The sequence below is a fragment of the Dermatophagoides pteronyssinus genome, unplaced genomic scaffold (genome assembly GCF_027571235.1).
Source record: "Dermatophagoides pteronyssinus isolate colony J.1.1.1.1 unplaced genomic scaffold, Derpt_VIB-CSIC_2022.12 sq0008, whole genome shotgun sequence".
In the NCBI taxonomy this organism is placed as follows: domain Eukaryota; kingdom Metazoa; phylum Arthropoda; class Arachnida; order Sarcoptiformes; family Pyroglyphidae; genus Dermatophagoides; species Dermatophagoides pteronyssinus.
In genome coordinates, this window is record NW_027461532.1 from 1250916 (window position 1) to 1480493 (window position 229578).

The following is a 229578-nucleotide window of genomic DNA, read 5'->3' on the forward strand; positions in this document are numbered from 1 at the left end:
TTTTGGGGGGAGAGAGTAATAATTCGAATGATTTCCGTTCGAAACAATCGATTAATCGATTGTTTTTTTTTTTGACTATTTGCGATTATTTTCATCACACCAATATATTATGAAATTGGAAGAAAATTTGATTGAATAAAATTAACAAAACGATTTAATGACAACAACAGTAACAACAACAACAACAACAGCAAAAAAACTTGTTTGAAAACTTGAATGATAATCATGGAAGCGAAACATAACGAAATTCAAAACTACCGGATAGGAAAGAGGGAAAGAATGAAATGATGAAAAGTTTTTTTTTTGTTCAGGAACCACCAACCAACCAACCAACCAAAAATGATTTCATTCAGAAGCCAACAATATCATTATTGTTATATGTCGATTTTTGATTGAAATTGATTTTTTTTTTGTTTTCCTATTCATAATCAATCAGTAATCAATCAATTATAATATTGAATAATTTGATTTGATTCGATTATGTCGTTTGTGAATTTGTCGCTAATCATTCGAATGTTTTTTCCTGTCTATAAAAAGATTCGATTCGATTTTTTTTTTTGTTGTTGTTGAATACTTTGAATGGTGATAATGACAATGTCTCGTTTGATGATGATAATAATGATGATGAACGATGTTTTTTTTCATCATCAACAAAAAAGAAGAAATTATCACCTTATTTTCTACAACATTTTAAATTAAAAGAATTTTTTTTAATAATAATAATGATCTTTTTCTCTTAAATACATTGCATGATGATTTTGTTTTTTATTATCATCATCATCCTTAATGAATAGAAAAACAAGTTGACTACTGCTGCTGTTGTTGCTTTTTTTTTGTTGAAATTATTTATGAAATTCATTTTTTCTTTTCTCTCTTTCATCATTTTCTTTCGGGTCAGTTAGCATATTTGATGTCCCTAAACAACAATCGACAATAAAAATATTAAAAAATCCTTTAACCATTGAGCAATAGAAAGGATTATGTTAATGATGATCAACAAAAAAAAAATTGCCTTCAGAAATATTCAATTACAACAGCAACAACAACAAAAGATTTATTTTTTTTCCATTTCAATCCCAGTAGTAGTTTTGTGATATTAAGTTTTCATTATTCGAAAGAAAGAAAATGAACATTTTTTCTATAGAACAATCAATCGTGATTGTGATTATTATGATGATCATATATTCATCATAATCGATATATCACCATTTTTTTTATTATTCTTCTTCTTCTTTTTTCTCTGATTATAATCATTCATCAAAATATCTATTCTATTCTATATATTTTCTTGGTTTCTTCCTGTTATTTTGTTTTTTTCTCTGCAAACACTATTTTTTTGATACAAAATTTTAAAGAAATCGGCCAAATAATAATGACAAATTTGTTTTCTTTTTTGTCCCCTTTTATCTCCTCCTGTATAGCCTAAATTATTATCCTTTTTAAAATTGACAATCGAAGAAAATGAAACTGGAACAAAACTCATGTTCAAATGTGTCAAATGACATTGTTTATTATTATTATCATCATTATATAATAATAAATCATATCAATAAATGATTATCAAATAGAAAAAAAACCATATAAAAAATACGATGAATAAAAAGTAAAAGTAAAAGCTAAAATAATTGATGTATTGTGGGGTTTTAAATTGAAATAAAATATTTGGTTATGATTGATTGATTGTTTTTTTTTGGTCCAAAATGCTGTGGAAATTCCATCCATCCATCAATTTTTGTTTAAAGATCAGTATCATACCTATACCGAAAAAAAAGACAGTGTCAATAATCAATAATTTTTTTTGAGAAATTAAAAAATTTACCAAGCTCCAACTTGTCCTTGCATTGATTGCTGTTGAACAGACATTTGTTGTTGTGGTCCAGGCTGTTGTTGTTGTTGTTGCGGATGTATTGGCTGCATTGATGATTGTTGTTGTGGCTGTTGTGGTGGTGGTGGTCCATTACTTGTATCCATTCGATCATAGCCCATATCATTTGGATCCATATCCATTCCTGACATTCTCGTATGTCCATATCCTCCATGATTTACCATAGGATCTAACATCTAAACAATATTTATTCATTATTAATATTGATTCAATTGTAACACTTTTCCATTTGTTTACCTGAGATTCATAGGGTTGTTGATGAAATGGACGTGAATGAGCTGAATGAACACTTGGCGGTCCCTGTTGTCCTGGATGATACAATGGTTCTTGGAACGTATCATCAGGTAACAAGTTCATATCGACCATATCTGGTCCACCTGGTCCCCAATTTGATGTATCATCTCGATACAATGTATTGGTCAATTCCATTGATAATCGTTTTTTATAATCCGGTGATTTTTCTCCCGACATTTTGAATAAAACTGCTGCAGCATAAGTGGCGATACCTTCGTTTGGTGATTGTAATAAATGTGTCAATGGTGATGTAGCACCTTCAGCTTCAATCATATCAGCACCTAAATTCAATCATCAATATCATTGTAAAAATATATAGAAAATTATGGATGATTATTATAATAATACCTTCTTTGTCGGTAGCCAATTCACAAAGAACACCAACAGCAACACGTTGAATATTTTCCACATCACTATAAAGTATACGAACAAATGTTGATATAACATTTAGGCTACGAATAACGGCTCGATTATGTGGATCTTTGGCCAATGTATGTAATGCACCAACAGTGCCTTCAACAATTTCTTCCATTCGTACACCATCAGTTAATGCAGTCATATTTTGGCTACCATTCGATGCCATACTATTACGTTGTCTTGTTTCCTGATAAGCTTTATTCAATAATTGTACTAAACGTTGTATTGTATTATTTTCTCTGAGTGGTGCATGATTTGCTGGACATAATGCTAGATTTCGAATCAAACCAATAACCGCTTTAATCAATGGCCAACGGCTAGGATGATTCAAAAGATTAACAATGACAGGTAATCCATACTGTAATCGTACAGAATTTTGTGCCATTTCAGATTCAGCATGACGGCTAGTTAGATGACGTAATGAACAGACAGCTGGTTCGGTAATTTCTTCATGATTACCAGCCTGTATGATTGTACGAACTAATGCTTCGATGCCACCAACCTGACAAACAATCGTTTTGTTTGCTTGATTATTACAGGTTAGATTCGAAAGAATACCAGCGGCACATGTAACAATATTGATATCATTTGTATTCAATAATTGAACCAGATTCTAAAAAAAACAAAAAATGTTTACAATTTGTATAGAAAAAAAACAAGAATTTCTACTTACGTGCAACAATTCTGTAAGATTTTCACATTTAGTGGCAGCATCCGAAAGATTACGTAATGTCCATAAACAATTTAGTACAAGACGTTGACTTGGACTTGTCAAATGCATGGCCAATGCTTGCATACCATCATTCTGTACGATGGCCGGTTTATTGCTTGAACAAACGGACAAAACTTTCAACACACGTGATGTGGTCCACAATAATTTTTCATATTGATAGGTTTTCATTATTCGTACTAATTGTGCTGGACCACCACTTGCCAATATTATTAATTTTCCTTCCTGATTACCGTAGGCTAATATTTGTAAACAATCGGTTACGATGGCCAAAAATTTGAAATTATCTCGTCGTAAAAGGGCTACCATTTTTTGTAAACCACCAGCCATTCTAACCGCAATTTTGGATCCTTCTTGATGAAGTAAAAGATTGTGCAATGTTGTTATAGCATAAAACAATACCGATTCGACCGGTGAAGATAATAATTTAACCAATGCAACAATACCACCCGATTTGAATATAGTAACCAGACCTTGTCGATGTTGTGATAACAAATGCAAAACAGCTGCGGCACTTTTTGTTGTATCAACATCATTACTTTGTGACATAACACGTATCAATGCATCGACCATTTGTGGTGAATTCATAATAGCATGACGTGATGCTTCTTTTTTTGATAGCTGATGTACCATCATTGCTGCTTGACCAACAACAACCTGATCTTCATCATTTAATAATTTAATCAATTCAGGTATGGCACGTGTTGCTAGATCAGCATCATCTTGATAATTGATTAAATTAACAACAGCATGTTTGAGCATCTGTGATGGTTCAGCTAAACGTTGAACACTAGTAGCTTGATTTGGATCAAATTGTGTTGATGGTATTTCCATACCTTCATCCATTGTTTCCGGAAACATAGCGGCACGTACACGTTGTGATCTTGTTTGATTTAATTCATCAACAACTTGTTCATCACCAAATGCTTCACCAAATGTTTGATCCCAATCAAAACCCATATTATTTGGATCATTCATATCTTCTTCGGTAACCGACATTGATGGTGTCATTGGATTTGATTGTCCACAAGAATTAAAACCAGAATCAACACCAAGATAACCACCATGATTTGACCAACATTGTTGTTTTTGTTGATCATTCATTACCATTTGACCATTTGGTTGTCCATTCATAGCTGTTTGTCCCGGTTGTTGTGATTGATTTGTTGTTGATGATGTTGGTGGTGGTTGTGATGAACCATTTGTCATTTTCATTGTTGTATTACCACCAACAACACGATTCGATGGAACCGGTTGTCCACGATTTGGTTGTTGATAGGACATGATTTTATTTCTTACGAAATATTTATCATGAATAAATGGAACAACTTTGTTTTTGTTTCAATTCAATTTGGCACACAAACACATACACAGAATTTCAATTGAAATATACCAAGAATAATTGAAAAAGAAATTCAAGAATCCAAAAAAACAAAGCAAAAAAAAAAAAATCAACTTGACAGAATCAAAACAAGTCAATTTTACTCAGCCCAAGAAAACAAAAAAAAAAAAATGATGAGGATTCGATAAATCAAAGAAAAAGAAGAAGCAATGTCCGGAGGTTGCTCACACCACACACGCAAACACAATGCTATTCTTCCACTTTATTGATACTGGGAGGAGCTCAAAATAATTTTTTTCCATCATCTTGTAGCTCCCTCTACCGATCATTCAAATGGAATGATTGATGATACAATGATAATATCTCCGTCGAGTTGGATACACACCAAAGGCCAATCCAAAGTTGTTCAAAGTCCGCATTCCACTTTGATATGTTGTTTGACCACTATGTTACTGTTGTTGTCGTGGTTGTTGTTGTTAATGTCCATTGTTAGGTCAAGTTGATCATTTTATCAGGCAACAACAACAACGACAAAAAAAAATCAAGAATGGTTTTCCATGCATGGTTAGGACCATCATGATTTCAGGCGGAGTTTGAAATGGTAAAGACCTTGAACCCTCACATTGAACAAGAACTTAGAACAGTGATTCTCAACCAGTGTGCCGCGGCACTTTAGTGTGCCGCGAAATTCTGAAAATGCAACTGTTATATATTCAAAAATTCTAAAATTGTGCCGCGACAACAAAAAGGTTGAGAATCACTGACTTAGAAAGTAGAAATACTTACTGTTTGATTGTTGAATTGGAAAGATTTAAATTTGAAAAAAAAATTCTCGACAAAAAAAAATCCTTTTTTTTCGATTCCAATTATTCTGCGAGTCGTGTGTGTGTGCGAGAAAACAAAACGAACCTGGATTATTAACTTGCAAGAAATAGCAAAGAATCAAATTGATTGGGAAAAATCTGGAATGAAATGAAATAAAGGATTAGTTTTTCATTCGTTTCGATTCGGTTCGTTTTGTTTTGTTTGTTTCGGATCACAAATATGAAAGGAAAGAATTATTATGTTTTTTTTCAGGTTATTCGGTTTGTGATGAAAGAAACAAAACAAAAATGTTCATTAAACACATCACACATCACATGTAAAAATGAAAAATTCAAATTTTCTTCTTATTGAATATTTTTTGAAAAAGGAAAACGAAAGGTTTTTCCTTTTGCGTCCTAATTATTTTAGTTTTTTTTTCAATTTTTCAATGATGATCATATCCAATTGAGGTTATGAACATCCATAAGTAGCTAGTGATGATGGTTGAAATAGTTTTTTTTTTTTTTTGGTTGGAAATGACCTGTTAATATAGATGATGATGACCATTCGATTTGTTTTTCGATAATGATAATCTTTTCTTTTTTTTGCTACAAGAAGAAAATCAAGTCAGTCAATCAGGGTAAACGAGAAAAAAAGAAAAAAGATTAACAAACCTTATAGTCGTCAGCAAAATTGAAATTATCCAAAAAAAAAAAAAAAAATATTAATGGAACAAGCAAGGGCGCCAGGATTGTGGCTATTTTTAAATTTTCATTTTTTGCTTTTTGTTTTCGTTATTGGACATGAATAATAATTTGGTTATCTAACCTGCAGTAGTTTTTGGATTGAGAAAAAAAAGGTGTTTTACCACCAGAAAAAAAATTGAAAAAGAAAGAGAAAGATGTATCGAATCAATCGTTGTAACACACACACGTATTTTGTTCTTTTCTATCAAAAAAAAAAAAGATGCGGCTGGTCATCTTTTTTTTCAATTTTAAACATTGGACATGATTGGACTGGTGTCATTGTCGATTGAAATATCAATTTTGTGTTAACCGATTTTAAATTTTAATTTTCTTTTGAGGTCATCAACAACGATTATTTGACAACTTGGCCATTGGATCATTGATCATTCGATTGACATTTTAAGTGTTCGATTTTTCTTATCTAAAACGTTTTATACGAATGGCTCCATTATCATTATCATCATCATCTTTAACGTTCGAAACATTTACACCAAATACATTTCCATTGTCGGATAATGATGATGATCTGTATTCAACCAAAACATATGACATTGATGATCACCATGAATCAAATTATCATCAAACAATGGATATTTTTAATGATTTTCCGGATTTATCCATTGATTTATCGAATATTTTATTCATTAGTTTATTAATGATATTGATAATCATTTCAATGATAATATTATATTATGTAAATGTTGTAAGAAAATTGTTATTGAAGAAAATGATGGCTATAAGTGATGATAATGAAGAAGATTTAAATGGAAAAACTATTGTCATAACAGGTTCGAATGAAGGTATCGGTGCAATAGTAACAAAAATATTGGCCAATATGGGTGCCAGAATCATTTTACTTTGTCGTGATATGGATAAAGCTCGACGAATTGTTGGTGATATTTTAGCTGAAAATCCAATTGCCGAATTATCTATACATCATATTGATCTATCATCGCAATCATCGATACGGATTTGTGTAAATGAAATATTACAACTAGAAAAAAGAATAGATTGTTTAATTAATTGTGCAAGTGTTGCATTCATACCTGGTATTGAACCAACCAAATCGATTGATGGTTTTGAACTTCATATGGCTATTAATTATTATGGACCATTTTTACTTATTCAATTGCTCAATGAACGTATGAAACAAACAGCTAAACAATATGAAACGATTGGTAAAGTTATTAATGTAACTTCAATTTTACATCGATGTATGTTTTTTGTCTCTTATTTATATTTCAAATTGAGTGTTTTATTTGATTGATTTACATTTTTTCAATTTATCGTTGACATATATAGATGGTAAAATTCATCTAGCTGATTTGAATCTGGATAAATCCAATAATTATACACCATTTCGTGCTTATTGTCAAAGTAGATTAGCATTAATGTTGGTTGGTCGTGAAATGGCTCGACAATGGAAACAATCACAAATTCATATTTATAATGTTGATCCTGGATTTTCAATGACAAGATCACATTATCAAAATTTATATCCAATTTGTAGAAAAATTTTATCCATATTTGGTTGGTTAATTGGATTTCGTTCGAATTTAAAAGCTGCTCAACGAATTGTTCAATGTGTTATTGATAAAAAAATTGCTCGTCACAGTGGTTATTATTATCGAAATGGTCGTCATACGATACCAAGTGAACGTGTTATGGATGATCGTTTAGCAAAGAATCTTTGGACACATACAATTACTGTTTGTAATTTATCATAAAAAATTTTTTTTTTCACAAATTGTTATCCCAAAAATAAAAAACCAAAACAAAATTGTTTAAAAAAAATTTCCGGTTACATTGTCTATGAACGACATATATGTGTTTTCATTGAATCCAAAATGCTTTTCCGTTATATGTATGCTGTGTGAAACAAACAAAACAAAACGACGGTTGTATGTTGCATAATTTTTTTTTTGTTGAAAAAAATGGATCCATCCAATTTCAATGAAGGAATGAATTTGAATTCGATACCAAAACCTGATTTATGGCAGTTACATTTTTATCATTATTATCAAATGTTTTTACAATATTTTTCATTAATGGATGAAATGCGTTTACAAAGTGAATGGCAACAATTCCATTTTCGACAACAACAGTTACAGCAACAACAACAACAACAACAACAGCTACAGGAACAAAAACCAAAATTATCAGAACGTAATGAATTTTTCAAATCAAAATATCGATCAAAAAGTTGCGAAATTCCAATTGGCCGAATTTCATCATCTCCAGATCGATTATCATCCCGATCATCGTCATCAATGTCTTCAGTGAAAAAACGACGAATAGTAACCAATGATGGTTCACCAACACGTGAACGTATTTTGATCAGTGTTTGGAATCCAAAATTGGAAACTAATAAACAAATCGATCATAAGGATGATAATGATGATGTTGAAGTTGATGATGATGATGATGATTACCGTAATAAAAAACGTAAAAAATTTCAATCATTTCGATCGAGAAATCGAGGAAAAAAACGACATTAATAATTTTAATAATGACATATAGATGGCATTAGTTACGATTTTGTATTTATATTTTGTTTTTTTTTTGCTTCGAATTTACACGTTTTTTTTCTTTAATTTTGTTTAATTTTGTAAATTAAATAATGTAAAATTCGATAATATGACAACTGATAAGAATAAATCTGATTCATGTCTTTTTCCATCAATGTCATCATCGATTGATAATGTCGATGGTGATGATTGTCCAGCGCCGGTTGTCACTTTATTTCCAAGTGTTTCATCATCATCATCAGCAACATCATCGGTTATTCCAAAAACATTGCCACAATGTTCAAGTTTTCCCCAAAACATCGACCTCATCGATAATGATAACGATGATGATGATCCGATGAAATCATCAAACGATAATATAATAGATTTGAGCAGTGACGACAATGATTCAAATTCGAGCATTGAATTTATCGGTGAACATCGTGATCGTCGTCGAAAACATTCGAAGAAAAAAAACAAACATAAACATCGACGACATGAGAAGAAAAAGAAAAGGAAGAAAGAATCCGAAGGAGATCAACAAACATATGACAATAGTTATCTATCATATCTACCAAAAGGATCGAAAGCAAATTTCTTAGAAGATATACCGAATTTACGTTCAGAAGATGCATTTCGTTTTGATCGTAATGGTGATCGAAATAATCTTGCATTTGATAAACTTTATGAACGTTATGTTCCTAGATATCAATCAAAAAATGTGATACGTTTGTATGGTCGTCAACAAGGTGAATTTGTTGATGATGAAAGAGAAAAAAAGAAGAAAAAAATTCAAAGATATTTTGTAGGAAAAAAGAAGATAAAATCCATTAATGACGGTAACTTTATTTATCCTAAAGATAATCTTTTCAATCAGACAAATATCGATTATATTCGTTTGATCGAAATCGATGATTTATTGACAAAAACGGAAACATCCAATATGGAACAGCCAAAAATTCAATTCGAATCATTAAAGGATGTGGAACAAATTCGTCAACAACAACAACAAGGTCCACAACAAGCACCATCCATTCAGCAATTATTAATGGAAATGACCAGAATTTTCAATCATAATCTTTATGAAGATCGAACAAGTGTTGATAAATGGATTGATTTTATACATTTTCAAGATCTTGCCTATTTTCATGGTATACATTCATTTCAGGATACAAATGTTAATGATAATAACCCTGATACGCGAACTTCATCAATGGATAATGAAAAAACATCAATGAATCATCGAAAACGAAAATTTTGTATCGAAAGAAAATTCGATATCTGTACAAAAGCTTTAGAACATAATCGTCGTTCAATGAAATTAAATCTATTACGATTAAAATTATTAAGTCAATATTCGGATGAATTACAAAAAGATTGTCATCAAATAGATGATGAATGGAAAAATCTTTGTTTTTTATTTCCAAATGCACCTGAAACATGGTTTGAATGGCTTTATCATTCATTACGATCGGAACGAATGATGAATTTTAAATTTAATCGTACGAAAAAAATATTTAAACAAGCATTCAGTGCATTAAGTCGTAAACAATTGGAAGGACAATTTCGTTCACATCAAATTGAATTGAATGATCTTGAAACAATTTTAATAAATATTACAGAATTTATGGCCGAATTTCTTCGTTCAATTGATCAACAAGAAAAAGCTATAGGAATATATCAGGCATTGATTGAATTTAATTTGTTTACACCGGATGAATTAGATTTCAATGTATCGATTGATGATTGGATAATATTATTCGAACAATTCTGGGATTCTGGTGTACCACGTATCGGTGAATATTCGGCAACTGGTTGGCAACAATTTCAAAAAAATGTAATGAAAAAATTTATCGATAAAATTCAAATTAGAGATGAAAGAAATTTGGAAAAATTTGGTACCGAAAAATTAATGAATGAATGTGAAGATCGAATTATTTCAAAATTGAAACAATCATTATCGAATGATGATCGTTTAAAATCATTATGTTGGTTACATATGGAACGAATGCGTAACCGATTACATTGGCTACCAACCAATATTCAAATGTTGCCTGCAAATCATTCGATCGATGATATTGAAGATCCTGAACGAATTGTTCAATGTGATGAAGATCTTCGACCATTTTTATATCGATTACGAAATCTTGAATCAAAATTTGAATTATCATTAAAATTTCTACGATTTCTTTCCATATCGTTCATAACGAATGCATTAGATTCTGCATATTCAACTAGTCGTTTTGAAATGGAATTTTCACTAATTCGTCCAGTAGATAAACAATATTCAATGGAAACAAAATTGTTTGAAAATTTTCGTAAATTTGATAGCAATCGTTTTGGAAATTATTCCGAATTATTTATATTGAAACGTTTTGAACTTGATAATAATTATTATTGTTTACCATTATGTAATGATATTATGAATGAATATGAACAATTTTCTAATCAATCATATCAAACATTTGTAGATAATTTATTTGAAAAACTTATCAATCAATTCCGTGATGAACAACAACAAATTCAATTAACATTACTTTGGATACAATTCAAACGACAATTATTTGAACAAAAACAAATAACATTAATAATGTTTAAGAAATTTTTGAAAGAAATTTTAAAAAAATATTCAAATAATTTAAAAAATGGTTTACATTTTTATCAAATTTATGGTCAATTTATGTTCGAATGGGATATTAATGAAGCAATTAAAATCTATTCAACAACATTGAAATTAATTCCATCGACATATGCGCAAAATCGTTTACGATTAGCATTAAGTTTTGTTCGAATGTTATTGAATTTGGATTCGATTTTGGATCAATTTTTAACAACATCTGGTGGATCATCATCATCATCATTAATATCTTCAATCAATTTATTACCACGTTCAGCAAATAAATCACATGATTTTAATGTAAATCATTTGGAACAAATTGCATTGAATACATTATTGACTGTGATAAATAATGATGATAATACATCATCAACAACGATTCAAGACGAACAACAACAACGAAATAATAATAATCCTGCACTGATATTGAAAACAATTCAAATGATTCAATCAAAATGGATTGGTTATGATCAACCAAAACAATTGGAACATGTTCAGGTGATGATATTTTTACTATATCTTAGTGGCCGTCAACAATCATATCAACAATTTATTGAACAACAATTACAACCAGATATAATAATTGAATTTGATCATCAGCCATATTATTTGATATCGAAAAAAAATTTAGAACGAAGTTTTTTCATCATTTACCTGCAATTATTATTACGTGATCATATTATCAATCGTAATCAAATAACTATTCGTCATATACGTTCGATTGTGGATCGTGCTGTTCAAATATTTCCCGATGATTCATTATTTTTAGCCATTTTAGCTCGATTAGAACAACGATTTACTGTGATGACAAAAAGTCGAAAATTTTTTCATGATTATGTTGCCAATCAAGCTGGACAATTACAGAATTATCTGATGAAAAAATATCTTAACAAAATCGATGTTGGTGATGATGATTATGGCCATACGATTGAATCAATGTACAACATTTTCATGGCAACATTACATTCGGAATTTTTGATTCTAGATAAAGTTACAGCCGTAGCAGGTATTTATATTAATAGTTTTCTTTTTTTCAAATTTTTTTTTTGAGAACCATAAACTTGATGGATCCATCTTCCAATGACTAGAACATCAGTTTATTCAAACTTCTAGAATAGGAAAAAAGTAGTTCCAATTCTTTTCATTTGAACTAACCGATATTCGTCATCATCGAAAGCACCGAATTACCATCAAGTTTGATTAATGATTCGAAAAACAAATCATTAATCACTGGTCCCATGCAAAAATTCTCGATCTGGTACCCGAGTATCAATCGAGTCCGATTATTTTCCTTACTTTGTGGTCTCAGCACAAAGACACACATGGACCTTTTACAAGGAGCGAATAGGCCAACAACTAGTTTATGTAAATAGTTTTTGTTTACAGTTTTTACCTAAAATATCGATAATTCTATTAATCAATAACAGTAGTTTATTCCAAATTTAGATAGCAATCTGAAAGATTATTTGAATTTAGCTAAATTTTCTGTATAAGATTATGAAAATTATTGAATTTTTTTTCAAATCAAAGTTTTAAACATTTTTAATTTATTCATTGTTTTTTGTTGTATTTATAGATGATGAATCGGGTTATGATTATCGAAATGGATTAATCAATCGAATACGTAATCTATTTGAACGTGCATTGAATTATAATGATAATGACAGTGATCATCATAATCATAATGGATCGATTGATTGGATTTTAGGACGTTCATTGGCACATTGTCCAATTATTTGGCGATTATTTATACGATTTGAGGTTAGTCGAATTCTTATTTTCCTTCATATTTATAATTTTTTTTAAATTTGATTTAAACATTCAAGGAATATGAACTTCGACATAATCAATGTAATGATTTTAAATTTAATTCAGCCATTCTTTATCGTGCAATACAAATGTGTCCAAATCATAAACAACTATATTTGGATTGTATGAAATTAATGATGAATGATTGGAAAAAATTAGTGGATATTATGATGGATCAACAGATTCGTATCCGTACAACTGTTGAAGAGATTGATCTTTATCTACAGATGATGATAATGGCTGCGAAGAATGACGAAAAAATCGGCGAATCTAAAGAATCCGAAATCTAATTAAGATTGAAAGTTGTTGAATCGGAAAAAAAATATTGATACTCGAAGGAATTTTTAATAGTGACATCTATCGATCAATGGCACGAAACACTGTGGATATTTTTTTTTTGTTTTGTTTATCACATGTTTTATCATCAAACCAAAAACAAAAACATTGCAATCATCATTTTGTGACCTTCGAACAATTAAAAAAAAAGGGATTTTCTCTTTCAAAGCTATTGTATATAGATGTAGAGAGAAAAAAAACGCCGACAATAACGAATCATCATTATCAATGAAAATTTTTTCTACATCATCATCATTTGCATCATTATGATCCACCAATTTGTCCAAAATGTGTGGTTGAATGGAATGATTGAATGTTGATGACGAATGAATACGACGACGACGACTACCTTTCTTTTCTAAATAATGATGATGATGGTAATGATGATCATGTGCCATACACCATTCAATTTTCTGGCTAATGAAAAATTTCTTCTGTGAATCACATGACAACAACAACAACAACAAACGAGAAAGAAACAAACGGTGTTATCATTTATTATTAACTAACTTACCCTTATAAACAACAGCAATTCGATATTGAAATTAATGTGTACATCAATTCACATTTCAACAACAAAAAAAAACATTGTTTAATATTTGTTGTTTTTTTTGTTGAAAATATTTCATTGTGTAATTTGAAACTAAAAAAAGAAATCATCATTATCATTTGTTTTTGTCATGACAACAATTTAAATTCCAGGTAAAACGATGTAAAAAGGTTGATTTTTTTGTTGTTGTTGTTGATTGAATAAAAAAAAATCTTGTTTCTGAATAATGGTGTATTTTTTTTGTTTGAAAAAAAGTTTCCTTAATTAATGAAGAATACTTCTATGTAAATTTTGAAAACTGATAAGTTTTTTTTTCTGGTTACCCAGGATTATTACCAATGACAACCGATCAAATTAAACACATTGCGATTCGTAAAACCATGGTAAATTTATGATTGTTGATAATAATCGATCGAATGATTAGTATTTTTTTTTTTCTTCTGTTGAATATACAAAGACTCAAAAATCTTAATCACAACTTTTAAGATAAAGATTGTGTGATTCGCCAAATTTAATTATCATCAAAGTATCTCCCTGGTAGTTTTTGTTGTTGTGTTTTTGTGTTGTGGTGGTGTCATATTCAACAGTCAAGTCATTTTTTTCCCGCTGCTGTCATTATCATCATCATCAACCATATCATCATTAATCAATGTCGGTGATTGCCTGGTATTTTTTTCTTTTCTTTTTTGCCTTTGTTTTTGATTGATATCAAATAATCGAGAGATAATCAAATAGTTTTTGGTTGCTGTTCATCCTCTAGATTTTTCTTTTTTTTGGTTGTTGTTATTGTGATGAATAAACACACATCGTTTCAGAAAGTAATTTGTTAATTTTTTTTTTGCATCATTTTGTCTTCAAACGGTCATTCAATCAAATTTCAACCCTTTTTTTCCTGTTCATCATCGATCGTTCGATCATTCGATCAAGTTTTTGTTTTCCTCCCCCAGTAAATTTCCCAATTATAAATCAATCAATCGATTTTTATTTTTCTGTGTTTGTTGGTGATATGAGTGGTGGTTGTTTCTTTGTTGTTACTTTGGCTTTGATGGTTGAGAGTTGATGGAGAATGCCATAATTTTTGATAAATTAAAAAAAATCATTTTTTTCCAGAAAAAATTAATCAATTTTCAGATTTTTTGTTGATAAGATAACTGTTTTTTTTTAAAAACCAACTAAGGACAAAACAAAATTGTCTTTTTTCTTAAGCCGACGATGATGATGATGATGCCTTCGTACAAGGTCATAAAAATAATCAGAAATTCAATATGATAATGATATGATATGGTTAAAATGATCTGTTTTTTTGTTTGTTTCAATTTTAAAATTTCACTTTTTTTTCATCCCTCTCACTTTTCGAATGTTCGCGAGCATATCCTGTTTTGTAATCAATAAATGATTTATGAACTATTCATAAATATCGTATGACAGATATCTTTTTTGAGAATCAAGTTTATTGATGATGATGATCATCATCGTGATGTCAAGAATTTATTAGTTTTGACAAAAACAAAAAATCAATCTTCGAAACAACGATTATCGGCCATCATCATCATCATCAACGTTATCGTTGTTTATTTCATCAATTTTGAAGTAAAAAAATGAAACAAAAATTGATAAGATTTGTTTATGGTGTGTACTTAGCCTGTGTGTGTTTTTTTTCTGATGATGTGATTTCCTTTTAGCAGAAAAAAATATTCAAGATGAATATTATTATTGTACTTGGCAAAATCCCGATCAAACATGTATCATGTTTGTGTGTGATGATGATGATTATGATCAAATAATTTCAATCAATCAATCAATCATTCGATGAAATGATTGATTCGATGAAGAAAACAGAAAAAGGAAAACAAAAAGAAGTGAGAGAGTAATATCTAATCATAAAAAATTATCGATATTTTTCGTTAGTTAGTTGGTTGGTTGGATGTTTTTATTTTTCCTATTTGGTTGATTGTGTGTTTTTTTCAGTTTCAAATTGATGTTTTAACCATAAACAATATATGGAGAAGAATTTTGTTGTTGTTGTTGTTGTTGGTGATGTGCAATTGATAATTGATTTTGTTTGAATTTTCTTAGTTTGTTTTCATCATTTAATTTACAAAGTTTTATTTTGTATAGAATTTTTCAATTTTGTTGTGAAATTATTCATCGTCCTGTTTTAAACATCATTGTAAAATCTGCTTCCGATTGAATTTCATCGAATCAGATCCGCAACAACAACAACAATAAAAAATAAAATATGGAAATTGACGAAAATCCACGTGTTTGTTCATTTATGGGTGCTTCGGTTATGGATCTTATTTCATATGTTGATCGATTTCCTGAACCAGGTGAAACAATTGTTGGAAATAATTTTCGTAAAGGTTTTGGTGGTAAAGCTGCAAATGCTTGTGTAATGGCTGCACGTTTAGGTTTAGATTGTCGTATGTTATGTAAAGTAAGTTGAATGATTATTTGGTAAACTTTCGTTTAAAGGATTCTTTTCGTTTGTTGAAATTCTTTAGATTGGCAACGATTTATTTGGTGATCAAATGATTGAAAATTTTAAACAACAAAATATTTCAACAGAATTTATATTAAGATGTCCAGATCAAATGACCGGTACAGCATCAATAACTGTAACACGTAAAGCTGAATGTAATATTGTTTATGTACCTGGTCCAACTGATCTATTAACACCTGATGAAATTAATAAATTAAGTGATTTATTATTTAAAAATTGTCGTTTATTTGTTAGTACATTTGAATGTATACCTGAATCACTTCATACCGCATTATTATTGGCACGTAAACATAAAGGTAATTTAAGTTTATTTTACATTTATTGAATTTCATTGTTATTAATTCAAAAATTTTTTTTTCTTCAAATTTTCATAGTTCCCACATTGATAAATGGTGCACCATCATTTCCAAAACCAATGGAAAATAGTCATATTTTTCCATTATGTGATATATTATGTGTTAATGAATCGGAAGCAAAATTAATGACAAAATTACGTGTCGATACTATTGATGATTGTCGTATTGCATGTAAAATGATATTGGATAAAGGTTGTGGTTCGGTTATATTAACAATGGGTAGTAATGGTGCACTTTATGTTAATCGACATCAAGCTATACATATACCAGTACCGAATAAAATACAACCATTGGATACAACTGTATGTTGTTGTTTTTTTATTAACCATACATTCCTTCTAATTGATAATGTTTTCTTTATTTGAACAGGGAGCTGGTGATTCATTTATGGGTTCTTTAGCATTCTATTTGGTACATTTTCCTAATCTAACAATCGAAGAAACAATAAAACGTTGTAATAGAATAGCATCAATAGCTGTAACAAAACTTGGTACACAGGATAGTTATCCATATCGTAATGAACTGCCTGAAGAATTATTTCTTTAAATTTATAATATGTTTTTATTTCATCTTCATTTTTTCTAATTATTTTTGTTCAATTAATCTCTTTAACAAACAAACAAAACAAAACACACAAAAAACAATCAGACAAAGAAAAAAATCTTCTTTTTTTTCATTGAAATAAAATTTTTAAATATTTTAAAATTCAATAATATACGCCGATATATATTGATTCCAATAACGATAAAATTCCCATCGTTTCCAACCAAAATAAACGATAAACATTGTAGTGGCAATTGTTGTTAATGAAGCACCGGTTATAAATGAACGTGCTGATGGTCCATTACGTTCAATCCATGTAGATGGAATAATTACCGGTGGATATTCTTTTGATACAGGTTCAGGTATATCAATTTCTAATGGTGATATTCGTCCCATATCGGCAAGAATTTCACGTGCAGCACGTTCACCCGATTGTATAGCACCGTTCATATAGCCTGACCAATCCCATCCTGTTTCGGTACCGGCAAAATAAATACGACCAATCGGTCGACGTAGATATGGTCCATAACGGGTTAGAAATCCAGGTGCACATACCATTGTATAACAACCACCAGAATATTGTTCGGCCATCCAATTTTGTTCTTCATAATGAACTGGTTCAAGTGCATCATCACAATCAAATCCTTTAGCATAACATTTACAAATCAAATTTAAACGTTCTTCTTTAGTTAATTCAAGTAATTTTCTTGCACGATCAGCTGGCATAAATCCAATAATTGCTGGATTTGTTCCATCTGGTTTTGAATCATCCAATGTATATGTTATTGGACATTCAATATCATTTTCACCAAAAATAACTAAACTTCCACACATATTATGATCAACCCAGAAACGTTTACGATAATAAACAATACATTTTAGTACTGAACCCATTGGTGCACGTTGTATTAATTGATTACGCATCGGTGGTAATGATGGTTGATAATGAATTTTTTGTTGTAATATTGGTGCTATTGCCATTATAATATAACGTGCACGAAATTCATGACCAGCAACTGTTCTTAGTAGAACATGATCAGCACGTTGTTCCAGATAATGTACCGGTTGTTCAAGATGAACACGATCAAGACCAATACTTTTAGCCATACAATCGGAAATCTGATTTGTACCACCATGAACTTTAAATTCTTGTCCACCATATGTTGTTGAAAATATTGATCTAGTACCACCACATTGTTTTATATACCAAAGAAACCATAATAATGATGATTCATACATTTCATTTGTAACACATGTACAAATAAAAATACGCATAAAATTTTGTATATCTTTTGACCAAACATTTTTTTCAATAAATTCTTTGAATGTCATTTGATCCCATTGTTCAGCATTTTTTGATTTCCATGGTTCATCAGCAGGTATCTGTTCGCCCATTTCATCCATTAATCTCATTATATAATAAAAATCTAATCGTGCCAATAAACCCATATTTGGTATTTCATCAAAACGAAATAAATATCGTTGATTTTTCTGTTAGTCGGATAGAGTGAAACGAATTGAATTGGTTAATTTGTTGATAATGAATTGAAAACAACAACAAAAAAATTTACTTTTTGATTATAAAACACAAGATTTTCCACTTCATTAACATTATATAATTTTAAATTATATTCTTTAATCATTCGTAATAAATGATTTTGACCACGACCAACATATGCACCGCCAAGATCGACCCATTTAACATTCGGATTCTGTACGGTAAATGTACGGCCACCTAAACGATCACGTGCTTCAAGTACGGCAACATCTAAATCCTTATATTTGGTGCTAAGTAATTTAGCTGCGCTAAGACCTTTTTTTACAAAAAAAATTAAAAAATTTTTTTACAAAATAATTTCAAAAATAAAACAACAATAACAACATACCACTGATACCACCACCAATTACAATAACATCATAGATTTTATTATTGGACATTTTTAATGAAAATTTGCTCGTTGAAAATAATGACAAACGAAATACGAAAATGACAAACGAATCCAAATATGGTTTTTTTCACTCTTCTGTTTGTGATGTTTATAAATATGCAAAAAAAAAGGTCAAACAAATGACAATAATTCAAAAAAACAAAATTAATAGAAACGCATGCGATTAATCAATCATTATTGATGATAATGATGATAAGATATTGATGAAGAAGGTATCGATTTTTATTTTTCTATTTATCAAAAAACAAAACAAAAAACAAAAATTGATAATATATTTGTTTTGTTTTTGTTTATTCGGTAAATATTTTAGGAAATTTTTTTTCTTTATTTATTTTGTTGGTAAATTAATTATCATTATCATGATAGATAATTAATTTGTAAAAAACAATTTTGAATATCAACGAAAAAAAAATTGTTATTCACGTCAATCAACATCATCATCACTGACTAAATAATTAAAATATTGTCATTCCAAAAAAGATGCCAAAAAATGCAACAACTGACCATGTGATCAATTGATTGATTGATAGTGAAAAATTTACGAATCGATTTACATAATAATCCACTTTCATTCGATTTGAATTTGAATTTGTTTCATTGTAATTATTTTTGTTGAATTCTTGTTGTTTCAAACATACAACTGGTTTCTATAATTTGGACGAAAATATTTGGTTATGAGTTTTACTTTGAAAAATCTATTTTCAATATACCTGAATATTAATCGATGAATTTAATCGTGATAAAATTTCCAATGCAGCACGTTCACCCGATTGTAATGCACCATCCATAAAACCGGCCCAATGTGTTGATGTTTCAGTACCGGCCGGAAATATACAATCAAATAATGGTTGTTTTAATAATGGACCATAATTGGTTAAAAAACCTGGCCCACCTATACCGGTAAAACAACCACCCGTATATTGTTCAGCCATCCAATTTTTTTCCTCATAATGTATCGGTTGTAATGCTTTTGTTGAATTAAATGCACGTGAATAACTTTGACAAATATAATTTAATCGTTCTTCACGGCTTAACTGAAGCATATCACGGGCACGATCACCAATGATAAATCTAAAATGATAATAATAATGATGATGATTAATTCAATTTCAAAAAAAGGAACCAAATTAAATGAAAAAGGACAAACATACCCAACAATAGCTGGATAGCTACCATCCGGTTTAGTATCATCAACCGTATATGTGATTGGTCCATCATATGACTGTGGACAATTAATCAACATATTACCATTTAATGATGGCTGTTGATTATTACGCCAAAATTGTTCCTTATAATAAACAATACATTTAATTGCTGATCCCATTGTAAATTTTTGTAACATTTGATTATAAATCGGTGGTAATGATGGTTGAAAATGAATTTTCTGTACTAAAACAGGTGGTATAGCCATTATTACATAATTACATTGTAAACATTCACCATCCATTGTTTTAATTTGTATCAATGATGGTTTTGATTGATGTTGTTCATTTTCAACAATAATCTGTACGACTGGTTTGGATAATTTTAATTTATCATCACCGATTAGCTGCAAAAGTCGTTGACATATTTGTTGTGTACCGCCAACAATTTTTGAATCTTGTGCAGCATTTTCAACATTATACATTGTATCCAATCCATCACATTGTCGTATATACCATAATGCCCATAATAATGATTGTTCATATGATTCACATGATGTACAACAACCAATATAGATTGATATAAAATCTTTAGCTTCTTGTGACCAACAATGTTTATCTAAAAATTGTCCCAATGTTTGTCGATCCCATTCAATTGCTTTCGAATATTTCCATGGTTCATCACGTGGTAATTGTTCACTCATTTCATCCATTAATTTTAATACATAACGAATTTCCAATTCAATCGATTTATTTGACAATGATGGTAATTCATTACCATTATGTAAATAACGTTGTTTCTATTTTAATCAACAAAATGTTTGTGTTGACAAATTTGTTCTAATAATTCTAATAAACAATTTTGTTTACCTGATTCATATAGACACTTTTACCTTGAACATCAATCTTATATGTTTTAATATCAAGTTTTTTAATCAATTTCTGTATATAATGTTGACTTGGTCCAACATATGATCCACCAAGATCAACCCAGCCAACTTTTTCATCCTGTTTCGTTAATAAACGTCCACCAATTCGATCACGTGCTTCAAGCACACAATAATCGGTGATACCATAATCATTCAGAATATTGGCTGCATAAAGGCCTATCAATCAATCAATCAATCAATTAATCGAAAATTTAATTAGAGAAAAAAATAATTTACACATACCACTTAGGCCAGCACCAATAATGATTACGTTATATCTATTGGAATCATTCGTACATTCATTAACAAATCGCATTTTCTTTTTTGCATAAATCCAAATTTTAAAATAATTTTCTTTTTTTCGAAAAAAATAAATAAATAATTGGATCAAATAATTTGAAGATAATGATGAATGAAAAAAAATTATTCGATTCTATTTATACACCAGACACACACCACAAACACCTAAATGGTACATTAAAGATAAAAAATCAATATTTATTGGGTGTCACATGTCTTACCATCATCATCATCATCATCACCGATGGGTGATAATTCACACGATGATGATGATGTGTTTGTGTCAATGGATGATGACATTTTCTTATCATTTTTTTCATTGACAATTCAAGATATCACGTATACCACAAATAAAATGATCACTTATTTATCGGAAGATTTTGTTTTGTTTTTTGTTGTTGGAAACAGGAAAAAAAAATTATTTTAAAATGCCATCAAGTGGTCGGGAAATTAAAAAAAAAATTCCAAAATCAATCTTATCAAACCAGCCATTGATTGATTGATGGCTATTTGATTACGATCAATTTGGCATCATTTTCTTCTTTTTTGTAATGTCGAATGTCATTATAACAGTGTTATTTACTTTCCTTTTTCTTCGTCCATCTTTAACATTTGAACGTTGTTTTTCTTTCATTCCTGTTTTTGTTTTTGTTTTTTTGCTGATTGTGAAAGATAATAATTTTATCATTTGTTTTTCTTCAATTTTGTAAAATTTTCCATTCGTTTATCTCACATTATTATTTCGGCGATTGTTCCAGAAGCCAATTTTGTTTGTTTGTTTGTTCGTTATCGAATCATTTTGAATTTTGAAGAAAAATTACATTTGGCATTTTGTTTTTTCGTATTCAGGCTAAAGAAATTTAGATTTCTAGAGTAAAATGAATATAGAGATAAAATTTTTAAAAAAAGGGTATGAAAATAACAAAAACAAAAATGTACTGTTGGAAAGATTGATGATGGAAATTTTTTTTTATACATACCATATGAGCATCAATGATTGTTTTTTTTGTATTTTTCTTTCGATAAAACAAGAATTAGATTTAATCAAGGAAAAATGATTTTTTGAATAAATAAATAAAGAATTTTTTCATCAAAACAAAATCCGGTTTCTCAACAACAACAACAATCGATACTAATAATTTTTTTTTTTACATATCGATGATTCGATAACAATCGATATTTTTTTTTGTAAAAAGCAAAGAGTGAATGAGAAAGGAAATGTGACAAGATCATTAACAAAAATGTTAAATTCTTTTTTGTTGTTGTTGTTCGTCGAATCCGTTATTTTTGTAACAACAAAAACATATTTCCGTTCAATTCGTTTTGTATCAAATTTTTGTTGATAAATTCATTCGAAATTGAACAACAACGAAATGAAAAGAAAAATAACTGTCAGGAAATGACATCGTCATTCAAATGATATCGAATAAGCCGATTTCAATTTTAAATAATGTTTTTTTTTATGCATTTCTTTCGAATCGTCGAATTATAAATAATAAATCGATAATAATGAAGCGTCTAAATTTAGTAATATTAATGTTAATTATGATTATCATTGAATTTGATTTGATAATAATGAAAAAAACATCATCATTGCCAACCAATGATAATGATGATGATGATGATGGTGATGGTGAAGAATTAATTTTTACTGAAACTGAAATCGATCATCAACGTAATGCAAGAATGTTGATGAAACAAAATTCAAATGATTCATGCGGTGGTGAAAATTGGTTTCAATTCAAAAATAAATGCTATCTATTTCATCATGATTTAAGTGGAGCAAGTTTTCATGAAGCAATCAATATCTGTGAACGTTATCATCATGCACATCTTTTACAAATTGAATCAATCGATGAGAATAAATTTCTTCAAACATATTTATTTGAAAAATTACAATTAAAATTTTCAATATGGCTTGGTTTAATACGTATAAATGTTACAAATTTTCTTTGGCTTTATAATCGTCATCCATTATATCGATTAAATGATAATCAATCAACCGTCAAGACAATAGTTGATGATAATGATAATCATCATGATCAATGGTCATCATATACAAATTGGGCACCAAATGAACCAAATAATCTTGATTCAAAACATTATTGTGTTGTAATGAGTTCGGAAAAATCTAAATTATTATTTGGCCATTGGTATGATGTTGAATGTTCAAAAGTATTTCTTGTTGTTTGTGAACGTAATAATCATAATCAAGATTTTTCCAATGAAAATGATACAATTTTTAATTTTCTAACAAATCAAAATGATGATGATCATCATCACCATCAAATTGATACATCAATCAATAGTAATGATATACATCGATTAATACATTTATTATCGATAAATTTATTCATCTGGATTATTTTGTTTATCATAATTGCTATATGGTTTTTTTATCAAAAATGTTATCGTCATCGATATTATCATAATAATAATCATCGTCGTCGTCAACGACATATTCATCATCGACAACGACAACAACAATCATCACAAAAGAATATTCTTGATGATGTTGATAATAAAGATGATGACGATGATGATGATGATGATGATGAAATGCGATCATCATCATTTGTATGGAATTCAAAATATTCAAGACAAAATTCATCACAATCAGCATCATCATCACCATTTCGGCCATCAATATTTGATCGATTTTTTCAATTCGGAAATAATAATAATAATCATCATCATTCAGATAATAATCATCGATCAAAAGAATCAAGATTAACATTCATCAATAATAATCCTAATCAATCATCAGCATTAAATGAATCGACAACAGATGGCAATACAAGATCGTTAAATATTTTCGAATCACCAGCATTCGATTCGAATGTTATTAACAATAATAATTCGAATCAACAACAACAACAACAGATACAGCATCCATGTCATTCAATTGTCCGGATACCACAACAACAACAATATCCCGATCAATCAACAATAACTCATAATTATTTAAATCATGCATTTATGATTGAAACAACGGATATTTAATTTTTTTTGTTTGTTGTTGTTGTTTTGAAAATGATCAACAACATCAAATGATTAAATTTACCCTATATTTGTATATAAAATTTAGATATCCTTTTTCTTTTTTATCTATTTTCATATTCTGAAAACCAAAATATTCTAATATTATATAGAATTTTCAAAGTTATTCTGTCTAATGTCGAAGATGATGATGATGATGATGATATTCTTGACATTTCAATGGTGGGTTGATGGAATTAATGATGTTGTTGTTGTTATAATGACGATGATAATAATAATAATAATAATTGTTACATATTGTATTGCGTCATCATCATAGATTATCATTTGAAAACAAAACAAAAAAAAAGTTTTGACATTTCTTTTCATCTGATCTACAGCAAAAAAAAACTCGAAACAAAATGTAATGAAATCTTTTTTTTTTGTTGTTGTTAAAGAATCAAAAACCATAAACACCCACAGAATTAAATGTGAAGCAAAAAAACCCCAAAACACTAACGATCATAATAAACTCATCTGTCATCATCATCATTATCATCATCTTGGTCCATCATGGTGATGGTTGTGGATCAATAATTTTTTTTTCTCTGTAATCATTTTTCTTTTCGAAAAAAAAACATCTGTAAATCATAGTTTTTTTTCTGGTGGTTGTTGTTGTTGTTGCAATTTTTCAATGAAAATTTAAATAAAAATATTTTCAACATCCCTCTTTTTTTTTGTACCCGGCTTTAAACATAATTTATTGTTGTTGAACAATGAAAAAAAAAATATTCAGAAACTGATCTTAAACACTGCAGTATTCATTGTAACATTCATTGACCACCACCATCACCACCATCACTAACACCAAACATTTACAGAATGAAAAATGTGATCCATAATAATCAAGTCAAGTGTGTGTGTGTGTGTGTGTGTGTGTGTGTGTGTGTTTGGTAAACTATTCATTCTGAATTCTATAAAGAATATTCTATATAAACAACAACAACAATGTTTATGCAAATGTCCAGAATAAATCAAGAATAAAAGAATATAAAGAAAAGAAATTTCACAATGTGTTGAAAAGAATTTTGAAAAGAATGAGAGAGAGAGAGAGAGAGAGAGAGAGAGAGAGAGAGAGAGAGAGAGAGAGAGAGAGAGAGAGAGAGAGAGAGAGAGAGAGAGAGAGAGAAAAAAAAAATGAACAACAATAATTTACATCAACTAGGTTTTTAGTAATGTTTTTTTTGTTCAAGTTTCATTTTCTTAGATTCTTTACCAGAATTGGAGTGTCGGAGAGAGAGAGAAATAGTTTCATATTACTTTATTCTTGTTTCTTGTTGTTTTGTAGCGGGTGAATTGAATGTTTGGTGTTATATAATGGTGTGTATGTGTGAATGTATAAAATGAAAAATGATATCATTCAATCCGAATAGAAAAACTTTTTTCATTTTGTCGTTGTTGTTGTTCATTAACATTGATTATAAAATCTATATGATCGATATATGATTTATTGATTGATTCTTGAAGCAAGATTGATCAATTAAATTTTTTTTTTTTTTTTTGTTGATGTTGATGATGAAAATTCTATTGAGCCAAACAAATGAAAAATTATTCGAAAGAAAAAAGAATTTCATTTTGTTTCGAAAGAAAGAAAAAAAGTTTCACGAAAAAAACAAATATTCAATTATTCAGTGTTCTCTTTTCTCTCATTTTGAAATGTGAAATTGCGATTTTGTTTCATTTTGTTTGATTCGCAAAAAAAAATAACAAAGAAAAATTTCATTTTATAGAGACACAGTCCAGTCCTGTGTATGTTTTAAATTGAAACTGAATAAATAAACAAACAAACAAACAAAAAAAAAGGAAATACGATCTTTACTTCGATAATGATAATGATGATAACAAAATGAAAAAATTACCTTTTTTTCGTTGTTATTTAATTGTAAATGATAATTACACATCATCATCATCATCGGTAATTGTAACCGGAACGGTTATTCATTAATTTCCACTTTGTACCAATGATGATAATGAAAAAAAAACTACATTCGACAGGACACGAATACTGTCATAATAGTTTCGAATGTTATAACAAAAACGTTCGAAAAGTCAAAATAGGTTTTTTTTTGATGTTGTTCCAAAAAATTATTATTAATATTATTAAATATTTTCCAAAAAAAAAAATGAGATGTAAATTCAACAAAAGCAGAATATTAAAAAAATAAAAATATTTGGTTATTGGTTTATGATTTGTTTCACAATCGATCACAATTACATTGTTATAATTAATGATTTTTATCTATTCTATTTCATTTTGATTGATATAAATTCTATTGATTATTGATTGAACTGATGTTCATGATTTTCATTTTTTTTAACAAAATTTTTTTTTTAACATTCAACATCTTCTTTAGGTTTTGATTGATCAGTAATAATGATAGATGGTTTTTGTTGTTGAGGTGTTGTCGATGATGGCCGATCATTTAACGGTGGTGTTGATGTTAATTCACCATTACTAACATATGCACTATTTGTATAGCCATTATTATTATTGTTATTATTATTATTATTATTATTATTATTTGCAACCAATGTTGGTGATGAAACATTTAATTGATCTAGTGAATCATTTACTGTGGATACATTATTCATTTGTAATGGATTTCCAGCACCACCACCATTTGCCATCATCATCATTGATGATGTTGAATGTTGTTTTTTATCCTGTAATGATGATAATTTTTCATTTGATTGTACATGTTCAATATCATAGAATATTTTTCCTTGACTCCAATTCAATATGTTTACACATGGACATTCAATCATACAATAGAATAGATAGGCCAATAATAATGTAAACATAACATCGATGATAAAATTTTGTAGCTAAAATATTGAGAGAAAACAAAACAAAATTAATGAATGAATGAATGAATGGAACAATTTCATAATAATTCTTACCATCATTGAATCAGTCATTGATTGAACATCTTTTGTTGAGAAAATACGATAGAAAACAACCAATATATGAACCATAAAATATGAATAAGCAAGACGAGACATTGAACGTAATGGTGTCCATTCTAGGAATCGATTGAATAGACCTAAATAATAACGATAATAATAATAAAAAGTATTAAATTGAGTTTCATTAGTTTAGAAAGTTTTCTAATATCACACTTACTGCAACGATTTGATGCAATCAAAAAGAATATACCGGTAAAACCAACTGAACCAAGAAAACGTATCAATGTATACCATGTTAATGATAATATCAATGATGGTGGCCGATCTAATCGCCAGAATACATTATTAACAGCAATCGATATTTGTATCAATATAAATGATACAACCAATACAGTTGTTTCAATTTCAAATCGTAATAAGATTTTAAAATCGACTAGAAGATAGCCAGCCATAATTCCCATTAGAAAACAGCCAATATATGCCTGTGTACCATAACGATACCATGCATGTGATTGAATTGTTTCATAAAGTGTATCGAATTCAAGAAAATGTACATCCGGTTTTATGCCAAACACAACAAATGGTAATAAATTCAATAGAAAACCAATAACTATGATTGACAGAAAATAGATGTATGCACCACGTTTACTTAAATGATAGGCAATATAGACAATAATTGGTGCAATAACCAATAATTGTATCAATGCTGATGTCATCCATGTTGGTGGATTACACTAAGATTTTTTTCGAAAAAAAAATTAAAATCAAATCAATTTTTTGTTCTCCGGTTTCTGAATAGCAAAGAAAACTTACCACAGGTAGTATTGGCGCATGACGTCCACCCATCGAACCCATTTGTACATTATAATTTGAAATGAATAATAAACCATTAAGAATAATATTTGGATTAAGGCAACCATCTAGCCATGACATTCCATTTTCCCAAACAGGTGCACGATTCATAACCGGCAATAAATATATGAATAACATTGAACCAATAAATGTTGTTGCAAATTGTGCCCATAAACGTGCAACATAAAGTAGATAACTATTTTTTGTGAATGATCCTTTCAATTTTTGATGTATATTAAAACCAACAACAAGACCACTGATTATAAATATCGGTTCAAATGGTAATGTCGTACGAAACCATGTATAACGATCACTACGCATTGATAATGCTGGATATGTTGTAAATATACGTTTCAATGAAACATAACCGATTGTTGATTGTAGATTAAAATAATTATAAAGATGTATATAGATCATAAATAAAAATTTCATCGAATCTAATGAACTGAATCGTGAATGTTTGAATAGACTACGGCTATTTGTTATCATTGAAAATGAATAAAGAAATAGATTTGGTTTCATAATCAAATCATGTTGAAACATAACGTTGCCCAATTTTAGATTATTTTTTGCTGTTGTACGATCATAATTAATATTGTAAAATTCAATGATTGTACATAATATGACAAATGCAATCAATGCGGTTATTAATGTTCTGTGTTTCAATGATTTTGTTTTTTTTAAGAGAAAAATTTTTAAAATAAATAAAAAAAGAAATTCTCAAAATAAACTTACGCAGCAACAAGTTGATGTGGTTTAAATTTTACCGGATCATCAATCTTATAGCATTTTGGTCCCAATTGTAATGGCATACGAAATATTGGATAAGTTACTGTTGGGTATTTATCAAGAACGGATTAAAACAAAGTTTTAGAAACTTTTGAAAAATAATTTTTCACTTACAATTTTGTATAAGATTTTCAATTTCATATTGTTTACAAAGATGTGGTATACAAAGACCGGCACGATAAATAGTACCATTAGTCATTTGTAACATTTCAATCAATTTATATGGTGTAAATAAATTATGTAGACGAAAATTTCTAAGATATTTTTTCATTTTCATAAACCATGGATGATTTACATCAACAACTTGACGTAATTCTTCAATATTATTAACAACAGGATATGGGATTTTTACTTCCAACATACAATATTGTGATTTTACTGTTAAACCTGTTGCCGAATTTTGTGGTGATTCTAATTCAAAACATTCATCCCATTCACCAAAACTAGAAAATTTTCCATGTAATGTACCGGATTCGGGAAATCTTCCACGTACATCCAAAACTGTTGATTTTCAATATTGAAAAAAAACTCAAATTAATTATTCAATTAACAAACAAATAAACTAAACATACATCGATATGCCCATGTTTCATAGCCACGAAAACCGCTAACACCTTGAAAATATGATGCAAAACATTCCGGTTGAACGGTTACATCTAAACCGGTAACTAAACCAAGTAATTTTTCCCATGTTTCTCTTGATGGTAAATAAAATTGATCAATAATTTCATATGCAGCTACAACACGTTTTATTGTTTCATTCATATGATCTGTTTCTATTTCATATGGTATATAACGACCTTCTTCTCTTAACTGTCTCATTTGATCAACAATATTTAATTTTCCCGATTTTAATATTGTTTCATCATCATCATCAACATCGGCCCATGGATCATCGCCATCTTCTTCTTCATTTTCGTTATTATTTTCATCATTTTCACCAGATTCTTCAGGCTTCATTGATGATGATGAGGATGAATGAGATTCATCGGAAGAATCCATTGTTGTTGGATTTGTTGTCGTCGATGTTTGTATTTGTCTTGATGGACGTGAATTTTTTTCCATTTCAATATCATCATCATTTGTTGATGATGACATTGTCGACGATGACATTGTTGTTTCTGTCGAAAGATTATCTGTTGATCGATTTATCCTTCGTAAAGCTGATGATGATTGATGATTACCATTGACCATTATTATCATCGAAATGATCATCAATTTGATGATAAACAAAGATAATTTTGTTAGATTCATTTTGTGGATTTTTTTCGTTTTTCTTTTGCTGATATTTTCAATACTTTAAACCAAGAAAAAATGTTAAACCAAATAAATCTATTTGGTTTGGGATATATTTGATTCACTTTATTTTTTTTTGGATTCGAATTAAAAATTCATTATTCGTTCGAAACACACATATATAGAAAAGATGGATGCTGTTTAACATTGAAATTAAATTGATTTCAATTGATTCAACACGAACAAAACAAAATCAAAGAAGTAGAAAAATATGAATGAATGAATGAATGAATGAAAATTCGTGGCCATGAATTTGAATGCCAATGATAATGATTTGAGCGAGCGAGCGAGCGAGTGAGCCGATCAAACGACAATATTTATTTTGAACAAACAAACAAAATTGCGATGATGATGATGAGGATTTGAGAATGACAACAAACAACAATTCAAGGATAATTTTGGCTTCTTTTTTTTCAATTTTTTTGTGATTTTGGCACTTTAGATGATTCGACGATGATGATTAGATAATGATATTTTTTGGTATTAGTTCTGTTTTAATTCACCGAATAATCCGGATGTTCATTTCTCATTTTGTTTGTATTTTGTTTATCAAAATTAATTACACCAAGAAATAAAAGGAAACCAAATCTTTCCTTGATTTGAGAGTATTTCCGTTTTGTTTTTTCAAAAAAATTTGTTGTTGTTGTTGTTGTTGGATGAAAGATAAAATGAAAATGCTGAATTTTATCTTTGTTTTTCACTGTGTGATATACAGGATATAAATGTGATGATGATTGTAATGGTCATTGACCAAAAATGTTTAAATTTTGTTTGAAAAAAATCGATAAATTTAGTAGTGAAAAAAATAAAAAATTTAAATTTTCCATAAAATTTACGAAATATTTTGGTTGAACATCACAAAAATTTTGTTGAAATTTTGTTCCGGTTTTGAATTTTCATTTTTTGTTGTTGTTGTTGTTCTTCACTTTTTATTTCACATCACCGAAAAAAAAATTACCGAAAATAAAACGGTAAACGAAAACAACAACACAGTTAACAAGTGGATAGAAAAAGCACTTGGGGATGCTCTGAAATCTTGTAGGGAAAAATTAGAAAATTTCCTTGTTGTCTTTGTTTTTTTTTTCTGGAAACTTTCGTAACGGGAAAAACTGAAATAAAAATGAAAATGAAAACTTTTTTTTCAAAAAAAAGAGAAATCCAGCTTGTTAGTTTGGTTTAGTTGAAATGAAGCCTAGTGAATAGTTGATAAACGCGTTATAAATTGTTGTTATCGTCGTCGTCGAATTGAAAAAAGAACGGTTTTCTTTTTTGGAAATTTTTGTTTTTTCTCCTTCAAAATGACGATGCTGACGATGATAATTATCGACGACTACGACGACAACGATGGGGAAGAAAAATCAAGTTGTTGTTGTTGTTGCAACGTGTTTGTGTTATGAATTTTATCATTCAAAGTTTTTCTATCTTGGATAATAATAATAATAATAATAATAATGGAAGGGAAAATTTTTCGCAAAAGAAAATTTTAATTGGAAACTTTCTCTCTAACTATTTATTGAAGAAAATGAACGAGATAGAGAGAATGCAAATAAATATATATTCACTGTCTGTCTGTCTTCAGATTATATATTGAATGATGATAATCGCCAATCATCAACGAAGAAGATGATCGAGGAGAGAGAGAGAGAGAGAGAGAGAGAGAGAGAGAGAGAGAGAGAGAGAGAGAGAGAGAGAGAGAGAGAGAGATCCAGGTTGGTTGTGAGACGAAGAAAGTTGTATAATGTGTTACATCTCCACCTCCATCCTCCATCTTCCATCTACAAGCAAACTTTCTCTTTCTTTCATTCGCCAATTCTCTTTTTTTCTGTAGTTTTCTGATAATTTTCTTAACAAAACTTAGATAACTTGATTTTTTTGTTTTTCTTGACTTATTATCAGTAAAAAAAAGAACGATAGAAATGAGGTGGTTTTTTTGGTGGTGGAACAAAAAAAAATCCTTACCTCTCTGTGAATTTTCTTCGTCTTTCACTTGTTTCCATCAAAAATTATCAAATCAAATTTTTGAATTTTCAAAAAAATTTAAAAATCAACGATTGATAATGATGCTATTAATTTCACTGTATATATCGGTATCTTGATATTTTTCGCATAGTGTGAAATGAAGAAAACAAAAAAAAACTTACCAAACTTGTTGAATACTTTGGTCAACAACTGCAATGTACCGAAATGGTAAACATTCGACAATAATAATAATTTGGGGAAATTTGGTTATCACACATTTTTATTCACAGAAATCTATGATGATTTCTCTTTTCATTCATCTTTAAAATCGAAGAAGAAGTAAACAACTAATTTGAATGATGCTTGTAACCGATATTATAATACACAAGGAGAAAGTAATATGATGATGGTCATCAATGTTAGGATGATGATGAAGACGTTGAAGAAGATAACGATACGATGATGATGGTCACACAAACAAACAAAAACTGTGGAAACAGGTTTTCATCTCTATCTCTTGTTTCCTTTGCTATGTTTTTTTCTCTTCGTTCATTTTTTCACACAATCAATCAATCAATCCAATCGAATTTTTAAATACCGAATAGAATGTTAAGTCTGTTATTATCATCATCTTTCAAACATTTGAAAATGGAATTTTTTTGTTTTGTAAAAGGATTTTAATTATGTACTCCTTTTACAACCTGTACCAAAAAGTACACAAATGAAAAGACAAATATTTACACTTTGTTGCCTGATGTTTGATGTGTATATCAGGTTTGGCATTTTGTTTCGTTTGAATTTTCATCAGAAACAAAAAAATTCTTTAAATTTTTTTTTTGTTTCGCTGATAATTTCTTGGACATATTTGGAGATTGAAAACAGAATAATTCTGTGATAAGAAAAATGATAAAGAGAAATTTAATATTGAAAATTTGTTTTTTCTTCTTCTTCATTCATCAAATATTGTTGTGATAAGAAGATAAATTCATCATGATCATTGGTCATGGTTTTGATGATGATAATGATAATGATGAATTTTTAATGAATCGATGATCGATATTTTGACAAGAATCATTTTTTTTGAAATACAAAACTCTTTTCCATGGAAAAAATTCACGATTTTTATCTTCAAAACGTTCCAGGAAACAACAACAACAACAAAAATCGAACGAATTTGAGCACCGATTTCTACCCAGAATGCCTACAAGAATCAAAATTGCATAACAACATCAACAAAAATTCAAATTCCTTTTGGCGCGAAAAAACAAAACCGTTTTTGATGTAATTTTTCATTGAATTTCAAGAAAAAAAAACGATAGAATTCATCATTTTTTCTTGTGTATCCTACTTTGTAATTAGAAAAAAAATTAATTAATTCAATTTTTTAAAGCGAAAAAAATTCAGCATCCAAACATAACCAGAAATATTCATTTAAAATTGATAATCAAATATTGTATTTGTCCTTGATTGTTTTTCTAAATAATTTTTTTTTATTTTCTAAAAACGATAAGTGAGGTAAATAAATTAAAAAAACGAATTCTTATCATTTCGATCAATGACATTGGATGATAATGATGATAATTTTTGGATATAAAAAAGAAATCATTGAATATCATCGACATGGTAATGATAATGAATTTTATTTTTGTTATTTTTGATAACAAAAAAAAAAAGTTTTAATCAAATCAAGAAAAAAATACATATTTTTTGCATTTTTATTTGATAAAGCAAACATTTTTTTTTAATACGAACATTCAATGATTGTACATCTTGTGATTTGTACATCTTTTTGTACATTTTTTTTGATTTGATGAATCGTTTCGGATCATGATTATCATTCCTATGCACAATTTAGATTTCAAAAAAAAAAAAAATTTGATTCTTTGGAATCGAAATTTTATTTTCTCTGGCTAAAAAAAAAACATTTTTTTTCGGGTGAAATAACCAGAAAAAAGTGATCGTAATATAAACTTGGATCATTCATCATTGATTATCGATTGATGTTGATTTCAATGGAAAATTATTGACAAAATTAATATTTTTAGAATTTGGACAGTGAAAAAGATGAAAAAAAACCGAATTTTTTTCAAAATTCGTAAATATAAACAATCCGATAAATCGTTGTTAGCCATCATCGTGTTTGATAAATTTGTTTTATCAGAATTTCTAGTTTTGATGATAATCATCAATTTTTGTTGCTGTTGTTTACCATGTATTTGGGGAAAAAAAGAGTTGAAATAAAATCATGTTTCGCGCCAACAGGAAAATTCAAATGAACAAAAAAAAAAAAAAAACAAAAACAATCGATACTATAACTATCGATAGTTCGATAGATTCGAATATTCGAATATTCGATATTGTCAAAGCGATGAAAATAGGAAAATGAAAAACAAAAAATATTGAAATGTTATCATCAAAGTCGAACGACAAGTCTAAATAAAAACGAATTAGATATCTAAAATTCTCAAATGACAATGACAGATATTGAAAAGACTAATTTCATTCAATACCATGGTAACAAAATCCAAAATCAAAATCAAATATCAAATGTGCCGATGCACAAATTGAATATCTATCCAGTGTCTATCCTTATATCATCCATCCATCAATCAATCAATCGATCAATATTGTCTAATCAAAAAAAAAGGTTTTTTCGTTGTTGATCGAAATTCATCAATCAATTTTGTTTATTTTTTTGGTATTGAAAAAAAAATGAATTATCACGCTCGTTTTGAAAAAAATCAACGTTAATGTTGCACATATCAGTGTTGCGCCATTTCAACAAAAAATGGCCAAAAAAAATCCGATTCTTTCAACGAAATTCGTGACAAATTTTAATATTTTCTTTTTTTGTATATCGCTTACGTTAACGTCAATGATTTTCGAATAAAATCGATAAAATAAAATCATCGAAGAAGAAAAAAATGATGATTAAAAATTGTTAGCAACTTTTACCCAAAAAAAAATATCGTCATCATAATGATAATTTCATTATCATCATCATCATTATTATCATCGATTTCATGATTTCTGATTTGAAATTTTGATTTCTGATTTTCATTTCATTTCATTTTAAATCATTTTCTGAAAATTATTCTTTGTCCAAAAACGTCAACGACTGATTCGAACGTTTTTTTTTTCGTTGTTGTTGTTGTTGACAAATGTTTCGAATGAAACAAAAAACTATTTCTACTCAAGTAGAACAAAAGTAGAAACAAGAAAACGACGACGACGATTTTGTCTATTCGAATCATTTGGATCATTCATCATTTGTAAATTTTGGGTTGTTTTTTTAATCATCAAAATTGTTTTCAAACAAAAACCAAAAATTTAAATGTTTTTCAACTGAATTCTCTTGTGTATGTGTGTGTGCGTGTGTGTTTTTCTTTCTATCCATCATCATCGTCGTAATCTTGATTTTTGGCATCATCATAATTTCGAAATTCTTCACAACCAAAAACAGCGCAATAGCAAAAGATAGAATAACATCATCATGTTATCATTAAAATTGTTATTAGAAAAAATAATAAATAATTATATAAATCGTTTTATACGATTTATACCGAATTTATCATTAATATTAACACCATTAATCGGTATACCGATATTAGTTTTAAATGAACAATCAACTAATGAAACAAAATGTCTTTATCTAATAATTATAATGGCAATATTATGGTCATTAAATCCAATACCATTACCGATAACATCAATGTTACCAATTGTAATGTTACCATTATTAGGATTAGCAACAACCGATATTGCTTGTAGTTCATATTTACGTGCAAATAATATGTTATTTTTAGCATGTTTAACAATTGCATTAGCAATTGAAAAATCAAATTTTCATCAACGTATTGCATTAAAAGTATTGTCCAGTTGTTGTCAATTAACTAAATTTCATTGGATGTTATTAGGTTTTATGATGATAACAATGTTTTTTTCAATGTGGATTGTATCCACTGCAACTGTTGCAATGATGTTACCAATAATGGATGAAATTTTACGTAATATTTTTACTACAATCAATAATAATGATGATGATGATAATAATGATAATAAACAACAAAATCGATCAATATCGAATGATAATAATGGTTTTAATATTAAAATAATTACGAATAATGTTAATGATGATGATTATGATGATGAAGATGAAAAAGAATTGAAAAATTTAATGAAAAAAAAGGATAAAATTAGTACATTATTCTATCTTTGTATTGCATATTCGGCTACAATTGGTGGTGTCAGTACGCTGACATCGAATGGACCAAATCTAATAATGAAAGATATTCTTGAAAAGTAAGTGTTTTTTTTCTGGAAAGTTTTTTTCCAAGATGAAAAAAAATTATCATTTTTGGCAATTTTCTTGAAAATCTAATTCTTGTTTTTTTCAATTTTTCATCATTTGATCAAAGCCATTATCATAATCAAGATCCAGTTGATTATGCAAGCTATCTATTATATTCAACACCGGTTAATATTATTATCTGTCTAACTGTTTGGTTAATATTTTCAGCAATTTATTTAAGGTTTTTTGTTTTGTTTTGTTTTATGTTTTCAAATAACAGAATAATTTAATCACCTTTTTTGTTTTTTTGTTTCAATTACAGAGATATAACAATATCACCAAAACGACAAACATTTTTACGTAAACATATAATGGAAAAATATCAACGTCTTGGTTCGATGACGTAAGATTTCCTATTTTATTGGATTTTGTTTGTTTGTTTGCAATTTATCAATTTAATTCCCAAATAGATTTCATGAATGGGCCGTTGTTTTTGTATTCATTTTAATGATATTATTATATACATTTTATAAACCACCATCATTACCTGGTTGGTCACAATTATTTCCACCTGAACATACACCAAAATTAGCATCAGCAGCAATATTATGTGTAATATTATTATTTTTAATACCAAATCATCTTGGACAATGGAATCCAAATCTACAACAGGATGCATTATTAGATTGGCATACAATGCAAACTAAATTAGAATGGAGTGTACTTATTATACGTGGTGGTGGATTTGCATTAGCCGATGCTGTTGAGGTAAGTTAAGATTGTGAAATTTTTTCTTTTAAAAAAGAAATTTCAATTATCATCATCAATACAAATGTCAATAGTCATCGGGTCTATCAAAATTGGTCGGTGCGCAATTATCACATTTAGGTAATATATTACCTTTACAAACATTAATTGCAATCATTATTATTGTAGCCAATTGGGTTATTGAAGTAATGCGTACATCAGCAACAGCTAGTATAATGATACCTGTAGCAATAAAATTATCGGAAAATCTTCATATAAATCCATTGAAAATTATATTACCATTAACAGCATCTTGTTCATATGCATTTATATCACCTGTTGGTACAACATCAAATACATTGATATTTTATCATGCTAAATTATCAATCAAAGATATGGTTTGTTTTTATTCTCATTTTCATTTTCAAATTCTTTTCAAATTTTCTTTTTTTTCATTTTCATTTCAAGATTATACCAGGTTTTATTGCCAAAATTATATCCATATCAATGTTATTATTAAATACATGGCTTTTTGGTAATTTTTATTTTGCTATCGATGATGATTCCAGTCCATCATGGACAACATTAATCAACAATAATCCTAATATTGATGATGATAATGAAATAAGTAAAAATTTTCATCTAACTCATCATAATATGGATTTCATCTATCCATTAGGTGTATTTGATAATATTACTACAACTATTCCAACAACAACAACATTATAATTCAATTAGAATGATAATTTTCAAATTAATAAAAAAATTTAATCAATTAATATCAGATCAATTTCAATTGGTAATTGTAAATTAATAGGTGCGCACGCGTGGCGTAGGCGTGATCATCGGTAAAAACAAACAAATATTTTTTTTTTTGATTATTCAAATTTCTCCATTGACAACGCCGACGACCATGATGATAATAATTTTATTTTTGTTTGTCTGTCACCAGATTTCGGTTGATAAAACAGTTATCAGTTTTGTTTTGTTTTTTTTTATGGTTCAAATAATCTAATCTTAAAAATATTTTTCTTTTTCGCACTCTGTGTGTTTCATTTGTACCTTGATTTAGTATTGGTTGTAGCCAATAATGAGAATGGTGTATTGAAAAAAAAATTTTGTGAAAAAAAGAAAATCTAACCGATTGAATCATTGGACCGATCCTTGAATCAGTCCCGAAAAAAAGAAAGAAATTTTAAAATGTTATCAATATTTTCAACATCATTAATTCTTCAATGGTCATTATTATCATTAATAATCTATTTAATAATATCATTAATAAAATGGTTACAATTTAAATTTAATTGTTTAAATTGTTTTGAACGACAATCAATACCTGGTCCAAAACCATCGTTTTGGTTTGGTAATCTACCTGAATATATACAAAATCCATTTGTAACATTAAATAAATGGTCAAATAAATATGGTAGTTATTTTGGTTATTTTTTTGGTAATCGTCCAATATTAGTTATTAATGATCGTGATGCTATATATGAAATATTGATTCAAAATGGTTCAAAATTTCCAAATCGTCAAAAAAGTGATGTTGAATTAGAACCATTTCAATCATCATTATTAAATCAACGAGGTATTTTTTTAAAATTTTTCCATTTAAAACAAATTCATAACAAAACTCCCCCTTTCTCTATAAATAATTAGATAAAGCATGGAAACATGCACGTCGTATATTAACACCGGCATTTACAGCACATAAAATGTCAATGGAAACAACAAGACAGGCAATCGATTTATCTGTTAAACGTATGATCGAATCAATGGAAAAAAAATTATCAAAAAATAATTCCGATGAATTATTATTAAACATTACACAACATATGAATTCAGTAACATTAGATGTAATATGTCGTTTAGCATTCAATATGAATGATACAGATGTACATGAAGATCATTCATCATTTCGTAAAATGGTTGTCGATTTTATGCAACAATCATCCGATCCAACATTACGTATAATTGAATATTTTCCATCATTAAAAAATATTTTACATTTTTTATTCTATTTTTTTGGTAATGGAAAATTATTGCAAACAATTTCACAAAAATTAGATAATGAAATATCAAAATATTATCAGGAAAAATTACGTAATCATTTGGAAGAAAAAAGTGCGAAAAAAAATAATCGTAAAATAAATATTCTGGATTTTATGATTGAACAACAAGAATTAGGTAATCTAAATGAATTACAATTGATTGGTAATGCAGTTGTAATATTATTGGCTGGTTATGAAACAACTGCTACTGGTTTATCATTTACACTTTATCTTCTAGCTAAACATCCGGATTGGCAAGAAAAATTGCGTAAAGAAATTTTAGAAAATTTTAATGATGATTATGATTATTGTCAATTTGATCAATATCGTTCAGAATTATTAGATTGTATTTGGTATGAATCATTACGTCTTTATCCACCGGTTATTTCATTTATAACACGTCAATTAGAAACCGGTATCGATGAATATCATATGGAAAATTTAGATATTAATATTACTAAAAATATGACTATTTTGGTACCAACATGGGAAGTACATCATAATGAAAAATATTGGCCACGACCAAATGAATTTGATCCAAATCGTAATGATTTACCAATACCCGGCAATACAAATGTCAATAAAAATTCAGCATTTCAAGCATTCGGTAGTGGACCACGTAATTGTATTGGTGGTAATCTTGCTTTATCCGAATCCAGAGCTGTTATTGTTGCATTATTAAAACATTATCAATTTGATTTGATTGATGATCCGAATTCGGAACGATTTACAAAAATCGATTCGAATACAGGTTTGATAAAACTTCGTTGTCCAACTGTAATTATACATCCAGAAAAAGATATCTGGCTTCGTGTAACAAAAATTTGTTAATTCAAATGAGAAAAAAAAAATGATAATTAAATAAAATTATTCTTTTTTAAAAATTCGTAATTACATCTTTCGACCATAAAAAACATTATATCATTTTTGTAACGGTAAAAAAATTGAAAATGAAATTACACGCTTATAGTGAGAGAATAGAGAATTTACAAAACACGTATATACAGCAAAACAAAAAAAAAACTTGTTTTTTTTATTGGAAAAAAACCTTGACAACAGACCGGTTGATAGATTTCAATTCAATGTAAACTCAATCAAATATGATGATAATTATAATTATCACAACAAGACTTTTATTTTATCACATGTTTTTTTGGCTAGTTATCAATATTGATTCCTTTTTCAAATCTTATCAAATATTTTTTTCCTAACGTTGTTTTTTTTGTTTTTGTTTTCTCGTTCAATGAAGAGTTTAAAGAGTTGGCACAGTGTTGCATACAAATTGGTTAAAAAAAATTTGTATGAAAAAATAATTAATAACAAAATGTTATCAATATTTACAACATCATTGATCATACAATGGTCAATATTATCATTAATAATTTATTCAATAATAACATTATTGAAATGGTTAAAATTTAAATGGAATTGTTTAAATTGTTTTGTACAACAATCAATACCTGGTCCAAAACCATCATTTTGGTTTGGTAATCTACCGGAATTTGTTCCAAATTCATTTGCAGCATTAAATAAATGGACAAATGAATATGGTGAATATTTTGGCTATTTTTATGGTAATCGTCCAATATTAGTTATTAATGATCGTGATGCTATATATGAAATATTGGTTCAAAATGGTTCAAAATTTCCAAATCGTTTAATAAGTGGTGTTGAAATGGAACCATTTCGATCATCATTATTAAATCAACAAGGTATTTTTTTTTTGATTTTGAATTCAAATTTTTTTATTAAAAGAAAAAATCCCTTTTTTAGATAAAGCATGGAAATTTACACGTCGTATATTAACACCGGCATTTACAGCACATCGAATATCGATGGAAACAACACGACAGGCAATCAATTTATCCGTAAAAAATTTGATCAAATCAATGGAAAAGAAATTATCGAAAAATAATGTAAATGAATTAAATATCACTGAACATATGCATTCAGTAACAATGGATGTAATATGTCGTTTAGCATTCAATATGAATGATTCGGATGTACAAGAGGAACATTCATCATTTCGTAAAATGGTTGTCGATTTTATGGAACAAGCATCCGATCCTTCATTAGCAATAATGGAATATTTTCCATTATTGAAAAAAATTTTAAAAATTTTTTTTCAAATATTTGGTGTTGGAAAATTATTGCAAACAATTTCGAATAAATTAAAATATGAAATTTCGAAATATTATCAAGAAAAAAATGATAATGTAGATAATGTTCAAATGAGAAAAAATCGTAAAGTAAATATTCTGGATTTTATGATTGAACAACAAGAATTAGGTAATCTAAATGAATCACAATTGATCGGTAATGCAATGGTAATATTATTGGCCGGTTATGAAACTACTGCACTTGGTTTATCATTTACACTTTATCTTCTAGCTAAACATCAGGATTGGCAAGAAAAATTACGTAAAGAAATTCTAGAAAATTTTAATGATGATTATGATTATTGTCAATTTGATCAATATCGTTCAGAATTATTGGATCGTATTTGGTATGAATCATTACGTCTTTATCCACCGGTTACTGCATTTATAACACGTCGATTAGACACCAGTATCGATGAATATCGTATGAAAAGTTTAAATGTAAATATAACTAAAGATATGACTATTATGATACCAACATGGCCAATACATCATAATGAAAAATATTGGCCACGACCAAATGAATTTGATCCAAATCGTGATAATTTACCAATACCCGGTAATAAAACTATTAATAAAAATTCAGCATTTCTTGCATTCGGTAGTGGATCACGTAATTGTATCGGTGGTAATCTAGCCATATCAGAATCAAGAGCTGTTATTGTTGCATTACTGAAACATTATCAATTTGATTTGATTGATGATCCCAATTCGGAACGATTTACACCAATCGATCCTAATACAGGTCTAATAAAACTTTGTTGTCCAACTTTACTCATACATCCAGCGAAAAATATTTGGCTTCGTGTAACAAAAATTTGATAATTCAAATAAAAAAATGAAATTATTTTTCAAAACAATGAAATTTTCAATTAATCAACAGGTGATTTTCCATATCGGAAATTCCGATAATAAAACAACAACAACAACAAAATCTTTTTCCTTTTTTTTTGAATTTAAAATTCTAATGGAATTTTTCAATTTTTGTTTCCCTTCCCATTGGAATTTCTGAGTTAATGATTTTCCACATCAAAAAAAAAAACGGAGATTTAATGATTCCGACTATTTCGACTATTATGGCCCCAAAAAAAAATGAAGAAAACTTTTATTGTTCAAATGAATAAAATTCTTCGTTTTTTTCCTTTCACAATTTTCAATTTTGATTTTTTTTCTGGATTCTCTCTCTCTCTCCCTGGTACATGAACAGACTACTGTATATTGAATTCTATATTGAACTTTGATTGTACAGAAAAAAAAATTCGTGACCATAATTGATGATGATTATTACATTATATTATTTTTTGATGCGCATGCTTATATGAATCATTTTTTTTCTCAAATTGGAACGATAAAAAAAAGAGAAAAAAGAAAATAATGTCGAGGCCGAATTCTGTTTTTTTTTTTTGTATTCTGGTTTGAAAGCTGTAGAAGAAAGAGAGAAAAAAAATGAAAAAGAAAAAGCCGGATCATCTTGGAATGATATAGGTATTTATTTATTTAGATTTTTTTTCATTTTACTTTATCCCGAAATGCTTTCTGTACTTTGAACATTGAATTTACCGCTAGCATTCACGAATGTCGAGCATCAATTTTTTTTTCTTTCTTCAAAAATATTTATATAGATAAAGGAAAGAAGAAGAGGAAAATTTGCCATGATGCGGCAAAAATAATATTTCTGGTTCGCCATTCACCCGAAGAATATTTTTTTTTTTTTTTTTTTGAAATCGGATGAGGATGCGTCAAAAACAGAGTATAAAAAAAACATCCATCCATCCACCCACAAAACACACATCTTAAGGCCATGAACCTGAATGGTTGTCTGAATAGAACGGAAAAAAACGGTAGTGGTTATTCCAGATAATGTCCTTTTCATATATATAGTAACATCCTTAGTTTTTTATTCCGAAAAAAAAATGAAAAAAATCTTTGAAATTCTTTTCGAGTAGAATCACCATTCTGGATTCATTCATTCTGAATTTTTTTTATTTTTCTTCAATCAGAAAAAATTTACGAAATATAAAATATTTAAAAAAAAACAGCAACATCCACCCACACACACAAACGGAATAACTGGAAAAATGTCGTTAATAGCAACTTTAATGTCAAATCATCATCATTGACCAAATTGAAAATCATTTTTCGTCCAATGATGATCATATTGAGGGTTAAGACAAAAAAATTCTTTGTTTTTTTTTTTGATTCTAGCCATCAAAATAAAATAAATTATTCAATAAAAATAATGATTTATATTTTGTATAAAGTGTTTTTTTTAATATTTGGGAATTTGATTTCTGGTCACTCTGGATACTGACATCATCATCATAGTGTGTATATAGCATCAATGATGATGATGATGATGATGGCGAAAAAAAATTGTATGAATGAAAATGAAAATGATACGGATATTGAGCCCTAATTTCAAGATGCTTATTTGTTGTTGTTGTTGTTGTTGTCACTATTCTTCGTCGATCCCCCTAGAAAATAAGTACAATGAGCATCATCATCATCATCAGTTCTAGTGATGCGCTCTCTACTACTACTACTACTACTACTTTATTCTTGAATTCTTTACTAGTTTTTTTTTCATTGGTTCACTATAGAATTTTACATTTTTTGATTCTTTTACCTCTTCTTCTTCTTTTTTCGATTTATCCACGTTTGTTGTTGTTGTTATGGATGTGAATGTATTATGACACACACACACACAGAATACAGAATACAGAGAATAATGCTTTGCCGCATCATCTGTGATTTAATACAAACACACACACATCACATCACATCACTTCAATGAATTTTATTTGTTTGTTTTTGTTGTTGTTGTTCCAGAATCAAGTGTTTCAAGAGAGTGAGAGTGAAGAAAAAAAAATGAACATCCTTTGAATCCAATTTCATAGATGATGATGATGATAAGAATTTTGTTATAGTAGTAGAAGCATTGAAAAGTAGTAACTAATAACCAAAGTTGAAAATTACAAAAAAAAAAAAATTCTAGCATCTTGTTGGAATCCAAAGGAACTACCGTTTCAACAAAAAAAAACAGCTAATATCTTCAACCACTACCATCAGCATCACCACCATCCCCACCACCACCACTATAGAGAAATAATAATAATCATCATCACTAAAAGACGACGGATGAAACACACATTCGGACATTCGAATGATGATGATGATGATTTCTTCGGTTATTTTTTTTTCTCCATAGCTTTTCTGGATCATCATCATCATCATCATAATTTTTCTTTATTCTTCTTCCTCTATAGAGGATAATATTGAAAAAAATATGAAGAAATAAATATGATGAGAAATGAATAATAATATTTTCTTTTTCTTCGGTTAGTATCTTTTTTTCAACACAATTCTCTCTCGCTTTTTTGCGATTCTTGATCCTTCTATTCTTCCTTCTGAATTCTCATTTTGTAATTTGTTTTTGTTTTTGTTTTTTTTTGTTGAATGAAAAAATTTACAAAATGTAAAATGTGAATTTTTACTGAAGAAAAAAAACTGATTTTTCCTTTCTATCATTTTTGCAAACGAAAAAATTGATGCCAATAATTGAAAAAAAATGTTTTCCAAGAAAATGTCAAATGTTCTTCTTTGGTTTGATTGTTTGTTGATGTGTAAATGTGTGTGAATTTTTCGTTTTCTTTTTTTCGCAATCAAATTCCAAATGATTTCTTTGAAAGTGCAAAAAATTCTTCATTGAATATTAACCGGAATAATTCGGTAATTGTGATGTGTGTGTGTGTGTGGTTAATATTCAATAAAACAACAACAACAAATCTAAAACGTAAAAATAATTAAATTAAATTAAACCAAAAATTAATCAACGAAAACAAAACAAAAAAAGAGTGATTGCGCAAAGCGCTAATTGCTATCCATATGCCCAAATGGGTAATAAGATATCGTAAGTTCTGATTTTTAAAAAATTTAAAAATCTTAACAAATTTTTTCGAAAATAAAATTAAAGATGCGCCAATTGTAATGGCAAACCATCATCAGCACATGTAGCAGGACATCAACATCAACATCATCATCAAACATCAAGTAATACGGGTGTATTATCATCAACAACATCAGCGATAGCTGCTGGAACAACAATTGGTTCAAACGTGGCTCGTTCACAACAACAACAATATCAACATCATTATCATCAAAGTGGTGGTGGTGGTAGTGTTGTTGGTGGTAATGTAATTATCGGAACTGGAAGTGGTGGTGGTGGTGGTGCACCAATATCAAATATATTAACTGCCGGTCGTTCAAATCATATACTAAGATTATGGGCTGAAGTATTTCATGTATCAGCATCATCAGGTGCTGTACGTTGGAATCAAGTTAGCGATGATTTAGTACCAGTTACAGTATCATTTATAAATGGACGTTATCATATCACTGCATTTAATTCACGTGTTGAAAAAGTATTAGATTGTTGGTTACAATCAAATAAATTAGGACAAGCATCATCATGTTTTATTTATTGGAAAGATAATGTATGATAAAAAAAAACTTGAACAACAATTAGAATTTTGTTTGAATTTTGAATGTTTTTTTTTTTTTTTGAATTTTTCCAATTCAAAAAGGTTTCCGGTGATACATGGGGTTTAAATTTTACATCACCAGCTGATGCACGTGCATTTCGTGAATGTATACAATCCGGTACAATACAATTACAAACAACAACAACCAGTTCACATGGACCAAAACGTACTGAATCTTCATATAGTTTACGTGCAGTTGCAAATGCTATTATAAATCAAGATGATTCTACACATCAACAACCTCAACAACAGCAACAATCACATGGACGTCAAAGTAAAGCTGGTTCGGGTGCACATTTAACAACAAAATATTATTCAAATCGTACGGCATTATCGACACCAAATTCACCATCAAAACGACGATTACAGCAACAACAACAACAACAACATCAACAAATTGAACAATTACAACAACAACAACAACAAGCTTATGGTCAACAACAACCACCGCAATGTACATGTGATTGTTTAACAGCAGAAATGTTACATAAACAAAGAAATGGCCGTATACGTTATGCAAATTTTACTCGTCAAGATAGTGGTGGTACAACACAATCATCTAGATCGGATGGTTCATTAATTAGACGTCAACATGAACGACAACAACAATATTATCGGTAATTATTATTTTGTTTATAAATAAGAAATTAAACACATGGTAATTTCATTTAACAGTAGTGCACATCAACGTTCAATGGATGAACATTATAGAAATCGTGTTTCAACAACACCGGCAAGTCAATCACAACAACAACAACAACAATCTCGTACATTGGGACCATCACATCGTCATAGTCGTATACAACCAATTCAAAGTAATCAGCCACCAACGCAACGTATTCAAATGACCGGTAGTAGTAGTGGTGGTGGTGGTGGTCATCAATCATCAGATAATTATCCAACTTCCGTACAGAATGGTGTTGGTGGTAGCTATATTCAGATACAACATCAAAAAGCAATAGTTCATAGTAGTGGCGGTAAACAACAAGATCAACAACAACAACAAATTATCCAGGATCAACAACAACAACAACAGCAGCCATCAAGTCGTCCACAATCACAAGCTCAAACACAAACACAACAATTAGTATCGACTGCAACAACAACAGATGATTTAGAAACAATCGCAACAACAGGAACTGGTGCAAATATTTCGCAACAAAAACGTTCATCAACACGGCCAAAATCATTAGTAACCGGTAGTAGTAGTGGTGGTGGTGGTGGTGGTACGGAAGAAACACGTCGTGATCGTACACATCGATCATTAGAAGGACGTCGTCGTTCATTAGAACGTATGCAATGTGTTGATTTAACTGATTCATCACCAACAATACCAATTCGAGATAATAATCGTGATTTAATCGATTATCATCGGCCTTCAGCTGCTCAATTAGAAGAATATGAACGTGAATTACGACGTCGATTATTACATGGTGGAGATTCATCCGGTGGTGGTGGTGGTGGTAGTACTAGTGTTAATAATAATGATGCCTTGGAAACATTTGAAACATTATTGAAAGAATCAATGGATGATGTTGCCAATTTAATGCGTGAAGTACAACATGAATTAACATTGATACGAGCAGAAGAGAAACGTTATCAATCACAATCAACACAATCATTACATCGTATTGCATCGGCAGCTAATCTTTATGGACCAGGTTCATTATATGCTAGTGGTGGTGGTGGTGGTGTTCGTTCACCAATACCACAATTTGATACAATGTCAATCGATGGTCAATTACCATTTTTGCCTTCATTCGCTAGCTCATTAGCACAAGCATCATCTGCTTATCATCATCATCAACAACAACAACATCCACAACAACAAAATACATACCAATCATGGGATCGTATTGCTGCCGGTTATTTAACATCATCAGAAATATCTGATGATGATCGTGCATCATTAACAACAGCTATTTCAGATGATGAAGATATTATTGCTACTAATACTGCTGCTACTGTTACCGGTAATGATCGTTATCTAATTAATCATCATCAACCATCAACACCTAAATCACAAATAAATCATCGTCAATCAAAACATTCATCAACAACAGCTGCCATTTCATTTGAATGTCTTGGTTCGGTACGAAAATCGGGTTTTTTATCCGTTAAAAAATGGCTTATACGTAAACGACATAGTTTAGAATTGGCACGTAAACGTGGTTGGAAAGGTTATTGGGTTTGTTTAAAAGGAACAACATTATTATTTTATAGTTGTGATGCAAATATGATACAAAATTCATCCACGCAAAATATTGATTCAATTGGACAACAACAACAACCAAAAAGTGGTCAATCAAGTACAAGTGAATTAACACCAAAACATTTAATATTTGTTGATGAATGTTTAGTACAACCGGTACCGGAACATCCACGTCGTGACAATGTATTCTGTCTTTCAACTTCATTCGGTGATGCCTATCTATTTGATGCTACCTCATTACCTGAACGTGATCAATGGATACAGGTAATACATACAGCTTGTGCAGCACAAATTGCTAGAAATTCTGGACGTTGTACAATATCACATTATCTTGTTGAACAATATCAACGTATTGAACAAATTTTTGAACAAGATTATCAACAACGACAAGAAGCAGAATTATTATTATCATGTTGTCAGGATGATAAACAAAAACAACAGCTTATTAATCATATATTTATGTTGGATGAAAAAATTGAACGTAATCGTATTGAAATATTTCGTTTAAAATCATATTTTGCTGCGTAAGTATTAAAAGAAGAAAAAATCAATAATAATTTCATTAATTTATTGATTCAACAATCTAATCTATATAGCCTAACCAATGATGAAGGACCAAATCCAAAAACATTATTATCACAAGCATCAAGACGTACAAAAGCTCAATTAAATCGTATTGGTGTATTTACTGTTTCATCACTTCATGGTAAGAGATTGATTGATTGAATTTCTTGAATAAAAAGTCCTAATTTATTCCGTTTATTTTCATATGAAAGCATTTAATTGTGCCAAAAATCCACAAACAGTTGAAAAATCATTACATCGACAAAATTCATTTGGTGGTACAAGTAGCAGTGGTGGTGGTGGTGGTGGTGGTGGTGGTGGTGTTGGAGGTCGTGGTTCTGTTTCACCAATAATTCCATCAAATGATTCAGCTATTGTATTACATCGTGAACTTTATTCACCTCATCATCATTCGATTGATAGTCAACAACAATCACAACAGATAACAACAGGAAATATAACACCAATATTACGTGTACAATTAACAATATTATTAATGACTGGGGAACAACGACAAATGGATATACCACAAACATGGACTAGTGAACAATTATTATCAGAAATATTTGATCATAGTCAAGAATCACGTGAATATTTTTTACGTTGTTCAGAAACTGGTACAATATTATATCGTAATGATCTTGTTGTTAATTATAATAATCATACATTAATTATATCGCCAAAGGTTTGTTTGTTGTTGATGATTTTGATTTTTTTGTTTGTTTTCATTGATTGATAAATTCATTCATTTGGAATAGCTTTTATTTACAATCGATTTGGTTCGTGAATCAAATGAAATGTTATTTGGTTTTTCAGTCGAATCAGAATTATTACAACATATTTTACGTGTATTTGTTATGCGTGTTGAACCGTATGTTTTCATTGATCATATATTGAATATATTTTTGAAGAAATTGAATGTTTTTCTCACTCTTTTTTTCTGTAAAATGATAAAATTTTAGAAATTCAATTGCAGCAATGCATGGTCTTTGTCGTCATGATGAAATAATGGTTATTAATGGTGCATTAGTACAAGAATTGGATATGATGTTTGTTGAATCAATACTACAGGAAGAGCTTACACTTTGTCTTATGATCAGGTAAATAAATGGATTCATTTGAATTTTCATTTTTAACTAACAAAATTTAAAACAAAACAAAATCTAGATCATCACGTTTAGATGTTCCTACACAAGGACAGGCAATATTAAAAGTACCAAATCAATCATCATTATCAATTGATTCAGGTGTTAAAACATCAACAACAATTATTAATCAACAACAACAACAACAACAATTATTATTAGCACATCCTGGTGGTGGTAATGCATTAACTACAAATATAATTGGTGGAACAAGTTTTGATACAAATGAAAAAACATCACCATCAGTTACTGATGATCTAATTGAATCATTAGTTTGTCCACCACCACCAAGTACTGATTTTTCACAGCTAATATTATCCGATATACAATTATCCAAATATATTGTACCAAAAGTTGATCATTTTCTACCAACATCTGAAAATTTAACATCAATGAATGTAATTCATCAACAACAACAACAACAATCAAATCAAGATGGATTATCATCATTATTAATGACAGAAAATTATAATGATCATCATCATCAAGGTGATGATGATCGTTATATAACAACAACAACAACAACACAAGACAATCATCATCTTCAACAATTATTACAACAACAACAAACAAGTGATGAACAACAACAACAAATTACAATTGAAGATATTGATTGTCAATTATTATCAACTGATACTGGTCCACCATTAAGTGAAGCAATACAAATGGCATTAAATCAATGTCATGAACAACAAAATATTGTTCAACAACAACAACAATCATTACAACTTCCATTACCACCACCACCATTATCATCAACACAATTATTATCATCAACAACATCATCATCATCATCAAATATAAATAGTTTAAAACATATGGAAAAATTAATTAAAGAATTATTGGATACGGAAAATAGTTTTTGTCATTCATTAAAACAATTAGTTGATTTATATTTAGAACCATTATCAAAAAATAATTTTTTAACAATAACCGATATAAAAGTATTATTTGGTTCAATATTAAAAGTGATTGATGCACAGAATGAATTTCGTTCAGAATTACAAGAAGTTGGTGAACATATTTTAGGTGATTGTGAATTATTATTGAAAAAATGTCAAATAAAATTTACAATTAATAATAATGAACAAGAACGACCAACAGTTAATGATCTTGGTGTTGGTTATATTGCCGATTGTTTTGCTAAACATTCAAAAAATTTTCGTGATTATTCGGTAAGAGTTTTTTTCGTTTTTTGAAATTCTTGATTTTTTTTCTATCATTTTTTTCCCTAAAATTAAATTTATTGCAGACATTTTGTGCCTCACATGCACGTGCAGTTAAATTAATGGCACAAGAAAAAACAGCCGTACATGAATGGTTACAGAAACAATCAAATGGACAAATATCACAATCATTAGAATCATATCTAATACGACCAATACAACGTGTTTTAAAATATCCATTATTATTAGGACAAATGAAAACATTATGTTCAAAAGGTACAACAAATTATTGTAAATTAGAAGATGCAATTAAAGATTTAGAAAAAGGTAAATATATCCAATGACCATACATACCGACATCATTCTTTTTTAAAAATTTGATTTAATTTGTTGTAATTTTTTTTTTATTCAAAAAAATAAAAACAAAGTTGCCGAACATATAAATGAAATGCAACGTTTACAAGAAGAATATGGTGCAATTTTTGAACATTTAGCACGTAATCATCAACGTTTATCTGGTATAAATGGACCATTAGGTAGTCATCAAACCAGTGGTAATCAACAAACATTATTAGGACAGAATATTGTTGATTTATCACCACCGGCATTAAAACATGTAAGTGTTTTATTCTCATTTCTCGTTGTTTGTTATTGTTAACCCTTTTTTTTGGAAAAAAAATTAATGCTTTATAATTTGCTTTGCTTGTTTGCTTTTTATTCAAAAATCATAATCGCCATGCCATATCCCTAACAAACAAACAAACAAACAGTATGGAAATGTTGATTGGATAAATTCAATGGAATTTTTGGGCAAAAATTGTCGTAAAGGTGTTGAATGGAGTTCAATTTGTTTTGTTTTCAGTCAATGTGTTGTATTTCTATGCAAAGAAACTATACGACAACGAAAACGAATGCCAACAGCCAAATCGATTGATGTTGAAATTATTCGTCATCAGGTATTAATACCTGTTATTGAAGTACAAGTACGTGCATGTCCACAAAATGATTCAACAACATCAAATAATGAAACCGATTTTAAATGGGAATTAATACAATTAAAAATGAATGCCGGTAAACGTTCGGAAAAGATTTATCGTCTGAGTAATAAGTAAGTAGAAAAGGATTTATTTTGCTTGGAAATTTTCTTTTGAATTGTTGTTGTTTTTATTGGAAAATTTCTCAAATTTTTGTTTCCTTCCTTTTTTTTCTTTGAAAAACCAGAACCAGCGAAGAACGTAATGAATTTTTACGTGTCATACGGCAAATAATACGTGAAGATGTACGTCGTATGAATGTTACCGTGAATGTATCATTATCATCAACATCGATTGGATCAAAATATAAACAACAACAACAATCAAAAAATAAATCATCAACCGATTCGAGTAAAAATCGACCATCAACAACAACATCGAAAGCAATGTTAATGATGAAATCAAATGTTCAACGAAATGATGATCAACAACAACAACAACATCAACATCATCATCATCATCATAAAGTGCCTTGTGGTCTATGTGGTAAAGAGATTGCATTAGGACATCATCAACGACAACAACAATCGAATAAAGATCAATTATTAACATCAGCAACAACAACAACAACAAGAAGACAAGATTCAAGCTCAACAACATCTCATTGATTCTGTGTTTGTTTGTTTGTTTGAATATACAGTATTATTTTTTTTTTTGCCACCATTTACAACTCATTTGTTTCATCACTCAACAACAACAACAACAACCAGAAAGTGGAACCAAAAAAATTATTTGCTCAAAAATTCTTTATCATCATCATCATCATCATTTATCACAATAAATAAATATCACCGATTGGCCATTTTTGATGAATGATTGAAAGAATCATCATCAAAAATACAATTTATGTTTATCTCCTTTTTAATTGAAAAAAAAGGATAATGTTTTTTTTCTTGTTTTATCTTCGGCATCTTTTTTTCTTCGTATCATCGTATCATCATCATCATTGACAATGTTTTCAAACAAAACAAAATTCCGATTCTAAAATTTTTAACAAAACACAAACCCACACAAAGAGAAAGAAAGAAAACAGGAAAAAAATGTCATCCGCTTTTAAAATGTTCGATCGATATATCGATCTTTTCATCATCATCACCATCGATTATTTCTTGATGCTCAACTTTTTTTTTCAACAAAAAAAATTCTTTTTTTTTCTTTGGTCATCATCATCATTTGAATGTCTTACTTGCTTCATTTCATTTTTCTTTCTCAAAGAATTCATCAAATTCATTGATTCTTTGTTTAAGTTCTTCTTGTTCACACACTTATTGATCTTCATCATTAATTCATTCATTTTGAAAGCAAAACAAAAAAAATCCTTACAATTTCCTTTTGTTGTCTGTCTGTCTGTTTGTTCGTTTGTCTGTTTGTTGGTTGCTCAAAAAATTATTTGATTAATAGAGAAAAAAAATTCTATAATTGATTGATTTGTGATTGATTGAATAATGATCAAAAAAAAATGATCAATTTTGGTATTAAAATACACACACACATCCCCTTTTGCACTTTATGTTCATTATACAAACATTACACCCATCACATGACAAACAAAAATTCGAATTCGTTCGAGACGAAAGAAAAAACGTTCGAAAATTCGTTCTTCACTCGATTGATCGAATCGAATGATTTCAATTTTTTTTTGTTTTTGAAATCTTTCAAAATTCATTTTCAGCATTTTTTTCTTGGAACAACTTTTCACAAAAAAAAACTTTTTTTTCCAAATTCATCTCGATTTTTTTTGTTGTTGCTTTTTTTCCTGATCAAATATCAAAAAAAGATTAAAATGAACGAATGAAAGAGAGGAGAGTGAGAGAGAAAGAAAATCGATTTTCAATGTAAAGATATGAAGGAATAAAAATTTTTTCCTTTTCTCCAATTTTTTTTTCGTTTGACTTCCATCAAATATCATCATCATCATAGTGCCCGGGAAAAAAATTGGGTTTCGCCAATTCTGAATTCAATGATATCACATTGCCTGATCTCTCTCACACCAAGTTTTCAGTGGTTTTTTTTTTTTTGCAGAGATTCACCAGCTGTCTTTTTCAATGATATTAGCCTTTCATTTTCGAATGCGAGGTTATTCGTATTTGATGACAAATATATAAATGTTTCGTCAATGTGCGAAAAAAAAAATTATTGTTTACTTTTTTTTCTTCGGCTTCTTCAAATTTCCACAAACACACACACACACACACACACACACACACATAAACCATCTTTTGATGATAATATCACTTCGAAAGCAAACAATTTCAGTTAATCAAACAAACAATTTGCATCAAATACCACACACACACAGCTATACAAACATTATGATGATGGCAATTTATGGTTATATTATTTCATATTATTATTATTAGATTTTTTCTTTTTTTTTCTCTGCTGCTCGATAATCGATGTAATTACAAATTCCTTAAACGATCATCTTTTTTTTCCCAAAAGAATATTTAATTTTACAAAGAAAAAAAATATCATCAATTTTAAAATTTTGAAAAAAAAAAGATTCAACGCTCAAACTTGAAACACCCATCACACACCATTATTATGTTATTTATGATGATGATTACATAACATGGAAAATATTTTTGTTTTTCTTTTCTTGTTTTCCGAAAATTCCAAATAATAAACATTCCTACACAATTTAGTCAATTTTTTTTCTTCATCATGGTTTCTTTGAAATTTTACCTTATATTCTCATTTATTATCATTATTTTTTTTTTTGTTGTTGTTGAAAAAAACTCAAATCATGATGCTGGTGTTGAATTTCATTTCATTTTTTTTTTTGATAGATTTTCAATGAATAAGCTATTCTTCATTCATTCAAATAATAATAATAATAAAAGATAGTGTCAGTGTTAAAATCGATTTACAATTTAAAATTAAAAAAAAATTATAAATATTTATTATTAAAAATCATTCGATTATAATATTCTATATATTCACATTCGAATATATAAAAATGTATATTTTATTTATATTTAAAAAAAAATATCGATTGTATCGATTATGTTCATCATCATCAAATATTATACATCCTGTTTGATGATTCGATAATTTTATCAAAAAATTTTTCAATTTTAATTTTTTTTTCGTTCATTCATCAATCCTTGATTTTATTCAACAAACACAACAAAAACATTTTCAATTATTATTTACTTTTATTCATCAATTTTATTATGGTCATCATCATCAACAACAACGGCAACAACAACAACAACAACAAAAATTTATCTCATCACACAACTCATTTGGATCACCGAACAAAAACAAAAACAAAAATATTCCATTTTTTTCCGATTGAAAACAAACTGAACAAAAAACATTCATAAAATGATGATGATGATAATATTTCCGGACATTATTCGTTCTCTCTCGCTCTTTCACTCACTATAATCCCCATCTTTTTTTTTTTGCTTCATCAAACACACAACAACAAAACAAACAAAAAAAACTAATTTAATTAATTGATTAATTACTTATATATATGACTATTATTATTATTATTATTATTATTATTATTATTTGAAAGAAATAAAAAAATTTTATTCCAGAATTTTATTGAAAATTTGTTATTTGAATTTTTTTTGTTTGTTAAAAAGTTTAAACATTCATTAATTATTCAGTAGCATTATTATAAAGACGCCAATAATAACCTTTTCGGGCAATCAATTTATCATGTGTACCTTCTTCAACATTTTGTCCACGATCGATAACAATAATTTTATCTGCATTAACAATTGTTTTCAAACGATGTGCAATAACTAAACAAGTACGTTCTTTTGATGCTTCATCCAATGCTTGTTGTACAATTTGTTCGGATGCTGTATCCAATGCTGATGTTGCTTCATCCAATAACAGTATTGGTGGATCACGTATTAATGCACGTGCAATAGCAATACGTTGTTTTTGGCCACCCGATAATTGTGTACCACCTTTTGAACCAACAGGTGTTTGATAACCATTTGGTAATTGATTAATAAAATCATGTACATTAGCCATTTTAGCTGCACGATAAATTTCATCATCATTTATTTGTCGGGTATTATCACCATATGCAATATTATCACGTATTGAATAACTAAATAATATTGGTTCTTGTTGTACTAATGATATCTGTGATCGTAACCAATCAATATCTAATTCATTGATATTTTTTCCATCTAAAATCTAAATTTTAAAATAAAAAAAAATTTCAATAAAAAATTTCATTGTTTTTTTTTCATTACAAACACATACCACACTACCATTATTACAATCATAAAAACGTTCTAATAATTGAATGGATGTTGATTTACCACAACCACTTGAACCAACTAATGCAACTGTTTGTCCTTGATTAGCATTAAATGAAAGACCATTTAATATTCGGGAATTTGGTCGGGATGGATAGCTAAAATATACACCACGAAATGTAATATTTCCATTCGATCGATTATTCATCATTATTGAATTTCCATTTTTTACTAAATCTTGATTTGTTGTTTGTATTCCATTTTTCACGATTTTTATTTTATTCAGATTATTATTGTTGTTATTATTATTATTATTATTATTCAAATCATTTGAATCAATCAAATTGAATATATTCATTGCGGCTAATTTTGCTTTAGCAAAATCTGATGATAATACAGCCGATTGTCCAACAACCATTGCACCGAATATAACTGATTCGGCAATTCTTTTTTTTTATAAATTATAAAAATACCATTTGAAAGAAATGATCATCTTTTGTTAATCTTGAAAAATTTTTTTGTACTGACAACGAAAAAAATGGAGCTAAAACAAAACTTACTTGAAAAAATTACCCGATTCAAGTAGACCTTCACGTATTAGATAACCACCATAAGCAAAATTAACTGTATAGGCAAAAAATGGTGCACCCATTGCAAATGAAATAACTACCGATTTATAAAAACATTTCATTCGTGAATTTCTGTGAACGAAAAAGAGAGAGAGAGAGAAAAAAGTGTTAATCATTTGAAATTAATTAACAAAAAATAACAAAATTTACATATAACTTTCGATCAATGTTTGATTAAAAATATTATAAAAATATTCTTCTTTATGTAATGAAACAACAGTACGTATTGAATTCATTACTTCAATTGCTGTTTTACTTGATTTTTCTGCTGTAATACCATCTTTTGTTGCTTGTTGTGAATAAATTGATGAACTAATCATTGATGCAAATGCAACAATTGGCATTAATATTAATGATACTAATGATAAACGCCAATTAAAATAAAATCCCATTGCAATTGAAAATATAACTGTTGATATTGCTTGACACATCATTGATATACGTAAACCGGTTGCCTATATGATTTTTTTCAATAAATTCAATAAATTAATCAATGTCGAACAAAAAATAAACAAAAAATAAAACATACCCCTTGAACATTAGCCGCATCATTACCTAAACGTGAACATAATGCACCTGCACTATTATTTTGATCATCAAAAAATGCAATTTCTTTATCCAAAATAGCTGAATAGGCCATTTTACGTAAACGATTTGTTAATTTTTCACCAACAATACCGAACAATGTAATCTGTGTTGTACAACAAACAAATATACCGATAGCCAAACCAATAAATGCATATGTATAATTTAATGTTTGTTCCATTAAAAAATTATTATCTTTACTTTGTGCAAAAATTGCAACAAATTCACCAAATATTAATGCATAAATTGGTGTTGATGTACCATAAATTAATGCGGTAATAAATGCAATCATAAAAAATATTTTATCCAACCAAATTAAACGAAATAAACGCATATGAGAAAATTTTTTCAATTTTTTCAAATCATCTTGATTAACAGTTTCTGATTCATTATCATTCATCATCATTGGTGTTACTACTTTACCCATACCCATTGATATTTCACTTGATAATCTTTGACTTAATTTTCTTGTTAATGAAATTTCTTGATTATGAAATTGTTCAATTGTTTTTAGTTTTGGTGATGTTGGATCATTATTATTATTATTATTATCTGTAACTTGTTGTGCCTGTACAAGTGAATAATATTTTCCTTTTAATTCCATTAATGATTGATGTGTACCTTCTTCAATTACTTCACCTTTATCAATATAGAATATATGATTAGCATTGATTATTGTTGATAAACGATGTGCAATTATAATTGTTGTACGATTTTGACTTGCACGATCTAATGCTGCCTGTACAATATGTTCACTTTTTAAATCTAATGCTGATGTTGCTTCATCCAATAAAAGAATTTTTGGTCGTGAAATTAATGCACGTGCAATAGCTATACGTTGTTTTTGGCCACCAGATAATTGTGTACCACGATCACCAACATATGTTTGATATTTATCCGGTAATTTTAATATAAATTCATGTGCATTTGCTTCAATTGCAGCATGTTTAATATCATCTAAAGTTACTTTATTCATTTGATCGATTGGCATACCCATACGAATATTTTCTTCAATTGATGTATCAAATAAAACTGGTTCCTGTCCAACAACACCTAATTGTGCACGTAACCAACCAACATTTAAATCACGTATATCATGATCATCTAACAAAACAACACCATCTTTAACATCATAAAAACGTTGTACAAGTTGTATGGTTGTTGATTTACCACAACCAGATGGTCCAACTAATGCAACAATTTCACCCGAATTAATTTTCAAATTTAAACCTTGTAGAATTGGAACATCCGGTCTTGATGGATAACTAAATCGTACATTACGAAATTCAATATTTGTTTTATAATTTTTAGCTAATTTTTTTCCAACTAAATTTTTTGATGTATCAATTTCTGATCGTCGTTCAATAACATCAAATATATTTTTTGCCGATGTTTTACCAATCTGAAATGATTCATAAAATGGTGCAGCATAACCGATTGAAAATGCACAACCAGTTACACCCCAAAATACGATAACAACATCACCAATCGTATAAATATCATCCGGACTAATAATTAATTGTACACCATACCAAATACCGAAACCCAATGCAAGATAAATTGTTGTCCAATGTATTGACATACCTAAACCGGTAACAAAATTTCTTTTACAAGCATTTATCATACCCGGTTTTAACATTGTTTCATAACGTTTACGTTCTTTTTCTTGTCCACCGAATGCAAATACTGTTCGTATGGCTGATATTGCTTCTTCAGCAACTGAACTTGCTGCTGAATATGCTTTCAATTCTTTTTGTGCAAAATATGTTTGAAACTAATGTAATGTTTTTTTTTATAAAAAAAACAGTAATCAAAATAAAAATCAATCAATCAAAATTCAATTTACAAACCTTTGTCATTGTAATTGATGAAATTATCATAATAGGTGATAATGACATAATAACTAATGCTAATTTCCAACCATAATATAATCCTAATATTAGATGACAAAAACTTGATAATGATTGATATATTAAAAGACCAAGATTTTCATTGAATGCTTGTTCAAATTTTTTAAAATCACTAATTGATAAACATTGATAAAATTAAAATTAAAATTTACAAAAACAAAAAATCAATCAATTTTTTTTTACTTGGATATTGTTGATGCAAATTCACCAGATTTTTGTTGATCAAACCATGCAATTTCTTGTTTCAATATTGATTCAAAATATAAACGTTTTACATTACGTGTTATACGTAATGAAAATATTTGAAATGAATAAATCGATATAAAATTACCGACAATATACATTATACAAACAACACCAGTCCAACCAGAATATTTCCATACTTCATTCATAAATAATTGTTTATTATTTTCAATTTCCGTATCGGTTATATTATTCCAAGTACGATTATTATGATACCAATATTCATAATCAACAAAAATATCAACCGTTTTACCGAATGTAATTGTTAAACCGGGCCATGTTAATGAACAAAGAAATGATCCAAATGTTCCAAATATAATCAATAGATAATCTATACAATTAACATATTTTAGCTGTTCAGAAAAAAATGAATTTGTTTTGTTAATTTTTTAACTGAAAAAAAAACAAATTCAATTCGAATTCCTATGAATCCAACTTACGATTTGTCCTAATGATGCGGATGATTTTTCCTTCATTATTTATTTGAATAATGATTATGATGAAATGTATGTGTTTTTTCAACAAACACTTGAACACACTTGTTGTTGTTATTGTGAATCCTTAATGGAACCGGATTTTTTTTAAGAATTATTTCAAAAAAATTGAAAAAATTTTGTTCTTTCGAAAATTTTCCATGAATACGATGGTGTTGATATTTCGATGCTCCAAACCAAAATGAATAGAAAATCATATAATAATGATAATTAATATTAATTGTGTTTAGGTGGTAATATTTTTCTTTTCTTTTTTTTGCAATTTGCATGGAAAAAAAGAGCCAATAATTTTATTATCATCATCATTTGTTGATTATTATATTGTCTTTTATGTGTAATTTGTTCAATAAATTATAATATTAAAAATAAAAATTATGATTATTACACTAAGGCAGTGATTCTCAACCTTTTTGTTGTCGCGGCACAATTTTAGAATTTTTAAATATATAACAGTTGCATTTTCAGAATTTCGCGGCACACCAAAGTGCCGCGGCACACTGGTTGAGAATCACTGCACTAAGGTAATTGAATTTACAAATTATCAATAATTGTTGTTGTTGTTGTTGTTTACGATGTTGATTATCATTGCACAAACAACGTTTAAATAACGTTTTGCTTTATATTTGACCCTAATGGATCTTTGGATCATTTGTATCATCATCATTATTATTAGTGATAATATCTATTATTCAATAAAAAAAATTTGTAATTTTATTAATTTTATTTTCAGAAATTTTTTTTATGGTGCTCATTTATCATCAGCACATCATCATCATCATGATCAGGATACATTCAGTCGAAATAGAAATCGAATATTTTTTTTACAGTAACAATTAAAAAAAATAATGCCGTAACCGGGTAACAAAATTGAATTAGGAAAAATTGTTTACAATTAAATCTCTTTTCATTGGAAATTGCGAAAAAAAATGTATGAAAATAGGTAAAATAATTATTTGAAATTTTTCTAAAAATCCTGAATCCAATGTATCAATCGAATATGACGGGTAAATTGCCATAATAATTTGAGAAATAAAATCTGTTGTTGTTTTAGTTCATTGATTTTCTGTTCGAGTGTTGTTGTTGCGGTGGTTATCGATAAATTGTTGTTGTTATTATTCATAATCATTATCATTGGATCAAAATAATTTGCTGTTGTTGTTGTTGTCGTTGTTAGATTTTGTTGTTCAACAAGATTATCTTTAATCTCTTCAACAATCTGATACCAAACGGTAATCACTTGCATTATCAATGATGATGAATTATTAGTATCTAATTGATTATTATTGATTATCGATGATGTTGATGTTGATGTTGATGGACATGTATTATTAGAAAATCTATGAAAAAATGATGATAATTTTTCATATAAATTAAATAGATTCCATATGAATAAATGCAATTGATTTGAATTGATTTGACCATCTACCAATGATGATGATGATGATATTGGCCATTTTGATTGTGATGATGATTTATTTTGATTTTGGTCATGATTATTACAATGTTCATAAACTGATTGTTGTTGTTGTTGTTGTTCAATACAAATCGATTTCATTAGATTAGATTTTTTCATTATTGAATAATCAATATCTTTTTCTAAACGTTGTAATTCAATCAAACAATATTGATAATATTCATTGAATGAATATTCAATTTGATTTTGATCAATACCACTACCATGATTAGTATTTATTGAATCAATACGTTTATCATTCTCCAATCGTGATAATTTCATACAATTCATAATAAAATTAAATTGATTCAAATGTTCATTTGATTCTTGTTGCTGTTGTTGTTGTTGTTGTGGTTTATGATCATCATCATCATCATTATTATTCATTTGATTAGGAATATTATCGTTCATTTGGTTTTGGTTTAGAATCGGTTGTGAAAATTGCTGTTGATGTTGTTGCTGCTGAACAGATTCATTGATGTCATCACTATTATTATTATCATTGTGGTTGTTGTTGTTATTATTATTATTTTCGAATTTCTTCATATGTTCAATAACATTTGGATCTTTACTCCAAATACTTAATCGTGATGTTGATGATTTATTTTGAATCAATTGATCTAACCATCGTAACGTATTATGTGAATAAATATCATTTTTATTATCATCATCATCATCATTAAGATTATCATTTAATTTTTGTTTCTGATTAACATCATCATTATTATCATTACCATCCATATTATCGGATAATAAATTTTCGATATCTTTATGAATCTGTAAAACTGTATATCCATGGAGTTCAAGATAAATGAAAAAGAAGAAAATCATTGTTCGTTTAAAAAATTAAAATTAACACACACAGACAACTAACCTGTATCACTAAATAATTGTTGCTCATCTTCATCGATAATCCTGTTGATTGATTGATCAATCGATATAAAATTTTCATCATTAAAATTATCCATCGATATTTATCATTTAAACAAAAATTACAAGAAAAAAAAATGAAATTGAAAGAAAAAAAAACAAAAGAATTTCGAATTTACTTAAACGCAATGACGATGATGTAAAAAGGAAGAAGTTAACAAACAAAAAAAAAAAATTCGAATGTTCAAAAAAAGGAACAAAAAGTTTCCAAACACCGACACTAGATGGCTGGCCATAATATCATTTGATGATGATGATCATTTTGGCTCACCAAAAAAAAAAAAAAAAAAAAAATTGGATTTCGTTGACGAAAAAACCAGAAATTATTTGGTTAATGTTTACATGATGCTAAAAAGTTTTATATAGCATATTTCCTATTTAATTTTTTGGTTTTTTTCTGGCTATCTATATAACGTGTCCTCTTTTTTTTTATTATCTTGTTGTTTCGGTCTTCGGAATCACGATTCTATCTTCGCAAAAGATAGACCTTTCAATCAGATTGGATTTCTAGTCAAAAATTTTTTTTTTTTTTTGAAATTAGTGAAAATTATTGTGGTAAGTTCTTTTCTTTTCTTTTAACCAATTTTTCTGTAAAATCATTTAATTTTTTTTTCTAAAATTTTGTTAGATTATTCAATGATGATTACAATTTAATCATAACGAATCTGTCTTGTCATCGAATTGTTAAACAACAAGGACGACGAAAAAAAAATTGAAATGAATCATCATTCTCCTTGAAAACCTTTAAAGCGAAAAAAACAACTATCATTTTATCCTTGTTTTGAAAAGCTAATGAAACCAAAAAAATAATCCATAAAATATGACCACTACATTAAAATCACCAACAAACGAATCATCATTATTTATTATATCACCGGAACAGAAAGCTAAATATGAAGCACAATTTAAAAAATTATGTCCAACCGGTGATTTTATCAATGGACAACAGGCACGTGAAATTTTATTGCAATCAAAATTATCGCCACAAATATTGGCACATATATGGAATTTATCCGATGTTGATGCCGATGGCCGTTTAGATATTAATGAATTTTCGATTGCATTACATTTGATTGCATTAAAATTAAAGGGTGTTGAATTGCCAACAATTTTACCACAATCATTAAAGGTTTGTAAACTCTCATCATTTTATTTTCTGTTTATTTGCTGTCTATAGATATGATTGTCATTATGAGCATTTTATTAATCAATTATGATAGGTTTTGGTTGAACCACCACCACCATTTGCAACATTTAATTCATCATCTGAGCCGATAAATATTGTAAACTCCCTTCAACAACAACAACAACAATCATCGACAACAATGGTTATGAAACCAACAACAACAGCAGTTGGTATGAGTCCATCGAATAGTGTACAACAAATGAAATCAACAATGACAAAATCATCAACATCACCAATAACAGTTATGGCTGAATGGTCAATACCGCAACCAATAAAATTGAAATATACACAAATGTTTAATTCACATGATCGTCAACGTACTGGTTTTCTAACCGGTATTCAAGCACGTAACATATTATTGGAATCAAAATTACCGCAAACAATTTTGGCACAGATATGGAATCTATCCGATGTTGATACTGATGGTCGATTAACATGTGAAGAATTTGTATTAGCAATGTATCTTGTTGATAAAGCAAAACGTCAAGAATCATTACCAGCAAAATTACCACCGGATCTTGTTCCACCATCATATCGTCGTAGTGGTAGTGGTACATTATCACATACATCATCATTAGATGATCCATCATCCGAACATAATGATCTGAGTATGGGAAATAAAAGTAGTTTTGAAGATAAACGACGTGAAAATTATGAAAAAGGACAAGCCGAATTGGATCGTCGTCGTGCTGCATTACAAGAACAAGAACGTCGTCAACGTGAAGAACGTGAACGTAAAGAACGTGAAGAAAATTTACGTAAAGAAAAAGAACGTTTAGAAGCTGAAAGACGACGACAAGAAGAATTAGAATTACAACGGCAAAAATTACTTGAACAAGAATTAGAACGTGAAGAACAGAAACGACGACAACAAGAGGTACGTGAATTAGCACGTAAAGAAATGGAACGACAAAGACAACGTGAATTGGAACAAGCTAGACGAACAGAATTATTAACACAACGAAGTCGATTAACGGAAGAATTACAAAAATTCAAATCCAGACGTAAAGTTTTAATATTAGAACATGAACAAATTGATAAACAATTGAATGAATCGAAAAAATTGGCACAAACATCACGTGATCGTGTTGTACGTTTAAAAACCGAAATCGATGGTATGCGAATAAAACGTGATCAAACATTAGCTAAACAAACACAGATAAAATCACAGATGAAATTATTGACCGAAAAACAATTAATTGTTGAACAAGAAAAAGTACGATTGGCAGCACAGCTAAAATCATTGATTGCAAATGGAACAAATAATGGTATAAATGCTGAACAACAATTAACATCATTTGTATCAATTTTACAGGCAAAACAATCACAAATAAATCAATTACGTTCACAATTAGAACGTATGCAAGAAGAATATAAAATAAAAAAAGAAGATGTACTAAATAGTAAACAAGAATTGGAACGTTTGAAACAAATGTATCAGGAAAAACGACGAAAAGCATCGAAATTTCAACAACAATTAGAAGATAAACGTATTGAAGCGGAAAAAGTTCGTGATGGAAAAGCATCATCAAAATATGCTGCCGATACTGATGTTGCATGGGGACAAGAAGTACCAACAAATTTTGAATGGCCATCACAACAAAATGATGATAATAAAAAAATTGTTGATAATAATCAACAATGGTCAAATCAAAATCAAATAAATCCTACAGCAACGAATTCAATACGAACAAAATTTCGTTATCGTTGTGTATTTGAATTTGAGGCCCGAAATTCGGATGAAATTACAATAAAACCAGGTGATTTGATTATAGTTGATACAAGTGCTTGTTCCGAAGAAGGATGGTTATCCGGTGAAATTAATGGTAAAATTGGTTGGTTTCCCAAAGATTATGCCGTATTGGATGAAGATAATGATGATAAAAAGAATAATGAACAACAAACGGCTGTATTAACAAAAGCTGAAAATGCTGAAGATATTCGTGAAGCAATAGCATTATATGATTTATCATCAAATGAAACTGGTCATCTATCATTCCAAAAAGATGATCATCTTCGTATTACACAACAACAGGATTCATGGTTTTTTGGTGATCTTTTAGATTCGAATGGCCATACAATTGGATCTGGTTGGTTTCCCGAAAGTTATGTACAGATTTCAACAACATCATCGAATCCTGTTGTTGTTGGTGATAAAAATCTATCACAATCATCATCATCATCATCACAGTATTATGTTAGCTTGTTTGCATTCGAATCAGTCGAACCGGGTGATCTTGGTTTCGATGTTAATGAATTAATTAAAATAGAAAAACAAGATGGTGATTGGTGGACTGGTGTTATTATTGATCGTAATACGGGCAAAGAAGATGAAAATCGTAGAGGAATATTTCCATCAAATTTTGTTGGACCTGCTGATCCATCTGAAATTCCGGTAAGTTTTTCATTTTATTTATTCTCTTGAATTTAAAAATATAAAACATTAATTTCAAAAAAAAAGAAAACTACTGATACGACTAATGCTTCCGCTAACGATACTAATACTGCTGCTGCTGCTATTGCTTCAACTTTATCTTCATCAACGGTCAAAGCTACTGTTCAGCAACATCAATCACTTGATGTAAATAAATTTTGTAAAATTTTATCTCTTTTTTTTCAAATCTAACATTTTACTTTCTGTTTATTAATCTTTAGCGTAAAGAATCCGAATCGATAACCGATTCACCTAAACCGACTAAAAAATCGAAAGCAAAAAAACAAGAAATTGTACAAGCAGTAGCATCATATACGGCAACCGGTCCAGAACAATTATCATTAGAAATTGGACAATTAATACAGGTACGAAAGAAAACTCAAACCGGATGGTGGGAAGGTGAATTACAGGCGAAAGGAAAAAAGAAACAAGTTGGTTGGTTTCCGGCATCATATGTTAAACCATTGGGTAGTGGTGTTGTTATTGGTGGAACAGGTGGTGGTGGTGTTACAGTTGCTACATCCGTTAGTCCTGTTGCTGCTGCTGCTGTTGTTTCTACAACAACAACTGAAACATCTAAAAATCCGAATGATGAAATTGAAATTGGTAAATTTTATCTTCGTTATTTTCTGTTAAAATCATTTAATTTTTTCTTGTTTTTTAAATCTTTATAAAATTCATACAGAACGTGTACAAGCATTATATGCATTCAATGCACAACGTAATGATGAAATTAGTTTTGAAAAAGATGATATAATACGTGTTTTAAGTAAAACGGATCCAACATGGTGGCGTGGTCATAATATACGTACGAATGCGGTTGGTTTATTTCCATCCAATCATGTACAACCGGTGTCGAATAATGATGGAGGTGGTGGTGGTGGTGGAAATAGTGATATAACATCATCATCATGTAAGTTTTTCTTTTTTTTTGTTCCAAGAAAGAGAGCGAATTAATTTTTAATTTTATTTTTTCTATTAATTTAAAACAAAAAAAAATAATAATTTTAACACAAATAGATAATTAGCAAAGAAAAAAAAATGATAATTTTCCTTAACACTAATTCTTCTTTAAATCTTTCTCTTTCCTTGAATCAAAAAAATCTTTCCTACTTAACAGAGAAAATATTCTTCGATTCATAATCTCTATAATAATAATAATCAATAACAATAACTCACACTTTTCTCTCTCACATATACACACTAATGACATTTCCATATCAAGAATCTTTATTCTGAAAAATAGTTTGGGTGATAGAAATTCTTACTAGATTATATGACTGTTTGTTTGTTTGTTTGTTTTTCAAAAATTAAAATCTTCATTACTCTTCATTTACACACATGCACACACTTTTATTATTAATGTTTAACAAAAACAAACATCTTTGACATCCATCCAACACCTAATACAAACCTGATGATGTAACTGATAACTGATTATTATTCAATGTTCAATGTTTTAATTTAATCCAAAGAAAAAAAAATGTCCGTTTGCTTTTTCCATTTATTCCGGCTTATTTTATGTTCTCTATGTTCTTTTTGTTTTGTGGTTTGTGTTTTATGTTTTATGTTTTGTTTTTTCTTTTTCTTCAACCCTTTTCTTATAATTTATGTTTTTTTTCACCCATTTTTTTTCGTTAATAATAGTTTTTGATCCATTCAATTCTATTATTACTTCTGTCAAAAATGATAATAATATTTCCGCAAATTCCGTTACTTTTACAACTTCATCTTTATCAAAAGCTTTCAATATTTCTCAATCTATTGCCGAACCTGTTAATGTTGTTATGGATAATGTTAATGCTGCTGCTTTTAATACGAATGGTCATTCAAAGTTATCATCATCAACATCAACAACAACAACAACACATCCGTTTGATTATTTTGATGAACAATTTGAAAAATTATCAATTACGGGCAATAATAAAACACCGATAACAACAACAACAACAACAATCACGAATAACAACAACAACAACATAAATAATATTGGTGGATTTTCAAATGGAAATGATACATTTTTTGCCAATTTTGATGATGCTTTCAAATGAAATCATCAAAATGATTTGAACGATTTTACACAATAACAAAAACATGAATAGTATTTGCATAAACCAAACACAAAACACTACTATTATATTACACACCACCATCAACAACCACTCATTTGATGAAATGAAATGAATTTTAGATAATATTTTATAAATTGATTTGTTTTTCCTGTTTAAATTGAATTTGCATGCAAATTTTTGAGAAAAAAAATGATAATGATTTTAATTATAAAAAAAAAGTTATTAGAAATTGAAATTGATAATAATAAATTGTTTGTTTGTTTTTCTCTCTCTATCTCTCTCTCTCTCTCTTTTTCATTCTATCATTTTTCATAATCTTTTTCAATTTGCTCGCTCTCTGAACATTTTTTGTTTTGTTTTGTTTTGATTTCCTGTTTTTTTACTCTTTCCCTTTAATGATTTACCTTTTTTTTTCACTCTCTCTCAGATGAACATTATTCATTATCAATGGAGAATCCGGATCAATTCATAAATGACGATAATGATGATTCATTTGATGATGATAATGATAATGATGGTGGTAGTGAAGATGATCAACAGATATCAGTCCAACCAAATCATTTATTTAATAATAATAATGATGATAATATGGATGATGATTCATTTGATGATGATACATCAGATGAAATTGATGATAATAATGATAATATGGAACATTATAAATCAGTTTCATTAAAAAATTATAATAAGAATGATAATCGAATGGAAAATTTTAATGAAACAAGAAGAAATTTAATATTTGAATTAATCAGCACTGAACATGATTATATAAAAGATTTATATTTTGTTATTGAGGTAATTGTTGAATATTTCTTTTTTTTTCGTAAACCAAAACTTATCATTTTATTTTCAAAACAACAACTATAGAATTATGCGAATCGTATTGAAAAAAGTCAATTGATATCGTCAAAAGATTTTGAATTAATTTTCAATCATCTTGAAGATATTTATGATGTTAATCGATTGTTTTTCAAGTAAGATTTCTCAATGTAAAATTGATTAACAAAAAAAAAAAAAAAAAAAAAAAAAAATATTTTAATTTTTATTTTTATTCAATCTCATTAGAGATCTCAGTGAACGTTTACGAGAATCATTGAATCGTGATTTTAATTTCTGTGATTTATTTCATTATTATCTTGAACAAATGAAACCAAATTATCAAAAATTTTTTACCAATCAAATTAATGCATCTAAACGATTACAGAATCTAATCGAAACAAATCGTTCGTTTGAAAATCTTTTACGACAAATTTCAATTGAAACAAAATCACATTTACCATTAAGTTCCTATCTGATTAAACCGATGCAACGTATAACAAAATATCCATTATTAATTGAAAAAATTCTTCAATATACACCGAAAAATCATGATGATTTTGATGATTGTCAAAAAACATTAGAATTTGCTAAAAAATTTTGTTCCGATCTGAATGAAACCTGTAGAAAAACGGATAATTTTGATAAATTACATTGGATACAGCAACATGTACGAATTACATCGAAATTATTTCCCCGTTCAATTGATTTTAATTCGGAAACACAATTTCTTGGACCACGTACATTAATACGTGTCGGTATTCTAATCAAAAGTCCATCATCACGTGTATTGGTAGGATTTTTATTCAATGATTTTTTTATGTTAGTAACACCGGATAAAAGTGGTCTTAAATTACGAAATGTTACGAATTTTTTCCAAACAAAACGTGCCTATTCAACAACCTATACATTATATCGAAAACCAATGATATTGGATCAATTTCAATTGGCCGATCTAATCGGTTTTGAACAACAATTAAGTCCATCATTATTTCGGCTATATTTACCCAAAGAAAAACGTTATCTAAATTTACGTTCACATTCACATAATGATTGTACACAATGGTTAAATGATATACATCGTGCACAACAAACATATAAAGATATATTATCTAAATTAAAACGTAATAATATTATATCGGTTGGTAAACCAATCGGTAGTTTATTCATAACAATTGTTGAAGCTGTACAAATCTATACAATTAATCGTAAGTTGATCTAATTAATTAATTTTCTTTTTTCTTATGAAAACATTTGTTTATAGCTGAAATTGATGTTCAAATACATATTTCGATTGGTCATGATTGGGATCATATAACGGGAACATTTCAAACACCGATAATACAATGTCCAAAAGGAAATTCTTTACGAAATAATTCATTTAATCGAATGCAAAATAATGTGAATAATATACGAACATCATCATCATCTTCATCAACATCATCATCATCAACGAATAATAATGTTAATATATCATCATCATCAACAACAACACAATCATCATTTCGTGGTCCATATCGTATTGAATGGAATTATGATTCAAAATTATTATTTTATAATTTTGATGATTATCTTTTAATACGTTGTACAGATGTTAATCCATTCGAACCAAATCGTTGTTTAGGTGAACGTCGTTTATTATTAAGAGATTTATTTAATGAAAGTAATAGTATTGGTGGTACTATTACACAGAATATTCAACTACATGCACCACAAAATCAGGAACGTTTTATGAATCTATTTGATCATAGTCATCAACATTGTCGTCCATCATTATTGATTAAATATAAATTTCTTGTGTATAGCCAAAATAATGGTAACAGTTAACATTCCGAATTTTAATTGGAATCAATAATTGAGGTTAATTATTTGGCCTTAATTTCATTTGCACTAAATTCCAGTTTATCATTTTATATTTTTTCTCCATGTTTGAAATGTTTGAAAAATTTAAATTTTGATTTATCATTTGAAATATTATTTTTGCTTTATCATCCATCAACGTCGAAATAAAAAATGATTAATTTTTTTTTCTCCATTAAATGAATATGATTATCATGATTATTTCTGATTCAAATTTGAATCATTTTGGTCGATTTTATTGAATTGAAATTCTTAAAAAAATGGAAAAATTCTGTGAAAAACTTGAATTTTTTCAACAATTAGAATCATCATCATCATCAACAACAACATCGAACGATAATAATAAATCGAATGTTTTATCATTTAAACGATCATCATCCTCTTCATTATGTACGTTACCGGAATCGAAAATTCAATTTAATAAATTTTCATCAACAAATGATTTGACTGTAAGTATTTGAGACAAGTATTTTTTTATTTGAATTTGTTATGTAAAATTTTTTATTTGTAAACAATTTAAAAATAGAATCATAATGAAAAATTTGCTAATGAACGTTGTTACGAAATTAATCGTTTGACTGGTTTATTGGAAAATCAATTACAGAAACAAAATCAGTGTCAAAATCGTTGGCTACCTTCGGGTGCAGTAAAATTATTTCCATTAAAACAACAACAGAATGATGAATTAATTCGGTCATATGATTATGGTAATGGTGAAGAATATTCTTTTTTCGATGATGACAATGATTCATTCACAAGCGATGATTCAAATGATCAACCATTTGGTCTTGATTTACAATGAAATGATTTTTTTTGTTTTGTTTTGATTTGTTAATTTCTTTGCATTTCTTCACTCATTTCTCTAATGTTTTTATATAGATGGCTAATAATAGCCAAAACAATAAAGATCATTGATGAAACTAATAAAAACTGTACAATCATATTGATAAAAAAGGAGAATGTTTTGAATAATTTTCTAATGATATGATAAACAATAATCATTATTTCTAATATAAAGATTATTATATGTAGTTTTATACGTTGATTTCGTTGATTTGTTTTATCCATTCGATCCAAAAACAATAACAAAAATGCAACAGTAAACATAAGAAAACCATAGTAATGATGATCAAGAAAAAATCTTAATGAATAGATACTTATTGCAATGATTACCAATAAGCTAATTGTACCATCATATAGATATTCAATTTGACATGGCTTATATTCGTTGGAAATTGGTGAATTACCTAATGTAAGATCAAAAACAAAGTCTAAAAATTTACGATATTTATCATGCCATAATGATTCACATTTTTGTTCATTATAATCAAGAGAATAAAGATGTTGATCATAATAAACAAACAATACAATGAATAATGTTAGAACAATAATTGTTGGTATCGATAATCTTGGCCATAGTAACCAACGATGACCGAATCGATGTATTCGTCGATATGTTTGTTGTAGAAAACGTGTGAACATTAGATATATAAAATATAGAATGGCCAATATCAATAAAATGTCTAATGTTTTATCATAATGATCATTTTTTACCACAATATTCGAATGATTCATTTTTGTTTTTTTTCTTCGAATCGAAATGAGAACAATGCTGACGTGTAATGAATCCGTATGAAAAAAGAGACAAAATGAAAATCTTACAAACAATTTATATAAACATTTTTTTTTATCATCAAATTCGAACCGCAAATTATCACCAAATATGATAATGAAACAAAAAAAAATTAAATCACGTTGATCATGAATGGATCATCATCGGTTCGATCCTCTTTTTTTTTTTCTTTCTTTCTCTCTGTTGTTGTTGTTGTTTGGTGCTGGTTTGATTGATTCTCACCCTCTTTATCACCGCTAAAGAATTTTTTTTTCTTCTTTCGATATAGCAAGTGTGTTTTTTTTTTGTTTTTTTTTTTTTTTTGGTTTCTGGAACAATTTCTCCTTAAGAATTTTCTTTTTTTTTCGTTGATTGTTTATTATATCCATCAAATGGATTTAAACTCATATTGTGATAAGTTAAGATATTTTTTTATGGATTTTTTATTTACTGATTTGTTTTTGGTAAAAATGTGAATGATGATGGTTGAAAACAAACAAAAAAACAGATTTCAAATGGAATCCATAAAAAGACTGGATTCGAAACCGAAAAAACATTATGGCTAAAAATTATCAGTGATATTTGATTTGATTTTTTTTACTTTTCGTCTTTCTTAATTCGCTTGAATTAATCAATCAAAAAACAAAGCAAAAAAATCATCTGAAATTCAAGAAATGGCCATACAAAATATTCATAAACAAGCTATACTTAAATTGATTAATTCATTTACAACATTCAAAACTAAACATCATCAACAACAACAACAATGCGATGGTCAACAATCCAATAATAATAATAATTTTTTCACATCTTCCAATCAACAACAATCCGAATATTTATTATTTAAAGAACCACAAACATTGATTGATTTATCATCGTTAACACGTTTAGGTTTTATTATATCAAAATTTGAACAGTATTTTCGTCCAAATTTATTACTTATTAATGGTGTTGGTGGTGGTAGTGTTGGTAATAATAGTGATAATAATGATAGTGACAATATTTTGGGCATCCAACAACAACAACAGCCACAATCTAAAATAAATAATCATCAAAATTTATTATATTTACAACAGATAAATATATTGATTGAATTTATTGAAAATAATAATTTATTACGTAATAAATTGGAGAATAATAGTAATAATTTAGAAACAACCGCCATACAACAACAATCATCACAACATGTTCAAATGTTAATATTATTAATACGTGATTGGATGTTACAATTTTATTTGGATAAAAGTTTTATTTATGAATTATTTCCATCGACAACAACCAATGGTAATATTGATTGATTGATTGATCGATTAATTTTCTTATTTTGTTTTTGTTTTTTTTATTTGTCAATTATCTTTAGAGGGAACGACATTTTCATTGATCGATATCAAAGAGAATAATATATTTCTTATATCATTATTAATATTTAATATTCTTTATAAACTTCGAAATTCATTTAATGATTATCAATTATTATTAGAATTTTCATGGATTTGTTTTAACGATCTCGAACCATATATTAATCTAGCTAATTTAGATAATGATTATATTTATAATATGTTACAATCATCAATATTGAATGCACGAATGGAAGAAGAACATCAACAAAATCAACAACATTTAAATACACATCTTAATAGACAGATTGAAACAATGAATCAAAAGATTGTCGAATCAAAAAAACGACTACTTAATTTAGAATTACAGAATAATCAACAATATTTAAAACAACAATCGATTCAATCATCATCATCATCATCGGGAAAAATTCATCAAATGAATAAAACACCGATGAAAATGCATCAAACAAATGAATCATCATCATCATCATCTGTAACCAAACAATATTTGACAGCAAGATCAGGACATCCACAACAACAACAACAACATCAACAATCATCATCATCATCATTAGCTAATCTATCACATCAATCATCGAAAATTTTTCCATCAATTGGACAATTTAATATCGATCATATTCAACAACAACAACAACAGCATGGCGGTCATCAGCAGCAACCGCAACAACAAATTCATCATCTTTCTCATCATCAACAACAACAACAACATCATAATCAATCGAATAAATCTTCGAATGATTTAAAACAACGTAAGTTTTAAAAATTTTAAAAATTTCATTCTCATTAATATTGTCGATATTTATTAGGAATGGAAAGGCCATATAAATGTGAAACATGTTTGAAAACATTTCCAACAAGTTATAAATTGAATCGTCATAATTATTCACATTCCGGTGAAAGGCCTTATATGTGTCAATGGCCTAATTGTGATAAACGTTTTAATGATAATTATCATTTAAGACGTCATATGAATACACATACTGGTGAAAAACCATATCCATGTATTTATCCTGGATGTACAAAACGTTATTCACGTTCAGAAGATTTACGTAATCATCAAAAAACACATAATAATAATAATAATTATAATGGTAATAATAATAATAGTGGCAATAATAATTCACAACAACAGCAACAACCATCAAGTACAACATCATCATCATCAATATCATCATCAACATCATCAAATAATGGTAGATCATCATCAACGAATAAACAGAATGGTCAACAAAATATTGGTGTAAATCTTAGTCAAAATCATGATCATCAACAGCAATCTCAATCTGGAAATAATGTTCAACAACAGAATTTAGTTCTTGTTCAACAACAGCCGCAACAACAACAACATCAAATACATCGAATGAATCAATCGATTACTGATCCACAGATATTACATAATCAATTGAATCAATTAAAACAACGTTTACAGCAACATAATTATTTACAAGAATTGACAACAGCGGCAAATTTAGCTGTTCAACAGCAACAACAACAACAACATGTTTCTTCGGGTGGTGGTAATAATTCTAATAACAATGGAAATTCTCGTACAAATTCGGGCAATGGAAATGGTGAAAATGATTCAATCGTTGTACAACAACAACAACAAACACAATCGGCACAACAAACAATGATTATAGAGGCGACCACTAATCAACAACAGCATCAATTATCATCACCACAACAATCAGCAGCTAATAATCCAAATACGCAACAACAACAACAACAGACAAATAATCCAAATCAAACACAAAATTCTGCTGCAAATCAATTGCAACAACAACATTTGACTGAAAATTATTTCTAAAATCTCGTTTTTTTTCATCCCATTTGATTCTCATTTTCACTTTTCGTTTGTTTATTTTTTTCTCAAACACTACTATTTGATTAATTATATTATTAGTTTGTTTCGTTAATCTAAATAGATTTTCAATTTAATCATTTATGAATTTGATGAATAAAAATATTTGATTTTTTTTGCCAAAAAGAATTTGAATTCGAAGTGACGAACGAATCAATTCGATAGCATCGATTATTCGGCAACAAAAGTCATTCTTTCGAATGGCTTTTTTTTTGTGTTTCTGCGTGTGTCTATTTTTTTTATTAGTTCAATTTCTTTTGTTACAAATCTAGATTTTATATTCTAAAATTATAATTTAGCATCCCGAATAAATATGGATGAAAATCTGGATATAAAACCAACATTTGATCAGGCAACAACATCAGTGAACAATAATGATCAACAACAATCATCAATATCATCATTTTATCCATTACCACCAATGCGTTATATAAAACAATTTACCGATATTAATGTTCGTAATCGTTGTACACCGTTGCCACCAAAACCATTTATACCCGGATCATATCTAATGTTTGGCCAGAATATTACTATTGATGATACAATTATACGATCATTAGAATCACAAGGTCTTCGTCGTTTATATCCAAGAGAATATGATCATAAACGAGAATTGAAAAAAATAAATGCATCAATTTTAGTTAATTTTTTAGATTTAATCGATGTACTTATTCGCTGTCCAGATACACAGAAACGTGAAGAAAAATGTAACGATCTTCAATTATTATTTATAACGGTAAGATTGTTTTTTCCGACAGATCATCATTTGATTCTATGTATATTCCACACAGATGCACCATTTAATAAATGAATTAAGGCCACATCAAGCACGTGAATCAATACGTGTATGTTTGCGAATGCAAAAAAAACAACGAGAAGAAACTACCGCCAAATTATCGAAACAAATTGAACGTATACAGGATATTATTCGTACAGCTATTAAAAATATCAAAGATAAGGATATTAATGATTTATTACAAGAAACATTACCCGAAAATTTTCAATCAAATACAAATATTTTGGATGATAATCATTCACCTGTATTGAATGGTCATTATGTTCATAAAAAATCCAATGACGGTAATAATGATGTTGATGCTGATATTAATAATGATGATGATGATGGTGATGGTGATGGAGGCGATATTGGTATACCATTACGACAATCAGCAATATCGAAAATGACCGAATTAGATGCATTCATGTGTGATCTGATTGATGAACAATTCTAATCCATTAACCATTTCATATAAATTTTTTGTACAAAATAATAATAATCATCATATAAATTTAATCATCTTTATTTTAAAAAAAAACTTTTTTTAACAAACAATTAAAATGAAAATAAAAAGGTGACAGGTGATCAATTAATTAAGTATGACATCTTTGAGTAGTTTAATAGTTAAAGTAGATAATACTCTTTCTCCAAAAAAAAAATAATAATTTTGTGAACACATCGTTGTTTGTCTATATCGAGATTGTTTTCCAAATCTTTGATTTACCGGGGTGTATGTGTGTAAATGAGGGGAGTGAAGACTGGCAGTCAGATTTTAATTGGAAACAAAAAAAAAACGATCATGAAAGTCGCATCTTTTCCAGAATTGGTATTATCTGATCGAATGATGGCCGTTTTCCTGGATCTTCATTCATACAAATTTTTATTAATCTTGCCATTTGTGGTGATATACCCGGTGGTATTGATACACGTAATGCTTCCAAGGCAATTTTCATACCGATTTCCATTGGTGGAAATTCAGCAAATGGTACCTGTCTTGTTGTTAATTCCCATAATAATATTGCAAATGACCACATATCTGATTTAGCAATATTAATTTCACTATGTTTTTTTTGTAATGCTTCGGGTGACATCCAACCTGGATTATAGAATTTATTTTTTTCTTGAAATGAAAATTTTGCATCCGCCATATTGATACGTGCAGTTAGATCTTCATCGATCTAATTGATTTGATAAATGGATTAAAATAAAAATTTATTATGAGAATATCAAACAAACAAACATACCATAACATGTTTAGATGAAAGATAGAAACGAGGTATCAATGGATTTAATGTATGTAAAAATGACATACCACGTGCAATATCGATTGCAAATTGTAATGCACGTTGTGAATCAACAACAATTGGTGAACCTTCATGTAAAACTTTATATAATGATCCATATGGCATACATTGATTGACAACTACCAAATTTGGTGGTGAATTAACACAACCGATTACCGGTAGAACATTTGGATGTGAGAAAATCCTTAAACGTGGATATTCTTCGGCAAAATCACGCGGTATTCTTGGTGACATTTCACCCGAAACGGCTAAAAATTTGGCACAAATATCTGTTTTATTTCGTTGCCATATACCACGCCATGTTTCACCCGATGGTGTTGTGGACATTTTTTGTTGTAATAATAATTCCTCTAATTTTAATCCAGCAAATCTGGATAATGTTGCATCACGTGAACGTTTAGTTGTACCAAACCAGGCTTGATCTTTATAGGGAAATTTTCTTGATAAATCTTGACCATTACGCATTGCTAATTGTTCAAGATCTTCACGAAGAATTGCTTTACATTTATCAAATGGAATTTCACCATATTTATTTGTAATATTACATATTGCACCCGAATTGATTAAATCTTCAGCAACATCTTTATAACCCCAGAAACATGCATAATGAAGTGGTGTATTACCATGTTCATTTAATAGATTAAAATCTGCACGATTTTTAATTAATAAATTAACAACATCACGATGACCATGTGCTGCAGCCAAATGTAATGCCGTATCATCACCCATATTGGTTGCATTTAGACGAGCACCTTTAGCGATTAACATTTCAACAAGTGAAAGATGACCGGAAAATGCTGCCCAATGTAATGGTGAAAATCCATGATCATCGCTATTTTTTTTTTTTAACCAAACATAAAACCAAATGAATATTTTATTACATGAAAATACTAATGAATGTTACGAACCCTTGATTCATATCATTGGCAATATCATCCAACCATACACGAACCAATAACGCATTACCATCTTTACACCAATGAAATATATCGTCCATTTTTATCGTTTGTTTTTTTGGTCAAAGAAAAAAAACTTTACGGTCCAAATTTTCCAACAACAACAACAACGAAAAAAATGAATATCTTTGTTCAAACGAACACAAAATAGAAGAACTTTGAAACAAACTTTACAATTTCCAAATTAATGGTGTCAAAAAATTTTTTTTTCAAATAGCCAAATAAAGTATTACAACAGCCCAACTTGTTGTTCTTAATTCATTCGTGTTTGTGTGAATTTTCTAAAATTTCAATAACAAAACTAACTAATTTGTAAGAGAATAACAATTTCTTTTCTTTTCCTTCTTTTTTTTCTTCTTCTTAATTCTTCTTCTTTCTGGCTGATCATCAAATAGAAATTTTCGTTCGTTTGTTTTGTTGTATGTTTACAGAAAAAATTAAATGAAATTTGTGGCAAATCGTGGGCGAAACTGTATGATAAACAAATATTTAGTTTTGTTTTTTGTCAATGAAAATCAACCACCATTTTTTTCACCACTTTTCCAAAAAAAAAAAACATTGATTTCTATTTATGGATATTTTCTGGGTGTGTGTATTTAACGATACGCTAAAAGATATAGAGAAACAAAATGCTCAATCGGATGAATGCAAAACATAAAACGAAAAACAGGGAAAAAAAATATATATATTTTCATACACCCACACACAGATTATCATCATGCAAACTTATTTACCACCATCATCATTATCGTTATATATTTTTTTTCTGAATAAATCAAATAAAATTAGACAAACAAAATTCTGTTACATTGTTTATGAACAATGATGATAATGATGCAAATTCTTTATAAAAACAAACACAAAAAATTTGAAATTCTGAACATTTTGAATCAAATTTGAAAAAGAATGGATCGTGATGATAATATTTTAAATATTTTATTAAATAAAAAATTCATTCAGCTTTTAGATCAAAATGATGATGATCATAATGATGTTGTTGAAAATTCTTTTCTTTTATCTAAATCGGCTATTTCTTACATCGATTTCGATGCTAATGTACAAACAATTTCCTATCAAAAACTTTTGGATTATTGTCGCCAAATTCGTAAACGTTTAATCGAATCATTAGAATTAAATGATATTAAACCCATAAAAATATTGGAAAATGTTTCCATTGATAATTGTGAAAAAATTTCAATTAAAATTCCCCAAACATTAGTTATTTATGGTGATTGTGGATTATGGACACCTATTTTTATGTTGATTGCAAATATAATGAAATTATCATTTTATTATGTATCGGATCAAGAAATATTAGTAAAAAATATTGAACAATTTAAATCATTATCATTGTTAACAGGTATTCTAATCACTCATCGTTATCGAAGTCAAGAACTTGAACAAATTTTAAATTCTTCCACTGATGATGAGTTTATCATCGATAATATTATTGATGATTTTTTTATTTTTCTAAAAAAGTCATCACCAATTGATAATCATCATGATGACGATATTGATAAAGAATTTCAATCAATAAACATTTCCTATCTAATCAATACGTCCGGTACTACAACCTCGATAAATCGTATATCGAATAATACGAATAATTCGAATGTTGTTGTTTCGAACAAAACAATTTTTGTTACACATTCATCTATTCAACGAAATGTTATCGATTTTTGTAATGAATTCAATCTAATAGCTGATGATATTGTTCTAATATGTTCATCATTTTCATTTGATCCATCAATCTGTGATATGTTTTTGGCATTATCATCATTTTCTCATTTAATTATAACCGATAATAGTGTTAGAAATGTTGGCGAAAATTTTGCAAAAATTATTTCCGAATTCGAAATCACCTATATGACAATAACTCCATCACTTTGGTATCGAATCAATTATTATTTATTGAAAATTTTTCAAAAATCATCATCATCATCAATTCATTTACGTTTCGTAAATTTTGGCGGTGAAATATGTCCAAATCAAAATCAATTGAAAATTTTTCAACAATATCCAATCGAATTTCGTAATCTTTATGGCCTAAGTGAAATGAGTGTATGGGCTTCAATGTTTAAAATCGATGGTATCAGTTCCGTTGATCAAGAAATTCCTATTATGGGTCGTTCACTGATCGATACTAATGTATCATTAGATCAATATAATGAAATAATATTGGAAAGTAATGTACGAAAATGTTTAATATTCGAATCGAATAATATTGAATGGAGCTGGTATTCTCGATTGATGACCAATGATTTTGGTATCCAAATCGATAATAATCTTTATTTTGATCGAAGAAAAAGTTTTGAAAATTTTATCAAATTGAATGGAATAAAATGTCATTTACGTGCAATTGAACAATCATTGATACAAGAATTTGGTAAACCTGATGATGATCATAATGATTTTTTTATTCAAAATATTTTGATTAAAGAAGATGAATGGCAAAATAATCTTCGGTTTTTAGAAATTATAACAACTATTTGTAGTACTAAACCTGATCAATATGATAATGATAATATTAAACAAAAAATTGCTACTTTTATTCGAAAATTTTATCCAAAAATAGCATTTCGAATACATTTGATTGATTCATCAAGAATTGTTTGTTTGAATACAAATTCTAAATTAGATATTAGTAAATTATATCAAAATATTGATCCAAATCAAATACCTACCCTGTCCAATGATTTGATTTGTAATGAAATCAAATCAATTATTTCGAAAATATTACATTCAACAGAAATTGCAACCGATAAACCGCTTAATAGCTATGGAATCGATTCAATGATGGCAGTCGAAATTACCACTTCAATTGAAGATTTATTTTCATTATATAATGAAGATATTTATCCATTATTATTCACTCATACGATTGATCAACTTGTCGATGTCATTATTCATATGATTGAAATACGAAAATCTAATAATAAAAAACAACGAACATCTAAAAGATATGTCGATCGGATAAAATCTTTCGATACTATCGTTTCGATATCGAATTCGTCATTTCGAATCGAACATTTATGGTCATATTTTATGGAACAATGTGTCGATTCTTCACCATTGTTGATTCACTTGGATGATTCGATGGTATGTTGTTATTATTTACAAATGATGATTTTGTTTTTATTTTTCTTCATACAACAATATTTAAATAGACAACAATGATAATTTGTACATCACATTCCGGATTAATCAATACTTTTGTTGAAAATATTGAACAAAAAAATTATTATTCCATACGATGGTCACAAAGAATTGCTAATCGTATTGAAGCAAATCCTATCGCTAGTTCGGATTGTGAACTTGTCTATGTTGCCGATTATTCGGGTTTAATTCAAGCTTTTGATTTGAAATCTGGTCGTATAGTATGGCAATCAAAAACTAATGATCAAATCAAATGTTCACCAATAATATTTGCCGATTCTTCAATTGGTGAATTAATTCTATGTGGTTCTTATGATCATAATCTATATTGTTGGCAACAATCAAATGGTTATATTCGTTGGAAAATCGATGTAAATCAATCGCCAATTTTTGCCAGTCTTATTGTTTGGTATGATCAACTTGGTAATAAATGGTTTGCTGTTGTTTGTACGCTGAATGGTACGATAGGTTGTTATCATCTGATCGATGGTCAACAACGTTGGAAATATAATCATTCGAATCGACCAATATTTTCAACACCAAAAATTTTCAAAGATAATCTTATAGTCGGAATGACTGATTCAAGATTGATTTCCATATCATTACAGAATGGTTTGATAATATGGGAATTGTTATTGGAAAAAATGCCAATATTTTCATCACCTTGTCTAGTCAAACAAAATGATAATGATGATGATTGTCGAATTATTATTGGAACAAATGGTTGTTCGATTATGTGTACAAAATTCAATTCCAAACAACCAGAATGGATATTCAAAACTGAATCGAATGTTTATGCCGATATTATTTATCTAACCGAATTCGAACGATTATTAGCAATCGAAACAAATGGTAAAATTCATCTATTAAATCCCAATGATGGACAATCAATTCCAATCAATGGTTTCGATCATTTTAATGCTGAAATATTTTCATCACCTGTTTATAATGTTAATCGAAAAACATTTTTAATTGGCTGTCGTGATTCATATGTACATTGTTTATCGCTTAAAGAATCTGTTTAATCATTCAACAACAACAAAATAGACACGTATTTCAATTCTGAATTGATATTATTATTTCTTTATTTCTTATTAAAAACAATATACAGAGATAAAATGTTATTCTTTCTTTTTTTTTGAATAACAGAATTTCAATGATGAGTGTTTGTGTGAGTGAAAAAATATACCCAAATATTTTTGTGTTTATATACTTTATAAAGTGGTTATTCTTTTTCATTATTTACAAATGAATGAATGATAATGAGTGATAATGGAATTGTTATTTCTTTCGAGAATTTGATCTCAATTTATTTTTGAATGTTTTTCATTATTATTATTATTGTTGTTGTTGATTTTTATTCTTATTCTCTGCATGTATCCATAAATGGCGATTTAGATTATATTTACGATTAAAACGTTGATCACAATCCGGCCATGTACAAACAAATGGTCGTGCACCAGTATGTGTTTCCATATGTCGTTTTAGATGATAATTATAATTAAAACGTTTTGAACATGATGGATAATCACAAACAAATGGTTGAAAACCACTATGTGATTTATTATGACGATTAAGATTATATGCATTGGCAAATATTTTGTCACAAATTACACATTTAAATATTTTCTGATTACCCGGCGTCGTCGTTCCACCAGTCATTGTAGTCGATGTTGTTGTTGTCAATGGTGATGATGAAGATGATGATGATGATGATTGATGTTGTAGTTGTTGTTGTTGCTGTTGTTGTTGACCAGTAATCGTAGTCATTGATGTTTGATGAGAATTTCCAATCGTATGTGATATAACTGTTTAATTAATATATTGAGAGAATGAAAATGATTTAATTTTTTTCAATTACTTACGTTTAATATTATTATTCTCAACAATATTTGATTGATCCAAATTTGGATTCTGTTGTTGTTGTATAATTGAAAATATTGTTGATGTTTGATCACCCGATACTGTTGTTGTCATATTTGCTGGAATGTTAATCTGTTGTTGTGGTTGTTGTTGCTGTTGGTTATTCGTTTGTTGTTGTTGTATCAACATTGTTGTTGGATCGATTAATTGAATCTGACCAGATTCAGTCAATTTTTTAAATAAAATTGATTGTTGTTGTTGTTGATTATTTTGTTTTTGTTGTTGTGGTGGTGATATTGTTAAAGTATTCGGATCCATCATCATTAATGCTGTTGTTGTCGATGATGATGATGATGATGATGATGATTTTTTACCACGTCCTTTTGTTGATTTCGATATTCCAGATGGACTAATCAATGCTGCTGTTGTATCATTTGTTGTCTGTATTAGATGATATTGTTGTGGTCCTTGATGATTTGGACCCATTGATATGGGTATTAGATACATATTTGCACCAATGCCACCACCACCATTACCTAATGATTGATTATTTGTATTATTTGTTGTAATCATCATCGCTGTGGTTGTTGATTGATTCGAATTATTATTATTATTATTATTGATATTAGAATTCAAAGAGGTAGAAGAATTTGTAGATTTTCCACGAACATTCGTCATCGTTGTCGTATTGTCATTTTGATTTTCAAATACCAAACCCGAATTACCGAATATTGGTAGCTGGCTATTCTTTTTTGTATTCAATTGATTAAATTCATCAATCAAAATACCAAGACGAGATAAATCTTCAATAAATTGTTTTGTTTTATTCAATGTACGACAACGATCGACTAGATGTATACATAATCTAGTTATAGTGGCTAATTTTTGATTTTCACGTTGTAAAATCTGTAATTCCATCTGTAAACTATTATTATTATTATTGTTGTTGTTGTTATCCATTGATATCTGTTGTTGTTGAACTTTTGGTTTCATTATATTATTGGTTGGTGATGATGATAAATGTATTATTTGGCCACTAATGGCTGATGATAATGATTGGCTTAAAGCCGTTGACGGTGATGTAGATGATGATTGCGATGAGGATGCTTGTTGTTGTTGTTGTTGTTGTTGTTCATGTTGCTGTGATGATTGATAAACAATATTTCGATGATTATTATTAAGATGTTGCTGTTGTTGTTGTGGTTGATGATGATGAGAATGATGATATTGTGTGGTGGTAGTTGTGGTCATCATTGTTTCCATTTAAATATTCTATATCGTATGAAAAAAAAGAATTATCAAACATAAGATATTGATTTTCTTTATAAAGTTTTGCAAAAACGAAATTCGAAATTCAAAACACGGATTCAATTCGATTTGATTGAATTTAAAGATTTTATTTATTTTGGCAATTGGATCTTACTATTTTTTTAAAAACTTAATTTCCGAAGCAAAGAATTTGGATAATCGAATCAAAACAAAACAAAAAAAAAACGTAAACAAAACGTAAACAAAACAGAAATATAGAATACAACTTTCCAAGCAAATTCGAATGATGATGATAATAATGATGAAATTTTTTTTCTTTCTTCAATGATCAAAGATGAGATGAACGCGAAAAAAAATGAAAATCAATCAGTGAAATTGTTACATTCCATAACTGTAATATTAAAATTTTATAATTAAAATTATTTTTATTTAAAAAAAAATCATGATAATGATGATTGGAACCAACAACAAAAACAACAACATTTGGATTCAACCCCCGATTTATCACACACACACGCAAACCGACATATATAACGTATACACCAGGACACCGCCCCCTCGCAATGGAAGCTTTTTTTTCATATATCTTTTTTTTTTTTTTCAAAAATATTCTCTCATCTTGAATGGAAAAAGAATTTCCGGGAAAATTTTTCTTCTTTTCAATTTCAAAAAATGTTTTTTTTAATTTTAATTCTAGAAAAAATTCTAAGGAAAAAGAATTTGATTTCGATTTTTTTTACATTGATAATCATCACGTCGTATACAATCAATTGGATGTAATGTTTTATTCAAACAAATATGAACTTCACTGAATACGGATATTTGTCGATGATTTTGATTACGATCTTGATTACGATTTTGTTGTTGTCGTTTTTGACGTATTGATAAATTATCATCAATTAATGAACATTCAATACGAATTTTATGATTGCCAATATATTTTCGTAGATTACGATGTACATCATCTAGATTATAATATTGACCATTTTGAAATTCGGTTGATGATAAATTGAATCGATTATAAAGTCCAAGAATTGTTTCAAAATATTTTCGTTGATTTTTTAATGGTCGTACATTACGTGCACAAGTACCATGTTTTTCCCATTCATGTTTCCAAAATCCATGATGATAGCTACCCGGATGTAATGTTGGCCATTTTTCCAATAATTCATTATAAAGATTTCCTTGATGCATTATTGATTGATCATATTTTGGACCACAACAATATTCTGTATTTGCCAAATTATTCAATTCATCATGACCAGATCGTTGTTGCTGTTGTTGTTGTTGTCGATTATCAATCAATTTTACAGCACGACGATTTCTACCAATCGCTTGTTGTGGATATTGATTTGGCCATAAACCATGTATTAACCATCGATGTTGTCTAGCAATTGTATGATTACATTGTTGTTTTTCTAAACAAAATGATTTTGGCCATTGTATTGCCAATACAAAATAATCAAATTGATAATTTAGATTACATTGTTCAGCTTGATTTGTATTCCGGTTTGTTGATGATGATGTACCATGATTTTTTTGTTGTTGTTGTTGTCGAAGATTATTACCACCACCATGATTTTGTCTATTTTGATTGAAATTTGTTTGTTGTTGATTTGTATTCGAAAAGCTACGTATCAAATTTTGTGATCCTTGTTGTGTCCAGGCATTCTGTCCTTGTTGTTGTTGTTGTTGTTGTGCCAAAACAATCCATATGGAACCAATGATAATGTAAAATGATCGAATCAGTAAATTCATTTTTTTTGTTGTTGTTGCTGTTTTGGCTCAATAGAAAAAAAAATCCCTTTTCTTTCCTCTATTCACTCATAACGAACATTAACATTGAGCTTCGTAGATAGAGCTTGATTAATGAAAGCAACAACAGAAAAAATTAGAAATTATCAATGGTAATCATTTCAGATATGGAGATAAATATCTTTTTTTTGAGTTTCGATTCGGTTGTGATTTTTTTTTTTGATCATTGATCAAATCAAATCACATTTTGTTGTCGTTGTTGTTGTTGTTCGAAATTAGATTTGATCACAGTAATTAATCAATCATTTGATAATTAAAAATTCATCATTCACAATCAAATATATCAAGCAAAGAGACCATGTATAAAATATTTTAAAAATTGAAGAAAAAAAAACGATAGACCGATATGACAAGATGTTTTTTTCATTCACATTTTCCATCATTAACAAATCAAATCAAATATCAGTTCATGGAAACAACGACAAAAAAATGTTTCACAATTAAGGCCATCATCATCATCATTATCATGATGATTTAACATTAATTTGTTTTTAATTGACATTTCTGAAATGAATGAATGAATGAATGAATGAATGTAAAAAAAGAATGACAAATGATAATTATATGATGTTGATCATCATCATCTTATAACGATGATGATGATGATGGTAATTTTCCATTCCTTTTTCACATCTCAATGATAATGAAGTAATTACAACAACAAAAATCATCAGATTTGATGCGATGGACATTGTCGGAAAGCATGTGGGTGTGTGTGTAGATTGTGGACATTCACAAACGACATGTCACAAACATTCGAAAATAGCAAAAAACAAAAAATTTCAAATTTGGTAAAAAACAAAAATCCTTAATTTGAAAATTTTCATTGTTAAATTGTATTTTGTTCAACAACAACAAATTACAAGGTTATCATCAACATTCAACATTCAACGGGTTAGTGAACCTGATCAATTTTCTATTTTTTTTTGCCAACAACGGAACAATTTAATTGAAAAAAATTCTCTCCAAATGGAACAATCAAAAAAAACATTGTGAAACAACAACAAATCTATGATGAAATTGATTTTGTCAACACAAAAACAAACATTTATTATTCAATTATCAGATCAAAGTTTATTGAAAAATGAACACCAAGAAAAAAAAATGTTGTGTGCAATATATCAACACAATAAATCAAATCCGATTCTATCAAATCATGTTGATTCTTTTTTTTCAAAGAAATGATTTCTTCATCACAAAAAAAAACAGTAAACATTTTTCACAAAAATAATTTTCGAGGTCATTTCAAAAAAATAAATAAATAAAAATACAGGTTTTGTTCCTTCTTGTTGTTGTTCGATAAAGCTTCAAAAAACGACGTCAAAAATAATTTTAAAAAGTTTAAAACTTTATATAAATAGAAAAATAATGTCTTTTTTCTCTCCATCAAATCAAAATGTTTTCACCGTAAATTGTTTGTTTGTTCCAATATTCAATCTTGATCCATAATATTTTCATTCGTAGAACTATTATCATCACCATCAATCATTGATGACATTTTTATCAATTTACCACTACCATCATTATTATTTGATGATTGTTCTTGTTTGTTATTATTACCAGTTATTGTTGAACGTTCTAAATAATCTATTGTTGGTTCATAATATCGAAGATTATTTTCATCAAAATATTCATCAAAATTATTTGTACAATATTCAAAAAAATCATCATTAAATATATTCAATAAACGAAATAGATTTTGATCACAATGATAATATTGTAAATATGATGGATATCTTGTAAATAAACGTAACAAATGTATTGGTGTATAGATTTCTATTGGTTCTTTAATTGATTGATCTTTAGCTGTCGAAACATTTGATGATGATGATGAAATTTTTTTTGATGATTGTTTTGTTGTTGAATTTGTTTTTGTATCAGAATTTTTCCGTGATCTTATTTTCGGTAAATAATTATTATCCACTTCGGATGGTTGATTATTTTCCTGATTACTAATATCAATATCGGTATTATTATTATTATTATTATTATTCGAATGATGATGATTACCAAAAATTTCAAAATATTGTAATCGTTCTAAATTGAATAATAATTGTGTTGATAATACTGTATTAAAATAGATACGAATATTTTTACAATATTCATTACAACAACTTTTCAATGTATTTATACCGATATTATCGAAACGTAAATTTGATGAAAATGGATCCATTTGAAAATGTAATGGTGGATCTAATTTTGAGAATTTATTTGCCAACGGTGATTCTATCGATGATGTTGATGATGATGATTCTTTCAGTTGACGATCAGCCAGATAATCATCAAGTAAATCTTGTGCTGTTTTTTTCAAATCATTTAATCGTAAAATTTTCTTTCGTAATTTTATCTGTATATAATCTTCCAATAATGTATCCATTAATTTTTTTGGAATATTAAATTTCGGTCGAATATTAATCAATTTATGATCATCATCAGTAACATATGTTAATCTTGTTGTTCGTTTACGTCGACGGCGAGCCGATGATGATTGTGATGATGATGTTGTTGTTGTTTGTGATTTTTCATCCATCATTGAATCATTAGCTAATGATGATGATGATGATGTATTGGCCATTGATTTTCGTTGTACTAGAAATGAGTAAAAAAATGACAAAACAAAAATTTTATAAATTACAAGTCAAATAGAAAAGAGAACATTGAGAAACTGAACACATTTTTTAGGAATTATTTAGGAAGACATGACTGGAATCAAAAAATTGTTTTTGTTTGTTTTTGGTCAAATCAAATGGGTAAAAAACAATCAAAGACTAGTTGAGGTGGTATATTGTAAGAAGAAAAGAAAAAATTCAATTACCATTTGAACCACCATCAGAATGATTACCCGATGATTGATTAGCAGTCGACGATTTTGATGTTGATGATGATGATCGATCATTATTGTTCGATGCTGTTGTTGTTGTTGATGATGATGATGATCGTTTATCACTACCGGTACCACTATTGCTACCTGTAGAACCACCACCTCCACTGCCGCCGCCTCCGCCACTACCACCACCACTACGACGATTACGTCGAGAATTTTGTTGCCGCAATGATTCTTCATATTTCAAACGATTTTCCGCATTTATCTTCAATATACGATCATTGACAACCCATTCATCCCAATTTTTATTCCAACCATGATAATGTACAAAATATTTTGGTAAATTTTCACGTATTGCTGTTTTCATAACACGTGCTTCATAAATATCATTATCATGTGTACAATAGATTTTATCACCAACTTCATAAATAAATTGATTTTGATTATCACCACCACCACCACCACCATCATTATTAATCGATGATGATGATGATGATTGTCGTCCACGATGTTGTGATTGTTGATTATGATGATCATTCATATCTGGACTTGAACTAGCTGTTGATACGCTGGCACTCATTGTATTTCTTCAATTATGATTTTTTTTTAATTAATCAGGAAAATAATCGTTTTTATCGATAATAATGTTGTAATTTGTAGAGAATCTGAAAAAAAACGAAAAAAACAATGAAACAATTTATTTTTCTGGAAAAAAAATATATAATTTCGAATCGGTTATGAAAAGCATAAAGTTACGTCAATGTGCGAAAAGAATTGGAAATTTGAGTTGGACAATATATTTCGGTGCGGTATCAAATGAAAAAAGAGAGAGAGAGAGAGAGAAAGAAAAAAGATCGAGCAATGTTCGATCACACACAGACAGACAATCTTCTTTTCGAAAACATTTCTTTTTTTGCTTTATTAGCCGCTTTTCGAAAACTATTTTTTTTGTTTAGTACGAATTTTATGTCAATAGATGACGTGATCTGTGTTGTTGTTGTTGTTGTTGTTTATCAATTCGAATCTTTTTCCGTCTGTGTGTGTTTGTAATGTATTTTGAAAAAAATATTTCAACAAAAAAAAATTTAAAAAGAAAAAAAAACATTTTAATTATAATTAATTAAATCAAGCAAACAAAAATTAATTACAAAAATCATCACATATTGATAAGTGAAAATACAAAGAGTTTTACAAAAGTTTTAATTGGGTGTCAAAATTCTCATCAGATTTTATCACAGAATTTATTAATCACAAAATGTTGTTGTTGATGTGAGTTGATTATTTTTGTTTTTGAACTTCAATTTTGAATCAATAATAAATTGGTTTTTGTTGTGTTTACCCCAAGACAAACAAACAAACAAACAAAAAATTCACAAAGAAATTTCACAAGAAAAAAACGAAAAAAATCAATAAACTAATGTTCCGGGTATTCACACACACACGTTGATCACCAATTTGTCTTATCAACAACCACAACAACAACCTTTTTCCACCCACACTTTTGATGATGATGATTATAATAATGAAAATGGCATTCGATTCATCAACACTTTTTCCATCCAAGAACGGATTATAAACAGGGGTGAAAAAAAAGAAGATTAAACACCTACACACCTACACACTAAACATACACACACACTGATTCTTGCATTTATAAATGGCCAAAAATCATCCAATGATAGATTGAATTGATGAAACAAAACAACAAAAAAAATTACAAAAAAAAATTATTCTGTAAATTTTATCAAATTAAAAAAAAAATTTATTTTTTTTACTTTTCCGGTATTTATTTATGTATAAAGTGTAAATGTATATATTGTGTGCAGATGTCTTTTTTGCATTTTGGCTATTCAAAATATTTTGTTACATTTTATAGCTGATTTTTTTCTTTTTTGGTTGACGATTCAAGATGATTGTTAAATATTTTATCTTTTTTTATGTTGTTAAAATGAAAAAAAAAATTTAATGAATCCAAAAACAACAATGCGCAAAATAAGATATGAATTTTTTTTTTTAAATGAAAAACAACAATGATTGATGGTATCAATATAATAATTTCATATAAAAATCACTTTCCCAAATTCGATCCAATTTTTTTTTCTCGAAAAATTCCTTTTAGTTTTTCATTCATTCATTTCTCATGTTCTGTAGTTTATTCATTACCTTGTTCATGATGTTTTTCCCTTTGTAGTAGTGGTAATGGTTGTTGTTGCTGTTGGTTTTGTTGATTTTCATTGACAACAACGGAAATTAAATTGTCCACTATTTCGACAATCAATGATGACAAACGATGTTCTGAAGATTTAGAGATCATTTCATCATGATTATCATCATGATTGTTAATATAGGAAGATGATTTAGAATCGGATGTTTTTGTTGTTGTCGTTGATGATGATGATGATGATGACGAAGAGGAAGAAGATGAGGAACCATCAGAATAATCTGAACTCCTTGATGATGATGTTGAGGAATTGCTTGTTGATAATGTTGATGAAGTTGAATTTGTCATATCATCATTTGAAGATTGACTTAGACAATCATCATCATCATCATCATCAGCCATATCAATATCGGATACAATTCGAATTGATGAATTGCCAACATCATCATTATTATTATTATCATCCTCATCATCATTATCACCTTGATGAATTGGTGAAATATGATTTAGATATTTTTCAATTGAATAATGCATTTCACTGGATAATTGATAATCCTGATGCTGTTCCATTGATTGTTTTTCATTATTCGTATCGATTGGATTGACATCATCATTATGATGATTATTTGTTGAATGTGGATCATTATTATGTTGATGATGATGATGATGACTATGATTTTGAACATAATTTATACAATATGTAAGACTATTATATCGACTATATAATTGTCTTAATAATTTTCTTAGACATTTGTTTTCTTCGTAAATTTTTTCTTTTATACAACATGATTGACAATGTCGTTGCTGTGATAATTGTTGTGATCCATCACAATTTTCACTTGTTCCGGTTGAAATGATATTATTATCATCACCAACACAACAACCACTTGTTGATTTATTTGTCATTATTGTTGATAATGATTTGGATGAACTTTGTTGTTGTGGTTGTTGTTTCAATATTTCCAATTCTTTTTCCATTAATAGATATTCTTTTAATAGATCACTTTTGGACATTGAATTTAATCGTTCAGCATGCATCGTATCATATGCTTCATGAAATTGTTGTTCAAGAAAATACGATTCATCTTCCGGTGAACTATAATAATCTTCATTTAATGGCGATAATAATGAAGATGATGATGATGGTTGTTGTTGTTGCTGTTGATGTTTTTGTTGTTGTTGATCATGTTGTTTACCAGAATGATGATCATCTAAATCATTGATACGATCATGTTTGGATTGTCTCATTTGTTGTATCTGACCACTTAATGCTTCGAAATCAATTTCTTTTGAATGTTCATTCATAATAAATTGTGTTGTATTATATGGTGCTAATGGTTGACCATTTTGTACACAATTTCTATGTAATCTGGTCACTTCACCTGCATTACATTCTGTCCAACGCATTCGTTTTCTTTTCAAACAATCTTTACTATTATCATTATCATCATTACAATCATCATCGATAAGATTTTGTTCATTACAATTATTGCTACATTGACCATCAATATTATTTTTGGATTTAGTCCATTTTATTGAACGTTTACGTCGACGTTTTGAACGAGTACGACATTTCTTCTTATTATTATTACGATTGTTTTTGTTTTTATTGTTACGACCAAATAGACCAGTATTGATAACTAAATTATCATTTTGTTGGCTACTATTATTCTGGTTCTGATTCTGATTATTATTGTTGTTGTGCTTATGATTTTGGCTTATTAAACTATTTTTAGCATTCAACATTGAATAATTACGTTTAACAGCTTTAGAATTTTTAGGAACGGAAATGGCAGCAGTAGCAGCAATAATAAGTGAATTATTACATTCACAACATTTGTTATTATATGATGGTTGTAATGAATTTGTTTGTTTCGTATGAATGAATGATGGCTCACCATTATTAAGATTATTATTCGCCGTTACTATTGGATGATGTGAATGATGAATATTTTTATTATTTAAATTAATAACAGATGATGAAGATGTTGCTGCCAATGTTTTTGCTATCGCTGTCGATGATGATGATGATGATGATAATATTGGCGAACAATTGTTGATTCTTCTATGTTGCAACTTATTTATATTAAGATGACTATTATTGTTGTTATTATTGAAATTACGATTATTATTATTATGATGATGATATGGCAAACGATAAGATTGTTGTTGTTGTTGTTGATGATGAAAATGATGATTTCCACAACATTTCATTTGATGATATTGATTTTTTGATTTATATGGTGAACAAATTGAACGATTATTAAATTTAAATGGTGAACCATTATTATTATTATTCACTATGTTTGTTGTTTGCATATGTTGTTGTTGTTGTTGATCCAAATTTTGATTTCTTACAGATGGTGTCAATGATTTTGGAAGTGTTGATTTATTATTCGTATCCTGGATTTGTTGATTATGATGTTGATATAGAAATTCATTATCATTGTTGTTAATTAAACAGGAGGCAATATTATCGCCATATATTTGTTGATGTTGATTTGTTGAAATTGTCATCTTCGATAATTTGGATGTTGATGCGGATTTAGCCAAAGATTGATTAACAATCTTTTGTTGTTTTGGCTTCGGCAATCGAAAAGATGATGTTGATGAGGATGAGGATGATGATGACGATGACGACGACGATGATGATGATGATGATGCAGATGATAATGATGGTGGTGGAAGAGGTTGCTGTTGTACGGCTGGTATTATGTTTTCTATGTCCATTAGGATTAACATTTGAACCACAAATTTATGGTTTTTTATTTTGTTTCAATGAAAAAAAAAATTAAAATTTCTTTTGTTTTTGTTGAAAAAAGATTGTAATACGAAAACAATAAACATTTATTTACTGTGTGTTCATGTAAAGTGTGTGTGTGTGTTTCGGGATTATTTCATCGAAGAATAACAATATTTTTTTTGAAAAAAATCGAATAAAATTTTTCGAATGGAAATAGGGAAGAAGAAAAAAATTAAAGATTTTAAAACGCGCGCGCTTGTTATAATCGTTGTTTTATGTTATGAAAAAAAAATTTTAATGTGGAAGCTTTAAATTTTTGAGATAAAATAATTACATCATCAGTGATCCTGGATCATCAATGTATTTTGTTTATGTAGACATCTGTCGTTGACAAGAAATATCTTCATGAATTTTGATGATGATTGAGGAAGAATTGTCGAATTTTTCAAACAAAAAAAAAATCGTTTTGCGCTTGTGCACAACAAAACATTCGAAATTCTTTTCGCGGATTTTTATTTTTTTGAAAAAAAATGATTTTCTTCTTTTAGATAATTTTCTCTTCTTTCTTGTAATTTAGGTTAGACGCATATTACACAAACAACACCATACATACACACACACATTTGATGATTTAAATTGTATCTTGATGAAGAGAAATTTTTCTCTATTTTTTTTCAAAAATGAAAATATTGATGATGATTGGTGGAAGCGAAGGAAGATGCTGAGAGCGAGAGAGAGAGAGGATATTTTTTATTATTCAAGAGTTAGTGTTTTGCAAAGTTATATAGTAGGAAAAAAAAACAAGCAACACACAAATGTAAAAAAAAAAAGAGGAACAGACAGATAAAGCCAACTTGTAATGATAAGATTTTTTGCTGTTGTTGAAAATTCTAATTCAATAAAATGATTGAATGAGAATGATATCGTATAAAACGTGTGTATGACGTTCTACGGACAAATATCGAATGAAACATTTCAGGATATTTTGGTATGCTTCTTATAGTCTCACACAGTGAAATACACAAAACTCTCTTTTTCTCTTTCGCTCTCTTTCTCTCTCTCTAACACACTTTTATCGTGTGTGTGTGTGTGTGTTTGCACTGATAACAATTTTCGTTACTACTACTACCTGCCTTAGGATGTGTGGCTATATATCTTTGATATTTGGATATTTTGAATCCAAATTGTTAAATTACCACTACTTTTTTTTTGATATAATTTCTTTTTCGAATGTTGTAGAAAAAAAACTAGCAGCATCTATTTGAGATGGAATTGAAATTTTTTTAGTAGTGGCATAAGATATAATGAATAGGATCCAAGGATAATTGGATATCCGTATAAAATGTACATGTAAGAAAAAAGTAGTAGCATAGATGATAGTTGTTGATTTTTTTTTGTTGGAACAGCATCCAATATTGAATGGATAACAACAAAAAAAATACTCTGCTCACAACAACAATCCAGGCAAGCAATAGAACAGGAATGCTGCCGTTATTTTTTTTTCCTTCACTGTCCATAAAGTTTTTACCGCTTTTAACCATTATAAAACATTATAAATGAATGGAACGAATTGTGTTGGGATTTTTCGAACACACACAAAAAAAAATTTCCTTCTTTCAAGTTGTTGTTGTTGTCGATAACACACAAATCAACAACAACAAACAATCGTAAAATTTTCTAATCATCGATAAGATTGGAATAATCATTTTAAAAGATTTCTAAAGATTTGAAAATATAAAGCAGGAGATGAGAAAAGAAGATTCATCCGAAAAAAAATATTGGATTAAATTTAGATATCACAATCCTCTCTCCCCTAACTGAAACAAAACAACAACAAAAAAAACGAAGTAATCCTGTAAATTTTATATATATAGGGGAGATGAAATCCTTCATCAAACATCATCATCATCATCAAGAACAACGCAAAAAAAATAATAATAAAGAGCGAGAGTCTCTCTCTCTCCATCATTATCATCATCATCATCATGATCCTCTGCAAAAAAAATATAAGCCTAAATACATTCGAGTCGACTCGTTTTTTTTCTGTTGTTTCGATAATGAATAGAAAGAAAATGATGGAAATGGAGAAATGAAAAAAAAACTGAAGCTTTTTTGGATTCGCTCGAATGCAGTTTTTTCGCTGTTGTTTTGGAGTTTAGGTTATGTCCAATATCCATCATCATCATCATCATCATCAACACAATGGTGGTATACATTCGAATCAAAAAAGCTTGGAGCATTTTGACACCAGAAATGCGAACCAAAAAAAAAAAACAACCCTAAAACATCATCATTCGGGAATACAATTGTCATTTTTATATTCGAAAATGTATTATATGAATAGGATCCTTGATGGGTTGGGTTTATATATAGTGGTTGGCTTGAATGTATAAACAGGGCTTTATTCCAAAATACACACACACACACACAGTACACCGCCCTTTATCATAATTGTGTTAAGATTTTTTTAGAATTTGGAATTTAGAATTTTTTGTTTCTAAATTCAATTCAATCGGTTGAAATTCAAACAGATCTTTGTGGACAGATTTTATGATTCAAAAAAATTTTTCCTTAAACGAATAGCCAATTAGCCTTTCCAAACAAAAACAAAAATCAAATGGATTTTTGATTGATTAATTGATTTATTTTTCCAACAAACAAACAAAAAAACATTGTATCTAATTCAAACTTTTAATCGTTTCGTTCTTTTTAAAAATGTTTTTGATCCATCATTCTCAGTTAGGATAATGATGATGATGATTAGAAATCGAAGAATGGCTGTAGCATTTTTTTTACTCAGGATTTTTTTTTTTTAATAATAAAAAGTCTCTCTCCTTCTGTGTTTATGTGGAAAACAACTAAACAAAAAAAAAAAAAAAAATACAATTTCCACATTTCGTGGCAAAGTTAGGTGTCATTTGCCTAAATGTATATAAACATGGCCAACATGCCCATCATTTTGTTGATTCGATTCTTTATTTTTTGGATTGATTTTCATTTTGATTAATTGATTAATTGATCATTGATATCGATGTGATTTTTTTTCCTTATATTTCTCAATTACAAGGAACTTTTTTTTAATATGAAAAAAAACATCATTTATTTATGTCATCATTATTGATTATCATTCAATCAAAAAAAAAATCAAATCAAATCAATGAAACCACTTGAATAACACACACATACTGTTATTATCATTTTGCTGAATTTTATGATTTTATGTAAACAGCAACGAAATGAAATTTCTTTTTCTTTTCTTTTCTTTTCTGTTTTCATTGATTTTGTTGAAGTTCATTTTGTTTACAAATCAAATATTGGCGAACGAAAAGAGAACGAACCGAACCGAACCGAACGATAGAAAAAAGATAGAGAAAGAAAGAAAAAACGATGATCCAAACATAAAATATTGAAAAAATTTTTTGTTTCCTTGAATATTATCCGCGGGTTATATGATCCAAAATACATAAATTCTTGTTTTTTTCATCATCGTCATCATCATCGCCTATTTTGATTCATCTACCTCAATTAACGGATGGGTCAATATAGTTTATGAGGAAATAAGAATTTAGGAAATTTAATAATAATTATATGGACATTATCCTATTCGATTCGATTGAATCAATGTCCGTATAAATTATAATTTCTTTGTAGGATTTTTTTTTGTTCTATTTGATTCAAATTATGGTAACTTATTTGTGATAACAAACAAACAAAAAAAAATCAAATTGAAATACTTCCGTCCAAACAAACAAACAAACAAAAACTCAATTTTGTTGTTGTTGTTGTTGATGATGTTTCTAAATATCACTATTTACACACACACACACAAACATTCAAAAGTCTCAAGGCTATACGATAAGGTATATATATAGTTATAGTCACAATGTATTAAATACCGACATTTTCAAACTAAAAGATAATGAATTCCGTACACTGAATTTTCACTATAGCCAAATACATCCTATATATAAACACCATATAGACATAGAGCAAAACCATATATTTATATGGTTCCTGTTCTCGTTTTGGAACATTTTTTTTTCTTTCTTTCACCATCATTGTATTTCATATTTTTGTTGTTGTTGTTGTCATGTTTGATTTCCTTATTGGAACATTATTTTTTTTTCTTCAAAAATTCGCAATTCTTTTTTTCCCTGCTTGGAGATGAAAAATCCAATCAAGAATTTTTTTTAAATATTTGATGATGATGATGATTCAAATCAACGAAGGATTGTTCCCTGTTTGCATATTTTTTTCAGTTTCGGTATTCGAAATTCGAATTGTATGATTTTTTGTCGGTAATGGAACGAATGTACCAAAAAAAATCTATAATTTTGGGTTTCAAAAAGTTTTTTTTTTTTGATTAACGGAAAATCTGTTTGGTCAGTCATTATATGTATGAGTTGGGTGGGTGGTGGACAAATATTGTCAATTTGTCCATTATGTTTTGGGGGGGGTAATGTTTGGTTTCTATCATCATGACGGATCGGATGGATGGATGGATCGAATCTACCACCACCCCCTTCATGCATGTTTTGGATTCAAAATATTTTTGTTGTTTTTTTTTGCTCGAAACCAACAGTCCTCATTTCATTTTCCCGAAACATTATCATTCAATAAACAGGGTGATTCATAGTAAATAGTAAAATGAAAATGATTCACAATGATAATAACACCCTGTATCCAAAAATCAAACAGTGTATACTTTACAATTTATCAGTTTTTCAATTATGAAAATTGATGATTGAGATTTTCAAAACGTGACTCTCAAATACATGTACGTACGTACATTCACAACAACATAACATTATAATGATCATCACATTACAAATAATTCAGGATGACAAGTTTTTTTTCCTTTGTTTTTGACCAATATTTGTGAGAAAAAAAAATATTCATGATTCAACCGAACGAAGATATCCGGTAAATAATGAAACATTCGATAATCGTATCGATTGACGCATGCGTTTTTTTCAAACATTTTCACTTTTTTCTTTTTTTGAAATTCGAATGAATTCTTTTTTTTTTTTGTCAAAAATGTTCCATATTTTTTTCTACAAAAAAAAACTTTAAAGTTTTTCATTTCAAAATTATTATCGTTGACATTTATTTTTTAATCTAATCAAAAAAAAAATTTAGGAAAAAAGTTAACAAGATGGCACCACATTAAGCTTTTGACATTATTTTTCCCCCCACAAAAAGTTTCTTCTTGTTCCTTTTTTTCCAAATTTCAAATTGTATTTTTTTGGTAGAAATGTCAACAATTTTTGTGTTGTTATTGGTGTGATTTTGTTGATCAATGAATTCAATCAACCACACAAACATTATTTCGTTTCGACTCGACAAATGTTGATTATTATGTGAAAAACATACATAGATTTGAATAGATTATTCAACAACAATGCAAAACGAAGAGAGAGAAAAAAAAAAAAAATACTCAACAACAATCCTGTTCTATTCGGTGCAATTCTTTGCCCTTTGCCCGATTTTTTATCATTTTATTTGTCCTCGATCATCGATAATGATGATGATGATGATGATGACCTCGAAACAATCAACCATTCAAAGTGGTGAAATGATGATGATTGATAGAAAGAGAAACCAGTTTTGTTTTACAATTATAATCATGAAAAAAAAGGAAGAAAGGTTAACCCTTTATTGAAATAATAATTATTTTTTTTTCATTAAATTTTTGTTTTTGTTTTTGTTTTTTTTTAGATAACATCCCAATATTGTTGTTGATCAGTACCGAATATAATGAATATGATTAAGGCAAATATATAATAAAAAGCACTGATTAAGAATGCAATATGCCATCGTTGAATAATTGTCGATGCAATTGTTGAATCCAATATTAGACCAACAATATATGGTGCCAATATACCATTGATAAATCCTAACATCAATGTAATACCGCTTACAGTACCGACAAAATTCGGTGCATAATCCGATACCATTGTCCATTCACCACCGGTTACAAAACCATATCCAAACATTGCAATAATCAATAATATTATGACAATAATTTTATCATCTTCTTTATCAAATATAGTTATCAATATTAAACAAATTGCCGGTACTAACATTGCAATTGTTTGTGATAATTTACGTATGATTACTGGTCGTTTAAAATATTGTTTAACAATCATTTGATTGACAATATATGGTGAAAGAAAACATGTAATACCATATGCTAATGCTGTTGCTGAATTAATAAAACCATTATAGGTAATATCGATATGATAAACACTATGTAAAAATGATGGTAATTTACTAAGAAACATAAAATAACCATATGAACAAGCCGATTTTGATATAATCGATGACCAAACAGCTGTCGATGTTATTATCTTTAACCATGGTGTAGTTGGAATTTTTTTCTAAATTTTTGTTTTTGAAAAAAAAATGAAAAAAAATTTCTTCTACCAAAAGCAAAATTAACTAACCTTTTCGTTGGATTTTTGTTGTTTATCATCAAAATTTTGAAAATTTTTAATTTTTCCATTATTATCATCATCATCATTATTTTCGATAATAACAACAACAGGATTATTATCAACAAAATAAAGCCAAAGAATTAACCATGGTATATGAAATGCTGAACAAACATAAAATACTAATGGCCAACCAATAGATGTTTCACAAAGATAACCACCAATCAAATATATTATGCTACTACCAAGTGAAACACCAATCTGAATACCGGAATTTGCTTTTGATCGTTGTTCTGGTGGAAACCATTGTACATATAAATAAAATAATGCCGGATATGTAAATGCTTGTGTTGCACCGATAATTATCTGTATGATAATTAATATAATAATATTTTGATTTGCTGCCCATGGTATTAACATTGTCATTACACATGGTATAAAAACACCGATAAATGCAAACCATTTTCCACCATATTTTTCCGTAAAATTTCCAGCAATTGTTGGTATTAACCAATAAAGATAGAATGAAGATCCTAATATAATACCCTATAATCGTTTTTGGAGAATTTTTTTCTTAATTTTCTCAAGTTTTAACGATTTTTCTTCTTATACACTTACCTGTAATGTTTCACTCCAATCATAACAAGGTGGTCCATTACCGGATTCAGTTAAATTATCCAATTTTGTTGATGAACTTGTCATACGAACCATAGCAACACTGAAACCTGCTCTTTGTGCAAACATTAATGCACAAGAATATATTCCCAATAATGATATGATCCATTTTTGTTGAATCATTTTTTTGTTGTTGTTGCAATTTTCGTTGTTGTTTTTTTTTGTCGAGATTAATTCACAAAGTTATGAAGAAAGAAAAAAAACGATAAAATGTTTAAATTAATATTGATTATTTATAAATGATGAAAATTGAATGTTTTTATAATCATCATCATCATCATCATCCATGTGATCATCACTCACACTTAACAGAAAACAACCAACCAACCAACAAAAAAAAATAAAAGGATTGTAAAAAAGTAATTATCACCATTATCGTCATCATAACCTATTAATAATAATAATATTTTTTTTCCATTTGAATCAAAGATCCGTCATCATCATCATCATCATCATCAATTTAAAAGATGTCCCGAGAAAAATTATCATTAATATTTGTATTGTATTGTTGTTGTCGTTAATTTATGAAAATTTATTGAACAAACAAACAAACTTTGGATCATCCATCCATCCATCCATCCATCCATATCAATTCATACAACAACAACAAAAATCTGACAATTTAAATTAGTTTTTCTCAAAAAATTTTTCAAATAAAAAAAAAAATCAAGGTAATTATGTAATAAATTTTTGGATTAATTATTTGGTTTTTTTTTATAATTATTGTTTATTATGTTTTTTTTCTGTTGTTGTTGTTGTTGTTTTATGGTCAAATTTTATCCCAATATTGTTGTTCAACAGTGGATAAGAAAAAAAATGCTATATAACCAATTAAATATAATGCAGCACTAATCCAAAATGAAATATTCCATTTAAATTGTTCATCACCTAAATCTGAATCCAATATCATACCAACAATATATGGTGATAAAAATCCGGCAATAAAACCCAATATATGTGTAAAACCACTGATAACACCAACCAGATTTGGTGCATATTCCGAAATCATTGTCCATTCACCACCGGTAAAAAAACCATAACTTAACATTGCCATTATTAATAATATAATCATTATTGTTTTTTGATTAATCAATGTTATTAATATTAAACATAAACATGGTATTAACATTGCAATTGCTTGAAATAATCTTCGTATTATTAATTTAGATATATTCAATTGATCTATCATCCAATTTGATAAATATGGTGATATAAAACATAATAAGCCATAACTACCGAATGCACCGGCACAAATAAAACCATTTTCAACTATATCAACATTATATGTTTGATCCAAATAGGCAGGAATTTTACTTAAAAACATATAAAAACCATATGAACAGGCAAATTTACTTAACATTGATGACCAAACTGCACCGGATTTTATTATTGCTAACCATGGTGTTTCAATTTGTTTTGAATTCTATTTAAATTTTTGGAATAAAATTAGAAACAAAATTGGGATTTTTATTTTAAAATAGAATCGAACCTTTTGATCAACATTTTTTGATAAGTTTTGTTCATTATCACCGGAATCAATATCTGATGGATGATTGGAACCAAAATAAAGCCATAAAAATATCCATGGTACATGAAGTGCAGCTTCAAAATAAAAAATTAATGGCCAACCAATCGATGTTTTACAAAGTGAACCACCAATCAAATACATTAATGTACCACCAATTGATTGTCCAACTTGTATACCTGAATTTGCTTTTGAACGTTGTTCCGGTGGAAACCATTGTACATAAAGATGAAATAATGATGGATAAATAAAACCTTGTGTTGCACCAATCAAAATCATAACAATAATTAATAGATAAACATTTATTGTTGCTATTAATGGTGTTATTGCTGTCAATATACAAGGACCAATAACACCGATCAATGTAAACCATTTTGCACCATATTGTTCAATATAATTGCCAACAATTGTCGGTACAATCCAATATAGATAAAATATACCGCCTAATATTATACCCTTTGATTTGAACAAAAAAAAAGAAAAAATTTCAATTCAAATTTAAAGAAAATTACAATATTTTTTAAATAATTCATACCTGTAAAGTTTCACTCCAATCAAATATCGGTGCATTCGAAACCGTATTCGTACCATTATTATTATTATCAATTTTCATTGTCATACGAACCATTGCAATACCAACACCAGCACGTATTGCATACATTAAACCACATGAATACATTCCTAATATAGAAATTATCCATTTTCTTTCAATTATATTCATTATTATTATTATAATTATATTAAATAAGCGTAACAATTTTGTTAATTATAATAGTTTCAGGAAACAGATTTCAGATCAAATAACAAACGACAATGATTTTCATCAATATCATAAGAATGACACATTAACTTAATTAAATTGTAAAAATTCCTTACAAAATTTTCTATTTCAACCAAATATCACCAGTTTCGTTTTGTATTGTCCTGGGAAACCAGCAAATAAATACCCTCTTTCTATAATTTAATTAATTAATTATGAAAATCAAAGTTCATCAACAATTCATCAGATGTAAGTTGTAAATTTGATTGTAAATTATAAAAAAAAATTTTATTATTATTATTTCTATTTTACAAAATCATAAATAATAATTTTACAACTTTTTCGTTTTTTTTATTGTTCTAATTCTTGTGTGTGTGTGTGTGTGTGTTTTACAAATTGTCAGGTAAATTTGTTTTTTACGTCATTGTTATTGATGTTCGATCATCACTATCATTATTATTATTATTATTAGTATTAATTTCTGTCGATCGATTTCTAATTTTTGAATTAATTACTTTACATTTTTCATCATCATTATCATCATGATGATTATTATCTTTAATAATTATTACATCACGATCCCATGTTTGTTGTTGATCAGTTGCAAATAATAAAAATGTTAATCCACCAATAACATAGATAATAACGGCAATATAAAATACTTTATTCCATTGTTGCATATCAGTATGATTTGAATTTTTATCATCCAATAGAACGCCAACAATATATGGTGCAACAACACCCATTGCAAATGCTAAAATATTGGCCATACCAAATACAGTACCGGCAAAATTTGGTGCATATTCCGATATAATTGTCCATTCACCGGCACTAAAAAATCCATACAACATCATTGCCATAATTAACATTACAATTACTGGTTCAGGTTTTGAACCGAATGCCGGTATCAATCCTAAACATATTGCCGGTCCAAATAATGCTATTGATTGAAATATTTTCCGTACAATCAGTCGTCGAATACCAAAACGATTCATTAAAACATTGGCAATTGTTGGTGCTAATAAACTTGCTAAACCATTGGCAAGATTTGTACCGGCATAAACCCAACCATTTTTAAATAATTCAATTTGAAATGCATTCTCCAAATATGATGGTAATTTTGTTATCATTAAAAAATAACCAAAACCCGAACACATTTTTGTTATTAATGAACATAAAACCGGTATAGAAAATATCATTCGTAACCATGGTGCTTTAATTTTTTTCTAAATCCATTGTAAGAAAAAGAAAACATTGGAAAATGATGAAAATAATTTTGTTAAAATATAAATAAAATTTTACCGAAATAATTTTTTGTTGAACATTTTGTTGTATATAGATAAGTTCTTCAGATGATATAAAACGATTTGTATCCGGTTCGTTTGTCGATAAAATAAACCATAAAATTAAGAATGGTAAATGAAATAATGCAATAACATAAAAAACAGCTTGCCATGACCAATATTGTGCAATATAACCGGCTAATGCTGACATTATTGTTGAACCAATTGAACCACCAAATATTAAACCAGAATTTGCCATCGATAATTCTTTTATTGGAAACCATTTAACATATAATGAAAACATTGCTGCATATGTAAAACCATGAAAACCACCAACCAAAATACGATTAATAATTAATGCCCATGCATTACCAAATTCAATCATAACAGGTGTTAATAAAGCTAAAATACATGGACCTAATGCACCGAAAAATGCAATCCATTTACCACCAATTGCATCAGTTGCTCTACCGGCTAATGTTGGTACAAAAATATAAAGATAAAATTGTGCACCAAGTATAATACCCTTTTTATTTTTTCATGAAAAAAAATTTCATTAATTTTTCAAAAAACTTCCAATAAAAATCAATCCAAAATCAATTTACCTGTAATGTTTCACTCCAATCATATAATGGTTGATCGGATATGGATGATGAGGTATAATTGAATGATGATGACGATATGTTTTGATTTTGATCAACAACAGGATTTTTAGTCATTGCAACAACAGCAACACTAATACCGGAACGATGCATATAAACTAATGAACATGCATATGAACCAAGTATAGCGATTATAATTCTTAAACGAATTGCCATTATCTTTTTTTTTATTCTTGTCGATCTTGTTGTTCACTATTACTACCTTTGTGGGTTTGTTGTTTGTTTGTGGCTTTGTTTGTTTGTTTTTTGAATTTAAAATTCAAAATCAATGATAAATTTACTTAATTTTTTTGATGATAATAATGATTGATTTGTGATGATAATAAGACAATCATTTAAATAAAATGATTATCATTACAAAAAAATTATGATAATTAAAAATTCATTGTTTTTATTTTATAAATTTAAAAAAAAATCACTAAAAAAAATCGGAGATCAGATAATGGTAATCCAACATGTTGTTGTCACTTTTGTTGGATCGTTGTCATTGTGTAAATCGGATGATTTCTTTTTTTTTTTTTTACTTTAAATCTTTTCTTCTCTCAACATCGTTATTAATTTTATAAATATGAATGATGATAATAATCATTATCGTAGGTGTATGTACTTTTCTTTAATTGATTTAATGATTAAATGATGATGATGATGATGATGATGATGGCACAATAAATTCAAAAATTTTTAAATGTTGTTATCATGTAGTTGTTATAAGGATGAAAAGCTTTCTCTTTTTTTCGATGTATGTATGTATATAGCACACTGGATGGATGATGACGATGTGAAAAAGAAAAAATGTTTGTTCGAAACCAAAAAACCTAAATCAAAACAAGAAAAAAAAATCAATGTTTTTTAAATATATTACATTACAGGATATATTTTTATTGCTTACCATCCTTTGATTGAGCAAAATGCGAGAAAAAAATATATAAACAAATTTTTGGAGAGAAATCGTTGTATTTTGGTGTTGTTGATCGATTAATTTCCGGATATTTTCGTTTTCACTTGTTAATTTGATCGTTATCTTGGTCATCGACTTTTTTGCTTGGTGGTCATGATGATGATGAAAAAAAAATCTTGATGATGATTTAAATTGAAATTTTTTTGGCCACTCTTTTTTGCATTGGAGATTCAATACCAAAAATTTATTAAAATAAATGAATTTTTAAATGTCAGCTTACATCGAATGATGATGTATTCGTTTCTTTCCACATTTCCCCTGATCAACATTGAATATTTTTATTCTATAAATAACAACTAATTCTATACGAAAGATTAGTGAAATTTGATAATTCTGTTATTGTTGTTGTTGTTTATAGAATAAACAGAATCCAAAGAATATTCTATTCAAACAAAACAATTCTAATTTGAATTTATACAATGAAATATATTCAATATTTTCCGGATATACTTTTCCAATATGAATTGGATAATTTTTTTTTCTTTTTTTTTTTGGCTGTTCTTTGAATAAACTCCGCCCAATAAAGAAAAAAAACATACGATAATTTTTTCGTTCGATGATGGTGAACCAAAAAAAAAAAAAAAAAATTGGTTTACATTTGCATCAATATTTTGTTGATGAAGATGATGGCGGTGATGGTAGCTGGTAATTTGAACAATAAATTTAAATCAAGAGCCTATGATGTAACCATAACTGTGGTAAACATTTATGCATGTCTGTGTTCGCGCGCGGTAAGCATCGTTGTTAATCGATTCATTCATTCTGTGTGAACAATATGGCCAACATCGAACAAAAGGTATGTTTGTTTTTTTTAGTTTTATTTTCGTTATGATTGATCATTTGATTTTTGAAAAATTAGTCATCTATTCTGGAATTTGTGGATAAAAATATTGCCAATGGTTCTAAACAGTTACCAAATCATTCGATTCAAATATTCATAATACATTCGATTGTTCGAGAATTTGTACAGGAATTCGAAACAATTTATGGACATAAATTTTGTCATTTAGATCAATGTAATAATAGTCAAAGTTGGCAATCATTACAACTGGCAACTGAAATCAATAATGGTGATAATGAAAATATGATCGATAATTTAACATTAAAAAATGCACATGATTTTACTGAAGAATATGTTGATAAAGTGGTTTCAGATTTCATACGAATTTTTTCTGAAAAAAAATTTGTTAAATTTTTTAATGAATCCAATTGTGATTGTGGTTTTGATAATTCACGTGGATCATTCTATGAATTAGCAATACGTTGGTCAACAATTATTACTGATAAATTATGGGAACAAATACATACCGGTATGTGGGCAAATGTTTCAATATTTTCACGTATGATTTATTCATATCATAAATGGTTACAATCATTATTAATATTGTTAACAATACAAATTCCAACAAATAATATTATCGATTTATTGATCGAATCATTAAAACTATTGGATGATGGTCTTATTATGAGTCCTGATTTACGAAATCGATTATTATCCAAAATGGCTTCCATTTTACATCAAGTTTTAGTCATGATTTTGGATCGTTTATCACCAAACGTACAATTTGAATGGAATTTGAAATGGAAACAATGGAATACTTTGGCAGAGAAAAAATTTGAAACCAATCGTAATTTATATTTTCCATTAGATATGCTTCGTTTTCCAATCAAAACTATTGATCATCAATTAGAAATGTTAGAATTTGAACAAAATTTTCTACGACAAAATCGTCCATTCATTATTAAACGTGGTTTTAATGATTGGCCTTGTTTAAATGAACGAAAATGGTCGTTAAAATATTTGCTTAAAAAAATGGCATTTCGTCGTGTACCGGTTGAAATTGGATCAAAATATACATCGGATGATTGGTCACAAAAAATTATGTTCATTTATGAATTTATGGAAAAATGGATTTTTCAACATTCAAAACCGATTGGTTATATGGCACAACATAATTTATTTGATCAGATTATTGATCTTCATTATGATATTGATGTACCAATTTATTGTGCTATCAGTGATTCATCTAATGATCATGATGATGATGATGATGATGATGATGATGTTCAAGATGATGATGATGATAAAAAACTAAATTCGGCCATAAATTTTGAAATTAATGCCTGGTTTGGACCGGCCGGTACTATATCACCATTACATTTTGATGGTCGTAATAATTTCTTTTTACAAGTGATTGGTACCAAATATGTTCGTCTTTATTCACCCGAAACATCGGATAAACAAATCTATCCAAATCCAAAAGATTCATTATTATGGAATACATCACAAGTAGATTTTGAAAATGTTGATGAAGAATTACATCCAGAATTTAAAAATATTCATCCAAATCTTATACATGATTGTTTTCTTAATGAAGGTGATGTATTGTTTATACCAAAAAATTGGTGGCATTTTGTTCGATCATATAGTGATAGTTTTTCCATCAATTATTGGTGGTCATGATCATTTGAAACTAAACAAACATTTTTTTCACCTAAACCAATTTTACCACCGAATCAAATCTAACTGAAATGACAAGTCAATACAGATATTTTGATATATTTTTGAATTTTTTTTCTTTTGATTTAAACTTCAAAAATTGAAATAAACTTGTTTTTTTTGAAAATTCTTTTCTCCAAGATTCTTGATTACAGCGCATGTATAAATCGAATACAAGAATCCTTTTTTTTTTTGAATGTAGTAACAGTATATGATGATGATATAGAGAAAAAGGATCCGCCATTGTTATTTAATAATGTCCGATGATACCGCTACCACTACTACTATTTCATACAGCTGAAATGAGTTCTTTTAATTTTTTTTTGTTCGTTCGAATAAAATCTGCATTTTTCTCTCACACCAAGTCAGCACACAATTTTTGGTTATCATCGTTTTCTTCAAACTTTGGAACCTTTTCGTTTCTGGATTCTTATTTAGATTCATCATTATTCATTATATAGAAGAAGGTATATTTGGAATTGAAAAAAAACACCATTGTCTGTCGCTCATGTCTTGTGTATGTGTGCGAGTGGTTTTTTTTTATCCGACCAAACTGAAATTCTTAAATTTTGTTTTGTTTTCAAAAATTTTAGGTTGTCCATGATAAACAATTTTATTTTGAAAAAATATATTCATCATTGTCATTATTAATTGAATAAATAATAACAATTGATGATGATGATGGCCGAAGTGAAACAATCTCCATCCGCATCATCAACGCCGGTTAAGGTGAATCAAACAAACAATCAACAACAGCCAACATCTACTGGATCATCAAGTAATATTAAAATTAATATTCGTTCATCAATGGATAATAATAATAATAATAATCCATCATCTAATAATAATACAGGAGGCGGTGGTGGTGGTAATCCAAAAACATTTAATAGAAATAAATCTGATTCTGATATTGATCCACAGCATCAACAACAACCATCGGATAATCAACAACAATCGCAGAATAAACAACAGCAACAACAACAGAATAAAAAACGTAAATCAAATAGTAATCATCCACATTATCATCATAATCAAGATGGTGATCAATTATCTGCTAATTATAATGGTATGCCATCATCGTCAATGATTGGTCCACGTTTAACTGGACAGCCAATATTTGAATTTCCACCGCCAGATCAATCAACCCAAACATTTACAGGTTTGATTTTAAATTTGCTTGTTTGTTGTTCTTATTTTATCAATTTACTATTCATATTATAGGAAGATGTCGTTTATTCGTAGCCAATCTACCATCTACAGCAACCGAAGAAGCATTACGTAAATTATTCTCTGAATTTGGACAAATATCTGAAATATTCATCGGAAAAGGAAATCAATTTGCATTCATTAAAATGGATACACGTAGTAATGCAGAAAATGCAAAAAATGCATTGGATGGTAAACCATTCGAAGGTCGTACATTACGTGTACGTCTTGCTGCTCATGCTGCTGCGATCAAAGTAACCAATCTTCCGCCATGTGTTTCCAATGAATTATTACAGTTTGCATTCAGTACATTTGGTCCAGTTGAACGTGCCATTGTTGTTGCCGATGATCGTGGTCGTTCAATAAATGAAGGCATTGTTGAATTTGCACGTAAATCCTCGGCTCAAGCAGCGATTAAAAAATGTACAAATGAATGTCTATTATTAACGGCATCACCACTTCCTTGTGTAGCTACATCGCTTGAATCACGTGATGAAGAAGAAGGTGTGCCGGAAAAAAATATTCAATATCAATCGGATTATCGTCGTGAACGTGAAATTGGGCCCAGATTTTCCGAACCAAGTACTATTGAAAATGAAATTGCAAAAAAATGGAAAGATTTTATTCAACATGAAGCCGAACGACGACAAGCATTCGAGGCGGAAATGCAACAAAAACGTGAAAATTTTGTTGTACAAATGGAATATTTTCGATTGGAAGAGGAAACCAAACGATTACGTGAACAATTACAACGAATGGAATCACAAGTACAACATATGAATGTTGAACGTGATTCACGACAAGATTATGAACGACAACGTGAAGAAATGCGTCGACACCATGAAAATGTTATGCGACAACAGGAAGAACAATTGATGGGTGGTCAACAGCATACACCAAATGAAATGAATATGTTACGACGACAGGAAAGTGATCTTCGGCAACAAGTAACAACCTTACATCAGATGCTTGAACGACAAGAACAATCGTTACGTCAAATGGATCCGATGGGACAACATGTAAGTTGTTTAGTGATTTTTTTCCTTCTTTTTTTTGAATTTTTTTTTGTTGACATCTGTAGATGGATTCACAAATGTATGGACAACAACAATCACAAATGATGCCTGGTAATAATGTTGGTAATGGTCCACCACAGCCAGTTCCGCCGCCACATCAAACACCAATGTCTGGATTGATTGGACCGATACAACCATCACAGCCACATGGTCCTGCAAATCCATATGGTCATCAACAGAATCATCATTTTGGTGGTTTACCACCTCCACATTCGCAACATCAGCAGCAACAACAACAACAGCAGCCACAACAACCACCACAACATCCACAAATGAATCATCATCATCATCCTTATGGTGGTGTACCACCTCCATCAATGCCTGGTCATCATCCTGGCGGACAAATGCAACAACCGGTACCGATTGTACCTTATAATGGTGTTCCACCACCACAATTATATGGTCAACAACCCCCATCTCAACAACAGCAACAACAACAACAATCTGGAATGAATCATGAAAATGGTAATAATAATTATGGAAAACGTAATCGACGATATTGAAATCCAATGATGAATGATAAATGAATGGATTAATATTTTTGGTACTTTTGAATTCTTTTGCATATTATTTTCATCACATCAATTTGAAAAGTATCTTTGCATTCTTTTTTTTTATTTTACATTTTCTTTCTCTCTCTCTCTCTCGTTTTTTTCCATCCATTTATTTTGAAACACTGATTAATAATTTTTCACTATCATCATCTACATATTTCTTATTATAATATCCATCATTTGTAATATGAGAACAAACCCAGAATGAGAAAAAAACAATGAAAATTTTATTATATAACTGTCGTCATCATTTTGGAAATGATCAATGAAATGATTTTTTTGGTAAAAACAAATTTTGATTGATTTTTGACCATGTTGACATTTTGTTTCAAAGACAAGGTTTCCGGATAATGATAATGATGATGAATTCAATGGCGTGTTTAATAGTAATATAATTCGGACGTAATATTCATAAAAGATGTTTTTTTTCTTGAAATAATGTTTTTTGTTTTCCATAAATCGATCCAATGAAATTCAAAACCATATCAGCCATTAAAGTATAATGGCAATCAGTTGATCATTTTCTCATCGTTGCCCTTCAAAAAATCAAATCTTTTTGTTAGGACATAATTTGGATCGATTTTTTTCGCGTTGTTTTTTTTGTTTCAAATATTTTTGTTGGTCGGTATAATCATTTTTCGTTATACAATGTTATTGTGTAGTGATGATCGAATACTTTAAAAGTTTAGTAAGATCTATTTTAGCCAAAATTTCATTTGGCAAGAAAAATAATTCTCGAAATTCACGTTGGTCATCATCATTGATAATTAAAGTGAACGATTTTGATAGGAAAACTCGAATGTCAAAATCACAACAACATAATCGGATATTTCCGAATCAAAATATCCGTAGCAATGGTATTGCCATCGGCGATCATAATCATCCATATCGAACATGGTATCATAATACAATAGATCCATCAAAATTACGACATGATCGTACGGCAATATTTCGTGGTTCACAATCGACAATGGATTTTAAATATTTTCATGATTATCTTTGGCAATTTGAATCAATGGCACGTCTAATTGGCTGTAATCTTTTTGAACGTGAATTCATACCAAAAGATGGTGGCCCATTAAAAACTATTGAAGATTGTGTTGATCGTATTAATATTCGTGTCATAAATGATTCGAAACGATTTACAATCATTTTCTGGCGTTTATTTCTTATCATTATGTTAATCAAACAGATTATCTGTATTGGTTGGGTTGTTTATCGTGGTAATCAACTTGATGACCAAAATGATCAATTGATTAGTATTTATATAAGTGATTTGGTCATATTATTCGGTCCACATTTAGATCGTTTAGCATTGCATTTGTTTATATTTTGTTGGAATGCAAATGCAACATTTTGTTATTTTTGGATCACAAGGTAACTAATATTAGATAATTATGTTCATTGTCTCTTCATTGATTGTTCATAAAAAAAAATATTTTTTTTTAAGAAAACGTAATCATATGCGAAAATGGTTAATAAATTTTGATTGTTTATATACGGAAACATCATATTATGTTAATAAAAATATTGAACCAGAATTTCGTCGACGTATGATATCGGCATTATGGTGGGCACGTTTATTCATCAAAACATCGGTTATCGGTATAACAATAACGACAATTGTAGTAATGTTGGTTTCATTACAAATGGAACTAAGCAAACAATTATTTAATGATGAAAAATATGGTCAAATAGCATTTATAATGAATTTATTTTGGTTTACCGTAACAATCATACAAGGTTGGTTAACAATGATAATCAATTGGACAGCATTAGGTCATCATTATCTAATATGTCATGCAATACATATTCGTTATGATGAAATTAAACGTGATCTTGAATATGCTGTATTAAGTGATCGTGCTTCACATACAAAACCGGAACAATTAAGTGGTCTAATTATAAAACATTATAATATTGGTGAAATGGTTAAACATGCAAATAAACATCTTAAATATTATCTATTTGTATTCTATATAATATTTGCACCACATATTTGTTTTGTATTTTATCAGATATTATTTTCATCACAATATACTACTGAAGGTAGATTATTATTAGCAGCAACAATGATTTTTGGTGATCTATTTCAGGTTTATTGTGTTTCGGTATTATCGGCACAGATTACAACCAAAGCACATGAACCATATTATGCAATGCATGGTGTTAATAAATTTGATAATCTACCTGAAAGCGTTCAATTACAATCAACATTATTTATGCAACGTATATCGAATACAACAACAGGTTTAACAATAATGGATTCATTTGTATTGACTGGTGGTCTTATTTCAAGTGTAAGTGTTTTTTACCTGAATTTTGATAAAATTCCTTTCTCTCATCTTTTTTTTTTTATTCAGATGCTGACGGCAATAATTACCTATTTTTCTGTCATTCTTGAAGGTTCATAAAAAAAAAATTTTGGATTCCATTTTTTAAACAGAAAAAAAAATTAAAACGTAGTTTTTGTTTTGTTGCATAATAATAACATAATCTGAATAAAAATTAATTTAGTTTTATTTAAAACTTTGAAAAAAAAATTATTTTTTCATTTAATTTTTTGTTTTTTTTTGTTTGTTGTTTCGGATAAATGATAAGAAAATTGAGAAAAAAAGATGAAATAAAATCTCATTACACAAAAGCCAGAAAAAAATGGCCAAAATTTAAAAAAATAAAAAATAAAATTAGTTCAAGATGATCGATTTGGATTATATGGTTCGATTAGATTTTTACTGAATTCAATAACACGTTCGGATCCACGTACTTCATCATCTAATAATGGTAATTTTGTAACATGAAAATCTTCATATAAATCTTCAATTTGATTTAAATATTTTTGTTGTATACGAATTCTTGCACGGCATACATTACAATTGATTGGTTGACCATCCGGATAAAGAATTAATTGATTAACAATAATATTATGTGTATCGATATTCATTTTAGTTAATTCTTGTACTAAACGTTCAGTTTCATAAAGTGATAAAAATTCAGCAATACAAACACAAACAAATGTTGTTTGTTCAGGATTTTTAAATTGTTCATTAATAGTTTTGATTATTGGTAATAATTCTTCAATTTTTGAATTAATCATTTCACCGGAATTACTTTGTAAACCTAACATTGTTGACAATGAACTAAACATTGAACTAAATTGTGATTTGATACGTAGAAAACTTCCTAAACTTTTTTCCACTATTGTTGGAAATGTTAATAAACGTAATGTATGTCCAGTTGGTGCCGTATCAAAAACAACAACATCATAATTCATTGATTTAACTAATTTCATTACTTCACCATATGACATTGCTTCATCAATACCGGGAAATGAACCCAATAAATCTTTAATAATACCTTTTGCTGAACGCATTGGATCATCTTGTTGAAAAAAATCATCCGGTAATTGTTCTGTACCAAGATTTGGATCAATTTCCATTGCATAAAGATTATCAAAACCATTGACCAATGTTGGTATTTTGGAAAATTTCTGATTAAAAGCATCACTGATATTATGTGCCGGATCAGTCGATATGATCAATACACTATCACGAACTTTAGCTAATTGTACTGATAATGAACATGAACATGTTGTTTTACCTACACCACCTTTACCACCAACAAATATCCATTTTAATGTTTTCTGTTCAATAATATTTCGTATAGATGGTTCTAATGGTTCAAGAATTTCATCGGTATCCATTTGTTTTCTAAAGATTTTTGATTTTATCAACAACAAAAAAATAACAAATTAATTCGAATCGAAAAGAACAAACTTAGTATTTACTGATTACTTACTTAAGTGAAATAATGGGTTTGATGATCAACAACGCTCAATAATGAAGAAAAATTAAACAAACTTATCGATGTAAAGATATACACACAGAAAGTGGTATGAAGAGACAAGAAACGATGACGATGACCAATATATTTTTCCTGTATTTAATCATCAAACATTTTTACATCACTGAAAATAATGATGAAAAAAATAAAACACATTTGTATTTCATCGTCTATTTCGTCAACATTAGGTTCATTAATGTTGAAATCGATGCTTTATTGTAAAGGTAAAAAAAACGAGGTTATCAACAACAACAACAAAAAAAACTTAAATTTTAATATAAAATTTTAAAATGTTTTTCTAAATATAAAAAATAAAAACCAAAATCAGATTCAAAAATTAGATAAAAACAACAACAAAACAAAATTTATTCTGATGAAAAAAAAATCCCGATTATAATTCCAATTGAAACAGAGAGAAAACAGCAACAGCAACAACAACAAATGTTTTTTTTTCAATGAATTTTTTCATGTTTTAAAGCTGTTGTTGACAATTCAAATTGTTTTTGTTGTTGTTGTTGTTTTTTACGATAAGATTTTTGATAAAAATCATAAAACATATAGAAAAAGAATGGATTTTGGGCAAAACCGATCCAAAAAAGACCGGGTGGAAATCCTTCCTGTAAAAATAGCATAACAATACTATATAGACCACATATAACAAATTGTGTTAATTGTAATTGTGTAATATATTTTTTCCACCAAAGATATTTCTGTATACCAGGACCGAATGCAGCCAATGCATAATACAGATACATAATAGAATGTATAAATGTATTTAATAGTAAAAATAATCCAACAACAGGTGCTTGTGGTGAAATTTTCACTGTCATCCAACCAATTAATGGTACTAATGTATGATGATAAAGATGTAAAAATGTTATTTGTTGATATTTTTTTCGTAAAACAAAAAATACTGTATCCAATAGATCAGCCCAACGTGTTAGATAGCAAAAATAACCGATACGTATTTCATGCAAAATATCCGGTGAAAAATCATTTGGATCAGGAAATTTAAATATTAAAAGTCTTCGTCCATAATCCATACGTGATAAAATGAATAAAAATAAAAATAAATTAATCACTACCATACTGATATTATAGATTAACATCGGTATACGTAATATGAATGGTTGACGATTATGCATAAACCATGGTCCAATAAATTTAACAAATAATAAATAGATTAATAACATAAATATTACTGGTTCAGGACCGGATTCAATTAATGGAAAATTTTTTGTACGTGGATCGGCAGCTTCTATCCAATAATCATGAAAACAATACCAGAATCCATTCCAAATACGTTTTATTATCATTATGGCCATTTAAATTTGTTTGTTTTTGGTTTGATTCAAGAATTTTTTTTTGTTTTGTTTCAAAATCTAAAATATTAGATAAAATAAGTCAGAAAAGTTTTTTGTTTACAAAAAAAAGTTTAATATTTTAAAATTTTTATTAAAAGAAAAAAGTTAAAGAATTTAAAAAATTATCGTTTACTGTTGCTATTTTGTTTATTTTTATTCAAATATGATTTACGATAAAAATCATAAAACATATAGAAAAAGAATGGATTCTGTGCAAAACCTAACCAAAAAATAAATGATGGAAAACCTTTGGCTAAAAATAACATAACAATTGAATAAAAACCAAATATAAGAAATTGTATTAATTGTAATTGTGTTATAAATTTTTTCCACCAAAGATATTTACGAAAACGATTACCAAATGCAGCTAATGCATAATATAAATACATAATCATATGAATAAATGAATTTATCATAAAAAATAATATAACAACAGGTGCTAATGGTGTTATTTTCAATACCATCCAACCAATTATTGGTACTAATGTATGATGATAAAGATGTAAAAATGTTATTTGTTGTTGTTTTTTTCGTAGAACAAAAAATACTGTATCCAATAGATCAGCCCAACGTGTTAGATAACAAAGATAACCATTATTAATTTCATTCATTGTTTGAATAGAATAATCATTACGATCAGGAAATTTAAATAATAAAAATCTTCGTCCAAAATCAATATGAAATAATAATATTGAAAAAAATATTATACCATTTGAAATGGTCATAAATAAATCATATAATAACATTGGTAAAAATAAATCGAATGGTTTACGATTTTTCATAAACCATGGACCAATTATTTTAACAAAAATTAGATAAATTAATAATAATAATAATGGAATTTCAAGACCATTATCAAACATTGGTAAATGTTTAGTACGTTGATCGGCTTCATCGATCCAATATTGATGTAAACAATACCAGATTCCATCACAGATTTTTTGAATTATATTCATTTTTTATTTGTTGGTTTGTATGTTTTTTTTTGGGTTGAAATAAAACAAAAAGAATTGAATTGATCACTAAAATGAACAAAAATTTGAATGAATTTCAAACTGAGAAAATGTCACCATCATTTTATTCAATCAAATGATGATGATGATAATAAAAAACAAACGAGGAAAATTGACTAGTTTTCTTGATAATTTTTGTTTTATAAAATAAATAATTTTATCCTGACTTTTTAAGTTGAAAGAAATTGAAATAAAAAATTTAATTCCTGATAATCAATTTAAGCATCCTCCTTTTTTCAATTATTTTCTTCTTTTTTTTTGTTATTTTATCAAGGAAATTTTTGACCAATCTGGTGGACAGCAATCAAATCGGTTGAAAGTAGATAGAAAAACAAGAATTTTCCTTGAATCTCGTTTGTTTTGTCAACGAAAAAATATATTTTCTGGGTATATATTAAATACATTTTTATTTAAATTTTAAAATGGATAATAACGGTTATCATCAATTTATCAAATCAATAATGGATGAAAAGATTGAAACGAAAATCATAGGTTTTCATCATCATTGTGAGTGAAGGATTTACAACCTGTCATTGTGAAAAAAAAACATTGTGTTTGTTCTGTGATGAATTTAAAAAATTGAATATTTTAGAAAAAAAACTTTAAACTGAACAGAACACCTACATGGCAAAAATACAATACAACAATTGACAGAATTAAATCCGATGAATGGATATAAATCGGGTCATGTTTCAAATTTCCTATGGATTTCAATTATCATCAGCATCGAAAAAAACGGCGACTATTTATACAAAACACAACACGGCGCCGGATGACAGACTTTTCATGTTAATATAGGATTTTTTGTTTGTTTGTTTTTTGTTTGACATGTTCATTGAATTTGATTTTGACAATCCCAAGAAAAAAAAATTGAAATTAATAATTTTGTTGTCTCGATGAAACAAACAAACAAAAAAATCAATCAAATAATAATGTTAATAATCATAATTTGATGATTATTGAAATTGACAAAAATGAAATGATATCTGTATGTCATCAAACAAAAAAAAAAATATTTGTCAACAATGTTCAATGGAAATAGATCGATCATTATTATTTAACAAGCTCTCTCTCTCTCTCTTTCTATAGCTCTATTGATTTATTGGTCGAGGCAACAATAAAAACAAACAAGGCAAACATTTTATTTTTTCTTCACAAATAAATTTGGAACAAAATGAAATGTATGTCACAAGTTTGGTGTGTGTTCTGTGTCTCAATCATTTTTACAACCAAAACAAAAAAAAGTGGAAATAGACCCGGATATTATATTATATTTATTATTATGTTGGTAGTCAATATCATTATTGTAAATTATTTAACATGAATTTTGTTTGTTTGTTTTTAGTTAAAAAGAAAAAGAAAAAGAAAAATTATCACTTACCAATTAATTAATTAATTAGTTACTGATTGATTGATTGAATGATGAAAAAAGAAAATTGATTTATTGATTTATTATTCAAGTGATGATTCGATCATGTAGAAATCAACAAGTTTTAAATGTGGTTTTTTTCCTGTGAAAAAGACATAAAATTAAAAAAATAAATTAAATTATGATGGAGTGAGAAAATTATGTTGTTTTTTTTTAAAAAAGGTGATAAATATGGAAAAACTACCGTTGTTTTATTTGCTGAGTTTCTTTTTTTTTCACAAAGAAATTAAAAAAAATTTTTTTCTTAACAAATTATATAATCAAAATTTTCCTTGTTGCTGCTGTTTTTTTTCTTCTGTGGAAATCCAACCGATAAAATAAAAAATTGAAAACCCGAATAGTTATGATTGACCGAAATACAGGTTATCCGACAATAACAACAACAACAACGAAAAATGTAGAAATATTTCACGCTTTTTGAAGTCAAGCTATGATTTTGATTTTGGCCAAGAAGAACAACAACGACGAGCAAATAGAAGATGATGAAGAAGAAGAAGAAGATGAAGAAATTGTCGATATTGTACAACAAATCGATTCACTGATTGATCGACACATATGATGAATAGTGAATATTTTCTTTTTTTCATATTCCCGTTATTCATATTATTTAACTGAAAAAAAATCATTGAAATTATCATCCACGTTTTCAATAAAATGTAAAATAATCATTAGTAGACAAGATGAAGAGAGAGAGAGAGAAAAAAATTATGAACAACAACAAACAAACGGTAAAAAAAAAGAGAGTCGAATTTCTATTGTATTTTACCATCTTCTCTTTAAAATCATCATCTTGGATCGATTTATCAAAGAAAACTTCTCTCTCTCTTTTTCTTCCATTAGGAGAGAAAAAAAATGTATTTCTTGGTTTCATCATGAATAAATGAATGAATGAATGAATGACAGATTGGACAAAAATAGAATAGAAACTTAAAGACAATATAAAACAAGTTGTTATTTCGTTTCGTTTCATTTTCAGCTGAAGCAAATGATAATCATTCTTTTGAAGTTAGGCGCAGATGAGAGAGAGAAAGAGAGATCTGATGTAATTGAAATCGATTTTGTTTTTTGTTTGCTGAGAAAAGAAAAGAAATTTATTTTCTTTTTAATTTAAAATCGATTACAAAAGTTTTCCTTTTTTTTCAAAATGATAATTCATTTCGTTTGGAATGGGTGGGTTTTGGTCGAAGAAAAAATATTGAAATGAAAAATTACGATGCCTGTCTGAAATTCGAATCCAAAAAAATTAGTTTTCGATTTACACATGCGCTGTTTTTCTTTTTTCTTATATGATGACTATATTGATCGAAGAGTCAAAATGGTCGAAAGTAAACATTGCGGATTGTGTATTGCAATTTTGATTATTTTATTTTTTTTTGTTGAGGATGATAATTTCGTTTACCATCAATTCATGATTTGACCATTTAAGATATCATCATTAATTTATCATTAAAGATAATGTCATTAACTTAAAATAAAGTAAATGGTTATTGTTTATCTTTGATGATAATGATGATGGTGGTGGTAGTTTAATTAGAAAAGAAAAGTAATTTGAAAAATTCAAGAAAAAACCGGTAAGTTTTGGTTTTTCAATGATAAATCAATTATTCGTTCATTGATAGTGAATGAATGATAATTTTAATTTTGTAATTTGATATTTTATTTGATCAATGTTTAAATTTTTCAAATTATTATGTATTCGATCATCATTTGTATACAACAAACGATCATCATCATCATCGAAAATAATGGTTAATTGAACTTTCAGTATTTGGAATTTCAATTAAATCAATCCTATATTAACTGCAATCAAATAATGAAATCGACAACAACGACAATGACATTCATTTCATTTATATCGACGAAAATTATGACAAAACAATTGTATGTATTGTTTATATTGGTTACGGCCATATCGATTACCGGACCATTTTTTTCATTTGATTCAAAATATTTGGGTACACAATTGATACGACATCCAATCGAATTGACTAAAAATATGATTAAAGAACAGAATTTTGTCATTATTCTTGATGGTGGTAGTACCGGTACACGTATACATGTATTTGCATTTGCAATCAATAATGATATTCGACAACAAAAAATTCTATTAGAACGTGAAGATTTTTTTCATACAACACCCGGTCTATCATCATTTAATGATAATCTAACAGAATTAACCGAAAATTTACAACCATTAATCGATAAAGCATTGAATATTGTTCCAGGTTTCCTTACAAAACAAACACCAATCATATTGAAAGCAACAGCTGGTTTACGTTTACTTTCAAACAATGATGCTAATCGTATTCTTTATCATGTTCAACAACAATTTTATTCATTACCATTTAAAGTTGATAATAATTCGGTTACAATGCTTGAAGAAAATGATGAAGGTCTTTTTGCATGGTATACAGTAAATTTTTTATTACAAAAATTACATAAAATTAATGAATCAATAGCAACATTAGATTTGGGTGGTGGATCAACACAGATAACATTTTCAACATATAATATTGATACATTAATACGATCACATCAATATATTGTACAAAGATATATTGAAGGTGAACAAGAATTTATTTATACACATTCATATCTTGGTCTTGGTCTAATGTCAGCAAGACGTTCAATCCTAGCTATGGATATTGATCATTCAAAATCATCATCATCATCATCATTATCGATTGGAATGGATTATAATTATGAATATTGGATAAGTAGTCCTTGTTTTAAGATTTTAAATAATGAAACATATCATTGGCGACAAGATCATCATATTTATCATATTCAATATAATAATAATGGTGATAAAGATGATGATGATATATCATGGTATAAATGTTTATCGAATGTTGAAAATTTTATTATCAATGCAAATATTGATCAACCGGAAGAATTGAAACATCGACAAATATATGCAATATCATATTTTTATGATCGTATGAAAGATATTCGTATTGTACGTAATGATAATGGTCAAGTACGTGTAGGGGATTTTTTTCTTTATGCTGAAAATATTTGCCGAAATAGTATTCGAATTAAACGTCAAAATCCATTTCTTTGTATCGATCTTACATATATTGCTTGTTATCTTCATTATGGTCTTGGTTTACCAACTACCAAAGATATAATGTTGGTTAAAAAAATCGATGGTATCGAAATAAGCTGGGCACTTGGTGCAGCTATTAATCTTTTTCATTAATTTTGATTTATTTATTATTATATTTTAACGACTATGAACCGAAAAATGTAAAATCTGTGATAATGATTAGTGCATTTCTTTCACCCAAATCTGATACTCAATGATGATATCTATTTTGTTTGTTTTGTTTAATTGTTTATTTTTCAATTTAATCAATTGATAATCAAATTTTATCTTGAATATTTTTTTTTGCTGATTAACAAATTGATACAATAGTTTTTAATTAATTTTACTAATTCAGAAATAATATGATTAAAAATTGATTTTTGATTGAATAAAGTTTGTTGTTTTTGATTTAAATTTTTTGTGTAAAACAATAACCATCACCAATATCGATTATGGTTGCCAAAAGACTATCGATAGTATTTTTCATAAATTCAAGATTTTCACGTCGTAACCATCTAAGATCATCACCAGAACGATGATAATGAAAGCTCATATCTTTACGCCATGGTCCTAGATCGCTAAGTAATATTGAACGAAATGTTGTATCACGTTCGATTGGATACCAAAAACTTGCATGATCACTTCGTGCAAATGTACCATATTTTGAATATTTTGACCAATTTTTCGATACTTCATGGCTAAATGTTGGTAATGGTGGATCCATTAATTTTAACGGGAAAAAATTTTTATTTTTCCAATTTTTTTCCAGAAAAAAATAAAGATCATGATCAATATTTCGTCTTGACCATACTGTCATAAAATTTCCACGTGATCCTGCATCTTGAATCTCTTCAACGAATGCTGGTAATGTTGGCTATAAAATGTTAATGATTTAAATTGTAAAAAAAAGAGTTTTTTTTTCAAATTAATATTTAAAATTTACCCAAAAATCACGTAATGATTGACTGGATTCGGATTGATTATAGGCCAATAACATATCCATAATATAGGCACCATTAAATTTGGCCTGATTTTTACGTATTTCCGTTGGTATTAGATATTGTTGTACAAAATATTTACTACCTTTTAGATACTGATTTTTTGTAATTTTTAAAAGAAAAATTTTAAAATTATTTCCGGAATAAACAAATCAACTATATCTACCTCTTCTTCCAAATCGAATAATGTAAAAATGATTGTTTTGTTAAAATAGCATTTATGTTTGGTCAATAAACGAGCCATTTCAAGAACAGCAGCCGAACCAGAACCATTATCATCAATACCGGGTGATCGTCTTACAGTATCATAATGAGCACCAATTAAATAGATTTCATCTTTTGGTGTTCCACGATATTTACCCGGTAATATGGCAATAATATTTGTTGCTGTTTGTCGTTTCTGTTGCGCCAAACAAAAAAAAATCAATTAATCAGGTAATTTTTGATGAAAAAATCAATTTTACCGTTTTATCCTGTGTATATTCAGTTTTGAATACATGAAATGCTGTTTTTAATCCATAGCTAAGAAATTTATCTTTCAATGATTCCCTTAAATCACGTAAATAGATTTTATCATCAGATGAATGACGTGAACGTGAAAAATATTGTCGAATAGTTTGATTTAAAATATCGATCGATGTACGTGGACTAAATGTTGGATCAATATGGAAAACATTTGTACCGATCATTATTGTTTGACTATTGACATTATTTGATGATGATGATGATGATGATAAAGATGGTGGTCGATAATCAATATGACCGAATCGATCAAAATCACCATATTGTTGTAAATATTTTGTTGGTTCTTGAAATATAATTATCGGTTCACTATAAAGTTGTTGATTATCATCAGCTTGTCGTACATTCCACCATTGTGTAAAATTCCATGATAATGATGATCCTGGTGATGATGATGATGATAATGATGGCTGATGATGTCCATAATTCAATAATGTTTCATTATCGGATGGATCGATTATCGACGATGGCGACAACGGTGACGATGATAATGATGGTGATGGTGATAATGATAATGTTTCATCAATAATATTCATACATTTTGAATTTGTTATTAATTGAATTATTCCAAATAACAGTAACGATAATGTTGTCGATGACATCATTATCGATGATAATTATGATGTTTTTTTTGTGTGGCTATTTTGTTAAATGTTTCGAATGAAGGTGATGCTTTCATTTGTCATGTTCTGGACAGAATGGTCAGAAAAAAACATTCGAATTTTTTTTCATCAATTTTTTTCACCTTTTTTCTGAACCAAAACAAGTTGTTTTGGTCAACATATCGATCATCAACTACCTTGGTCGTTTATTTCCGTAATATTTCCCCAGCAAAAAAAAAACTGGTCAGATTTTTTTTTTTTTTTTTTTGATTTTAACCCAGAAATTTTTTTTACGGAAATAATTTTTTATCCTTGATTGGTTGATTCGATTTGGTGTGTTTATCATCATCATCTTTATTACCTATCAACTAACCGGTTTTTTTTCATCAGCTAAACGAAATTGGTAATAAAAATTGATAATTCCCCTCCAAAAAAAAAAAAACAAGATGATTTTCCTCAGAAACGAAATCTACTTTTTTTCTAAATTTCTTGGAATTTTTTTCGGAAAAAAAAACATTCAAAAATTCAACAAAATCAAAAACCAACAAACAAAATGGGAACATCTCATGATCATGATATGTATGTCAACTGTTTTTTTTTTTTTTTTCTCCTGGCTAATTAATTGATGATGATTTGATTTATTTTTCCAGTGGCCTTTTCAATTTCAAAACAAAAAAAAAAATACTGCGCCCAAAAAAAATGAGATCCATAAATTATTAATCGAACTGGGAAAAAATCGGTTTACCTAAATACAGAAAAACAAAACAAAAAATTATTTGTCATCATCGACAACATTATTTACATTTGAATATTTACATGGATTTAATTCAACAAACAAACAAAAATCATCATATTCAAGGAAAAACACAATTCTCTCTATTGATGTATATATATGATGACTTACAAGATTCACTTTTTTGTTTCTATATAATGAAAATCGAGATCACACATTTCAAAAGAGTCGAATCTTGAGATTTTGTTTCGCAAATTCTATTAGTTGTATACAGAATCTACAATTTGTTGATATATATAGATTATTATTTTTTGTTGTTGTTTTGCATTTGATCTATAGAAAAGAATCTGTCGTTTTTTTCCATTCGTCATCTTCAAGTCGGTTGTTGTTGATGTTATTCAATTCATTCATTCAATCAATCAATCGATCGATTTATCAATCGAACAAACTTATTTACATAAAACATCATTGAATGTTATTGAATAATTTTCAAATTATTATTTTCATGTTGATTGGTTTGAAGAAAAAAATAAATTTTGTTTAAAATAAAGTTTTGTCATTGTTTACATTGAAATTTTTCTCATTTCATTCGAATCATTCGAATCATTGAAACATTCGAATATTTTTTTTGTTGTCTGTCCGTCTGTCTGTCCGGATTCGGATTAGAGATTCGTTAGAAACAAGAAAAAATCTACTGAGATTCTATTGATTGTTTTGATGTTGGAAATAATGAATTGTCTTTGAAATTGTTTTTTCACTCATTTTCATTTAAGAAAGAGTCAATCAATCAAATCGACGATGCAATCAATGAAAAAACAGTAAGTAAACAATAATTGATGACTATTCTATGTTTTCTCCTCTCCTTCCCCCTAATCTGATTGGATTGTTAATTAGAAATTTTTTTGTTTTTTTTTTTTTTTTTTTGTTTCGAATTCAATGAAAGTATATTTTTAATCAATAAAATGACAAAGAAAAAGAAACGAAAAGATAATGATAATGATGGTGATGATGATGGTAATGATGATGATAATGATAATGATAATCAATTAAAAATGAAAATCTGTGGTATCTGTTTGGATGAACTACAAATCGATCAAATGTATTCAATGATATTATGTTCATGTACATTCTGTAAACAGGTAAATTCAATGAATTCATTTGAAATTTTGAAAATTTTTATCTAATTTTCATCAAAAAAAACAAACAAGTGTTTAGATGGTTATTTTCGTTTCATGATCGATAATGGCCATCAACAAATCTTCTGTCCATCATATAAATGTTTATCAAAACAATCGATATCGATTGATGAAATTAAAATCATTATCACTAATGAACAATATCGAGAAAAAATTCATACATTATTTACTAAAAATCAAAATATTGATTCAAAATTAAATAATGATGAACAGGAAAATCAACAACAATTACAATGTCCATTTTGTCAACATCTAATCGATAATGATAAAGATAATGATGATGATAATATGAAATCTCATTTGTTTCAAAGGAAAATTAAGAAGGAAAATAATATTGATAAAAATAATAATGAAATTGATAATGAAATTGTTGTTGTTGAGCAGCAAAAATCTATTCGAATTGTCAAATGTCCAAGCGTAAGTTATTTTTTTGAAATTTTAAAATATTTTACATTTTTTTTGTTGTATAGTGTTCAAAAATATATTGCTCTTCCTGTTCATCAAAACTATCGGATGAAAATAGTCAACATGATTGTCGTGAATTAAATAATTCAATATTAAATGAATTCGATATAAAAAGATGTCCAAATTGTCATTATTTAATACAACGTGAAGGTGGTTGTGCACAGATTTCCTGCCGTAATTGTTGCCATGTTTTTTGTTGGCATTGTCAACAATCATTGGATAATGATTTTCTCCTATTTCATTATGATTCTGGACCATGTAAAAATAAACTTGGCCATTCACGTTTATCAATATTTTTAAATCGTACACAAACAATTAGTATTTGTATCGGTATCAGTATTTTAATGTTATTAGCATCACCGGTTATTTTGGCATTATTACCATGTGTATTGACAAAAAAATGTCATCTTTATAATTGTTGTTGTTGTTGTTTTCATCGTCATCATCATCATAATCGAAGTCATCGTCGTCGTCATCGACATAATCGAAATTATCAATCACAAATGCAAACGCAACAAAATAGTGAAAAATCATCATCATTATCATCATCATCATCGATATCATCTTCATCATGACGATGATGAATATCGTTGTTATTTCGTCGGAAAAAAAATATATTTTAAAATTTTTTTTTTTGTTATATCAATTTAGAAAAAAAAATGTTTTTTTTAATTACTCAATGATTATTATTTAATAATACAAACTACACAAAAACGGCAATAATAATTGGGATTTGTTGGAAACAAAAATTATAGAAAAAAATAATAAAAGTAAAAAAATTACAATCAGAAAAAACTACATTTATGAATTTTTTTTCGATTAGTGATTGAAAATCCAAAAACTGATTCGAATTTCGAATTAATTTGAAAAAAATTTCTTCATATTTTCCAATAGACCAACATAAAGATCATGTTCATAAATGGTTGAATATTCGATTAGATTTTTAGCAAATTGTTGATCAATACCACGTACTTCCAATACATTCATTAGAAGATCATAAAGATTACCATCGATTACTTCACCAGAAATTGCATAGCTACTTTTTTGAAATTCACCTTCATAAATTGAAATTTCATTTATTTGAAAATCATCCTCTAAACGTTGTCCACCATCATCAACATTTTCATCATCTTGCATAAATGAACAATTTAGACCAAGTATTGAATCACCTTTTTTGATTTCGATAGCAAATTCTGGTTTACAAACCATTTGACCATTTTCAACATCTGGATTGGCTGCATCAACTGAATAGCAAACATTTGCTTTGATTGTAATTTCTTCGTTGTTAAATTTTTTAAACAAAACAATATCACTACCAGAATTTGTTATAGTCCAATCGGCAATTTTTGGTAACGGTTTTTTCTGTGATTCACGTTCCAAATCGATTTCGGATACAAGAAAATCTGTTAATTCTTGTTCACGTTTATTCAATGGTACATTTGATGCAAATAATCGTTGCTGTTGTTGTTGAATCGGAGAATTTATCAATGATAATGATGATGATGATGAAATCATCGGTAATAATGATGATTGCCGACAAATACTAACCATAGTACGATGTGATAATTGTTTTGATCGTATCAATTGATTACCAACAACCGACAATATATTACGTGATCGAAACATTTTTCTTTCGATGTTAATGATAATTTTTGATGTGGAAAAAAAATTTAAAATTTGAATTTCGAAAACAAAAAAATGTTTGTTTGGTGTGGTTTTTTCGAAAATGTTCTTCAGCAGCGTGGTTCTTTACTTCAAAAAAAAAGCACATGCCACATGAGTGAGCACATTAATATTCTTCGAATTTTTACATTTTTCGCTTACTGCCATCTAGTGATACCAAAAAAAAAACAAACAAACAATCGATTATTCGATTTCTTTCAGGATTCTGGATCCGGAATGGCCAGAAAAAACAAAAATCAAAATTGATTAATTTGAAACAAATTTCTAACAATTTAGATAATGATATAGTAGACGATAAAAGTGAAATTGTTGTCCAAAAAAAGAAAGAAAGATAATGAATGGTTTCACAATCAATGGCTGAACGAAAATTCTTGAAAAAATTTCAACAATGATAATTTGGGCGTCACAAATTCTTCGATATATAATCATCATTCATTTCATCTATCATTTTGAACTGTTATTATCATCGTCATCATTCTTTTTTTTAGAAAGTGGAATCTGTTACGGTAAGAATTTCCTTGTTCCATTTTTTTCTTTGTTTCTGAACATTTTACATAATTTTCGGTGGTAAAGAATAAATTATTCGATGTGGGCATGATCAAATTGCAAATCAATGAATGTTGGATGATGGTCGATAAAAAACAAATGGAAAATCATTCGTATAATGATTTTATACATGATATCGTCAAAATGTTTTTCAAAAACAGTAAGTTTTTCGTTGTTGTTGTTTTTTACTTTGTTAAAATAATCTTTTTTTTAACGGTAATTTTCTCAATAGAATCATTGATTTTATCAATATTATTATTGGCTAATATTATTGGAATAATTTTTGGTAATCTGGATGAAATATGTCCATCATATGAAATTCTTTATCCATGTTTTTGTAATTTTATGCCAAAATATAATGATGGTAGTGTGAAAAATATTGAATGTAATGATCCAAATCTTATAACTCGTAAATGTCATTCAACGGTGATTACCTGTATTGGTAATCGTATGACACAATTACGACAAATTTTTCAACAAATTTACCCGAAAAATAATAATCGAAAATTTGAATGGTTCTATATGATCGATCAGGAACTGGAATCATTGGAAAATTATTTATTTGCAAATATTTATTTTGAAAATATTTATCTACAAAATTGTCCAAAATTATTATATCTGGATGAATATACGTTTGGTAATCAAAGTGAACAATTATATTCAGTACAAAATATCTATCTAAATACAACAAATTTAAGTGATCAAATACGATTGAAACGAAAAACATTTAAAGCATTAAGTTTGTTAAAAAATCTAAATGTTTTAGAATTTCAATCACATTCAATACGAACATTACCATTCAAAGCATTCAATAAATTTACAAATGTACGAATCATACGATTCTATAATCCAGAAAAACGTGGCCAATTACGACGAATCAATTCAAAAGTATTTTATCGTGCAACAAATTTACAAGAAATTGATTTGAAAAATAATCAAATCAATCATATTAGTTCATATGCATTTCAATTTCAACGACAATCAAGACATGAATTACGAATTTATCTAAGTGGAAATGAATTACATTCGAATAGTTTTGAACCGAATGCATTCGATGGTGGTAATGGTCGTAAGATTATATTATATCTTGGTGATTATGGTTATTGTAATTTAATGTTACAAACATTAAAACAAAATGTATTTGAAACATTTTTACAAGAAAATAATGAAAATATTATCGATATGTATGGATGTCCATTGATTTGTGATCAACAAATGAATTGGTTTCTTACCGGTAATGGTTTGATTAGATATCGTAATCAGATACGAAATTTTATCTGCTATAATAAAACTGATTTAATCGATACAGATCGTTATGAATATTATCATGTTCATCAATGATGAATATTAAATGTTTTATCTTCTTCTTTTTAGTAATTTTGATTTATTTCAATAGAAAAGAATAGGAAGTAGAATTTTTCATTTTGAAAAAAATTAAAATTCAAAAAAAATCAACATTTGACTATATCAACACGATCCAACTGTTTGTGTAGTTTTAGACCCGAAAAAAAACATTTCAATTTTCATCGTGAATTTTTTTCTTCATATGGAATTTAATTAAATTCAAATAGAATGAATATCGATAAATTTTATCGTTTTGTTGGTAATACTTTGAAAAGTATATTTAAGAAAACAGTTGAAAAACCTATTAAAAATTTTAATGTTGAAAATCGTGCACATCGAAAAATTGAACAACCAAAAAAGGCACCATGGCATCCAACTACACAGAAAATGATTAATGATTTAAAAAAAGGTTTTTATTGAATTGATTTGATAATTATTTGATGATAATTGATTTGATCAATTTATTACAGATGATAGTATATTCAAACAAATGGATGCAAAAAATGAAAATCTTGTCGATCGATTAAAAACAGTTAAAGTAGATTCATATGATCGAAATCCTGAACCTGGTGGTGTATTTGGTGATAATGAAGAAGAACAAATAAAACGTAAACAACGATTACCACAGGATAGATTTGGTGCACCATTACCATTTGTATTTTATAAACCAGAACAAATGCCTGTTGGTAAAATTACCGTATTAGATATTGTCGATATAATACTTAGTCATAAAGAAGATAATTGTACAGTGGAAGAGATTGCAGCCAAATATCAATTGTCTGAAGAGGATACGAAAAATATTATCGATTATGTTGATGTATTTCGAGCTGTGAATAGAGATCAACAGGAAATACCATTATTTCAAAAACGTGATGCACAGATTGAAGAAATTGAATCGGGATTCAAATCAAAAAAATCATCGAAGAAAAAAATCGAAGAAATTGTTGATTGAAAAAAATTATGATCAATTTTTATTTTTTAATTGATCATTATTTGTTTATAGATGAAATTCTAGTTAATTTTTTTCAAATTAAATTTTAAAATTTACGAAAAAAAAATTGAAAATTTTCAATTTTTGAAACGATACAATCGATTGTTTATGATTGTCGATGATCGATGGCCGCGACCAATGTTTGGTCTTCTTTTCACTGTCTTTCTCTGTTTGTGTGTGTGTGTGTGTTTTTGTGCGTTCGATTCGCGTGCTAAATAAATTTTCAAAACAATTTTCAATTTAATTAAAAATTTGTTGTTTAAAGTGATTTTCATTTCTATTTTGGTGAGAAAAAAAAATGTTTAAAACATTTGATTTCTGATTTTGCTAAGCAAAAACATTGATCATCATGTCATTTTCTAACAACAATAACAACAATACCGGCATCGGTAATGTTGAACATCATGATCATTTTACAATGGAACGTGAATTACAAAATCTAAGCCTACAGAATTCTATGCAAAAAGAATTTATCGATAAAATTAAACAACAATTACAGGAAACTGAAACAGAATTACAAAAATCACGTCATGAATATTATGAAATTCTTCAGGGTAAGTTTTTCTTATTAGAATTGATCAATTTTGTCTATTAAAAATTTTGACATCCATTTTATTAAAAGGTCGTGATAATATTAAAAAAGAATATGATAATGTTGTCGGTGAAGTACAAAAATTAAGAGATGAAAAGATTGAAATGTTTGAATTATTACAACAAAAAAATACCGAAATATCAAGCCTAAAAGAAACGATACAATTATCATCACAACGTTCTACAAATGATGGTTCAACAACATTGGAACAATCAATGAATACATCATTGAATGAAATACGATTACGTTTTATGGATAATCGTTTTAAAGAGGAAAAAAATCTTTATCAAAATCAATTGAAATTATTAAACGATGAATTGGAAAACAAAACACAAGAATTATTAAATGTTCGCAAAGAAAACAATGAAAAATTATTGATGGCCAATCTAAAGATCGAAGATCAAGCTGATGAAATAGCCATTCTGAAATTGGAAATAAATCGATTGAAAAAATTAAACGAATCAAAAGATGGTAAAAATGAAGAATTATCCAATAAATTAAACGAATTACAAATTCATTGTACACAATTGGAAAGTACATATAATAAAGAGACTGAAGCACAGAATGAAATTATCAATTTATTGAATAAAAATATTGAAGAAAAATCAAAAGAATCACAAGAAAAAGATGATTGTATTGCTGAATTACGTGAATTAATACAAAAAGGTTATGAAGCACATAATGAATTGGAATTACAATTTGAATCGATGAAAGAAAGCTATATGAAAGATGTTAAAGAATTGGAAGATGAACGACAAAAATTATTAATCGAATTGGATAATGTACGTAGTCATTTGAATGAATTTAATAAAACAATGGTGGAAAAAGAATTTGAAAAACATTTTCCATTTGCTTCCGAAACAAATCGTAAACTAAACAATGTTGTCAATCTATCCGATCTATATGATGAACTAGTACGAACTAAACAAGAATTGACACGTGTTATGGCAAATAATTTACGATTGGAAAAAGATTTGAAAGATATGAATGAAAAAATTGATGAAGAACGACCATTATTATATAAAAATATTCATGAATATGAAATGATTGAACAAAATTATCAAAAATTACAAGAAGAATTGATGCAATTATTAATGGAAAAAGATAAATTTATGGCCGAAAAAGATAAAGATACACAAATGATTAATACATTGAAACGTGAATTAAAACGTTATCAACAGGAAACACAAGATTTAAGCTTACAGATTGTTCATCTAATGAAAGCCATTCAAGAAGCTAAAGGATTTCAAGTATTTGATAATTCAATGGCTGATTCAACAATGCAACAACAACAAACAAATATACCTAATGGTATGATATTATTCAAAGATATACAAGAATTACAGGATAAAAATCGTCAATTATTAACATTATTACATGAAATGAATGATGAATTAATGAATAATCAAAAAATGAATGAAAATAATGGTGATGAAAATGTACGTGAATTACAATTGAAATCTGAATCGGAAGAATTGAAATCAAAAATAGAATCATTACGTAATGAATTACAACAGAAAAATGATATAATTGAAATGTTGCAGAAACAAAAACGATTAATCAATCCAAATTATTCGATGGAATATGATTCGATCGAAATGCTAACCGAAAATAAAGAATTGAAATTAAAATTGGAAAAATCTATTGAAAATTTAGAAACAACAAGGCAAAAAAATCTTGATGATGTACGACGATTAGAATCGGATAAAAATCAATTGATACAGGAAAATGCAACAATTAAAAGTGATCAATCAAGATTGAACAACGAATTACAGAATCAAAAATCCTATATGCAAGAAGTAAATGTAACGATGGAAAAATATCAAAATGAAAATATTTTACTACGTGAACGTAATATTAAATTAAATAGTATTGTTGAAAATTTGGAAAAAAATATCATCAAATTACAGAATCAAATTGATTCGTTGAATGAATCGGTACGAATGAAAGATAATAATATGGAATTTTGTCGTTCCGAATCTGTACAGCTAAAAAGTCAGGTTGATTATCTGACAAAAGAAAATGAACGATTAGTTAATGATATACGTACACAGATAACAATGGTTGAATCGATGAAAATGATGCAAGATAATTGTGTTAAAGTTGAAAATGATACTATACGACGACAACAACAACAATTGGAACGTTTTGAACAAGAAATTAGTTATTATCGAAGTAAAGTACAAAAACAGGAAGAAAAATTAAAAGAAATGAATGATAGTTTTACTGGACGATTGGAAAACGTACAAGAACAATTGAATAAAGAACGACAAAAATATCTTCAATTACAGCAAGAACATTTTGATTTGAAAATGAAATCTCAACAACAACAACAGCAGCAGACAACAATGTCACAACTACAATCATCACAAAACGAAATGATAATGATTACGGATTCGGGTGATGAAATGAATGTTTCGATTGGTGGTAAAAAAGAATTACAAATGGCACAAGATGAGATAAAAATTTTACGTGGAAAATTGAATAATTCGGAAGAAAAATGTTCAACATTAGAAACAACGAATCAATCGTTGGTAGAAAATCTAAATAAAGCAATCGAAAATAATCAACAAATGAAACAGAATATTGATGATGAAATTCAATCAAAATTGTCTTTGATAGCTAAATTGAATGAAGATCTAAAGAATTTACGAGAGAAATATGAAAAAATTGTAGCCGAAAAAGATTTGGAAATTGAACAATTGAAAAAGAATGCCAATGATTATGGTAGACAAACAGAAAAATTACGTAAAGAATTGAATGAATTACAGCAAGCATTGGAAAAATCACATCAAAATGAACATGATGTTTTGGAAGAATTACAAATGAAAACAATGATTGCCGATAAAGCTAAACAAGAATATGATTCAGCCATACAACAACGTAATGATGATTCAAAAATAATATTCGAATTACAAACTAAATTGGATCATTCACAACAACAATTGTCTACAAAAGAAACTGAATTATCTAAATTACGTGAAGAATATCGTACAAATATTGATTCGATTGAAAACGATAGAAAAACATTGCAACAAGAATGTGAAAAATTACAGATAAAATGTGGTTCATTGGAACAGGTGAATGATTCATTAATGAATCAATTAGAACAGATGACTAATCAGATTATTGCATTACAAAATAATTCAACAATGTTTTTGGCTGATGAACAACAACAAAAAGAATCGTCCGAACGTTTATTATCGGTAGTGAAATTTTTACGTGAAGAAAAATCTAGTTTACAATTGGAAATATCGAAAATTAATGATGAAAATCAACAATTACGAATTGAATTGAATAGTTATCGTAATGAAATTGATAATTTAAAATCTATGCTTGAAATGGAACGACAATCATCACAACGATTGAATACGTCGAATGAATTTAAAGAAATTTTGGCCAATGCACAAATGGTACCAATATTACGTGAAAATAATGTTCAATTAAAAACACAATTAAATCAATTGGAACGTAAATGTCAAGAATTATCTGGCAAATTACAATCATTCGAATCGAAAGAAAAATCTTTACAAAATCTTAATCAAAAAACTGAATCCGAAGCAATTCAAATAGAATTATTACGAAAAGATATTGATAATTGGAAAACAAAAGCACTAAATCTTCAACAACAGTTACGTAATTTTGATGCTGATAGTGTAAAACGTTTGATGATGGAAAAAACATCGTTAAGTAAACAGATTCAAATGAATAATACAGAATTGGCTAAAATGAAAAATGAATTGGAAACAAAAACTCGAATGTTAGCACAATGTGAACAAGAATTGAATAATTTACGACAACAATCAAAGAAAACGATGGATATGAATAAAGATTTACAAAAATTACGTGATGAAAATTCTAATCTACAGAATGTTACTACACAGTTACGATCATTGGCACGAAAATATAAGGCCGAAATTGGTAAGATTAAGAATTCGCAAACTGTTGCTTCAACAAATGAAACGGTTGATAAAGAAGTTCAATGTGATTCAATCGATCCTACAATGATATCGTCAGCAACAGGTTCATCATCGAATATTCAGCAGCAACAACAACAAGAAGTTGAATCCTTACGAATGGATTTACAACGATTAAATCAAGAAAATGAATCATTAAAAAAACATGCAACAGATAAAGAAGAGATTGCTAAAAAAATTGCCCAACAAGCTAAACAACGTATTTCGGATTTAAGTGTAGAAAAATCATCATTATTAAAAGAAAAAGAAACATTAGCGAAAAATTTAGAAGAATTACGTTCGAAAATGAATAAATTGGAAACAGATTCCGAACAATTACGTAATGAATATGATCAACAAATGTTGCAACAACGTAATGATTTACAAACAGCAAATAAACAGATTGAAGATTTAACTTTACAATTAAAATCTTCTCAACAACAACAACAGACAACTGGATTATTTGCAACAACAGCCGGTTCATCACAATCGATTGTTGTTGGACAATCAACAATGATGACAATGGCTGCTACATCACCTATATCGACAACAACAACAATATCCGGTATGACCACATCATCATCATCATCATCAATACCACCTGTTAGACATTCAGTGTTGCCACAACAACAACCATCAACATCGTCATCATCATCATCATCGACTACTTTGGTTTTTTCCAACAATCCGAATAAACCGACACCAACGGTCAGTATCAAACCGATGACCAAATCGATTGCATCGACTAGACGTTTTGGTCAGGTATTTGGTCAGACAATCAAAGAAACAAATTCGTCATTATCTTCGACATCATTACCACAGGCAACAGTTCAGCCACAAACACAAGCCATTTCCACTGTTAGTTCGGGTTCGGCAGAGATAGCTGCCATACCGTCTACGTCATCATCTGTATCATCATCGGGTAATATAATGGCTGCGACAACATCACAACAATCTCATCATCACCAGCATCATCATCATCATCATCAACAACAACAACATATATCTGAACCAGTTGAAGATTCTACGATTAATGTTTCGGAAGTAGAATCAACTTCAATTTCAACATCTGTATCAAATAAACGATCATTACAGAATACATCGTTCGATGAACCATCAAGTAGTGGCTATAATAATACAAAACGATCAAAAATTCAAGCTCAATCAAGTGGTAGAAATATTATCGGTGATGATAACGATAGTAATGATATTGCAGATGACGACGACGATGATGATGAGGAAGAATTTGGTTTAATGGAATCACAAGAAGATGATGATGATAATAATAATGTTGATGACGATGATGAAGATTTTCACGAAGATACTGAATCACAAACAAAAGATATGTCAGATAATGATGATGATCAAGATGATGAAGCTGAAGCGATCGAAAGTGATTTAGTTTTGGACCATCAACAGCAACAACAACAACATCGTCATTCTGATAATGAAATTGATGATGAAATGGAAGCAGATGAAGAAGATGAAATTGAAGAACAAATTGTTGAAGATGAAGAATCTATTGATGGTGATGATGATGATGAAGAAGAATCAGCCGAAGATGATAATATAACAAGTCATCAACAACCGAATGCTGAAGAAGCTGATGAAGGACATGGTGATGTTGTTGATGACGAGGAAGAAGAAGGTGATGAATCTATACTTGAAGATGAAGATGAAGAGATTGATGAAGATATTGGAGATGATGGTGGTGGTGATGATGATGATATAGATGAAGAAGAAGAAGATGATGATGATGACGAGGAAGAAGAAGAAAATGATGGAAACAAAATTGAAGTTATTGATTTGGATAGTGATGATGATGATGATGATCAGCAACAACAACAACAAACCAAACAATCGATTGTTGACAATAATGGCGGAATATCGGAAGTTAGTTCATCACATCCAGGTTCATCATCATTATCAACAACGACAACAACATCTGCCAATAATAATTTTGGTAAGTAAAAATTTGTTTGAATTGATCAATCGAGAGATTCATTTGATGATAAAAAATTTTAGCTACTGCAGCAACTACGACAACAACAATGGCTACTGATGATAGTAATGATATGCCAACAACTTATGGAATAAATCAACCAACATGTTCGGTTGCTGATGGATCATCATCGAATTTGAATATTGTAAAAGGATCACAACCACAATCATCAATGGCTAAAACTTCTGAAGCAATGATTACATCTCAAAGTTCATCATCGATTACTGCCATGGATCATTTGCCACAACATCATCAACAACAACAATCAACGGAATCGATTACTCCATCATCATCGACTGCATCATTATCATCATCATCGCAACAGCAATCATCACAACAACAGCATCCACGAATTCAACGAAAACCTGTATTATGGACGGATAATCCACAAAGATTGCAACAACAAGCATCAAATCGTGGTCAAATTATGCAGCATGGTCATCGAATGCGAAATCCACATCAACAACAACAACAACGTCAACAAATGCATCAGCAGCCACCTGAACAGCAAAATATTCGTGGATTACCGAGACCACCACGTCGTGGTATTAATCGTAATCGAAGAAATTTTCGATTTCAATAAATTTGATTGATTGATGACTTGCTCGCACATTTTTTTGTGATAATAATCATATACTCTCATTGTATTTTTAAGAAAATAAAATTTAATTGGAAATTCATGATTCATTTTTTACAATAAAAATAAAAACAATTTCAAAATTTAAAACCTTTTTGTTTTAAATCATTTTTCGCTTCTTTGATTTCTATTTTCAATTCTTCATATGCTTCCGGGCATCCATTGAATGTTAGCGTACGATATAATACAATTATAGCCGAAATTAAACCAAATACCAAAATCGTATAGATAGGCATCAATTGTAGATGAATACGTGATAGATAGGTTTCCATTTCTTTTATCGTTAACAGCCGAATCCAAAGACCGAATAAACCAACAGCAAGTACAAGTGCTTCAGTAAGACGTGTCATTTTTTTTGATTTTAATTTTCTTTAAAAAAATAAAGTAAAAATTTCTCAAAAAAAAAAAAACAAAACAAAAGTAATCAAATTATGGAATCCAAATTCTGAATGAAGAGATTCGGCAATATTATGTAAACACATGCAAATTTAAACAAATGCTGCCATCTACATTTATGATTGAACAAATTCGAATTATGGTGGCAGCACTTTAACACATTTATATATTGACTATTTTTACGGTAACGTCAGCATTATAAAAAACAAAAAAAATAGTGATCTTTCTTTTTCTTTTTGCCACATTTGCACACTCAAACACACACATTTATTATCATAAACGACGATTCGGATAAGCCGAAAATATATCGGTTGTAATTGATTAAAGTAAATATATCGATAAATATTCTGTCAAAAATTTTAGCTACAACAATCGATGTATCAATTCGTGTGGTGATATATATCATTGTAGGTCGTGTGGCAGGAATTTTTTTAAACTTTTCTTTTTTTTTTGGTCATCAAAACAAAACTAATAATGAATATTATTAATGTTTTGTTCATTATAATGGCCATTTATTGTCCATTTGGTCATTCGATAAGATTTTTATTACAACCGAATACAAAAAGATGTTTGAAAGAAGAGATGCGTAAAGATGTTCTAGTTACCGGTAATTATTCACTCAGTGATTCACCTGGTGTTCGAACCGATTTAATTGTATGTAATTTTTTTTCGGGCATTCTATCGATATTTGATTATTAAATTTTGTTGTTGAAAAATTTCAGATAACCGATACGAAAGGACATGCCGCTTTTAATCGTGAAAATATTGATAAAGGAATATTTGCCGTCAATTCGGATGAAGATGATATATTTGATTTTTGTTTTATATCATATTTTCAAGCGGCACATCAAATGCCACAAGCACGTGAAGTACATATTGAAATGAGACATGGTATTGAAGCAAAAAATTATGATCAAGTTGCGGCCATATCTAAATTGAAACCATTAGAATTGGAATTACAAAAATTGGATGATCTATCCGCTGCAATTATTGGCGATTTTGAATATATGAAAAAACGTGAACAAGCTATGCGCGATACTAATGGTAAATTGAATTAAATTAAACAACAAAAAAAAATTTTCTCAAAAATTAATTGAAAATTCCTTTCCCATCTTTTACAGAATCAACAAATGCTCGAATATTTTATCTAAGCATATTTTCAATGTTATGTTTACTTGGTTTAGCTATCTGGCAAATTATTTATCTACGACAATTTTTCAAAGCTAAAAAATTGATTGATTAATTTTTTTAAAAAATACAAATTCTTCACTAAAAAAACTTTTTCTTAAAAAAAATCCAAATGAACATCAATGATTAACTGGTGTATAGTTTATTCTTTGTAAAAATAAGAAAGAAGAATTTAATACTTGAAAACAATTTTTTTTTTGAAAAAAGCAAAAACATCTGAATAAAATGTTGTTGAAAAAGTTTTTTTTTACTTATAAAAAAATTGATCAATTTTTTTTCTAAAATTTAAATGGCTGTCAATGAAATTCTTGTTGTTTTTTGTAGTTGTTATTGATGATATTTTTGGTCAATTAGTTCGTAATTGATAATCACCATTCTGTGTTATATAACGAACCCATGGTAATGCTTGATAGCCACTTTTTTCAATTATTTTCAAATATCGAACCTGTATACCTGATGTTGTAAAATATGGTATCTCAAATTTAACATGAATTGGTGGCCGTCCTTCAATTTCATCACCACTAACCGATGGAAGGCCAAAATGTGCACGCATTAAATATTCTTTACCGCCTGGAAATGATTTTATTGTCCATACCATACTGTTTACTTCGGGTGTATAACGTACAGTACCAATAGATGTTTTAAATTTTGGTGTATCAGCATCGGCCGGTACCGGTATAATAATTTCAACATTATTAGCTGTTGAACGACGTTTAAATTGACTTTTTGCTTTGACCATAATTTCAACACGTGAATGTTGATGACGATCAATATTCGATTCGATCCAAATTAATGGTTTTACACTTGATGCTGTATTCAATCGATATGACATTAATTCAAATTCACCATCCGGTGGTATAAATGAAATTGTTCGGTCATTTTCAAAACGTGATAAACGAACACATTGATGAAATTTTACATCTTCTAATTCAACTGATTTACTTTTACCACGACCAGTACTTTCAAATAAAACTTTATCATTAAGTCCTAAACGTAATTCAGGCATTCCGGATAGATAGACACGCATTTTAATTGATCCAATAATTTCACTATTCAATATTGCTTGACTTGCATTAGCCAATAGATTAACCGATTCGATAACATCAAGAAAAACTTCATTCTTACGATATCGGATACCTTCGGTACGCCATGAAACGGCATTCGTTACAGCCATCGGTACTTTTGGTGCAATTTCCATCTTATGACTTTCCTGTGTAATATATTCTTGTAATATTTTACCATCAGTAATTTGTGGATAACCAAAATCCATCATTTCATCCAATAATTCATAGATCAAAACAAAATTATCACGTATACTTTCTTCTTCTAATTCTTTAAAATATTCGGAAAATACGGCAACAATTTTATGTAAAAATGAAAATACTAATGCTACATTAGCATCTTTTTTTGTTGTAACAACAATATAAAGATTATTAAATTTTATATACATAAATGTTGCATCCATATAACGAATAATTGGATTCAATGAACTTTCTTCTTCACGTTCAACAACTAATGTCATAAATTTATCAATAATATTCATATCGGTATCACCACGATAATTTCTTGATATAAGGACTTTGCCTTTAAGATCAAGAAAATAGATTGCCGATGCTGACATTGTTTTTGTTGTTTTTGGAATTATTTTTTTTGATGATGATGAATATAATATAAAATTTAACTAAATGAACATTATTATAAGATGATAAAGATGATTTAATTGCAATAAATTATCGAAAAATTTATGTTTGAGTAAAATAAATATTTTTTCGGCTTCGTGTAATTTTTCTTTCTTTTGGACATATATTTACACGAAAACATACGGCAGGTGTGTTCAACCGTTAAGGTTAAAATAGTATACGTGTGTTTCAAACACGTATTGTTTTATACAGTTTTTTTTTGAAAAGAATTTCGTTAATTTTTTTTCCATAAAAAAATTAAGAATTTATAATGAGAAAAAAATTATGGTCAAAATGAATTCGGATTTTCTAGATCTATGGGAACGTGATGATAATGATTCGTTAGCACCGTTATCGAATAATCAACAATTATTTATCGATAAATTAATCGATTTGATTAAGGTTTGTGAATTTGTTGGAAACAATTTTTTTCGTCAATCAATTATATCATTCTGATTCAAAAGGATAATGATGATGATGATGATGATGGTGAAAAACATCGAACCGATGATGAATCGAAAAAGAATTCGAAATCATTCAACAATGTACAGGATGTAAGCGTAAATTATAAAAGTTAGTCGCAATTTGTAACAATTTTTTTTTTCGGCATCAATCAGTTTTATAAATGGTATAACAATCTGGAGAATGATATTCATGTTCACAATGATGAACGTTTTAGGTATGAATTCAATCTCAATTTTTCGTCGCATGATAATTTTAATTTTAAACTTTTTCATTTAGAAAAATTAACGAACATTATCGATTATGTATACAATTAACCGGATTAGTTGATGAAATTTTAGCTAGCCTAAATCGTTTAGATGAAGAATATTCATCGGCTATTGATAAAACAAAATCATTTTATAGTTCCTGTGATCAATTACTACAGCAACAGGTAAATTTACTTTAATCTTTAAGAGAAATTTAATTATTTTTTTTGTTCCGAAAAAAAAGCAAAATTTACTTGTTGCAATCGAAGCAATCAATGAAAAATTATCATATTTTGAAGATCTTGAAACAATGTCGAAAAAATTTTCATCACCAACAATGTTAACATTAAATGAATCATTAATACCATTATTAAATCGTTTAGATGAATGTATTGAATTTATGTCAACAAATATTGATAATTATCTTGAAGCAGGTAAATATCTTAATGATTATCGTCGTTTTCAAACATCAGCATTAGCTACAATACGTACACATGTAATAAATACATTAAAACAAACCGAAACACAAGTAATGCCCGAAAATGATACTGTATTAACATCGAATGAATCGGTATTTACATTATATTATGGAAAATTTCAACTAAATGCACATCGTATTAAAACATTAATGCAACAGATTGAAAATCGTACAAAACAATCGGAAACGTATGTATTTGTCTCTTTAATCGATTAGAAATCTAATTTTCCTCTGTTTTTTTCTATCAGTTTTACACAATATCTTAATGAATGTCATCAATGTTATTTTCAAATTCGTGATTCATTAATAACACCGGTACTTACATTAGCAATGGATGAAATGATTGAAACATGTGGACGAAATTTTTGTTCATTAATACGATCATCGGCAAAACTTTATACACATATTTGTCGTGATGAATATCAATTATATTTTCAATTTTTTACACAAATTTCATCAACATTTAATGAATTTTTAGATCAACTTTGTTTATCATTATATGATAAATTAAGACCAATTATTATACATTTAGAACATTTAGAATCATTATCAGAAATTTGTGCATTGATAAAATTTGAATTTATTGAAGAAAATCTTAATCAAGATGAATTAGAATCATTTGTTAAAGCAATGGAACAATTGTTACAGGATACACAAGAACGTCTTGTTTATCGTTGTAATGTACATATTGAAAAAAATATTTTAAATTATTCACCAGCAAGTGGTGATCTTGCTTATCCAGAAAAATTAGAAATGATGAAATCAATATCCGAAACAATTGAAACAACAACAAATAATGATGATGGACAGAATAAAACAGGAACATCGACCGGTATAATGAAACGATCCGATTCGGTTAGTTCGATTATATCATCGATTTCGGATATTAGTTTTGTTCGTGGTTATCATCATCCACAATCCGAATCATCAAGATCTGTTTCAAGTCGTAAGTTTTTTTTTGTTGATTATTTTTTGTTTCAAAAATTTAAAATTTTTTTCTTAAATTCTAAGGTGCTATTGTTGATTTACATGGTATGTGGTATCCAACAGTTCGTAGCTCAATAATGTGTTTATCAAAATTGTATCGATCTTTGGATGTAAGTTTTTTTTCTGAAAAAAAATATTTTCACAAGAAATATTTACTGAATTTAAATTTTTTCCGAAAAAAAACAACAACAACAGAAATTAACATTTCAAGGTCTTTCACAAGAAGTATTACTTGCCTGTATTGAATCATTAGAATCGGCATCAATACAGATTCGACAACGAAAAGGATCAATCAATAGTTATCTATTTATTATTAAATATTTATTAATTATACGTGAACAGATAACACCATTTCAAATTGATCAATCAATCAAAGAAGTTTATCTAGATTTTACTCGTACAAAAAGTATTTATTGAAATTTTATCTTTGATTTGTAACTTTTCTTTAATTTTTCTCCATTTTTTTCCCCATAAATAGCTGCCGTTATTGATCTGATACAGAAACGTGAAAATCTATTTTCATTAACAACAAATAATGCATTGTTAAAATTTTTATTCGAAAGTACACCACAAGTGAATGAAAAAATTATTGATTCACAAAAAGCAGTGGATACAAAAATTAAAGAAAAATGTGAACAATTTATAATATTTTGTTATGAATATCTTACTGAACAGATTCGTCATTTTATTCTGATTGAAACACAATCAACAACAACAACAAACGATAATCAACAATTGGAAGATATGCTAAAATTAAAATTACAAGAATCGATACAAGCATATCTTGATCGTAAAGAATCATTAACCAAATCAATGTCATTATATTTAGCTAATGTTGAAACGGAGGCAATCATTTTCAAACAAATCAATGTAAGTGATTTGATTTTAAGAAAAAAATTTAATAATTTTTTTCACTAATTAACAGAACAAAATACAGGAATTATTTGAACAATTATCACGAATATTACAGGTAAAATTTCCAACATTTAAACGTTCAGATTTATCCGATTTATTTATCGTTTAAATGTTTTTGGGATTATGAATATGATTATGTTGTTGTTGTTGTTGTTTCTTGATTGAATAAATTTTGAATAAAATTTCGAAACAATAATGGATTATGTATAGGAAATGGACGTATATTTTTTGTATTAAATTTACATAATATATTGGGAAAATTTTCAATATCTGTACATTGAACATAATTATTTTCGGCTAATTCATCAGCCAATTCTTGTTGATGATTATCCATTAAATCATTATTAATAACAATTAATAATGATTTATTCATACGTAATGCTTCGAGTACTGTACCGGCACCAGCATGACCAATAATAAGATCTGAATTTTGTAAATATTTTTCAAATGATTTATAATCATAATCAAATAATTTTACAGAAATATTTGGTAACATTTGAAATAAATTTAATTGATCTAGATCATTATAACGGCCATATTGTATGGTTAATTGTTCACATCCGATTTGTTGTAATGCCTGTGGTTATGTAATCAGTCAATTATTCAATCAATTTAATCAATGTTTTCGGTGAGAGAAAGCAAAAAAATAATAATTACCGAAATAACATTGGGCATTAATAATGATTCGATTAATCGATCAAAACGTGTCGTACCGACTGTAATGAAAATTTTTCGATATTTTTTCTCCATTTGGTCGTTTGTTTTTTTTTTTAAATATTGATTTTTATAAGATTTAAAAAAACAAAAACAAAAAAAAACAAAATCTAAAGAATTTGTTTGGAGAATCAATAGAAAGAAAAATTTCTCGGGAAAATCATATTTCGTTTTTGTTTAGTTGCTGACTACCACTACTGCCACTGCTGCTTATTGATGAGACACGTCAACTTTCAACCAACAACAACAGCAACAACAACAAACAAACATTATCAGCCGAAAATCTTTTTCTCATTTTTCTTGAAAAGAAAATTCTTGAATTCTTGATGATTTTTGTTTCTTCAGAAAAATTTCATCGATCAATCGAATCTATTATATATTTTTGTTTCCGAATGTTTCCTTGATTCTACTTTTTTTTTATTTAAAAAAAATTGATTCATTTTGAAAAATAAAATTCAATATGCCAATGTCATTCATGGAATCAACATTTTTATTCGTTATCAGTGGTGTATTATCATCATTAGTTATAACAAATGCATATTATCAAAAACAACAATTCTATCCATCTGTGGTCTATATAACCAAATCGAATGCATCGATGGGTGTATGTTTTAAATATTTTAAAAAAATTGAAAAATATTTTAATTTGTTTCGTTTTGATTTCGATTTCGATTCCAAAAAAAATTTAGATAATATATCTACAAGGTTTAATACTTGTTATATTGATTGGTAAATTGATTGGTAAAATATTTTTCGGTCAATTACGTACGGCCGAAATTGAACATCTTATCGAACGTTCATGGTATGCTGTTACCGAAACTTGTTTGGCATTCACTGTATTTCGTGATGATCTTTCACCAAAATTTGTTGCCTTGTTTACATTGTTATTATTTTTAAAATGTTTTCATTGGTTGGCCGAAGATCGTGTCGATTATATGGAACGTAGTCCAAATATATCCGTATTTTTTCATATCCGTGTTGTTTGTAAGTTGATTTAAATTTTTTCATTCAAATTTTGGTCATTCAAAAAAAAAAAAATTCTTCATCAATCATAGCATTGTTATCGATACTTGGTGTATTGGATGCAATTTTTGTCTATATGGCCTATCATAGTACACTTTCAAAAGGTGCTTCCGTACAATTGGTATTTGGTTTCGAGGTAAATCAATGAATGAAAATGTTCAATTCAATTCTAATCAATTTTTCTATCGTTTCAACAACAACAACAAAAAAAACCTACAGTATGCAATATTATTTGCAATCATATTGAATATAGCAATGAAATATATTCTACATTTTTTCGATCTTTATAATGAAAATCCATGGGAAGATAAGGCAATCTATTTACTTTATACTGAATTAATAATGGGTTTTCTAAAGATAACTCTTTATTTAATATTCATATTTATAATGATGAAAATACATACATTTCCATTATTTTCAATACGGCCTATGTATCTGGCAATTAGGTAATGTTTGAAAAATAAATTTTCATTTAAAATTTAATCTTATTTATTTTTATTTTTTTTTTTTTTGGTTAAATAGAAATTTTAAAAAAGCATTTAATGATGTTATTATGTCACGTCGTGCTATACGTAATATGAATGCATATTATCCAAATGCAACGGCACAAGATATTGAAAATTCGGATAATGTTTGTATAATTTGTCGTGAAAATATGTTAGGTAATGGTAGTTGTAAAAAATTACCATGTAATCATATATTTCATATATCATGTTTACGTTCATGGTTTCAACGACAACAAACATGTCCAACATGTCGTATGGATATTTTACGTGTTAATCAAGAACAACAACAACAACAAGCCGGTAATGGACAAGCAGCTGCGGCTGCTGCCAATAATAATAATAATCAACAACCACCGGGTAATAATAATAATTTACCACAAACACCATTAACAAATAACCAACAACAACAACAACAACGTCAACAACAACAACAAATAAATGGACAGATACCATTTCCGCCATTTACACATCCATTATTTTTTCAACAATTTCATCAATTTTTTGGACAACAACAACAAAGACGTGAACAACAACAATCAAATACAAATAATCAACAACAACAGCAAACAACAGGAGAAAATTCGAATCCAGGAACAACAACAACACAACAATCATCATCATCATCAACAACAACAACAAATGATGGTACAAATAATAATGCTGGAACATCATCATCATCATCAACATCAACAACAACAACATTACCATCAATAACATCGATACCAGCTACTGTATTTCCATTTTTACAATCACCACCATTTCCAATGCCATCAATACCATCGATTGATACATTATTACAAGGATTTTCTGATGATGAATTAAGATATTTGGAAGGACAAACTAGACAACAACTTGAACAACGTATAAAATGTTTAATGGATGTTAAAACATTGATTACAGCTGCAATGATACGATTACAGCAATATAATTGTGTAATATTGAATTGTCCGATACAGAATTCGATTGGTACACAGACAACATTTGAATCGAATGTTGTTGATCAACAACAAGAATCAAATTCCGTATCAACGGCAAATACATTGAATGAAACAAAATCATCCAATGTAGTAAATAATTTATCTAGTCCATCTGCTCAATCAACATCAACATCATCATCATCATCAACATTAAGATCTACAATCTTTAAAAATTCTCATCATATTGGTGGTGATAATCCTGATAATAATGATAATGATCAAGATGAATTAATAAGACAACGAAGATTACAAAGATTTACCAAGAATTCAAATCCTCAAGATGATAATAATGGTGAATGAAAAAAGAAAGAAGATAATCATTAAGAGAGATAAGAAACTTCCAAATTGTGATTCAAGAAAAATTATTCGAAGTAGAAAAAAAAATGTTCGAATAATTCTTTTTTTATAATGTTTATTTTTTTTCGAAACTCCATTTTTGTTTGTTCGTTTTTTTTTTTTGGTTTTTGATATACGATTCTCCAAAAATTATTGATTGATCGTTTGTTTTTATTGCAAAACAAATGATAATCATAATCATCATCATAATTACCATGATTTGTTTCGTTCCAAATTCATGTTATTTGAATTTCAAGCGCAATGTTTTTTTTCTTCTTAATTATTTATTATTCAAAATCGAATCATAATTCTTTGTAAAACATTATTACTTGATTGATAATTTGATTAATTTATAATGATTAAACAGAAAAAGAAAAGGAATTAAAAAATTTCGAATTTTTTTTAGTTTGATTGATTGGTTTTTCTCCCACAATTATAAAAGTTGAAAAACAAGTTTCGAATTTAAAACGTTCAAGTTTCTGTCGTTGAAAGTAAAAGCAGGTTTCATTTTTTTTTTGTTTTTTTTCTTGAAATTATTTGACACAACTTTCTTCGTTTGACAACAACAACAACAACAACAGGAAAAAGATGGTAGATATAATGACGACTATATTAACAACAACAACAACAACAACAACAAAAAATCTATTAGAATCGAGTGATGATGATCTAACAACAGTAACACCAGCAACATCAGCAACCGATTATATTAATCCAGGATTACCAGCATGGATTATAATTGTAATGACAATAGTAATAATAATTGGTTTATCAATGATTATTTATGTTGTACGATTATTATTAATCGATCGACAACGTCGTCAACAACAACAACAACGACCATCATCATCCGTATATCCATCATCAGCATCAAATCAAAAACGAAATGGATCAAGAAATAGATAAAAAAAGAAAAATGATTCGAAGAGATTTTTTTTTTAAATAAATATAATAATTTCATTTCAAAACGAAACGTAAAAAAAATCGTTATTTTCAAAATAAAAAAAAATTGGTATTTAAAAAAAAAAGATTCATTGCAAATGGCCATCACAACAACAACCAACCAGTATTCTATCAATTTATGAAAATGGAATTTTTTTTTTTTGCTAATTAAAAATTCATTTTCAATATTTTTTTGTTTTTGTTTTTTGTTTATCATTTCTTCCAAAAGATCGATATCGATAACCACCACCATCACTATCGAATATAAGAATTCGAATTCGAATGATTCGATTTTTGGAAATCTTTGGGAAAACAGATTTTTTTTTATTAATAAATTGATTTATTAGGATGTTTTTCATTTTAAATGAATTCAATATAGAAGAAAGAAAGTAAGAAAAAAATTCATGGTCATCCTGAAGAATTGTAATAAGAAAAAAATTCATTAATCGATGATAATGATCAATCAATAAATGTACACTGATTGTATGGTGTGTGTGTGTGAGTGCGATTACAATCGAAAATGTTGAAAGATTTCAACAGGTTTTTTCTTTTTCTCTTTTTTTCATTGGATGTTCTTTTTTTTGGTTTCCAATCTTTTTTTGGTTTTCATTTGAAAAGTAATCGATATTTCATTTAAGATTCTCATTTCATATCGATTTGACAAAAATTTTTGGTTTAATTATTTTGTGCGCATTTCGTTTCATCAATTCGTTTCAATTTGTGTTAATTGATTGATTAATTTAAACAAACAAAAAGATGATATTAAAACAATTAATAATAATAATGGCTACATTAGCCATTGTTTGTTATTGTCAATTACCCGGTACCGGTATTATACGTAAATTAACACCAAATCAACAAAAAATTATGGATACAATTGATAAACGTACCGATCAGATAACACAATTTTTATCCATTGCTAATCTACAACCGAATGAAACATTTTCAAAATTATTTCCATCATTATCGAAAATAAGTTTAAGTAAAATTAAAGAATGTTATGATATGTCTGTTAAGGATGAAGAATATAATTTTTTTGATCAAAATCTTGCATCAACACTTCGTACATATTATGTAATTATAATTTGATTTGATTTTGATTTTCAAATTTTCAAATTTTTAAATTTTTTTTAAATTTGTAGAAAAATTTCCCAGAAAATTTTGATGTAAAACAATTTCCAAAACGTATGAAAAATCTATTCGATTCAATGATGCAAATTGCAAATTATACAATAGCCTGTTTTGCGGATATTGGTGAATATCAACTTGGTCTAACACAGCTATCCGATTGGGATGATAAAGAATATAAAATATTATTGGGTGAAAAAATATCCAATAATATTGATAATGATTATAATAATCGTAAACAAGGAAAATCATCAAGAAGTGGTAATCGTTCACCATCATTAGGATCATTGAATCCATTATCAGGTAATCGAAATCGTGGTGGTGGTGGCAGCAGTGGTAATAATGGTGGACGTTTACGTTTAAAACGTGCAATTGAAGTTGCCGATGAATGTAAAGCTAAAAATCGTGATAAATTACCAAAAACATTTGATTGGCGAAAAAAAGGTATGGTTACTGAACCAAAATTTCAAAGTAAATGCGGTAGCTGTTGGGCATTTGTATCAACATCAATAGTTGAAAGTGCATATCTAATCAATGGTTTAACTAAAAATAAAAGTTTTGATCTAAGTGAACAAGAATTGATTGATTGTGCAAAGAAAAATGGTAAAGGATGTAATGGTGGTACAGCAATAGATTCATTCAATTATATGCTTACCGTTGATGGTCTTACTGATGAATCATCATATCCATATGAATCAAAAGATGGAAATTGTCGTGGAACGAAAAAAAATCGTGCTGCTGTTATCGATGATTATTGTGTTCGTGGAAAATATGTAACATTGAATGGAAAAAAAGAAGAATTATCCGATGAAGAAATACAATATTTAATTAAAGAATTTGGACCAGTTTATAGTACAATCAATGCAGATGATTTGGCTAATATGAAAAATTTAAAAAAAGGTGTTTATAAAAATAAAAAATGTGATAAGAAAACCAATCATGCAATCGTTATTGTTGGTTGGGATGAAAAAGCATGGATTGTTAAAAATAGTTGGGGTACTGGTTGGGGTGATAAAGGATTTTTCCGTATGAAACGTGGTGAAAATTTATGCGGTATTAATACCTATATTATATTTCCATTGGTTGGACTTGAATGATTTTTAAATTCGATTTGAATTTATTGATTTTTTTTATCTGTTGATGTTGATGATGATGATGATGATGAAAAATCACTAACAAAAATGTTTGTTTGTTTTTTGCCAATATTTTTCAATAAAAATAAAATGTTATTTTCTGATCAAGTTTTTATATTCTTTTGCTTTGCGTTTTTTTTTTTGGTGGAGAATTTCATTTGAAATTTTTTTTCTTAAATTCTTAAGAATTCAATCAAAGATGTTTGTTAATCAATAACATATAACTTCCCGTCAGGATGGCCGAGCGGTCTAAGGCGCTGGTCTCAAGTTAGTTTAACTTGACATTCGGATGATTAACAAATTGTTGATTATCATCGATATGTCTAATGGGTTGATGACAACAAACAGCACACAACCTTACATCACACTTAACACTGTGACGTAGAGGATACCAGTCAACATTTGTTGGCGTGGGTTCGAATCCCACTCCTGACATAAGATTAAAAATTTTTTTTTCTTCTTTTTCAATATCATCTGTGATGACTTGTTGCATTAAAAGTTGATAGCCAAAGATTTTTTTTCACCCAAAAAAAATCCGAATAACACCCATCAATTTTTTTCTTGTTTTGATAAAATGGAATGAAAAAAATACACCTAATACTCAATACTGATTGTGTGGATACAGACGATATGTTGTTGTTGATGTTTGGATTTTTGTAAACATTCGAATCGAATGCGCCGAATTTTTGTTGTTGTTGTTCCAATTGGAACTTTTTTTCATTCAAAATTTTTTCATTGATTTTTTTGAGATTTTTTTAAAGATATAATTATGCAACAATCATCATTATTTCGGGCAATTTCATTAGATAAAACTTTGACACAATTACAACAACAGATTGAATTGGCAAGTAAAATTGGTAATTATACATTTATCAATGAAATTGCCATTGAAAATTTTATTAAAAATGTGATCATCATCAACAACAACAACAACGACGAATCATTACTATTGTTCGATAAACAATATCGTAATCATATAAATAGTTTATTAAGCTATTTGGTTTATTTGTTTGAAACAAATTCCGATTCAAATAAACAATGGCTTATACATTTGATGGTGAGAAAATTTTTCGATTCCAAATCAAATATTGATGATATTATATCGAATGTGGATCTTAAGCAAAAAATTCGATTATTAGCCGATCAAAATTATATAAATTTATCAATAATATGTTCATCAAAATTACCAGAATTACATCCATATGCAATAGATTTTTATCAACGTCGAAAAATAATAACCATCAATAATGAATCGTTGGCCGAAGATAATGAAATTATTCAATCATTGTGTGTAAAATTACGAAATTCATTGTTTCAAGATCCACGAACGACCGCTATTGTTATGAATATTTTAGCCATTGTTTATGATGATCAAAATTTCAAATGCCAATCGAAAACAAATTATTTTGAAAAAATCTACTCACAAGCATTGATACATACATTGAAGAATCAGAATCGACAATTAATGTTGAAAATATTACTTTGTTGTCCAGATTCTGTTTTCGATAATGATGATGATGATAATCTAATCAAACAGATTATCGATTGTTTACGATCATTGAAAACAACCACAACGACAACAACCGAAACAACAACATCAATTAAATCATTGGTTGAATCAGAATTGGTTTTAATGTCATTATATTCATATGGATTATTTGCACATAGTAAACGTTTTATTCAATTTATTGCCGATATAAGTCATCAACAACGACAATATGATAATTTAATTATTGATTCTGATCATAGATTTTTCAATCTCAAACAATCATTTTTATTAGCTGTTGAAGATCGAAAACATTTTCTACGTACATTTATGGATTATTATTATTCGATTAATTCGAAACAATTGGATGAAATGACAATATCGTTATCGTTAAAATCCAGAATTATTCTAACAATATTATCATTATATCATATTATTAATAATCATGAAGATTCGGGTCGAATGCAAGAAAAAATTTCTAAAATTGAAACAAATCTTTGTTCAATGTTTGAACATTTAAATCATCATCAAAGTGAAACAAACCGTGATGAATATTTCATTCGTATTGTGAATAAATTGGATTTTGTATTTAAATTTGCCGATTGGTGTTGTTCATCATCGAATTCGAATAACAACAACAACTTAAATCATGAACGTTCAACATTTCGTTTGGAAATTATTGCTGGTTTAATGACCGGTACAACACCGTTAAAAATTCTATCAAATTATAATTTTTTTCATTTAAATCGATCGAATAATAAGGATGATAATGATGATCAATTATCGATTAATAATGATAATATCTGTGATAATTATATTTGTGATCTAATCGAACATTTTGATCATAATATGGCAATAATTTTAAAAGGATTTATTATTATACGTTTAGTTTTTTCCTGTATATTTTTTGCTAATGATCGAATCAATTTTTTGGAAAAATTTATTACAAACATTTCGAATCGTTTACAAAATCTTTTACAAGAATTGAATATCCTTGAATTTCGTATGGAAATAATGGAAAATTTATTTTGTTTATTATTTTTAACAAAAAATGATTTAAAAATTAATGATAAAAATAATGGTGATAATGGTAATCATCATTGTTTCAAATCTGATGATGATGAAGATTATTTGGATGAAACAATATCGCCAACAAAATCATCGAATAATGTTAATAATCAAAAATCCAATCGTCATAAATCAATAATGATACAATCAATTAGTAATTTTTCTACCGCAAATTTTATCTGTCCAAATTGGTTGATACCAAAATTATTGGAAGTTCTTGAAACAATGTTATATAAAACAAATTCCGATCTTTTTAATTCATCGAAACAGCAATCAACAACAGCAACTAATGATGATAATGAAATATGGCAAGAAAATCTAAAACGAAGAATATCACGTTTGCTTGAATATGTAAGTGATGCACGATTTCGTTATGATGTTATTCGACCTGCATTTTTTCGACAAACATCATCATCATCAACAGCAACCACAATGATGGATTCTGGATTACAATCGACAGATCCTGAACAATCGCAACAGCAACAAATGGATTATCCAAATCGACATTATTCAATATCAACAAGTAGTGAAAATGATTATAAACAACAAACAAATTCGGATACATCATTAATATCATGTATGTTAGCATCATATCAACAGCTATTATGTTATACATTAGCCGAAAATCGTTTGGATAGTTCAAGACAGATTGCAAAATTATTTGCTAATGATTTAAAAAATTCTAAACCATATAAAGAGCTACAATTATTGGATTATTTTTTGGAATTTCATCAACAAGTTTGTAATATTCAACAGAAATTTATTGATCATTCATCGATAAATTATCAACATCATCATGATGATAATAATGAAATTGGCAACAATAATAATAATCAGAATAGATTAAAGATTGATGATATTACAACATTCGGTATACGATCATCATGTATACAATCATTATTATATGAAATGTTAATGAAAATGGATACAATTGAAATTGAAACAAAAATTATATTCATGTTAGATTATGCATTATCATCAAGTCCATCATTAGAAATTGCACAATCAATTTTGGAATCAGTATTTATCAATAATAATAATCTATTTGAACAATTTAAACAATCATCATCATCATCATCATCGTTGGATGAAACGAATAAAATTCTACCTGAAAAAGTAGAAAATTTTATTCATGATATACAGAAATTTATTAAAAATCTTGGACAACATATCGATATTAGTCAAATATCATTGAATGAATATCTTGAAAAATCATTAACATTATCATCGTTTATGGATGTAAAAATATTCATTGATACATTACAAATTGAAACGGAATTATGTCGATGGTATTATCGTTTTCAATCATTATTAATTGAAATTGAACATCAAATAATTGATGATCCAGATATTCTATTGAATTCTGAACAAAATCAATTGAATCAAATAAAATCAAATGATTTGAATCATATTTATGATCGATTAATGGCAAATTGTCCATTAGGTAAATATCAATATATGAAAGCATTATATTATTATGTTTGTAAAGTGAATAATGCATTAGTTGAATGTCGAAAACGTGATATTCGAATTATTGATGATGATGATAATAAACATAATCAAACTATTGATACATCCATGATTTGTTCATCATCAAATTTTTCTATTCTTAAACAAAGTCCATCAGCAATTTTATGTTCGATGGTGATAAAAAGTAAAATTTCACCAAAAATTATCGATGATCTAGCACAGGTAATGAAAGTTAATCTTATTGGTGTTTTATGTTCAGTATTTTGTCCAACAATTCCAAGTACATTTCTACCACATTCATCAATTGAATTTACTATAACCGAATTATGTCAGCCATCAATTTCCGAATTGATTAAATTATATTTTCAAGGTGCAAAAATTTTTCATCAAAAATTAAATAGTAATAATATTGTTATTAATGATTATTTTGCTGATGAACGACAATACGATCTATCATCATCATCATCGGCCAATATTAATGATTCGATTGATTTTCAACCGATCATCAATCAAGATGTTTTGAATTATTTTCACAGTAAATGTCCAATTTTAGTTGAAATTCTTCGTCTTCTTGATTGGTTAGATGATTCACAAATTGCTAACATTACCAATATTGGATCGACAAATGTACAATTGTTCGATGGATCACCGATACATCGATGGTTAGATTTGATTCGAAAAAATTTTCATTATAATGATCTAAGAAAATCATCATTATTGTTGGCATTTTATGCACGAATTCCAGCCGGTCAAAATGTTGTTATCAAAACACTTGAACATTATACAGCCAATCGAAATTTTATTCAAGTTTATCGTCTATTTCGTATGATTGAAGATTTTTCAACTATTGCTGATCAAACACCCAAACAATTTTCACCACTTTCTACTGGACATTTTTATACAAGTTTTCAAATATTTCAGAATGCAATTCTAGCTTGTTTAGCATTCATTAAAGAAGATGCTAAATATATTTTTCAAATTCATCATGATCCTCGTATGAAAGCTGAATTAATTCTTTGCCTATTGGATTCGTTTGAAATTTATGAACAAACATTTTATGCTACACGATTGATTCGATTAGGTTTACAAAATATTCGTAATGATGAATTAAATTTCGGTATCGATGTATCGGAAGGAAAATCAAAATTAACAATAATGTTAAAACAAATTGAATTCTATGCTTCAGTTGGCCAATTGACCGGATTAAAATCATGGAAATCTGCAAGAAATAATCTTGAAACAATCGATGTTTTAACTATAATCAAAACACGAAAACGTTATTCACTAGCAATCGATTGGTTTGATATTCATGGTTTTGAAAATGATACTGCCGATTTATTAATTGAATTATTAATCTATGCATATAGTGAACAAAATGATTATATACCATTGAAACGATTATTTCAAAGATTTTTGGATGATCCAAAATCAAATAATGTTATTATTATAACTGAAAAAATATTGAATCAAACAGAAAATCTTGATCTAAGAATTTTTCTCATTGATTTTCTCATACAATTTCATCGAAAATGTGGAAGTTACGTAATGATCGATCAATATGAACGTCATCGTTTAGGTATTGAAATGGTTCGATTATTAAGTCGAAAAATTCAATCAGATTATCTGGATCTAATACCAATACCATTACTTATTGTTGAACAATTACTGATGAATAGTGAAATTGAATCATTAGATCGTATTATTAATCAATATAAATTAATTTGTGCTGATGATTTAGTGGAAAAATATGCACAAAAATCTGTTTATATTGAATTATATGATTCAAATTCATTCGATGGTTCAGATATGACAATAATTTCATCCGATTCATCAATGATGATGGCTGGAAAAAATGTTCAACCATTTTTTATACCACAAACAATACCATCAAAAGATCAATGGGTATCGGATCAATCGAAAACACATTGTATGTTATGTCAAATTGTTCGTTTTGGAATGGTAAATAGATTATGAAATACTTTTTTTCTTTGAGTTGAATTTCTTAACCATTTTTTCTTATTGTTCATTTTTAGATTAATCGTCGTCATCATTGTCGACGTTGTGGTCGTATTGTTTGTAATGGTTGTTCATCGAATGCTATACTTATTATCGAAATTAATCCAAATATTCCTGTTCGTGTTTGTGATGATTGTTTTAATTGGTCAACAAAAATTCAAACAAATCGTAAGATTAGTACAAATTCATTGGATCAACAACAGCAACAACAATCGATGAGTTCAAATAATTGTCGTACACAATGGAAATTATCAATCGTTGATGATACTTATAATCAAAATCGTCGTTCAGAATTTTCATATGAATCAAGTCCAAGTGTATCACTTTGTTTAGCTATTTTACGTTTACATTCGAACAAAACAAAAAGCTGTAAATTTATTATCGATAAAATTTGTGCACCATTAATTGAAACAATATCATCACGTAATGTTGATTCAACATTATTGATTGAAATGATACGTTCATTATTGATTTCAACACGTGTTGCATTTGATGATGATGATCATCATTCGATTAATAATAATAATACAAATCAATCATCATCATCATCATCAAGTGATATTGAACAATTGAATCGGTATCTAGATCGATTAGATGTAATAAGAATGTTGATTAATGCAAATTATGGAAGTAAAGAAATGATTGGTTTAGTATTGAATAATAATATACAAAAATTACAGGAAAAATTACTTGAAGCCGAACGATTTGAATTGACGATTGATATAGCAAAAAAATATGGTTATGAATATAGTTCGATTTGGAAATCATGGGCATTAATTTCGTTAAAATATTTTCATTTTGCTGAAGCACGGCAAAAATTTGGCCGTTATTTTGATCAGGTTAAACGATTTTCGGATATACAGAAAACATTGCATATGATTATCGAAACATTAGTATCGGTGAATTCGACTAGTTTGACAACGATTTCGATTAAAGATAAATGTTCAAGAATTATTTTCGGTCAATTTGATTTTTTTACCGATACTACTGCGTTAGCACACAATACATCCAATAGCTCCAAAATGGTAAACAATACAAACATATCAACATTGGTGAATCATCAACTAAAACCACGAATATTACAAGAAATTGTTTATTATCTTGAAACATATGGATCCAAAGATGATCAATTACAATTTTATGTTAGTCATTTTTATTGGAAAGAAGCTATTGATTCATTTTTGCGACAACCGCCATCATCATCATCATCATCATCATCAACGAATGTTAAAGAAACTAAATCAAATATGGTAAATAATTTCCTTGAAAAAATTTTCATTCCAGCTCAGATAAATGGACATTTAAGTGAATTATTTGCAGCAATACGTTTGATCGATCCAAAACAACAACAACTTGGATCATCATTAATACATATCTGTAAATATCTTGATCGTAATGAATCATTTCATACACTTTATCGTGTTCAAATTTTTATGAATGATTATCTACGGGCTGCTATTACACAGATTAATCATTTTTTCCTATCATCAACAATATTATTTACAAATTTTCAATCATCAAATGATTTGAATCAATCAAATAATAATAATCATGATCAGGATTTAAATAATTTTGAATTATTATTTAATCGTATATCATATCTGGAAAAGGCTAAAGATTATTGTAATATGTATCTACATAATTTTGATTTTATACGTTTAAAACGTGGATGTCTTTCGGTGGATAAAAAAGATGTTTACAAACAGATTCGTTTGATTGAATTACAAATCGATATACTGAGACGATTTAGACGAAGAAAAATTTTATTTCCAGTTACAATCATTATGAACAACGATAATGTTGATGAATTGGAAAATCAATTTAAAAAATCAAAAACTTATCGATCATCCACATCTACTCCATTGATATTATCCGCATATGCATTGGCATATTTACAGCGACAAATTTGGCAACAATTTTCATCATCATCATCATTGATGGAACAAACGGAACAAAAATCATCATCATCATCATTACGATTACCATATCCACCTACATTATTGGAACATGATCCGATAAGAAAAAGTTTAATCACAGGTTTTGTCATTTTATATTATGGTCAGAATAAAAATATTTCATCATCAACTACCACCAATACAGCAACAGTTGGCCGTAATGAAACTATACATAATGATGATGATGATAATAATGTTGATGATGTTGATATTGAAGATGGATTTCGTTGTGCATTACGTATTATACAGGTATAAATCTTTTTTTTTTCTGTCTAGATTCTTATTTGATTAATGTTTCTCTCAAAATGCAACATTGGCGTAGGATGTAAAAAGAAAAATGTCTATTTTTGAACTAATTTTTATTTTATTTTTTTGATTAGGATCATCATCTAAATGAAAAGCTAATATTTCGAATGTGTACAATGTTTTTGATTGCCCAACATTTGGAAAGAAATTCTAATGTGGAAAAAATTTCCAATGATTTGAGACAATTATTATCATTTATTCAACCAACATTGTCATCATCAAAGGCTACGATTAATGTTGATGATAATGATGATAAAAATGATGGCAATAATGATAATAAGGATCGTTTAGATTCGGAAAAAATATCGATATCATCACAAAAGATTGAACAATTATCGACCGATGATATAATATTTGATTTATTACATTTTATTGAATCTATCATGACAGTTTTGATTCGTCTTTCCAATTCACAATTAGATCCAATCACTATAATCAATGGATTGACACGTTCGAAATTATCTGAATTAAAAGAATCTATAATCAAATTAATTGTTGATGATAATCGTCGTATTGATGCATATCTTCAGGTGGGAAAATTAAAATTAGCCTATCTATTAGCTGCACAATTAGGACTGGCAGCCAATATTGAACATGTATTAATGGCGGCTCGTGATGCTAATGATCAACATTATGTAAAAATTTGTGAAATGTGGTTAAAAAAGAATACAGCAACAACGATGATATGAATGTAATAATAATAATTATAAATCATTTCCATTTAAATTTTAGAAAATAAACTGTGATCAACCAACAAAAAAAAACAGAACCGAAACAGATTATTTGTGTTAATCATAAACGAAATTTTACTGTATTTTTGTGTTATAAGAAAAACATTCATCATCAACATTTTGGTCGGAATCGGGTAAAATTCATTGACGACGTCGAAGAAAACAACAACGATGATGATGAACAGCAGCAACATTGAAGTCCACTGACCTCAACCAACCAACCAATTTATATTTAGTATAGATTTGGTTGTTTGTTTCGCCAAATGCCTGTCAATGATTGTCGTAACAAGTTCTTTCGGAAAATTTATTCGGACAATTTTTTTTTATTTAGTTTATTGCCTGGACAGTCTTCCCCAATTTTTTTCCTCATTTTGTCTATGTGTTTGTGATTGGCCAGAATTAACCCGAAAAAAAATGGAACCAAATACAAACACACACAGTATATGTACTGATTTGATTGATTGCTACAGCATTCATTCATTCATTCATTCATTCATTCATTTATTCATTTACTCGGACAAGAAAGGCGTTGGCGTACAAACTTGTACGATGATGATGATGATGATGATGATGGCAACGGTATAATGGTAATGGTAATAATCAGCATGGAAATTACCGGAAAACAAAAAAAAACAAACTATATTTATACCATATGATGATGATGATGATGAAGAGAATATTTTCTATATCAAATAAAACATGATGATGACATGGTGGTAGTATAAAGCAGTCAACAAACTTTTTTTTTGGACAAATCAAAACAGGGAATCAATGATCATGATGATGATTTTAAACCAAAATTTTATTGTTTTCAAACGTTTTTTTTCGAGCTAACTTGAAAGTCAAAAAATCAAATTCAATTTTTTTTTGTTTCTTTAAAAAAAATTGTGCAAATCATCATCATCATCATCATTGATTATGATCGATGAACAATCAATCATTGTGTTCAATAATGATGATGATGATGATGATCATGTTCTTTATTTCAACAAAAAAAAAATCGAATAGCTTCCGAACAATCATAAACCGGTGGCAATCGATAGTGTTGTTTTTTTTCAAAACAACTATCGATTGATTTCCTTTCCTTTCCTTTCATCTCATTTCTTTGTCTATGGTTAATATTGGTGTGTCTCCTCTCTTTCATCATAATCATTTTTAATCATAAATTACAAATCAGTTTTTGTTTTTGGTGTTTGTATCAATTTTCATCATTATCATGCTCTCTCTCTCACTATATATATAGTTGATTGGTTATGTTGTTTTGGCTACAATATCAATCTCAATCAATCAATACTTTTTTCTTTGGTAAAGCCTTTTGAAATGAATGAATGAAATGATCGTTTTGTTATTGTTGTTGGTTGGTTGGTTGGTTGTTGGCTACCCATTTAGACACCATTTTTTTTTGTTGTATAACATACATACAAAGATCAAAGCGAGACACAGACAAACAAGTTGATCGTTGATGATGATACATGAAAAAAAATGTAATATCTATTTTTATATTTACAAAATATCGTTAAACCGATCATCATCATTCAACTTTGACGACGACGACAATAACAACAACCAGCGACAATGATGATGATGATGAGGATGATCAAAATTAACATTGACTTGTTGTTAGTTGTAGTCGTCGTAGTCATATCTGATAAATGGAAAAAACTTGGAAAAGGATAACCACAAAGAGATGATCTTTTTTTTTATCATCTCGTTTATGCAAGACTTCAGGAAATTATTGCCCAAATTAAAAGCATTCGATTTTGTTTCGTTTATGGAATTTGATTTAATCATTTTTTTTGTTTCATGTTTGAAAATCAAATCAAATCATTAGTTCATGGTAAATTAATAATAAAAGAAATTATAATCAAGGTAAGAAATGAAATTAATGAATGAATGGTTGTTGAAATAATGAAAATCAAATTTGATAAATCATAATGAATGCGGTTCGTGTGTGTTTTGTGTTGTCAAAATTCAAATTTGAAAGGCTACAAAATTTAAAAAAATTTCTGCTTGTTTATTTTAAAAAAAATGAAATCAATTAAAATTGAAAGTGCAGATATTAAAACTAAAAAAACTGTTCCGGTTTTTGTGTGAGGTGTATGTTTAATTTCTTGTATGTTTGTTTTAGCAAGCGCTTTTCAAATGTTCAAGTGTGAATTTAAGCTTCTTGTTGGGGATCTTCTTCCTCTTCGAATTCACCTTCATCTTCAGCTGTAGCTTCTTGGTATTGCTGATATTCGCTGACCAAATCATTCATGTTTGATTCGGCTTCAGTGAATTCCATTTCATCCATACCTTCACCAGTATACCAATGCAAGAAAGCTTTTCGTCGGAACATAGCTATTTTGAAAAACAAATTGTTACAATGTTGTACTCATTTGTTATGTGGGAAAAAAACTTACCAGTAAATTGTTCAGAGATACGACGGAATAATTCTTGGATGGCAGTCGAATTGCCAATAAATGTGGCCGACATTTTCAAACCTCGTGGTGGAATATCGCAAACGGCAGTTTTAACATTGTTTGGAATCCATTCAACAAAGTATGAACTGTTTTTGTTCTGTACGTTCAACATTTGTTCATCAACTTCTTTCATTGACATACGGCCACGGAAGATGGCAGCGACAGTCAAATAACGACCATGTCGTGGATCGCAAGCTGCCATCATATTTTTAGAGTCGAACATCTGTTGGGTCAATTCAGGTACAGTCAATGCACGATATAGTTGTGAACCTCGTGATGTTAATGGAGCAAAGCCAGGCATAAAGAAATGTAAACGTGGGAACGGTACCATATTGACAGCCAATTTTCGGAGATCAGCATTCAATTGACCAGGGAATCGAAGACAGGTTGTAACACCAGACATTGTTACAGAGACCAAATGATTTAGATCACCATAGGTGGGTGTGGTCAATTTCAATGTTCGGAAACAAATGTCATACAATGCTTCGTTATCAATACAAAATGTTTCATCAGTATTTTCGACTAATTGATGTACAGAAAGTGTGGCATTATAAGGTTCAACAACAGTATCAGAAACTTTTGGTGATGGTACAACCGAAAATGTGTTCATTATACGATCTGGATATTCTTCACGAATTTTCGAAATGAGCAATGTACCCATACCGGATCCGGTACCACCGCCCAATGAATGAGTCATTTGAAAACCTTGGAGACAATCGCAACCTTCAGCTTCTTTGCGGACAACATCAAGAACAGCGTCTACAAGTTCGGCACCTGATTATCATAGGATTAATAATAATGTTAGGAAATTATCAAATTGATGATGTAATTATAGCGCTCTTAACGGAAAATAGTAAAAAACAATCAAATTCTTACCTTCAGTGTAATGTCCCTTTGCCCAATTGTTACCGGCACCACTTTGGCCGAAAACAAAATTATCAGGTCGGAAAAGATGTCCAAATGGACCTGAACGAACCGAATCCATGGTGCCGGGTTCAAGATCGACAAGAACGGCACGTGGCACGTATTTACCATTCGAAGCTTCATTATAATAAACATTAATTCGTTCCAATTGTAAATCACTATCGCCACGATATGAACCACTTGGATCGATACCATGTTCATCAGAGATGACTTCCCAGAATTTCGAACCAATTTGATTACCACATTGGCCGGCTTGAATATGAACGATTTCACGCATTTTGTTTTATGTTTTGGTGATTAAAACGAATAAGAAAATGAAGATGACAATCAAATCAAACGATTGTAAATACTAATATAATGTATGATATTTATCAAACAAATGGCTATTTGTTTTATATCAGGAGAAAAAAGTGAAAAAAACAAAAAAAAAGAAGTTAGTAATGATGACGCGATATAAATCTATGTAGTTTTGCAAGAGAGCAAAAAGAAAACTAACCGAATTTTTCTTCAAATAATTAATTTGGATGATGATGATCGGTTTGAAATATCCGTGAAAATTAATATTTTAAAAAAAGTGAAGAAAAATTCAGTGCAATATGGAGAATAATGATAAAACAAAAGCGAAAAAAAAAAAAGAAATTCAACGATCGAAAAATCAAAAAAACTTTTCTTTTTGTTATAAGCGGTGTGCTTGAAGGAAACGACGGTTATAAATGAAATGGTTGTTGGCGGCCAACACTGTGGTAGCTATTATTTTGTTCGAAAATTCAATTTGAAAGCAGAAAAAAAAACAACGTAGAAGTGGTTCAAATTAATGTTATTAATATCAAGATTGGTGGCGACTCTATCGTTTCAGTTTAATTTTTTTTTGACATAATGCAGTATGCGCGCGCGCAATTTTGATCAACAAAAAAAAAAAAAATCCAACGGCTTCTTGTTAACAAAAACGAACAAAAAATGGGCGCGACAATGAAGGACAGACAGACAGATGAGTCACTGACGTTAACGTTGAATAAATAAAGATACACCGCATTTGACCACTACTACAAAAATGACACATGTGTGGGTCATTTCGAACAAAAGAAAATGAGATAGTGGTGTAATGGGGGGAGAGAATATTGGGCTTGGCATTCGGTTGGTTGGTCGATGATGGTTTCTGATGATAATATTCGTGGTCAATTTTTTTATAAGGGGTTCATCGCAATTTTCCAATTTGATGATAATTGATTGAAATGCGCGTGAAAATTGGTTTGCATAAAAAAAGCAACGATTTTTTTTTGCGCTTTTTTGCATGTGGCATGTGTGAAGGACGAATTTATCGAAATAATCGATTATAACGAGAAGGATTTAGTTGTTTAAAATCTTAATCTGTAAAATAAAAATCCGGGTAATGTTTTGTTTTTTTGGATTATTGCATCAAGATAATAAATAATTATGATGCCGGTGTCTATGTGTGATCCTGATTTATATTGGATTTATTATTGTCAAGATTTTTTTTTACAACTTTGTCGGTTAATGTTTAACCGTTGATTTTTTAAAGATAAAATTTCAAATCTTGTTTGTCATTTTGACAATGAAATTAATTTGTTTCTACAGAACAAAAAAAAAAGAGAAGATGATTAGGTTGTTTTCAATTCCATTCAATTAGAAAAAAAAACATTATCATTTTCTATAGAGACATCCACACCCGAATCATTGATTTCTTCAATATCGTCGAATATTGTTGTTGTTTCATTTCATTAGACATATTTGACACACTCACACGAAATAGCAATAACAACAACAAAAAAAACATTCGATTTCTTTTTACCATATTACGTTTTATGATTCATTCATTCAATGTTACACTACCGTAATTCAGAATAATTACACATGATATATACGCCCATGAATTATCATTGTTTTTTTTTCTCTATTTCGTTTCGAAGGATTTCTTTCCATTATTTTGTTGTTGTTGTTGTTGTTCCAAATTCGTTTCATTTATAATTTCATTCGTTGTTTGTTTGTTTGTTTCAATCATAATAATAATTTTTTTGTTTGTTTGTTTTTGTAAAAAATCTTGGTCGAAATGAATTCTCATAGAAACCGATGCGAGGTAACTCATGGTAACGTTCGATTTGAAAAAAAAATCGAACAGAAAAATATCCGTTTCTGAAATATTCTATAGATTGTACGCATGTGCATTTCGCTATTTTGAAACATACGAATTTTCGAAAAAAAATAACGAAAATATCCATTTATGGAAATTTTTGATGTTGATGATGATAATTTTTTTACAAAAAAAAATTAACACATCCGACAATAACCACAATTTAAAAATTACTACCATCATCATGTTTATGATCCATATAATATTCATTATATCATCATATCAATCACCTTACAAGATATCAAAGACACACACACACGTCACACCTTTTGATTGAATTAAGTTTTTTTTTATTATTATTTGGATCCAAGTATTTAATCCATAAACACATACTATCACGAACATGACCATTTTTGTTCATAATTTTTTTTTTTTTTTTGAACAAACATAACAAAAGGTGATGATGATGGTGGTGGGAGAATGAATAGAAAGTTGAAAATTAATAAATATATTTAGGTCATAATGTTTTGCCAAAAAAGAATTGAATCCTTTTTTTTTAAATGAAAAAAAAAATTTATTTCTCTGCCCATTTTTAATTATCATCATCATAATTTTTGTTGTTTTTTACGTTTATGAATGTGCACTTTTAACATGTTTTTTCAATGAAATCTCATAATTATATTGTTTTTGACAATATTGACAAGTGTACAACATTGTTGTTGTTTGATCTATTGCAATTCTTTTTGTTTGATTATCATTGGAACTGACGCCTCCACTGTTTGATGATGATGATGATGGTACAATTTTCGATAATCGATTTAAAATTATCGAATTGGTTTGTTGTTGTTGTTGTTGTTTTCGATTCATATTTGAATTCGATTGTTTTACCATTGTTTCATCAGCTGAATTAAGAGGAATGAAAAAAAATTTTATCAGAAAGGATTCCTGATTTGTAATTAACATACGTTTCATAAAATATTTATTCATCATTGATGATGGTCCCGGTTCGTTATCCCGATGATCATCATCATCATCTGAATTATTTAATAATCGTTTTTTAAGTAAATTTTTTGATGAATTTTCAATCACCGTTTTAGATGATGATGATGATGATGATTGTTGTTGTTGTTGTTGTTGTTGATCTTTTAATAATTTATCTTTATCTTGATTATCAATTTTAATCTTATCAATATTATTATCATTATCATCATTATTAAAAATAACAATATTATCCGAAATACCCAATTTGAATGCAGCAGAAATTATTGCTAATTTTCTTTCTTCATTATCGATTGTAATTGAACCAAAATAAATAATTTTCAATAAATCATCCATAATTTTCGCTGGAATATCGATAAATATTGACATTGATTGTTGTCGATTATTATTATCATCATTATGGTGATGATTACAAAAATAATGATGAAAAAATTTTGAATATAATGATAATATTAAACGATGACAATCGAATTTTAAATATTTTTCATCCAATTCTTGATGATCATCATTATTATTATCGATAAGTAAATTTAATGTTTCTGTTGATGATATATCATCACGTTGCATTGATGAAACTTATTATTTGAAAAAAAGATTCATTCGAATCAATTTTGAATATTGAAAAACAAGACAAAAACAAACTTACTTTTATTATGATCACCAACATTACCACTATTATCATCATCTTTTAAACAATGACAATAAATAACACAATCGGTTAGAATTTTTTTTCGATATGAATCGATAAAAAATTCACGTATTTTGTTTTCATTTTCATTTAATCGTATTTGTATCATGATTAGAATTTGAGCACCACGATTCGTTTGTCTGTGTGTGTATGCAACAAACGGTCAATTGACAAACAAACAAACCAAAAAAAAAAAAAATGCCAAGTTAAATAAGAACAAAACCTTATCATCGATGTCATGGTGATCCGACAATCAACAAGCCAGCCAGCCAAAAAGTGAAAGAAAAATTCCTAGGAATCATCATTAATATAATATTCATTGGAAAAAAAAGAATGAAATAACTAAATTTATTATCATTATCATTATAACAAAAAATAACGGTTGTTGGGTGGTGGAATTGGAGAATTTTACAAAATTTGATTACTTTTGATTTTGGCTATTTGATAATTTTCGAATCTTTTTTTTTCATTTGGAAAAAAATTAGAATGAAAAAGATTGTGGAAATGGTGCTGCCATCTGCTTTTTAGTGGAATAATTTGAAGATTTTCATTTTGACATGTGATTTTTTGTTTGTTTGTTTGTTTGCATTTTGCGATAAATATTTGTTTTTATTTTGGATTTTTTAGACAATAACCGAATAATGAATAATCGAAAATCATTTATTGATGCATTATATTCTAAATATTGTGATGATGATGATGATGAAACCGTAATTGATCTACCACAATTGGATGGACATCGACGTGTTTGTGAATGGGTTGGTATGGAAATGATTAAAAATCAATTGAAAAATTTAAATAATTTACGATGGATCGATTTATCCGATCAACAAATTGATCGACCATATAATGATGATAATGATTTTGATCAAAATCAATTTCATCTACCAAAAGCTTGTTCATTATATTTGGCAAAAAATTTCCTAACAAATTGGTTGGATATTGCTAAAATTATTAAATTAACACCATTGATTGAAGAATTAATTTTATCATCCAATCCATTACGGCCACCAAGTGATAAAGAAATTGTTGAAATTTGTGATCATTTTAAACGATTAAAAGCAATTATTCTTGGTGATCTTAATTATGATTGGTCATCATTACTTCAATGTTCAAAATTATGGCCAACAATCGAACGAATCAGTTTATTTGAAAATCAAATTCAAACTATACAAATTGTTGATAATAATCAATTTGAAAATTTAAAATTTCTTAGCCTTTCCAAAAATCCTATATCCGATTGGAATGAAATTTGTATGCTTGGAAAATTACCAAAGTAATGTTGTTTTGTTTACCAAAAAAAAAACCTTTAATTAAAATGATTTTTTTTCATTGTTTTGTTTTCCAGATTAGAAACACTTGAATTACCAAATTGTCAAATTAAAATGATAAGATTCAATGAAAATAATCTTTTCTCTAAACTTCAATACTTGGATTTATCATATAATCAGATTAATGATTGGCAATCGATTGCCGAATTAAATAAACTTTTATCATTGAAAATATTATTATTAAAACGAAATCCATTATTCGATACGAATGAATATTATCATAATTTTAATTTTATTATATCACGTATACGACGATTAGAAAAATTGGATCGTGAACCAATTAAAAAAGAATCCCGTAATGATGGTGAAAAATATTATCTACGAATGATTTATCCAGAATATTTAGAAAGCTATAAAAATCCTAAAACACTTTTGAAATTTCTTGATGAAAATCCTTGTTTTCAACAAATACTTTCCGAATTAGGTGAACCAATTATTGCAAAAAATTTAACTAAACAAGAAAAAATACAACAAAATTTTATTCATCTAAATATTTATGATGAACAAAATCCCGATCAATCAAGAAAATTTTTACGAAAACAAATACCAATTACAATGAAAGTTTTTAATCTTAAATTTATGTTAAAACATTTATTACATTTATCCGATGAATTTGAATTATTAGTAAAATCAATTGATAATAATTGGCACTATGAAGAAATAATGGAAGATCGTAATGATGTTTGTGCATATTGTATTGATGATAATGTTGGAATTTTTGTTAAAAGAATTTAAAGAAAAAGCAAAAAAAAATTGATTAATAAATATATAAATTTTATTTTTTTAAAATCAATCAATTTGTGTGTGTGTGTGTAACACAGGCGGCAATAACAATTCCAATGGTTAGTAAAATTGTATTGAAATGGAAAATGTTTTTTGTTTTTTGGCACAAAAATGTTTAATGTGTGTATAATGTCCGTTTTGAATTTCTATGGCAATTTCTTAATTTGTTTCTTTAATTGATGATCATAATTGTAGTGGTGTTGGTGGTGGAAAAAGCGCACTTTTCATTTAGGCTACTTATCGGTGTGTCCAAGGTTATCTTTATTGTTGTTGTTGTTATTGTCGAGGTTTTTCACAAATTAATTCGATTTAGAAGATCGAAAGATAAAAAGGCATTGATTATTTGATTCAAATCATTTTTAAAACATTATCGTTTTAGATTGGAAAAAGGTCGATTAGGACGTGATAATCTTGGTGAATTTTTTGTTGTACGTATTGTTGTTGTTGTTGTTGATCCTAAATTTAATAAATTGGAAGTACTTGTTGATATCGTTGATGAATGATGATTTTTTACACTTTCATCACCATCATCATCATCATCATAATGATTATTATTGTTTTGATGATGATGATGATTAATTGAGGAAAGTTGAAAAATATTTCCTACATTTGTTCGTCGTCGTTGTTGACATGATGATGATGGTGACTGTTTTTGTTGATTTTCCAATGTTGGTAAAAAACAATTCGATGATGATGTTGATGTTGATGATGATGATGAAGATGATGATGTAGTTGATGATGTTGATTGTTTAAGTATACGTTTTAGAATATCATCATCATTATCATCACCAGCATTTTGACCGCCGCAAGGTCGATAACCACAAACATCATCATCGTCATCACCATAGTTATCGTTATCATTATTTTTATCATCTAAATCACGCATACTATTTTCCAATGCAATAGGTATTAGAAATTCTTTCGGTATACAACGTTCCAAAAATGGTACACAAGTAGATAGATAGGCTAATCGATTTATCCATGGTGGTAATGGTTTACCACAAAGATACTAATAAATGAAAAAAAAAATATTTAAAAATTTTTTACAAACAAAAAAAAATCAACACATACTTTTAAAAATGAATCAGAAAAATGATTACAATTTTTATGTAATAAATGATATTTATCTCCTTTAAATTCTTTACCAAATTCTTTAATAATTTGTCTAACATCTTCACGTTGAAAATCAGTATGGCCAATCAATATTGATTTCCTATTTTGAATGAAATAAATAAATAAAAAAAATTTTTGTTGTTTGTTTGTTTGTTGATTAGATTATAATTTCCTATCTAAAATGATAAAAAATAAATATATATGAATTACTTGAATTTAAATGTTTCTTCACCCAATGCAATCACATCTTTTGGTTCGATTTCAAATATACCGGAAAAATCTAACGGATGTCCACCATATGCATATTCTGTTGTTGTTGTTAGATGATCGTGATTAATCGATGAGAATTTTTTTTTTTTGAAAATTACAAAAACAAACCTGAATCAAAAACTTCAACACCGGTATGATAAATACCGATACCCAATGATGATGAATATTGATTGATTGATGCCTGATTTTTTTAAAAAAATGCATGAAATCATCATATTAATAAAATGATAATAATTTTAATCAATCAATCAATTAATCAATACAAACCATATCATAAACGTTAAGATATACAGGTTGTTGTGCCATATTATTTTTTTTTCTTAAATAAATGATGAACAAATGATGATGATGATGATCTTATATTTATAATGTTCTTGTTGGTTGAAAAACACCAGCAGCAAATTATTATTATTTTTCCTAAAGTCACAATATGATTGATGGTGATATGATGTTGTTGTTCATGAAATCAAATTTCTTCAATTGATTTTTTTTTGTTTGGTTGAACCAAACAGCTGTTAAAGATGTTTTACTATAGTATCTTTCTCAAAATCAATGCTGCAGCAATTGATATCATATCATATATGGGCAATGAATAATGAATAATTATCTGTCAAATGTTTAGTTCAAATTGATTTCATTCATGATCAATGATGTTTACAAAACAAAATGGAAAATGATAAAGTAATAATTACTATAAAATCTATAAATTGATTGAAAATCAATAAATTTGCTATATTGAATTTGAACACATAAAATTGATTACTAATCAAATCATTTAGGAGAATTGAATATCCAGATCATTAAACGATTGATTATTGATTTGTAATTTGTATCAATGTTTGAACACAGATTGGAAATGAAATTAAAAAAAATTTTGAGTTCTACTCGACAACAACAACAACATTGAAAACAGACAACATATCGACAATAATAGTTTTGTGTTTATAATCATCAAAACGCGGACGTTTCATATCACTCAGGAAAAATTGATGGACATATATTTTTTTTGGATATTAGATGGCGCTACCTGATTATTTTTTTTTTTGGGTTTGTTATTATCATTCGGCGATTTTATTGCATTGTGGTGACAAATATTTTATTTAAAAAATGAATCAAATAAAATTCAAAATGGCTTTAAAGCCAAAATTATCGTTGGAAAAAACATCGATCAATGATGATAATAAAGATGATGATGATGACGAAATGATAAAAGTAATGGGATTTGGTACTTTTGGTTCGAAACGATCAACAATCAATAAACCTGATCAGGTTCAAAAATCAACAATCAAATCGACTGTTGTTGATAGTAGAGATGATAATAATGATGATGGAAATAAATCAAAACAATCATCAGATTCAGATAATAAAAAACAAACAAAAACTGCACGTAAATTCGATGTTGATGAAATGATGGGAAAATTTTATGAAAAATTACGTACCGATAATAATGAACCTGGATCATCATCGATGATCAATTCAATGAAAAATTCAAACAATGATGATGATAGTGATGAAGATAGTGATGATTGTTCACCTAAACCTCAAACATCGAATATCAATGATGATAATGAAGACGACGACGATGATGATGATGATGATTTAATAGGTCCTCCATTGCCTCCTGGATTTCAACCGAACGATGATTCAGTAAAAACCAAAAATAATTCTGATGCTGAAGATGATGATGATGATGGTCAATATGATCTAAACGATGGTAATTATAATTTGTCAAATGATTAATTAATTTTTTAAATTAACCATATTTCCTATCCTCTTTTACTTTAGATAATCGATATTCAGTATTACCAATATCGCATGAAATTGAATTAAAACATGGTAATAAATCTGTAACGGCATTAGCATTGGATCCGAATGGTGCCAGACTAGTTTCAGGTGGTATTGATTATGAAGTAAAATTTTGGGATTTTGGCGGTATGGATCAATCATTACAATCATTTCGAACGATTACACCATGTCAATCACATTCGATAAAACATTTAGAATTTTCTTCAAATGGTGAATTTATTCTAGTTATTTCAGGATCATGTATAGCTAAATTAATTGATCGTGATGGTTATGTAAAAGCTGAAACAATCAAAGGTGATCAATATATTTCCGATATGAAAAATACCAAAGGTCATATTGCAATGTTAAATTCTGGTTGTTGGCATCCATTGGAAAGAAATATATTTGCCACTTGTTCAAATGATGGTACATGTCGATTATGGGATACACAGGTTAATCTACGACAACATCATTCATTGATGCGTCCACGATCACAACATGGTTTACGTACACAGCCAAATGTTTGTGCATTTAGTTCGACAATGGGTGATTTGATTGCATTAGGTTGTGATGATGGTAGTGTACAGATGTGGGATACACGTAAATCATTTGTCAATACTTCACATTTAATTCGTGATGCTCATCAACATTCGACCGACATGTCATCATTAATGTTTGGCTATAATGGTATGACAATGGCAACACGTTCAACAGATAATACAATGAAATTATGGGATATGCGTATGGTAAGACAAACACGACCATTTGGAAGACAACGTTCGGAACCATTATTTGAATGGACTGGCCTATCGAATCGATATGCACAAACTGATTGTTCATTTTCACCGGATGATCGTTATCTAATGACTGCTACTAGTTGTGATGAACGTCCAAACAATTTAACCGATGAATGTGGTCAGCTACATTTTTATTCAACATCAACATTTGAATTAATACAAAAAATTGATGGTCGATTATCATCATCGAATATACGTGCTATATGGCATCCAAAATTAAATCAAATTGTAACAAGTGGATCGGATGGTTCTATTCAGATGTTTTATGATTTAAAATATTCTGTTCGTGGTGCATTATTATGTTCATTACGTAAAAAACGTAAACGTAAAGAAGTGTTTACAATGGCACAACCAACAATCATAACACCACATGCATTACCATTATTTAAACAGGAACGACGGAAATCACATTTTGTACAAATGTTAAAAGATCGTAAAGATCCAATTAAATCAAGAAGACCTGAATTACCTGTAACTGGATCCGGTTCAGGTGGACGTATTGCTGCACCAGGTAAAACATTTGCATCATTTATAGCACGTAATTTAGGTGTACGTGCTAAAATTGATGATAATGAAGATCCACGTGAAGCATTATTAAGACATGCAAAAGATGCTGAAGATAATCCATATTGGGTAACACCAGCATATCAACAAAATCAACCAAAAACAATATTTGCACAAGAACAATTGGATAATAAAAATGATGATGATGATGATGATGATAATAATAATGATGTCGATAATGATGGACCAAAAACAAAGAAACCTAAACCGCATATTCCAATTTAATTTGTAAAATTAATGAATTTATTTGTAAATAATAATTTTTAAAAGCAAAAAAATAAAATAAAATAAATGTTTTATCTATTATTTATATGTGAAATCTTATAGCGTCCAGCGCCAAAAAAAACAGTTTCGAATGTTTTTTTTTATCGAATCAAAAATCAATAACCACCACCACCACCACCATTTTTATCATAATAATCATTACCACCACTTCCACCAGATAAATGATCAATATTATTATGATGATCATAACCATATGTATCATCATGATGTCCATATTTTTGATGATGATAATCATAGGAATCATATTTTTTTTCATCTTTTAAATAAACAGGAACATATTCTTTTTGTATATGATAGCATTTTTTCTCTTTTTCAACACTATTGAAAAAAAACGAGTAGATTACAACAAGGTAAAAATAGAAAAATTAATGAAAAAAAAAGAAAAATTATACATACGGTATTGGTATTGGAAATGGTACAATCATTTTATTACGACGACCCAATAAATGTATTAATGCCATTGCAATACGCATTTTTTTCTTTTGACCAGCTTCAACCATTGATGATGATGATTGTTTTTGATCAAAACGACCGGATGATGACATTATAATGACCATTACAGTCAAAATAGCAAAAGCTAATACTGTTGAACGCATTGTTGTTGATGTTTGGTTTGGTTTGGTTTGGTTTCGACAAATTGATGATTGAAATATTAAAACAACAACGAAAAATTGTTTTGTACCCGATAAAATAACCAACAAACATTCGGTATTTATACCGATTTGAAATTATCGTAAATGAAAATTTATTATTTTCTCTAAACTTATTTCTTATTACTCTCTCTCTCTCTTTTTTTTGGGAAAAAGTTTAAAAATTTTTTGTTGAGAATATGAACCAAACTATAGAAAGTAAATCACAATCCGATCAAAATTCTTCCGGACATTTGAAAACAAAACAAAAACAACAACATTTTCGTTCGTCCAAATATTAACTAAATATTTCATCATCAATTATATCGATCGACAAAGGAGAAAAAAAATGATGAAAATTTCAAACAAATTTCAGTAACATTTTAGATATTCAAAAATTGCATTATCGATCGAATCCGATGATTATGATGATGATGTTGTTGTTGTTGTGGTTTTCAATTTTTTTCCGGTAAAATCGGATATTTCATTTTCATTTTGATTCGTTTATTTCCGTTCGTTCCAATAAACGATCGACAATTCAAGTAAAAAACAAAATAAACAGCCATCGATTATAATTTTGCCAAAAATTTTTTCAAATATTCAACTTATACGCCATCTATTGTCGATCCATCATAAACTGACAATTTTTTATCATTTTTAATCGCAATTTTCAATGGATAATCTTCATCTTTCAATGATAATGATTAGAAAATTTTTCAAAAAAATAAAAAGAACAGGTCCCTACGAATCAAATGGGCTGAATAGCGGCAGTCTATTCACTGGCGCGATCCCACTACCGTACGACGCGGGAGCTTTTGCCTGTGGTGTTTCCACTCTGAGCCGTTTCGCTCCTCATTATGGCCAACCTGGACAACAAATCGGCTACCCGATATTGCCCATATTGACGCCGTGCTTAGTGTGGACGCCGGATCAACATAGACGCAACGCTAACCAGTACTCCCACCGATCGTCGATTCACAATTCTCAGCCTCCCAGAAACTTGGATTACAGAAATGCGCCACCATTTCCAGCTACCAACGTAGGTTGTTAATTTTATTTATAAACAAAATGAAATCAATACGATTATCAACGCCATCTATTTCGTTGACCCGTAATCATTATCAATCAACCAAAAATCAAACTTGACAATGATTTTTTTTTGTGGTAAATGTCATGATGGTGATTTTGATTTCAGAGATAAGCATTTCTTAGATACTATAGATGCCTTTCGTGTATAAAAACCTCGAACAATTTATTCATTCGATCTTTCAATCGGTGTTTTGATTTGTGTTTTATGATTTGTGCAAATTTTTTTCAACAAAAAAAAAATCTATGGTTCATCATGAAAACAAAATCAAAAAAGATTCCAACAACCCATTATGATGGTCATTCAAAAGACCGAAAATTTTTCATAAAAGTTTCAATGAATAATCGTTATATGTCCATCATAAAACGTAATCGATCTACTTTAAAATACGATCATATATCAATAATTCCTTGGATGGATATAAAGAAATTACATTTATGCAAAAATCGATTGAAAATCGTATTTATTTCGACAAAAAAATTTCCAAAAACGATCGTTTATTTTGAAAAGAAAATTTTCAAATATCTTCTTAACAAATGTAATAACGTCAGTTATTTAAAACAAGTTAAACGGCCTTGGTATTTATTATTATTTTGTTGTTGGAATTGCAAAAATTTTAAACCGATTAAACGTCCGAAATTATCAAGTTCATCATCATCGTTATCATCATTATCGAGCCATGATAGTGATAATGATGAAATGGATTATGAAGATATTGCAGACAAGCATGAACAACAACAAGAGCAACAAATTCAAGAAATGAATTCATCATCTGAACCTGATAGTGATGACGATAATTGGAATTTATTTAATGATAACAATAATAATTCACCTTCTGAATGTGATAGAAAAAAGGAAAAAATTTCACGAAAACATTCGCTAATCGATAGCGATTATGAATTGAAAAATAAAAAATTAAAACTAAGTTGATTCCACGAATGGCCGAATTCGGTTAAATTAATTTAAATCATGATTTTTGTGGAAAAAACAAATCCCTGAATAATAATTTTCATATCTATAGATGTCAATTTTTAAAATTCTGTTTTAATTTTTTTAAAAATATTTTCCAAGCAAAATGCTTTTTTTTATAATTGAGCTCAAATTTGATAAAATGTCGTTGTTTTGTAAATAAAAATACATTAAATAAATTCGAATCAAGAATAATATCTTTCCGGTTTATATGCTAATCCTTTACATTCAATCATATTCAATTGTTTCGATTGATCAATTGATTTTATTGAAAATTTGACGCCAGTTAATTGTTCAGTTATCCATATAGCTGTTTGAGTATGTAATGATATTTCACCGGTAATTATTCGACTAATACCATCAGCTAATGCCATATAAATAATCAATTGATCTTGAATAAATTCATCAACACAACATTGTTGTTGTAAATCATGGCAAAGTTTTTCGGCTATTTTTTGACCATAAATATTTGTATGCATTTCATTTCGTCTTGAAACAATCGAAGATGATGATAAATTACAATTTTTTGTTGTACGTGCTGATAACATCATAGCTAAAACATCATTTCGTGTACGACATTCATTTATGAAAATATTTATACGATTTTCATCAATCATTTTTGGTTGTTGATTATAGAAAATTTCCATAGCTGATTGAATATTTGATTCGGCTATTGATCGCCGAATTCGACCAGATATCATTACAAAACCATTTATTTCGTTTAATTCACCGAAATCAATTCGTTCGATTGATTGTAATGGTAATTGTATTGTTGTTGGATCAATTTGACATGTTATATGACCACCACCTTGTGGATAGAAACCAAATCGATTACAATGAATTTGGATTTGTTTCATAAACGATAAATAATCGGGTAGAATATCAGTGAAAAAATTAACAAACGGTGCAAATGGAACATGTGTACCACCGTATATTTCTAATGTTGATGGGCCATTTGCATAAAGTAATAATGGTATAGCTGTTTGAAGAATCAACGTAACGCTTCCTGCCGTACCTATATCAGTCAGATAATTACCGGCATTAATTTTTGATGGACAAAATTGTATCGAAGTTGAACCGATTTCAGCATTCAATAAATGTCCATTAGTTATATCACGTGCTATTCGTAAACCATGAAGATGTTGCGGTGCTAATCCTGGTTTTGGTCGACCAGCACGAATATTTTGTATTTCGATCGGTATATTCAATAAACTACTTAATACTGTAGCAATTCGTAAAATTTGTCCACCACCTTCTAAATGGCTACCATCAATTTGACGATATTCTTTATCCATATTCGATACAATTCTGGTAACAAAATGACGAAATCGGTTACCATTGATCCAGAACATGCATATGAATAAAATAAACACATTACCATGACCATAGCGGTAAAAATAGCTGTAATTTGGACAGCTGATCATTTGTTTGTTTTTTTTTAAATTGGATTATGTAAAATTCTGCAAATTTATTTATTTTTCTTCAAAATGACATCTCGAGATTTTAGATCAGTTCCACCACCAAAAAATCTTAATCAAAGACAATCATATACTCGTTTTGAAGATTTAAATGAAAATGCGTCCAAAGCACGTGCACAATTTGAAGCACGAATCAATTCGGGTAGTCAATTTAGTCGTCGACCAAAATTTGGTGATTTTGAAGATGAATATTTTGAACATGAAGATGATGATGGTCAACAGTATTATCAATCATCCAACAAAAGTCCAATGAAAAATACTGATGGGAATGATGATGATGAGGAGGAGGAAGATCCATTGGATGCATTCATGGCCGAATTGAACAAATCGGAACAACAAAAAACGAACAAAACAAAGAATAATAAAATTGTATCTCAACAACAAAAACAATCGTCTACAAACAAATCTTCATCGGCAACATCTGATTCAGCAAAATCATTGGCTACTAAAAAATCAATGACCGATATGAAAGGAGTTCGGCAAGATATCGAAGAAGAAGATCTAGAAGAATCATATTATAAATATATGGAATCGAATCCAATGGCTGGTGTTGGTACATTTGTTGGTGATAGTGATGATGAAAGCGGTACGAATACTATCGAAAATCAAATCGAATATGATGATGATGGTAATCCAATTGTAACATCGATCAAAAAAACGATCGATCCACTTCCAATGGTATATCATTCACAAATTGAATATCAACCATTTGAAAAAAATTTCTATAATGAACATGAAGATATTGCCAAATTGACCAATGTTGAATGTCAAGAATTACGTCGTAAATTAGGTATACGTGTATCGGGACCATCACCACCAAAACCATGTTCAAGTTTTGGTCATTTTGGTTTTGATGAACCATTAATGAAATTGATTAGAAAAATGGAATTTACAACACCGACACCAATACAAGCACAAGCAATACCGGCTGCATTAAGTGGTCGTGATGTTATCGGTATTGCTAAAACTGGTTCAGGAAAAACAGCTGCATATTTATGGCCATTATTGATGCATATAATGGATCAACCGGAATTGAAATCTGGTGATGGACCAATCGGTTTGATATTGGCACCGACCAGAGAATTATCACAACAAATCTATCAGGAAGGAAAAAAATTTGCCAAACCATATGGTATACGTGTACTTTGTGCTTATGGTGGTGGTTCCAAATATGAACAATCCAAAGATTTAGAACAAGGTGCCGATATTGTTGTTGCTACACCGGTAATTATTAATTGAATTGCTTTTATGATTTAATAACATCTTCATTATCATTATCATTATCATTAGGGTCGTATGATTGATTTTATTAAAATGAAAGCTACAAATCTATTACGTGTAACATATCTAGTTTTAGATGAAGCTGATCGTATGTTTGATATGGGTTTCGAACCACAAGTACGTTCGATTTGTAATCAAGTTCGTCCAGATCGTCAAAGTAAGTAGTTTTTTATTGTTTTTGATGTTGTTGATTTTGATCACACTGTATTTAATCGATTCATTTTTTTTTTTTTTTGAAATCATTTTCATTTGATTATTTTAGCTTTAATGTTTTCAGCAACATTTAAGAAAAAAATTGAAAAATTAGCACGTGATGTTTTAAATGATCCAATTCGTATTGTACAAGGTGATGGTGTTGGTGAAGCTAATCAAGATATTAAACAAATTGTACATGTATTTAAACATGGTACATCACAAAAATGGGATTGGTTAATAGCGAATCTAGTTGAATTTACATCCCAAGGATCAGTATTAATATTTGTAACAAAAAAAGCAAATGCACAAGAATTATCAACAAATCTAGCAACAAAAACAAATCATCAACCATTATTATTACATGGTGATATGAATCAATTGGATCGTAATAAAGTTATAACTGGATTTAAACGTAAAGAATCGGATGTATTGATTGCAACCGATGTTGCTGCACGTGGTCTTGATATATCACATATAAAAACAGTTATAAATTATGATCTTGCATTAGATATTGATACACATACACATCGTATTGGTCGTACTGGTCGTGCAGGTGAACAAGGTATTGCTTATACATTAGTTACTGAAAAAGATAAAGAAATGGTTGGACATTTAGTTAGAAATTTAGAATCAGCTAATCAATTAGTTACAGATGATTTAATGAATTTAGCAATGCAATCACAATGGTTTCGTAAATCAAGATTTAAACAAGGTGGAGATTTACGATCATCATCATCATCATTATCAATTAATGATAATTCTAGAAGAAGACCAAAATTTGGATTAGGATTTGGTGGTGGTGGTGGTGATGGTGATAGTGAAAAATGTGAAACAACTGGTTCATCATCATCATCATCGATACCTACAGAAACAACATCAACATCATCATTTGTACCATCAACTAAATCGATTGCTGAACAAATTAATCAATATAATCAACCAAAACAATCATCATCATCAAACACTATCAATAAATCATCATCATCATCATCATCATCATCAAATAATGATCGAATATCAATAATGCGTGCTGCATATAAATCACAATTTCGTTCACAATTTAAAGCTGCAAGTGATGAAACATCATGGAATAAATCAACAAATAATGAAAAACAACAACAACAACAACAAGAAAAAATGGAAATAAAAAATAAAAAAAGTCGTTGGGCTTAAATTGAGATAATAATATCCTTTTTTTTCGTTTTAATTTTTGATTTTCCTGAAAATTTTTGTTTTTTTTTTTGCCCTCATCATATTCAAAGAAAATAAAATGATTTTTTTTAATCGATCAAATTTGATTAAAAATTAAAATTTGATTGTTTTCAAATTTTTTTCCTGATTATCATCGATTGGTAGTTTTAGCGGTGGTGGTGGTTCTACTCATAGGAGATCTAATAGTTGTATCAAACATGTTTTTCTTCATCATTTTTTTCGGTATCGTTGTTGATAATGATGTTGATTGTGATGTTGTAGCATCGTTTAATTTTTTCTTTCTACTTTTAGTAAATATAATAATTGACACAATAAAGATGATTGCAAATAATAACACTAATAATATGATTAATATATTTCCAGTGTTTTTTGTTGTTGTTGATTCGGTTATTTTTCCTTGATCATTTGGTTGCTTTGTATTTTTTGGATCATATTTACATGTGAAAAAATCTTTAAAATCTTTTACTTCAAATGGATATTCTGTTTCATCATTACCTGTATGTAATAATCCTACATCGGTAATTAAAACAATTTTATCTTCTTTTGAAATTATTAATAATTTTCCATTTACAGTAAATGATAAAACAATTGTTTTCATTAATGAATCAATGGATGCACAATGTTTATCTACAGTTATTTTAGCTAGATATTTTTTATTGGTAACATCAGTTTGTCTGATACAAATATGACCAATTTGATAGGAATCTCTTCCTTTTAGTGGATCTCTTGCTAAATAAAATCGTTTATCACCCATTGAATTATGTAACGTAAATTGTTCTTTACCATTAGTCATTAATAAATAATGTTCATATATATCATCAGCCGCGAATAGTTCTGATTTTGAATCAGTATTTGTATTGAAATCATAAACATGATATTGAATTGATTTATTTGAGGATAAAAATTCAAGAAAATATAACAAAATATGATCTTGTTGTTTAACCAATAAATACTGTAATTTATTTTTTGATGATTGTGCTTTTTCACAATAGTTTGGTTTCCAATCTGGTTGAATGTTTTCAAATGTAAATCGATAACCATTGTCCAATCTTAAATGATTAAAATTTTTATCTAAATGTTTATCTAATGGTGGTGGATAGATAATTACTGAACATTTTTCAAATTGATATAAATAATTATCGATAACGGAAAATCCATGAATATCATGATTAAGACCACATTCAACCAAATTTTGTTCGGGAAATGTTTCAGGAAACCATGAATGATTTGTTGATAATGATGAATGAAAAAACATTGTAATAATAATGGCGATAATATTTACATTTATAATTATCATTTTGATTGCGATTCGTTAGCGAAAATTTCTCAAACAGTAAAAACATTTCATAATAAAATTTTTCCAACTTTTATAAAGTAATTTTTTCGAAAATTAAATTGTTAACTAAAAAAAATTAATTAAAAAAAATGGGAAAATAATGTAGACAATGAAATCAATTTAATTTAATTTTAAAAATGAACTTTGTTTTAAAAAAATTTTTTTATTGAAAAACGAGAATTTTTCTTTTTTAGAAATTATAATTTGATAAATTAAAAATTATTTCAAGGTAATTTAGAAATTTGATTTCATTGTTTGATAAAAATTCTTCTTCATTGTATTATAATTATTCATTGTCGTTTTTGTTGTTGTTGTTAGTAATGAATTTTTCGATTGTAAAGTGGATTTAGAAGAAGAAGCATCAGATTTTTTAAGATTCGGTAAATTGTTTGTTTTCATTATCTTTTTGTTCTTATGTTTTGTTCTATAAATGATCAAAATGAAGAAAACAATTATAACAATGACAATTACAATAATTATGGGAATTTGAAATTTAGAAATTTTATCAATCAATTCGTCTATTTTGGTTACTGGTATTTTGGTTACATTTTCTTTTGTTGTTGTTGGTTGTTGCTGTTTTTCATTATCTTTTATTCGAGATTTACAAATAAAAAAATCATCTAAAGATCTTTTTTCTATAAACATATTACTATGTCTATATGCTGATTGAAAAAATTTTGCTTTAAAAATTAAAACATATTTTTTTTCCATAGAAATCATAAATACTTGATCATATGCAGTAAATGTGAAAGCAATTGTTCTTAAAAATGAATCTGTAAATTGTCTAATTGGTTCTTCACAGGGATAAAATCCACCTCTTTTAAGACGATATATTTCAGCAGGATCTTTATTTTCTTTATATTCTTCTATACATATAGGGCCCAATTGAGAATCACCCATTCCAATTAATGGATCTTCTGTCATTGCATAATTATCTGAACCTTTTCTATTATGTATTAAATATTGTTCATTACCATCAGTCATTAATATAAAATGAATATCATTTCTAATAAACTTTTCTTCTGATCTTAAATCATTGTTCATATCAAAATCATGTGCATAATATTCAATCGATTGATTCAATTGTAATAATCCAATAAAATATGCAAGAATATGATTATGATGTTCATTTTTTGGATAATTTAAATGAAACAATCCTATAACCGGTGTATTGATTGCCGATTTTGCTGGTTCACAAAAATTTGGTTTCCATTCTGTTTGTATTTCTTCGAATGTAAAACGATAACCATTTTCCAAATTTAATTTAGTAACATTTTCATCTAAATGTTTATTCAATGGTGGTGGATAAATAATTACGGCACATTTTTCAAATTGAAATATATAATCTCGTAGAACGGAAATTCCATATATTTCATGATCCAGACCACATTTAATTAATTTATTGTCTTGAAAAGATCCAGGAAACCAGTAATCACTAATTGCTGCTAATGATGATTGAAAAAACATCGTGATTATGATAATAATGGTGATAGCTATATTCACACTTATTGTCATTGTTGTTGTTGTTTTCAATCAATCAATCAAGTCAATTTCTTAACTAAAAATTTTAGAAAAATTTTATCAACTTTTATAGAGAATTTTTTTTTGAAAAATTGAATTGTTATCAAAAAATGAACAAAACAACAAAACTTTTTTTAAATAGAATATTTAATTTCGAATTTATTTTCAATAAAAATACAAAATAACAATTCCAATAAGAATCGAATGTTTGAATTAATTAATTATTTTTATTTTTTTAAATGATAATCATGAACTAGGTTGTGGTATTGGTATTGGTGATTTCAAGTTCTGATCTAATAGTTTTATCATATTTATCTCTCTTAAATGATATTAATCGTTTAACATTATAGGATTTTTTCGCTCTATTTCTTGTTGTAGTAAATGTATAAACAATAAGAATTAAGATAATAATTATTATTATAGAGGACGATATAAAAATTATTCCATTCAATTTGAATTCTTTTGTTTGGTTTTCATTTTGGTTTTCTGTTGATTGATCATGTTGGTCGTTTTCATGTTGGTCATGATGTTTATCGTCTGTATCATGTTGTTTGGTTTTACTACAAACAAAAACGTCTTGTATAGATTTTATTTGTAATGGAAATTGTTTATCAGAATTTTTTTGTTCTAATAATGCTATATCGGTAATTAAAACTTTATTATCTTGTTTCGAAATCAATAATAATTTTTCATTTACACTGAATGTCAGATCAATTGTTTTCAATAATGAATCAGTAAATTTTCTATCCAATTCTTCACATTGTTCAGATGGTTTTTTTGAAATTGGATTATTATCAATAGTTTGACTAATACAAATATAATCCATATCAAAAGCTTTACCAGTTATTGGATCACCTATTAATTGATATTTATCATCAAACAAAGCATTATGCATTACAAATTGTTCTTCATTATTAGTTAATAATAAAAAACGAATATTATCTTTATTAATTTTTTGATTTGTTCGTGAATCAATATTTGTATTGAAATCATATACATAATATAGAAACGAATTATTTGAGTTTATCATTCCAATTAAATATAATAAAACATGATTATCATGTTCATTATTTGGTAATTTCAAACGAAGTAATGAATATTTTGGATTTTGTATTGATTTAGCAATTGAACAATAATTTGATTGCCAATTTGGTTGAATTTTTTCGAATGTAAATCGATAACCATTATCAAAATTTATTTGATTAATATTTTCATCAAAATGTTTATTCGGATAAATAATTACTGAACATTTTTCAAATTGAAACATATAATCATTGATAAGTGAAAGTCCATACATTTCATGATCAAGACCACATTTAACTAAATTTTGTTCGGAAAATTCTTTAGGAAACCATAAATCATCATCTGTTGCTAATGTTGTTGAATGAAAAAACAATGTGATAAAAATGACGGCTATATTAACATTTGTGGTCATCGATTCTGTTATTCGCTAAACTAAAATTCCTTAACACACACACTAAACATTTGGTAATAAATTTTATGCCAACTCTTATATATAAAGAAATTTTTCTAAAACATATTTAATTTCGAATTTGTTTATGTTTTTTAAAAGAAAAGAATTAAAAGATTTAATCAAATTTAATAATTTTCAATTTGATAATTTTTCATCGAATGTTGGTTTTGGTTGTTCGGCTATTAAAAGCACTTGATTTGATAGTGTTCTTAATGGTGCCAATACTACCACCAAGTGAAGAAGATCCAATAGTTCTTGTTTTAGATTTTATTGTTCTTTTTGTATAATTTAATTTTCTTGCATTTTTTGTTTTGATAATTATAAAAATACCCATAATAAAACAGATAATAATTATTATCGGTAATGATATAATAATAATTTTATTTTCAAATATTGATATTTTTGTTTCTTTTGGTGTTATAATTTGTTTTCTTGATTTACAAAGTAAAAAATCTTTTAATGATTTTTTTATCATCGGAAATTCTATTTCAATATTTTCCCGTTTTAATAAATTTTTATCAGTTATATAAACTAATTGTTCTGGTTGTGAAATGAATAATAATTTTTCCGATACCGTAAATGTTAATGTAATTGTTTTCAATATTGATTGTGTTAATGAAATTATATCAACTGATTCACTTTTAGTATATTGTCTTTTAATTTGATATCCATCATTACTATGACGAATACAAATATGACCTAAATCTTTATCACCACTATTTATTGCTGGATCTTCCATAAATTGATATTCATCATCAGATTTTCGATTATGCATTAAAATTTGTTCATTACCATCATTTACTAATGTATATTGTTTATATCCACTATGTATTGTTTGTTTAGTTTTTATATCATTATGATTATCAAAATCATATGCATAATATTGTGTTGAAGGTATTGAACTAAATGCTCCAGTTAAATATAATAAAATATGATTATTAAATTTATTTGATGTTACTTTTAAACGAATCAATGAATATTGTGGTTGTAATTTCCAGGCATATTTTGCATACGAACAATAATTTGGTTGCCAATTTGGTTGTATATCTTCAAATGTAAATCTTGTACCATTTTCTAAATTTATTTGTAATGAATTTATATTCAAACAAGTGTGTGTTGCTGGCCTTTGGCCAGCAGCACGCATACTTGTTTCAGCCCGTAGATTCTGGCAGATGAGCGGCTACGCCGCCCATCTCCCAAATCTTTGGCTGAAGTTTTGTTCTTGCGATCGATCCAACTATTTATTCATTCGATACAATCAATTATTTGTTTTCTATCCATTTGTTTCGGGTTTCACCGAAAATCGGTCCAAAAAAATATTGGAAAAAATCGCCAAAGATAGCCACAAATATTGGCGCTTCACTTAATTCCTCCCGGAAAACCTAATTGCACAAACCTAACCTAACCTGCTTAAGGCCGCGGTCCCATAACAATGAGACCGGGGCCTAAGCGTTAACAATTGTTTCTATCCCGAGGCAATTCATGTTGCGCAAGCTGCTGCGCACATTGACTTTTTCTGCAGACCCTTTCTATCACATTTGTGTATTAAAAATTTCCTAACACATTTCTCTTGCCCTTCATTTTTTTGTGCACGACACTCTCGAGAAGCTTCGCTTCTCGTGTTTATTATATAGATATTTATCCAATGGTGGTGGATAAATAATTACTGAACATTTTTCGAATTGATATAAATAATCATCGATCAATGATAGACCTAAAATGTCATGATCAAGACCACATTCGATTGTATTATTAAATTCTTTTGGAAACCATAAATCACTATCTGTGGCTAATGTTGTTGATCGAAATAACATTGTAATGACAATAATGGCTATATTCACATTAAATTTCATTTTGTTGTTGTTGTTCGATTTTGATTTACAAATTCACAATTTAAAAAACTGTTAAAATATTAAAATAAATTTTCTTAATTTTTATAGAGAAAAATTTTATTTTGAAAAAAAAATTCATTTATAGAATTTTTTCATTAATTTAATTTTGTTTAAAATATTATTATTACTAATTTTCTCTAAACAATAACAAAAAAATTCTTTTTTTTTGAACTTTTGATGATGATGATGATAGTGTTATTGTATCTTTTAAAGATATTTTGAAAAATTTTTATTTCAAATCATAATCATTGTTAAAATTATAATAAATATGATAATATAACAAAACCAATTACCATAAATGGAAGTAAATAGGTAAGATATTTATATTTTGCATCACCGGTATTCGTTTTTGATACGACTGAACGTTTTTGCCTTTTGACTTTTAAATCTTGTGAATTACCACAATATAAAAAATCATTCAAAGATTTCTTAGTTAATGGATAGTCATGTTCTTCATTATTTTGTACTAATATTTTAGAATAAGTTATCAAAACATAATTATCTTGTTTTGACATCATAAATATTCTTCCATATGCATAAAATGATATATGAATTGGTTTCAATAGTAAATATGTTGAATTAAATATTTCATCATCACATCCCTTTGGGTTTGTTCTTTTCATAAAATATGTACCCGCTTGATTAGTTGGATGAATACAAACTGTATCATATTGTATACCAGCCCTTTTAGTTACTGGATCTCCTATTATCGAAAAACGATACTGCGACATAGAATTAGATACTTCATAAATTTCTTTGCCATCACTCACTAATATGTAATAAAGATCATCTTCAGCAGTAAATGTAGGTTGATCATATGATTGATCGTCATCAAAATCGTATGCATAATATTTAAACGGTTCTTTTTTATCAAATAATCCCAAAAAATATAATATAACATGATTATCAAGTTTATTGGACGGCAATTTCAAACGATTCAGTAAAAAGAATGGTGTAGTTATTGATGTTTTGGCATAATCACAAAAGTTTGGATTCCAATTTGGTATTAATTCATCGAATGTAAAACGATAACCATTTTCTAATTTTAATTGTTTACCAGTATGATCTAAACGATTTTTCAATGGTGGTGGATAAATGATTACTGCACATTTTTCAAATTGAAATATATAATCATCGACAATAGAAATTCCAAACATTTCATTTTGAATACCACATTTAACTAATTTATCTTCAGGAAATTCTTTTGGAAACCATAAATCTCCATTTGATGCTAATGCTAATTGAAATGATAACAATGTGATAAAAATGGCAGCTATTTTCACATTAGTTGTAATCATATTTTTTTCGGATTGATTGGTAAAAAGTTTCAATACAAGATTTTTGTGTATAAATATTCGGTACAAAAGTTAACAAGTTTATCAGTTTATCAATTTACAATACAATCAAAAAAACATAAATTAAAAACAACTGGATAGAATATATTCGAATAAATTTCATCAACTTTTATAGAGAAATTTTTCTTTTTTCAAAAAAAATTAAATTCTTTTATTGACGAATTAATTATAATTAAATAAATTTTGCCAATTTTTATGGCGGTGAAAATTTTTTTTTATTGAAAATATTAATAATTGTTATTAGAAAAATAAGAATTTTTTTTTGTTGGTAATAATCGTTTTACCCGTAATTAACAAATTATTTCGGGGTAATTTAGTAATTTGATTTCATTGTTTTATTGTCGTTTTTGTTGTTGTTGTTGTTAGTAATGAATTTATCGATGTTAAAGTGGATTTAGATCTGGATTTAGAGTAAATGTATAAACAATAAGAAAAGAAAAAAAATTTATTTATTTATAACAATAAGAATAAAGATAATGTTCGCATTTTTTGCATGTTGTATCGTGATTACATGGTAATTTTAATGGTTGATTTGTTTTCATTGCTTTCATTGGTGATTTTATTCGTTGTGGTGTTTTCATTTTTTTCATTGGTGATTTTATTTTTTTTGGTGTTTTCATTGTTTTCATTGGTGATTTTATTGGTTGTGGTGTTTTCATTGGTGATTTACTGGTTATAGAGGAAGATATAATAGCTTTCAATCTCAAATCATCATCTTTATCGATAATCGATGATGATGATTGGCTCGAATCGGTTATAGTGGTCGGTAAGGTTGTATCAGTAATTTCCGATATAATAGTTTTCAAATCCAATTTATCTTCTTTGTCAATAATTTTTGATGATAATTCTGGACTCATGATTTTATCATCAAATAGTTTTTTCTTGTTTTTCTTTTTAACAATCATATAATAATAATACATTAAAACAACAATAATACCGATAATAGTAATAAAAAAAATAACAAATATTATGGCCAATAATATAAAAGTTACAATATTAGATTTACAATAGAAAAAATCATTTAAAGATTTTATTTCTAATGGATATTCTCTAATAGAATTATTTATTTGTAAAAATGCAACATCAGTAATCAAAACTTTATCATTATGTTTCGAAATCATTAATATTTTTTCATATACAGTAAATGATGCAATAATTGATTTCAATAATGAATGTGTTAATTTTATATCTGAATCACATTCTTCCCATGTTGTTCTTGAAATAAAATAATTCTTATTATCAATTTCTCTTATACAAATAAAATTATATTTAATACGTTCTTTTTTAGTTATTTGATCAACCATTAATTCATAATTATTTTCTTGAAATGAATTATGTATTAAAAATTGTTCATAACCATTAGTTAATAAAATGTAATGAATATTAGCTGGATAAAAACCAAATTGATATGAACGTTCTGTATGTAAATCAAAATCATATGTATGATAATCGATAAATTTAGATGTTGCATTGAATAATCCAATAAAATATAATATAATATGATTATTACGTTCATTATTGGACAATTTTAAACGATCCATTAAAAAAAATGGTGATTTTTTTGTTATTTTTGCATATTCACAATAATTTGGTTTCCAATTTGGTTGTATTTCTTCGAATGTATATCGATAACCATTTTCTAATTTTAATTGATTCAAATCTTTATCCAAATAATTATCCAATGGTGGTGGATAAATAATTACGGCACATTTTTGAAATTGAAATAAATAATTATCGATAACGGAAAATCCATAAAAGTCATGATCAAAACCACATTTAATCAATTTATCATCCGGAAATACTTTTGGAAACCATAAATCACCATCTGTTGCTAATGTTGTTGATCGAAATAACATTGTAATAATAACAATAATGGCTTTATTCACATTGATTATCATTATTATTATTTTGGTTCAATTTTTTGTTTTTACAAATTGAACATTTAAAAAACTAATTGAAACAATTGGCAATTTACAAATAGATTTTCTTAATTTTTATCACGAAAATAAATTGAAAACAAATAATTGTTAAGAATAATTTATTTAAAAGAAAAAATTCACTTATAGAAGTTTTTCAACAACAACAACAACAAAAAAATCAAAGTTTTATAATTAATACAAGGTTTTACAATTTTAAAATTGTTTAACCTGTTAATTCGGAAAAATTATAATTAAATTTACAAAAAAACCGACAAATAATTATAACTAATGATAGATTTTATTCAGTTTTTTATTTATTTATTAAAAAATATTTTTAAAAAAATCGTTAATAGGATGTGTATGTTCTTGTTGAAGTAATACTACTCATTGATTTTTTAACATTTATTTTCTCTTTTGGTTTCATTAAAACACAAATAACGGAAATAAAAATAACCAATATTAACCACAATATTATAAAAATTATAATTTTTGTTTTATATTTACTGCAAAAATAAAAATCTTTTAAAGATATTATATGTAATGGATATTCTTTAATAGAATTATCTACATGTAAAAATGCAACATCGATTATTAAAACATGATTATCCTTTTTCGAAATCATCAATATTTTTTCATATGCAGTAAATGATAAAACAATTGATTTCAATAATGAATGTGTTAATTGTACATTTGATTCATTACATTGTTGCCATTTTATTCTTGAAATGTAATAATTTTTATTATCAGTTTTTCTTATACAAATATAATCATAACTAATACGATCATTTCGTAATTCAGGATCTCCTATTAATTCATAACGAGTTTCTTTCACAGCATTATGTATGATAAATTGTTCATCACCTTTTGTTAATAATATATACTGCAAATTAGGATGATAAAATGCACCATGTAATTTTTCAAGTACATTCAAATCAAAATCATATGCATAATATTGCATTGAATCATTTGTATTTAATAATCCAATAAAATATAATAGAATATGACTTTCATTACTGTTTGGCAATTTTAAACGAGACAATATTAACCATGGTGAATTAATTGCTGTTTTTGCATATTCACAATAATTTGGTTTCCAATTTGGTTGTATTTCTTCGAATGTATATCGATAACCATTTTCTAATTTTAAAAGATACAAATATTTACCCAAATATTTATCCAATGGTGGTGGATAAATAATTACGGCACATTTTTCAAATTGAAATAAATAACCATCGACCAATGATAGACCAAACATTTCATGATCAAAACCACATTTAATCAATTTATTAGCAGGATATTGTTTTGGAAACCATAAATCACTATCTGTTGCTAATGTTGTTGAACATTGAAATAACATTGTGATAACAATAATGGCTATATTCACATTAATTGTCATTTTTATTTTTGGTTTAACAAATTCAAAATTAAAAACATGAAAATTAAAAACAATTTTCGAATAAATTTTGCCAATTTTTATAGAGAATATAAATTGAAACTAAATAATTGTAATTGTATATGAGAACTTTTCATAGAAAATTTTATCATTAATTTTATTAATTTAATTTTGTTCTTTTTGGGAACTTTTTCGGAAAAGTAATTTACAACAGGAAGTTCGATTATCAATCAATAAGAAAATTCAAATTAATGGAAATTATTTTTTTATTTATTGAAGAATTTTAAATGAAATTTTGTTTATTATTATTCAAAAAATCGATAATCATGGTGTCACTTGATGGTTTTACTGGTTATGGTTGTAGCGGTGGTGGTGTCAGTAATTTTCGATGATGATTTAGAATTCATTTTATCAAATGATTTTTTTATGTTTTTCTTTTTTGGAATCATAAAAACAACAATACCGGTAATAATGATGACAATTATTAATGCCAATATTATAAAAATCCATATGTCAGATTTATATTTACTACGATAGAAAAAATCTTTTAAAGATTTTACTTGTAATGAATATTCTTTAATAGTATTATTATCTACATGTAAAAATGCAACATCAGTAATCAAAACTTTATTATCTCGTTTCGAAATCATCAATATTTTTTCATATACAGTAAATGATAAAACAATTGATTTCAATAATGAATGTGTTAATTTTACATTTGATTGATCACATTGATCCCATTCTATTCTTGAAATGAAATAATTTTTATTATCAGTTTTTCTTATACAAATATAATCATAACTAATATGATCTTTTCGTATAATTGGATCTCCAATTAATTCATAACGAGTTTCTTTCACAGAATTATGTATGATAAATTGTTCATCACCTTTTGTTAATAATATGTAATGACTATTTTTTCTATGAATTTCACGATATAATACTTCAGCTTTATGTAAATCAAAATCATATGTATAATAATGCATTGGTCCAGTTGCAATTAATAATGCAATAAAATATAATAGAATATGATTTTTTTCACTGTTGTTGGGTGATTTCAAATGAGTCAATATTAACCATGGTGAATTAATTGATGCTTTTGCATATTCACAATAGTTTGGTTTCCAATTTGGTTGTATTTCTTCGAATGTATATCGATAACCATTTTCTAATTTTAATTGATTCAATTCTTTATCCAAATATTTATCCAATGGTGGTGGATAAATAATTACGGCACATTTTTCAAATTGAAATAAATAACCATCGACCAATGATAGGCCAAACATTTCATGATCAAGACCACATTCAATCGATTTATTAGTATTAAATTCTTTTGGAAACCATAATTCATTATCTGATGCTAATGTTGTTGAACATTGAAATAACATTGTGATAACAATAATGGCTATATTCACATTAATTGTCATTTTTGTTTTGGTTTTACAAATTTAAAATTAAAAACTTTTTAAAAAACAATTTTCGAAAAAATTTTGCCAAGTTTTTATAATGAAAAAAAAATTCTAGAAAATTCTATCCAAAGAATTTTAATTTTCATTAATTAATTCACAAAATTATTTAATTGATTTATCTAATGACAAATTTTATTTTGAAATTAATATTGTTGGATATTTTGATTGTTTTTTTGATAATGGTTATTGTTTAGCTTTTGTATTTTCTTCATTTAACAAACATAATCATCGATCGGTAGTGTTGGAGATGGTGTTAGTAAATGTGGGTCTGATTTATCTTTCTTTTGAATAACATCCGATTATGTTGATAGTGATAATTGTTCATCATTAAATTTCATTTTCTTTTTATCTATCGTATAAACAGTTACCAAAATTGCCACAATAAGAATTCCAAAAATTATCGGTAATATTGTAAGAACAAGCTTATCAGATTTTCTTGATTCACTTGTTTTTTTCGATTTACTTGTACAAAAGAAAAATTTTTTCAAAGATTTTACATATAACGGAAATTCTTTATAAGAATTATTTAATTGTAATAATCCTATATCGGTAATCAAAACTTTTTGATTTTTTTTCGAAATCATCAATAGTTTTCCATATGCACTAAATGACAGTACAATTGATTTCAATAATGAATCAGTTAATTCAATATTTTTTTTATTACATTTTTCATATTCTGTACGTGAAATAAAATAATTTTCATTACTAGTTAATCGAATACAAATCCAACCGGCTGAATAAAGAGCTTTGTTTGTTATTGGATCTCCTATTAATTCATAACGATTTTTATATAATTCATTATGCATTATAAATTGTTCTTCACCATTAGTTGCTAAAATGTAACGAATATCTTCACCAACAATAAATCTCATTTCTTCTATATGAGTGTTTGTATCGAAATCATATACATAATATTTCATTGAATCATTTGTATTTAATAATCCAATAAAATATAATAAAACATGATTATTATGTTCATTTTGGGACAATTTCATACGAGTCAATGATAACCATGGTATATTTATTGCACGTTTTGCATATTCACAATATTCTGATTTCATTTTTGGTTGTATTTCTTTGAATGTATATCGATAACCTTTTTCTAATTTTAATCGATTCAAATCTTTATCCAAATATTTATCCAATGGTGGTGGATAAATAATCACAGCACATTTTTCGAATTGATATAAATAACCATCAACCAATGATAGACCAAACATTTCATGATCAAGACCACATTTAATCAATTTTTTAGAAGGATATTGTTTTGGAAACCATAAATCACTATCTGTTGCTAATGTTGTTGAACATTGAAATAACATTGTGATAACAATAATGGCTATATTTACATTAATCGTCATTTTTATTTTGGTTCGATTTCGGTTCTAAAATCAATTTACAAAATAATTTTTACAAAAAACAATTACCATACTCGAATAAATTTTGCCAATTTTAATGAAGGAAAAATTCTAAAAAAAATTCTAATTAAAGAATTTTCATTAGCATGATTAATTGGATGAATGTTATTTTTTCATGGTATAGAAAATTTCTGCCAGGATGTGTTCAATTGACAAATTTTATTTATAAAAAAAAAAATTAAAATTTAATTCATTTAAAAAAAGACAAAAAAAAATTCATCAATTGAATTTCGTTGTTATCATCATAGGTATTTTTTAACAAACATAATCATTGATCGGTGGTGTTGGTGTTGGTGGTGGTGTTGGCGTTGGTGGTGGTGTTGGCGTTGGTGGTGGTTGCAGTTGCTGTGTTATTTGATTTGGATGGAACAGTTTTTGCCAATTTAATTTGCTTTCTATAAACTGTAAAAACAGAAACAAAAATACCGATAATAACGATAATTATTATCGGTATTATTATAAACATTATTTTTTTAGATTTTGTTGATTCACTTGTTTTGTTCGATTTACTTGTACAAAAGAAAAAATCTTTCGAAGATTTTACATATAACGGAAATTCTTTAAGAGAATTATTCAATTGTAATAATGCTTCATCGAAAATTAAAACTTTTTGTTCCTTTTTCGAAATCATCAATACTTTTCCGTATGCACTAAATGATAAAACAATTGATTTCAATAATGAATCAGTCAATTTTATATCTTTTTCATCACATTGTTGATATTCTTTTCGTGAAATTACAAAATGTTCATTATTAGTTTTTCGAATACAAATCCAACCGGTTGTATAAAGAGCTTTTTTTGTTATTGGATCTCCTATTAATTCATAACGATTTTTATATAATTCATTATGCATTATAAATTGTTCTTCACCATTAGTCGCTAATATGTAACGAATATCTTCACCAACAATAAATCTCATTTCTTGTATATGAGTGTTTGTATCGAAATCATATGCATAATATTGTATCGAATCATTTGCACTCAATAATCCAATAAAATATAATAAAACATGATTATTATGTTCATTGCCGGGCAATTTCATACGAGTCAATGATAACCATGGTATATTTATTGCATGTTTTGCATATTCACAATAATCTTTTTTCATTTTTGGTTGTATTTCTTTGAATGTATATCGATATCCTTTTTCTAATTTCAATTGATTCAAATCTTTATCCAAATATTTATCCAATGGTGGTGGATAAATAATCACAGCACATTTTTCGAATTGATATAAATAACCATCGACCAATGATAGACCAAACATTTCATTATCAAGACCACATTTAATCAATTTATTAGCAGGATATTGTTTTGGAAACCATAAATCACTATCTGTTGCTAATGTTGTTGATTGAAACAACATTGTAATAACAATAACGGCTGTATTCACATTAGTTGTTATTTTCATTTTGGTTCGATTTTGGTTTTAAAATCAATTTACAAAATAATTTTTATAAAAACAATTACCATACTCGAATAAATTTTGCCAATTTTTATGCAGAAAAAATTCTAAAAAAATTCTAATTAATTCATTAGTGTGTTCAATTGACAAATTTTATTTTAAAAATAATAAAATTAAATTCATTAAAAAAATTCATCTATTGAATTTCGTTGTTAAACGGTGGTTGTATCACATTTTTCGAATGTATTTTCTTTTCTTTTTTTTTATAACAAACATAATCATTAATGGGTGGTGTTAGTGTTTGTGGTGGTGGTTGCAGTTGCTGTGTCAGTTAATCTGGATCGAATAGTTTTTGCCAATCTATTTTTCTTTTTGAAAAAATCCAACGATGATGTTAGTGGCATTGATGGTTGGTCGGGATGATGTTTCTTTCTATAAATTGTAAAAGCAGAAACAAAAATACCGATAATAATGACAATTATTATCGGTATTATTATAAACATTAGGTTATTAGATTTTGTTGATTGAGCTGGATTTTTAGCGGTACAAAAGAAAAAACCTTTCAAAGATTTTACATATAACGGAAATTCTTTAAGAGAATTATGTAATTGTAATATTGCTTTATCGAAAATTAAAACTTTTTCTTCCTTTTTCGAAATCATCAATATTTTTCCATATGCACTAAATGATAATACAATTGATTTCAATAATGAATCAGTTAATTTTATATCTTTTTCTTCACATTGTTGATATTCTTTTCGTGAAATTACATAATTTTCATTACTAGTTTTTCGAATACAAATCCAACCGGTTGTATAAAGAGCTTTTTTTGTTATTGGATCTCCTATTAATTGATAACGATTTTTATATAAATCATTATGTATTATAAATTGTTCTTCACCATTAGTCACTAATATGTAACGAATATCTTCTCTAACAATGGATCTAGGTTCATCTATATGTGTATTTGTATCGAAATCATATGCATAATATTGTATCGAATCATTTTTATTTAATAATCCAATAAAATATAATAAAACATGATTATTATGTTCATTGCTGGACAATTTCATACGAGTCAATGATAACCATGGTATATTTATCGTATGTTTTGCATATTCACAATAATCTTTTTTCATTTTTGGTTGTATTTCTTTGAATGTATATCGATGACCTTTTTCTAATTTCAATTGATTTAAATCTTGATCCAAATATTTATCCAATGGTGGTGGATAAATAATTACTGCACATTTTTCGAATTGATATAGATAACCATCGACAATAGAAATACCAAACATTTCATGTTCAATACCACATTCAATTAAACTATTATTTGAATATTGTTTTGGAAACCATAAATCACTATCTGTTGCTAATGTTGTTGATCGAAATAACAATATCAGTATAGCAATGGCAACAATATTCATATTTGTTTTGGACATTTTTTTTTTACTTCAATCAATCGATTTATCACAAATATAAAACTTTCCAAATAAAAATAAAAATAATAATAAATTTCAATAGACATTCTGGGAATAAATTTCATCAACTTTTATAATGAAAAATTGAATTGTTATTAAAAAAGAAAGTAAATTTTTTAAGAATATTCACAATTTGATTTGTAAAAATTATTTTGTGAAAAGTAACGTCATCTAGCGAATTACATTTGATCTATTTTAATAATTTTTAATCAATAAAAAAATGGAACGAATAATTTAAAAAAAATCGATAAACAATAATGAAATTGTTGTCAAGTAAATGAATAGAAAATAATTTCAAATTAGCAAATAAAAACTTTATTGTTATTCTATGAATTTGTCATTTGACAAAAAAAGTAATTTTATTGAAAAATGTTTGATAATGAAATGAATTTTAGTAAAAAATAAAAATGAAAAATTCTAATCAACAAAATTATCTACTTGATTGGTTGATCATTAATTATGGGTATGATTTGTTTGTTTGCTTTTTTAGTGTGATGCAAATTAATTTTAAAAAATTTTTGAATCAATCCATTCAATAATATCATATTGTAGCTATACCGGTATACAAATGAAATCGATACAATGGTCTGATTGGAAATCAATCATTAATATGATTATCAATTTAATTATCAATTTGATTATTTTCTATACATTTGTCATCAAACGTTATATATCATGGGATATTATTATTAATGATAAATTAAGCTATAATAATCATAAAAATCTAAATGATTTTATAAGAATATTTTCCGAATATTATGGTCAAATAATGTGGTCGTTTATGACAATTTATCAATATGTTTATATGCCTTCAATTGTACAATCAATGAATTCATCAATATTTAGAAAAATTTTTAGTTATAAACATCATTCATTAATTTTTTTTACAACAATATCAGCTATATTTTTACCAGTTAAATTCAATTATTTAAATCAAATCATATCAATGGATTTAAATATTTTCAATTTATTCCTTGAAATTTGTATTGATCGTATATTTTTTATGCCATTGATAATCATTGGATATGTTAAATATGCAACAAATAAATTATTAGAATTATATTTGATTGATCAAATTAATTTGAAAAGAAAATTTCAAACGAAAAATGATGGACAAAATGAACATAGACGATGTCTTCAAATACAAGAATTAGCCCGAATCAATCGATATTTTTCAAAAATATTATCACCATTATTATTAGTTTGTTCAATATCATCTACTCTGAATATGATTTCATTTTTTTTCTGGCATACTGAAGATTTACCATTTTTAATAACAATTTTATCATTATTATCATTTTGGAATTGTTTTGCTTATGTTGCCTATCAGGACAAACAAATTGATAGATTATTGAAAAAAATTATTAAAATTTTACAAATCAATCAATTTAAATGTTGTTGTCGATGTCATCAATATCGTCAGTTTAATCGTCGAAAAAATCGATCTATCGATAATGATAGAAAAACGTCCATCACTAAAAGTTTTTATTGTAGCCATAATGTTCGTCATATTGAATTCTATAAAGAATATTTAAATGATTTTCATCTAACAATATTCAATATTTGTCGTATTGATTTTTCATTTTTGTTCAATTCATTTTTATTTACAATGACATTCATTATATTATCATTACAGATATTTTAATATTTAAACATATTTATTCATTCATTCATTTTTTTGGGACTATTGTTGCGTCAAAATCGATATCAATTAATCAATCTAATGGATATAGAAATATCGATTCAATGTTGTTGTGTGTGTGTGGAACGATTTTATAAAAAAAAACAATTATAAAAACTTGCATAAAAATTGAAACATTTAAACAGTTCATCATCAATAGAATTTGAAAATAATTTTCAATTTAAATTAACAAAATATCATAAACAGGCTAGGAAAAAATACATGTAATATATCGATTAATTACATTATTGATAAATCGATAGATTTTATAATAATAAAATAATTAATTCGCTTCGTCATATTTTTTGTTTTTCCATTTAAGTTGTTATGAAATTTTTCTCGAATTTGTTTTTGTTGTTGTTTTTTCGCTTGTTTTATAATAAACCAAAAAAAAAAAATGGTTCAGTGTTGGGAAATAATATCAATCATATTGAATCTTGGATACGATGAAAATTCTTTTAAAAAAACAATGAATATAGAAATGGATAATGAAAAAAATTATCTACTCAGTTGGCTATTCATCAATCTTGGGTATGTAAATTTGATTTTTGTGAAAAAAAATTTTCTGAATCAAATCACAAATTATGATATTGTACAGTTATACTGGTATACAAATGAAACCAATAGATTGGTCTGAATGGAAATCCGTAACGAATGTTATAATCAATTTGATTATCAATGTAAATATTGCCTATACATATGTTATCAAACGTAAATTATCATGGGAAACAAATAAATCTAATGAATATAAAAATCTAAGCAATTTTATACGAATATTTTCGGATTATTATGGTCAATTAATGTGGTCATTCATAACAATCTATCAATATGTTAATATGCGTTCAATTGTAAATAAAATGGAATCGTCAATATTTAAAAAAATTTATCGTTTCAAATATCATTTATTCATTTTTTATGGTATAACATCAATTATAATGGCACCAGTAACATTTAACGAATTTTTACTTATTTTTGATGATAAAAAACATACAAATTTTTTTGAAAAATGTTATTCAACATTGATCGGTTATTTAATTAATCATTCATTTATGATACCATTAATTTTAATGGCATATGTTAAATATGCTACTGTTGAAATATTAAAATCGATTAGTATTAATTGGAATAAGAATATGATTCGAAATGAATATCGAAAATCATGGATGTTCAATAATTCAAATTATAAACAAGAATTACAAGAATTAGCCATAATAAATCAATATTTTTCACGTATATTATCACCATTATTATTAATATGTGTAATATCAGTAAATCTAGATATGATAACATTATTTTTCTGGAATCTAAACAAATCAGAATTTTTATATACATTTATAATATTAACATCATATTGGAATTATTTATTCTATGTTATTTATCTTGATAATCAAATTGATAAATTAATGGAAAACATTATCAAAAATATCCAGAATAATCAATATAAATGTTGTGGTCAATGTCATCAATATCGATTTCTTAATTTTGACAAACTATCACATCGTATTAATAATAATGATAATGAAAAAATATCCATCATTATTAAAAGTTTTTATTGTAGTAATAATATACGTTATATTGAATTTTTTGAACAATATTTTGAAGATTTTCATATAAATCTTTTCAATATTTGTCGTATTGATTTTTTATTTCTATTCAATTCATGTTTATTTACAATGTCATTCATTATATTATCATTACAAACAACGTATTAAAGATTTTCACTAAAAACTTTATCAATTTTGTTTGATTGATTATAACCTTTAATGACCTTTATCATTACAGAAATGGAAAATTGTTACAATTATGTTGTTGAGTACATTACAATTTTGTTGTCATAACAATAAAATAAACTAATTATCATTTTATTAATTAATAAAATTAATTATTCAAAACAAAACAAAAAACTAAAAAAACATTGTTCCATTTGTCATTGTGTCTAATTATTTAGATTACATAACAACAACAACAAAATGGATGAATCAATCCTCCACCAACCATCACCATTGATATTCAATTTTATGGTCAATTTTTTAAGGTAATTTAACGCTTATATTTTCTTAAAGTTGTTTTCTCATTCTTGGGTTTTTTCCCAAAAACCAAACAAATCTCTTCACCTTTCCCACCAAATAAAAAAAAAAGATGTTTAGGAATTCCATTGATACGATTTGATGAAAATTGGCAAAAATTATCAATCAAAATGATTATCAATCATTTATATTGTATAATGGTATTTATTTTAAATACCTATGTTTTATATACAAAACAACCAATAACATTTACATTTCTTGATGAAAATTATTATAATAATGCATTTTTAAATTGTTTCTATATGATTTATGATCAAATATATAGTCTATCATATTGTATTATAACAATTTATTTTTATATCTATGGTTCACATTTATATACATTACTTTGTAATGATTTTTACAATGATGTTTATCAAAATTATAATCAACAATCCAAATTAATATTTATCATATTATTTTCATTTATTAATTATTGTTTTATAAAATTTCATCAACAATTATTACAAATGGATAGAATTATCGATGATATTTGGTTCAATATTCAATTAATATTTGTCTATTATATACTATTTATTTATCAATTTTTACCATTAATAATTTATATTTATATAAAATATGCAACAAAATTTCAATTAGATAAACATTTTCAATTATTTCAATCATCATCATCATCATCAAAAGTATCATCGTTTGATTTAAATAATGGTGAAAAATTAATCCACACTATACAATCATTAGCAAAATCAAATTATCAATTAGATCAATTATATTCATTACATTTTTTTATTGTATTCATTTCGACTATTATCGATTTTATTGTTTGTATTTCAAATTATAATCGTAATCAAGATAATTTATTTGATAATATTTTTTATTATTCAATAATTATTATACATCTTTTATATTTAATGAATTTGAATGAAAATATTCAAATGATTATTAATGATATAGAAAAATTTATCAACCAAAATCATAATCATCAACGTTGTAGAAAAATGATCAATTCATTTGATCATAATAAACGAAAAATTTGTTTACGTTTAATTGAATTGAAAATTTTTTTTGAATATTTTCAAATGACAATTTTAAATATTTTTCATTTAAATTTTCAATTATTATTAGAAATCATCTGTTTTATAATGACATTTTGTTTATTGGTTGTACAGACAACAAATTTATAAATCTTATTAATAGTATTTTTTTTTGTAAATTAATTATCCAATTAAATGAATTTTAGAAAAAATTGTAATTTAATTATTAAAATTTTAAAATCAAAAATAAAACTTATAAATTATCGAAATAAATTCGATTGATTTGATTTATATTTTCATAAAACATTAACTTGGTTATTTTTTTTGTAAAATTCGATTTCGTTCAATTATTTTTCTTGGGTTGGGGGTCTATAAAACAAAAATATATTTTGATTCAATTCGGAAAATAATATTCGGGGAAAAAGAAAATGGCAACCAGTGTTAAGATAAATGTTTATCATTTATTTTTAATGACAAGTCTTTTAATAACATCGATCGATTCATTATATTTGTTTATAAATGTTTGGAATAATGGTAGTGGTCTACCACCTAATAATGAATCATTAATAAATTCCACAACAAATTCCACATCAAATTCTAAATCATCATCATCATCATCATTGATATTTGATGATGAACCAACACGTCGTATTACATATTGTATAATTGTTGCAATTCGTTTTATATTTGCATTTCTAATGTTAATATATGGTTATATTTATGGTTTAAGATATAAAGATCATTCACATTTATTTATACATTCAATGTATTTTATATGGATTTGTGGATTTTTATTTGTTTTAGGTATAATTATTACCTATCAACAATTTGTTTGGTCATTAGTTATACAAATTATTCATCTTTATATTTCATTAATATATACATTTAAAGCATTTCTTTATCATTATGATGATAAAATTGATGCTAATTTGGATTTTGGTCGTCGTACAGCTGAATTTGAAGAAATTCAAGCTAGTAGTACATCATTGGATAGAGCATCAAAACGTACACGATATGGTAAGTTATTAAAAAAAAAACAAAAATTCATTTTTAATTTCAATTTTTTTTTAATATTCAAATTAAAGGAAAAGTATTATATTTTGTTAATAAAAATCTTTTGGCTATTTCAACATTATTGATGATTTTATTGGCAATATCAATTGCAATATTATTACGTCATACATTGATACCTGGAAAACCATGGTCACAAAGACGATTATTACGATTAGCATTTATTGGTGAAATATTTATACGTGTATTGCTTAGTTTAATTGTACCATTGGTTGGTTCATCGATTGCATATGCATGTACCGGTTTTGATCCTGAATTATCCGGTCATATTATGTGGGAAGTTATGGTTTATTATTTAAGTACAACGGGTTTTGCTGCTATTGAAGGTTTAATTATCGTTTCAATTATAGGACCCGGTTATCATACAAGAAAATCAGTTACAACAGTTGAACAAAAAATTCATAAAGAAAATTCAACAAAGTTGACTATTACGATTGAAGATACAATAATGGATATTTGTCGAAATATTTTTACTGATAATATTTTTGATTCATGGATCGAAACATATCATACGAAATTAGTACCACCGATTGATAATCCAAATGAATTAAATAAAGATAAATGGCGAATCGAATCGGTACAAGAACGTGGTGCAAACATAATGTCGGTCGTTGTTGTTGGTTTATTAGTAGGTTTATCCATAAATATGATACGAACACATGGTGGTCGAATACTTGTTGAAATAATTGAAACAGTCAATACAATTATGATGATGATTACATTGGCAGTTGTACAAACAGCACCAGTTTGTACAGTATTTCTTATAATACCACAGATATTGATTGTTGATGATATTGGTGAAATGTTTAGTCTGGTCGGTTGGTTTACATTAACCGTATTAATATCATTATCAATACATTGTTTTGTGGTATTACCATTAATCTATTTAGTATTGGTACGAAAAAATCCATTTAATTTTTTGTCATATATGTTTCCGGCTATATCTACAGCATTTGCAACTAGTTCCAGTTCGGCTACAATGTCAGTTACGATGAATTGTTTGGAAAATGATGCAGGTGTTGAACCAACAATCGTACGATTTGTAATACCATTTGGATCAACAGTGAATATGGATGGTGCTGCATTATATGAATCGGTTGCTGCTATATTTGTAGCACAATATCGACGAAAATCATTAAATCTTGGTCAATTAGTTACAATTGCAATGACATCTATATTGGTCAGTATTGGTGCAGCTGGTATACCACAAGCTGGTATGATTACAACGGTAGTTGTATTGAATTCAATTGGTTTATCATTGGAAGATGCTGCACTTGTAATGGTTGTTGATTTTATGTTGGATCGTTTTCGTACTGTTGTCAATGTATTGGGCGATGCATTTGGTGCAGGTGTTGTTGGTCATCGATTACAATATATGTTTAATAATACAAACAATAATAATAACAACAATTTACGATCATCATCATCATCAGTTATAACATCAACAAATTTTAATGATAATAATAATCTAATAAAAATGGATAAAAATCAAATTATATTAAGAAATATTGAAAAAAATAATAATAATATTGATAATCAACAAACATTATCATCAACATCAATGACAACAATGACAACATTAACATCACCAAAAACAATTACATTTGAAACAAAATCAACATCAAAATCACCATCATCATCAACAACAACAACAACAACGGAAAAACAAAACGAATCGAATCAAATGAAATCATAATCATTAATCATAATCATTCAAACACACTAGATGGTAGCACACACACATTCGAATCTAATTTTTTTTTTTGTCGGTTTTGTTTTTTTTGATTTTGTTTTTTTTTTGTCATTTTTCAAATGGTTATTATTATCATTATTATTGATTATATTTTCACAATCATTTCAACAATAATTTTTATGGAACAATCGAGAATTTATAAATATAATATCAACCAAAAAAAAAAAACTTATCAAATTATGAATTCATTCATTGTCTATCTGTGTGTATGTGTATGTGCGTTGTATTGCAATGTGAATTTTATCGATCTGTTGATGAAAATGATGGATCGATTACATTGGATTGTCATGGATACTTGAAAAGGTAGTATAAAAAAACACACACATAATGTGTTTACTTTGAATGAAGAAGAAGAAAAAAATCAAATTTTTCAAATAATTTTTGAAAAAAATTAAACTTTTTTTTTCTGGTAATTCATTAATGATCCGTTTCACAGTTGACAAATAGTAGCTCAAAAAAATAAAAATAAAACGAAACGAGCTACTTTTCTTCAGTTGTTTGGCCCTTATCACAACAACAAGATAGAATTCAGAATTTATTTTATCATTCGAAAATGCAATCAAATGCTACAATCATTTATCCGGCCTGTTTTCTATTCCGAAAATGGTCACTAATCATAATAATATCATTAGATTTGATGATAATATTCTATACAACATTTGCATTAGTAGGACGATTACAAATGTTAGATTTTAATTCGAATGAAATCAATAACCAAAATCATTATCCAGAATTGTATAATCATCAAATTCTACATGGTGGTACAAATTTGATTCATAACGATTCAAATTTGGATGATAATAAAGAATGGATAAATCAAACATCAATGTTAATGGAAAAGAAAATGAAAATGGAAACGGCTACAACAACAACAAATAATCCGTTTGATCTTCTTTCGTCATTAGCATTTAATAATATTGAAATTCCTACGGTAAAATTAACAACAACAACTATGGCAACCGAAACTGATCCATTTAAAACATCGAATGCTGATGACAATGATAATCAAATTGATAATGATGTTAATAATCGATACAATCGATATCATGATGATCATAATGAAAAATCATATAATGATAATAATACAAATTCATCAATATCATCATTTGAACATTCGATTTGGTTTGAAATGTTTGAACATCGTATCTATCAACGTCCAAAGGTTTGTTTAAATGATATTTTTTTTAAAAAAAGAATAATTATTTCTCTTCTTTTTATCGATTATTTAATAGATTGTAGCTCAAGTGATGACCAATATGTTTGCCTATATTGTTTGTTTAATCGGTTTGATTGGTGTATTGAGAGAAAATTATTTCCTAACAACAATTTATGCATGGTTTGGTTGTTTTTCATTAACAACAAGTATTATTATATATGTTTTAACATGGTCACCGGAATTATTTGGAAAAATTATTTCAAATCTATTGTTTCTAATATTATTATTCTTGTATCTAAAAGATTTGGCTTATATACGTTTACAAATTACAAACAATATTATAATTGTTACTTAAAGACATAATGGTAGATTTACCATTATTGAAAATGTCATATGATGATGATCGACAGAACAACAACGACATAAAAAAAACAACAAAACATTGTATTAATTAATTAAAAACATGAAAAAAAACAAATTTATTTCAATTTAATCAATTGATTGATTGTGATGATGAAGATGAATTTATTAAATAAATTTTTTCTGACAAGGCCAAGGTGTTAAATTGATCGATTATTTTTGCTATGTTTTTTGCCTTTCTCGTTTACTTCATTTGACAATCAATATTATGATATTTTCATTAATGATGAAAATATTTGATTAAAATTTATGAATATTCAAATTAAAACAATAACAAAACAAAACAACAGGAATTATTCTTAGGAATAGAATATTCTTATTGTTGAATCATCGTTGATTAATAAATTCTAATAACATTTGTATTCAAACATTCAAACAATACGGTACCCCGATATATCATATATAAATGATATGTATATGAATGATAATGGTAGTCATAATAATCGTCTGACCACTTCCGCAGCTAAACAATGGATGAATATGTTGGCCACATCTAATCATCATCATCATAATCATCATAATAGACATCCATTAGATATGGATAATAATCGTAAATCAATGTTTCAATCGAAAATAAATTTAATCGATAATTTAAGCACACCGAATGGAGATGGAAATCAAGATTTTCTATCAATGTTGAATAATAATGTTGGCGGTGGTGGTGGTGGTGGCGGCGGTGTTATTGGTATGGGTATGGTCAATGAAGAAATTCATGGATCTGATCCATTTAACGATCAACCAGATATATTGAATACATCGAAAACATTACATAAACAAATATCAACAATATCATCAACATCATTATCATCAATGTCAACATCAACAATATCAAAATCATGGATTATACGTAATTGTCCACAATCATTACAATTATTAGTAAAATTTTATCGATGTTTTGGTATTTCATTTACTGGTATTGTATTTGTTAATGATGATAATGATCGTTTTGGTTTAACACGAACAACAAATAATAATACAGGAATTGGTAAATCATCAACAACAAAAATTTATTCAAGTTCAATGTATTACAATAATAATCATAATCATCATCATCAACAACATGGACGTACAAAACAAAAACCAAATTCATTGATGATGAAAAAAATTCAGGATAATGATGAAGAACAATTTGGTTTAAGAATGCAACGTTATTTCTTTATCCTATTAAACTTAACAATGTTGTTAATATTTTTACTTGTATTAGGTCGTCTTGTTAATGATAAATATATTAATCGTTTGAATGATCGTAATCATACAATGAATGCTAATGAAACAACAACATCAGATGAAACAACATCATTGAATGGTAATGAATTGATTGAAAAAACATTGGAATTTCCAAATCAAACATCAATGACAACATTGTTAATCGAATCAAGTATTTGGGATGATTTTTTTCAATCAATCAATCTTAGTGAAAGTCATGATCAGATTAGATGTTTAAAACCAATTCTATCGAATATAATTGATTTTCTTTATATAATTGTTGTTTTTGATGAATTAGTACCAATCATTTATCTATTGATACGTGGACGTAAATTGATAAATTTAATCATAAGAATACCATATATTGATGAATTTGATCATTCAAAAAGATTTGCATATCGTTCATTAGCAATTGCATTTATAACAGCATTATTTATCAATATAATTGGCTTTATTTCATTTAATCAAACATCTAAACAGATTATAATGGATCCGGAACAATATTTTAGTTCACGTTTATTTACATTGATTGCACCAATATTCAATACATTTCTTTTCGTTTATTTATCAGTTATTCCAATAATGTTTATCTATACAATGATGTTATTTAAATTTGTAATCGAAAAATTATTGAATACATTTGCTGTGGTCAATTTGGATGAAATATTAATGTTAAAATTGAAGACAAAATTATCCGATCTAAATGATCAATTCAAAGAAATTATACCGAAATTTGCATTACCATTGACCATACATTTTGCAACAAATATATTCATTATTATAAGTTCAGCATGTTATCTTATGATTGATCTTGGACCCGAAGGTACAACAAATACAGCATTCATATTTAGTTTGGGTATATTTTCATTTTTACGTTTAATTATTGTTGCTTGTTATGGTAATCTACCGACAAATATTTGTCGTGATCTAATTCGTACTGTATATGAAAATCTTGAACAATGGAGTTTAAATGAATGGATGTGTTTTATGGAATTGAAACGTTTACGTAAAGAATTTACTGTATCAATATTTTCAATGTATACTGTACGACAATCATCAATATTGGCAATGTTAGGTTTTGCATTGAATTATATTGTCATTTTATTACAAACAGAAAATTATCCATCAGCAAATAATTCAACCATAACATCGAATATGACAAACGAAACAATTATCGATGATTTAATGAATGAAAATAATCTAACTAAACAAATGCTAATCGAATCGGATTATCATCATAATGAAACAATATTTAATACAAATGAAATGTTGGAATTATTTTAATCATATATGTTTATTAATTAAAATCCATTAATATAATTAGATTAGACTAGATTAGATGTTGATCTTGAAACTTAAAATAATTAGAAGAATAAAATATTTGTTCACCTTAATGACCTTGATCCTTGATCAAAATACATTAACCAAATTATTATTATTATTCAAAATAAAGATAATGATTCTTGATTAGAATAAATTAATTCATTATTGTTTTCCATTATTTGTAACTGTTGATGAAATTTTGAATCAATATCTTGACATTCAATAATAACATGTCAAATATTTTGGATCTTTATTGATTCATTTTATTATTATTATTAATTAAAGAAAAAACAATATGAAATTTTTGTTTATTTCGACACTATATAAAAGATGATTATAAAAATGCAAATTTATTGATTGTGTTTGTCATTTCCGATTAATGTATTGTTGGCCAGAAAATTATTTTATTTGAAACAGGATTAGATGGAAAAATGTTTTCGCAGGTATCGAACATAAATTCCTGTCGTGTTGTCGATGATGATGATGATGATTATCATCAACAACATTATCGTCTTGGCTATAGAAATCAAATTTATGATTCAAATTTTAAAAATGATGATAACTTAATTGTATTTGATTATTTGGAAAAATCCGGTTCGTTCAATGATTTTGAATCAGTTTATCAAAGAATATCGACAACAACACCAATAATGGCTGAAAATAATAATAATAATCAAAAACAACAAATACCCGAATGGATTTTGAATGATTGTCCACCATCATTGAAATTTTTAATTAAAATTTTTCGGTAAATTTTCATATAAAAATAACAGTTTTTTTCATGTTTTTTTTGTTGGTTTCCATTCAAATAGATGGAATTACACCACATTCGGTGGAATTATATTCATCCGCAATGATGATGAATTAAATAATCGGTATTGGATTCGATTGAAACATTATTTATTTAAAATGATCAATCTATATTCAATAATTATATTTTTTACAATTCTAATTGTTGAAATATATAATGGATATTTTCAGAATATGCCCAATTCAATACAATCATCAAATGAAACAATGATGATGAACGAATCACAAAACGTCGAATCAATCGATAATTTTGCATTGAATCGAACAATGAATCAAATTGATAATGTAACAGAATTGGACGAAATTTTTCAATCACTTTATAGTATTATGCATAATAATGATGAACTAATTGAAACGGAAAATTTGAAACCAATTTTAAAAAATATCATTAAATTATTATTAGTTGTTCATCTTATTGATTTGATTATTTTTCATATTTTTTCAATAATTTATGGTCTTGATCTTATTCGAAAAATATTATCCATACCATTTGTAAAAGAATTTGATCAATCAAGAAAATTTGCTTATCGTTCATTGGCTGTTTCTTATATAATTTTAACATTAATCACTTTGACTGGAAATATTTTATTAAATAAAGAAAGTTTAATAAAAATCATCGATCCACAAAGTTCAATATCAACTAGATTTTCGAAATTTTTTCAAATATTCGGAATGATTATTGGATTCTCACATAACATCATAATGCCATTATTGTTTATCTATACGATGATGTTGTTTAAATTTTGTATCCAACGATTAATCGACAATTATGCTATGGGTAAAAACGTTTTTTTCTGATTCAAAAAAAAAAATCTAAAACTAATTTTATTTTACAATATCATTTTATTAGTGGATAATTTGGATGAAATTAACATGATTAAATTACGTGCACAATTATCGGATCTAAATGATCGATTTAAAGAAATTTTACCATATTTTTCAATGCCATTGACTGGAATGTTTGCATCAAGTATATTCATCGTAATAAGTTCATCATGTTTCCTAATGATCAATAATACATCACATAGTCATTATTATATTTCATTCGTATTCTGTTTAGGATTAATTGCATTCTTAAGTTTGATAATTGTTGCTTGTTTTGGTAATCTACCAGAAAATTGTTGTCGTGATCTAGTACGTATTGTATATGAAAATCTACAACAATGGCATTTGAATGAATGGATGTGTTTTATGGAAATAAAACGTTTACAAAAAGAATTTATCGTTGATATATTTTCAATGTATACTGTACAACAATCATCAATATTGGCAATGTTAGGTTTTGCATTGAATTATATTGTCATTTTATTACAAACAGAAAATTACACATCAGCAAATAATTCAACAATACTATCGAATATAACAAACGAAACAATTGTCGATAATTTAATGAATGAAAATCTAACTAAACAAATGCTAATCGAATCGGATTATCATCATAATGAAACAATATTTGATGCAAATGAAATGTTGGAATTATTTTAAATCATTTATGTTTATCAATTAAAATTCATTTATATAATTAGATTAAATTAGATATTGATCTTGAAATAATTAGAATAAAATATTTGTTCACCTAATGACCTTGATCCTTATCAGAATAATGATAATGATAATTAGAATCAATAAATTCATTATTGTTATTATTCTTCATTTTTTTTCATTATTTGTCACTGGTAAAACTTTTCATCATCATCATCATCATCATCATCATCATCATCGCCATCAACATCTTCCGTTTCATTTTCTCTACAAAATAACACCGATAATAATGATACATTAATAAATTTCAATAATACGTTAGCATAAAATTAACACAAATTTCAATGACAACTTTATAATTCAATTAATTCATTACATTCAACGGAAATTATTATTAACATTATTAATTGAATAAACATCTTATCTTGTTTGGTTATAATTAAAAAAAAAAATATATTTGTCTGTCAAAATATTCTTTTAGTTTTCATTTTCTTTATGTAGTTTCATTAGTGAATTGAATGCCGAATCGATCAAACCACCTTATAAATTAACTTTTGCATCAATAATAATAAATTTTTTTAGTTAAAATTTGTAAAAATTTCAAATTTAAAAAAAAAATGAATGATAATAATCATCATCCAGTAATGATTACAATGTCTACAAAAAATAAAATGATAAAATCTAAATCATCAAATCCATATAATAATAATAATAGAAAACAACCAAAATGGATTATACATAATTGTCCACCATCATTAATGTTTCTAGTTAAATTTTATCGGTTTGTATTCATTCTGTTCAATTATCAATCAAATAAAGTTTTGATTCAATTTTACTTTATTTATTATTATCCCCCTTCCCCTTTTCAAAACAAAAATTTAGGTTTTTTTCCTATTCATTTTCGGGTATCGTATTCGTATCGGATAACCATCATGATAATGATGATAATGATAATCATGAAGAACAAAATAATAATAATAATAATGAAAATTATTATTGTTGGTTAATATTTAAACATTATTTTTATCTAACATTAACTTGGTTAGCTATACTATCGAATATAATAGCGCTAATTGCAAATTTATATCGTGAATATTTAAAAGATATGCATCGATTACCAATTGGTTCGATAATTTTTATGAAAAATACAAATTTTAATAATACATTATTTTATCATCGTTATCATTGGACTAATAATAATAATAATACAATGATGAATGATAATGATAATGATAATGATAATAATAATCAAACACAATTATGGTATCAATTATTACAATTAGGTTTTTTTGGTTCAGACGATGAAGATTATATTGAAACAATAAATTTAAAATCAATATTACGTAATATAATTAAATTATTATTAATTGTAAGCATTATTGAAATGATTACAATATTATTATATTTTCTAACATCTGGTGGTCATATTATACGTTTATTAATGAAAATTCCATATATTTATGATTTTGATTATTCAAAACAATTTTCTTTTATATCATTAATAATTATATTGATAATATCAACAATAATTAGTATGATTGGTTATATATCATTTCGTAGTCCAATGATTAAACAGATTATCGATCCAAACATATTGTTAACAATCAAAATTCATCGATTATCCGAATTATCAATGTTGATTTTTGGTTTAATATTTCTTAGTTTAGTACCAATTTTGTTTATCTATACAATGATGTTATTTCGTTTTGCTATCAATCAACTAATGAACACCTATGCAATAAGTATATTTAATTGATTTGTTTGTTTGATTAATTAGTAATTTTTTTTTCAATTTAGCAAATAAATTGGATGAAACCAACATGGTAAAATTGAAAACCAAATTATCCGATCTAAATGATCAATTCAAAGAAATAATACCTTGTTTTTCAATACCATTAACAATAACATTATCATCAAGTATATTTACTGTAATCAGTTCAGCTTGTTTCTTGATGATTTATAATGCAAACAATAGTAATAATCTTTATGTTGCATTTGTTTGTAGTTTAGGTATATTTTCATTTATACGTTTAATTATTTTAGCTAGTTTTGGTAATCTACCAACCAATATTTGTCATGATCTAATACGTATTGTATATGAAAATCTTGAACATTGGAGCCTACATGAATGGATGTGTTTTATGGAATTAAAACGTTTACGTAAAGAATTTATTGTATCAATATTTTCAATGTATACTGTACGACAATCATCCATATTGGCAATGTTAGGTTTTGCATTGAATTATATTGTCATTTTATTACAAACAGAAAATTTTTCCACTGGAAATGATAATAATAATAATAATAATTGATTATGAATTACAAGAAAATAATTAAAATGTATGATTTTATTCTTGATTTTTATTTTTTGTTTTTTTAAAAATAAAAAAATTAATTAATGAATTTTATTTATGATTTTTTTTCGTTTTTTAAATAATCCGATACAGCATTTACATATGTTCCATATTGATGTTTTTGTTGTTCATAAAATTGTTCGGCCATTTTTTTATCTGATGTATTCAATGATGTTTTAACAGCAACTTCATCGTTAAAAATTTCAACTGGATATGGTTGAATACCAATCGAATTGATTGTATTATCATTTTTTATCATTTCCATATTCATTATTTTTGGTATATTATTTTCCATTTTATTTTGTTCATTTTTTATATCAACTTTTATTTCTCGTTGTGGATATTTTATTATTATCGGTATTTTAGTTTTTTCAATCACATCGTTTACATGAGATTTTGGTGGTCTAATTTTAAATTTTTCATTTGTTTCTGCTGATGAAGATGACGACGACGATGATGATGATGATGATGATGATGATGATGATGATGATGATGATGATGATGACGAAGATGATGATCCTGATGATGATTGTGGACAACTAGAAGAAGATATTATATCCGCTTCAGACGATAATGATGTTTGATTTGGCAATATTAATAATGGTGGACGATTTTTAATGGCCACCTTTTTTGATGTTGATGATGATTTTTCTTTCTTATTCTTTTGATTTATTTTTATTACAGAATTTTTTCTAGATCTTGATTTTGATTTAGATTTTGATTTCGGTTTTAATTTCGATTTTGACTTGGATTTCGATTTTGATTTAGATTTTGATTTTGATTTGGATTTCGGTTTGAATTTTGATGACAGTCCATTTGATAAAGGTGTAGAATTTGAACAACTACAAGAACTACCATTACTACTATTGGATGAATTACAATTTGAACATGGTACCGATGAACCAGTAGAAACAGATAAAAAATCTGTTGCTGCTGATGATGATGACCATGCTGATGATGATGAATCGCCAGTCGTTGCCGATGAATTCAATCCGGAAGATGGTGGTGATGATAATGATGTTGAATCTATAAATGAATCATCATCATCAAAAAATTCTGGTCTTGTAAATTGATGTGATCCTAAACGTCTATTATTTGATTTTGGTACAGCAACCATTGGTAAAAATCTATCACCACATTTAATAAATTTTACCACTTTATAACATTTTATTTTTTGAATTTGTCCTTCATCATAATCATTATCTCGTTGTTGTTGTCGTAAAAATTGTTCCAATCGTCGACGATTCATACGATTACTATGTTTTTTTTTTGTAAAAAAAAAATTATTCAAAATTTAATAATTATAACACACCGACACACACATACCCTTGATTAACAGATCAACAACCATTAATGGTAATCAAAATATCCAAAAAAAACATTTATTTTATCAAAAAAAAAGAAAAAGAAAAAATCATATTTTAAACAAAACAAATCATTTGCCACAAAAAAAATGCACCTACTTGGTTGATTGTTACCCATTGATAATTTTGGAGAAAAAACGAATCAACCATGAAAAATTATTTGTATCGGAATTTTTATACAAAGAAAAAAAAAGGAAAAAAAATTCGAACAATTTGTTTTTTTTAGAGAAAATTCAATTTTATAAAATTCATTTTCGTCGATTCTTTTTCTTTCCACCCTGTTGTTGTTGTTGTTGCGGCTGTTGTTGTGATTGTTCCGATTGTTGACCACCTCCATAACTGCCACCACCACCACCACCGCCGGATGATTGCTGCTGTTGTTGAGATTTTTGTGGATTTTGTCTTGATTTCAATTTCGGTATCATTGATGCAACATATTTTAATACTTGTCTTTTATTCTTAAATTGTTGCGGATCATTATCATTAATAATACGATATTTTACATATCCACGTAAACGAATATTTTCCTTATCCATTTCACGACAATAACATTTATACATATTTAATTGAACCTGGAATTGTTGTGAATTGGCAGCCAATACATTGAATATTTCTTCGGCCAAGGGATCGGCAATACATTTTGAACGTCCTAAACGACGACCACGATCAACAGTTAAATTCGAATTAATATATTGTGGATATATTGTATGCCATTTTTTTGTTTCATTTGGATCTAAATTCGGTACATTTGATTTTAATGCCTGCATCATCATTTGTTGATGTTGTTGTTGTTGCAATTGTACATTAGCCGCTGATGCTAATGGTTGTTGAGGATTTACTTGCTGTTGCTGCTGTTGTTGTTGTTGTTTCGGACGTCGAGCCATTTTTGAGTTTTTATCTCATCCAATTTCCAATTCCAAACAATAAGAATCTAAAACAAAATCCAGAAGAAAAAAATCCACGTTGCATAACAACAACAACAAAATCAAAACAATTTCCATTCATTTTCCTGGGAAAATTTTCTTCACATCCAAAAAATGGAATTTCCTAGAAATTTCTCGAAATTTTTTTTTCAAATTTTTTCATTTATTTTCGGCGCGAAAAAAAATTACACATCACAAATGATAATGATAAATTCTCTGATAAAATTACAATGTACAAAAGCATATTACATAGGGGAAAAAACGTTATCTACAACAAACAATAATCATCATAGGTAATTTTATCAAGAAAAAAAACATGAAGGTCATTTTACGACCTCAGTAACATTCAAATGATAAGATATTTGATGGTCCTAGAAACAAAACAAGAAACTATTTACCCTACTAAAAAAAACAAACAAAATTTGAACAGGTTTCGTTGTTTTTCTTTTTTCGGTGTTGTGTTACTGTCCATAGTTTTTTTTTATCATTTGCACGGCCCATACAGGTTATGGTCAAAAATAATTTTACTTGTACCTAGCCGTAAAGGTAAACCTACCTATCTTGTGGTCAATGCTTCCATGTATATTTTTCTGGTTGACGTGACTTTTTGGTCAAAAATTCACGATAACCATAAAAACTTGGTATCATAACGAAACAAAATAAATTTAGTGTTTTTTTTCACTTCATTTCATTATTATTCGTGAAAAGAAACAAAACACACACATATTGTATTGATTAATTTTACAAAATTTTAAAATTGTGTAACTCTGGGCACAAAGTTTTTTTTTTAATTTATTCCATTCTTTTATCAATTAATTTATGGAATATCATTATCATTTGACGTCAACAGCTGCTAAAAATTCGAATTCCAAAAAAAAAGAAAGATAACCATTAATACCCATCCAAAGGTAAGTTGGATCAAAATAGATTCGAATCTTTTATTGCATTTTTTTCGCATATTGCAATCAGTTATTATTATTTATCGATTTTTGAATTATGAAATTATTTGGAAAATCAATTTGCATTGACCTCGAATCAATCGTGAACAAAAAAAAACCATGTAAAATCTAAATGATTATTACCAAAAAATAAAAGATAAAATATACTTGTGTTACGAACAAATAGGCTTAGTAACAACAACAACAAATCAATCGGCCTTGACTATATTAGATTGATATGATTCGAAGCAAGAAAATATCTGGTTCGTTTTTTTTCAAAAAAATAAAAATCCAAAATGAAGAAAATTTTTGAATTTTCCTTTTTCGGTTACATAATTTTTCGACTCTTTTTTCTCATTCTCATTTGACGCGTAATCACCTTTTTTTCGGTAATTTATTTTTGTTATGAGGTCAAAATTGTTTTTTTCTTGAGAAAAAAAAATATATATGCTACTCTCAAAATCTGGTTGTCATGACAATCCGGTTATGAATGTTTCTTTTTTTTTTCTCTCTATCTCTATTTTAAGATTCGGTACCGATTTTTCCCCCCTCATAATAGTAGTTTGGTTTATTAATTTCATTTTACCAATCTGTTTTTCTGTTCATTTCAGTCATTTTGAATAAAAAAAAAGACATTAAAAAATTTATTCTCTGATCATCAATCGATAAGATTTTCAATATTTTTCATTCTGGCCAAATCGAAGGTATCGTTATTTTTATTTTTTATTATTATTATTCATCCATCAAGGTTAGTTGCATTTACATTGTTTTCCTTTATCATCATCATCATCGTCATTATTTGTTTTGTTTTATTATGAATCATCATATATACTTATCCTTTTTTAAAAAAATGTCATTGTGATTGATTGTGGTTGATTGATTGATTGATTGATGTATGCATTGATGATGGTTGGATGGTCGGATGACTTTTTCCTGACTTTCGAAGGTATTTCATTATCATTTGATATAATGACCAAATGCTTGTGACCTTGTTGTTGCTGTTGTTTTTTCAAAAACAAAATTTATCATATGTTTTGCTTTCGCATATCGATGTTCCAAAATGATGATTTTAGTTTTGTTTGTAGTAAACAAAAAATTTAATTTGTGATTTGAACTTTTTTTTCTGGCATTTCTTCACGGTGTTGTTTTTTCTGGTGATTCGAAGAATTTCGATATTTTTTTTTGTTGCTGCAATAAAATTGAAATCTTGTTCAAAATTTTTGAAATGAATTCTGCAGTGAAGAAGAAATCTTAAGATTTTTTTTTGATCAAATCAATCGATAGAAAAAAAGATTTGAAATCTTTAAAAAAAACAAAAATCCTTGAATTTCAAATTAATTCATTTTTTTTGTGAACGTTTTTGATTCGAATTTATCATTGAAATAATCAAAATTAAGATAAAGGTCATGATGTTTTCTTTTCAAATCGTTTCTTTTTCTTGTTGCTCTTCTTATTCTGATCATATTCTGTACAATATAATACAAAGTATACAAAAAATAAACGATATTTTTTTTCCTTCTTCCATTTAAAATTGATCGTTTATCGTACTGTAGTGGTGTGTGAATTGAATTTAACCCGATGAAGAAAATTCCTGTGAAATTACAACAAGAAAAACAACAAACTAAATTAATCAAATGATAAGAATTTTTGTTTTAAACAACTGGTTCTGTTCTGATAATAATAATGGTGGTGGTGACTGGTTGATTGTCACTTTTGTTGTTGTTGTTGTTGTTTTTATGATACCTGTTTGATTTTTTTTTCTTCTTCTTCTTCTTCATCTTCTGAATATAAAAAGATGATGATGATGTAAAGGAAGCCAGAATAGAAAAGAAAAATTTCATTCAATTTTCAATTCTAACTTTAATTTTCAAATCGAATCAAATTTTTTCTTGATTTCACTATAGTGAAAATAAACAAAAAAAATTTGTTTTTCGTTTACACATCTTTTCTGTTTCATCAATGACATTTATAAATAGCTATAATTTGGTGATTGATTGATTGATTGATGACAGGTAAGCAATCAATTAAACAAACAACCAAAAAAAGAATTTTTCCTTTTTTTTCACCAATCAATCATTGAATCAATTGTTGACAATAAATAAATAAATATAAATGATCAATTGAATTGTAAAAATTGTTTGTTTTTTCGCCAAACAAACAAACGAACAAAAAATCTTCACGATTTTTTATCACTCTTTAAAAAAACAATAAGGATACTATTTTTGTCAATTTCCTTGTCAACATTTTTTTCTGTCGAATCATTCAATTCTTCGAGCAACAGCAAACAGAAAAAAAACAACGAAACGTAATTTGAATCTGTCATTGTCGTTGTGATAGGTAGTTATTTTTCTACTATTCATCATCATCTTCATTAGAATCCAAAATTTTCTTTGCTTAATCATCATAGAAATAGTCGATTTTTTTAAATTTGATTTTGATTTTTAAAAATTATCAAAATTAATTTTTTAAATTTTAACTTTTATTTATTTTTTTATTATTCAATAACAGAAAATCAACAATTTCATCTGATCTGAATAATTTCAAATTTGAATGAATTTTTGAATAAGAAAAAGGTTTGAAACGGTGAAACAACAAAAAAATGGCTACAAATAATAATAAAACTGATCAAGATTGTCGTATTAATTTATTGGATAATGATCATCATGAAGATCATAGTGATCATCAATTAATTAATAATAATAATGATAATAATAATCAACAAAATGCATGTATTATAAAATTTAATTCAAATCAATCAACAATTCCATCATCATTATCAACAACAACAACAACAATTAAATCAACGGCTATTTCAACAAAAATTGTTGATGAAAAAAATTTAATCATATCGAATAATAATGATCATCATTGTAAAGAAGATGTACGTCTTGTTTGGCATAATTTATCATATATTATTAAAGAAGGTGGAAAATTTAATTGTAAACGTTCAATAATAAAACGTCCATTAATTAAAAATCTAAATGGTTCAATACATGATGGTCAATTAACAGCTATTATTGGACCATCCGGTGCTGGTAAAACAACATTAATCGAATGTTTAGCTGGTCGTCGAATAAAAGGTGTTAAAGGTGAAATTTGTGTAAAATATAGTGGGTATGTGTTATTTATTTTTTGAAAAAAAATTACAAAATTTTTATTTATCAATTTTTTCCGATTCTTTATTAATATAGAATACCAAAATCAGCTATAAAAATATCCTATTATAGTCAAAATGATTCACTTGATGAATTATTGACCGTTGAAGAATCATTAAAATATGCATTACGATTAAGAAATTGTCAACGATTTGGTAAATATTTTGGTTTCGGTGTGGATAAAAATTCGGATGAATTTTCCAAATGTTGTTTATTAACATGTGAAAATTCAATGGATGAAGATGAATTACATAATAGTGGTAAAGCACAGATGATGATGATGGCCGATACAAATATAGCGAAAAAAATGAAGAAAAAAGATGTTAACGATTTGATTATACAACGTGTTGTCGATGAATTACATTTGGATAAATGTTTAAAGAATCGTGTTGGCCGTTGTTCGGGTGGCCAAAAACGACGTTTATCCATTGCATTAGAATTGCTTTTTTCGCCAAAAATCTTACTACTGGATGAACCAACAAGTGGTCTAGATTCGCTTAGTTCACTTCAATGTATTCAAATGCTTAAAAAATTGGTTAAAAATCCACGATCACCAATGATGATTGCAACATCGATTCATCAACCTACAGCTAAAATAATGTCATATTTTGACAATCTTTATATTATATCATATAATGGTTATTGTATCTATAATGGTCCAACAAAAGATCTTGTTTCAAAACTTTCATCATTTGGTCTTCATTGTCCACAATATCATAATCCAGCAGATTTTGTTATCGAAGTTGCTACCGGAGATTTTGGACAAGATGTAATTATGGGCATGGAAAATCATTTTCGACAAATATGTCAAGATCAAACATCTGAACGTTTAGATCAGAATGGTGATGCAACAATGAAATCATTATCCATACATAAACTTGTACAACATACACAAAAACATTCATTATTGGGACAATTATTAGCTATTTGGGTATTATTACGACGAACATTATTGATATCATCAAGAGATTTTAATATCTATTATGTACGGTTAACAACAATTCTTACCATACTTATATTGATTTTTATTCTTTATCGAGATAATCCAATTGGACAATTAGATGGTTGTGCATTACGACCAACACGTGATACAGTGGAAAAAATACAAACATTCGAGATGTTTAAATATGAAAATGTTTATTATGCAAATTTTGGTTTCATATTTTTTTCTGTAATGCTTATGGTATTTGTATCAATATTACCAACATTATTAACATTTCCATTGGCCGTATCGGTATTCATGAAAGAAAATTTTAATGGATGGTATTCATTAAAATCTTATTATATTGCACGTAATCTTGCCGATTTACCACCAATGTTTTTCTTTCCATTATTATATGGTTGTTTAGCCTATTTTATAACACAACAATTATTTGAATGGCATCGTTTCTTAATGTTTCAGGCTATATTAATAATCGTATCGATATTAGCACAAGGTCTTGGATTTATTGTATCAGCATTTTTTGTTAAAGATGTTACTACATCAACTGTAGTTGGTGGTACACTAAATATACCATTATTTTTATTTACTGGATTATTGATAAAAATATCAACAATGCCTACATATTTTCAACCATTTACATATTTATCATATTTTCGTTTAGGTTTTGAAGCAATATTAGTAACATTATATGGTTTAAATCGTTGTGAACCAGTTGAACCAATTACATATCAATATTTAAAAGGTGAATTTGGTGATAATATTATCGATATGTATGTTTGTCTTTCGGATATATCACCAACAGCACCAGAAAATGTTACCTATATGATTGATTCTTATAATGAAAAATTTTTAACAACATTAAATACAACATCATCATCATTAGCATTGAATGCATTCGATTATAATGATCATACATTATGGTTTAATCTAATTTTAATGGCTATTTATTTATTATTATTACGTACATTTGCATATTATATTCTATATCGTAAAACATCAATTAGATAAATCAATCAAATCATTCATTCAATAATTTCATTCATTTTCATCAATCAATTCCATACAATTAGCAATTTTAATCAATTTATCAGATTGACATTGTAAACAAACTAACAAACATAAACATACATAAACAAGAAAAACCAAAGATTATACAATTGAGATGATGAATCAACATTTTTAGCTAATAGGTTTTGTTTTGCTAGAATCCTCTTTCTCCCATCATTGACAACAAACACTTGAACAAAATTTTTTCAAATCTATAGATTTTGTGTATTTCTATTTTTACTTTTTCTCAAATTTATTTTTGTAAATTAAAATAAAAGATTTTCTAAATTAAAAATATTATTTTTTTCCAATTTTTATTTTGTGTTATGAAATTTTGATGTAACACACACACACACAAAAAAAGAGGAAAAAAAACATTGCAACCAAAATTTCTTGTTTAGCTGGAAATAATGATGATTATAGATGTTGATGATGATCACTTAATCATCATCATCATCATAAATAATTATCATTAGATTTGGTTAAACTACGTCGTAATATAATCGGGTTTTTTCTCCCTCTTTCTAAATGGACATCTTTGGTAACCTTGATGATAATGATGATGATGATATGAATAATAATTTAAGCAATAATCAAATTATCAACGATGACCATTTCAATTTCAATAAATTGGCCAAAAAATGAAGGGTAAGTATAGCTTGAAGAAAACATTAGACTAATGGACGTCATCCGTTTTGAATTTGTTTCGTTTTGTTTTGCATTTAATATTCGTTTGCATCAATGTTGTCAATCATTTTTCAATTGAATATTGGCCGAATCCGAAGGTTGATAATTTTTGTTTGTTTTGTTTCTCTAATTCATTGAGCCAAATATTGAATTTATTAGATAAATATTTTTTTTTCTTCTACCCACACTTTATTTTGGAATAATTTTTTTTTTGTTGTTGTTGTTGAAAACTGTTGTATCAATCAATCAATGACCATGATTATAATGATGATAACCACTATGAGGATTGTCACAATTATAACCATTTTAATTATAAATGTTTGTCATGGTATGTGTTATTAATATAATAAAATGAAAATAAAAATACTAATTATCATTATCATTTATCGTTGTTCTACCAAAATAACAAAAATCAACAGGTGCATCAATTGGAAATGATACATCATCATCATCATCGTCATTATCAATAATCGATGGAATCGAAAAAGAGGATTTATCATTGATCAAACAAGTAGGTTTAGATCGAAAATTATCCACTGTAACCAATGGGCAAAAAAATCCTGATGATGATGATGATTTGGATAAAATTGAAAATCTTAAAGGTAAATTGAATACTTCGTTAGTATCGAAAACAGCAAATATTGATTCGGGTTATGATAGCGATAACGATGATCGTATCGATCGCATAGAGGAAAAAATTGAACGACAAAAAACACGTAAAACACATGAAGAACGACGTGCTGAACGTCGTGAACGACGAAAACAACGTAAAGAAAGTCGTAAAGAACGTCGTAATAAACGTAGAAATGAACACCGTGAACGAAGACAAGCACGTTCAAATATACGTTATTTGGAATTGATTGGTCATCATATTGATCGTGCACATAATAATGCTGATAAAGAATCAACAAAAAAAATGTGGTCAAATCTTGGTAAAATGATTGATTCATTGAAAAAATTAATGGAACGACGACAACAACAAACTGACAATCACAATACTCCTGCACAAGATAATGATCAACAACAATTAGACAAACAAGTTGATGAAGAAATAAGAAAATTTCATACAAATTTTAATGATGAATTTCATGTTAATGATCGTTCGAATCAGGTTTAAAAAATATATTTTTATTTAAAAAAAAAAGTAATAAAATCATGTAATTTTCATTTTATCATCAGTTTTATCATTCATTTGATTAAAAGATTTAGCTGAAATTGTTGATAATTCTGTTATTGATGATGATGATCGATTTGAATTTGGATTTATCATTGTCATTTGATTTGAATCCATTGAATTAATGATTGATTGTGATTTTGGAATCAATATTTTACCACCATTACCAATAATCATTTGTTTTTCATGAAGAATTTCTTTCATCATCGATAATAATTCATAACCATTGATTGGATCAATATTTTTTAATAATAAATTCAATGTAAACCATTGATCTTTGTTTAAATGTTGTATAATAAAATCAATATCATAATGATTAATACAATCATTAAAATCACTAATCTGTTTTTCAATACGTTTTGTACGTAGTTGATTAAGAAAATAAATTGCCATACGATATATTAATGATAATCCAGTAATTATTGTTAATAAATAAAGCCAAAACCAAATACAAATATAGATTTTTTCATTTAAAATATTAATAGATAATATACATAATGTATCATGTTTTTCAAGTGTACCGGAAGCACCAAACATACGAAATGTACATTTTGTAACACGTGGAAATACACGTATCATTGGATTAATCATACCATCATTATAATTCATTAAAAAATGATAAACATCAGGACCATATTGATGAAAATAACCACCCAAAAATTTATTTATCAAACGTATTTGAATAATAATATTAGCGAATTGTAAAATTTCTACCAATATAAACCAATTTAAATAACAATGATTAGATTGATTACGATTATCAATAAAATAATTGGCCAATATTTTTAGCTGTTTATTTCGTTCATATTCTTTATCGAATAGAATTTTATCTAAATCCATTTTTAATTTACCAATACGACCAGATTCTTTACGTTTCCATAATGAATGTGGTAAATAAAATGTTAATCCTTGTATGAATAATAATATACCAACCCATTGATAATAAGCATGATAAACAATTTGTTTATCATCTAAATTATTATCAATACCAGGATATGGTATTTCAATACCGATTGTTTTATTCCATGATGTTATTATACTGAATGTTGATTGTATCCAACAATATGTATTAATAAATTTTTCCGAATATGGTTTGGTTTCTTTATTCGTAATACATTCGATTGGTGTACCAAAAAATTGATTCAATGAAACCAATGTACAACATGCAATAAATAACATTGTTGTCCAACGATAATGCATTTTATGTATAATATTATCGATTATTACTTTGGATGGTTGAAAAAATTTTTTCAATTCACCAAATGTTTCCAATAAAACCATGGTTGATTTGATTGATTTTTTTTAATTATAAAATCGAAAGAAAATTTTAACACAGAAACAATATGACAATGTAAAAATAATGGCAGATAAATATTAGATTCTTCAAGATTAAAATATTATTATTTTTAAAATAAAAATCGGATATTGCAATCATTTTATGATTATCCACAAATCCACTACCACTATAGTATCAAGTGTTACTGCTAAGAAAAATTATTTTTATTATTATTATTATGCATTATCCACACCCATATATAATAATTCCAAATAACTAAATACAAACAAACATCCATTGTTATTATCCAATATTGTGGTTGTCATCGTAAATAAATAAGATAAGAAACCATATTTGTTAATCCGATAAAATAACAACAAACATTGATGACCAAAAAAAAATTACTTTGTAAATAATAATGATAAAAGATCATTCCCAACGGAAATTATATGATAATAAAAAATAATAAATATTTCTGTCAATATTTTCGTTGTTGTCATGAGAATTTCTCCCTAAAACATTGATATTTCTATCGTGATGTTTTACACACAGAAAAATGAAACGTAAAATAGTTCGATTTTTTGCCAAAAAACCATAACATTTTTGGGTTTTAACGTCATCCACAAAATGTTATGGTTTTTTTCCTCAATATTTTATGGAAAACTGAAATCGTGAAATATTAGGATTTTTTTCCAGAATATTTCATGATTTTTGGCCAATCTTATACTCAGCCCAAACATTTCATGGATTTTTTGTTTTGCCCAAACATTTCATGGATTTTTTGTTTTGTCCCAATATTTCATGGATTTTTTGTTTTGCCTCAATATTTCATGGATTTTTTTGCTAGCCTCAATATTTCATGAAAAATTTCTGGACTTAGAAAATTTTTTTCATTTTTTGGATTAATCAAAATTTCATAATAAAATATGTACAATTTGACACTCGGCCAAACATATCGCGTTTGCAATGAATTTGCGAAGTTGGATCTACAAAAAAAATGATTGATTTGAAACCACGTTTCAATGAGAATGGAATCCTATCCTATCCTATCTTCCGGACAGAATAATCATACAGACAAAATGGATGTTTCCTAAGCAAATTTTTTTCAATAGGGCTAAAGAAGAAGGTATTGGATTGGATCTTCCTTCATTTGGATTGGATCTTCCTCCATTTGTCTACGATGAGTTCCAATCGAATTGACTAATATCTAATTTGGTTAAAAAATATGAAGGGGTCAGATGTGGCAATTTGATCATGAAGCCAAAACTAGTGGCTGTTGTCCACGCTGGCTTCGTAAACAACTTATAACCTAAAATTGCTTTTCAATATCAGATTGGATTCATGATCGATTCATGAAAAGATTTGGTAAATCGATGTTTGTTCGATTGAGCCATAACAATTGAACTTGAAATTTGAAACAATTCGCTAACATTCGAAACATTGTTAATAATTCAATTAAACAATTGAAATAATTCGAATCCAGCATTTTTGTTTTTAAACGAAGTTTTTGTTTTTCGTTTGCCATTTGACTATTTTTCGAATCCGAAAATATTATTTCGTGTAACGGCTCAAAGCATGGAAAAAACAATAGAAAGCGTTGTGGCTGGATAAGGAAATCTCCAACGGTCGAACGAGAAATCGGAAGCGATATGGAACTCAAGCAAGCATCAGTGGTGAACTGAGGGCAACCAAGGAAGATTCATCCATTCATGGGAAATTATTAGAAATCACATAGCCATGATTTGAGCGATAATCTGGAAAATAAAGCAAACAAATCGGAGAATTTCAATCTATCCTTGGCCAATAATCTTAATTTTTTATTATTTAATTCACTGATTAACTTGTTTACTTTTTGTTTATGAATTTAAAAAATGATCTTTATGCCACCTTAGTCGGCTAAATTTATCTTTCTTTTCTCTTTTATTTCGCATTTTTTTGTAAATAAAAATATTTTTAACCAGAATATTTCATGATTTTTTGTCCAAAAATATTCAGTCTTTTTCCAGAATATTTCATGGATTTTTCCAAGAAATATTAGGTCTTTTTCCAGAATATTTCATGATTTTTTGGCCACAAATATTTGAGTTTTTTGCCTCAATATTTCATGGATTTTGCCCAGAAATACAAAAAAAGAAAGAAAACCATAACATTTTGTGGATGACGTTAAAACCCAAAAATGTTATGAATTTTGCCGTATATTTTACGACTTTATTTTTCTGTGTGTACTTTAATTTTCCAGTTGTCGTTCGATTATTTTTTTGTTCTCAAAAGTTTCTGAAAAGTAAAAACTTTTGATTTTGTTAGAATTGAC

The 229578-nt window shown here is 27.7% G+C and overlaps 67 protein-coding genes, 3 long non-coding RNA genes and 1 other non-coding gene across 87 annotated transcripts; 41 read left to right on the top strand and 30 right to left on the bottom strand.

Moving 5' to 3' along the window:
• Nucleotides 1-1479: 1479 nt before the first annotated feature.
• arm (armadillo) lies at nt 1480-4765 on the bottom strand. The gene is made up of 5 exons (XM_027338433.2): nt 3270-4765; nt 2528-3209; nt 2123-2460; nt 1820-2061; nt 1480-1755 (listed from the first exon to the last, which is right to left on the bottom strand). Exons 1-5 carry the CDS (start codon nt 4608-4610, stop codon nt 1737-1739), a joined length of 2622 nt encoding a protein of 873 aa, XP_027194234.1. The 5' UTR covers nt 4611-4765; the 3' UTR covers nt 1480-1736.
• Nucleotides 4766-5905: 1140 nt separating this feature from the next.
• LOC113788995 (retinol dehydrogenase 12-like) lies at nt 5906-8012 on the top strand. Its single transcript, XM_027338474.2, has 2 exons — nt 5906-7432; nt 7521-8012. Exons 1-2 carry the CDS (start codon nt 6658-6660, stop codon nt 7943-7945), a joined length of 1200 nt encoding a protein of 399 aa, XP_027194275.2. The 5' UTR covers nt 5906-6657; the 3' UTR covers nt 7946-8012.
• An 843-nt stretch (nt 8013-8855) lies between these two features.
• LOC113788947 (nuclear exosome regulator NRDE2-like) lies at nt 8856-16266 on the top strand. Of its 5 annotated transcripts, none has more exons than XM_075820941.1 (5): nt 8856-12348; nt 12919-13103; nt 13169-14189; nt 14293-14420; nt 16156-16248. In XM_075820941.1, exons 1-3 carry the CDS (start codon nt 8856-8858, stop codon nt 13439-13441), a joined length of 3951 nt encoding a protein of 1316 aa, XP_075677056.1. In that variant the 3' UTR covers nt 13442-14189; nt 14293-14420; nt 16156-16248. The 5 variants fall into 5 exon arrangements, with proteins under 5 accessions (XP_075677056.1, XP_075677055.1, XP_075677054.1 ...); XM_075820940.1 differs by having other exon boundaries at nt 14365-14420; nt 16156-16232; XM_075820939.1 differs by lacking the exon at nt 16156-16248 and adding an exon at nt 14495-14688.
• On the top strand, nt 15735-17609 carry LOC113788994 (ribokinase-like). The gene is made up of 4 exons (XM_027338472.2): nt 15735-16474; nt 16542-16836; nt 16915-17198; nt 17266-17609. The coding sequence occupies exons 1-4, from the start codon at nt 16277-16279 to the stop codon at nt 17440-17442; spliced, it is 954 nt and encodes a 317-aa protein (XP_027194273.1). The 5' UTR covers nt 15735-16276; the 3' UTR covers nt 17443-17609.
• Nucleotides 17541-19520, bottom strand: LOC113788976 (amine oxidase [flavin-containing] B-like). Its single transcript, XM_027338453.2, has 3 exons — nt 19326-19520; nt 19011-19252; nt 17541-18930 (listed from the first exon to the last, which is right to left on the bottom strand). Exons 1-3 carry the CDS (start codon nt 19375-19377, stop codon nt 17596-17598), a joined length of 1629 nt encoding a protein of 542 aa, XP_027194254.1. The 5' UTR covers nt 19378-19520; the 3' UTR covers nt 17541-17595.
• Nucleotides 19521-19785: 265 nt separating this feature from the next.
• On the bottom strand, nt 19786-21879 carry LOC113788975 (amine oxidase [flavin-containing] B-like). Its single transcript, XM_027338452.2, has 5 exons — nt 21703-21879; nt 21401-21636; nt 20540-21330; nt 20099-20459; nt 19786-20035 (listed from the first exon to the last, which is right to left on the bottom strand). Exons 1-5 carry the CDS (start codon nt 21773-21775, stop codon nt 19844-19846), a joined length of 1653 nt encoding a protein of 550 aa, XP_027194253.1. The 5' UTR covers nt 21776-21879; the 3' UTR covers nt 19786-19843.
• A 960-nt stretch (nt 21880-22839) lies between these two features.
• Nucleotides 22840-25464, top strand: LOC113788999 (uncharacterized). The gene has a single exon (XM_027338477.2). The coding sequence runs from the start codon at nt 23176-23178 to the stop codon at nt 24760-24762; it is 1587 nt and encodes a 528-aa protein (XP_027194278.2). The 5' UTR covers nt 22840-23175; the 3' UTR covers nt 24763-25464.
• Nucleotides 25465-26951: 1487 nt separating this feature from the next.
• LOC113788954 (uncharacterized) lies at nt 26952-32153 on the bottom strand. The gene is made up of 7 exons (XM_027338430.2): nt 29919-32153; nt 29461-29847; nt 29293-29389; nt 28519-29212; nt 27923-28439; nt 27700-27842; nt 26952-27624 (listed from the first exon to the last, which is right to left on the bottom strand). Exons 1-7 carry the CDS (start codon nt 30598-30600, stop codon nt 27130-27132), a joined length of 3015 nt encoding a protein of 1004 aa, XP_027194231.2. The 5' UTR covers nt 30601-32153; the 3' UTR covers nt 26952-27129.
• A 3086-nt stretch (nt 32154-35239) lies between these two features.
• On the top strand, nt 35240-38418 carry LOC113788971 (Na(+)/citrate cotransporter-like). Its single transcript, XM_027338449.2, has 6 exons — nt 35240-36903; nt 37020-37133; nt 37215-37295; nt 37363-37660; nt 37735-38037; nt 38108-38418. The coding sequence occupies exons 1-6, from the start codon at nt 36095-36097 to the stop codon at nt 38366-38368; spliced, it is 1866 nt and encodes a 621-aa protein (XP_027194250.2). The 5' UTR covers nt 35240-36094; the 3' UTR covers nt 38369-38418.
• Nucleotides 38419-38680: 262 nt separating this feature from the next.
• On the top strand, nt 38681-40581 carry LOC113788977 (cytochrome P450 3A56-like). Its single transcript, XM_075820943.1, has 2 exons — nt 38681-39227; nt 39299-40581. The coding sequence occupies exons 1-2, from the start codon at nt 38840-38842 to the stop codon at nt 40519-40521; spliced, it is 1611 nt and encodes a 536-aa protein (XP_075677058.1). The 5' UTR covers nt 38681-38839; the 3' UTR covers nt 40522-40581.
• Nucleotides 39965-40868, bottom strand: LOC142645206 (uncharacterized). The gene is made up of 2 exons (XR_012846361.1): nt 40586-40868; nt 39965-40493 (listed from the first exon to the last, which is right to left on the bottom strand). It is a non-coding gene; the product is annotated as an uncharacterized LOC142645206 (long non-coding RNA).
• Nucleotides 40869-40920: 52 nt separating this feature from the next.
• Nucleotides 40921-42999, top strand: LOC142645205 (cytochrome P450 3A40-like). Its single transcript, XM_075820942.1, has 2 exons — nt 40921-41402; nt 41464-42999. Exons 1-2 carry the CDS (start codon nt 40934-40936, stop codon nt 42669-42671), a joined length of 1677 nt encoding a protein of 558 aa, XP_075677057.1. The 5' UTR covers nt 40921-40933; the 3' UTR covers nt 42672-42999.
• A 2392-nt stretch (nt 43000-45391) lies between these two features.
• On the top strand, nt 45392-56064 carry LOC113789050 (protein still life, isoform SIF type 1-like). Of its 2 annotated transcripts, none has more exons than XM_075820916.1 (13): nt 45392-45759; nt 45823-46342; nt 46433-47007; nt 47069-49126; nt 49199-49308; nt 49379-49851; nt 49925-50037; nt 50129-50266; nt 50334-51486; nt 51564-51804; nt 51906-52093; nt 52248-52585; nt 52699-56064. In XM_075820916.1, exons 1-13 carry the CDS (start codon nt 45743-45745, stop codon nt 53117-53119), a joined length of 6345 nt encoding a protein of 2114 aa, XP_075677031.1. In that variant the 5' UTR covers nt 45392-45742; the 3' UTR covers nt 53120-56064. The 2 variants fall into 2 exon arrangements, with proteins under 2 accessions (XP_075677031.1, XP_075677030.1); XM_075820915.1 differs by having other exon boundaries at nt 45394-45759; nt 47066-49126.
• Nucleotides 56044-60809, bottom strand: LOC113788948 (ATP-dependent translocase ABCB1-like). Its single transcript, XM_027338420.2, has 8 exons — nt 60551-60809; nt 60051-60463; nt 59808-59979; nt 57902-59731; nt 57523-57827; nt 57304-57444; nt 56748-57189; nt 56044-56678 (listed from the first exon to the last, which is right to left on the bottom strand). The coding sequence occupies exons 1-8, from the start codon at nt 60584-60586 to the stop codon at nt 56127-56129; spliced, it is 3891 nt and encodes a 1296-aa protein (XP_027194221.1). The 5' UTR covers nt 60587-60809; the 3' UTR covers nt 56044-56126.
• Nucleotides 60810-61089: 280 nt separating this feature from the next.
• On the bottom strand, nt 61090-63272 carry LOC113789049 (uncharacterized). The gene is made up of 2 exons (XM_075820927.1): nt 62932-63272; nt 61090-62842 (listed from the first exon to the last, which is right to left on the bottom strand). The coding sequence occupies exons 1-2, from the start codon at nt 63023-63025 to the stop codon at nt 61569-61571; spliced, it is 1368 nt and encodes a 455-aa protein (XP_075677042.1). The 5' UTR covers nt 63026-63272; the 3' UTR covers nt 61090-61568.
• Dap160 (dynamin associated protein 160) lies at nt 63272-71535 on the top strand. 2 transcript variants are annotated; one of them, XM_075820917.1, is made up of 10 exons: nt 63273-63542; nt 63616-64116; nt 64208-66568; nt 66635-66754; nt 66829-67213; nt 67293-67520; nt 69107-69474; nt 69547-69653; nt 69745-70703; nt 70760-71535. In XM_075820917.1, exons 2-10 carry the CDS (start codon nt 63808-63810, stop codon nt 71320-71322), a joined length of 5400 nt encoding a protein of 1799 aa, XP_075677032.1. In that variant the 5' UTR covers nt 63273-63542; nt 63616-63807; the 3' UTR covers nt 71323-71535. The 2 variants fall into 2 exon arrangements, with proteins under 2 accessions (XP_075677033.1, XP_075677032.1); XM_075820918.1 differs by lacking the exon at nt 66635-66754 and having other exon boundaries at nt 63272-63542.
• Nucleotides 71536-71615: 80 nt separating this feature from the next.
• On the top strand, nt 71616-72214 carry LOC142645200 (uncharacterized). The gene is made up of 2 exons (XM_075820928.1): nt 71616-71804; nt 71882-72214. Exons 1-2 carry the CDS (start codon nt 71616-71618, stop codon nt 72155-72157), a joined length of 465 nt encoding a protein of 154 aa, XP_075677043.1. The 3' UTR covers nt 72158-72214.
• Nucleotides 72215-73318: 1104 nt separating this feature from the next.
• Nucleotides 73319-76306, top strand: LOC113789048 (uncharacterized). Its single transcript, XM_075820925.1, has 3 exons — nt 73319-74251; nt 74328-75077; nt 75135-76306. The coding sequence occupies exons 1-3, from the start codon at nt 73642-73644 to the stop codon at nt 76133-76135; spliced, it is 2361 nt and encodes a 786-aa protein (XP_075677040.1). The 5' UTR covers nt 73319-73641; the 3' UTR covers nt 76136-76306.
• A 72-nt stretch (nt 76307-76378) lies between these two features.
• Nucleotides 76379-77570, top strand: MED7 (mediator complex subunit 7). The gene is made up of 2 exons (XM_027338476.2): nt 76379-76925; nt 76981-77570. The coding sequence occupies exons 1-2, from the start codon at nt 76503-76505 to the stop codon at nt 77419-77421; spliced, it is 864 nt and encodes a 287-aa protein (XP_027194277.1). The 5' UTR covers nt 76379-76502; the 3' UTR covers nt 77422-77570.
• Ilk (integrin linked kinase) lies at nt 77461-79418 on the bottom strand. The gene is made up of 3 exons (XM_027338462.2): nt 79180-79418; nt 78212-79103; nt 77461-78145 (listed from the first exon to the last, which is right to left on the bottom strand). Exons 1-3 carry the CDS (start codon nt 79266-79268, stop codon nt 77765-77767), a joined length of 1362 nt encoding a protein of 453 aa, XP_027194263.1. The 5' UTR covers nt 79269-79418; the 3' UTR covers nt 77461-77764.
• Nucleotides 79419-79889: 471 nt separating this feature from the next.
• Aasdh (Aminoadipate-semialdehyde dehydrogenase) lies at nt 79890-83494 on the top strand. The gene is made up of 2 exons (XM_027338434.2): nt 79890-82326; nt 82395-83494. Exons 1-2 carry the CDS (start codon nt 80134-80136, stop codon nt 83406-83408), a joined length of 3207 nt encoding a protein of 1068 aa, XP_027194235.2. The 5' UTR covers nt 79890-80133; the 3' UTR covers nt 83409-83494.
• Nucleotides 83444-86043, bottom strand: LOC113788956 (uncharacterized). Its single transcript, XM_075820926.1, has 3 exons — nt 85670-86043; nt 84249-85518; nt 83444-84191 (listed from the first exon to the last, which is right to left on the bottom strand). The coding sequence occupies exons 2-3, from the start codon at nt 85507-85509 to the stop codon at nt 83722-83724; spliced, it is 1731 nt and encodes a 576-aa protein (XP_075677041.1). The 5' UTR covers nt 85510-85518; nt 85670-86043; the 3' UTR covers nt 83444-83721.
• Nucleotides 86044-86178: 135 nt separating this feature from the next.
• LOC113788991 (ribonuclease Oy-like) lies at nt 86179-87449 on the bottom strand. The gene has a single exon (XM_027338469.2). The coding sequence runs from the start codon at nt 87271-87273 to the stop codon at nt 86221-86223; it is 1053 nt and encodes a 350-aa protein (XP_027194270.1). The 5' UTR covers nt 87274-87449; the 3' UTR covers nt 86179-86220.
• An 891-nt stretch (nt 87450-88340) lies between these two features.
• LOC113788990 (uncharacterized) lies at nt 88341-96198 on the bottom strand. 5 transcript variants are annotated; one of them, XM_075820924.1, is made up of 4 exons: nt 90911-91027; nt 90146-90819; nt 89464-89919; nt 88341-89397 (listed from the first exon to the last, which is right to left on the bottom strand). In XM_075820924.1, the coding sequence occupies exons 2-4, from the start codon at nt 90732-90734 to the stop codon at nt 88763-88765; spliced, it is 1680 nt and encodes a 559-aa protein (XP_075677039.1). In that variant the 5' UTR covers nt 90735-90819; nt 90911-91027; the 3' UTR covers nt 88341-88762. The 5 variants fall into 5 exon arrangements, with proteins under 5 accessions (XP_075677039.1, XP_075677037.1, XP_075677036.1 ...); XM_075820922.1 differs by lacking the exon at nt 90911-91027 and adding an exon at nt 95393-96155 and having other exon boundaries at nt 88341-89919; XM_075820921.1 differs by lacking the exon at nt 90911-91027 and adding an exon at nt 92318-92455 and having other exon boundaries at nt 88341-89919.
• On the top strand, nt 91159-91763 carry LOC142645201 (uncharacterized). Its single transcript, XR_012846358.1, has 2 exons — nt 91159-91423; nt 91500-91763. It is a non-coding gene; the product is annotated as an uncharacterized LOC142645201 (long non-coding RNA).
• Nucleotides 96199-100234: 4036 nt separating the features above from the next.
• LOC142645197 (uncharacterized) lies at nt 100235-103252 on the top strand. The gene is made up of 3 exons (XR_012846357.1): nt 100235-100704; nt 100777-102526; nt 102597-103252. It is a non-coding gene; the product is annotated as an uncharacterized LOC142645197 (long non-coding RNA).
• On the bottom strand, nt 100689-102414 carry LOC113789047 (sialin-like). Its single transcript, XM_027338533.2, has 3 exons — nt 102111-102414; nt 101505-102038; nt 100689-101438 (listed from the first exon to the last, which is right to left on the bottom strand). The coding sequence occupies exons 1-3, from the start codon at nt 102288-102290 to the stop codon at nt 100773-100775; spliced, it is 1380 nt and encodes a 459-aa protein (XP_027194334.2). The 5' UTR covers nt 102291-102414; the 3' UTR covers nt 100689-100772.
• LOC142644803 (sialin-like) lies at nt 102848-104591 on the bottom strand. Its single transcript, XM_075820907.1, has 3 exons — nt 104228-104591; nt 103657-104148; nt 102848-103590 (listed from the first exon to the last, which is right to left on the bottom strand). The coding sequence occupies exons 1-3, from the start codon at nt 104411-104413 to the stop codon at nt 102937-102939; spliced, it is 1332 nt and encodes a 443-aa protein (XP_075677022.1). The 5' UTR covers nt 104414-104591; the 3' UTR covers nt 102848-102936.
• Nucleotides 104592-104779: 188 nt separating this feature from the next.
• Nucleotides 104780-107697, bottom strand: LOC113788980 (sialin-like). Its single transcript, XM_027338458.2, has 5 exons — nt 107576-107697; nt 107287-107507; nt 106341-107212; nt 105755-106261; nt 104780-105678 (listed from the first exon to the last, which is right to left on the bottom strand). The coding sequence occupies exons 3-5, from the start codon at nt 106551-106553 to the stop codon at nt 104869-104871; spliced, it is 1530 nt and encodes a 509-aa protein (XP_027194259.1). The 5' UTR covers nt 106554-107212; nt 107287-107507; nt 107576-107697; the 3' UTR covers nt 104780-104868.
• Nucleotides 107698-107881: 184 nt separating this feature from the next.
• Nucleotides 107882-112840, top strand: LOC113788966 (uncharacterized). 4 transcript variants are annotated; one of them, XM_027338445.2, is made up of 5 exons: nt 110181-110322; nt 110449-110633; nt 110709-111014; nt 111077-112080; nt 112143-112840. In XM_027338445.2, exons 2-5 carry the CDS (start codon nt 110528-110530, stop codon nt 112638-112640), a joined length of 1914 nt encoding a protein of 637 aa, XP_027194246.2. In that variant the 5' UTR covers nt 110181-110322; nt 110449-110527; the 3' UTR covers nt 112641-112840. The 4 variants fall into 4 exon arrangements, 3 of the variants coding, with proteins under 3 accessions (XP_027194246.2, XP_027194244.2, XP_075677021.1); XR_012846356.1 differs by lacking the exons at nt 111077-112080; nt 112143-112840 and adding an exon at nt 107882-108151 and having other exon boundaries at nt 108215-110322; nt 110709-110829; XM_027338443.2 differs by having other exon boundaries at nt 110449-111014.
• Nucleotides 112841-113322: 482 nt separating this feature from the next.
• On the top strand, nt 113323-115170 carry LOC113789046 (uncharacterized). Its single transcript, XM_027338532.2, has 3 exons — nt 113323-114068; nt 114142-114991; nt 115055-115170. Exons 1-3 carry the CDS (start codon nt 113356-113358, stop codon nt 115103-115105), a joined length of 1614 nt encoding a protein of 537 aa, XP_027194333.1. The 5' UTR covers nt 113323-113355; the 3' UTR covers nt 115106-115170.
• A 23-nt stretch (nt 115171-115193) lies between these two features.
• On the bottom strand, nt 115194-116648 carry LOC113788992 (ATPase ASNA1 homolog). Its single transcript, XM_027338470.2, has 2 exons — nt 116490-116648; nt 115194-116401 (listed from the first exon to the last, which is right to left on the bottom strand). The coding sequence occupies exon 2, from the start codon at nt 116392-116394 to the stop codon at nt 115384-115386; it is 1011 nt and encodes a 336-aa protein (XP_027194271.1). The 5' UTR covers nt 116395-116401; nt 116490-116648; the 3' UTR covers nt 115194-115383.
• LOC113788997 (very long chain fatty acid elongase AAEL008004-like) lies at nt 116490-121562 on the bottom strand. The gene is made up of 3 exons (XM_075820908.1): nt 120525-121562; nt 120293-120422; nt 116490-117916 (listed from the first exon to the last, which is right to left on the bottom strand). Exon 3 carries the CDS (start codon nt 117857-117859, stop codon nt 116987-116989), a length of 873 nt encoding a protein of 290 aa, XP_075677023.1. The 5' UTR covers nt 117860-117916; nt 120293-120422; nt 120525-121562; the 3' UTR covers nt 116490-116986.
• On the bottom strand, nt 117969-120276 carry LOC113789045 (very long chain fatty acid elongase AAEL008004-like). Its single transcript, XM_027338530.2, has one exon. The coding sequence runs from the start codon at nt 118852-118854 to the stop codon at nt 118021-118023; it is 834 nt and encodes a 277-aa protein (XP_027194331.1). The 5' UTR covers nt 118855-120276; the 3' UTR covers nt 117969-118020.
• Nucleotides 121563-121606: 44 nt separating the features above from the next.
• LOC113788983 (ectonucleoside triphosphate diphosphohydrolase 5-like) lies at nt 121607-123595 on the top strand. Its single transcript, XM_027338461.2, has 2 exons — nt 121607-121911; nt 122106-123595. Exon 2 carries the CDS (start codon nt 122154-122156, stop codon nt 123540-123542), a length of 1389 nt encoding a protein of 462 aa, XP_027194262.2. The 5' UTR covers nt 121607-121911; nt 122106-122153; the 3' UTR covers nt 123543-123595.
• Nucleotides 123596-123717: 122 nt separating this feature from the next.
• Nucleotides 123718-125873, bottom strand: LOC113788981 (uncharacterized). The gene is made up of 4 exons (XM_027338459.2): nt 124891-125873; nt 124593-124826; nt 124372-124521; nt 123718-124302 (listed from the first exon to the last, which is right to left on the bottom strand). Exons 1-4 carry the CDS (start codon nt 125551-125553, stop codon nt 123838-123840), a joined length of 1512 nt encoding a protein of 503 aa, XP_027194260.1. The 5' UTR covers nt 125554-125873; the 3' UTR covers nt 123718-123837.
• Nucleotides 125874-126587: 714 nt separating this feature from the next.
• On the top strand, nt 126588-128945 carry LOC113788989 (putative E3 ubiquitin-protein ligase RNF144A-B). The gene is made up of 4 exons (XM_027338467.2): nt 126588-127101; nt 127227-127422; nt 127492-127896; nt 127950-128945. Exons 1-4 carry the CDS (start codon nt 127082-127084, stop codon nt 128517-128519), a joined length of 1191 nt encoding a protein of 396 aa, XP_027194268.2. The 5' UTR covers nt 126588-127081; the 3' UTR covers nt 128520-128945.
• P32 (complement C1q binding protein P32) lies at nt 128591-129707 on the bottom strand. The gene has a single exon (XM_027338486.2). It carries the CDS (start codon nt 129568-129570, stop codon nt 128803-128805), a length of 768 nt encoding a protein of 255 aa, XP_027194287.1. The 5' UTR covers nt 129571-129707; the 3' UTR covers nt 128591-128802.
• A 66-nt stretch (nt 129708-129773) lies between these two features.
• LOC113788993 (uncharacterized) lies at nt 129774-131527 on the top strand. The gene is made up of 3 exons (XM_027338471.2): nt 129774-130133; nt 130201-130333; nt 130406-131527. The coding sequence occupies exons 2-3, from the start codon at nt 130222-130224 to the stop codon at nt 131512-131514; spliced, it is 1221 nt and encodes a 406-aa protein (XP_027194272.2). The 5' UTR covers nt 129774-130133; nt 130201-130221; the 3' UTR covers nt 131515-131527.
• A 124-nt stretch (nt 131528-131651) lies between these two features.
• On the top strand, nt 131652-132602 carry LOC142644802 (NADH dehydrogenase [ubiquinone] 1 alpha subcomplex assembly factor 4). Its single transcript, XM_075820910.1, has 2 exons — nt 131652-131926; nt 131988-132602. The coding sequence occupies exons 1-2, from the start codon at nt 131746-131748 to the stop codon at nt 132467-132469; spliced, it is 663 nt and encodes a 220-aa protein (XP_075677025.1). The 5' UTR covers nt 131652-131745; the 3' UTR covers nt 132470-132602.
• Nucleotides 132603-132688: 86 nt separating this feature from the next.
• Nucleotides 132689-139738, top strand: LOC113788943 (nucleoprotein TPR-like). The gene is made up of 3 exons (XM_027338413.2): nt 132689-133062; nt 133131-139019; nt 139082-139738. The coding sequence occupies exons 1-3, from the start codon at nt 132858-132860 to the stop codon at nt 139639-139641; spliced, it is 6654 nt and encodes a 2217-aa protein (XP_027194214.2). The 5' UTR covers nt 132689-132857; the 3' UTR covers nt 139642-139738.
• On the bottom strand, nt 139701-140181 carry Dpm3 (Dolichyl-phosphate mannosyltransferase subunit 3). Its single transcript, XM_027338504.2, has one exon. It carries the CDS (start codon nt 140043-140045, stop codon nt 139773-139775), a length of 273 nt encoding a protein of 90 aa, XP_027194305.1. The 5' UTR covers nt 140046-140181; the 3' UTR covers nt 139701-139772.
• A 103-nt stretch (nt 140182-140284) lies between these two features.
• Nucleotides 140285-141529, top strand: bai (Transmembrane emp24 domain-containing protein bai). Its single transcript, XM_027338492.2, has 4 exons — nt 140285-140417; nt 140503-140745; nt 140814-141135; nt 141213-141529. Exons 2-4 carry the CDS (start codon nt 140566-140568, stop codon nt 141332-141334), a joined length of 624 nt encoding a protein of 207 aa, XP_027194293.1. The 5' UTR covers nt 140285-140417; nt 140503-140565; the 3' UTR covers nt 141335-141529.
• On the bottom strand, nt 141406-143110 carry AP-1mu (adaptor protein complex 1, mu subunit). Its single transcript, XM_027338464.2, has one exon. It carries the CDS (start codon nt 142898-142900, stop codon nt 141626-141628), a length of 1275 nt encoding a protein of 424 aa, XP_027194265.1. The 5' UTR covers nt 142901-143110; the 3' UTR covers nt 141406-141625.
• Nucleotides 143111-143127: 17 nt separating this feature from the next.
• On the top strand, nt 143128-146605 carry Cog3 (conserved oligomeric Golgi complex subunit 3). The gene is made up of 10 exons (XM_027338437.2): nt 143128-143360; nt 143423-143512; nt 143576-143637; nt 143700-143853; nt 143913-144334; nt 144395-145092; nt 145158-145243; nt 145329-145539; nt 145612-146003; nt 146059-146605. Exons 1-10 carry the CDS (start codon nt 143244-143246, stop codon nt 146155-146157), a joined length of 2331 nt encoding a protein of 776 aa, XP_027194238.2. The 5' UTR covers nt 143128-143243; the 3' UTR covers nt 146158-146605.
• Nucleotides 146127-146920, bottom strand: Alg13 (Alg13 UDP-N-acetylglucosaminyltransferase subunit). Its single transcript, XM_027338495.2, has 2 exons — nt 146706-146920; nt 146127-146625 (listed from the first exon to the last, which is right to left on the bottom strand). Exons 1-2 carry the CDS (start codon nt 146796-146798, stop codon nt 146182-146184), a joined length of 537 nt encoding a protein of 178 aa, XP_027194296.1. The 5' UTR covers nt 146799-146920; the 3' UTR covers nt 146127-146181.
• Nucleotides 146921-147073: 153 nt separating this feature from the next.
• On the top strand, nt 147074-150009 carry LOC113788965 (E3 ubiquitin-protein ligase synoviolin A-like). Its single transcript, XM_027338442.2, has 5 exons — nt 147074-147366; nt 147452-147746; nt 147818-147921; nt 148005-148231; nt 148308-150009. Exons 1-5 carry the CDS (start codon nt 147223-147225, stop codon nt 149566-149568), a joined length of 2031 nt encoding a protein of 676 aa, XP_027194243.2. The 5' UTR covers nt 147074-147222; the 3' UTR covers nt 149569-150009.
• A 65-nt stretch (nt 150010-150074) lies between these two features.
• Nucleotides 150075-150834, top strand: LOC142645196 (uncharacterized). The gene has a single exon (XM_075820911.1). It carries the CDS (start codon nt 150193-150195, stop codon nt 150508-150510), a length of 318 nt encoding a protein of 105 aa, XP_075677026.1. The 5' UTR covers nt 150075-150192; the 3' UTR covers nt 150511-150834.
• A 325-nt stretch (nt 150835-151159) lies between these two features.
• On the top strand, nt 151160-152915 carry LOC113788982 (uncharacterized). The gene is made up of 2 exons (XM_027338460.2): nt 151160-151620; nt 151689-152915. The coding sequence occupies exons 1-2, from the start codon at nt 151303-151305 to the stop codon at nt 152769-152771; spliced, it is 1401 nt and encodes a 466-aa protein (XP_027194261.2). The 5' UTR covers nt 151160-151302; the 3' UTR covers nt 152772-152915.
• A 122-nt stretch (nt 152916-153037) lies between these two features.
• Nucleotides 153038-153242, top strand: TRNAL-CAA (transfer RNA leucine (anticodon CAA)). Its single transcript has 2 exons — nt 153038-153075; nt 153197-153242. It is a non-coding gene; the product is annotated as a tRNA-Leu (tRNA).
• Nucleotides 153047-161883, top strand: Sptz (zinc finger FYVE-type containing 26 spastizin). Its single transcript, XM_027338412.2, has 3 exons — nt 153047-158790; nt 158865-161051; nt 161183-161883. Exons 1-3 carry the CDS (start codon nt 153577-153579, stop codon nt 161795-161797), a joined length of 8016 nt encoding a protein of 2671 aa, XP_027194213.2. The 5' UTR covers nt 153047-153576; the 3' UTR covers nt 161798-161883.
• A 1949-nt stretch (nt 161884-163832) lies between these two features.
• LOC113788986 (tubulin beta chain) lies at nt 163833-165902 on the bottom strand. Its single transcript, XM_075821056.1, has 4 exons — nt 165722-165902; nt 165178-165608; nt 164242-165075; nt 163833-164179 (listed from the first exon to the last, which is right to left on the bottom strand). The coding sequence occupies exons 2-4, from the start codon at nt 165500-165502 to the stop codon at nt 163998-164000; spliced, it is 1341 nt and encodes a 446-aa protein (XP_075677171.1). The 5' UTR covers nt 165503-165608; nt 165722-165902; the 3' UTR covers nt 163833-163997.
• Nucleotides 165903-167925: 2023 nt separating this feature from the next.
• Nucleotides 167926-169216, bottom strand: LOC113788932 (uncharacterized). The gene is made up of 3 exons (XM_075821065.1): nt 168960-169216; nt 168280-168888; nt 167926-168216 (listed from the first exon to the last, which is right to left on the bottom strand). The coding sequence occupies exons 1-3, from the start codon at nt 169108-169110 to the stop codon at nt 167945-167947; spliced, it is 1032 nt and encodes a 343-aa protein (XP_075677180.1). The 5' UTR covers nt 169111-169216; the 3' UTR covers nt 167926-167944.
• A 218-nt stretch (nt 169217-169434) lies between these two features.
• Nucleotides 169435-171125, top strand: LOC113788941 (tubulin-specific chaperone E-like). Its single transcript, XM_027338411.2, has 2 exons — nt 169435-170277; nt 170350-171125. The coding sequence occupies exons 1-2, from the start codon at nt 169643-169645 to the stop codon at nt 171065-171067; spliced, it is 1353 nt and encodes a 450-aa protein (XP_027194212.2). The 5' UTR covers nt 169435-169642; the 3' UTR covers nt 171068-171125.
• Nucleotides 171086-173152, bottom strand: LOC113789044 (uncharacterized). The gene is made up of 5 exons (XM_075821066.1): nt 172766-173152; nt 172607-172679; nt 172439-172535; nt 172187-172328; nt 171086-172124 (listed from the first exon to the last, which is right to left on the bottom strand). Exons 1-5 carry the CDS (start codon nt 172802-172804, stop codon nt 171483-171485), a joined length of 993 nt encoding a protein of 330 aa, XP_075677181.1. The 5' UTR covers nt 172805-173152; the 3' UTR covers nt 171086-171482.
• A 366-nt stretch (nt 173153-173518) lies between these two features.
• Nucleotides 173519-175950, top strand: LOC113789060 (gastrulation defective protein 1 homolog). Its single transcript, XM_075821063.1, has 2 exons — nt 173519-174212; nt 174284-175950. Exons 1-2 carry the CDS (start codon nt 173606-173608, stop codon nt 175867-175869), a joined length of 2193 nt encoding a protein of 730 aa, XP_075677178.1. The 5' UTR covers nt 173519-173605; the 3' UTR covers nt 175870-175950.
• Nucleotides 175951-176024: 74 nt separating this feature from the next.
• LOC113789041 (uncharacterized) lies at nt 176025-177609 on the bottom strand. Its single transcript, XM_027338527.2, has 2 exons — nt 176326-177609; nt 176025-176247 (listed from the first exon to the last, which is right to left on the bottom strand). The coding sequence occupies exons 1-2, from the start codon at nt 176523-176525 to the stop codon at nt 176025-176027; spliced, it is 423 nt and encodes a 140-aa protein (XP_027194328.2). The 5' UTR covers nt 176526-177609.
• Nucleotides 177610-178661: 1052 nt separating this feature from the next.
• On the bottom strand, nt 178662-180001 carry Rtca (RNA 3'-terminal phosphate cyclase). Its single transcript, XM_027338548.2, has one exon. It carries the CDS (start codon nt 179964-179966, stop codon nt 178800-178802), a length of 1167 nt encoding a protein of 388 aa, XP_027194349.2. The 5' UTR covers nt 179967-180001; the 3' UTR covers nt 178662-178799.
• Nucleotides 179983-182852, top strand: LOC113789058 (ATP-dependent RNA helicase DDX42). The gene is made up of 3 exons (XM_027338545.2): nt 179983-181316; nt 181383-181530; nt 181636-182852. Exons 1-3 carry the CDS (start codon nt 180102-180104, stop codon nt 182739-182741), a joined length of 2469 nt encoding a protein of 822 aa, XP_027194346.2. The 5' UTR covers nt 179983-180101; the 3' UTR covers nt 182742-182852.
• Nucleotides 182853-199791: 16939 nt separating this feature from the next.
• Nucleotides 199792-201352, top strand: LOC142645222 (uncharacterized). The gene is made up of 3 exons (XM_075820969.1): nt 199792-199906; nt 199996-200260; nt 201332-201352. Exons 1-3 carry the CDS (start codon nt 199851-199853, stop codon nt 201350-201352), a joined length of 342 nt encoding a protein of 113 aa, XP_075677084.1. The 5' UTR covers nt 199792-199850.
• A 126-nt stretch (nt 201353-201478) lies between these two features.
• LOC113789039 (uncharacterized) lies at nt 201479-202867 on the top strand. The gene is made up of 2 exons (XM_027338525.2): nt 201479-201655; nt 201723-202867. Exons 1-2 carry the CDS (start codon nt 201522-201524, stop codon nt 202834-202836), a joined length of 1248 nt encoding a protein of 415 aa, XP_027194326.2. The 5' UTR covers nt 201479-201521; the 3' UTR covers nt 202837-202867.
• A 1645-nt stretch (nt 202868-204512) lies between these two features.
• On the top strand, nt 204513-207570 carry LOC113788936 (excitatory amino acid transporter 3-like). The gene is made up of 3 exons (XM_027338402.2): nt 204513-205202; nt 205271-207312; nt 207446-207570. The coding sequence occupies exons 1-2, from the start codon at nt 204614-204616 to the stop codon at nt 206950-206952; spliced, it is 2271 nt and encodes a 756-aa protein (XP_027194203.2). The 5' UTR covers nt 204513-204613; the 3' UTR covers nt 206953-207312; nt 207446-207570.
• LOC113788924 (uncharacterized) lies at nt 207563-208711 on the top strand. The gene is made up of 2 exons (XM_027338390.2): nt 207563-208171; nt 208242-208711. Exons 1-2 carry the CDS (start codon nt 207563-207565, stop codon nt 208518-208520), a joined length of 888 nt encoding a protein of 295 aa, XP_027194191.1. The 3' UTR covers nt 208521-208711.
• A 239-nt stretch (nt 208712-208950) lies between these two features.
• LOC113789038 (uncharacterized) lies at nt 208951-211101 on the top strand. Its single transcript, XM_027338524.2, has one exon. It carries the CDS (start codon nt 208997-208999, stop codon nt 211073-211075), a length of 2079 nt encoding a protein of 692 aa, XP_027194325.2. The 5' UTR covers nt 208951-208996; the 3' UTR covers nt 211076-211101.
• A 1083-nt stretch (nt 211102-212184) lies between these two features.
• LOC113789037 (uncharacterized) lies at nt 212185-213817 on the top strand. The gene is made up of 2 exons (XM_075820815.1): nt 212185-212702; nt 212775-213817. The coding sequence occupies exons 1-2, from the start codon at nt 212192-212194 to the stop codon at nt 213407-213409; spliced, it is 1146 nt and encodes a 381-aa protein (XP_075676930.1). The 5' UTR covers nt 212185-212191; the 3' UTR covers nt 213410-213817.
• Nucleotides 213818-214389: 572 nt separating this feature from the next.
• LOC113789036 (uncharacterized) lies at nt 214390-215718 on the top strand. Its single transcript, XM_027338522.2, has 4 exons — nt 214390-214408; nt 214453-214530; nt 214690-215148; nt 215204-215718. The coding sequence occupies exons 1-4, from the start codon at nt 214390-214392 to the stop codon at nt 215716-215718; spliced, it is 1071 nt and encodes a 356-aa protein (XP_027194323.2).
• A 7-nt stretch (nt 215719-215725) lies between these two features.
• Nucleotides 215726-220686, bottom strand: LOC142645259 (uncharacterized). The gene is made up of 2 exons (XM_075821128.1): nt 220683-220686; nt 215726-217018 (listed from the first exon to the last, which is right to left on the bottom strand). Exon 2 carries the CDS (start codon nt 217007-217009, stop codon nt 215816-215818), a length of 1194 nt encoding a protein of 397 aa, XP_075677243.1. The 5' UTR covers nt 217010-217018; nt 220683-220686; the 3' UTR covers nt 215726-215815.
• Srp19 (signal recognition particle 19) lies at nt 217121-218129 on the bottom strand. The gene has a single exon (XM_027338377.2). It carries the CDS (start codon nt 218006-218008, stop codon nt 217373-217375), a length of 636 nt encoding a protein of 211 aa, XP_027194178.2. The 5' UTR covers nt 218009-218129; the 3' UTR covers nt 217121-217372.
• On the top strand, nt 218742-224445 carry LOC113788911 (ATP-binding cassette sub-family G member 4-like). 4 transcript variants are annotated; one of them, XM_075821126.1, is made up of 3 exons: nt 218742-218955; nt 221494-222099; nt 222177-224445. In XM_075821126.1, the coding sequence occupies exons 2-3, from the start codon at nt 221585-221587 to the stop codon at nt 224089-224091; spliced, it is 2430 nt and encodes an 809-aa protein (XP_075677241.1). In that variant the 5' UTR covers nt 218742-218955; nt 221494-221584; the 3' UTR covers nt 224092-224445. The 4 variants fall into 4 exon arrangements, with proteins under 4 accessions (XP_075677241.1, XP_075677240.1, XP_075677239.1 ...); XM_075821125.1 differs by lacking the exon at nt 218742-218955 and adding an exon at nt 219770-219931; XM_075821124.1 differs by lacking the exon at nt 218742-218955 and adding an exon at nt 220796-220997.
• Nucleotides 224446-224924: 479 nt separating this feature from the next.
• On the top strand, nt 224925-225989 carry LOC113788913 (uncharacterized). The gene is made up of 2 exons (XM_027338378.2): nt 224925-225145; nt 225237-225989. Exons 1-2 carry the CDS (start codon nt 225067-225069, stop codon nt 225932-225934), a joined length of 777 nt encoding a protein of 258 aa, XP_027194179.2. The 5' UTR covers nt 224925-225066; the 3' UTR covers nt 225935-225989.
• Nucleotides 225925-227456, bottom strand: LOC113789035 (innexin inx2-like). The gene has a single exon (XM_075821127.1). It carries the CDS (start codon nt 227270-227272, stop codon nt 225971-225973), a length of 1302 nt encoding a protein of 433 aa, XP_075677242.1. The 5' UTR covers nt 227273-227456; the 3' UTR covers nt 225925-225970.
• Nucleotides 227457-229578: the final 2122 nt, after the last annotated feature.

Excerpts from the sequence above, each read along its gene's own strand:
- LOC113788965 (XM_027338442.2), top strand. The coding sequence starts at position 147,223 with ATGCCAATGTCATTCATGGAATCAACATTTTTATTCGTTATCAGTGGT. Across the intron at positions 147,367-147,451 it reads AATCGAATGCATCGATGGGT|ATAATATATCTACAAGGTTT; the intron begins GTATGTTTTAAA and ends AAAAAAATTTAG. Across the intron at positions 147,922-148,004 it reads AATTGGTATTTGGTTTCGAG|TATGCAATATTATTTGCAAT; the intron begins GTAAATCAATGA and ends AAAAACCTACAG.
- LOC142644803 (XM_075820907.1), bottom strand. The coding sequence starts at position 104,413 with ATGAATATAATTGAAAGAAAATGGATAATTTCTATATTAGGAATGTAT. Across the intron at positions 104,149-104,227 it reads ATTGGAGTGAAACTTTACAG|GGTATAATATTAGGCGGTAT; the intron begins GTATGAATTATT and ends TTCAAATCAAAG. Across the intron at positions 103,591-103,656 it reads CAAAAAATGTTGATCAAAAG|AATTCAAAACAAATTGAAAC; the intron begins GTTCGATTCTAT and ends AAATTTAAATAG.
- LOC113788947 (XM_027338419.2), top strand. The coding sequence starts at position 8,856 with ATGACAACTGATAAGAATAAATCTGATTCATGTCTTTTTCCATCAATG. Across the intron at positions 12,349-12,918 it reads TAAAGTTACAGCCGTAGCAG|ATGATGAATCGGGTTATGAT; the intron begins GTATTTATATTA and ends TTGTATTTATAG. Across the intron at positions 13,104-13,168 it reads GATTATTTATACGATTTGAG|GAATATGAACTTCGACATAA; the intron begins GTTAGTCGAATT and ends TAAACATTCAAG.
- Ilk (XM_027338462.2), bottom strand. The coding sequence starts at position 79,268 with ATGGACGATATATTTCATTGGTGTAAAGATGGTAATGCGTTATTGGTT. Across the intron at positions 79,104-79,179 it reads GCCAATGATATGAATCAAGG|CGATGATCATGGATTTTCAC; the intron begins GTTCGTAACATT and ends AAAAAAAAATAG. Across the intron at positions 78,146-78,211 it reads TTTCATCTAAACATGTTATG|ATCGATGAAGATCTAACTGC; the intron begins GTATGTTTGTTT and ends CAAATCAATTAG.
- LOC113789060 (XM_075821063.1), top strand. The coding sequence starts at position 173,606 with ATGAATCAAATAAAATTCAAAATGGCTTTAAAGCCAAAATTATCGTTG. Across the intron at positions 174,213-174,283 it reads TCAATATGATCTAAACGATG|ATAATCGATATTCAGTATTA; the intron begins GTAATTATAATT and ends CTTTTACTTTAG.
- LOC113788954 (XM_027338430.2), bottom strand. The coding sequence starts at position 30,600 with ATGAATCTAACAAAATTATCTTTGTTTATCATCAAATTGATGATCATT. Across the intron at positions 28,440-28,518 it reads ATGCGCCAATACTACCTGTG|TGTAATCCACCAACATGGAT; the intron begins GTAAGTTTTCTT and ends AAAAAATCTTAG. Across the intron at positions 27,843-27,922 it reads GATTGCATCAAATCGTTGCA|GTCTATTCAATCGATTCCTA; the intron begins GTAAGTGTGATA and ends GTTATTATTTAG.
- LOC113788994 (XM_027338472.2), top strand. The coding sequence starts at position 16,277 with ATGGAAATTGACGAAAATCCACGTGTTTGTTCATTTATGGGTGCTTCG. Across the intron at positions 16,837-16,914 it reads ATTGGCACGTAAACATAAAG|TTCCCACATTGATAAATGGT; the intron begins GTAATTTAAGTT and ends AAATTTTCATAG. Across the intron at positions 17,199-17,265 it reads TACAACCATTGGATACAACT|GGAGCTGGTGATTCATTTAT; the intron begins GTATGTTGTTGT and ends TTATTTGAACAG.
- LOC113788975 (XM_027338452.2), bottom strand. The coding sequence starts at position 21,775 with ATGCGATTTGTTAATGAATGTACGAATGATTCCAATAGATATAACGTA. Across the intron at positions 21,637-21,702 it reads TATTGGTGCTGGCCTAAGTG|GCCTTTATGCAGCCAATATT; the intron begins GTATGTGTAAAT and ends ATTGATTGATAG. Across the intron at positions 21,331-21,400 it reads AAAGTGTCTATATGAATCAG|AAACAACGTTATTTACATAA; the intron begins GTAAACAAAATT and ends TGATTAAAATAG.
- Sptz (XM_027338412.2), top strand. The coding sequence starts at position 153,577 with ATGCAACAATCATCATTATTTCGGGCAATTTCATTAGATAAAACTTTG. Across the intron at positions 158,791-158,864 it reads AAATTGTTCGTTTTGGAATG|ATTAATCGTCGTCATCATTG; the intron begins GTAAATAGATTA and ends GTTCATTTTTAG. Across the intron at positions 161,052-161,182 it reads GTGCATTACGTATTATACAG|GATCATCATCTAAATGAAAA; the intron begins GTATAAATCTTT and ends TTTTTTGATTAG.
- LOC113789035 (XM_075821127.1), bottom strand. The coding sequence starts at position 227,272 with ATGGTTTTATTGGAAACATTTGGTGAATTGAAAAAATTTTTTCAACCA.
- LOC113789058 (XM_027338545.2), top strand. The coding sequence starts at position 180,102 with ATGACATCTCGAGATTTTAGATCAGTTCCACCACCAAAAAATCTTAAT. Across the intron at positions 181,317-181,382 it reads ATATTGTTGTTGCTACACCG|GGTCGTATGATTGATTTTAT; the intron begins GTAATTATTAAT and ends CATTATCATTAG. Across the intron at positions 181,531-181,635 it reads AGTTCGTCCAGATCGTCAAA|CTTTAATGTTTTCAGCAACA; the intron begins GTAAGTAGTTTT and ends TGATTATTTTAG.
- LOC113788941 (XM_027338411.2), top strand. The coding sequence starts at position 169,643 with ATGAATAATCGAAAATCATTTATTGATGCATTATATTCTAAATATTGT. Across the intron at positions 170,278-170,349 it reads ATGCTTGGAAAATTACCAAA|ATTAGAAACACTTGAATTAC; the intron begins GTAATGTTGTTT and ends TTTGTTTTCCAG.
- LOC113789036 (XM_027338522.2), top strand. Across the intron at positions 214,531-214,689 it reads TATGCATCGATTACCAATTG|GTTTTTTTGGTTCAGACGAT; the intron begins GTTCGATAATTT and ends TATTACAATTAG. Across the intron at positions 215,149-215,203 it reads AATGAACACCTATGCAATAA|CAAATAAATTGGATGAAACC; the intron begins GTATATTTAATT and ends TTTTCAATTTAG.
- LOC113788992 (XM_027338470.2), bottom strand. The coding sequence starts at position 116,394 with ATGGATACCGATGAAATTCTTGAACCATTAGAACCATCTATACGAAAT.
- bai (XM_027338492.2), top strand. The coding sequence starts at position 140,566 with ATGAATATTATTAATGTTTTGTTCATTATAATGGCCATTTATTGTCCA. Across the intron at positions 140,746-140,813 it reads GTGTTCGAACCGATTTAATT|ATAACCGATACGAAAGGACA; the intron begins GTATGTAATTTT and ends GAAAAATTTCAG. Across the intron at positions 141,136-141,212 it reads AGCTATGCGCGATACTAATG|AATCAACAAATGCTCGAATA; the intron begins GTAAATTGAATT and ends CATCTTTTACAG.
- LOC142645196 (XM_075820911.1), top strand. The coding sequence starts at position 150,193 with ATGGTAGATATAATGACGACTATATTAACAACAACAACAACAACAACA.
- LOC113788989 (XM_027338467.2), top strand. The coding sequence starts at position 127,082 with ATGCAATCAATGAAAAAACA. Across the intron at positions 127,423-127,491 it reads CATGTACATTCTGTAAACAG|TGTTTAGATGGTTATTTTCG; the intron begins GTAAATTCAATG and ends AAAACAAACAAG. Across the intron at positions 127,897-127,949 it reads GAATTGTCAAATGTCCAAGC|TGTTCAAAAATATATTGCTC; the intron begins GTAAGTTATTTT and ends TTTGTTGTATAG.
- LOC142645222 (XM_075820969.1), top strand. The coding sequence starts at position 199,851 with ATGAAAAATTCTAATCAACAAAATTATCTACTTGATTGGTTGATCATT. Across the intron at positions 199,907-199,995 it reads TGGTTGATCATTAATTATGG|CTATACCGGTATACAAATGA; the intron begins GTATGATTTGTT and ends ATCATATTGTAG. Across the intron at positions 200,261-201,331 it reads ATGTTTATATGCCTTCAATT|GCTAGGAAAAAATACATGTA; the intron begins GTACAATCAATG and ends TATCATAAACAG.
- LOC113789037 (XM_075820815.1), top strand. The coding sequence starts at position 212,192 with ATGAATCAAATTGATAATGTAACAGAATTGGACGAAATTTTTCAATCA. Across the intron at positions 212,703-212,774 it reads AATCGACAATTATGCTATGG|TGGATAATTTGGATGAAATT; the intron begins GTAAAAACGTTT and ends TCATTTTATTAG.
- LOC113788966 (XM_027338443.2), top strand. The coding sequence starts at position 110,528 with ATGATGATGATGGCCGAAGTGAAACAATCTCCATCCGCATCATCAACG. Across the intron at positions 111,015-111,076 it reads ATCAACCCAAACATTTACAG|GAAGATGTCGTTTATTCGTA; the intron begins GTTTGATTTTAA and ends TTCATATTATAG. Across the intron at positions 112,081-112,142 it reads TGGATCCGATGGGACAACAT|ATGGATTCACAAATGTATGG; the intron begins GTAAGTTGTTTA and ends TGACATCTGTAG.
- LOC113789050 (XM_075820915.1), top strand. Across the intron at positions 51,805-51,905 it reads AATTAAAGATTTAGAAAAAG|TTGCCGAACATATAAATGAA; the intron begins GTAAATATATCC and ends ATAAAAACAAAG. Across the intron at positions 52,586-52,698 it reads ATTTATCGTCTGAGTAATAA|AACCAGCGAAGAACGTAATG; the intron begins GTAAGTAGAAAA and ends TTGAAAAACCAG.
- LOC113788943 (XM_027338413.2), top strand. The coding sequence starts at position 132,858 with ATGTCATTTTCTAACAACAATAACAACAATACCGGCATCGGTAATGTT. Across the intron at positions 133,063-133,130 it reads ATATTATGAAATTCTTCAGG|GTCGTGATAATATTAAAAAA; the intron begins GTAAGTTTTTCT and ends TTTTATTAAAAG. Across the intron at positions 139,020-139,081 it reads ATCTGCCAATAATAATTTTG|CTACTGCAGCAACTACGACA; the intron begins GTAAGTAAAAAT and ends AAAAAATTTTAG.
- LOC113788913 (XM_027338378.2), top strand. The coding sequence starts at position 225,067 with ATGACCATGATTATAATGATGATAACCACTATGAGGATTGTCACAATT. Across the intron at positions 225,146-225,236 it reads AATTATAAATGTTTGTCATG|GTGCATCAATTGGAAATGAT; the intron begins GTATGTGTTATT and ends AAAAATCAACAG.
- LOC113789047 (XM_027338533.2), bottom strand. The coding sequence starts at position 102,290 with ATGATTCAACAAAAATGGATCATATCATTATTGGGAATATATTCTTGT. Across the intron at positions 102,039-102,110 it reads ATTGGAGTGAAACATTACAG|GGTATTATATTAGGATCTTC; the intron begins GTAAGTGTATAA and ends AAACGATTATAG. Across the intron at positions 101,439-101,504 it reads AACAAAAATCCAACGAAAAG|AAAAAAATTCCAACTACACC; the intron begins GTTAGTTAATTT and ends ACAAAAATTTAG.
- LOC113788977 (XM_075820943.1), top strand. The coding sequence starts at position 38,840 with ATGTTATCAATATTTTCAACATCATTAATTCTTCAATGGTCATTATTA. Across the intron at positions 39,228-39,298 it reads ATCATTATTAAATCAACGAG|ATAAAGCATGGAAACATGCA; the intron begins GTATTTTTTTAA and ends ATAAATAATTAG.
- LOC113789048 (XM_075820925.1), top strand. The coding sequence starts at position 73,642 with ATGGCCATACAAAATATTCATAAACAAGCTATACTTAAATTGATTAAT. Across the intron at positions 74,252-74,327 it reads TCCATCGACAACAACCAATG|AGGGAACGACATTTTCATTG; the intron begins GTAATATTGATT and ends AATTATCTTTAG. Across the intron at positions 75,078-75,134 it reads TTCGAATGATTTAAAACAAC|GAATGGAAAGGCCATATAAA; the intron begins GTAAGTTTTAAA and ends GATATTTATTAG.
- Cog3 (XM_027338437.2), top strand. The coding sequence starts at position 143,244 with ATGGTCAAAATGAATTCGGATTTTCTAGATCTATGGGAACGTGATGAT. Across the intron at positions 145,540-145,611 it reads AGATTTTACTCGTACAAAAA|CTGCCGTTATTGATCTGATA; the intron begins GTATTTATTGAA and ends CCCCATAAATAG. Across the intron at positions 146,004-146,058 it reads TCATTTTCAAACAAATCAAT|AACAAAATACAGGAATTATT; the intron begins GTAAGTGATTTG and ends ACTAATTAACAG.
- LOC142645205 (XM_075820942.1), top strand. The coding sequence starts at position 40,934 with ATGAAGAGTTTAAAGAGTTGGCACAGTGTTGCATACAAATTGGTTAAA. Across the intron at positions 41,403-41,463 it reads ATCATTATTAAATCAACAAG|ATAAAGCATGGAAATTTACA; the intron begins GTATTTTTTTTT and ends TCCCTTTTTTAG.
- LOC113788932 (XM_075821065.1), bottom strand. The coding sequence starts at position 169,110 with ATGATACAAATACGATTAAATGAAAATGAAAACAAAATACGTGAATTT. Across the intron at positions 168,889-168,959 it reads TGTTGGTGATCATAATAAAA|TTTCATCAATGCAACGTGAT; the intron begins GTAAGTTTGTTT and ends TCAAATAATAAG. Across the intron at positions 168,217-168,279 it reads GAATAAATATTTTATGAAAC|CTGATGAAACAATGGTAAAA; the intron begins GTATGTTAATTA and ends CTCTTAATTCAG.
- LOC113788980 (XM_027338458.2), bottom strand. The coding sequence starts at position 106,553 with ATGGCAATTCGTTTAAGAATTATAATCGCTATACTTGGTTCATATGCA. Across the intron at positions 106,262-106,340 it reads ATTGGAGTGAAACATTACAG|GGTATTATACTTGGTGCACA; the intron begins GTAAATTGATTT and ends AAAAATAAAAAG. Across the intron at positions 105,679-105,754 it reads TTCAACAAAAAATTATTTCG|AAAAAAATTAAAGCACCATG; the intron begins GTAAAATTTTAT and ends CAATGGATTTAG.
- LOC113788976 (XM_027338453.2), bottom strand. The coding sequence starts at position 19,377 with ATGTCCAATAATAAAATCTATGATGTTATTGTAATTGGTGGTGGTATC. Across the intron at positions 19,253-19,325 it reads AATTGGTGGTGGTATCAGTG|GTCTTAGCGCAGCTAAATTA; the intron begins GTATGTTGTTAT and ends TTGTAAAAAAAG. Across the intron at positions 18,931-19,010 it reads TTGTGTTTTATAATCAAAAA|AAAAATCAACGATATTTATT; the intron begins GTAAATTTTTTT and ends TCCGACTAACAG.
- LOC142644802 (XM_075820910.1), top strand. The coding sequence starts at position 131,746 with ATGAATATCGATAAATTTTATCGTTTTGTTGGTAATACTTTGAAAAGT. Across the intron at positions 131,927-131,987 it reads GATTAATGATTTAAAAAAAG|ATGATAGTATATTCAAACAA; the intron begins GTTTTTATTGAA and ends AATTTATTACAG.
- LOC142645259 (XM_075821128.1), bottom strand. The coding sequence starts at position 217,009 with ATGAATCGTCGACGATTGGAACAATTTTTACGACAACAACAACGAGAT.
- Rtca (XM_027338548.2), bottom strand. The coding sequence starts at position 179,966 with ATGTTCTGGATCAATGGTAACCGATTTCGTCATTTTGTTACCAGAATT.
- LOC113788991 (XM_027338469.2), bottom strand. The coding sequence starts at position 87,273 with ATGAATTTACTGATTCGATCATTTTACATTATCATTGGTTCCATATGG.
- LOC113789045 (XM_027338530.2), bottom strand. The coding sequence starts at position 118,854 with ATGAATATAATTCAAAAAATCTGTGATGGAATCTGGTATTGTTTACAT.
- LOC113788971 (XM_027338449.2), top strand. The coding sequence starts at position 36,095 with ATGTTATCATTAAAATTGTTATTAGAAAAAATAATAAATAATTATATA. Across the intron at positions 36,904-37,019 it reads ATGAAAGATATTCTTGAAAA|CCATTATCATAATCAAGATC; the intron begins GTAAGTGTTTTT and ends ATTTGATCAAAG. Across the intron at positions 37,661-37,734 it reads CATTAGCCGATGCTGTTGAG|TCATCGGGTCTATCAAAATT; the intron begins GTAAGTTAAGAT and ends AAATGTCAATAG.
- LOC113788999 (XM_027338477.2), top strand. The coding sequence starts at position 23,176 with ATGATATCGAATAAGCCGATTTCAATTTTAAATAATGTTTTTTTTTAT.
- LOC113788986 (XM_075821056.1), bottom strand. The coding sequence starts at position 165,502 with ATGCGTGAAATCGTTCATATTCAAGCCGGCCAATGTGGTAATCAAATT. Across the intron at positions 165,076-165,177 it reads AAAGGGACATTACACTGAAG|GTGCCGAACTTGTAGACGCT; the intron begins GTAAGAATTTGA and ends TATGATAATCAG. Across the intron at positions 164,180-164,241 it reads TATCTCTGAACAATTTACTG|CTATGTTCCGACGAAAAGCT; the intron begins GTAAGTTTTTTT and ends TTTTCAAAATAG.
- MED7 (XM_027338476.2), top strand. The coding sequence starts at position 76,503 with ATGGATGAAAATCTGGATATAAAACCAACATTTGATCAGGCAACAACA. Across the intron at positions 76,926-76,980 it reads TTCAATTATTATTTATAACG|ATGCACCATTTAATAAATGA; the intron begins GTAAGATTGTTT and ends TATTCCACACAG.
- LOC113789049 (XM_075820927.1), bottom strand. The coding sequence starts at position 63,025 with ATGGATAATTTTAATGATGAAAATTTTATATCGATTGATCAATCAATC. Across the intron at positions 62,843-62,931 it reads ACAATTATTTAGTGATACAG|TTTTACAGATTCATAAAGAT; the intron begins GTTAGTTGTCTG and ends ATGGATATACAG.
- LOC113788981 (XM_027338459.2), bottom strand. The coding sequence starts at position 125,553 with ATGATGTCATCGACAACATTATCGTTACTGTTATTTGGAATAATTCAA. Across the intron at positions 124,827-124,890 it reads AATATACACAGGATAAAACG|AAACGACAAACAGCAACAAA; the intron begins GTAAAATTGATT and ends TTGGCGCAACAG. Across the intron at positions 124,522-124,592 it reads TATTCGATTTGGAAGAAGAG|TATCTAAAAGGTAGTAAATA; the intron begins GTAGATATAGTT and ends ACAAAAAATCAG.
- LOC113788936 (XM_027338402.2), top strand. The coding sequence starts at position 204,614 with ATGGCAACCAGTGTTAAGATAAATGTTTATCATTTATTTTTAATGACA. Across the intron at positions 205,203-205,270 it reads ATCAAAACGTACACGATATG|GAAAAGTATTATATTTTGTT; the intron begins GTAAGTTATTAA and ends TTCAAATTAAAG.
- LOC113788982 (XM_027338460.2), top strand. The coding sequence starts at position 151,303 with ATGATATTAAAACAATTAATAATAATAATGGCTACATTAGCCATTGTT. Across the intron at positions 151,621-151,688 it reads CAACACTTCGTACATATTAT|AAAAATTTCCCAGAAAATTT; the intron begins GTAATTATAATT and ends TTAAATTTGTAG.
- AP-1mu (XM_027338464.2), bottom strand. The coding sequence starts at position 142,900 with ATGTCAGCATCGGCAATCTATTTTCTTGATCTTAAAGGCAAAGTCCTT.
- LOC113788911 (XM_075821126.1), top strand. The coding sequence starts at position 221,585 with ATGGCTACAAATAATAATAAAACTGATCAAGATTGTCGTATTAATTTA. Across the intron at positions 222,100-222,176 it reads ATTTGTGTAAAATATAGTGG|AATACCAAAATCAGCTATAA; the intron begins GTATGTGTTATT and ends TTATTAATATAG.
- LOC113788956 (XM_075820926.1), bottom strand. The coding sequence starts at position 85,509 with ATGGAAACAATGATGACCACAACTACCACCACACAATATCATCATTCT. Across the intron at positions 84,192-84,248 it reads TGAGAATAATAATATTAAAC|TTATATCACATACGATTGGA; the intron begins GTAAGTAATTGA and ends TTAATTAAACAG.
- LOC113788924 (XM_027338390.2), top strand. The coding sequence starts at position 207,563 with ATGCAATCAAATGCTACAATCATTTATCCGGCCTGTTTTCTATTCCGA. Across the intron at positions 208,172-208,241 it reads GTATCTATCAACGTCCAAAG|ATTGTAGCTCAAGTGATGAC; the intron begins GTTTGTTTAAAT and ends ATTATTTAATAG.
- LOC113788993 (XM_027338471.2), top strand. The coding sequence starts at position 130,222 with ATGATCAAATTGCAAATCAATGAATGTTGGATGATGGTCGATAAAAAA. Across the intron at positions 130,334-130,405 it reads CAAAATGTTTTTCAAAAACA|AATCATTGATTTTATCAATA; the intron begins GTAAGTTTTTCG and ends TTTTCTCAATAG.
- LOC113788995 (XM_027338474.2), top strand. The coding sequence starts at position 6,658 with ATGGCTCCATTATCATTATCATCATCATCTTTAACGTTCGAAACATTT. Across the intron at positions 7,433-7,520 it reads AACTTCAATTTTACATCGAT|ATGGTAAAATTCATCTAGCT; the intron begins GTATGTTTTTTG and ends TGACATATATAG.
- Srp19 (XM_027338377.2), bottom strand. The coding sequence starts at position 218,008 with ATGGCTCGACGTCCGAAACAACAACAACAACAGCAGCAACAGCAAGTA.
- arm (XM_027338433.2), bottom strand. The coding sequence starts at position 4,610 with ATGTCCTATCAACAACCAAATCGTGGACAACCGGTTCCATCGAATCGT. Across the intron at positions 2,461-2,527 it reads ATTGGCTACCGACAAAGAAG|GTGCTGATATGATTGAAGCT; the intron begins GTATTATTATAA and ends GATTGAATTTAG. Across the intron at positions 2,062-2,122 it reads AACAACCCTATGAATCTCAG|ATGTTAGATCCTATGGTAAA; the intron begins GTAAACAAATGG and ends AATATTGTTTAG.
- Aasdh (XM_027338434.2), top strand. The coding sequence starts at position 80,134 with ATGGATCGTGATGATAATATTTTAAATATTTTATTAAATAAAAAATTC. Across the intron at positions 82,327-82,394 it reads TTCACTTGGATGATTCGATG|ACAACAATGATAATTTGTAC; the intron begins GTATGTTGTTAT and ends ATATTTAAATAG.
- Dpm3 (XM_027338504.2), bottom strand. The coding sequence starts at position 140,045 with ATGACACGTCTTACTGAAGCACTTGTACTTGCTGTTGGTTTATTCGGT.
- LOC113789038 (XM_027338524.2), top strand. The coding sequence starts at position 208,997 with ATGTATATGAATGATAATGGTAGTCATAATAATCGTCTGACCACTTCC.
- LOC113788948 (XM_027338420.2), bottom strand. The coding sequence starts at position 60,586 with ATGAAGGAAAAATCATCCGCATCATTAGGACAAATC. Across the intron at positions 57,445-57,522 it reads ACATTGATCGAAAGTTATAT|AAATTCACGAATGAAATGTT; the intron begins GTAAATTTTGTT and ends TTTCGTTCACAG. Across the intron at positions 57,190-57,303 it reads GAATCGGGTAATTTTTTCAA|AATTGCCGAATCAGTTATAT; the intron begins GTAAGTTTTGTT and ends ATAAAAAAAAAG.
- P32 (XM_027338486.2), bottom strand. The coding sequence starts at position 129,570 with ATGTTTCGATCACGTAATATATTGTCGGTTGTTGGTAATCAATTGATA.
- LOC113789039 (XM_027338525.2), top strand. The coding sequence starts at position 201,522 with ATGGTTCAGTGTTGGGAAATAATATCAATCATATTGAATCTTGGATAC. Across the intron at positions 201,656-201,722 it reads TGGCTATTCATCAATCTTGG|TTATACTGGTATACAAATGA; the intron begins GTATGTAAATTT and ends GATATTGTACAG.
- LOC113788990 (XM_075820919.1), bottom strand. The coding sequence starts at position 95,057 with ATGTTAATCCTAATGGACATAGAAAACATAATACCAGCCGTACAACAG. Across the intron at positions 90,820-92,317 it reads GGAAAAACATCATGAACAAG|ATTCTCTACAAATTACAACA; the intron begins GTAATGAATAAA and ends GTTTTTTTTCAG.
- LOC113789041 (XM_027338527.2), bottom strand. The coding sequence starts at position 176,525 with ATGCGTTCAACAGTATTAGCTTTTGCTATTTTGACTGTAATGGTCATT. Across the intron at positions 176,248-176,325 it reads CCATTTCCAATACCAATACC|TGTTGAAAAAGAGAAAAAAT; the intron begins GTATGTATAATT and ends TTTTTTCAATAG.
- LOC142645200 (XM_075820928.1), top strand. The coding sequence starts at position 71,616 with ATGGAAAAATTCTGTGAAAAACTTGAATTTTTTCAACAATTAGAATCA. Across the intron at positions 71,805-71,881 it reads CATCAACAAATGATTTGACT|AATCATAATGAAAAATTTGC; the intron begins GTAAGTATTTGA and ends ATTTAAAAATAG.
- Dap160 (XM_075820917.1), top strand. The coding sequence starts at position 63,808 with ATGACCACTACATTAAAATCACCAACAAACGAATCATCATTATTTATT. Across the intron at positions 67,521-69,106 it reads TGATATAACATCATCATCAT|ATGAACATTATTCATTATCA; the intron begins GTAAGTTTTTCT and ends ACTCTCTCTCAG. Across the intron at positions 69,654-69,744 it reads GTTAATCGATTGTTTTTCAA|AGATCTCAGTGAACGTTTAC; the intron begins GTAAGATTTCTC and ends CAATCTCATTAG.
- LOC113789044 (XM_075821066.1), bottom strand. The coding sequence starts at position 172,804 with ATGGCACAACAACCTGTATATCTTAACGTTTATGATATG. Across the intron at positions 172,536-172,606 it reads TGTTGAAGTTTTTGATTCAG|AATATGCATATGGTGGACAT; the intron begins GTTTGTTTTTGT and ends CAACAACAACAG. Across the intron at positions 172,125-172,186 it reads TTTCTGATTCATTTTTAAAA|TATCTTTGTGGTAAACCATT; the intron begins GTATGTGTTGAT and ends TTCATTTATTAG.
- LOC113789046 (XM_027338532.2), top strand. The coding sequence starts at position 113,356 with ATGATCGAATACTTTAAAAGTTTAGTAAGATCTATTTTAGCCAAAATT. Across the intron at positions 114,069-114,141 it reads TGTTATTTTTGGATCACAAG|AAAACGTAATCATATGCGAA; the intron begins GTAACTAATATT and ends TTTTTTTTTAAG. Across the intron at positions 114,992-115,054 it reads CTGGTGGTCTTATTTCAAGT|ATGCTGACGGCAATAATTAC; the intron begins GTAAGTGTTTTT and ends TTTTTTATTCAG.
- LOC113788983 (XM_027338461.2), top strand. The coding sequence starts at position 122,154 with ATGAAATCGACAACAACGACAATGACATTCATTTCATTTATATCGACG.
- LOC113788997 (XM_075820908.1), bottom strand. The coding sequence starts at position 117,859 with ATGGCCATAATGATAATAAAACGTATTTGGAATGGATTCTGGTATTGT.
- Alg13 (XM_027338495.2), bottom strand. The coding sequence starts at position 146,798 with ATGGAGAAAAAATATCGAAAAATTTTCATTACAGTCGGTACGACACGT. Across the intron at positions 146,626-146,705 it reads TAATGCCCAATGTTATTTCG|GCATTACAACAAATCGGATG; the intron begins GTAATTATTATT and ends ACATAACCACAG.